This window comes from Dunckerocampus dactyliophorus, chromosome 1 (assembly GCF_027744805.1).
Source record: "Dunckerocampus dactyliophorus isolate RoL2022-P2 chromosome 1, RoL_Ddac_1.1, whole genome shotgun sequence".
NCBI classification, from domain to species: Eukaryota; Metazoa; Chordata; class Actinopteri; order Syngnathiformes; family Syngnathidae; genus Dunckerocampus; species Dunckerocampus dactyliophorus.
The window spans coordinates 15,556,695-15,800,487 of record NC_072819.1 but is presented as its reverse complement, the minus strand read 5'-3'; the positions used below and the strand labels follow the sequence as shown (position 1 = coordinate 15,800,487).

The 243,793-nt window shown below is 39.9% G+C and overlaps 10 protein-coding genes across 23 annotated transcripts; 5 read left to right on the top strand and 5 right to left on the bottom strand.

Annotated features, from left to right (window-relative positions):
• Positions 1 to 405: 405 nt before the first annotated feature.
• ptpn11b (protein tyrosine phosphatase non-receptor type 11b) lies at positions 406 to 71,486 on the top strand. Of its 3 annotated transcripts, none has more exons than XM_054790010.1 (16): positions 406 to 547; positions 36,260 to 36,382; positions 44,940 to 45,134; positions 50,262 to 50,454; positions 50,567 to 50,683; positions 52,014 to 52,127; positions 53,542 to 53,638; positions 53,827 to 53,924; positions 55,444 to 55,599; positions 57,048 to 57,179; positions 59,527 to 59,681; positions 59,880 to 59,947; positions 62,424 to 62,575; positions 62,753 to 62,853; positions 65,066 to 65,197; positions 67,428 to 71,486. In XM_054790010.1, exons 1-15 carry the CDS (start codon positions 534 to 536, stop codon positions 65,151 to 65,153), a joined length of 1,803 nt encoding a protein of 600 aa, XP_054645985.1. In that variant the 5' UTR covers positions 406 to 533; the 3' UTR covers positions 65,154 to 65,197; positions 67,428 to 71,486. The 3 variants fall into 3 exon arrangements, 2 of the variants coding, with proteins under 2 accessions (XP_054645985.1, XP_054645993.1); XM_054790018.1 differs by lacking the exon at positions 406 to 547 and adding an exon at positions 22,255 to 22,508; XR_008572712.1 differs by lacking the exon at positions 67,428 to 71,486 and having other exon boundaries at positions 62,424 to 62,643; positions 65,066 to 65,100.
• Positions 71,487 to 73,396: 1,910 nt separating this feature from the next.
• On the bottom strand, positions 73,397 to 80,330 carry LOC129188898 (RING finger protein 223). 2 transcript variants are annotated; one of them, XM_054790045.1, is made up of 3 exons: positions 80,283 to 80,330; positions 79,954 to 80,223; positions 73,397 to 74,631 (listed from the first exon to the last, which is right to left on the bottom strand). In XM_054790045.1, the coding sequence occupies exon 3, from the start codon at positions 74,554 to 74,556 to the stop codon at positions 73,825 to 73,827; it is 732 nt and encodes a 243-aa protein (XP_054646020.1). In that variant the 5' UTR covers positions 74,557 to 74,631; positions 79,954 to 80,223; positions 80,283 to 80,330; the 3' UTR covers positions 73,397 to 73,824. The 2 variants fall into 2 exon arrangements, with proteins under 2 accessions (XP_054646020.1, XP_054646012.1); XM_054790037.1 differs by having other exon boundaries at positions 79,954 to 80,303.
• Positions 80,331 to 85,350: 5,020 nt separating this feature from the next.
• Positions 85,351 to 130,877, bottom strand: dennd2c (DENN/MADD domain containing 2C). 4 transcript variants are annotated; one of them, XM_054789956.1, is made up of 19 exons: positions 130,612 to 130,877; positions 114,255 to 115,076; positions 107,360 to 107,484; positions 106,552 to 106,631; positions 106,314 to 106,469; positions 104,528 to 104,606; positions 104,311 to 104,355; positions 99,436 to 99,623; positions 99,252 to 99,361; positions 96,889 to 96,958; positions 96,357 to 96,434; positions 93,558 to 93,698; positions 89,329 to 89,477; positions 89,044 to 89,221; positions 88,191 to 88,232; positions 87,960 to 88,068; positions 87,323 to 87,639; positions 87,157 to 87,243; positions 85,351 to 85,953 (listed from the first exon to the last, which is right to left on the bottom strand). In XM_054789956.1, the coding sequence occupies exons 2-18, from the start codon at positions 114,989 to 114,991 to the stop codon at positions 87,166 to 87,168; spliced, it is 2,682 nt and encodes an 893-aa protein (XP_054645931.1). In that variant the 5' UTR covers positions 114,992 to 115,076; positions 130,612 to 130,877; the 3' UTR covers positions 85,351 to 85,953; positions 87,157 to 87,165. The 4 variants fall into 4 exon arrangements, with proteins under 4 accessions (XP_054645931.1, XP_054645950.1, XP_054645941.1 ...); XM_054789975.1 differs by having other exon boundaries at positions 85,352 to 85,953; positions 87,323 to 87,565; positions 99,436 to 99,620; XM_054789966.1 differs by having other exon boundaries at positions 85,353 to 85,953; positions 87,323 to 87,565.
• Positions 130,878 to 132,358: 1,481 nt separating this feature from the next.
• ampd1 (adenosine monophosphate deaminase 1 (isoform M)) lies at positions 132,359 to 145,924 on the bottom strand. Its single transcript, XM_054789996.1, has 15 exons — positions 144,937 to 145,924; positions 142,856 to 143,021; positions 140,406 to 140,559; positions 139,285 to 139,450; positions 138,990 to 139,209; positions 138,564 to 138,693; positions 138,304 to 138,498; positions 136,574 to 136,705; positions 136,338 to 136,501; positions 136,131 to 136,257; positions 134,619 to 134,782; positions 134,411 to 134,531; positions 134,063 to 134,236; positions 133,874 to 133,984; positions 132,359 to 132,651 (listed from the first exon to the last, which is right to left on the bottom strand). Exons 1-15 carry the CDS (start codon positions 144,956 to 144,958, stop codon positions 132,496 to 132,498), a joined length of 2,202 nt encoding a protein of 733 aa, XP_054645971.1. The 5' UTR covers positions 144,959 to 145,924; the 3' UTR covers positions 132,359 to 132,495.
• A 7,818-nt stretch (positions 145,925 to 153,742) lies between these two features.
• On the top strand, positions 153,743 to 159,517 carry rassf11 (Ras association domain family member 11). The gene is made up of 3 exons (XM_054771418.1): positions 153,743 to 153,816; positions 155,789 to 155,901; positions 155,963 to 159,517. The coding sequence occupies exons 2-3, from the start codon at positions 155,799 to 155,801 to the stop codon at positions 157,177 to 157,179; spliced, it is 1,320 nt and encodes a 439-aa protein (XP_054627393.1). The 5' UTR covers positions 153,743 to 153,816; positions 155,789 to 155,798; the 3' UTR covers positions 157,180 to 159,517.
• Positions 159,330 to 190,379, bottom strand: csde1 (cold shock domain containing E1, RNA-binding). 6 transcript variants are annotated; one of them, XM_054771401.1, is made up of 21 exons: positions 190,214 to 190,379; positions 178,026 to 178,730; positions 171,847 to 172,125; positions 168,166 to 168,364; positions 167,918 to 168,084; positions 167,344 to 167,430; positions 167,142 to 167,239; positions 166,976 to 167,057; positions 165,825 to 165,953; positions 165,618 to 165,743; positions 165,317 to 165,532; positions 165,093 to 165,233; positions 164,817 to 164,981; positions 163,165 to 163,290; positions 162,835 to 163,013; positions 162,631 to 162,743; positions 161,911 to 162,030; positions 161,655 to 161,833; positions 161,421 to 161,584; positions 161,224 to 161,356; positions 159,330 to 160,059 (listed from the first exon to the last, which is right to left on the bottom strand). In XM_054771401.1, the coding sequence occupies exons 3-21, from the start codon at positions 171,970 to 171,972 to the stop codon at positions 160,012 to 160,014; spliced, it is 2,598 nt and encodes an 865-aa protein (XP_054627376.1). In that variant the 5' UTR covers positions 171,973 to 172,125; positions 178,026 to 178,730; positions 190,214 to 190,379; the 3' UTR covers positions 159,330 to 160,011. The 6 variants fall into 6 exon arrangements, with proteins under 6 accessions (XP_054627376.1, XP_054627384.1, XP_054627367.1 ...); XM_054771409.1 differs by lacking the exon at positions 171,847 to 172,125; XM_054771392.1 differs by lacking the exons at positions 171,847 to 172,125; positions 178,026 to 178,730; positions 190,214 to 190,379 and adding an exon at positions 169,378 to 171,765.
• A 577-nt stretch (positions 190,380 to 190,956) lies between these two features.
• sike1 (suppressor of IKBKE 1) lies at positions 190,957 to 198,185 on the top strand. 2 transcript variants are annotated; one of them, XM_054771432.1, is made up of 6 exons: positions 190,957 to 191,147; positions 191,366 to 191,524; positions 195,560 to 195,665; positions 195,747 to 195,889; positions 195,974 to 196,087; positions 197,604 to 198,185. In XM_054771432.1, the coding sequence occupies exons 2-6, from the start codon at positions 191,366 to 191,368 to the stop codon at positions 197,733 to 197,735; spliced, it is 654 nt and encodes a 217-aa protein (XP_054627407.1). In that variant the 5' UTR covers positions 190,957 to 191,147; the 3' UTR covers positions 197,736 to 198,185. The 2 variants fall into 2 exon arrangements, with proteins under 2 accessions (XP_054627407.1, XP_054627414.1); XM_054771439.1 differs by having other exon boundaries at positions 191,070 to 191,170.
• A 263-nt stretch (positions 198,186 to 198,448) lies between these two features.
• On the top strand, positions 198,449 to 200,806 carry micos10 (mitochondrial contact site and cristae organizing system subunit 10). The gene is made up of 4 exons (XM_054783900.1): positions 198,449 to 198,597; positions 200,178 to 200,225; positions 200,294 to 200,394; positions 200,660 to 200,806. Exons 1-4 carry the CDS (start codon positions 198,534 to 198,536, stop codon positions 200,666 to 200,668), a joined length of 222 nt encoding a protein of 73 aa, XP_054639875.1. The 5' UTR covers positions 198,449 to 198,533; the 3' UTR covers positions 200,669 to 200,806.
• A 2,242-nt stretch (positions 200,807 to 203,048) lies between these two features.
• Positions 203,049 to 214,911, top strand: htr6 (5-hydroxytryptamine (serotonin) receptor 6). The gene is made up of 3 exons (XM_054795050.1): positions 203,049 to 204,317; positions 205,273 to 205,407; positions 213,666 to 214,911. The coding sequence occupies exons 1-3, from the start codon at positions 203,442 to 203,444 to the stop codon at positions 214,023 to 214,025; spliced, it is 1,371 nt and encodes a 456-aa protein (XP_054651025.1). The 5' UTR covers positions 203,049 to 203,441; the 3' UTR covers positions 214,026 to 214,911.
• tmco4 (transmembrane and coiled-coil domains 4) lies at positions 214,898 to 228,312 on the bottom strand. Of its 2 annotated transcripts, none has more exons than XM_054795037.1 (14): positions 228,177 to 228,312; positions 227,520 to 227,670; positions 226,835 to 227,009; positions 225,687 to 225,714; positions 223,741 to 223,870; positions 223,548 to 223,645; positions 222,663 to 222,806; positions 222,470 to 222,580; positions 221,064 to 221,228; positions 220,850 to 220,986; positions 219,398 to 219,482; positions 217,939 to 218,056; positions 217,702 to 217,819; positions 214,898 to 217,098 (listed from the first exon to the last, which is right to left on the bottom strand). In XM_054795037.1, the coding sequence occupies exons 1-14, from the start codon at positions 228,217 to 228,219 to the stop codon at positions 216,679 to 216,681; spliced, it is 1,923 nt and encodes a 640-aa protein (XP_054651012.1). In that variant the 5' UTR covers positions 228,220 to 228,312; the 3' UTR covers positions 214,898 to 216,678. The 2 variants fall into 2 exon arrangements, with proteins under 2 accessions (XP_054651012.1, XP_054651003.1); XM_054795028.1 differs by having other exon boundaries at positions 214,899 to 217,098; positions 222,461 to 222,580.
• Between the last annotated feature and the right edge of the window lie 15,481 nt (positions 228,313 to 243,793).

Sequence of the window (243,793 nt, the reverse complement as noted above, 5' to 3'; positions counted from 1 at the left end):
TCCTGGTGAAGGATCGGATGCATGTACCCTATATAGAGATAAAAGGTAAGAGCACAAATGTTTTTCAGGTAATAAAAAAATAAATAAATGTGACCAAGAAGTATTTGAAAACAAATTGAAAACATTTTTTATTTTTTACTAGAGTGAACTATTCTCTTCTGTTTCTTGTTATCTCCTAATGAGCAACCTGTATTAATATAAACATAAAAGATTATAAATAACATTTTAAAAGAAGTCAGCAGCCATAAACCTCACTGCACGTGACTGTTGAGAATGTTTGGGTAAGCCTGCCTCATCCGTAGAAAAAAACCGTTTGTGCTTTTGTTTTGAAGGTCATTGTCATAGTGTCATAATGCTTTTGTTCTGAAGACAAGATCCGGAAGCTGAGCGCCATGTTTGTTTGTAGTACGTATGGTTTGACGGCGGGGTTAGCCAATAGCCGGAGCTTTGTGACTGTCAGCCGCTGCTCAGTCACTCCAGTGCGGCCAACAAGCGTAACCTTTGACGGCTTCTGACAACCTGGAGTGACTGCGATGACATCTCGCAGGTAAAGAAAAAAATTCTTTCGTAGTTTTATTTTGTATTCCTAACGTTGTGTGTCACCTGTCATGGCGTCAACGTGTTTTGATTGACACCTGCTTCACTTTGTACGAGCACTGCTAGATAGTGAGAGGAAGAGGGGGCTGGTTAACTTTTACTCTCGTTCGGGACAAAGGCGAACATAAACTTATGGTTCAAATGTTATAATGTTATTAATTAATTTAAAGAAATAGGTTATAACACATAACATATACTTATATAAAGCTTTATTCTTTATTGACATCAAGCACAGCTGTTTAGATTGTGCAGGTGTGCCTCATAATAGGATTGTATACCTCATGTTATATATAGTATTTCCGGTATTTATCGTATTTTAAGAACAAAGACAAACATTCTAAAGGCTATAAACTTTTTAATACCAATGTGAATAGATCTATTTATATTGGAGATATACTGGGGATAAGTACTCAAGTGCATGCCATTAAAAATAGCAATGTGTTGTTTAATAGTCAGGTTGACACAAATAACGTTAAACCTTAAATGTAGATTTGCTTCTTCATTACATATGTTCATTTTAAAATTATTTTTATTCTGTATTACACACGACTAGTCCAGGGTGTACCCCGCCTCACGCCCGAAGTCAGCTGGGATAGCCTCCAGCATACCCGCGAGGATAAGCGGCCTAGAAGATGGATGTATTACACAAACTTAATTCATTTAGTAATTACTTTAAAAAAATTTATTTATTTTTCATTATTTTTTAATTTTCATTTTGCATGAATAAAAGTACAGGTCTTAAAATCCACTCAAGTAAAAGTAGCTGTACTAGTTAATAATTTGATTTTATATCTCATATTATAGGCTATAGGGTTTTTCCCATAAGTAACCAAATAATCTCATCTTAATGACACTAATTCTCAGGGCTATACGGGTTTTAACACTGATGTAAATGACTTTATTATATAAAATATATAATATTACCACAATAGAGGCCATATTTTTATTGGAGGGTGGAGAGGTGTTATATTACTACAGTAAAGTCTAAAATAGTCATATTAGGTCTAATGTATAAAAATCTGTAATTTTTGCAGGAAAAAATTCATAATATTCTAAGAATAAAGGCATATGGTGTAGAAAAAACAGTCATATTTTTATAAAAATTGTCATACTTTTATGAGGATAAAGTTGTTGTTTTTCAAGTGTAATTTTTTACAAAAAAAAAGCCAAAATATATTACAAGCATATCATGGTCTTTTAGATAAAAAAGTGGTAACATTAAAGGAATAAAGTAGTTTTTTCGTGGAAAAAAAGTAATATGTGCCATTATATAAATGAAATAGCATTGTTTTGTTTAATCGTGTGTGGAACCTTAAAATGTACACTTGCCCATAAAATTAAATAACATTATTAAACAAATGTAATTTTATTATTTATTTATTTATTTATTTTTTAGCAGTCACTCACTTGCTCGGACTTTCTTTTAATTCCAGCAGTGTATAGTGTTATTCCTAAATGTTTATTCTTGTGAGTATTTCACTGCATGTTATCAGGTGCATGTGCATCTAACATCAGCTCGATCCATGCTGTGTGCAACACTCTTTACGTCAGCACTTGGAAGAGAACTTTGCATGTCCCGCTCGCCAGAATTTTGCTTTCTTAGCACTCCAGGAGTTGATAGTTGACACAAAAGAGGTCATCACTGTACGGGTGTCAAATGGAGCACAGTGAATCAGGGCAGTGTAAGTTCAGGTTCAAACTCCTGTTTGGAATTCTTGACCATATTTTAATTTGAAGTTGATTTGAAGGTCTGAAAGTGCCGAATTTCGGATGAACTGCTCTAACGTGCTCAAAATTCCCTGTACCTCCTTTAATCTGTTTAAGGATGCTTAAAAAAAAGTTGAAGTAAAATGTTATCATTCTTAATTGTCATGTAAGCGTAATTAAGACACAAAAACAAACACTTAACTTGAATAATGTAATTGAACATGATTCACCAAGCAGATGTGGCTCTAATAATGGCATTTTTTTGCTAATTCAGAATTGCTGTACAAATGTAAAAATAAGTCAAGCGCTGCTAATACTAATGAAACGCAAAGCGAACAAGAATCGCGTGGGAGATGGCCTCATGCTTGCCCATTTTATGAACATCAAGTGTAAAAACGAGTTATTTTAAGACACAAAAACAAAGCAGTTAACTTTTAATTACAGAGTAATTTGATTACAAACTAAATGCATGACGATAGAAACGCTTCCTCGCTTTCTCTGTTAATTCAGAGCAGAGTTACGACGCATACAAACTAGGGATGTCCCGATCGACGTTTTTTGGCTTCCGATCAGATTTTTTCAATAGTCTTGCCGGGCCGAACCGATCCGGTACTGATCTTTTGTTTGTTTGTCTGTTTTAATAATAATAAGAAGCTTTTGTTAGAAACATGAATTTGTGGAATTGAATATGGTTATGAAAATAGCTCTTCCAAGCATTAAACATAACGCAACCAAAGTATTGCTGAATGTACTTTTTTATTACACAGCATGACCAACAATACGGTTTGGTTTTTGTAACAAACCTCTGTAAGTCAGGTCCCCAATCCAAGAAATGATCCATCATTCCATCCATCCATTTTCTATACCGCTTCTTCCTCATTAGGGTCGCGGGGGCATGCTGGAGCCTATCCCAGCTGACTTCGGGCGACAGGCGGGGTAATAAAAGATAAAAATGAAAAAAAAATGGGCATGCAAAATACTAGAAAAGTTATTTTTAACAAACTCTCTTAGAGTCCTATGAAATCCGTTTTCTCAGTTTTAATTTTTTAGGATTCAGTTTTTTACTTTTTCCACTTATTTTACCAGCATAGAGTGTGTGCTATTTGGGTTAGTGAATAAAATGCAAAAATCCTTCCATTTATTGATGCAATACATTGATGATGCAATACATCATTGGCCCACGAATCGGCTCAAAGAGCCGGTTCTTTAAAATGAATGACAGGAGCCAGCTTACGTTGTTGGTAGCCAATTAGGAACCGATTCGTTTTTTCCTCGTCTTTTTTTCCTGTTCAAGGCAAATGTCATTGGTCAAGATGTAAGATGTGCGGCGGCATCTCTGTGTCCACACAGAGCAGGGGGCGGGGTTAAACACATGCTGTGGTGTCCTTAAAGCTGATTTGTTCGTGAGAAATGAGATGACCTATTTTAACTTAATTTGTCTATTGAGATGGGTCTTTGTTTTTGTATTTTATTTATAATATAACATAATATATTTTTTGTAGCTGCTCATTGAGGTTTAAATAAAAATCAATTTAGATAATAAACATTTGATATCATGCATTTTTTACATTAGTAATTCATTTTACACAATGCACATCATTTGTTAATAAATTAAGACAACAAAAAAATCTGAGGATCCACTTCGGAGACGAAAGATCTGTCTTTTTTTTAGTGAGCCGAGCCCAAAGAACTGGCTCTCTAAAAAGAGCTGAAATTTCCATCACTAGTATCCAACTGATAGCATAGCTAGTTAGCTACGTAAGCAAGTGTAGCTTGTACAGCTGAGACATCATCGTGAGAGTTGCTGATGTAAACAAAGAAAAGTAGTAGAAGACTTGTAGATTTATATACAGATACATTAAAATTTTGCTCTAGTTTGATTCACTTTGTATGGACTTATTTCAGGAGCAAAATGCGAATTAAAGGCTTGAAAAACGTACTCGCACGAGTGCTCCCTTTTTTTTTTGTCTACTCGCACAATCTATTTCTAGGCGCATGTGAAATGTGAGTGAAATGCTCGCACTGTACAGCCCTGAGTAAGCGGGGGTATTCAGGCATATCTCTGCTATAATGCCCGTATACATACCATCTTTGGGGCTGGGTGAGAAGCTATTCACACCTTGGGCTTCATGGGGGGTAGCTTGCCATGGAGAATAATCCCCTGGTTCCTTTCAAGGGAGCATTGCCATTTCACATTTTGGGAACACTTTTACTCTGGATTGGTAGTTTTGGCCGCACTGGTCCCCCCCTGCTAGTGGTCAAATAAGTAGGGAGATGCCATACCACTTTAATACCAGTGTTTCCCATACATTCATGTATGTACGCCACTAAATCATTTTCACCGCCACATATCGATTTGGCGATACCTTTTGAGAATTCTTAATTTTTATGCAGAGACTGTTATTTTGAAAACTCTTACTTTGAAAGTGTCACTTCTGCTTTCGGTTTGTGTGTTGCAGTCGGTATTCTTTTGGTTGCTTTCTATATCGGAATTACCCAATAAAAACAGAATCTACAGTTAAACGTGGAATCTCTCAGAAATTAACATAATTCAATGCTGTCATCGTGAGGAAGAGCAACGTTTGTGTGGGGAAGTATTTCCCAGCGGACTGCTCAATCGTGGCTGAATCTCAGCATGAACCGGAAAAAGCTGGCAGTAAAAGCGGGGTTAGCTTAGTAGCAGAGCATGCTAGTGCAGCTTTGTGTGTGAGTGACTCAGGCTGTATGAGTGTGTTTACACCGTGTTGTGTTTTACCGCTTCTTAATTCAAACAATCGTTTTACGTTGTGCTGAAACTAGGAGGAGAGGCATATTTATTTTTGCTCCCAGCTCGTCTTAACCGTCAATAAACACAGCACACACAACACACTTCCGGCCTTCAAAATAAGAGCTCTGTTCGCCACACACTGTCTGGCAACAAAATAAGGCAAGGTAAGTTTATTTATAGAGCACAATTCGTACACAAGGTAATTCAAAGTGCTTTACAGAAAAGAAGGGCAAAAACACTTCATGAAATCATTCTATAAAACATAAAATCACTCTAAAATCATTACACAAAATTCCATAAATCATTGCCTGAAACAACAAAAATAAAAATGAAGTAAAAGAGTCAAGACAAAATACTTTCAGTTGTCATATGCACAATTGAATAGAAGCTTTTTCAGCTTGGATTTGAACATTGCCAAAGTTGAGGATTGTCGCACATCTTCTGGAAAATAAGGTTTCTTACATCTACATAGCTTGCATTAGTAACTAAGGTTGGGCATCGAGTCTCAAGTATCGATGAGGTGATAACATTCTGATTTCTCCCGGGATTTCTCCCGGCAACACAAAGATATCATGCAAAGTAGGGTGCACGACCAACATGATTAAACACCTCCCGATTAATGTTGTACCAATAAGATTTTGCCCCTTTTTTGACATGCGACGTACGGCTTCCTCGAAGCAGTCAGAAAAGTCAAACAACAGATGATGTCTGTTTCATGCCAATGTATCCGAGGGTTTCAATATGCCCGCTGTTGTGGAAGTTTGGTGTAAATAAAGGATGGGAGCCATGGCTGCAAGATGCAAGTTTATTCATGTAAACACAACAAAATAAGTGTGTCATAAAAATAGCTTACACCAACTACAATATACAAAAACAAGAAGGGGGAGTGAGACAAAAAGCATTTTGAAAAAGTAATTTCTTGAAAACAGCAATTAAACTGAAATAGGCTGTTTATCAGCTGATCAAAAGTTTAAGATTATCGCTCAAAAAAATACCAAAAAACTCTCCAAACCACAACAAAAAATGTTCTCAGTAGGACTCAGTAATGAGTATCTCCACCGTTCTTGTTGTCTTCTCGTTGTCTTGTCTTGTCAAAAATTGGTTTGGGCTTGCTTGATGTATGCAAACATTTATGATCCTGCCTCTTAAAAGCATTGATTTGAGAATCGTTAGGAACCATAATCGAAATGAGGAATCAGAACTGCAATTGTTCAAATTCAATGATGCCCAACCCTACTAATACCGCAATTGGAATTGCATTGGTAGCTACATCTTCTTTCACCACCAGCATGTGGAATTACAGTTTGTTGAGGATTTTGTAGCAATATGTGCAGAGGCTGACACCCCATTAGAAAAGTTAGCCAAGCTACACCCGTTTCTGAAATTCTGGGCGAAATTGGCCAGTGATGTATTGCATCAATAAATATACGGATTTTAGAATTTAATAAATGGACATTTTATTTACTGTCACAAAGTACACACTCTGTGCTGGTAATATAAGTCTAAAAGGTAAAAAAACGCAATTTAAAAGTATAAAATGGAAAAAATGGAATTTGAAAAAAATACAATGCAATTTATAAAAAAATTAAATGGAATTTGGGAAAAAATATAAGATTTAAGCAGTGTCATTAGTTTTCGAAGGGGAACAAACATGAATTATGAATTAAAATTTGAGATGAAATAGAGAACTTGCAGAACATTGAATTAAGCCATATTTATTGGAACCACCGGCGATGGGACTATATGTCTGATGCTGAGGTGTTGGATGACAAAGACATGGAGGTGAATACCTCTGTGAAAGTAAGTCTTATAACATGTATAATGCTTTGAATGCTTGTCGCTATGGTGGCAGATTGAGGTGTTTGCATCCAAAATGTGTTTATACCGTACTCGTAAAGGTGTTTCTTCATACAGTAGCAGTCTTCAGTGAAATTAACGTGGTGATCCATATCGCATACAAAGAACTTAGCACTTGGGTCGTTCTACTCACATCTATAGCTCTACCTTGGCCTGCTCACAGCATGTGTCCACTTACAAATCACCTCAACTGGCCGTGGCAGGTGGCTCCCCCCTGCTGCATAATCTGGTTCTCCTGGCCTCCAGAGCTCCACCCGGGGCTGCTCACAGCATGTGTCCGCTTACATAGCACCGTCCTCGGCCATGGCAGGTAGCTCACATCGGACTATACTGCGTGGTTGTCCTAACATCTACAGCTGAACTCGGGACTGCTCACAGCATTTGTCCGCTTACAACAATGCACTTTCCTTGGCGTCCACCACGGATGGCTTTCGTACTTGCTTCATTCATTGTAGTCTAAACCTTTATCTATTAAAGGAAAATAAACTTACAGTATCACTTGGACACTGAACAGCCAGAGGCAACACGACGTTTTGGCATGACTACTATTGTGATTAAAAATATACCAAGCAAAGTCTGCTAAGATGAGAGCCATCTCTACGCCGACATCACTTCCCGAAACGCCCCCTTTTCGAGACAGCTGTCAGAAAAATTTCCCGCCACATATTTAAATTTTTTTTTTTTTTTTTACTAATTTAACAAACATCTTAGCACATAATTACAAACCATGTAGAACATTTTTAAGCAAAGTTGAAAAATCATGTCGGTGACCCTTTTAATTGCTTGTTGTGTGATATTTTATTGATGTTCTGATGTTGTTATAGTCAGCATTACAGTTGTTTATTTAGTAAATAGCATCTGACTGCTGAACTAATTTGAGATTATGGCTAACCTAATTTAAAACTACTGTACAGTTTAACTAACACTTACTATATGAAAGTATATTTGCTGCCACTGTTTATATTAATATTCAGTTTTATATGCATATGAGATGGGGACATTGAGTTTATATAAAGTAATGCACCGTGTGTACACTTTCAAAGTCCACAATTAACGTTGATGAGTCCATCTAATGATTTTGACCGAAACGAGTGGTCAGTAATTCCATACACCAGTTTCAGAGATTAATACTCAACACTACCTGTTAGTCCTCCTCCTCAACACATTATAAAGGGACTTTCCCGGAGGGAGGGAGGGAGGGGAAGGAATCCACAAAAATTACATGCACATGCGTCATGGACAATAATGCACATTAGATGACTTAGTCTCGGTCAATGTATGCTAAACTAAACATCTTAACTTTGTGTTACAGGTGACAAATCAAATTAGTGTAACATCTAGCTAGGGCTGTCTTTGACTAAGGATTTTCATAGTTGAATCTGATTCGTTAGATTCAGGAATCAAGAATCTTTATTGTCATTGTGTGTCCATACAGCAAAATTACGATTGGTAACTCCCAGCTGTATATAAAAAAAAATAAAAACATACTAAGACGATATCAATATGTAAACAGTTGTAGTGCACATGAGCAGTAGGATGAGTATACTGTAAAGTGCAGTCCAGTGCAAAATTCAGTCCTTTATTGCACATAGTGAGTCTGTTTTATGTGTAGGGGGGAAATGGATTGGACACCTCTTGGTTGCGCTTTGGCTTTTGAGTCTGGAGGTCAGAGTTTTTATGTTTCTCTACTGTTTCCCGAGGGAAGCGGAACAAACAGTCCATTTCCTGGGTGGGTGGGGTTGACGGCAATATGTCGGGCCTTCCTGTGGGCCCGGCCCGCGTATATTGAGTCTGGGTCTGGAAGAAGACTTTCCACAATCCCCTGATTTTGCCTATAGTCGACTGATATTCAATAATTCTTAAAAACATTTTAAGAGCAGAGCTAATGGTGAGCCTGACAAGCAGATCTCATTTGCATCTTTTTCCACGTAAAAGTAACAGGCTAAAACACTTAAAAATAAACATGGTAGGTGTGCAACAACTGTACCTTAATTTATTTAGAGACACTGAAAGCAAGATGAACAAAACAGTAGGAACACGGTCATTGTTGGCACACATCACAAACGTAGAATAGGAACAATATGGCTTGAAAAACAACCTGCCAAAATTGTTAGTAGCCTAATATCTTGCCTTAAAATTCACATTAAAATGAAGTTGCCATAACAGGCTAACCCCTTTTTAAATGATCTTCAATGATTATCCAATGATGTTGGTTGTTGGGTCGCGTGATATATGAGAAGCTTCTGAGACAAGTTGCACTTCTTTCTGCAGCCATCTTTAACCTTTTCAAAATACTTCCACACTTTGGATGATTTTTAGTAGCCATTATGAGCCAGTAAGTCCATCGATGTTGACTGTCTTCCAAGCGTTCAAAGCTAGCGGTCACGTGAGTGCCTTTGGCTTGTGCCACTGAAGCGTGTGGTATCGGTCTTGTTAAACACACACGTCATTTTCAGTTTTATTGACACAAATTAGGCTGATTTTGGGTCAAAATTTTGCTATTCATAACAAAAACAAGGACATTCTTTGTAAAAATGTATGCTGAGCAGCAGCCGTGGGCACCCCCATGTAGTCAGCTTGGTACAATCTTGATCACATGACATTATTATATGATTTGATGGTAAGATTGATAGTTGAATCAAACTCTTCCAAATCTAATCATCGAATACTCTACCATTCTAAGGCACTCCTAGTAATATCTAATCCTATACAGTGGTGTGAAAATGTTTGCCCCCTTCATGATTTCTTTTTTCCATGTTTGTCAAACTTGTGACACAATGTTTCAGATCATCAATTTAATTATTAATCAATGACCACACAATTGAACACAAAATGCAGTCTTTAAATGAGTCAGTCTTTTTATTATTAAGGGAGAAAAAAAATCGAAACCTACAGTACATGGCCCTGTGTGAAAAAGTGATTGCCCCCTAAACCTAATAACTGGTTGGGCCACCCTTAGCAGCAACAACTGCAATAAGACATCTGCGATAACTTGTAATGAGTCTCTTACAGCGCTGTGGACGAATTTTGGCCCACTCATGTTTGCAGAATTGTTGTAATTTAGCCACATTGGAGGGCTTTCGAGCGTGAACCACGTTTTTCAGGTCATGCCACAGCATCTCAATAGTATTCAGGTCAGGACTTTGACAAAGCCTCTCCAAAGTCTTCATTTTGTTTTTCTTCAGCCATTCAGAGGTGGACTTGCTGGTGTGTTTTGGATCATTGTCCTGCTGCAGAACCCAAGTTGCTTTCAGCTTGAGGTCACGAACAGATGGCTGAATATTCTCCCTCAGGACTTTTTGGAAGACAACAGAATTCATGGTTCCATTTATCACAACAAGTCTTCCAGGTCCTGAAGCAGCAAAATAGCCACACTATAGCCAACACTACCACCACTATATTTTGCTGTTGGTATGAAGTTTTTTTCCTGAAATGTGGCATTAGTTTTACACCAGATGTAATGGGACACACACATTCCAAAAAGTTCAACTTTTGTTTCGTCAGACCACAGAATATTTTCCCAAAGTCCTGGGGATCATCAAAATGTTTTCTGGCAAAATTGAGACGAGCCTTAATGTTCTTTTTGTTCAGCAGTGTATTTCGTCTTGGAAATTTTGTCTTATGGTCGAGTCCTGAATACTAACCTTAACTGAAGCAAGTGAGGCCTGCAGTTCTGTGGATGATGTTGTGGGGTTTTTTGTGACCTCTTGGATGAGTCCTTGCTGTGCTCTTGGGGTAATTTTGGTTGGCTGGCCACTCCTGGGAAGGTTGAACACTGTTCCATGTTTTTGCCATTTGTGCATAATGGCTGTCACTGTGGTTCACTGGAGTCTCAGAGCTTTAGAAATGGCTTTACAACTTTTTTCAGACTGATAGATCTCAATTAATCTCAGTTATGTTTTAACAGGCGGCGCAATCACTTGGTTTGAATTTTTTCTCTCCCTTAATAAAAAGTTTAATTTAAAAACTGCATTTTGTGTTCAGTTGTGTTGTCATTGACTAATATTTAAATTAGTTTGATCTGAAACATTTTAGTGTGACTAACATGCAAAAAAATAAATCAGGAAGTGGGCAAACACTTTTTCACGCCACTGTATGTTATTGCTTATGAATTAATTTGATTTTTAGACGAGGGTAAAAAAACAACAAAAAAACAAGCTGCGGGCAGAAAATGGCCCCCAGTCAGCATTGTGGAAAAAGCCTGGAGTAAGTGTTAAGTCGGTTTCCGTACTGTTATTTTCCACAGTTTGTGTGTTACAGCGACTGAGACATTTGAGTGTTGCTTTTAGGCTGCTATTGCACTTCCTGATCTAAAATCTCACAGCCACAAATTTTTAAAAAAGTCTTAATGAAAGGTCTTTCAGGACAATTCAAATTCCGTATATCGGCCACTTGTACCTTCATCAGAGAGTGTAAAATAACACAAAATAACTTAATGTTTCTGCTCCGTGTTCATTCCAAAATCCCCACCAACTATGCACGATGACCCCCTATCTTTGTTAATGGAACAGACCCCATCTGTCACTGAGACCCATTTGAGAAGAATGAGTCAGGTTTTTTGTCAGGCCACAGGAAAACAACAGCCTGTGTGGAGGAATCAGATAACACGCTGGCAACCATTTCCACCAGAGCGACTCATGCACGAGCACACACACCCCCCCCACCAACTGTTGGTGTATGCATGTTGTACATGGAGGATTCATACAAGTACCTGTAATTAAAATAAGTGTACACTAATCCCTCATTTATCGCAGTTAATTGCTTCCCAACCGTGATAAATGAATTTCCGCAAAGTAGGACCCCTTATTTGTAAATCAAATATTTTTTACCTCCTACATATGTTTTATTAATATTATTAGAGCCCTTTAGACATACTGTATAATAACAGCCCTACAGTATGGGTGGGGAAGATTCTTAGATGCATTGCGATGCGGACATTGGCAATTATTAATCGTTTCATAAATGCCAATAATTGATGTGGAAAAAACGGGAAAAAAAAACGGAACAAAAAGACTGAAAGCGGAAGTGCCGCCCAGACAGTTTATGGTGGTGCACGTAAGTGTAATGGGCGCCACACACGGGAGGTGCCAAAAAAACTGCGATTGGCGAAAACTCATCACCAACCCTGCACATGTGTGGCGACGAGCGGCTGTGACCAGCTACACTGGTGAGTGATGCATTCACATTGAATTGTACGAGTCTCCCACAGTTTTGATTGGCTGTCAGATGTGGAGGGAATTTGGGGGTATCAAAGTAGTTCAGAGGAGGAAAAGCGGCCAGTGTTGATCGAGTACTCTTGCTAGTACCAGATGTTGCTAATATTGATGATAAACTTACATAAATGTCAGTTTAAGTTAATGTAAACTTACCCAATGTGTTTTACTCTGGCGCTAACAAGTTCCTATGCCACTGCTTTTTTCTTTATATCGCTATATTGTTTGGTTTTTTTTAGAAATGTCAAACAGCTCTGGGAAATTAATCTGTTTTCATGTTTATTTTAATTGTGGCTCATTAGATATGAAAAATATGTACAAATAAATTATACAGTATATAGAAAAAATATGCTTGAAAAAATTGATGATGATGAAATTGATCACAAAAAAGAGATGCGTCGATCATCGTTTCATCATCGCATCACAGGCCTCTGAATTGTAATGAAAGTGCCTTCAAGGACCATCAAACAGTGGGACAAATTGCCGCTTGCACTAAACATTCAAAAACTGGGGCATTTCTAACTGTATATTATTTTTTAATAAAATAATAGCCCATATTTCCAAAATTTATATCTCTTTATAGAGAAGTAGTTGAATATTGAATCATTTACTACAAAGAGATACATCATGATACAATCGCGATTAAATGTTTTAATCAATTGACAGCCCTAAAAATTACATATAGTTAAAGGTAAATTGAGCAAATTGGCTATTTCAAAATTGTGTATGAAACTGGTAGCCCTTTGCATTACTCAGTACCCAAGAAATAGCTCTGTATCAAAAAGGTTGGTGACCCCGGCATACAATATGGTGCGTGCGTGTCTTGTGTTATTCATACACTGCATGAGTACATCTGTATTAATATATTTTTTCATCAGAAAATGTTCTTCCTTGTTTGCATCCTATTAGCTAGCGAACAAATGGCAACGGGAACCGGAAGTTACATCGCCCGTCTGTGATGTCATTAGTGGTTGACTCTCAAAAATGTCAACACAAGACACGTTTTTATAGTTTTATAATTATAGCTTTACATGCATAAAACACTCAAGACATTCAAGAAACAACTCATGTCAAAACAGGGATGTGGCGGTGATCTCGCTGCCACATCGTGTCTTTGGGTACGTTCATTTATCCATGTCATTCATCATTTATATGTATTTATTTGCATTTTCAATTGTTTTCCGCATGTCAAACTATAATTGTAAAAGTAAAAATAATGTAAATAATATAAATAAAAAATGGTTAGCATCCATTTTGGTTAGTCACCTTCAGCCCAAATTAAAACATCCATAAAATATTTTATTTATCCTCGACTATGGTCCAGAACCCACTCTATGTTTCTGCTCCCCTCTTTTAAGGAGCAACTCACCAGTTGAGAACCACTGTCTAAGAATGTTTTAAGGATTTGCATGACATGTCTCAAAGAATAGAGACAAAATTATCATTTTTCTTGTATTCACTCGTTTAAAACAAAGTAAACTCCTAAGTAACTCGAATAATATAGGGGGGGGGGTCTTCGTTTAGCACCTTGTGCAAATACCACAGCTCGTCAGTGATGCTAAAAATACAGGCGACACTACCAAAATCCACACTCAGAGGCTTCGTCTGTGACCAATATAACCCTCGCAGGGACTTTGATGCCTCAGTGAGTCTGCTAAGTATACCACCTTTTTGTCGGCGGGCCTAGACAGACATGCTGAAAATAGCCAAGACCAAGCTTTAATGAACTTGAGACATTACGTAAGAGGCTAAGCGGCGGCTGGATTGCACGCTGTGTCCCGTTTGGCTTCAAGCAGCTTGAGGCCCAACCAGTCTCTCCCAGCTGCCCATGTCTCTCTGTTCTCTTGACATCTTATCACAGCTAACCAGGTCCATTTGGAATCCCGGCTGCTCATTTGTGTTTTCTCTGTTTGGCTGCTGGAGGCTAATGCAAGGAAATGGGTCACATGGTGGCCGTCAAAGGAAATCCTATTCTTGGAAAGCCCTGAGTCACGCAGTCGGCTACTCCAGTCATGATGGAGGCTGGAGCTGGGCAGGTCATTTGCGCCTAACCTTTTTATTTTAAACATAAGTCCACAATTGCTGGGATAAGAGTGTAACGATACATGTATTTGTAATCAGATTTTTCTGTATGGCACAGAGGCGTATTGAGATCCAAATCCAACAACTCCAAAACAAAACAAGTGACCTGGACAGTCACCATTATAAAATAACTAGGGCTGTCAAATGATAAACAATGTTAATCAAACTAATTCCAGTTTTCAAATTAATTAATTAATTATTATTAATTACCATTTGCAACCATGTGAAATATGCCAATTTTTACTGTATTTTATGAACAGAAATATAAATGACAAGACACGTGTATGTAAAATCCATCCATCCATCCATTTTCGCTTCTCCTCATTAGGGTTGTGGGGGGCATGCTGGAGCCTATCCCAGCTGACTTCGGGCGACAGGCGGGGTACACCCTGGACTGGTCGCCAGCCAACCGCAGGGCACATATAGACAAACAACCATTCACACTCACATTCATACCTATGGACAATTTAGAGTCTCCAATTAGCTCCACACTAACTCCACACAGAAATGCCCAAGGGAGAATCAAACCCAGGTCCAGGTCACTGTGTTGGCCAACGTGCTAACCACGAGACCACCGTGCAGCCCATGTAAAATCCAAATCAAGCTAAAAGATACCACACTGAAAATGTATTTGCCTAACACTACTGTCTTTAATGGTAGCAGAACATTTTAATCACATTTTAACCGCGTTATTATGAGCAAGGAGGGTTTGCGTTCAAAGACACCATGTAATTTAAGATGAATTCACATGTTTTGAGTGTACTGTACGTACTGTACTGTATGTATTTTCTGGGATTTCTGAGCTCACTTAAATGCAGCAAATTGTACTTCTGCAGTAAGAGCTTCTTTAGTGAGTGAGGAGTATTTGCACTTACTGTTTTTCATTGTCTTTCTGTTTTTCATTGTCTTTCTGTTTATCATTGTCTTTCTGTTTATTTAGACCACACATACACCCCATACACGCATAATAAAGACATTGTCGTGATGTTTGGAGTGTCCATGAATGCATCTTGCGGTCATCTAGTGACAATAAGGAAGTATTGTTCCGATGTTGAGCGGACGAGAGGCGTGTTTGCGATTTGGAGATACATATATGGTGATGGAATTGGACTGCTGTTGATGTGTTCAAGTCAGAATAAAGTTATTAAAGAGCGTTAGACTATGTGTGACTGTGTTGAAGCGATACGCTGTGCCTCCGTGTGCTGTCAAAACAGAGGCGTGGCTTGACATACAGTAATGCGTTAATTAGGGTAAAAAAGTTTAATAAAATAAATTAATTACTGCCGTGAACGTGCTATTTTTGACGGCCCTAATGATATAACATTACAAGTTTTTTTTTATTTATCTTGTGACCTTCTTGGGCCACTTAGTAATTGCATTTATTTGCATTCTACTTTGAATTTGTCGAATTTTCCTTCGGCAGAATTTGTCGAATTTTCCTTTGGCAGGATACTGAACCTCCAGTTGATACTGATGCTGCGTTATCAGTAGGTAGATGTGCTAACAGTGTCAATGCGCTTGGAGGTGGAAAAGCGCTACACAAGTGAAAGACCATTAGCACTTACCATTTTACTTATTATTATTATTATTTTTTTGCTATTTATTTTAAATATACACCCCTGATCAAAATCTTAAGACCAGTTGAAAAATTGCTAGAATTTGCGTTTTTCACATTTGGATCTTAATGAGGTTTTAAGTAGAGCTACAATATGCAAAAACAAGAAGAGTTAATGAGACAAAAAACATTTTGAAAAGTAATTTATTGAAAACAACAATTAAACTGAAATAGGCTGATTATCAGCTGATCAAAAGTTTAAGACCATCGCTCAAAAAATAACAAAAAACTCTGCAAACCAGAACAAAAAATGTTCTCAGTAGGACTCAGTAATGAGTAGCTCCACCGTTCTTGTTAATCACTTCAAAAATTCGTTTGGGCATGCTTGATGCGAGTGCCCGTCATTTGACATCCCTGCACCACATGAAGCTCCAGTGTTCCACTGAATGAAAAAGCACCCCAGACCATGAGTAGAAAACATCTCAGGTAGGATCTCCTTGTCATGCGAGTAACGTTGGAAGCCATCTGGACCATCAAGGTCACATTTTTTCTCATCTGAGAATAAAACTTTTTACCACCTTTCAATGTCCCATGTTTGATGCTCCCTGGCAAAGTCTAAACGGGCAGTTTTGTGGCGTTGAAGGAGACGAGGTCTTTGAATTCGTTTTTTGTTTTTTTAGCCCTTTTCCCGCAGATGTCGTCTGATGGTTATTGCGCTGCAGTTGGCACCAGTAAGGGCCTTAATGTGGGTGGAAGACCGCCCTGTGTCTTGATGGACAGCCAATCGGATCCTCCGGCTCAGCGCAGGTGTGATTTTTTTTTTTGGGGGGGGGGTCTACCACTTGACTTTTTGTTCCATAATGCTCAGGATCTTTCAAAAAATGTAGAATGACTGATTTACTGCACCCAACCTCAGCAACAATGGCACGCTGCGAGAGGCCGTTCTTATGCAGCTCGACAATTCGACCACTTTCAAAAAGACTTTCTTAGCTTTAGCCATCAGAAGGGCATGACAATGTGAATGCCCGACAGAAAATGAAAATTCTTACCCGATTTTGGCTTTTATAGCCTGTGGTCTTAAACTTTTGATCAGCTGATAAACAGCCTATTTCAGTTTAATTGTTGTTTTCAATAAATTACTTTTTCAAAGTGCTTTTTGTCTCACTCCCCCTTCTTGTTTTTGCATATTGTAGCTGTACTTAAAACCTCATCCAGATCCAAATGTGCAAAATGCAAATTCTATCAATTTTTCAACTGGTCTTAAGATTTTGATCAGGAGTGTATATGTTCAATTTCCGTTATGTTCTAATATACTGTCTAAAAATGACAGTTCAAAAGAGCTTTTGTTTTCCTCTTCTTTTCAGTAATTTCAAAAATGACCAGAAGCCAATCAGGCTGGGAAATATGGCATAGCTACTGTGAATGAGAATACATGTAATTTGGAAGTGGTAGTGCACAAGGCAGGATTTGAAGTGCACATTAAATGGTTTATGCACACTTTAAACGTTGCAACCCAACCTACCTCGGGGTGCCCAGCGTCACTCACTCGTGATGTGTGGCTGTTTTTTCCATCAGAGTTGAACAACTGGAGTTGTGTTGAAGCAGAAGCTGTAGTAATTCTACATGTGATCAAAGTTACTTAAGATTTGTCAAATCAGCTGCACAAGACTTCTATCAAAACGTGATAGTAGCATCTATTTACTACTTCCTGGTAGTGCTCTTAGCATCATGGGAGCTGTAGTTCTTTTAGCACAAACAAACTAATCTACTGCAATCTGAAATCTAATTTACATTTCTCTACATAACTACACATCAACAAAATAGACTAGTAGTAGAAGCATTATTTCAAGTCATTCAAACATCATGCTTAGGTCATGCATAGTAAGTTAAATATAAGTTCTACTTACTAACAGTTTTACTGAAATATGCTTCTGCATCTTAAGTGACACCATCTGAGTTTTTGCAGTAGCATTTAACAGAAACTGCTCCCCTTTTGAATTTTTTTTTATTTTTATACTGGTGCTGTCACGTCTTGTTCTTGGCATAGTGGCGATGACCCCAGTATGCAGAAAGCAGGCACTCGTTGCAGGAAAAACTTATCTTTAATGATGGCTGCAGCGCAGCGGCAGGAACTCGATAAAGAACGCTTTGCAGTAGCGTGTCAGGCTTACACAGACACCGACACAAACGAACGAAAGAACGAACGAACGAAACGAACGAAATGCAACAACACAGAAAGATGCACGCACCTGAACTAAATAGGACAACTCAAATTAGCAACAGGTGCAAGACAAAGAAGAAAGCAAAGCAGGCGGACACAAACCAGGCAAAACAGGAAGTACTACCAAAATAAGAGCATAGAACAGGAACTAAGGCATAAAAGTGTAAACACACTAAACTGTCACGCAGACTAACACATAGATCGTGACAGTACCCCCTCCTCAAGGACGGATCCTAGACGTCCGAAAAGTCCAAAGTCACAACAAAAGAAAAAAGGAGGGATGGGTGGTGGGAGGACCGGTGGTGGGTCAGCGGCACGACCCCTCCGGCGGACGGCCAGGATGGTGAGCCTGGCAGAGGAGTTGGGACCCATCCGGCGGTCGGCTAGAACGGCAGGTCCGGCAGAGTGAGTGGCGGAACCTCTCCGGAGGACGGCCAGGATGGTGAGCCTGGCAAAGGAGTTGGGACCCCTCCGGTGGTCGGCTAGAATGGCAGGTCCGGCGGAGTGAGTGGCGGAACCTCTCCGGAGGGCGGCCAGGATGGTGAGCCTGGCGGAGCTGGCAGGAGAGCTGAGCAGTGGCAGGGACTTCAGCAGAGGACAACTGGCACGTGGGAGATGCCAGAATAGGAACGAGAGTTGGGGCACGGTGGCGTGTTGGAGACGCCAGGACAGGAACTCCAGGCGAAGCCGGCTGACGTGTGGGAAACGCCAGGACAGGAACTGAAGGCGGAACGTATGCAGGAGTCTCGTCCTCTGGACTCGAAGGAGGAGGAATAGGCGAAGCGGGCTGCTGTTCCTGGCTTGCTGCCACGAGCCCTGCAGCTTGACTTCCAGATAGAGGACTAAGCTGTGCGTTTTGGCTAGCAGGAGGAACAAGCTGTGAGTCTTTTCCTGATGCAGTGAGCTCCGCATCTTGACTACCAGGTGGAAGAATCTTTGCGTTCAAGCTTGCAAGCGGGGAAGTGGGCCCTGCGTTTAGTCTTGCAGGAGCAGGAGCGAGCAGTGTGTCTTGGCTAGCAGCAGCAGGAGAGAGTTGTGCGTCTTGGCTAGCAGACGGAGTGGGCTGTGAGTCTCTTATCAACGCAGTGAGCCCCGCATCTTGACTTACAGGTGGAGGACTGAGATTTGCGTTCATGCTTGAATGTGGACAAGTGGGCCCTGCGTCCTGGCTTGCAGACGGAGGAGCTAGCTGTGCGTCCTGGCTTGCAGACGGAGGAGCTAGCTGTGCGTCCTGGCTTGCAGACGGAGGAGCTAGCTGTGCGTCCTGGCTTGCAGACGGAGGAGCTAGCTGTGCGTCTTGGCTTGCAGACGGAGGAGCTAGCTGTGCGTCTTGGCTTGCAGACGGAGGAGCTAGCTGTGCGTCTAACTCACAGCTGGTAGTACTAGCCCCCCCTTCCGAAGGCGGATCCCAGACGCCGTTCACTGCCATCGGCGGAACCAGGGAAGGGAGGAGGGGGGCTTGGAGGTGGGTCAGGAGTTCCACCTGCTCTGACCTCCCGAACGGAACTGCAGGTGGCCTCAGGCGTGGTCCTGGAACGGGCTTGAAATGCCGCGGGGTGGGCACGGGGGGGTTATGAGGTTTGAGGCAGCCAGGTGTGGCTTCTGGGGGAGTCTGTGACTTCAAGCAACTCGGCACGGACACCGGGAGGGACTGAAGCTTGAAGCTGTGTGGTGTGGGCTCCAGCGGCGTCTGTGACTTCACACCGCGTGGAGTGGGTACAGGGTGAGTCTGACACTTTTTGAGCCGAGGTGCGGGGGTGGGAGGAGAACTGACCTCTTGACGTTGCCTGGGAAGCAACTTGGAAACAAAGGAGGGCAGTTGGAGCTCGGAGCTTCGGGACGCGGGAATCTGAGGGAGACTGACCTCCTCTTGGCGTTGCGTGGGAAGCGGAGAAACAGAGGAGGGGGGCAGCCAGAGCTCGTCGTGCTGACGCTGAGCGGGGACCGTAATGGGCTGAGCCATCAGCCGGCACTCAGCAACATTACAAAGAGGGAGTTGCACCTCTGCTTGGCGTGGCGAGGAGGAGTTGCGTGGCTTCACCCTTTTACGCCGTGAACCTCTCGCTGGAGCCGGTCCAAACATGCCTTGGCGTCGCGGATGGTCAGATGTGCCTTTGGTGGGTCCCGGGTAAACCCACGCCATAGGAATAAGCGTGCCGTCCGGTCCCCACACCATGTCCTCCAGCTCCTCTGGAGAGAACATCGTGCACTCCTCTTCCATAGCCTTTAGAATCTGCCAGGTCCAGAAATCGCTCTCTGCGAGGTCATCTTCTTCTGGTTGTTGCATTCTGTCACGTCTTGTTCTTGGCATAGTGGCGATGACCCCAGTATGCAGAAAGCAGGCACTCGTTGCAGGAAAAACTTATCTTTAATGATGGCTGCAGCGCAGCGGCAGGAACTCGATAAAGAACGCTTTGCAGTAGCGTGTCAGGCTTACACAGACACCGACACAAACGAACGAAAGAACGAACGAACGAAACGAACGAAATGCAACAACACAGAAAGATGCACGCACCTGAACTAAATAGGACAACTCAAATTAGCAACAGGTGCAAGACAAAGAAGAAAGCAAAGCAGGCGGACACAAACCAGGCAAAACAGGAAGTACTACCAAAATAAGAGCATAGAACAGGAACTAAGGCATAAAAGTGTAAACACACTAAACTGTCACGCAGACTAACACATAGATCGTGACAGGTGCTGCAGTAAGTGGCTGCCTTTCAAGCAGCTCTGTGTATTCTCTTACACACATGTATAAATCAGTCACCTACAAACGGAGTTAGTAGTTGGTTAAGTTTGGTCGATTTGTTTTTCTTCAGCAAATAGGCTGTTAGCATTGCAGCTCACATAGCTATGCTAGTTTTGCTAGCGTTTGTGACCTTCCCCACCACTTCATGTTACATCTGGTAGGTCTCTATTACGTCCCATAAGTGCCAGGTTACAGTGCATATGTAAAAAGTGGATAAAGTGCACAGTAGCACTTCTTGGAGACACAATCTGTCAGAGACGGGTATGGACAAACACAGCTCATTAGCATCAAAGCTTCAGACACACAAAACGGCGTCTTCCCAGTAGGGATTTCTAAAAGCACTTTAAAACTATCTAAATTCCAGCATCAAGACTAGATTTTGGTCAACACACTTCTAATAAACTATTGTGGGACCTCTAAGACTTAAGTGAAATTGGTGAAAAATACTATAATTTGGGACCTTTAACTGAACTCGGAATGCATATGATAAGTTAATGATGGTTGCAACAGCTGAGCGGTTCAGACCAAAAGAGTGGCCAATATTTGTGGGCGTGTCGCCTCTCAAAGTTTTTTATGATGTTCATTTTCACTTTCATATGGCTTTCCTTTTCTTTGGCGCACTGCCGCTTGGGAGACATAATTAAGCCCAAAAAGAATAACCTATGTTATTCTTCTGCTTCAGGCACACACTGTATCGTTCCACCCAGCACAAGACTAGTTCTAGTTCTGAAGCAAGTCTTGTGTTTATGAACCAAAAATAAGTTTTAATTAATTTATGGGAGCATTTTCGTAACCACAAAATGTCGTATCACAGAATGCCGTAAACCAAGGACCACCTGTACAGTGTATATGTATTGTAGCGTAATTAGGCCAAAAATTAGACCTTTTGTCTATGGAATAGCTCTACTTAGCTTTATTTGCATCAATTTTGTTTTATTTGATTATTTTGTTTATTTTATTTTATTTTACCAAATACTATACAGTTACCATGGACAATGCCTTCATTTAATCCATGGGGGTCACCATGAAGTCATCATGCATATGTACACTCTGATACTACTTACCACATTTAATTGCGAGTTCCCGTGGCTGGAAAATTAATAGCCTAATGGCATACTGCTGAATTGGCTGGATTGTGAGGGGGTTTATCTGGGCGAGGGGCCGACTATGATCTGCTTTAACTACTCCACACACACGATTGAGATGTAATCTCCAGGCTTTGGTGACACAGCTGTTGTGTTTACTGCAGCTGGCAACAAGACTGCGAGCCAGGACCTGGGAGAGCTGGCACCCCTGGCCTGGCATGGTGTGGTGTATGTCGCAGCCAGAGGAAGCTGCCTTGGCTCTCACAGGACTGGGCTTTGTTTGCCGTTGACCACTCAGGAGAAAGGTGGTCAGACCAGTCAGCCCTAAGCTTGTCGCATAAGGTGGGGAAAGGACGGGGGGGGGGGCTAGTTGATAGCGCTGACAAGCTCCACTATCAGGCTCGCTCACGCTCATCCAAATCCCAGATTACAAGACCTCCGCCCCCCCTTGCTCTCCCTTCACACTCCCTCGCTTACATTAGTACATTTGCGCAAAGCACCACGTTTCTCAGTGTCTTGTTCTGTCTAACCTGGTAACACCCACCCCTAACTTGCCCCTGACAGTCCCTGTTTCTATATCCCTTTGGCCCTCACTTGTGTAATAGTACTGGATTACAAAAATCCGTGGCTGCAGAAGCAAGGCGGCTTGTGGAAGGCTTCGAACAGAATGGTGAGGTAGGCAGAAATAATGTTATAGAATATATACTTCAACCAGTTACTATCTTAAACAATTAGAACCCAGTGCTAAATAGTGGACCCGAATCTGTTCCAGGATGCTGTTCTACCTTTCCATTTTTTAGGAATTACTACTAACTACATTCATTCAAGGCGTCAAACTTTTGCTATCAAACTTTTAAATACGTAACAGGAAGTTCTTAAATTGTGGTTCACAAAGATGACTTTGACTTTGACCGGGATGAATTCCTGCTGAATGGTTCACAATCGTCCAGTACTGTAAGTCAGGGGCGAAAAGTCAATGAATGGTACTTTGGGGTGTAACGGTACGCCATAGTGACAGTTCGGTAGATACCTCGGTTTGAATGTCACAGTTCATGTCATTTTAGGTCGAGTAAAGCAAGACAGTGCAAAACAAAAACTGCTGAGCTTTGTGTTAACAGCTTTTAATTATTTTTAAAATGAAACAAAAATAGAAACAAAAATCACACAAAAACATAGAGTAGGAGCAGTCTAAATTAGCTCCTTGGTGCAAAATTTTCAGATACTTTTTGAATTTTAGTTTGAACTGTTCAATCGCCAAATTGTTCTGAGGTGCCACTGTGTTGTTTAAGGATTTTAGGTTTCACTTGTGTGATTTTACATGTCACTCAACGGGCACGTAGCTAGTACGTCAGTCCTCGTCCTAGTGTTGCAGCAGCATCCAGCATGCCCCCATTGTTTTGATAATTTCACCATACAGCAGCACTATGATGGAAGGATTAAATATAGATTAGTGAAAGACCACATCCTTCCCCTGCCCCCGTATTATTTCTGTGTCTGAATCTGTGTGAAGGATTAAAAAAACAAGACAATGAGTAATCTGTTCGCCAGATGACACCCGTGACCTCTCAGTGGTTCCTCTACAGTCTACATTGTCAGCAAATGATCAGGTAACGCAGCAGTTGTCACTTAGAAAAGAAGATATTCCTCGAGTTGATTATGTTATACTGTGAGTTAAGCAGAGAAAAAATGTGGAACACATCATTGACCTGAAGTCTTGGCGGTCGCCTCGTCATAAAAATGTGATCGAAATATACTCTATGAGCATTTATAAGTCATTAAAGTGAATATGGTCCAGTAATTTTACTTACCTTCACTCTTAAAGGGATAGTGTGGATTTTTTTACATGAAGCTCCATGACATTCCCATTACCAGTGTAGTCCATCAGCAGTGACTTACCCCGCACTTGGTCCCGTGAGCCCAGTCCTGGTCGGATTTCGGTGATGAGAAAAGTAGTTCTGGTTAGTTATTGTGGTTACTTAAGTAAAGAGTTTGGCTTCTCAAAACAATATGCATTTGAAAAACTAATACATTCGCATGACAAAAATGCCTCCTCGAAAAAAATTTGACCTCACAAATTGCTCGGCTTTACTTTCGCTGACGTCGAATTAATGCACGCGATCAGCGGTCCATTGCTGTGTATGCGATGAAAATGACTGCGAACCTCGCATCTTCATCCACTGTGGAACACATAAACAAGATGGCTGCGATGTTGCGGCGGCTGCATCTTCATCACACACACAACAATGGACGGCAGATAGCACTCATTAGAAAGTAAAGCTGAACGATTTGTGGATTAATTTTTGTTATGCAAATGTATTGCTCTGGCGAACGCATATTGTTTTAAGAAGCCAGACTCTGTACTTAAGTAACCCCAATTTCTAACCGGAACTATGTTTCTCATCACCAAAATCCAACCAGAACTGGGCTTAACAGACCAAGTATGGGGTAAGTCACTGTTGATGCACTACATTGCTGATGGGGACGTCATACAACTTCATGTCAAAAGTTCGAACTATCCCTTTAAGAATTTTGTAAAACGCTGTAGTAGTGCAGCCTGTTTTGCAGCAGACTAGTTGGGTCTTCTAGTGACTGCTCAAAAATGCTCAACAACTTGTTCATTGGAATGTTAAATGAATCATATTGATTATCATGCTTACAATTTGCTTTTATATACAATACTGTACATACAAGTACATAGTAGGCATGCTCCGATCAATCGGCCACCGATTCCTATCAGATGATCTCCGTGGAGAAGTACGTGATTGGCATATGTCGATTACTACCTTTTGAATACTGATCACAAAAAACGATCACATGTGGTTTGTAATATTGCAGCCTGTTGAGATCCCCGTGTTCAGTATAGTGTCCCTCTACCCCTTCCCTTCACACTGCACAGGCGTGAGGCGGCAAACCCAACCAAACTTGTTTGCCTTGTGGAACCTACAGTGGTGTGAAAGTGTGTGCCCCCTTCCTGATTTCTATAAATATTAGTCAATGACAACACAAATGAACACAAAATGCAGTTTTTAAATGAAGCTTTTTATAAGGAAGACAAAAACATACCATACATGCCCCCCCCATACTATACTATATAAAGATATATAGTAAACATATACAGTATATGTTCTATATTTATAGTATATTTGTATGTATGTATGTATGTATGTACTTTATTTATCCCACAGCGGGGAAATTTACTTGTTACAGCAGCAAGACAAGTAAAGAGAACAGTGTAAAGAAAAGCATAGTGTCTACAACATGGTTCAGGTGGTGCAGGTGTTGTAGAGCCTGACAGCGGTCGGTATGAAGGACCTGCGGAACCTCTCCTTCTTACACCGTGGGTGTAACAGTCTGGTGCTGAAGGAGCTGCTCAGGGAAACAACAGTGTCATGTAGCGGGTGAGAGGTGTTGTCCATGATGGATGTCAGCTTAGCCAACATCCTTCTCTCCCCCACTTCCTCCTATTTATAGTAGGAGGTAGATCCTTGGGACTTGGCCATTTTAAAAGTAGCTATCATTTGGGAAAATACTGATGACACACAAAAGTGAAACTTTTTGGAAGGTGTCTGTCCCATTATGTCTGGTGTAAAAGTACCGCCTCATATCAGAAAAAGAACATCATACCGACAGTAAAATATGGTGGTGGTAGTGTGATGGTCTGGGGCTGTTTTGGTGCTTCAGGACCGGGAAGACGTGTTGTAATAAATGGAACCATGAATTCTGCTGTCTACCAAAAAATCCTGAAGGAGAACTTAAGAATAAGAGATAATTTTGCCGGCCTCGATAAACTGACATGTTCAGGCATGCGTGTTTGTTTTCCTCGGCTCTTTCTCTACTCTCTTTACCACACAGGCTGGATGACAAGAGGCTTCATTCTGCATTTGTCTGTGCGCGTTGTTGCTACAGTGGAATGAATGGAGAGAGTGAACCCTCATCTCAGACATTTAGCCTCTTGTCCCAATATGTGGGGCCGGGGCTACTAGTGAGTGGATACACAGAGTGCTAACAGCAAGTTAGCCTTGTGAGCTAGGATACGCTAACATGAATAAAGGCACATAAGCTATGCTTTCTAAGGCGAATGCCACAGCCCCAGTGCGGGAACCTTATTCACAGAGTGAACACGGTGAGCGCATGAACACCGGCGAACTGATATGTTGCGTTTGTTCGAAAGTAGTGGCGAGGAAGAAGGGCAGCATGACCAACTTGTGTGCACACCTCAAACACAACCATCCTGTCCAATTTTCCCATCCATCCATCCATCCATTTTCTTATGCCGCTTATCCTCATTAGGGTCACGGGGGTATGCTGGAGCTTATCCCAGCTGACTTCGGGCGACAGGCGGGGTACAGCCTGGACTGGTCGCCAGCCAATCGCAGGGCACATGCAGACAAAAAAACATTCACACCCACATGGACAATTTAGAATTGCCAATTAACCTAACATGCATGTTTTTGGAATGGTGGAGGAAACTGAGCCCTCGTCCCGACAGTCAAAGCTTACTGAGGCGTTTAGTCGACAAAGGAAACATAAATAAAAGAGTGCAAAATGGTGCACATTCACAATGTTGTTCGCTATATTAAGGAGTAATACCCAATGTTCATTGTTTATTCAAGTGCAATTTTTTTTATAGAGACTTTGTACTCAATTTTATTTATTGTTGTGTGTGTTATGATTCTGAGTTTTAGTTAAGTGCAATTTTTGCTAAAAGAGACAGTCCATTTTATTTTCATTGGGGTTGTTTTTGTCTTTTTTTGTTTGTTTAATTCATTTTGTTGTTTAATTTATTTTATTTAAAAGCTCTTGACGTTGCAATTACAATGTTAAATACTCTTGAGAAATTAAAATGTATTGCTTTTGATACGATGTACTTGTGTTATTATTATTATTATAAATCATGAAAAAACATCGATTATCGACCATAATTTGTAGAGAAATTATCGTCCAGCAAAATTTATCGCGACAGGCCTAGACATTTGCTTGTCAGTCCCTGAATGGTGTGTACCAAATTTCATGGTGATTAAGCTTAACACCGTATAGTTACAGGGGGGTTGTTTTGTTGAGTGCATTGAGGATGTGGGAGAAATTTCAGGCCAATCCAACTTATAGGGTAAAACACTTTCACTATTGTGTGTGCATAAACACTCTTTATCATCACATTTGAACATCACTTCCTTCCCAGCAATCACCCCTTCCAATCAGAGACCTCTCTAAGGCCCCAGGAGGCCTTTATCCCAGTTAACCTCCGAATGTACACTTTAACTAATACCTTTTATAGTCCTAAATGTATCACTTGGACAGTTGCTCTGGCAAGCTGTTCTTTGGACTTTCAGGTGACTGAAAGTGCAATAGATGACACCCTCACGTGACTGAAAGTGCATCAGATGACACCCACACCATCACCCTCACCCTCACCCTAATCCAACCCAGGTATAAAAGCAGGGTCAGGGCCAGATGTCTGGTCTTGGTGTTGGGAGCTGATTCACTTGACAAACCAACACTTAAGACTGGCTGTGTGGTGACAAGCCATCACTGTCACTTTGCCAAGAGTTTATCTCCAAAATACAGTCTTGACATTTACATTTATCATCATCAAGGGATATTTTTTCCCCTTTCCTTTTTCTTTGCAGGAAATGTGATTTGCCAGTGCAACTCAACTGTTCTGACAAAGTGACAGTCATTTGCCTTTTTGCACATTTGATTAAGCCAAAATATTATGTCACACAGCGGTAGGCGAGAGTGTATGCGGTGACACATGACTTTTATTTTTATCGCAGAGTGTAACCGGGTGTTTGTCATGCAGTATCGTATTGGTGCCTTAGTGTAGGTTTGTTTCCCACATCTTCCTCTCCCAATATGTTAAAACAATTAATGGTCAGATATCTTTATGGAGATGTGGTGAAAAACTACATTCATCAATGTCATTAGTATCGTTTTCAGGATTCTTTCAGTGCATTTGTCAGCTTTTTGTTTTTAAAAATGAAAGTTGATTGATCCTTGATTCTTGAGTATAAGGGCATGCACAAAGAAAGATGCCTTACAAGTTCACACATTTTTAGAAATATACTCCTAATCAAAATTTTTAGACCAGTTAAAAAATGTCAAGCCGCACGGTGGCTGAGTAGTTAGCATGTTGGCCACACAGTCAGGAGATCGAGAAGACTCGGGTTCCAATCTCTGCTTGGGCATCTCTGTGTGGAGTTTGCATGTTCTCCCTGTGCGTGCGTGGTTTTTCTCCGGTACTCAATCTGCCGCCCGGGCCTCCTTGAGGTCAGGAGCAATGCCTTCTCCGTCCTGGGTGGGCGGTTCTTTGTCGGGGGCCGGGCGTGGGGTGGCCCAGGGCGGGCTAGGCCTCGCTCCCTGGGAATGCTGGGTAGCGTGGAAGGCTGGCGCTCCCGTTCGTGGGCAGGCTTCTTTCCTGTTGGCGGGGGCGGCTCTTGGCCCGCTGGTGTGTGGGGTGTGGTCTCCCGCCAATCTCAGGGGCTGTTTGTCCTCCGGCCTGCTGGCGCCTTGTTTCTTGTTGGAGCTGTCTCTGTGCAGCCTCTTGCTGGTCTCCCCGGGGGAGGCTCTATGGGCTGGGTCATGGGGGTCCGGTCTTGGTTCTGGCCGCTGCCTTGGGGCCAGTGGCTCTCTGGTGATGGGGGCCCGCACTGACTGTGTGGGGCAGAGCATGCTTGGTGGTGGGAGGCAGTCCCTCACCTTTCACACATTCTCAGTGACAATTACACGTGCACACATGCACGCACATTTATGCACATATATATACACTAAGTCCCCAACTAACGAACACAATTGGTTCCAGACGACCGTTCTTATGTCAAATTGTTCTTAAGTAGGGGAAAAGGTAATATTATCAATGATATAGGTTCTACATGTACGTGTATACATATACAGTATATGTGTATGTATGTAAATATGAGTTTGGATGCAGTAGTAATATTATGTGATAGTGATATAATAATACGTAATGATAAATGTTATTTACCTTTTAAGAGGAGTGGTCGAGCATACGTCGTCGTGGTGGAGGAGGAGGAGTTATTGAAACAAAGGACAAATCGTCGTCGTTAGACTCTTCTAAAAGAGGTAGTGTTCTGTGGGTGGTGTAGAATTAAGCAGGCCTATTAACTCTTCATAAACCTTAATCACACGCTCTGTCCGGGTTGTATAATTTAGCTTTCCATTTAGCTTTATCTCCCCAGCGTCTAACTCTTCTTCTGTTGGTCCCATTAGCAGTGTCACAGTGCCCTCTACTGGCCAAGCATGTACAGTAGCAGTATAAATACTGATTGAGCGACTACAAGGCAAAATAAAATAAAATATAGACCAGTCGGCTTGTGTTCGTATCCGCGAATATTCGCTAGTCGGGTGTTCGTAAGTTGGGGACCTAGTGTATATACATGCACATACACACCTACAGAGGTACCTGTACACGCATACATATACACACTCAGACTACATACATACCCACATAACTCACAGATTTATCCACGGTGTTATGTTGTTGATTTTATTACAGTGATGGTGTTGTCGGCAATAAGATTGCAAACAGTTATTGTCAATCTGTTCACTTTTATAGTTTATAGTTTCATTATCAAGATTACCACCAATAAGACACTATTATAACTGTGGCTGTTTTATTTGGTTACTTCCATTATGGCCTATATCACCGTTATAGACATTTGCTGATGTAATCGTGTTTGTTTTTGTTCCTTTATTGTTGTTGCAATTGTTGTTGTCGCTGGTGTTGTTGTCTCTATGGATTGTCCCCACACTGCCCCCTTTTTCTCATTTTCTCTTCTTCTCTGTCCCCTCCTGCTCCGGTCCAGGCACTCTAAATTTGCAGAACAAGAAACATCAAATAAAGTCAAATAAAATGTATGGAACAGGAGAAATGTATGTTACACTTTTCCCTGGCAGACCAAATCTGTTTAGTCGGGATGAGTCGGCTACTCTTTTGAGTCGGATACTCGAAGACGAGTAGCCGTTGGATAATGCGTTTTTGCCCAGTACGAACATGAAACAAGTACGGCTCGTCATTATCCGAAATCGTGACAGAAAATCCTCATCCTCATCCTCATCCTCATCCTCATTCACTCTGCACGCTCTGTGATTGGCCAGTCACACACAGCGACCGCCCGTCCCTACACATAATCACAAATGCACTGCAACATAACATCTCAGCTATCAGCAGTGCACTACATACATTGAAAGAGCATGCAAACAATATAATTAATTGGCCGCAATGCTGATGAGGCTAACTTAGCTCAGCAGTTAGTGACCAGCTTGGCTGCTGGATGCTTAAGGCACACAACACATACAATATCACAACTATCAAACCGCGTCTAACATTGAACAAATGATAAATAACCAGGTTACTCACGTTCATAGACGCACAGTGTTAGCTGAACATCAAAAACAAGGTCCGTGTTACGACAACTCTCAAAGCTACGCGGCTACCCTGGTGCATTCGTGTACCCATCTCGTGTCGTAATTGGGAGTTACATTTAATCACATGTTAACTGTCTAGTGACAACAAGGAAGTGTCAATGATTGCAATGCAATTGCAATGATTAATGGACTAGAGACGTTTTTTTGTTTGTTTAGAGTTGGACATACATATATGGTGTTTGAATTGCACTGCTGCTGATGTGTTCAGGTCAGAATAAAGTTATAAAGGCGCAGCAAACTCTGTGGTGAGCTAGACTGTGCCGCGTTTGTCGTCAATAATAGAGAGCCGTGGCTTGCCATGATGCGTATGCGTTAATTACGGTAAAAAAATGTAACTTAATGAAATAAATTAGTTACCGCCGTTAACCGCTATTTTTGAGAGTCCTACTAAAAACTAATAAGTCTTACAGATAACTTACACATTTACACAGTACACATATAGATGAATAATAAACAATAAATATCGCAACTTCTGATCAATCAATTTCTAGTTAAACCACGTCCACTTGCGGTTTATGCCCCGCCCGTTTTGTGTACAGATACAGATAACCATCATCACCATCTGCCCCAATGACTGGACAGGACAAAAAAGACTGAGACAAGCAAACAACCATCAAACTAAAATAGGCTTGTCATCATCTGATCAAAAGTTTAAGACCATAGCTAAAAAAAAAACAAACTCACCTAAAATAGAAATAACATGTTAAAAAAAGGACTCTGTAATGAGTAGCTGTGCTATTGTTGTTAATGACCTCAAAGATTGGTTTTAGCATGCTGGATGACAGTGCTCCCAGGAGATTAGTGGGAATGTTGCTCCGGGTGGTGAAGATTGGTGAAGTGCTTTACGGAGGGCATCCACTGTCTGAACTGGTGTCCATTTTTGTAAACTTCCCTTGCCATCGTCCCCAAATGTTCTCAGTTGAATTTAGATTAGGGGAACATGCAGAATAGGATGGTCCAAAGGAGTAAGCTTATTTCTCTGGAAGAGGTCCTTTGTTAGGCAGGCATTGTGAAGTGCAGTGTTGTCCTGTTGAAAAACTCAGTCATTACCACACAGACGAGGGCCTTCAGTCATGAGGGATGCCTCCTACAACATCTCCACATAGCCAAATGCTGTTTGGTGCACTGCACAACCTGAAGCTTCATTGTTCCCTTGAAGGAAAAAGCACCCAAGGATACCAAGGACTTCTTCAGGGAGAATAACATCACTCTTTAGACCATCTTGCATGTTCCCCTCATTTAAATTCCATAGAGAACATTTGGGGATGGATGGCAAGGGAAGTTTATAAAAATGGCCATCAGTTCCAGACAGTTGATGCCCATCTTCTCCACTCGGAGCAATGTTCCCACTAGCCTCCTGGAAACACTCACATCAAGGCCCAAAGCAATTTTTGAAGTAATTAACAAGAACGGTGGAGCTACACATTATTGAGTCCTAATGAGAATATTTTTTGTTCTGGTTTGGAGAGTTTTTTGTTCTTTTTTGATCAATGGTCTTATACTTTGATCAGCTGATAAACAGCCTATTTCAGTTTAATTGTTTTCAGTAAATTACTTTTTCAAAATGCTTTTTGTCTCATTAACCCTTCTTGTTTTTGCATATTGTAGCTCTACTTAAAACCTCATTAAGATCCAAATGTGCAAAATGCAAATTCTAGTCTTAAGATTTTGATCAGGAGTGTAATTCAAAAAACTAAAGAAGAAAAAAACTTATAAGATATATAAAAATAAGCTAACAAATATTTTGAGAGTGAGTAAGAAAGAATATTATAGTCAACTACAAGACAAGAATATAAACAACATTAGAGCAAAATGGGCCATTCTAAACAGTATTATTTGGAATGGTACTAAGAAAGCGGATTACCCTCATTATTTTACAGATGGAAATGGTTAGTATGAATGAGAAAGTTGAAAGGTTCAATAACTACTTTGTAACTAATTTGGACCAAGACTGGAATAAAAGATCCCAAATTTCTTGTTAGTAGAGGAAGGGAATGAAATTATAGATAGAAATCCCAATTCCATGTTCCTCACTGACATGACAAAAAAGGAAATCATGGATATTGTTAAAAAATGGAAAGCAAAAACATCAACCAACTGCAATGGAATTGGAATTGAAATGATAAAGTTATTAATGAGATCGCAGAACCACTGACATATAGTATATCAGTAACTTATCATTCCAGACTGGTAAATTTCCAAACAAAATTTAAACAGCTAAAGGAGTACCAATTTTCAAAAATGGAGACAAACATCAATTCACAAACTACCGCCCGGTTTCCTTATTACCGCAATTTTCACATGTTGGACAGATTTATTAATAAGAATGAATTACTCGCAGACAGCCAGTACGGCTACAGAGCTAACATTTCCACTTCCATGGCACTAATTGAAATTACTGAGGAAATTACCAACGCTATGGACCGCAGAAAGTGCACAGCTACAGTATTTATGGATTTAACAAAAGCTTTGATACAATTACTCACAACATCCTAATTACAAAACTACAAAAATATGGAATCAGACGGTTAGTATTGAACTGGGTTAAAAGCTATTTCGCAGACAGGAGACAGTATGTAAAGCTAGGAGAATATACATCTGAGAGCTTAAATATATTGTGCGGCATACCCCAGGGGTCAATACTAGGAGCAAAACTGTTCAATCTATATATAAACATCTGTAAATTAACGAAAAACTTAAAGCTAGTATTATTTGCAGACGATACAACCGCATTCTGTTCTAGAAAATTCAAATAAAAAACATCACAGCTGATTTAACAAAACGAAAAAGATTATGTGATAAAAACCTAAGTAAAACTAAAATAACGCTATTTGGTAATAGCGGAAAGGATAAACATGCGGAAATACTAATTGATGGCATAGACATTGACAGGGTGAACGAAAATAAATTTCTTGTGCCATCATAGATGATAATAAGACCTAGAAATCTTACATTAAAAATATACAACATAAAGCGGCAAGAAATACTTCGATACTAAAACCAAATTTGTTTTGGACAAAAAATCACTCCATACACTTTATTGTTCACTGATATTACCATATCTAACGTATTGTGTGGAGATATGGGGAAATAACTATAAAAGTACACTTCACTCACTAACAATGCTACAAAAAAGGGCAGTTAGGATAAGCCATAATGCCGCTTATAGAGAACATACAAACCCTTTATTCCTAAAATCAGTTTCTGACTTGGTAAACTTTCAAACAGCTAAAATTATGCATAAAGCAAACAATAACCTGTAACCCAAAAACGTAAAACAATTCTTCTCAACAGGAGAGGATAAATATGACCTTACACAAAAATTTTACTTAAAACACCTACAGGCACGGACAACGCAGACAATTTCAGCATTTCTGTGGAATCAAGTTGTGGAACAGATTGAATAAGGAACTCAAATAATGCATTAAAATTAGCGATTTCAAGAAACAGTACAATCAGTTGATGTTTATGAAGTACAAGCAAGATACATACCATGCTAAGTCTAATCATTCTTACACTGACCACGAACTCTTCAGTTCTGATGAGTACATTGTCTGCACTCACTCATTATCAAACTGTTCGGTCAACTGTTTCCTTTCTTCAGTTATTTGTTGTTATCATTAAGTCTGCTGTGTCATTTATTTGCAGTAAGTAGATACCTTGACTGCCATTGCACCACATTGTTATATTGCTTTGTCACCTTCCTACGTATTCACACTTGGCAAAGACTACATTTGGAAAGCAGGAGGTGAACAAATGATTGATGTGAAACGTATGACTGGTCGGATTAAATACGCTGTGCTTCTTCCTACTCCTTTTTGGACATGTGGAACTGTGAACCGTACTGTGTGATGTACTCGGGTATAACTGGTATGAATGTTCAAAATGAATTAAACCATTAACATCACTATTACCATGCATGCACATGGTAATATATTGAGGCCAGCAAAATTATGGAGTTCATTTATTAATTAATTTATTATCAGCCCAGGTCTAGTGCCCACGAGACATTTTTTTCTTTTTGAACAAGAAATCTTTTGACGTTTTAATCTTGTGAGACCTTGTGACACCCCTAGTATGGCAGTATTATTGTTATCGTGAGTCATGTAGCGCAAATTATATAAAATCGTGAGGTGCTCTGAGATTCCCAGCCCTATTTTATACTGTACATGAGAACCCGTCTGTTTTTCTTTTACCTTTTAAATGAGACTGGTGCATTGGATTAGCCAGCAATGACCCTTCGTCGTTAGGGAGGTTTAACCTAATGATCCCAGCTCAAACATGAGTGCTCTGTTTGCACAGCTAACATGCATCCACTCACTACTTTGTTCACTACACAATGTGAATCCACATGAAAGAGCTGTCATGTAGTACTTGTACTGTAAGTATTTGAACAATGAATGGTGTGTGCAGCAAGCAGTGATGGGATAAATATTTGCACATTGTGTTTTGCCTTACTGTAGACCTGGGTGTCCTTATTTTTCTACACACTCTTGAACAAATAGGAACCATTAGCTTTGTACAGCTGTACTGTATTTAAAATAACTCTTCTACTTATGTACCGAAAAAAATAAAATAAAATAAAATATATATATATATATATATATATATATATATATATATATATATATATATATATATATATTATGTATGGCATGTACTGCATTGGAGTCACGTGACCTTCAGTAGATATACACTGTTTACAGTGGCATATCTGATGTTGAACACATTGAGCACTAATCTACCTTTGATTTGTTCATACACTCATGATCAAAATTTTAAGACCAGTTGAAAAATTGGAAGAATTTACATTTTGCACTGTTGGATCTTAAAGAGGTTCTAAGCAGAGCTTCAAATGCAAAAAAAAAAAAAAAAAAATGGAGTAAGCAATTAATCACAAACAACCATTAAACTGGAATACTATTCATCAGCTGATCAAAAGTTTAAGACCATAACTCAAAAACACCTGAAAACCCCCAAATAGAAATGAAATTTTAAAAAAGTAATGATTAGCTGCGGCATTCTTCTTAATCACTTCAAAAATTGTTTTGGGCATGCTTGATGCCAGTGTTTCCAGGAGGCTTTTGGGAATGTTGCTCCAGGTGGTGAAGATGGCTTCACAGAGGGCATTTACTGTCTGGAACTGATGTCCGTTTTTGTAAACTCCCCTTGCCATCCATCCCCAAATGTTCTCAATTGGATTTACCTGTAGGTCAAGGGGAACACACAGGATGGTCCAAAAGAGTGAGGTTATTCCTCTGGAAGAAGTCCTTTGTCAGGCGGGCATCGTGAACTGCAGTGTTGCCCTGTTGAAAAACCCAGTCATTACCACACAGACGAGGGCCTTCAGTCATGAGGGATGCCCCCTACAACATCTCCACAGAGCCAGCTGCCGTTCGATGCCCCCGCACAACCTGCAGCTCCATTGTTCCATTGATGGAAAAAACACCCCAGATCATAATGGCGCCCCTTCCACTGTGCTGTGTGGAAAACATCTCAGGTGGGATCTCCTTGTCATGCCAGTCATGTTGGAAGCCATCGGTACCGTAAAGGTTACATTTTTTTCTCATCAGAGAATAAAACTTTCTTCCACCTTTCAATGTCCATGTTTGCTGCTCTCATGCAAATTCCAAACGGGCAATTTTGTGGTGTTGAAGGAGACGAGGCCTTTGAAGACATTTTTTGTTCTCAAGTCTTCTCTTGTGGATGCAGTCTGATGGTTATTGCACCAGTAACAACCTTCATTTGGGCCGAGGATTGTCCTGTGTCTTGACTGGACTGGACTTATTACCTTATTATGTATTATTTTTGCACTTGAATTTGAAATGATCTGTTTCATATTTAACTATTTATTCTTATTCTATTTTCTTATTTTTCTTATCTCTCCTGTATTGCTTTGTTTTATTTTTTAAGTTGATTAGAATATTTTTGCAGAACTGCTGGAAATGTGAATTTCACTTTATATTCATCTTTTTCTTTAGGTGGTTCCACCCTAACATCACCGGAATCGAAGCAGAGCAGCTCCTGTTGACCCGGGGTGTCCACGGCAGTTTCCTGGCCCGGCCCAGCAAGAGCAATCCAAGGGATTTCACCCTTTCTGTCAGGTAAATCCCTATCTGCGCTGCTGTCTGCATCCTCTACGTTCAAAGTTCAACCCCTGAGAGCAAACAAGCCTCAGTGTTATCTGGCTAGTTGGTCTCTTAGTGCAATTTGTCATGTTAAAGATGACAGAGTGTGAGCCCTGTTGTTAGGGTGACCAGATTCTAAACTCAGACTGTGCAAAGTTCAGAGCCTCTACAACAGAGGTGGGCAAATTTTTTTACTCGCGGCCCGCATTGACTTAACAAAATTGGCCGGGGGGCCAGACTATACAGTCATGGAAAAATGATTAGACCACCCTTGTTTCTTCCATTTATTGATCCATTTTAATGCCTGGTACAACTAAAGGTACATTTGTTTGGACAAGAGTTTAATTTAAGAGCTGATATCTAGCAACTTCCATGGTTTTCTTGATGATAACCAAAATCCAAAGTTCTTACATGAATAGCTATAGCATTGTACTGCCAAAAGAAATAACTCTTATGAGCTATTTTTGTTGTCATTGTTATATTTGTCCCAACAAAGGTACCTTGAGTTGAATCAGGCGTTAAAATGAACAAGAATCTGAAGAAACAAAGGTGGTCTAATAATTTTTTTCCATGACTGTATATTTGATACACGCACACAGTCCACCTGGAATTATTTGTCTTATTTTATCTGTAACAGTGTCATACAATCGTACAGTGTCATACAATCTACAATCTACAATCACACAAACTACTGAGAATCATTTTGAGTTGCTACAATGACATTTTGGCAAAATGGACCAGTGTGCGGCATCATTTTTTCACTTTCATTTTTGGGGTGTCTTTGATTTCCCCCCTCTATAGGGTGATCATTTTCATTTCTATCAAATTATGTGGCATCATTTTGTTACTAATACATCACCCACTTATTATCAGGAAAGATATTCAAGATCATTTTTCCTCCACTTTAGATCTAATGTGTTTTTGAAGTGTTCCTCTAATTTTTTTGAGCAGTATATTTACAATTTTCACATTTGGAACTGAACTACGTATGTGTCTGCATATGTGTGTGTGTGTGTGTGTGTGTGTGTGTGCGTGTGTGCGTGTGTGTGTGTGTGTGTACATTAAAATTTCCCTACAATGTGTAACCTTCTGCACGTTACACTCCACGCTCTCCCACTTCCTCCTTCCTGGCATGTGTAATTCTTCCATCCACATGATCTCTGCCGAGCTCTTATCAAATGCACTTATGCCATCCAGTGGTCGTTTTTACGGCTTGGAATTGCTCTGAACCTAAATGCATTCGTGGGTAGTTGTGTCATCACCTCTTTTAGCTTCGTTATAAAAAACATACTGTGTTTTAAAAGACGTATTTATATGTAAAAGACGTGTAAGTACGCTGTTGGGATTGGGTTTCGGGTTTATAAAAATGTACAAGTACGTCTTTGGTACTGAATGAGTTAATCATGTTGGTCGTGCACCTTCCTCATTGTGTTGCATATGTTGCACTGAGCCGACTGCTTCTTTATGAAGCTAAGCCAAACCCTTTACTGTAAATTTTGATGTATAAATCGCACGGGTGTATAAGCCGCACCCACTAAGTTCAGAGGAAAAAACAGATTTGTTCACATATAAGCCACACTGGTGTATAGGCCGCAGGTGTGCGCGTCATAAAAAGTGATATTTAGCGCACATAAATACGTTACACACAAAGATATTTTTAAACTTTTAATGAAATAATTGTTTTTTTTCCCAAACAATCCCGAGTAGAATAGATAACAGTAGTAGCCTACCAGAAAAGCTATTCATTGAGCAGCGTCATAATTCCTTTGTTACATATGCTGTCTCTTTCTTTCTTTCTTTCTTTCCTTCTTTCCTTCCTTCCGTCCGTCCGTCCGTCCGTATCTGGCAGTAGTCCCAGCCATTGTAAACCCAGTGAAGATAGTGTATTCCCATAACATCATCAGACTATGTATTAGCAATGGGGAGAATGTATGTAATGTGGACAATAGTGTGCGTTTGCATGAAAGTGACATGAGCGATTGAGGATTCCTATGAATGTTGTGGGAGTGCAGCGTGGACAAAAGGACAGGAGCCGGAGCTGTAGAAGGCACGTTGATGTGGCACAGCTTTCTCTCGACTGACTACCGTCAATTGACCTCAACACACAACAACAACACTTCCGGCCTTCAAAATAACAGCACATCCTGTAGTGCTACAAAATAAGGGTGTCACAAAAAACAGATTACAGTAGTGTTTTTTTTCTGCTACACGCTGTAAGGAGATTACACACAGACTTGTGCAAAAGTTTATATAGTTCCTTCTTGTATATTCTATGATGGAAGATAGTTACTACTGAGTGTATGTGCACAATGCATCTACATTCCGGTCCAGTAGGTGGCGGTATGCATCTAAACGTTGGTTACGACCCGACAAACAAAAATAAGAAGACTGCGTCTGCATCCGAGGACTGCGTCTGCATTCCGATTCAGTAGGTGGCGGTATGCATCTAAACGTTAGTTCCGACCTGCGATAAACAAAAAGAACTTGGGTAGTCAGTTTTAGATGTATAGATAGCAACTTTATTCATCTCCAAGACAACAACAGGGCAGTTTATGTTTTGTTTTTTATGCTTTATTCTAGTTGTATTTCAATTTATTGATGTATAGTATACGTGTGCGGAAATGACATGTACGTGCCTTTGAGTCATCATAGTGCGTGTATCCCACCCGGCAGATGCAGGTATGTGTCAACGCGATCGCTGCACAAATTCCAATACATCCCCTGTTTGTTTGTTTTTTTGTTTTCATTCAACATAACAGGCTTTGCAATTTTGGCGGTATATTTATGGTGTTTATTGAACAATTAAAATCCAGCAATGTTTTACATTTCATTTTAGGAGACATTGTGCTCACTGAAAAACTTGAGTGTGTGCATGCCTAACCGGCTCCACTCAACTAGAGCAGAGGGTTAGCAAACGCAAAGAATGGTGGCTACATGGCATTTTATGGTTGTTTCCTGAACTTTTTTTTTGGCCTTGTGATGGGCTTATCTTAGTAATAGCGTTTTCCGCAAGACATATTTAAACAATTAGTAGTAGTTCTAAAGTACAGGAAATGTCACGAGATTAGTTCATTGATCACACCAAGCATCATTGGAAATGTAGTTTTTAGCCACATATTAGTCACACCGATGTATAAGCTGCTGGGTTCAAAGTATGGGGAAAAGGTAGCGGCTTATACACTGGAATTTACAGTAATCGCTTCTTCGCCATTGGTGCGCACTGGCTCTTCTCTGTTGGTGCTCTTGTCTAGTTCTTCTGGTCGGCTGACTGGGAATCGAAACTAGGAATTGAAATTAAAACATTTGACGGATCCCAAGAGAATCTGAAGTCCCGGTTCCCATAGATGTGCGAGACTCTATGCCCAAACCTAATCACAGTAGAGGAGAGGCTAACGAGGTACTTAGTTGTTATCCACTATGAGCAAAATAGTTTGCATTGTAATAGTCACTGAGGGAGTCTGCTGTCCTGCTCGCTATCTAATCTTCCCCCCCTCGTTTTGCATCCCCTCTTATCTCTATGACATATGGATGGGAATAAGAAAGGAGGGGAGGAAAGAACAAATTGCAATAGGAAATTTTGTAAATGTACAGCTTGAAGAAAACCCTAATTGGAAAGTGGAAAGTGTTTGAAGCAGAACCTTCTTGTGTCCTTTCTGTAAATAGCATTGTAAATTGCTTAGTAAGGAAGTAATACAAATGTCACTCTGACAAAGTGTTGGACAGAATTATAGATCTGTGGCACCATGACAAAAGCCAATACTTAGAGCCATTAAACAATTAACAGAGAGACATGCATCATGGGACAAAAGACTGTGGATAATGGATCATACACTAGGGGTGCTTTTGGTTTGTTTTTTTCAGTTAAAACATATGCTGCACGGACCAAAGACAAGAACAGTGTTAAAATGGCAGCAAAAACCTTACAGAAATCACAAATATGCTTCAGATCAAAATGTTAAGACTAGTTGAAAAATTGCAAGAATTTACATTTTGCACTGTTGGATCTTAATGAGGTTCTAAGTGGCGATTCAAAATGAAAAATGAAAAAATGCGAGTCAGTCAAAAAAAAATGTGAATAAGCTATTTATTCCAAACAACCATTAAACCGAAATAGGCTGTTTATCAGCTGATCAAAAATTTAAAACCATAACTCAAAAAAAAAAATTTAATTCCCCTTTAATACAAATAAAATGTTCAAAAAAGGACTCTGTAATGAGTAGCTGCACCATTTTTATGAATCAACTCAAAATTGGTTTAGGCATGCTTGATGCCAGTGTTTCCAGGAGGCTGGTGGGAATGTTGCTCCCTGTGGTAAAGTTGGCTTTACGGAGGGCATCCACTGTCTGGAACCGATGTCCATTTTTGTAAACTTCCCTTTTGCCAAGATTTTGGCTTTTAAAGGCTGTGGTCTTTTGATCAGCTGATGACCAGCCTGTTTCACTTTAATGGTTGTTTGCAATAAAATGCTTACTCAAAACATTTTATGTCTCACTCCCATGTATTCTTTTTGCATTGTGCAACTCTACTTTGAACCTCCTTAAGATCCAACAGTTCTTGCAATTTTTCGACTGGTATTAAAATTTTTGATTGTGAGTGTATGCTAGAGAAAATGCAAAGTGTTGTCTCTCTAGTCTGCTTTCTCCATCAGTGTGTGACAACGGCTCTTTTTAAAATTATATTTTAGAAGCTTTTTGCAAAGTTTAAAATGGTAAATATAGCAGAAGATAAAAATAGCCTATGTATACCACCCAGCATTTGGTTTGAAATATTTGAGTTAGGTCACATAATGCTACGAAACCTTCCCTCATCAAGTCTTTTTATGCATATGTTCTTTACTGCATAGCCTTTTGTCCCAAGACAAAAATACCAGTGTGAACGCGAGGCTAATCACGCCAAAGTGCACACCAAGTAACTTTTTTTTTTTTTTGGTCTGGACCAGAGTACCAAATCCAAAGTGTGAACGTAGCATAGATAGATAGACATGTCTTATGTATTGCTAAATTAATCAATCAGGGGTTGGACATGTTATGAGGAAAAATAATGTCATTTTAGTAGCATAAAGTTAAAATAGTAAAGCAAAAGGTGTTTTTTTTTTAGTTATAGTTATAGTTTTTTTTTAGTTATATTATGAGAAACAACATGACAAAGTTATCATTTTTGGAAAATTATGTTGTGGGAGTCAAAATGTTATGGGAATACAGTCACAATATTATGAGAAAGAAATTGACCAGAATAAATTTGTAATAGCAGCAGCAGAGATGGAAAAAACATTTGTAATATTACAAGAATAAAGTCAAAATATTAAGAAACAAAAATCACATTCTAACGAGAAAAGAAGCAATTTTCAGAGAATTAACTCGTAATATTATGAGGAAAGGTAATGTCATTTTAGTAGCATAGAGCTGAGATTTTAAAGAAAAAAACTTTATTTTTTAACAGTTGGAATATTGTGAGAAACAAACACAACAAAAAGTTGTCATTTTTGGAAAATTAGTTTGGGGGGAAAAGTTACAATATAATGGGAATAAAGTCAATTTTTTCAGCCTTCATCTTAGCGTACTTCCCTGCAACAAAACAATCACACACACCGGCTTCTACAATCTTGGACCATTACACATTGATATTACCAACAAGCATTGTTTCAAGTGATTCACACACATATCGGGAGGTACTACGAGCTAGCAGAGCTGCCTCTTCTGTTTACGCTGCTCTTAACGTTACGTTATTGTAATAGTTGTGAGCTGTAGAGTTTTTCATGTCACTTTCATGCTAACGCACACAATTGTCCACATTGCATACATTCTCCCCATTGCTAATACATAGTCTGATGAGCCTGTAGAGCCAGAGCGGTGAACTAATGTTATGATGGTACGCTAACTAGCCTCCACCCAGGCGTGCTTCCCTCCAGTAAAACAAGTGAATTGAGTCTTTTACGCGCTCTCTCTCAATCACACACATGCTTTTACTACTATTGCAGAGTTGCCGCTAATGTTTACTCCGCTCTTACTTTATTCTGCTGCTCACTGTAACGTTAGTAGTAGTTGTGAGATGTAGCGCACTGGGATGTTTATTACAATTTCCTGAGAGTTTTCTGCGTTTACCTTGACGTGTGTTTGCCCTCAGGACGTTCTCGAGAAAACTTCACTCTCAGCCGTGTGTGTGCGAGGACAGCGTCCACTTCAGATTAGCTCCGCCACTAATGGCGTGCTGTGGCTTGCTTAATCAGTCTGATGGTGCCTTGGGTGGAGCAATGCTGGAGACAGACATCACAGCCAGCAGGAGAGAGAGAGAGGCGCGGCTACATCTGAGCCGAAATAACCCAGTTTTAAATTGATTGCTTGATATCGGCCCATCAGATTTAAAGATTTACAGTACATCAAAATTCCAAATATCGGCCCATAATTGGTCGACCACTAGTGTATAGTTTCCGGACTCAAAGATATATGAAAAACACAACGCAGCGCTTGAATATTTTATAATTTTATTTTGTAGTTATGATAATATTATGTGTTCGAGTAATATTAATTGTAACAAACATCAGATGGTCAATTCAATAATTCTATAGGGTCAGAATTAGGGTTAGAGTTAATAGTCCTCATTGAATTGTTTCTCACTTTTCTTTGGGCAGTTCATCAAAAAAAATAAGTTTTTCGTTGCATATGTCAAGTACAGTGGTGTGGATAAAGTGTTTGCCCATTCCTGATTTCTTATTTTTTTGCATGTTTTTCACAATTAAATGTTTCAAATGTTAAATGTTTCAAACACAAAATTAAATATTAGTCAATGACAACACAACTGACCACAAAATACAATTTTTAACGGAAAGTTTTTATTATTGAGGGAGAAAAAATATCCACACCTACATGACCTTGTGTGGAAAAAGTCATTGCCCCCCCCAGAAAGAAAGTAATTGAGACCTACGAGTCTGGAAAAGGTTATAACATCATTTCTAAAGCATTGGGACTCCCAACGAACCACAGTGAGAGCCATTATGCATAAATGGTGAACACATGGAACAGTGGTGAACCTTCCCAGGAGTGTCCGGCCAATCAAAATTGCCCCAAGAGCGCAGCAACACCACATTCATGAGTTACTTTGCACTGACCTACTATGGTGAAGTGGAGGCATGGAAAGTGCGTAACTTGAGGAGGAGTTGTGTACACACTTCTCCTCAAGGTGGAATCTGTCAACCACAAAAAAAATGGAGAGCAGTGAAGCGTACAAGCGTATCTAAGAATCAAATTGCATGCTGAGTACGACAAATGTTGTAAACATGTTGGCAAATCTGCACTAATATTGAAAGTCCCCCCTGCCTCTCACGCCCCCAGTTCACCGTGGCCCGCCCCACTATTTGAGAAGCACTGCCCTATCGATTTGTCCATATTGACAGTTGGCAGAGAAAAAGGTGATACCAAATTGAGTTACTCAACCACTTCCTCTGCATCGCTTGCTGCCAGTCAGATTCTTTTAACGAGAACAACCATGCATGTGTGTGTGTTATTTAAACTAGTTCAAACCAGCTTCAAGACTTTGAATATGCAAAGCAAATGCAGTTTCAGATTTACACTCCTGATATCGCAGGCTTTCTTTTCTGTGCCTCAGTTATGATGCAGCCTGCTTCTCAATGTACATTTATTCTATCAGGTTTATTATTAAATGGAGCTCACCTCTTACAAAGCTCTATTATTGCTCTGTTGTATTTCGTATTTGACAAAATGTAACATAAATACGTATGGTAGATTATGAAGGTATTTCATGTTACTGCCTTATTCCAATATAAAATTATTTTATTACATTATTATTTTCAAAATTCTATACACACAGCAAAAAGTTGTGCCAGGCTTGTGGCATCACACTCCATATGTGTAATGTTGGAGCATTATTTACTTTTGATACATTTGCAAAAAAACATTGGTGAACATGTTATCACTTTCTCGTATTTGGTGGAGAATTTTTAGGTAAAATGGAATTAATCTATTTTGGAATAACATGGGTGGACAACCCGGGGTCCATGGGCAAAAGCAATCAGTCTGGTATGTCATGTGATTGTTTACAAATAAATAAATAAAGCTCAGGGGATTTTTTTTTTTTTTTAATGATACAAGGATCAACATGATGGATCTGCATGAATATATGGCCCAAACCCTTTCAGCTAGCTGGCATTAACTCTTGTAGTTGCTGAATGTACAGCCAAATTTATTTGATCTAATTTGGAATAAGGCTGGAACAGAAAGGTGGGCAACCTACAGGTTATATAGGAACCACAAGAGCAATTGATACGGCCACATGTTATAGCACGCTTAGTTGCATTACTGAGGAGTGTAGAAATGCAAACACTTAGACGACAAACCAAACTGCAGCCTTAAGCCGCAGATGGCTTAATAAACTCACACAGTGATGTAGCGTGAGTGGGCGCTGGCAAATACAGACAATCTTTATATTACTTGTGCAATTGTGAACGTGGGTGGTATTTTCACACGTCTGCAGGGCAATAAGTGCAACCTTTTAAATAACACATCTCTCCCTTGCTAAGGCGCAACGATGAGGTGACGCACATCAAGATCCAGAACTCGGGCGACTACTACGACCTGTACGGGGGCGAGAAGTTTGCCACATTAGCCGAGCTGGTGCAGTACTACACAGAACAACAGGACCTGCTGCGTGAGAGGAATGGTCATGTCATCGAGCTCAAGTACCCGCTCAACTGCAAAGACCCCACGTCTGAGAGGTGCCAACTTCCACGTCTCACCCCAAACACACACACATTTTGCATACAGTAATGCACATACAGTGGTGTGAAAAAGTGATTTCTTATTTTTGCATGTTTGTCACACTTAAATGTTTCAGATCATCAAACAAATTTAAATATTAGTCAATGACAACACAACTGAACACGAAATGCAGTTTTTGAATGAAACTTTTTATTATTAAGAGAACAAAAATTCTAACCTACATGGCCCATTGGGACACTTTAATGTGTAAACAAGGGCAAAATTGCATTACTTTTTACTTACTTTTTAAACTAATTACATGTAGTAAACAGTTTAAATATAAAATATTCTAATCTTATTTTCTATACTGTATATATGCAATATTGCAACACTTACAGTGGAAACTTCCCAAGAATCTTACAATTCAGAATTCAAATGACAATTTTTTTTGAGAAACCAAAGTCGAACATCAAACACAACGTGATGACAAAAAAGGAAAAGTGGTCATTGTCATGGTCTTGGAATTATTTGTTTCAGACATGCTGAACAATTCAGTTAAGGAACATCACATCAACAAGGCTGAAAAGCAGAGCTTCTGCCTCTCCATATATATTTCTGATAGTTTGTCACTGTCTTTCACTAGTTCACTTGTTCACATCTGACCTTTTCTTATAGGGTGAGAAAATATACAGTATAGATATATTTTATTTTATATAGACATTACTAAGACTAAAGTACATATCATGTTGATGTCTGTGTATTTATGAACCTTATACTTAGATCGGCTGACTAGAAATAAGATTTTGAGTTTTTGCAGTGATCAAACTAAAACGAACACACCTACTGTAGTGGAACATATAATACTCTCAAAAAAGAGAGTGATGTGCAGTTGTGGGATGTAAGTGCGTTATAATGGATACACTTCACGGTGTTCAACTTTCTGTCAACCCTGAAAAGCTCCCCTACTTTCAACATTTTCTGTCCGTTTAAAGAAAAAATGTTATCCTCTTTCGTCAACTTGTTGTTTTCAAAATGATGCCACATAATTTGATAGAAATGAAAATGATCACCCTATAGAGGGGGGAAATCAAAGACACCCCAAAAATGATTTTTTTCACTTTAATATTTGGGGTGTCTTTGGGGTGTCAAAAATGATTTTTTCACTTTCATTTTTGGGGTGTCTTTGATTTCCCCCCTCTATAGGGTGATCATTTTCATTTCTATCAAATTATGTGGCATCCTTTTGTTACTAATACATCACCCACTTATTATCAGGAAAGATATTCAAGATCATTTATCCCCCAGTTTAGATCTGATGTGTTTTTGAAGTGTTCCTCTAATTTTTTTGAGCAGTATATATTGTCAGTGAAATAATAGCCTTGCTTGCTTTGTGGTGCATGTGGGGGTTTTTTTATCGTTATACAGCACACGCTGAGACTTTGTGTATACAGTATTAGTGGTCTTATAGTAGTCTGCATTTGTTCAACCCTGCAGCTACGCTAGAAAGCTGTAATGTGTGAAATATGCCTATTTGTACTGTATTTTATTAACAGAAAGATAAATGGCAGTACACGATTATACATAATTATAAATATTATCATCTCTGAAAGAAAATCCACGTCAGAAAATCTGTTTGAGTAAAACTAGTCTTTCTAAATAGAAGCAGAACATTAGAATCATATTTTAACCGTATTGGGGGTTGTGGTCAAAGACACCACGTAATTTAACCCAACTCAAGAGACAAGACAATGCACGAGATTGGGTCCACAAGGATGAGACGGGATTTTAACATTAATTTTTTTAAAAGTGAGTATGAGTATGAGAGTATGACTGGACAAACACTTTTGTTATAACAATATTATTGTCAAAATTTTTGAGAACAAATAAACCACTAATGTTATACTAATATATAACAATAATAGTAATGTATATTAATATATTATATACATTATATCTAATATTTCCATTAATATGTCATCTTTCACTCTGTAAAGCTGTCGAATTGCCATTTGTGACATGTATTTTTGTACTGTCTGTCAAACATTTGCAGGCTTTCTGGAAATGCTGGCTTTTCAACCAATATTCTCACAAGGGGGCTGTGGCATTTGGCTTTGCAATCATCTTTTTTTTCCTCCTGATTTCTACTGTTACATTACGCTGCATTGCAGTTGCCTGTGATGAGTCAAGTGATGTAAACCATATTGAGCAGACAGCACTGACATGCAGATATGTGAACTCTGATGGGCTTTTTTTACCATGATAATGGTACTAAGAAAGCTGATTACCCTCACTATTTTACAGAGGGTAATATTAGATATGATAATATGAATGAGGTAGTCAAAAGATTCAACACCTACTTTGTAAATATTGGACCAAAATTGGAAGAAAATATACCAAATTTCTTGTCAGTAGTGGAAAGGAATGAAAGTAACAGGAAGACAGGAATCTCAACTCCATGTTCGTCACTGATGAAACAAAAAAGGAAATCATCAACATTGTTATTAAATGTAAAGCAAAATCATCAACCGACTGTAACGGAATGTGAATGGAATTGATAAAAAGATTTATTAACGAAATCGCACACCCGCTGACATACAGTAATTTATCTTACGTACAGATCAGCAATTTATCAGTTTGGGCTGGTAAATTCCCAAAGAAAATGAAAACAGCTAAAGTAGTTCCAATCTTTAAAAATGGAAACAAACATCATTTCACAAACTACCGACCAGTTTCCTTATTACCCCAATTTTAAAAGTCATTGAAAAGCTATTCAACAACGGGTTTTAGTAAGAATGAATTACTAGCAGTCATCCAATGAACTGGGTTAAAAGCTACTTAGCAGACAAGAGGCAATATGTGAAGTTAGGAGAATATACATCTGTGATCTTAGAGGTATCGTTTGGCGTACCCCAGGGGTCAATACTGGGACCAAAACTTTTAAATCTATACATAAACGACATCAGTAAAGTCGCAAAGGACTTGAAACTTGATAGCACACAGGAACTAATGAAAAAAAATCAAAGAGGAATTAACTATACTAAAAAGATGGTTTGATAATAATAGATTATTGCTAAACCGAAATAAAACTGAAATGATGCTATTTGGTCAGCGCAAAAAGGATGCACATGCGCAAATACAAATTGACATTGATAGTGTAAACGAAAATACATTTCTTGGGCTCATAATAGATAATAGTATGAACTGGAAATCTCACTTTAAAAATATACAACATAAAGTGGCCAGAAATACCTCAATACTGAATAAAGCAAAATTCATTCCAGACCAAAAATCACTCCATACTCTCTACTGTTCTCTGGTATTACCATATCTAAATTATTGTGTGGAGATATGGGCAAACAACTATAAAAGTACACTTCACTCATTAACTATGCTAGAGAAAAGGTCAGTTAGGATAATCCATGATACCATCATGCTTACAGGGAACATACAAACCCTTTATTCCTAAAATCACAATTATTACAATTTGCTGATCTGGTAAACTATGAAACAGCTAAAATTATGCATAAAGCAAACTATAAAACTGTGTTACCCAAAAACGTAAAAAAATTCTACTCAACAAAAGAGGAGAAATATGATCTTAGGAACAAATTAAACCTAATTCACTTATGCGCACGGACAACACTAAAAACCTTCAGCATTTCTGTGTGTGAAATCAAGTTGTGGAACGGATTAACTAAGGAACTCAAACAATGCACTAAAATGTGCGATTTCAAGAAACAGTACAAGCAGTTGTTTATGATGTACAAGGAAGGAGACACCAGGACCACTCTGCATATACAACGCTACAGTATATCTAACCAGTCTTACACTGACAACTAACTCTTCATTGTGAGTACATCGTCTGTACTCGCTCATCATCAAACTGTTTCTCTGTCAACTGTTTCATCAGCTATTATCAATTTTTTACCATTCTTAAGTCGGTTTACATTGAACAAATGTATTGCAACTGATGTGAAACGGATGCTGGGTAGGATTAAATAAGCTTTGCTTCTTCCTACTCCTTTTTGGACATGCAGAATTGTGAGTCGTGTTATGTGATGAGATCCACTGTAATTTGTTCAAGATGAATTAAACCTTACCGTTACCATTACCATGATTGTTGTTTGTGCGAGATGTTAGTTAGGTGACGCTACTACACTGCACAAAGGGTGATCGGCATTGAAAAGCATTTAACGGTATTTGCCGAGTTCGTGATTTTTCACGGAAATCGGCCAATACTGATCGTTGGCCGATCGATCGAAGCACTCCTACATATTATAGATATAAGCTTTTATTTAATCTGTGATTAAATGTGATTAATTATGAGTTAACTATAGACAGAATGCAATTAATCGTGTTTAAATATTTTCATCGCTTGACAGCCCTAGTTTTAGTTTATTACACAAATATTACAAGTTTATTACCGGTACACAAATACAGGCATGACTTGAAAAGGCCTACATATAGTACTTCAGTGTTTAAATTGTTTAAAAGTAGGCCTACACATCCACTCTGCTCCTCTGTTAGTTGAATGCTGTTGTAACAAGTACAATTTTAAAAAGATTTCAACTTTTAAAAGTTTATAACCTTTGTAATGTTTTTTCTTCACTGTAGGAGGAGACAAAATGGTTGTTTTGATGGTAAAGGTTGCCAACCGCTGTCCAAGACAGACCAAATCATATCAGAAAAGAGGCAAAAATGTACTGTAGATCAAAGATCCAAAGTCAAAGCTAATGTTGTGAATATCTTGTATATCTTGATAATAGGTCTGCTTTTATGGATGACGAAGAAAATTTAAATATATTCACATTTGAGAGGCTGAAATGAGAAGATATCAAATCCAAAACGATTAATCGAATACCCCACTAGTTTTCAATTAACTGGATATTATTAATTATTGTAAATATATTATTATTACTTTATTATCTATTTATCATCGATTCATCATTAAATTATTGCATTTTATTAAATTATTTCTTACATTATTTTATTTAAAAAATTGAATTTTCTAGTTGTAAAGTACTGCCCATGTCACCTTCTCACAGTTAAGTCACTTAACTGATGCGTTGTCTTCAGTCTTTGTGTCAGTTTCTGTGTTGGTGCTGAACATGACCGCGTGACCATGTTGTCTCCGTCATGTCTAGATGGTACCACGGGCACTTGTCAGGCCGGGACGCTGAGAAGCTACTCACAGAAAAAGGCAAGGTTGGCAGCTTCCTGGTGCGGGAGAGCCAGAGCAAACCAGGCGACTTTGTCCTTTCGGTTCTCACTCACGAGGAGAAGCACGACAACGTGGAACGCAAGACCAAGGTCACCCACGTGATGATCCGCTATCAGGTACCTCGGGGTGATGGTTGCTATGGCGACTTACTGTATGTAGCTGTGAGATGTTTTTAGTCGTGTATTGGTGTTTGTCATGGCTGAACTCTGGGTGGTGGTCTTCTGGCAGGATGGTAAATACGACGTGGGTGGTGGCGAAAGGTTTGACACCCTGGCTGACATGGTGGATCACTACAAGAAGAATCCTATGGTGGAGAAGAGTGGCATTGTAGTGCACCTCAAACAGGTTTGGAAGATGAAGCACATTTATTTTTAAAGGTCCTATTTTGTAGTATTTGTCTTTTTTTTTTTTTTTTAACTGTCATAGTTGTCACAATATTGTATTGGCAGTCTGTTCTCCAAAATCTAGCCTTAATGCTAGAATTTAGACGGTTTAAAAGTGCCTTTAGTAAGCACTACTGGGAACACGCCGTTTTGTCTGTCTGTAGCTTTAATGTTAATGAGTTGTGTTTGTCCATGCCTGTCTCTACAGAGTGTGTTTCTCCAAGAACCGTCCCCTATTTACATATACACTGTAACGCTGCATTTGTCCAACGTAATAGATGCTATATATTGCATACAACTAACATAACATTAAGGTGTGGAACAGGAGAACATAAGCAACAAACATAAGCAACACTACCATAGCTATGTGAGCTACAGTGCTAACATTATGCTCACATTTTAACAGCAACATCTTGCTAGGTTGGCTTATTCGCTGAAGAAACACAAAATGATCAAACTGACAACTTCCTCATCTGGAGCTGACTGACGGATATTTGGCAGAGCTCTATGCTGCCTTTTAAGATGTGTAGCAAAGCCTGTTATTGTTTTTTTTTTTATATATATATAAATAGGGTGTCCCAAAAAAATTGTATACACCCTTTAGCAGCTGGTAACTCAATTGTTATTTTTTTCTTTGTAGACTAAACCAATTGAAATAAATGATGGCAGCCAGACTAAACTTGGAATAAAGGAAATTCATTCTAAAAAAAAAGCATTAATGCACGCAAATACCAAGGGAATTGTTTTGTGATGTGTGCAATTCTTTTGCTTCGCGTCGTCAGCAGTGTCTGGACCAGAACACACGTCAGTTTGAGAACAGGTGGTGACGAAACAATGAAATGATTGTTGGGTTTTTTTGGGGGACACCATGTATGCATAGCTGTTCTCCATATAGTGGTGGGCTCATCTAGGTTGGGGGCCGATCAGAGGTGGGATCATGTTCAAGAGGGAGGGCTTTTTTCCTTTATGACGTCATGAAAAGCTGCAACTTCAGAAGCTAGCATTTGAGCGCCTCTTCTCTCAAAAGTGGATCAAACAAGCAAGGGAGATGATAGATTTTTCTCATGTTTGGTTCTCATAAATAGGCTCTAACCATAACTTTTTAGAACATCATTAAAAACTCGCATGTTGTGTATAATAAATCAGATTTTGTATCAAATCTGACTGGAAGATCCTTAAGCCTTTTGATGTTGGATGTGTTTCAGTGTCCCACTCTCAAACAAACTAAAAAGTTGTATAACAACTTTTGTTGTGCTCTGTTTAATGTCACATGTATCTCTTTGTCCAAACAGCCTTTTAACGCCACAAGGATAAACGCGGCCAACATTGAGAATCGAGTACGAGAGCTCAACAAAGTAGCAGACGACTCTGAGAAGCCCAAGCAAGGATTTTGGGAAGAATTTGAGGTACGTTGCCTTAAAACTCCTCCACATTATTAATAATTTCCTCTCATCTTCTGTGTCTTCAGCTAAGAGCGCAATTACCTGAGTTATCGCCCCTCGTAATAATACAATCAGCTCATAATCATTAGCCAATGAAAAAAAATGGAGTGTCATCTTTCTTTCAGGAGGTAACGTCATTATTATCTTTATTTCATTACATGGTCATTATGTGTGCTTCAAAGATGATTTTTCATCAGACAAAGCTTTTGGCTGGCTTCTCTGTTAAGGCACAATATTAGAAAATACATAAAACCTGCAGGCGGGATGGGATTAAAACATAATAGCCCTCACAAAAACCCACAGACAAAAACAAGACAGAAACTTGTACTGCTTTATAGAGCACACAACCGCATATGGTATCTTAAATGTGAGTTGAAAAGGCAGTAGAACCATGTGATTTCCTCCAGCCAGTCAGTGCAGAAGGGAAATATAGTAATAAAATGTAATGTGTAATATGCTGGTACATCTTTATTATATTATATTTCAGCGTCTTTGAGTACCTTGAAAAGCCTAAAAAAGTTATAATTAGTAATAGTATTTATTATTATTCTTAGTTATTATAAATATACCATATGATTAAATATATATATTTTATATACTAAAATAAAGTATTTTAATGTGCGATAATGATTTTTAAAATCACATTTACAGGTTAGTATGCCTTTGATCGATCATTATATAAAAATGAGAACATTTGTGAAATATTTTTTTCTTAAAATAAAAATAAAGAAGACCTACAGTATACTTAATTGGTTTTAGCGTTTTATTAACAAAAGGTGAATATCCAAGTGGCCCAGGAGTCTTTCAGTTTCTCCCGGTAGAAAAGGTTTGACATCCCTTGTTCAGAGGAAGGCCCAAAGGACCATTAGACCTGTTTGAATGAGGCTCCTGCTGAACAAACCCATCAAACACCTTAGAGATGAATCTTTCAAAATTGGACATACAGTAAATAGACAAACACACCCACACCCACACAGCCCCAACATGTTGTAGAAAGTCTTCCTAGAAGACTTGAACTTCCATCCATCCGTTTTCTATGCCGCTTATCCTCATTAGGGTCGCGGGGGTATGCTGGAGCCTATCCCAGCTGTCTTCGGGCGACAAGGCGGGGTACACCCTGGACTGGTCGCCAGCCAATCGCAGGGCACATATAGACAAACAACCATTCATGAAGACTTGAATTTGTAGCTGCAAAAGAAGTCCGGCTCTATATTTTATCTGTTTTCACCTCCTAATGTGTGACTGTCCAGGTGTCAAATAGTCTTTGTCCATATCGTCTACATCGCCTGTTTTTTTTTTTGTTGTTGTTTTTTTGTTTGGTGACATTTTGTTTTGCACATGAGACCCAAGACAATCAGTCTTTCTTCGGTTCCCACAGGTACTTCAGCAACAGGAGTGCAAGCTGCTGTATCCCCGGAAGGAAGGCATGAAACCAGAAAACAAGAGCAAAAACAGATACAAGAATATCCTCCCATGTGAGTGTTTCAGAGAGCAGCCGCAGCTTCCTGCCGTCGCCGGCTTCCTGTGGAAAGAACGAGAGTGACACAAATAGACAAGACGGGCTACAGATGTGGCTTTGATAGCTCGCACACGGCCACCACCACTGAGCTGCACAGTGCATTAATGATGTAGTAACATTTGTTGTTTTGTTGTCTTATTTCAGTTGACACCACTCGAGTTGAAATCAGAGACATGGATCCCGAAGTTCCTGGTTCAGACTACATTAACGCTAACTATATTAGAGTGACTGGAAAGCATGAGGCAAGTGCATATAATAATAATGAAAAAAACTTTTTGCATACCAGGGGTGTGCCATAATGATGGTTCGGTGTGTAGCTTGGTTTCAAGGTCACAGTTCAGTTCATTTTGGGCACAATAAGGGAACAAAATGCAAAGCATAAAACTGCTTGGCTTTTGTGTAAACAACATAAATGGTTTTTAAAATGAAACTGCTAGCACGTAATTCACCAATAAATGCAATTCCTAAATAAAAAATGCAAATACAAAAACAATATGAAATAATATGTGATAGTTTACGAGGTTTCCGCTTACGAAAATGCAGCGATGCAGACAAGTGCAAACAATAATAGTTTGAACAGTGTGAATGATTATTTTATTATTGGATGAAGTGCAGCATTAATAGTTCCAGCCTGCAATCCCCACCTCCACTGAACAATGGCGGCACACTGCTTTCGTCCACACGTCTTTGTGCTATTACGTCTTTTACTGGGAAGGCCAGGTTTTCCCAAACAGGCGGCATCAAATTTGGCAACAGACTTCAAAGTTGGCCAATGCGTACATGATGAGACAAACTACGTTAACAAGCTTTATCGCCGGGGCTGCTGAAAAAACTTTCCAGGCCTATGAGGATAAAGGGGAGACAAGGAATTATAACAGCAGGTAGTACTTTAAAAAATGGTTTTGGCGCTTCCAGTCTGCTAATGCGCACATGTCGTGTGCAGGGAGAAGTTTGCTGTTTTGTCATTTTGGGTAAAAGTTAGCAAAATGGACGGTAAAACATGCTAATGTGCCTGTCACTTACATCAAATCATGCTATTGTCATCTTCTATCTGGAAAACAAACTCCAAGCTCGCACTGATGTTAAGTCAGTATTCATTTTCAAGATTCAAGATTCAAGAGTTTTATTGTCATATGCACAGTAAAACAGGTCGTTCTGCTATGCAATGAAATTCTTGTTCTGTTCATTCTCCAAGAAAAAGAAAGGAAGAAAAACACAAGCAAATGAATCAGAACATCAGAAACATAAATCCCAATAAATTAAGCAACAACAACAGAAGAGACATTAATACAAATAAATAAAGCTGTTTGCCAGCCTTGTGGTCCTGGACTTTAAACCCCCATATAATGTCTGCCTGACGGTAGGAGTGTGAATAATGAGTGTTGTGGATGTGTGCTGTCCTTGATGAGGTTGTGTGTTCTTTGTAGGACTCTAGTTTTATAAATGTCTTGCAATGAGGGGAGGACTGTCCCAACAATGTTCTGTGAGGCGTGTTTTGCAGTGTTTCCAGTTGATATTTTACTTGTCATTGCTCTATACATTGCTATGACAATAGCATAAGCTTCATTATGAGGTCTGGAGCACACCTTTCTCACTCATTTTTCATTGGTCCAAAGGTTGGGCGCCACTATTATTAGGACCCCAACACCCTAACTTTGTGGTTCTGCCCCCCTATTGGTATTGGTTGTGAAACACGAGCTCTTTACTTTCAATTTCTCTGTTAAATTATGGAGTGTCCCAACATGTGTTCCATTTGAACAGGGCTCGCATGAAGAGGGGAGCCATGTGGAAGAGAGCAAAGTCTTCATCGCCACCCAAGGATGCCTTCAGAACACTGTGAACGACTTCTGGAAGATGGTGCATCAGGAAAACACGCACGTCATTGTCATGACCACAAAGGAGATGGAGAGAGGACGGGTAAAGTAGCCATTATATAATTATTTTCAAATAGAAATTACAAGGAAATGCTTGCAGGTCTTGCTTGACATTAGGTGTGATGACAATGCAACATTTATGGTTTTAAATTTTAAAGACAATTTTACTGTAAATGAGTGTCCCACAATATTGTATCGGAAGCGTGTCTTTATGCTGGAATGCTGGACAGTTTAAAGGTGCTTTTAGTAATCCCTTTTGGGGCGTCTCTTTAATGCTAATAAGCTGTTTGTCCACGCTCGTCTCCAAGAAGCGCTCTTCTGTACTGTACTGTGTACCACTTTTTACATATACACTGTAACTTTGCTCTTGTCGAACATAGTAGATGCCATATGTCGCATGAAACAACGTAACATTAAGGAGTGGGACAGGAGGAAACGAACGGTAGCAACACTAGCATATAGCTAATAGTACACTCACATTTTAACAGCAACATCATGCTAGGTTAACCTAGTCACTGAAGAAAAACAAAATGATAAACCTTACAACTCTTACACGCTTGTAGCTGCTTGATGGATAGTTGGCAGAGCTCCAGGCTTTATTTTAAGGTGTGTAGAGAAGACTGCTTTATTAAAAAAAAAAGAAAGTGGTGGGTGTATATGGGCTGCACTAGTGGTTAGTATGTTGACCACAAAGTCAGGAGATCTGGAAAATCTGGGTTTGAATCTCCGTTGGGCATCTCTGCGTTTGTGTGTTTTCTCGGGGTACTCTGGCTTCCTCCTACATTCCAAAAATATGCATGTTAGGTTAATTGGCAACTCTAAATTGTCTACAGGTATGAATGTGAGTGAATGGTTGTCTATTGTGCCCTGCGATTGACTGGCGGCCAGTCCAGGGTGTCCACTGCCTCTCGCCCAAAGTCAGCTTGGACAGGTACCGCTGCACCCCTCGTGAGGATAAGCGGCATAGAAGATGGTTGGATAGACGGATGTATAGTGAGTGATGTGGGCTCATCTGGCTAAGGGCGGGTCAGAGGTGGTTTCATGAGGAAGTGTTTGAGAGGCTCTCCATTCAAGTGGAGCAAACAACTCATAAACTCATGAGGGCTCTAGGGACACATTACTGTTATGACATTATCAAAAAGTTGATGGAATGTCACCGTTTGCAACGTGTGAGTCAATTAAATTTTGAGGTAACAGGATATAAAATCCTTTGCAAAAATGTGAAAAAAAAAACAGCCACTTTCCTTCTAAATACAGTGTTTGTGCAATTGATGCATCCATTTTATAGTTCACCTGTGTCGTTTATTGTACTGGCTGAATATCACTGTCTGTTCAATGTGTGTGTAGGAGACAACAGCTAACAAGGATAGTATGACAGTTAAGCTGATTGCCAAAGCTGCTTGAGTGGATCTAATTCTTTAGGTCCTCTAATTCCTACAACCGCCAACATTCCAACTACCCTCCCTTTTTCTTCTTCCTACCGCCATGTAGAGCAAATGTGTGCGTTACTGGCCCAAGCTGCACGCCACAATGGAGTTTGGGAGGCTACAGGTGAGGAACTTGGAGGAGCGGACGGCGCAGGACTACATCCTGAGGAAGCTGGAGGTGACCCGTCTGGATCGGGTAAGGGGGGACAAAAAAAGCTGCGCCCTCAATCACTGCTAACACACTGACCTGGGGTCAGATTATCTAACCTATTACACAGAACTCACAAAATCCCTGCACAACACATGCTGGCGCTTACAAGGCTATACAGGCATGACTCTCAAGGATATAATAAACAGATGACGGTCTCTAGCATATTATAATTTATACATGTAATCATTTGTAGTATTGGCATGAGTGTATTTAAATAAGAATCAAGATTCAAGAGTTTTATTGTCATATGCACAGTAAAACAGGTAGTTATACTATGCAATGAAATTCTTGTTCTATTCATTCTCCCACATACAGTACACCACTGATAAAAAAAACTCAGAGTATTTGGCCTTTGGGTGAAATTTATGGAAAAAGAAGTTCATGCTAAACTGATTTTATATCATGAAAATGCTGCATTTAAAGTGGTCATGACACCAAAACATGATGCTAATCTTGTTGTTTCTGCGGGTGCAAAGTAAAATTGAGTTCCTTTGTTAGATGTGTGCTTCAGTGTTGACATACTGTAGTTACCCTTTTTTTTACATTTTTTGACACTGAAAAACAATCCTGTCAGAGACTGGAGAAGAAGGAAGAAGTGACGTCACTTTAAGAACATGCCCCCTCGGAACTACGCATGGACTATATTGGTTTCATATTGTTGTGATGCATTTTTTGTTGATTTTCTGTTATATATTTTTGGGATATTATGTCCACTCACAACTTCATTTGACTCTTATTTTATAGTTACTTACTGGCGGATAACAGCAGTAAGCCAAAATCGTTAAATTAAGTCAATACAGTGATCCCTCGTTTATCACGGGGGGTAGGTTCCCAAAATAGCCTGCAATAAGTGAAATCCGCGAAGTAGCCAACTTGATTTTTTTTTTACAATTATTATATATGATTTAAAAACCCTCACCATACACTTTATACACTTTTCTCAGACAGGCAATAACATTTTCTCACATTTCTCTCTTGTTTAAACATTCTGAAAAAAGTTTAAACCTTCGTTTGAATTGTAATGATCAACATAAGAAATTAAATCACTCACGCATATTTCACTCATGTGACCGTGGCTTTTTCGCCTGGTGCCGTTCCGCTGTACTGTTGCGTTTTTGTATCCTTGTTAAAACATACTGCTGCAGACGAACCAAAGATTCATTTACAAGCTAGCAAGCAAGCAAGCAAGCTAGCGATGACACAGGAGACATGGCAGGACGGCACGAAGGAGATTGATTGACAATGGTCTACAGCCAATCAGGACGCAGAAAACAATGGGTGGTGCAGACAGACAAGCAAGGGAAAAGATAAAGAGTCAACCTCCCACAATGCAATTTTTCTTAAAGGGCCAGGCTTGGCCTGTAACAGCTTTTATATGCTGTGATGGAAGAAAAAAGAAGCACTAAAAAAATCTGCGAAACGTGAACCGCGCTAGAGCAAGGGAACGCTGTACTTATATTTACTTAATTGCTTTTTTACAAACATGATTGTTTTCATGGGCACTTTAAGAAGAAGCGTGATTTCCAAAACAACAAACTAAACAACTTTTGCACAGTACTTTTCTTTTGTTTTTGTGTATGTATATTTCTTCTGATCACAGGGATAAACCTGAATTATAGATTATCATGAAGTATTTTGTGACTTAGGTGGAATTTTATTATTGATAGTAAGCATTTGTATTGTGGACATCTTACAGTGAAATCATGTTTTTTGCCGGGGGGGGTTGCCGTAATCAGCGGTCGTACCTCAATTAACTGCTCTTATAGGGAATTCTTCCATTCGCTTCCATAACTGAATAAAATATTCAAGAGAGATGGGTGGCAATATATTGTAGAGATTGTTGAAAGGTGAGCATGGAGGTCTGCAGCAAAGTTGGATATTTTGGAATGAATTGAAAAACTCATACCTCAACTCCACAAGCTCAGATCGTCACCAAAATGACTGTATGTAGAAGGTGCCACCTTGAAGAGATCCATACCGTCACTTTGCATAATTTCAGTTTATACTACATTATATTAATATGCCTTCTTTACTGTCAATAGAATAACAATTTTAGACCTGACAAAATATATGCATTTTACGCACACGGCATGCATTTTGATTCGTTCCTCCTAGATATGACATTTCTGCGAGTTCAGTTTCCTTGTTTAGTTCCTGTGCATAGCATGACGTGCATCTCCAAAAATTTTCTTCTGTGTTGGCAGGTTTACATTTTACAAGGCGACCCAGTAAAACTGACCCAATGCTTGTTTTAGTACAGCCCATTTGCCCCTTAAAAGGTTAATCAAGAACAAAACCCTTATTTTACGCCCTTCCTTTGATTTCTTCACAGAGGGAACCTCTGAGGTACATTTGGCACTACCAGTACCTGAGCTGGCCAGATCACGGTGTTCCCAACGAGCCAGGGGGAGTGCTCTGGTTTCTGGAGGAGATCAATCGGACCCAGGGAACTGTTCCAGAATCTGGACCCATTGTCGTCCACTGCAGGTACAAGCAGGGAGAGCGTTTGGACCATAGATGCTGACTAGGCAGTTGCGTGGCCTCATACGACAGACCACTGCATCTTTAGAGCGCTCTAGTCAATGAGTTAAAAACGAAAATGTCTAGCAAAGAAGCCTTAGTCAGACAAACGTGTTTTTCAAGTTGTGTTCACATATGGTTTGACCTATCCCTTGTGTCCCATAGTGCAGGCATCGGGAGGACAGGCACCATTATCGTCATTGACATCCTCATCGATGTTATTAACCGCCAAGGTAGGTAGACTACCTGTGCCCTTTTTTTTTTTTATAGATTCAGTGTTTTACTTTCTGCCTTTATCACAAATCAGTGTTGTAAACAGAAGCTGCTTGAGTTAAGTTTGTGTAACATTCTTTACTGTCACAGACGTGTAAAAAAAACAAAAACAAAGTAAAACTCACTAATTGAACACACATGACAAGTATATATTTGTTGCTGCCTAAGAACACATTATTGCTGTCTCAAATGGAATACTTTCATCATTACACCCAGTGGTGGTTCTAGCTTCAGTGCCGCTCTATGTGAGAACCCCCTCTGCAACCCCCCTTCCCTCACCCACACATAAATCCACATAATCTATCCATCCATTTTCTATACCGCTTCTGCTCATTAGGGTCGCGGGGGCATGCTGGAGCCTATCCCAGCATGCCTGACTTCGGGCGACAGGCGGGGTACACCCTGGACTGGTCGCCAGCCAATCGCAGGGCACATATAGCCAAACAACCATTCACACTCACATTCATACCTATGGACAATTTAGAGTCACCAATTAACCTAACATGCATGTTTTTGGAATGTGGGAGGAAGCCAGAGTACCTGGAGAAAACCCACGCACACATGCAAACTCCACACAGAAATGCCCAAGGGAGAATCGAACCCGATCTTCCCAATCTCCAGGCTGTTACTGTGCTGGCCAACGTGCTAACCACTAGACCACCGTGCGGCCCCACATAATGTAGTGCCATATTAATTGTGTGTTTTATAAGACAAGACATTGTGTTACACTTACTGTAGGAGCCACTTATGCTTTGGTCTGCTGTAGCTTATGTGGCTTATTTTGGTGCTGGCCTTTAGTTATGTTTGAGGAATTATATTTTGTTTGACCACTGGTGACGGTATGGAGGAATACTATTTAAGTGCAGAAGTGACAGGGCATGGGGCTAGCGTGACGGGAGGTCACACGGTTTTTACCGTTCATTTTATATTTTTCCCCATTAAAGGTTTCAGTTTGTTTTTCACTTGCATTGTGCAGGTTATAGGTCACATTAAAGGTGGAAAAAGTTGTGAAATTATTTGTCTTGCTGTCATTTTTTTTAATCAGGAAAACCTGGCATTTGAACAGGGGTGCTTAGACTTCTTAGTTATGTATACTGTGTATGTGTGTAAGTGATCTGTAAGAGTATTATTTAATGATTTTTTTTAATGGTCTGTGTGAAGTTGGTGATTCATGCAAACATCCACTGATGACAAACAGGGAAAATAATCTGTCACGCTTGTTGTATTTTTCTCAAAAGCACCGCGTTCAGTACTACGAGCAAAGTTTTCCAACTGACTTTATATGACCAGCAATCCTTTCATTTGTTTTCTATGCCGCTTATCTAATTAGGTTTGCGGGGGTATGCTGGAGCTGACCCAGCTGATTTAGGGCCAGAGGCAGGGTACACCCTTGACTGGTCGCCATTCAATCGCAGGGCACAAATTATAAGCAAGCAGACGAAGAAGAAAAAAAATAAAAATAACCCAGCAGTGGCTGTATACAGCTGTCTTCTGAAATGCACCGCGTATGTTAAGTTTGCAATGTGCATACTGCAACATATTGAGAGGGGTGTAATATTTTACGATGCTTATGTATATAATGTAGTATGATAGCCATACAGGCAGAATGTTTGTTGCAGCTCTTGTGCAGGTGTACCTAATGGTGTGGCCAGTCAATGCAGGTTATTATTCCCACTGTCTGTGTACTGCCAACTGAAAATTAACAACATTTTTATAATGTAGGTTGCACGCCTGTTTTATGATGAATTCATGGAATAAGACAAAAATACATTTCAAGGAAAAAAGCGGTCATGCTAACCCAATTGATTTGCATAAATGACTGATGCCACACAAGCCTGCACAGTGCTGTCTTGTCAAACACACCGCATACTTTACAAACCAAGTTTACCAAGTAACTTTAGATACAAACCGAAATAGAGGTGAGCTGAGGAAAACCTAATAAAGTGGAGGCATTGGGCAACGCCACACCTGCTGTTTTCACCTTGCCAATTTACCGTGTACGTGGATGAGGCACCCATCAACTCCTCTGTGGCTCCCGCCTGCACAGTCTGTCTCGGGAGGGGCGGTCACTGTGTGTGACCGGCCAATCATAGAGCGTGAAGAGTGAATATAAGAGTATATTTGTGCCTTCATTTTGAGGTAGCAAAGATAGATTTTGAGACACGTTAACGTGCAATAATTACTGTTGCGTGAGCAGGCACATCACTGCGCTCTGGCACTCTCTCTCTCCTTGTCGCTTAACCTGTGAGCACTGCAGGGCGAGTCAAGCCGGTGTACGTGTGTGCACTCATGGTGCCTCCAGTCGTGTTTTGGGGACCGGGCTAAAAAAAAATTCTAATATTCTCAGGATCGACCAGCAAAGTCCCAAAGATCGGCTGGTAGCTCACGTTCGATGGCTTGGTGATCCCTGTCTTATGTGAATTCTTTGTGTTCCAGGACTAGACTGCGACATTGACATCCCAAAGACCATTCAGAAGGTACGGCAGCAGAGGTCTGGTATGGTGCAGACTGAGGCCCAGTACAAGTTCATCTACATGGCTGTGCAGCAGTACATAGACACAGCCCAGAAGAGACTGGAGGAGGAGCAGGTACACAAAGTCCAAATCCAAAGATTTGAAATATCTACAAAAGAGCAGCTAGAGTCATAATTGTCCCAGTGAGTCCCCACAGTGTTCTTACCTAATTCAAGATAAATCCCAAGCTTTTACCTGACCTCTGGTTACGATGAACTGAAGCTGCATGATGATGATGATGTTGCATTGCAGAAGAGTAAAGTGAAGGAGAGAGAGTACTCCAACATCAAATATCCTCCGATGGCCAACTCCAGGTCCAAGCTCAACATGGCGTCCTCACGCTCTTCATCTGTGTAAGTAGAAGTCTTTTGTGTTGAGCCTACATGTACTGTATGTCAGGGTTTCAAACTCAATCACACAGGGGGCCAAAACTCAAAGCCTACTATCGGTTGTGGGCCGAACTGGACACGCCCCACTCCATCCCCCAACTTTGTATCTTTATCTATCCTGAAATTTTCAACAGTTGTGTATTTCTGCATATTGAACGTATTCAAAACTTTATAACCTTCTTGTCCTTTTAACCAACATAATGAATGAAGCACACTCATGCATCATCAGTGCACACACACAGATGCTCGTTTGTTGCAAATATGACAGGACATGCCCTAAAAATCCAGGCTCAAAGAATAGTAGTTAGTATGGTCAAACTTTGAGAAAATGTCTCATTAATACTGACGAATAGATAAATAAGCAGCCTACACACTGTTTATTCCGGGTTTCCCACACACCCAGTGCCGTGATTGGAACATAGCAATATAATGCACCGCCTGTGGTTGCATTTTCAGGTTGGGACAAAATGCGCATGACAGCTGGTGAATTTTTTTTATGTGGACATACTTTTTTTTTTTTTACTTCACTCGTGTGGATGGGCATTTTTTTTCTACACCCGATTGGGGGAAATGTGCATTTTTTTCAAGTCCGTTCATTTGTGCTTGAAATTTCTACTTTCCGATAGTCGAACCATACGGCTACGGTTGTTATGGTGTAGTTGTCCATTTCAATAAAGTCATTGTTGATCGACCACCATTCTCTCTATTTTATATCAACACAAAAACATCACAATCCGTGAGATGTGTAACCTGGAAGAGTTTGCAGTTGTGGAATGGGCAGCTTATGCATTTCCCAGCATGCTCTATAGTTAAAATGATCACTTTTGACTGTTTTATGCCTCTTTCAGGTATTATTTTGTACCGACAGAGTTTAATAGTTAAAGTGCCGCCGTTTTTACTTGTGTACTTTGGTCTGAATCTGGCACTGTTATTATTAAGAATGGTTGTGAATTCCGTGCTATATACACTGTACAATATTGTTTCCACTTTTGAAATTACAATGCCAGAGGAGTAGTTTATACCGGAGGAGTCACTTAATTACGCAGATCGCTGTAAACACTTTGATAAGATCTATGAGGCGGGCCAACTCAACGCTACTTCCCAGTTCCACGGGCCGGATGAAATTGCAGCACAGGCCGCATTTGGTCCCTAGGCCTGATTTTGTATATATTAATGTCCCACGTTGTAGTATTTTGCAGTAGTCTCCGAGGTGCCACAATATGGTAATGGAAATGGTTTAATTTATTTGAACATGCATACAAGTTAAATTGGAATACATCACATATTACAACGAGTAGGAAAAAGCAAAGCTTATTTAATCCTTCCCGCCATCCCTTTTACATCAACTGCAATACATTAGTTCCCTTCCTGTATTCCAAATACACTCTCTTCTAGTTGAATCCATTGAAAATGAATTAGATAATGTAATAATGGGATAAATACTAGAAACATAGTAGTCAAGTTTCAAATTTAGTCAGATTTTTTGTCACCGTAACTACTTCATTTGACAATCCTTATAAATAATATGAAAGACATAACAAAACATAGTTTGATAATAGGTGAGTAATGACAATCAAATCATAAAAAGGAAGAGTAAGTAATAAGTGTGGTAGTGGTTAGACATAGCATTGAGAAATGAAATAGAACAGAACATAGTTCTGTAATGGGTTAGTAGTGGCAATGTACTCACAAAAGAATAAAGATGAGTAAGTGTAACTCGTGTAACTGGCCATGCTTCACACTGCCCGCGCCGGGGCTCGAACACAAGACTTTCGCAATGGGAGACGAGAGCGCTGACCGCATGGCCAAAAGCTCGGACTGTCGACTGTGCGTTCAGCGCAGCTCTTAAGGTAGAGGGAGTGAGGCTTTACCGACGTACACTTCCGCAGCCTCACAGGCTGGCATCCGTTACACTCGCCTCATTGGAGCTTCTTTTTTTATTGGTTGTCTGAGCTATTTTTTAATGTTATCAGATTTATCAGTATATCAGAATTCGTCATATTGGCTCAATAATTATCGTGAACACCCTAGTGAGGAAATTGTTAAAGTCACTTTTGCATAAGGTCTGCAGTGTAAATCCAGCCTTGGAGATATACAAAGTACTACTAACATGTGCTCTCTTTATTATCATTTATCATCATCATCATTATCATTATTAATATTGTTGTTGTTCTAGCATGACAAATGATGATTCATCAGGCGTATACGAGAACATCAACTTTAAAAGCCCTCAGACATCATTCAGCAGCAACACCAGGAGGTAAAAGCAGTGCTGCGAGGCCCCCACCTGTTATCTGCCAGCTTATCTGTGAGTACTCTTGAGTTCTATTTCTTTTTGTGTCCGCACACTACAATTTACAATTGTCATGCATTCTAACATTTTAGCCTCATGTCATGTCTAAAGGTAATAATTAAGTTAATTCATGAATTGAGTAGCTGAGCTTATTAGCCATTTGGAGTGTAATATTACATTTCCATGCAGTGTCCAATTGAATTGTTAACTGTAAACAATGAATGGTATCTGTGTGGAGTTTGCATGTTCTCCCCGTGCGTGTGTGGGTTTTCTCCGGGTACTCCGGTTTCCTCCCACATTCCAAAAACATGCATGATAGGTTAATTGGCGACTCTAAATTGTCCATAGGTATGAATGTGAGTGTGAATGGTTGTTTATCTATATGTGCCCTGCCCTTGGCTGGCGACCAGCCCAGCTTGTACCCCGCCTCTCGCCAAGAGTCAGCTGGGGTAGGCTCCAGCATACTGCCGCGACCCTAATGAGGATAAGTGGCATAGAAAGTGGATGGATGGATGGTATTGACTTCAAATGACTGGCGCACCATTCTTAAAATAGCTGAGGTCAAAAGTCAAATAAGAAAATTTTCGTCTTTACCTGTATTTTTCTTTGTTCTGTTGTGCAAGAACCCTGGTCATTTTCAATTATCTCAGACTCTTCGAATGCAAAGTTTTCATCAACACATTTGTAAACACCACCAGCTGCAACAATCACATTGAATTTAAAGGTAATCTGATTCATTAAGTCAGGGGTATTCATTGCTGGTATTTTTAACAGCGTTAGTGTCTACAGTACAAAATGAAACACTCTTTTTGGCTAGTAGTGCATTGATGGTATAAAGACGTTAATATAATAAAAGAATTTACTATTTTCTTTATGAACGGACCGACTCAGAGCCACATCTTGACTCTGCTGTACTTTCAGGTTGTTTTTGTTCCATTTAAGACCTTTTAGATGGAGGTGTAATTATTTCACGTTTTTGCAAGCTAACAAAACAAGCGCCTTAAACAAGGCTATAGCAACAAAATGCTTTGCAAAAAATTGCCCAAAATCCAAAAAGACACTGCTGATTACTACTACAAAGCCCAAGAAATGGGTTCGATGCTTAGCTTAACGTAAATTGTGGAGTGGCTTCCCTTCTTCCATGACTGCATGATTCCAACTCATTGTCATGTGCAGTGAGGTGTATGGCTGGTGAGACACTGACTCTGGAGTTTTTTCATGGTAGTACAGGTTGCTCATTAAAAGGATAACCAGTTAATTTGTTCATTTTGTTTTCAAACACCTTGGAATAGACTTTCCCAACACTTTTTCACACCACTGTATAAACAAATCTTTTTTCCCCTCTTTAAATTTAGTGGGTACGATTTAAATACCAGTGCGCCCTATAGTCCGGAAATTATGGTACTTTTTAGTCCCATTTTATATATATATATTTTTTTGTATTAAGTACAATGAAAATGCTCTGTGACTTTGTTGAAAAAGTCTTGATAACCTTTGAGCTTGAATATACAGTATAATCCTCCTCCTTGGCAGTCAAATTCACTCATTCATTCAGCAGAGCTTAAGAATATCTAATGCATTTGACTTGTTAAATCTAGCCATAGCTGACACTACTTTCTGTGTATTTCAATAAAGTAAAAAAAAAAAAAAAAAAAGAAAAGCTGATCTGGCTTTTCCTCTCTGTAGAAGGACGGCAGCGACAAACAACTTCCAGTTCACGCAAGCGTCCACCCCTTCATCGTGAGCTGGGGTACTACAGTGCCTCAGCATATGATATTTCTCTGTATTTTATTGTCCAATTAGCAAAAATAATGATGTCACACTTACATTAAAGACAGTACACAAGCTGTAGGAACTCATGATGCATAATAAAAGTTTCTGAAAACATATTGGCGACATGCTGACAAACAGTATGCAACTAAGTGCACTGAATACAGACGGTCGGCTCAGCTTGCGCACTTGAGCTGAGAGGAGAGACACGCCGCAGCCTCCTCTTAGGTTTCTGCCCTGTATTTGATCAGGAAATGTCCACATTAAGCGATTATCATTTAAGAAAATGTTAAATGACTGGAATCATACAGGAAATAAATTAATAACCTAGTTCATTAAACAAACATTAATATTTATTTTATGGTATCATTGTTTTTTTTATTTTTCATGACGCCTCCGCTTAACCGCATGTCATGAACCACACGTCACTGTTCCAACTGACGGCAACCTTTAACTCCACCTGTTTGCTGTTCAGCGGGGAGGCATCTCTTCATCTGCAGCCGACAATCCCTCCTTCCAGTGCAGGCTGAACGGGATCACGGTTCTCTGCCTGAAACCCGCCAGGGTGCACCTTGCCTGGATGAGCGCAGCCAGCAGATCTTCTCCAGCTTGGACCTCTATTTCAGGAGCTAATCCTAAGGAGGACTGAGCAATCCGCCACCACCTCGCCCTCTTACCTACGGCTCTGCTGCTGCCCCTTCTCTTAATCAGTGAAAGTGCCTTGTTGTCTGTCATCAAGCTGTTACATCTCTGCGCTTATGAGTTGAGTGTGGTGGATGTTCAACCAGGGTCCATGTCACCACAAGGATGCAGGATTGGAGACGAGGAGGTCAAAGCAAGGTCGCATGACAAGACATCCCAATGTAAGGTTGTATTCTATCCACAAAAATATCTTTTGCAAAAAGACAAGAAAATGGACACCACATCTGAATATGACATTTTTTTAAACGAATTCTATTGTTCTTCTGTTTCTTTTTAGAATTATTTTCCCAGTCAGGCACATTGAATTTGTTGCGTTCACATTTACAGTAAGCAAAATAGGTTACCTGACCGGTATATGAAAATGGATGAAGTTGTAATTTATGAGAGTAAAGTTGTAATATTTCTAGAATAAAGTCCTAATTTGTCAAGAAAAATCACATAATTTTGGAAGAAATCATAATACAGTATATATTATACAATGTAATTTTATGGGGAATTGAAATTAGTTTTTTCCCTTGTAATATAACTTATTATAACTAATATAACTAATAAAACAAGGGAAAAAACTAATTTAACTTGGGTAAAGTGCTAATTATACCAAAAAAATATAAAAATTTCCTGTTTTAGAAGGATAGCTTATGGTAATCTTATAGGGGGAAAAGAAAAAATAGAGAAGTCATATATAAGAAAGACGTCATATGAGGACAAAAGTAATGTTATTTTAATGAAGTTATAAGGAAGTCGTAATATAAGAAAATAATGAATGAGAAAGTGCCACTATATTACAATAAAATTGCCCTTATTTTTTACAATAATGTCGTGGGAAAAAGTAATTTTATGAAAATGTATTCATATTAGAAGAAAGGAAAGTATTAGAAAAATATTTCATGAGAATAATGTAATAAACTTGATATGGTATCAAAAAAACAAATATTTTACATGAATAAAGTCGTAATAATACCAGAAAAAGTTGGAGCGGCATGGCTTAGGTGGTAGAGTCGTCATCTCCCAACCTGAAGGTTGCGGGTCCGATCCTCCGTGATCGTGTGGAAATGTCCTTGGGCAAGATACTGAACCACCAGTTGCTCCTGATGCACATCAGTAGGTAAATGTGCTAGCAGTGTCAAAGCGCTTTGAGTCCCTTGGTGGTGGAAACGTGAAGGACCATTTACCATTTGTAATATTACAAAGGAAAAAAGTAGCAATTTTACAAGAATGTCATATTGCAAGAAAAAAGTAGTACTTATATTGCGATATCATTAGGAGACCGTAATGGTCAAACAATAAAATAGTCAAATGCCAACTTTATTCTTGTAATAACCCAACCTTTTTTTCTTGGATTTATGTAATTAATTTGTTGCCCAAGTGCACCTCTGTAGTAATTACCAACTTGCCCAGCAGGTGGAGCCGCTCCACTCTTAATTGTGCTTCCATCCCCTTATGCATTGGAATGTATGAGGTTATGCAGAAGTGACATACATTGTGGTGGTCTACAACTATACATGTCTAGTGTCTTAACGTAGTAAAATCAGCCAGTATGCATCGGATAGTACCAGGACTGGGGGATGTTGAGGATTCCTGAATGAGATCTGTGGACTTTGTTTGACTTGTAGTCCTTGTTAATCATCTGGTCTGATGTGCTTCAACATCTGCTCACAAGCAGACAAGGAAGAGGAACTAGGGAGCGATTACAGCGCACCAGATGGCCATGTGCCCGAGATTGAAGGATAGATTTGTCTCCAAAAAGTAATTTAGACCACGGGGGCCGTAATCCAGGCTTGATGACAGCTGTGAGCACGTGAAGACCACGTCACTGACGCCATAAGGAAGGACGCGAGTTTGAGTTTGAGCCGCCGTCATAAACACCAAAATATCCTTTGCTAAAAAAACACATGCAACCATGTGAGTAAGATGTGACCTACCTTGTTTGAAAAGGGATCAACAGGTTGATAAACGTCCTTAAATAAAAGTAATGTTGCACCTGAACCAAATAATGCCCCTCATCAATTTCCACACTTTTTAATAAGAACTTTGTTTATTTCAGCCCTACTGCGCAGATACTTTTCTATGCGCACCAGTTCATCTGATTTTTACAAAATGACTGTACATCACAGTCAAAGTCAGAATGATGATTTAGATGAATATTCATAAACAACAATATTTCACTGACAAAAGCGAGCGATCGAGGCCTGATGTTGGCACTTGCTGAGAGGATGGTGGAGAGCACCAGAGCGAGAACCTTTGCTGGAGATTGAATAATCTACTAAATTGATCAGTAAGACAAACTCTCTTCCGCAGAAATAATTAAATTAAATCATTTTATTATATTATATTCATATTTTATTATATATACTATCTGCAAACTTATTTGACTTCCAAACTCAACAGTGTTTTAACTACCTTTTTTTATTTTTTTTTTGAGGGAGTCGTTACTTTTTCAGCATTTTATCATAAATTCAGATTTTGACATGAATTATGGAAACTTTGTTTGGGCCAACATTAAATGTAAAGCCAGTTAAATAAAGTTTTAAAAGTAATTTAACATTTGTAATATATAGTACATTGCCCATGAATTAATTCAAATCTGAAAGAATTGTATTAAAGCATTTCTTTATTTCATGGCTGATTTTATACAGTTAATGTGTTCTATGTACCGCTATTTAATAGTTCTTTTTCTTTTGTTTTTTCTTTTTATGCAACACACAAGGCTCTGTCAAACTCGCCTATCAAGAGGTGGCGGGTGGAATCAGTGATTTAATTGGATAAATAAAAAGCTCTTTAAATATATGCTCAACAAAAAGATACACTTTTGTTTTTACTCCCGTTTTTCATGAGCTGAAATCAAAGATCCAAGACTTTCTATCTGCGTCATAATGGTCGTGGATGAATGGCTTAGCAACCGGCCTCAGGATGTCGTCACGGTATCTCTGTGTATTCAAAAGGCCATCAATAAAACGCACCTGTGTTGGTTGTCCATAACATACGCCTGCCCATACCATAACCCCACCGCCACCACGGGCCCCTCCATCCACAACACGGGTAGGGGTACGTCCCCCATGTTGCAAGGATGTGTATACAATTCCTGGAAGCTGACATGGCACGTCACCCACTGAGCATGTTTGGGATGCTCCGCATTGGCGTACCGTATTCGGTATTTGAGGCAAATGGTGCTCACACCGGATACTGACTAGTTTTTGGACCCCTTAAATACAATCATTTAAAATATTTCATAGTTGAATGAATTAATAAACAAGTGAATAAGTTACTTCACATACTGAATTATTTCATATTTAATGGCTCTTGTCACAAAAATGATGCTGAAAGCAAAGCATGGAAGAGTAGTCAGTAACGTGCTGCATTCACAGTCACCTTGTCACACTTTCTTTTGAAATAACGCTTTATTATTTCCCCTCTGTGTGTGTGCTATACTTTTTAATGCCATTGATACCTATCTGTATGTGTGCTCTATAGTGTGGCTTGTGTTCCTGTATTTGTCACATTTCTTTATTTTCATTTTGTCTGTCTCTTTGTAATATCGATACTTGAAAGTGTGAAACTGCTGAATATTTGTTTGCTAATATGATTCTTTGTTATTATTATGATCACTATTATTATTGGAGGTTTGCAGTGCTTGTCCTCACACCGTGTATTTACTTACTTGAAGAGTTGATGTAAACTTTCATTTGGCTTCCTTCTCGTATGGCTTCTGCTCCGATGCCGCCTTCGCTGTACAGGCCAGGCTACCTACAGTACCTCCAGTACTTACCTGCGGATGCAATCAGCTACCACTAATGGAGATCATGTGTTTTGTTACAATAAATACATACATGTACACGGACTTTTGCTCTTCATTGAGTGGCCTTGTTTTGACTTTTCATTTCTAAATGTGGAACTTCAAAGTGGTGAGCATCCAAAGAATATAACATGGGTGTCTGTTGCTTTTCCTTTGGCTTTTTTGGCACCACAGAAGGTTACCAGTGATGGCAACAAAAAAAAAAGAAAAACGCAAAGCAAAACTGATGATAACCGTAGAACCGGAAATTGCATTTTTGTGGAATTAAATATCAAGTCTCTTGATTCCAGCAATACCTCTAAAAGACCACTGGGTGGTTAGAAGCCTTGAAAGGGTGAGTAGTTTTACTTTACTTTGACAAAGTTAGCTATCAATGAATGTATCTTAACATCATGACTGCAAATTGTTGATCACGATCTGAGACTGCTTTTGTGCGTGTGGAGACGAGCTACACAAATACCAGACAGCGTTCAGTGATCAATTGGCTTGTTTGTCTGAACGACAATTTCTGCCAATTCTAATGTGCTATAACTCGGAACTTTTAATCCACTAATCCACTATTGATAGCAAATGCTAGCCTGTGGTGGTGGTCTTCTATTTTTTGGTTGGAAAAAATGATACAGTTTATTAACGCATCAACTAGCTCACTAGCTAGCTGATAAATATTCAGCATCTGTATTCTGTATTTCTGTATGAAATGTTTTATCCCTCAGCTAGTTTTGCTAGCTATCCAGCTAGCTTTCAGATTTTGCATTGCACATTTTCTACATCATATTTACTGGCAACATTTCTATCTATAATTGATTTATTATGCACAAAAAACAGCAAGATAAAGAGTACCGATCTAAAAAAATTGTCTCTGTTAGATACAACGGCAAAGAGAAACATGTAATAATGACAATTTTGGCATTTTGAAATGAAGTATCTCAATGCTTTATTGATTCCAGAAGTCTCTGGTAAAGCCCACAAGTTGACAGTGTTCACGTCAGGGGCCTTCAAAGGGTGAGTAGTTTTATTTTATTTTACTTCTGTTAGAGTGGCTAACATCTCTATACACTTGGATGACAATTAAGAATGTTAACGTTTTACTTTAAAACATTACCGCTACAGTTAATTAATAAAGCTAGCAGACTAGTTTTGTGTAGTTCCCATAGCGACCCCAGATCACCGCCTTTAGTCGTTTAGAATGTAGATTTTCCCATCTATTTATTGACAGGAAGATATTTATCAACCTTATCTGAGGTTAGCATTTAAACATGTTTTACTGTCATTTGTCACGGCATGAATCAGAATGTTGCCTTTTTTATTTATTACTGCAAATCACAGAGGAGATTGTATTATTACTCTTTATGGGTCCGGTGTGATAGAAGGCCCACCTTTTTATTTTTATTCCATACAGGAACTCATTAAAGCTACTTCCTGACAGCAGTAAAGATAGGTGTGTCTTGTTTAGTCAAGAGGCTGACGAACTTAGTGAGGGGAATTTTACATAGGAGAAAGCATTTACCAGCAATAGCTAAGTTATTTCAATGTAAAAAAAAAAATTATATAGAAGCAAAGTTAATAGTTTTTTTAATGTATAGGTTTACATAACTGAGAGAGTATTTTCTTTGAAAGGGGTTAGTGACCTGGCAGTGTAGGTCATCCTTGCACACCCACTTGATGGATGATGTAGAGGACAGTGGAGACATGCACCGGTCCACATGACTTGAGTTTCACTTGAGTTAGGTTTTTGCTTCCTTTTGCCATTGAAGGCCGATATCATTCTTTCATGACGTCAGGGTAAACATGGCGAACACGTGACACAACCAGGAAGTGAGGAAGGCTAGACTGAACATCTGAATTCAAAAGGCAGCTTCACAACTTGAGGAGGAGCCTCTGAACTTCTGGCCTTCGTCGACCGTGGTATGTGGTACGTATACTACATGTCCTGACTTTAGGGACACCCTGTTGGGATTATTTCGACATTTTTAACATTTTGTATTATGCTTTTTAAAAGGATATCAACCATGAAAATGCATTTTTTTCTTTTTTCTTTTTATTTTTTTACTAAATTTCCATTATTGTTAGAATTAATATCATCCACCCATAGCACTTTACTTTTTTTTCTCACTTCATTTATTCATCAAACAATGTTCGACCAAAGACAATTTCAAATCTGTAGCAATGTTGATTTATGGTGCAACTATTAAGATGTAGCTTGTAGAAAAATAGAAATGAAGTTGCAGCTAAAAGCGGAGCCTCGTATGCGGCCTTAGTGTGTTTTCTGCCTGCCACTAGAGGGAGCTGTGGGGACTTGTAGTTGGTGAGACTCAGTCCTTCACAAAGAGAGATGCAAACTATGTACAGTCCAGTCCAGTCCAGGCAGGCTTAGTGTTTATTGAGTCAGAGCTGGAGGCCTGGTGAGCTGGTTGAAAACGCGCATTGTGGGGGTGGTGGCTGTGCGGTTGGGTCGTACCATCTGCATACACCTCATGTTCCCTGTGCTAAACATGCACTGCAGCGGCCACAGCACTACCACCACCAGCAGCACCATCAGCATCACAAACAGCACCATCCTCTTCCAGTCCGCCAGCTGGTGCAGCAGCCCGACACTGTGTGGCGGGCTCCGGATGGGGGCGCCACTTGCCACCTTGGTAGCCCCAATGTCGATGCAGACGCACAAGGCGCTGAGACTATCGGATGCCGGCCTGGAGCTTTTGTAGCACAGCTTCTCACCCTCCAGCCACACTGGCTCCTCCTGCTGCTGGTGGCTGGGCAGCTTGTGCAGCATGTCGTGGTTGGTTGGCAGGGACGGGGGCCCGCCATCGGGCAAGGCGGTGCTCTGGCGGCAGAAAGGGCAGAAGACGTGCGGTGTAGTGCCTGCCTCGCCCGTTTCTGCCGCCATGATGTCATGCTCTGCCGGTGAGATGGCCATGAGGCGGGAGAGGCACTCCAGGCAGAAAGTGTGGCTGCAGGCTAGCAGTTTGGGGGTCTTGAAGACATTGTCATAGGTGTTGTAGCAGATGGGACACTCCAGCTGGCTCACCGTGGACATCTTCTTCTGGGGGTCACCCCCAGGTTCCTGGCCGGCGCCCTGCATGTGCCAAACCTGCGGCAACTGATCCATCTATCTTTGGATTACAGTCCAAAACTACAGTGTCGTGTCCACCTGCGCACTCTTATGTCCTGCTGCTGCTGTGCCCTGAAGACATCAAATGAAGGAGATGTTTTTAATGGGGTTTTGGCCATGAGACTCGACAGTTCACTTGATTTATGTCGCTATGCCTGCTAGCTAGCAGATAGCATTTTGGTGGGAAAAAGCTAGTTGTTCATGACATGTATTTTATACTTAATACAAAAAGTAACATTTTTGTGTACACATCTAGTCTTAATGTATGTGTGTGCACGTGTGCGTGTGTCTCGGACTTCTGTCCCGACCACCTCTCCCTGCTCTTTCACCGCTTGGTTGGTCAGTGTAGTCCGTCTTGTTAGCATGAATGGCCTATGCTCATTTTGTACCGGTGTTTCAGCCACGTGACGCAAAAATTCCGCTGATCTACACCACTGCACCTGCTAGCTAGCAGATAGCATTTTGGTATTATAGCATTACATATTTATATTTAATACAGAAAACACAACACTCATTTCCTTTAGTGTCTCTCTGACTTTCTCTGTTTTTTCACTCCTAACTAGGGCAGTGTAGCCTTCTGCCTCGTTAGCTTGATTATGCACATTTTCAAATTGTATCAACCTTGCAACAACTCAGAGACACAATTCAATTGATGGTGCTGTGCCTGCTAGCTATAGCTATTTCTATTAAGCCTGAGATTCACTATATTACGTATACTATCGACTTGTCTGTGCGCTTTAGGATAATGATGTTAGAAACGTTCAGTACCAAGACTTCAACCTTTCAAGTCGCTCAAAAATGATAATGACGGCCACAGACCGTAATGTAACTTAACGAAGGTCAGGGATGCACACAAGTCAAAGAACTACAGGGTTAATGCAGGCCTTGCCATGGCGACAGTTTGACCCTGGAACGGATTATTTCTATTTCATAATCGATAGATCCCAGAAGGATCCATACAGCAGAAACATGCTCCGACCGTCCTGTATTTGAATTGCTTTCTGATGCTTTCTTTCCAGCAGGTGTTCCTCCTCCGTCTCTGTGAATGCTGAGCGTTACACAAAGTCCCCGCTTGTTCCCGCTTGTATCTCTCCATCTATCCTTGGAATTCCTACACCCTGCTCCCTCTTTTTTCTCCGCATTTTACAAATAATATGCAACATCCCATTTTATCAGGTAGTTAACTGCTGAAGTCCATCGAGATAAAATTGGACTTTTTGTGACAGCGTGTCGTTTATTAGCGCAAAAATATAAACAGCCCGGGGACGATTGGCGTGTGATGCAAAGTGTTGTCAAACAGTTAAATATTTACTCACTTGCTTCTGATTGTGATGTACGGGGTGGTGCGGATCTGAAGGGAAACGAATATCTAAGATCATGGCCGTGCAATGTAAGAATCAACCTGATGGCAGTTTGAGCCACGCTGTGTTCCTTCTCACCAATAACGTACGATAAGTCATTTACAGGTCATGCCCTCTTCAAAGGTTTGAACAAACCAGTGGTTAGTCGAACCTGCATTACGGTCTTCAGCCTCCAGGGGACCTCGCCAAACAGGTTTACCCTTCTCGTCCAGCATTGGAAACAAAACATGAGTTTATATGACTTTGATGTTTTTTCGCAATTAAACGTGTCTGGGGTTGTTTGGCTGGAACAGGTCACACCCGGCAATGTGTGAACAACATAGCGGGTTTTTGTTCCTTTCTCCTTTCCTATTCACAGTGCTTTTCCAGCTAATTGTACATACATACAGTACATTTGTTTCATATTCTGTCCTTGGTTTGGCTTCTTCATACTATTACAAATATATCAGACATACCAAAAAGCCCTACAAAAGTAACCTTTTTACTGTGCTCAACATAAAGAACGCCACTACAGTAGACGCCCCTACAACGTAAATAATCCGTTCCGAGAACGTTTATGTTATAGGGTTTACGTTATACGAAGCGTAAAATACATGTAAATAGCCTAATCCGTTCCAAGATCTTCCCAAACTCACCACCTTTGGCCCTTCAAAATATTCAAGAAGAGATTTCAATGCGTTCGAACTAGTTTAAGGGCGACTATGATGAGGAAGGGAGGTTGAAGGGAGAAGCCTGTCTCTCACACAAAGTCACGTACGTGCTGTATAAGTCAGCCAATGAGATGAGAGCATAGGCGGTGCCCCGATAATCAGCCAATGAGATGAGAGCATAGGCGGTGTCCCGATAATCAGCCAATGAGAGCGTGAAGCGTCAGAAGGCGTCACCATGTTAGTCATGGAAAATGTTTCCCTCTCTGTTGCGCGAGCTATTCAAATCGAATTTCTGAACTTGACGCTTTACGTTATATGGAATTTCTTACGTAATACGATGCAAAAACTTTACATAAATTCTTTACGTTCAGTGGAATTTACGTAAAAGGAGGTTTACGTTATGCGAGGTACTACTGTATTTCACAATCTGCAAATTTCGCCTTCTTCTTTGTCGTCCCCTTCGCCATCATTCCCTCAATGACAGTTCAACACGTGACCCTTAAAAGCATCAGCAATATTGGCCATTTTTGGGAGGAGAAGTGGGATGACCGGTTGGAGCTCTAGTACGTACAATTGGTGGTGGGGCCGTGTGGGATTTACAGTGACAAGACTTTTAGAGATTTGAATATTTTCTTCCTTCTACAGTGGTGTTTCCCCTCATTAGGGTTGCTGGAGCCTATCCCAGCTGACTTGAGGCAGGACACAGGGCACATATAGACAAACAACCATTCACACTCACATTCATACCTATGGACAATTTAGAGTCTCCAATTAACCTAACATGCATGTTTTTGGAATGTGGGAGGAAACCGGAGTACCCGGAGAAAACCCACACACGCACGGGGAGAACATGCAAACTCCACACAGAAATGCCCAATGGAGATTCAAACCCAGGTGTTCCCGATCTCCTGACTGTGTGGCCAACATGCTAACCACTAGGCCACCGTGCTTGAATATTTTCTTGTGCATGTAAATTCAGATTTTGTGAGTACGCGATGTTTTGAGATGGAATCCATGCCCACTTTTATAAATGAGGGTCCGGGACAGTCTACTTGAGGCATTTCCTACACGGCAATGTTTTTAACCAAAAAGAGATTCAACCGTTTCGGCTAATTTATTTGACAAAAATGATCATTTTTGCCTCAAATCATTTATGTGTAAACACTGACAATAGTTTAATGTGCCATAGCGTCACAATGAAAAACAGCAACGGGTCGGGAACCACAGACAAAATTCCAAAGTACAACATGGAAAGGTAATTAAAAGAGCAGTTTCGGATTGAAGTTCAGCTCCGTTATTTGGAACCTCACTCAACAGCTTTATAGTTTTCATTCAGCATTGCAAAATACTACTTCAAAATGTTTTGAGCCAACAAATGATATTTCCTGTGGTATAACAAGTGTCTATGAACAATGATACAAATTCTCATTAGTCTCATTACATATTTATGGCAAATTATAAACCAGACAAATTCTAAATGTAATGTTTCCTTCCAAAGCTACATGGCCACCAACTGAGCTGGCATGCATATTACAGCATTTTTAGCTCTTAGGAAAGAGTTGACTTAGTTGTTTGTAAACAAAACATTCGAGTACATTTACTAGATTGTTGTTGTGTAAATGTAAACAAAAACTTGCAACAATGTATCCCGTAACAAGAATTGATGATTATATTGGAATATTTCGGGTCTCTGTTCTGCTTATGAGGTTATGATATTTGTAAAGGGAAGAAGACAACGGGAGTCCAGTTAAGTTCCGGCAAGGCTGGTGTAACTGTGTAAATAACAACACTGGCTTTTGTTGTCCCAAGCCAATCAGGTGAAAGCAGTCGTGATGGCAACGTTGGAAGCGGGTCTATGAACACACAGCCTGTTAGAAATACACACTCACTGGACACATTAGGTACACTGAGCGCACAATCATATTGAAATCTAATACGAAAATTCTCCCTTTACAAAGACAATGGGATGTGTTGATTGAAGAATGGGTTTATTATGTATTGTGGTTATACTTTCCACGACATACGCGCTTGGGTCTTTTGTATTTGGACCTCATGTACGTGTACCTCAAATGTACTCCTTTGCGAGCGTTTTGGAGCGTTTTCGTCTTACAGTCTGCCCCACAAGCTTGTTTACGCATGTGCAACAACCTGCAGAACGACACGAGGCCCACTGTGCAGAGATGCGGAATGGGGTTGCAAATATTTAAAAATGTTGAATGCTATTGACTCAAGGTGGCACGCAGCTACAAGAAAGATTCTATTTGGGTTGAACAGTACACAAGCTCAGTCAAATATTAACTCCCAGAATAGCACAAGATTTAACCGCCCTGGAGGAATAACTGCTTTATCACCTGCACGTGTTTGTTTGTTTTACCTGTGCTACTGACCTACAGACAATGGCATACACGTTTCTTTGTTATCTCAGCACAACCGTCGGTTCAACCGCTACAGTGGTGGTCCTTGCCTTTTTTTTCTATAATTGTTATCACAATGTCCTTTTAAAAAAAAAAAAAAAATTTTATATTACTTAGTTGAATTGTATGTAATTTCCTATTACAACTTCAGTAAACATTATTTCCTTCCGCACTATTCATTTATTATATCGTTTTTGTTTTATCACTTTAATTTATTTATATTATAGCTATACATGTAATTATTTACACAATTAGTATGATTATCCCTCACTTGTAATAATTAGTACCATTATACTGATTTATTATTTATTAATTATGTATTTTTATTTTATTGAATAAAATACCATATACCAAATATTAATACTATTTTTCATTTACATTGTATTAATTTGTTTTAGTTAAATTGTATAATTTATTCGAGGATAATTTATTCAATAATTGCCTCAACAAATTATTAGTAGTAGTAGTATAGCTATATTTGATGTATTTTTATTGATCAACTTTTTTTTGCCCTAAATGATTATTTTATTATTATTATTATTATATACCGTATTTAATTTAGCATTGAATCACCACTCCATTACAAAAACACACTACACTAACAAAACCTCGCACTTTGGAAACAACGACAAAGTGGTAACCCAAGCGCCCCCTGCTGGAGGTTTTGGCGGATACCGTACAGCATTTTGCTTCCAGTATATTGCACTGTTTGTACAGCATGTGCTAACAAGCTATATCCCATCTGAAATACTGCTTTGTAATTTGATTATTAGCAGTATGGGACATACTTGGTTTCTCGTACAACTATAAAAAGGTAGCCAAATATGAGAAACAGTTCTAACGCAGCCTGAAAAGTGAGCAGTATTGTCTTTGAATGGATTTTGAAAAATATTTTTTAGCTACAGCTTTTGCACAGCAGCAAAGTGCTGATAAAAGCACCTTTAAAAAGACATGAGTCGGATGTTTTACCTGTTGTCCTCTTTGTGTCCCTCAGGGACAATGAAGCAGCATGTTTTGTTTTCTTGAAGGCGTTTTCTTAGTGTTATAGTCCTGTTGCACACGCAATAGTCCACGTCCGCAAGCTCCCCTCCTGACGTTCCTGCTTTAGCGCCGCTGTCTTTTTGTGTGTCTTTGTGTCCTGCTATCACCTTGTCTGCTCCGTCAACTCCCCTTTTAGCACTTCATGCAAATCACTCCAAACTCTGTTCCGTCCTTCAGGAGGGGGGAGGAGGAAGACTCCTAAAAGAAATAGACAATTGTTTCCCCACATACCATCACCTGCAGTATACCCCCCTTACCTCACAAGGAAGTTCATTCATCTTTACGTTAACGGCTGGAAACCCTTCAAGCATCGATCAATATCATTACACTAAACTTTCAAGAAGTCTATAATACATTATTAATAGCAATGATAGAAGAACACAAGCATCTTTATTTCATTATTATTATTATTTAAGATGTATTATTGAGAACGCTATGATTGTTGTGTTCCTTTGAACAAAGCTCATACTGTCGGTACACTTGGTGGCTTGCACCCAATCAGTATTTCCCATTTTACGTCATCAGTTATGTATTTGACTTCCCTGTGACTATTTGTTATTTATTTGTTATTTATTTTGCATTTCAATTGGATGCCTTTTTCTTTTACAACCTCAGTAAGAATTTTTTTTTGTCCGGGATATTCTGTTGTTATGTATCAGTCTCGTTTTATCAAGTACTAGAGTTTAGAAAAAGAATCCTTTTACTCAATATTATTGTACAGTATGTTTATGTCTTTCATTTTAATTTGATGATTTAATGGTCGGTATGTTGCTAATGTTACGAGAATAAGGCTATAATATGAGAACGAAATAGCAGTTTTCAAGTAAAAGTTTGCAATGTTAGGAGAAAAAAGTAATCTTATTTTAATTGTAATGTTTAGAAAATCATCAGAATGCTACGAGAAAAAAACATTTTAGCGAACAGAGTAGATTTTTGGAGAAAAAAGTCGTAATAACATAGTCATGGTATTGTAAGAAATAAGTCTTTTTTGGGGAAAAAAATGTAATATTAGAAGAATAAAGCTGGAATATTGTGAGAATAAAATCAGATTTTTAAATCCATATTTTTTAAAGAAGACTTTGAGAAAATTGTAACGTTATTAGAATACAATCTTTTTTTTTTCTTTTTACTGGTAATGTTAAAAATATAGTCAAAAAGTTGTAATGTTGCGTGTTGCATTATATTTCTGAGGCAAACAAATCGTAATGGTAACGCTATTTTTAGAGGAAAAAAGGCTTACTAGTTGCAATTTTAGAAGAAATCCATTTTAAAACTGTAAAAGCAATAAAACGGTAACATCTGATTTTACTAGTAGAATCATATTTTGAAAAATAGCCATAATGCAACAAAAGTTTGAGAAAAAAGTCCGTTTTAAACATATTTTTCAAGAAAAAAAGCGCAACATGAGTTGCAATGTTAGAAGAATGAAATCTTTTTTTTAAAGATATTTACAAGAATAAAGTTGTAATATCTGATTTTACTGAAAAAAATATTTTTCTTGTTTTTTTATGTTGCACAAATAAAGTCGTAAGTACTACAACAAAGTCGTAAAGTTATCTTACGTGATGACAAATGAGATGTTATTTTTTTTAAGTTAGGCTACAACATAAAAATCACAATTTTACATCCCATTTCTTGATAAGACATATAATATTAAGAGAATATTAACGCCTTAAATGACAAATGAAGCCGTATTTCATAGAAAAATGACAAGAGAATAAAGTTGTAATATTATGGAGATGAACTCATACACAACCGGTCAAAAGTTTGAGAACAATTTCTGATGTCCTGGAAATAAACAAACACGCTGGTTACACTCCAGATGATGTCCCAGAAAGACACAAGACGTTATGGTCGTTGTTGTTGGAGCCCACACACACCTACTTGTACTCAACTATGTACCGTATATAGATTATTTTTAAATACGTTGTAAAATGTAAATATTTTTTTTTAATAATAAATAATCCTTTGTCCCTACAATATAGCATTTTCGCTTTCTAAAGCCGTTATAAACGCTAGTACTGTAAACCGTACATGTAACTATTAAGTGGAATAGATGAACAGGAGTACAATAATTGACTTCTGAATCTTTACATTTAAGGCAGAGGAAATTCATGACACCAACAGCAGTTTCGGCACATTATTAACACGCATGGGTAAAAAAACACCAACTGTGTTTCCATATGATCCTCCATAGCTGGAGTGTATACACTGTACGCTACCACTCAAAGGTTTGACAGCACTCCAGTCTCTCTGGAGGAAAAAGCTACATTTTAAGTGTTAAGTTGGTCTGTCTCTCTTCCATTGTTAATTCCCTTTTTTCTTGCCATTTTTGCAGATACAAATGACTTTCTCCAGTACAATGCTGTTCAACTGATGTTCATGAGGGTATAGTACCACAGTGTGTTCTGAACACTGTTTTTATGCAGACAGAGGAGGTAGTAAGTACTCCAGAACTTGGAACACCTGTAGGAATTAGTTGCACCAACTAGCAAGGCTTGATCAACCTCCATTTCTGCACAACACCTTTAAATTGTTGACCCATTTTGTGGTGTCTGAACAGTCCTTTTTGGATAATTCTGAAATCCACATTTTTTAATTTTAGGTACCCTTTTTTTTTTTTAACCTGTGGCACTTCACCCCTTACCTTTGTACCATTTCAAGCTATTCATTGGACTTCAACGCCTTGGAGTTCAATAAAGAACTGGAAAAATTGGGGTGTTCTAAAACTTTTGACCAGTAGTGTATTTTTGGAGAAAAAAATAATTTTGAACAAAATAAGTCTGAATATTGCAAGAGTTAAAGCATTTTTGGACAAAATACCATATTTTTGCGACCATAAGGCATTAAAAGGCGCAGTCTCAGTTCCGGGTGCTATTTCTGTATTTAACACATACACAAGGCGCACCGTGTTATTGGGCACAGGCATGGTCAAACATAGGCTAGCTTAAAACATATGGTAGCATGCATGCAAGTGCTAGTGTATGTTTTTAAAAAGGCAGCGGGAGCAAAACAGAGTTCGGTTGTACTTTATTGAAGTATTTAACAATGTACTCACGTTATTCTTCCACAAATCCATCAAAGTCCTCATCTTCAAATGGAAGACTTTTAAGTGCGCCTTATGGTCGTGAAAATACAGTAGTCCTCAGCCATAATGTTATGACAATAAAATCAATCATCAATTTTGCGAAAGTAAAATCAGAAATATATATTTTTATGTGCTATTTTTTTCTCCGTACAATTTGTAATATTCCGAGAAAATTAAAGCCTAAGTATTGAAACAATTAAATAAACATTTCTGAGATTAAACTTGGAACGCAAAAAGAAAAAAGTTTTAATATTACAAGAAAAACACTCCAAAAAAAGTTGTTGGGGTTAGGAAGTCTTATTACAGCCAATTTGATGTGATGATGGTGTTAACTTCATCATAACCTGCAGTCATGGAAAAAATGATTACCGTATACCACTCTTGGTCCATTTCAATGCCTGGTACAACTAAAGGTACATTTGTTTGGACAAATATAATGATGGCAACAAAAATAGCTGAAATGTTTTTGTGAGAACAATGTAAGAACTGAAGTGATTTTGGTTATCAAGAAAACCATAGAAATGGCTAAATATCAGCTCTTAATTAAACTAAAGAAACGAGGTGGCCTAATGCCTTTACAGGAGCTAATGAACATACTGGAGGTGTAATCGTGTGTCAGGTAAAAGTCGTGTTCAAGTACGTAGATGGAGGTACTCAAATGTATTGAAGAGAGTACCTTCAGTTCCTGGTAATCACTAATAGCTTAGATTCATTATAGGTAGCATGGAAGTGTACACTCACACGTGGGTTATTTAGTAACCTTAAGGTCAAATCTTGCAGTCTCATCCGGTATCAGTAAAGTCATGTTTTACTGCACTGTGTCACAGCCCCTTTGGGGAAGATGACGAAAATAACGTCTGCTATTCCTCTTCCTGGAATATCACCACCAATATTTATCAAACATTCAGTAAACGTAATTCAAGTCAAGTCAATATGGGGAGGATACACGTGACTTGTTTGCAGGAAGGCTGTAAAATGACCTCATGTCACTTTGCGAAGCACACGATGACTAAATGTGCTGGAACAGCCGTCACTGGTCATTATTTGTTATTAGTTGACACAGGGTTACAATTACGGTTATCTTAGGTTTAGAGTTAAGGTTTTGGTTAGTGTTCGGGTTAAGGTTGGGTAGGGTTTGGGCTTGGGTTTTAGGGTTAGGGTTGGGGCTAGGATAGAGTTAGGGTTTCCCCTAATTAGAGTGATGTTTGAGGTTAGGTTAGTTAGTTTTTTTTTTGTTTTTAAGTTAACCCTCCCCTTATCCGTAATCATAAACCTAGCACCAACTCTAAAACCTAACCTTAACCCAAGATACTGAATAGCCTCAACCCTAAACAAAACCCTCATCCTAACAAAAACTCCAACCTGTACACGTACACCTCAGCCCTAGCACACTTGGGAGCAGTGTGCCTTGTTGTTGCAAAGGCTGGCTTCATGCGGACGCTACATCAACATGCTGTGATTATTTTACAGCGCATGAAATTGTGGCCTAGAAAGCAGTACAGCACAGTGGAGTAACAGGTAAACACAAATACTGTATGCCTTTACGAGCTAACAACTGTGTGGTTGAGGCCATCCACTTATCTTTATGGCTCGGCTGTTCACTCACGTTCTTTTCCGCATCAACTTTGACCCCTTGGCCCTGTGCTTTGTTGCTTCCACACAAGGAAGGATTTACTTCTCTTTCTAAAACCTTATCATTGCTCATAAGCCGTGTTTCCATCACTAACGTAGCATATATCATCAAGGAAGTATCACAATCAAATATTTGTTGATATGAAATATTCTGATATAGAGTTCACTAATACAATTACAGTTTATATGGGCAAATCTTCATATTTGATATTTAAGCTTCAGATAAATCACATTTAAATCCCTTTATATGAATTATTAGATTAATACATAATGAATTAATGTAATTGCAATTTGAGTTTATTATATACAGTATGTGACTGACTAGATCACACAATATATAACCAATTATTGTAATTATTTTAGATGTATTATTTTTCTAACTTTCTTATACATTATGCATACATTAAAGACTTACATATACAGTATATCTATATCTAGAAATATTGTTGTTATTATTATTAAAACTATCAATTATATATCAATCACATTTTTATATATCATTTTAAAAGTAAAAAAATAAATATTTCCTAAATATTTCTTTAATCTATGCTGAATGCTGAATTTCAATGTGATATGCAAAGTGCTAAATCTAGCAGCCAGCAAAATACGTACATAAAGCCCCAACTGCTACCTATTTTAATTTTGGGCGCATCCCAACAAAATGTAAATGCCAACAATGCTAATAGCTAGCATGCTAGCATTGTATGTATTGCATGTATTTATCCACAGTATATCTATGCGTGAGCTGTATGTATGCAGTTATATGTGAACATCTAAATGCTAACATTGTGCGTCTGCGTACTTTACTTTTAATAAAAGACAGCCATCAGGAAATCATTTACTGTCCATGGAGCCTGCTTATGCAGGACACCTCAGGATTTAATTTTAAAAACTGTCAAAATACTGTACAAGGGTTGTGAACAATATGCAAAGTAGGAGTATCAAAAAAATTATGTACAAATCCAGTTTAAATGGGAGGAAAGAGTGAGACTTACTGTGACAATAAATCTCCATTTTAACATTTTTGTACACGTGTTAGGAATTTGACATCACAATGTAAACAAAAGCTGAGGTTGACGAGTGAGGTCAATTACTATTTGTTGTAGCGAGTCCCATGATCTTTTTTTTTTTGTTTTTAAATGAACATTAGTCTTTAACCTACAAACTAAAATGTTTTCATTTCATTTGTAGAAGCTTCATCTTGTTTCCTGAAATAAGCAAAGAACAATCAAGTTAAGCAGGTAAGCAAGTACTTTTTCAACAATACCGTAAATACTCCAATTAAGGCCAAGTATTCCTGTAATTGTCGCGTGCATAGTCTACCAAAGCAAATAACCACCAGGGTCTTCCATTAGTGCCAAGTTAAAGGGATAGTTGGGATTTTGTTTGACATGAAGTTGTGTGACATCCCCATCAGCAGTGTAGTACATCAACATGACTTACGCCCCCTTTCTTTTAATTGGCCTCACCTGGCAAACTAATTATGACAGTCATCCGAGATTGATATGAGTAATCCAAAGAGCCCCAAGACACAATGCCATCCAGGAATTTCATTGAAAAACAAAAAAAATATATGTTTATGATACTAAAATCCTATTTGCATAATCATTTGGAGCACAGTGCATCTATCTCTGCATGTGCTTTAAAATGTGCTACTCAGCTGTTGGTGTGAAAGTCATGTGTGTTAAACTTGCTGTGCTGTTGTTTAAAATGAACTCATCAGTACTATTAATGCTGGCTGAGCAGTTTACTTCTTACCGCAATTACAACATTGGTTCTGTTGCTGCTGTGTTGTGCAATATACTCAAATAAATGACCAGGCGGTCAGAGAGAGCAAGGTTTAGCTTTCCACTTTCTCAAGCACTCCAAATGATCATTTTAAAAATGTGGGTATTATATATGAGATTACAGTACATCCCCACATATTCACCGATTTATTTTCTCTGTACTTTAATAGAAAGTAGCGTGATGGCACTATCTGCAGGGGCAGCGTGCGGAAGCTATGACTCCAGCAGAGGGAGCTGTCTCGCAAGTCAATTCACAGAATATTTTCTGCTTTGACAAGACGTGATGTGTAATTGCATGTTTTGTAAGTACAAGACTCTGTAGGCCTGTAATTCTTCCTTAATCTTTACAACTGAATTTAAAGTGTATTTAATAACAGAGGCATACTAGGCTTCAGAGTATCACACGGATTAAATCATTTTTAGGGGTATTAATGGGTGCATTCATTATTCATGGACTTTTGCAACTGGCTGGGGGTCTTGGAATGTCACCCTCCAAGAATCGTGGAGATGTACTGTATGGCAAGCTTCCAATTCACGCCCAGTCCTCTGTGTGGTTTAGATAAATATGCTGTAGGCCATGGCTATAATTAGAGTATTTATGGTAATAATAACAATAAGTCTTACCCAGTCCTTTCAGAAACTTGTTAACCCCGCTTGCTTCTGGCTCAGGAGAAGAGTCCAAATATTCAGCCACTCTGACTTCAAACAGTCCTACAGTAAAGCAACGCACATTTGCTCTTTTTCAGTTCCATTTGACTTCATGGGAATTGCTTATTTGACGAAGTGTCACCTCTCGCTGCGGCCTTGTGCAGCTCTTTGTCCTGAATGAAGCCAGCGAACATCTGCGAGTCCATGAAGAGTTGCAGGAACTGACGCACGCCGCGGGACGGGTGAGACTTGCGGAAGGTGTCTCGTTGAAGCTCCCTGATGCCTCCGGACGACTCGACCATGTGGAGAGGGTAGTGGCCCACCAGTTCCACAAAGAAGCGCACGAAGGCCTCTGACACCAGCGAGCACAGGTCCACCACCTCGCCTGGATGATTGCGACTTGCATGTAAGTGTGTGTGTGGGGGTGTGTGTGACTGGGAAGATGGACAGATGTTTCTACTGTGTGTGTATGAGAATAAACAGACTGTTTTACACCTCATGTATGTACGGGAATGGACAGATTGATTTTTACATTGTGTGTACACATTTGTGTTATGTGTGTATGAATAGCTACATTGACATAATGTGTATTGTATGTAAATGATTTGTATGGATTTACATTACACTATGTATTATATTATGCGTTTATGACAATGATAAGTCACAAACACACAATGCGTAATGTGACTGACAAACATGATTTTGTAGTACTTTTGTACAGACTTCCTTCTTAATTGACTCAAATAAAAAATAAAAATAAAGAAAAACTCAACACAGACCTTCAGTGACGTCTCCATCCTCCTGCCTCACAATGTCGTCTCTCTCCTCCAGAATCTGTTGCAGCGCCGCCTGTAGTTTACTGGGCAGGATGCAGTCCTCATCTCCCACCTGCACACCATCACAGCCAGCAATCATCAGACACACTGACATTATGTTCGTCATTCAACTTCCGTTAGCTGTGCTAAAAGAGCACTCCATCAATCCCACAGTACACAGTTTTGTTTACACACCTGAGTGACAAACTTGTCTACACACAGATCCACAATGAGCACCTGCAAAAACAAGACAGTCAACAGGAATCAGTCCCTTTCAAACATGAGATAAAGCTAAACAAAAGTAGAAAAACGGTACTCTTTGGCATCTTGAAGCTAAGCTGGAGTTTAAAAAAAATGTGTGGCCGGGGGGGCGGGGGAGGAGAGGACTTTGAATGTGCAAATGCTTTTTAATAATGAATAATATTTAAATATGTATATTCCATTTGCTTTTAAAAAAATACGTACAGTCCATATTTTAAAAAATGCTCATATTAGTTTGAAGTACAAAGAAAACCACTCTAAAATTTGATGTAATACTGTATATCATGTATTTTTTATATTTTCTCCACAAATATTTGGTATTAAACATATGTGGAGGGTTGTGTCAGGAAGTGCATCCAACATAAAAACTAAGCCAAAACAAATCATGCTGTGGCGCCCCCTAACGGGAACAAATTAGAATAAATATATATTTTGTTATTGTGATTTTCCAGTATCATGAAATGAAGTACTTGTACAATTGGGTCAAAACGAATGACGTTAGAAACACCACCACTGTGTTCACGTGTGAATGACATTCAGTATTGCACACATAGTGGCATAAGATGTCTCGGTAAATGTAATTACAGACATTAGCGCAAAACAGGAAGTATTTAGTTGAGGAGAGGTGTTCATTGAGGCATTCTGTCTGTTATCCACTATTTGAGGAATTATAGTATGTTTCGCTACCCACATTTTTAACATATAACCACCAAACATAATACAGTTAGAAGTAGAATAGACATTGAATAGAATAGAACAGTAGAATAGATATTGAGTTATGACTGACCTCCTCTATGGGGAGCTCCAGCACCTGCGGCAAGCAGGGGGACAGCACCCCGATGAGGAAGGGTGTCGGGGAGCAGCTGATGTCCAACATGCTGGCAGGAAGCACAGGCACAAAGGTGTGCTGCCAGGTGAACGGGTACAACAGTGCCAGCACTGCATGGCCGCAATGGGACAGCACACTGCAAGTCAATAGACAAAAAACAAAAACACTTTGAAGCCTATCCACCAAAGACATTTCTTTCAGCAAGAAGTGTAATTAAGAGCGAGTGAGTGAGAGGGGGTGCACCTGAGTTTGTCAGCAACAAAGATGACCCTCCTTTCAAGCAGCAGGGAGGCAAACACCTGCAGGAGCCTCCTCACACTCAGACACTGGAGCAAACTGTCAAAGTCCACATGCTCCAATCTGGAATCCACTGGACGACACAAAGTCAGCACCTGCAAACGACACATAGGACTACTAAATCTCATCTATCTTGGAATTCTTCAGGCTTCCAATCCACTGTTCATACCAGCAAAGCGTTTCAAAACGTCTGCCCTTTTGCACACTCAACACGGAATGTAAACACATGCACACATAACACAACATCAGTTTGTCCATTCACATAAACATAGCAGCATCACCATACACATTTATTCAGTTACATACACAAAATGTCACACCCTTTTCTATCCATTCACACACACACACACACACACACACACACACACGATATAAACATCTTTATACACGTAGGAGTATACTGCAAAAGTGGCTCAACCAACCCAGGCTTTGTGTTCATGATCCAGCTCAACAAAACCTAAATTCCCCAAACAGAATTAAACGGTACAGCGACGGTGGTTATCAACTTACTTTCACTAAGTCCGGTTCTCGGCTTTGTGCTCAGTGTGTGTTAACATAAAAGGGCGCATTGGGCGTCATGTTATTCTACATCCACGCAAAGCGATCCCTGCGGGTGTATTTTACACAACATGAGCAAGTAATTATTATGGAGCGTTAGGAGGAGTTCAAAATCATTGTCGTTGTCATTGTCAAAAAGCAACACGGTCGCCTCCAATAATAATAATACATTTAATTTGTACGCACCTTTCTAAAAACCGAAGAACACTGAACATGACACAGATAAAACAACAAAGGATAAAAACAATATAAACAAGTCAGAGGGAGTATGCAATTTTGAACAGATGAGTTTTGAGTCTGGATATGGTGCTGGGGCAGGCAGAGGGCACAGTGAGGTGAATGGAGGAGGATCTGAGGGAGTGAGCTGGAGTGGCAATGGGGAGGAGATCAGTCAAGTGTGGAGGGTTGTAGTTGTGCATGGCCTTGAAGGTGTGTAAGAGGAGTTTGTACTCTATTCTCTGCTGGACTGGGAGCCCGTGAAGTTGCTGGAGGATGGGGGTGATGTGATGAAATGAGGCGGTTCTGGTTAAAATCCGGGCAGCAGAGTTCTGGACCATTTGAAGTTTATGGAGGGACTTCTGGGGAGACCAAAAAGGAGAGGGTGATTTGCAGTAGTTAATGCGAGAAGTGACTAAGCTATGGGTAAGGATGGAGGCAGCATGGACAGTGAGGGAAGGGCTTAGATGATTAACGTTGCAGAGGTAAAAGTAAGCAGCTCGAGTGATGCTGTTGATGTGAGATTTATATGAAAGTTGACTATCCAGGATGACACCCAGACTCTTAACCTGAGGGGAGGGGGAGACGGAGGAGCTGTCGATGGTGAGGGTGAAACTGTGAGAGGAATTCGGTTTTGTCACTGCTGAGTTTGAAGACGTTTGTGGTGAATCAGGATTTGATTTCAGACAGACAGGAGGTAAGGAAGGAGGGAGTGAGTATAAAGTTCGGTTTAGTGGAGAGGCAGAGCTGAGTGCCATCAGCAAAGCAGTGGAATTGGATATTGAGCCTGTGGAAGACATTGCCAAGGGGAAGGGGGTATATGATGAAAAGAAGGGGCCCCAGGACGGAGCCCTGAGGCACACCTGTAGTGACAGTGGAGAGGTTGGACTTGAAGGACTTGAGCTGTATAGACAATAGCGTGAGGGAGGACAGGAACTGTCCTTTCATGTCTGAATGATGTCTATATTGTTTTCATATTTTACAGATCTCAATAATACAATGTGTGTGTGTGTCTGTGTGGTTCATTGACAGCGAGTCTGAGTGTGCGCAGGCTGTAAATGTTCTGTTTTTTTTTTTGGTTGTTAGTTTTTTTACTGTGTCGGGATGAACATGCAAATTACTGTCTGTGTACATGACAATGAAGACTTTTTTGACAGCGAGTGACTCACATTGCCCTACACGTGAAACACTACTCATGGCCATATCAAAGTGAAATCATTAATTATACTCATTATCTGGGACAAATAAGTACAGTAGTACCTCGCATAACGTAAACCTCCTTTTACGTAAATTCCACTGAACGTAAAGAATTTATGTACATTTTTCGCATCGAATTACGTAAGGAATTCCATATAATGTAAAGCGTCTAGTCCGTGCAAGCGACAGAGAGACTAACAGAGTACACTTGGTGACGCCTTCTGGCTTCACGCTCTCATTAGCTGATTATCGGGGCACCGCCTATGCTCTCATCTCATTGGCTGATTATCGGGGCACCGCCTACGCTCTCATCTCACTGGCTGATGATCGGGGCACCGCCTAGGTTCTTTTCTCATTGGCTGACTTATCCAGTGCGTCCATGTTTGCGTGTGAGCTCTGTTCCTCATCTTAGTCGCCCTTAAAGTAGTTTGCACGCATTGAAATCTCTTTTTAATTTGTTTACTTTTCTTTGTGTTAAAACTACCGTAGTCATGGGCCCTTAACCAAGTGTAAGTGAGAAGAAAAAAAGGGAAAAGTTGTCGATCGAAACAAAGCAGGAAATGATCCAGAAGCATGACGGTGGTATGAAATTAAGTGATGTTGCTTGACTACTGTATACGGACGTTCCCCATTGTCCATTATACCTTATTTACCTTATTTTATATTGGAATGTTACTCTACTTTGTTTATGCTGTTTTGTTATATTTTCACACCATATTTGGTGGACTTTGAATATTTTGAAGGCCCAAAGGTGTGAGTTTGGGAAGATCTTGGAACGGATTAGGCTATTTACATGTATTTTATGCTTTGTATAACAAAGGTTCTTGGAACGGATTATTTACGTTGTATGGGCGTCTACTGTACTAGGTCAACTGATGATTTCCATCAGTGTGCTCATCAGACGTGCTGTATCTCATGGTGACCAGTAGGTGGCAGTGTTGACATGTTTTGTGGCGACTTCTTCTCTGACAACTTTATCCTTAATGTTAAAATTAAGTGTTTTATTGCAGTTGATTGATGCAAAATCTATCTTGCTTACAAATGGATCATTTCATCAGGGAATGCTAGCGGACTGACGTGATCTTGAAAAAGTCTCTCCCGTCATAGTGCTGCCGAATTATTCTTGCTCCCAGGTCCACCGGGTTTCTCAATAAATGGTGACACCATCTCCGAACTAGTTAAACAGTGAAACAGTGGCACTTTCATAGCCAATTTTAAGCTGAAAGTCTGGACATAACCTGGTCGGGACCAGGTTATGAGCTACCTTTGTTGAACAGGCAAACCCGGCTTTACACTCAACACACCTCGCTAACCCACTAAACTACCCCGGTAAAGTAATGTCCACTCACTTACACCGAATACAAAATCATTGTGTCCATTCACATTCACATAATATCAACATCTGCACACTCATAATGTAAACTTCAGTCTGCCCGTTCACATACACACACACACACACACACACACACAATGAAAACATCTGTGCATTAAAATACACATAAACATCATTCATGCACTGACATACACACATAGTGGAAACACAAGCATGTCCATTCACATACACAAATACTGGAAATGGTAACTTGTCCACTAATATACACATACTTGCACACAAAATAAAAAACGTCAGTCTGTCTGTTCACATCCACACATAATATAAATATCATTGCTAGAAATGTATGATGTTAGCATTAGCCTTTCTAGTCACATACAATATAAACTTGTACACGCAATGTGACTTTTTCACTCACTCACACATAATGAACATCAGTCTGTCCAAACACAACATACAATGGCTACTCTAGCCCCTCCTGTCCTTTCACTTACACACATAAACATCTGTCTATCCAGTCAAATGCACACATAATGCAAACATCTGTCTGTCCATTCGCAGACACACATAATATAATATGTACTGTGCAGTAGAAAATGGGCACAGAAAATTGAGAAACAAACAAGTACTATTTTTGTCACCTGATTGTGCTGTGCTGGATGAGTGAGTTCTGGTGTTGTCATCTCCAAGCAGATGTCTAACAATACAATAGAGGCGTTCCAACACAAGCCAGATGAAGCCAAAATAGCTTTCCTTTCTGTTTACACACACTATGTCTCATGACTAGAGACGCAGAAGAGTGGTTAAGAGGAAGCAAAGTGCTAATTAGCACTTCCCTCCTGTGGTCTCGCAAGCACTGTTTCAGTCTTACCTCATTGCCAGAGCCAGGGAGGAAATTCTTGACCGTGACCGTGCGGCCAGGAGCCGGGAAGGGCGCCTCCATCACACTGCGCATGAAAGGATAAACCAGCGCCGGGGAGATCTCTCTGCGCCGCTCCACCTCCTCCAAAATCTGTGTATAACAGTTATTATAGTACTCCTCTATTATACACATTATATGGACAAAAGTACTGGAACACCTGGCTATTCTAGAGACCGGTGAATAAAATATAAAGTTGCATTTTGCCCTCTTCTGGGAAGACAGTACACGCTGGACTGGTCGCCAGCCAATCGCAGGGCACATACACAAACAACTATTCACACCTACCAATTTAAGAGTCTCCAATTAACCCACATGCATATTTTTGGAATGTGGAAGGAAGCCGGAGTACCCGGAGAAAGCCCATGCACGCAAGGGGAGAACATGCAAACTCCACACAGAGATACAAACCCAGATCGTCCAGATCTCAGACTGCGCGGCCAACATTCTAACCACTAGGCCACCGTGTGCAATATGCAGCAGACTGTAACATAGACGAATAGGTCCAACAACTATATCAATTTATGTTGGTGCTTCTGTTTGTTTGTGATGTCTGTACTATTGATCAAATTATTAAAAATTATTAATTCATAATTTATAAATTAATAAAAAACAACAACAGTCCCAAAGTAGACACTAGTCAATAAATGAGAGCCTGCAAGTGCTCAAATTATTCCCTCTATTCAATTAACCACTGAGCGCCGAGAACCAATTAGCGCGAGGTCAGAAAAACATTGCCATTAACAGCTGGAGGTTATGGCTGTAATGCCACAAGATGGCAGTAGCTGCAGTTGAAGTATCATGCGTTGTCAGCATCCAGCAGCTTTATCTACCTCTGCGTGTGTTTTAAAACACCAGTTGCACTACTCAGCTGTTGGTGTGAAACCCACACTTGCCATACTGTTGTTTACAATGAACTCATCAGTACTTTTAATGCCGGCTGAGCAGTTGGCTCCTCACCACTATTACAACATTGTTTCTGTTGCTGCTGCTGTGTTGCTCATAAATGTGATCACAGAGCAAAATTTAGAGATGGTCCATATCGGCCGATTTCCGTGGAAAAGTACGTGACCGGCATATGCTGATAAATGCCTTTCAACGCCGATCACAAAAGCCGACCACCTGTGGCTCGTACTAATTCCTGTAGAGACCCCTGTGGACAGTGTAGTCTCCTGCTCTGATGTCTTGGGTAGCGGACCCCTCCCACTTTCTTTCACACTACGCATGCGGCTCCAAACTAAAACACACATGTCTGCCGTGAGGAACTTATCTGCCATTTGTGAGAGTGATGTGCAACACATGGCACAAAAAAATATCTCGCGGGGCTAGCACGTTAAAAAGCTTTAATTTAATACGGCATGTGAAGAACAAACACTTGATGTGGTATGGTGAGTTTTCGATGCTCACGGTGCAGCATCAGTCAAACAGCAGCTAATGTAGCCAATCCTGGGCAACACGCGCTTGTATGTGCATGACAGTCAGAAGGCTAAACAAATAACCCCCAAAAATGATTGAATTAGATGATCAACCTTTGTCAGTGGTGGAAGACACCAGGTTCTGCCCACTGCTCTCTAGCTTGGAGCCCAGCTACATGCTACCTGGAAGTCCTGCTAGAGCTCCATCAGACAATGTACCCTCACATTCAAAGTCTCCATAAAGAAGGCGTCTCATCTTCTGTAAGTTTCACGAGTGATATACAGTACAGGCCAAAGGTTTGGACACACACACACAACCCAACCCCATGGTCCCAAACCCATTAACAAGGCATGAAATTCCACTACCCTGTGACCCTAATGAGGAGAAGCGGCATAGAAAATGGATGGATGGAAATTCCACTAAGTAACCCTGACAAGGCACACCTGTGAAGTGAAAACCATTTCAGGTGACTACCTCATGAAGCTCATTGAGAGAACACCAAGGGTTTGCAGCTCTATCAATAAAGCTACATTGAGGAATCTAAAATACAAGACATATTTAGAGTTATTTCACACATTTTTGTTAAGTACATAATTACACTTGTGTTCAATCATAGTTTTGATGTCTTCAGGGAGAATCTAGTCATGAAAATAAAGAAAACGCATTGAATGACGTGTGTCCTTTGGCCTGTACTGTATGTTCTCTTGAAAAAGTAATTAAAATACGTTTTGTCTAAATTACAGTGATTTTTATGGTTACTTTTTTCAGATCATATCGCCAATGGCAGGGGTGCAGCCAAGAATTCTGGGCAACATGGAAAAAAATATACAGTTAATCCATGTGATCGGTATTGGCCCAATTCACTCATAAATGATTGGTATCGGAATTGGCAGCATAAAACCCTGATCGGAGCATCCCTACAATTAATCAAAACATTGGAGGCTGTCAGGTTGCAGAGCGAGAGGGGGGAGGGTAAGCCAACATTGACGTAAAGTGGTCAACTGACGCGGAGAGGCACATTATGCCTTTTGAAATTCCAACACAGGCCTGACACTTCAATGATGTTGTATTCAACTTTCTTAAGGTGGACAAACATTTTTTTGGGAATGGGACACATTATTTGTAGTGTACTTAGATCGTAAATTGTAACTGCCTGTACATAATCATTATAGTTTGCTGGGTTTGTACATGGGTTTCTGAAGTATACATTTTATATTTGCATTCTAAGTTATCAGAAGGAAAAATATGTGTTAATACACAACAGTATCTAGTAGCTGTAGTATCTGCAGGGAACATTCTAGAAGCTGCAGTGTCCGTGTGTGCTTGCAGTATTACCTTGGCAAACAGGTTGAAACAGCCCAGCTTGCTGACAACACAATGAACCTCCGGGAGCCTCTTGCCCTTTCCACTGGGCTTTTAAGAAGACAAGAGTTTCATATGTCAGACACACCTACAGTATATACAGTATAATAATGCTCTATTGTCACACACACACAATATGATGAATAACCAGACTGAACAGGATACAGAAGTGGCTTTAGAAGCATTTAGTAGTCAAACAACAATAAGCAGCAATCTTTAGTCACTATAAAACTAAAAAAATCTCCAAGCCAAAGCCACACAACACAACAGCAAAGCCACACAATTTCCCCTGACAAAAAGAAGTATTTTGATGGCTCCAAAGGCCCTGTAAGACAAAAGACGGGGAGAAATTCTTCTCACTTTCAGTCATGTGGTTTTGTTATTTGGTCTGTGATTCACACGCAGCAGCCCTCCAAAGAGTTGCGTAAGCATGTGGCCGGCTGCCATGTCATAACAACACAAACATCAGGAAAACACAGTGACTCACTCACTCACACACACTCACCAGGATCTTACGACAGTAACAGAACCAGCGGCTCCCGTCCTCTCCCGTCAGGACGAAGGAGAAGGTCTCACTGCACAAACAACATTGTTAATGAATCATCACAGCCCACCTTACCACCCTGAAGTAGCATATACAATACGCCTCTAAAGTTGCCATGCCTTGGTGCAACAACATCAAAGGATTAACTTGCATGTTTTGCTTTTCCTTGGACTTTTTCTGCAAAATTTATACCAAAACTAGGAGCGGCCTCAAGAAGAAGAATCTACAAGTATAAAGGAAGTTAGGTGAGGAAAGCACATTCAAAGCTTCCAGCGTCACCATACTACGAAGGTTTTTAGATAAATCTAAATCCAATTCAATAATTAAAATGTGCAGGGAAAAAAAAATCACTAAATTCATTCAATTTGAAAAATATATTATATTATTATATACCTCAATTACAAAAAATAATCAAGGATTTTTTTCTGCCTCGAGGAATCGCTTATGTCGCCCATGCAGAGTACGAAAAAGGAAGCGGATGTTTGAAGGCCTGGAAAGATTAAAGAGGCGCGAGAGAGCGACAAGACAATAAAAGAGAAGGAAAAGAAAATGTAAACAACAGATAGAAAATGCGGCCAAACAGCAAGTTGAACACCGTGATGCGTAACGTTGTAACGTGGCACTTACAGTACATACCACAACAACACATCTTTTGTCAAATGAATGTAGCGCAAATCAGTGAGATTAAAGTAATATACCTTACTAACATAATGTCAGCTGTGTGGAGGGCAGTTAACTTCTTTTGCACTTCCATGACGGCTGAGAATGTTACTTCAGACGGTTAACTGTATTAACTCTACATTTAAAGGTTTTATGTGTGTAAATTAAATAAATACAAAGGCCAGGCCATTAAATATATAATTAAAGTGTGTGTATCATACTGCTTATTGGTTAATGAAATCATGAAATTGTATTTTTTAACAATTGTATTGTAGCAGTTTATTTATTTAGGTCTTTTATGACCTATTTATTTATTTCAGAACAATTTATATATTTAACTACCTTTTCTTTATTCAATGAGACCATTGAAATGTTCCCATTTGAACAAATTTATTCACATTTTAACTGACTTCACATGTATTTAATTTTGTTGTTTGTACCTTTTACAATGAGATGTGTAAGGCACATCACCTCGCAAATGTGCCACATTCCACCTTTGTTATTCATCACTAACAGTAAGACTGAGTGTTTAATTGTTTTCATGTTTTAATATCAACAGTGATTAACTTCTTTTTATCCTTGTATTACAGTAGTACAAGAATGTTACTTCAAACACTTAACTGTATTACTAAAGGTTTATGTGTGTAAAAATTAAATACAGCCAATTAAAATCATTATCATGTGAAATCATTAGGGCACTCAATTCATGAGACGGGACAATACACGAGATGGGGTCTAGAACAAGAAGAGGCGAGATTACTACTACGTTACACTCTTCTGCACTCATGCTACATAAAAAAAAAAAATTATGATGTGACCTTCTTGGGTCACTTGATTGATATCGGGATATCAATTAATATCAGGAAAAAGGAACACGAGAAACTAGAGAAATACCAAGGGCTCAAGAAAGAGCTGGAGAGAGCCCGGAAGGTGACCGCAACAGTGGTGCCCGTGGTCATAGGAGCACTGGGGGCCATGTCCCCCACACTGGAGAAATATCAGACATCTCCGTCCAGAAGAGCGCAGAGACATAGAGACTGTATGACTGACAAAGGGATCACTCTGTTCATGCCGTTGTTCTATGGACCAAAAGTTCTGAAACCAGTGTACAGAGTGAATCCTCTTCCTGCCAGTTTAGAAGTAGGAGAGGAGGAAAACAGGCACACATCCACATGGCAATATATTAAGGCCGGCAAAATTAACAAGTTCATTTTAATTTATTCTGTGATTATAATTTGTTTATTATTTACTGTCTTTGTGTCCCTGCAGTGATCCTCCGAAGCCCGCACATAAGTGTTGCACAACGTGGTGTAAACAAAGAATAATATCAGTGTAAAAGTGACTATAAGGGCGTTATTTCATATCTACAGGGCTCTAATAATGGTAAAAACGTATTTAGAAACAACCATTCCAGGGTGTACCCCGCCTCTTGCCCGAAGTCAGCTGGGATAGGCTCCAGCATACCTGTAACCTTAGTGAGGATAAGCGGCATAAAAGATGGATGAATGGACGTACTTAGAAAGTCATAAACACGTTTTCTATTCTCTACTACGAAAATATTCCATTTACTAATATTGAATTCTACTTAGCGGAAATTCACTTATCGCGGCTGGGTCTGGAACAAATTAACCGTGATAAACAAGGGACTGTACACTAAGGCTGACCTTGGTGTGTGTGCAGAAGGCTTCCAGTCACGCGGGTCAGGGAAGCAAAACTTTGGAATGACCTTCAGCTGATCCTCAGCTTCCTTTGAGAGTCGTGATGATTTCTCAAACTGAAACAGAACACCATGAAGCCAGGTAAATGATTCGCCCCATCAAACGTCAAAGTAATAAGGAGGCTACAAACCATTTTCGGGAACTGTTGCGTGATTTCAGGAGAATAGCTGTTGACCGGGGAGCCTTTCCTTAGAGACACCACCACAAAGATCTGGAAGAGCTGCTGCTGCTGAGCCTGGATCAGGTCTTTCTCCAGGGTGCGGTAGCCTGGCCGACGCTTTAGTGTCGACTGTTTGTAAACGGATCTCCTTAAACCTACTGGACAAAACACAGTGACAGTGTATTTTCACAATGAATGTAGGGATTTGTAAGCAATAAGTAAAACATTTACATTTTACACTTAGAGAATTTTTTTTTTAGCATTGTGACAACCACAGAACATGTTACCGGCACCTACAGGACACGTGATCAACCTTGGCAGAGGCCCACAAGCCATCCATGGATGATAGGATTCCTTCTTCAGCTTGACAGCCGCAGCTCCGATCGGCTGCCTCAACAATGGAGGTACAGAATAAGGACCATTCGGACTCAATATCCTCATCCTCACCCGGAATGCAGGCAAAGCTCTGCCGGAGGTTAGAGTTGACTCAACGAATGCGAGACTCTGCCAGATGTTCCCAACACACCCTCACGACTCGTTTGGGTCTCCCAGGTCATCCTCCTCCGCCCTCCAATCAAACACATCACCAGGTAGTGATCAGCTGACAGATCAGCCCTTCTCTTCACCCGTGTGTCCAGAAGATGCGGATGCAGGTCTTATGATACGACTAGAAAGTCAATCATAGCCCTGCAGTCTAGCGTGCCCTGGGGCCTCATCCATAAAACTGTGCGTAAAAATCTGACTAAAAGTCCGCGTATGCCAGAAACCCAAAATGTACGAACAAAAATATTAAGACCTAAAAAAGGTGGCGTACGCACAGATTTACACAATTTGTGTTTCACCTGCTGTCCAAATGTGAGTACGCAACTCCACCCCATGTCACGCCCTCTCCCCGTGTTCAAGTCACCATAAATGGTCAATGCAAAGTGTCTCATGAATGTGGGGTCCATATTTAATGACCCTTGATTGCATTTCGCTCAGTTCTTCTCAATCATGGCTGCTGAGAAGCTGAAGACAAAGAAGCGGAACTTCACCGAATCTAAGGTGGAAATCTTAGTTGGAGAGCTGGAGGCCTGTAAAAAACATAATATTTGGAGGACACAGCAGTGGCGTTACGAACAAGAGGAAGATGAGCGAGTGCAAGCAGCGTCTGCTGTCAAACAGCATTAGTGGAACGGGGCGCAGAACTTAAAAAAGTGGTCGGTTATCAAGGTACAGATTTCCATTTTATGTGAGCATGTTTCTACATTTTTCCTAATTGTTACCACATTTTAGATGAACAAAAGCTTAGCAAATGTGTTTCATTTAAAGGTGGACGCAATGACTCAAAACGGGGAAGAAGTTATGTCAAAAATTAATTGCTGTAATTCCAGACAGATAGTTTAAAAATATGTAACCTGATGACATTAACACCATCAAAACATTAGGTATATTATAATTATTTTATGAAGAACTAATGTTTTGTGTTATTTCAAAGCACAACAAAACAAAAGCCAATCATTTATGGAAAATGAAAGAGAAAGGTTACGCACACAGCCCTGACACTATCCACACAAATAAAGGCCGTGCATGGTAAATAAATGTTGCTATTAATGACATACTTGATATACACTCCTGATCAAAATCTTAAGACCAGTTGAAAAATTGCTAGAATTTGCATTTTGCACATTTGGATCTAAATGAGGTTTTAAGTAGAGCTACAATATGCAAAAACAAGAAGAGGGAGTGAGACAAAAAACATTTGGAACTTGTCATTTAAACAACAACAACAAAAAAAACTAAAATAGGTTGTTTGTCACCTGATCAAAAGTTTAAGACCACAGGCTATAAAAGCCAAAATCTGCTCAAAATTGTCATTTTCATTCACACTGTCATGCCCTCCTGATGGCCAAAGCTAAAAAAAGATCTTAAGAAGCTTTCTCTTTTTGAACGTGGTCGGATTGACGAGCTGCATAAGCGAGGCCTCTCGCAACGTGCCATTGCTGCTGAGGTTGGCCGCAGCAAGACAGTCATTCTACATTTTTTGAAAGATCCTGAGCATTATGGAGCAAAGAAGTCAAGTGGTAGACCCAAAAAAATCTCAACGCCTGCGCTGAACTGGAAGATCCGATTGGCTGTCCATCAAGACACAGGGCGGTCTTCCACCCACATTAAGGCCCTTACTGGTGCCGACTGCAGCGCAATAACCATCAGACGGCATCTGCGGGAAAAGGATTTAAAAAACAAAAAAGGAATTCAAAGACCTCATCTCCTTCAACGCCACAAAACTGCCCGTTTAGACTTTGACAGGGAGCATCAAACATGGGACATTGAAAGGTGGAAAAAAGTTTTATTCTCTGATGAGAAAAAAATGTAACCTTGACGGTCCAGATGGCTTCCAACGTTACTGGCATGACAAGGAGATCCCACCTGAGATGTTTTCTACCCGGCACAGTGGAGGGGGTCCATCATGATCTGGGGTGCTTTTTCCATTCAGTGGAACACTGGCGCTTCAGGTGGTACAGGGTTGTCAAACGGCGGTTGCTTACGTGCAGATGTTGCAGCGGGCATCCCTCATGACTGAGGGCCCCCGTCTGTGTGGTAACAGCTGGGTTTTTCAACAGGACAACGCTGCAGTTCACAATGCTCGCTTGTCCAAGGACTTCTTCAGGGAGAATAACATCACTCTTTTGGACCATCCTGCATGTTCCCCTCATTTAAATCCCATAGAGAACATTTGGGGATGGATGGCAAGGGAAGTTTATAAAAATGGCCAACAGTTCCAGACAGTTGATGCCCTTCGTGAAGCCATCTTCACCACTTGGAGCAATGTTCCCACTAGCCTCCTGGAAACACTCACATCAAGCATGCCCAAAGCAATTTTTGAAGTGATTAACAAGAACGGTGGCGCTACTCATTACTGAGTCCTACTGACAACATTTTTTGTTGTGGTTTGGAGAGTTTTTTGTTATTTTTTGAGCGATGGTCTTAAACTTTTGATCAGCTGATAAACAGCCTATTTCAGTTTAATTGTTGTTTTCAATAAATTACTTTTTCAAAGTACTTTTTGTCTCCTTAACCCTTCTTGCTTTTGCATATTGTAGCTCTACTTAAAACCTCATTAAGATCCAAATGTGCAAAACGCAAATTCTAGCAATTTTTGAACTGATCTTAAGATTTTGATCAGGAGTGCATGCAACGAAAAGCTCTTATTTTTTGGATAAATTGTCAAGAAAAGTGACAAATGGAGCACTAAGGACATATTAGCACTGTGGTCTTGTAAACTTAATCCCTACAATTATTTAATTGCCAACCTGATGTTTGTTATGATTAATATTAATCGAACACATAATATAATCATTGTTATAAAATAAAATAATGACGCATTGAAGCGCTGCGATGTGTTTTTCATGTATCTTTTAGTCGGGATACTACAATATATACGCTGGTGCGTAATGGTGTTTATGACAAATGACAAATGATATCCATCATGTCATGTCAAATAACACTTTCTACAAATTTTTTAAGTCAATATCGGCGTGATGTTTTCATGCAATGATGGATAAATCATTATTGGCTTCCAATGCATGTTCATTAGTAACAAATTATTTCACCTCACCACTTAAAATGTGTGTCGCGTAAAATGCGTACGCCAACTAGAAAGGTGCCGTAGTGGTGCGCAGTGGTGCGACATCCTTATGTTCGAACATGGTGTTTGTGATGGACAAACTGTGGTTTGCACAGCAGTCCAATAACATCAAACCGCACGGGTTCAGATTGGGAAGGCCGTTCCTCCCAATCACGCCCCTCCAAGTCAGACTGTCATTGCCCTCATGGGTATTGAAGTCTCCCAGTAGAACTACGGAGTTACCAGAGGGGTGCTCTCCAGCACCCCTCTGATAAACTCTAAGAAGGCTGGGTACTCTGAACTGCCATTAGGCGCGCGTAGACATAAACAACAGTCAGGTCCTGTTCCCCGACCCAAACGCGTAGAGAAATGACCCTCTCGTTTACCGGAGATGACTCCGACACGGAGGCACCGATTCGGAGGGCTATTAATAAGCCCACACCAGCTCGCCGCCCCTCCCCTGCAGCAACTCCAGAGTAGAACAAGGTCCAGCCCCTCTCGAGGAGATTGGTTCCAAAACCCAAACTGTGGGTCGAGGTGAGTCCGACTATGTCGAGTCAGAATGTCTCAACCTCTTGCACAGGTTCAGGCTCCTTCTCCACCAGAGAAGTGACATTCCATGTCCCAAGAACCAGGTCATCCAGGCGCCCTCCCTCGACTGCCACCCAAAACACATTGCACCAGACTCTTATGCTTGCCCCCGCAGGTGGTGGGTATACGGGAGGGGAGATCCCGTGTGGCTTCTTCGGGTTGGGCCCAGCTGGGCCCTAAGGGTGAAGGCCTGACCACCAGGCGCTTGGCCTGCGAGCTCCTCCCCCGGGCCTGGCTCCAGGGTGAGGCCCCGGTATCCCATGTCCGGGCAAGGTGTGGTCCATCCTCCTGTGTTTGTTCATAGCGTCTACTGAATCACTCTCGGTCTGGCCCGAGGACCTAGGACCAGGGCACATAGCCTCAGACAACATAGCTCCTAGGATCACTCGGGCACTCAAACCCCTCCACCACGATAAGGTGGCGATTCACAGAGGAGTGTATATCAGTGAGTTATGTGGGAAAGTACGCATGTGACAGCATGATGGTCCTACAGCGTTTGCTGGATGAGGAGTAAGGCGAAGTAAGACATATTATCCCGCTTGTGCATTCAAGTGAAGTCATGTTGCTAAAACTTCATCCTTTCGTCTGCTTTTCACACAAAAAGCAAATTACAGACTTCTACAGACACAGAGCCTCCCACATGATACCTTTGCTGTCGTCCTCAGCGTCGCTTTCAGTCCCGCTGGTCTCCTCTGATGACAGCAGTTAAAAAAGGAGAGATTAGTGAGAGGCAGTGCAGTGGAAAAAGTCTTCATAAAGCCAAAAAGTGGGCCTTTGTTCCTCAAGTTAAATCACTGGAGGCTGCATTACTGTTGTGTTGATGTATGTTCGTGTACATTAGGGAAGCTTGAAAGAGTGTGTCACCTCGCATTGGGACTCCCTGGTTCTTCACTCTCTTCCTCCCTCGTTTGTCGTCAAATATGGTTTCGATCTTATTCACGTACTGTGTAGGGCAAAAAGAACAGTATCTGGTAAGCCCAATCATTTTGTGTTTGTAGCCACTACAGATAATGGCAACATAAAGGCTATTACAGGTGGTCCTCGTGTTACGACATTTTGTGGTTACGTACACATTCCCACAGATTCTTAATACTTAATACTACAAAAAGAAAGAGCTCGTTATGTGCGCATGGCGGAAGAATATACATAAGCGGACAAATAAGTGGTTGCACATTGCTATACCGAGGAAGGATAACATCATTTTTTAGTTAACTGTTTCCATTCATTATGTCTCCCAAACATGAGGCAGACTCTTCTGAATGCAGCGCATCAAAAAAAAGGAAAGTGAAATTAGACATCGTATCCTCAGAAAGATCAACACGCCCGGTCCAAAATCACAACCATTATCAAGGTTCAAGATGGTATCTTGATCTTCTACTATGAAAAGGACAGTAATAACTAAGCAGTGCAGTGGTCTCTTCCTCCTCCCAATATGCCTGTCTCTCCTTCCTTTGCAACGCCTCTTCTAGGGCAATACATCCACGGGGATAAAAGTAAGGCGATGTTCTCTTTTTCAATAACATTTTTTTGTATTTAATATTGTATTTAAAACTTTGTTTTATATATCCTTCATGTGTTCTGTCTACAGTGTGAGTGACTTAAGAGTCAATTTAGCTGTAATTTAGATCTAAGTTCCAACTTAAGACTACAACTCAACTTTCATCATCACCATAGGAATGGAACTCGTACGTACACTAAAAACCTGTACAACATTAGAAGTCATGTTTAACCTGACACACTGTGAGGAATCACGGATTGTGATTCACAAACTCCACAGCAAAGCAGCAACAGGGACTTGAACGTACAGGCAAACAGGCATTGATATCGAATACTGAACATCTAAAAACGTGGAATTCTATGTAAATTGTCAGGAAAAACATGGTTCTAAAATTACACAAAGCTTCCACTTTAATTGCACACAGCCTCATTGTTCATCAATGGATCATTGCTACGCTTTTTGTTGTTTTTTTGCGGCTTTATTTGTGATCTGAAAGACGCATCGTCACTTGCCATCAAAGTCAAGCTTGACTGTTTTGTTTTTATATTTTACAATTAATGGTAGTTGACTTCTTTTTACACTTCTGTAATAAAGGTTTTATCATGGTGATGGTATCATGGTATTTCTATTGTCTAAAAACGTTGTGAAATACAAATCAAAAGTCGACCAGATCCCCCTTGCTGTGAAATGTAGTTTAATTTTTATACATTTCAGCACAATTTTCTATTTCTGCACTCCAGGCAACATAAAACCTTTCCCAGATTGCTAGCGCTAACACGCCATGAGTGGTATTCTGGTTGGTCTACAAATACTATACTACTTAAAGTAGGTGAATCGCTGTAATTATAAAGTCAAATTCCATTTTCAAGCCAATACACTTCCTCTCATGAAGTATTAAGTTACCTTATTATTAGAGATCGTTCCGGCACTTTCCACCGCCATGACTGCTGTATTTTTGTTTCGTATGCATGGACTCTTAAGTTGTGCAGCCACTCTCTTCTATCTCTTTGTTCACTCTCCTTTACTTCCTTCTCGTACCGCCTTTACTTTTGTCACAACACGTGCACAATGTCACTGGTTCTACCACATTGCATCTAAACCACTGTCGCAATGTACTGTCAATGTCTATGACATGACGAAAAAACACCTTACCTGAGGTGTCTTGTAAAGTTTCTGAGTGCTTATGCGTCGTTGGGGTGTTGCAGGCTTGGGGGTGTCTGTGACGATTGAGGATTTTGGGGGTCTTGACGGTGGCATCCTCTCCACCTTGCAAGAGTCGCCCTGTATGGTTTGGGGTTTTGCATGGAGCTGTAAGAGAATTAGTTATGATGACAGTGTGATTACAGTTTAATTGTGCAGTAATTACAATGTAATGGGAAGGTTTTGCTACCTTTTGGCTGTGAGGTCTGGGGATAGGAAGACACATGGGTGACTTTACTTCCTCATAGGGGTTATCTCGCGTCACGTCACCTGAAGGGAAACCAATGAACAGGACAGATTGGAATTATACATCCAAACACTACTTGTTTAGTGTGGTCATTGTAAAAAATAGCAAACCTGCATCATAAGACTAACTCTTATGAGGGCCATAAAATTAATTCAAAAACTGCTGTTAAAAAAATGTTCCCCCACTTTCAACAAGTTATTATCATTATTATATTTATTCAATTTTAACCCTTGAAAGGCTAGTGTGTTTACATAAACGCAGAGTTTTTTTTATTTTTTAACAATGCCAATAATTTCCATAAAATTCAATGTGTTTATTATTAGGCATAATAATGCCTAATAATTTCAGGGTCAATGATTGGTGTTTATTATTAGGCATAATAATAAACACCAATCATTGACCCTGAAATGTGTCAATGATTGGCAGCAACATTGATTTTTCATGTTTCATTGTTATCTTTTCTACGGGGTCAGATTTAAAACAAAAACTCACATTCAAGGGCCTAAGGACAAAAAATGTCAGCTTCGCCAAAACTGCTGTAAAAATATTGTATATCCATATTTTTCCCCCACTTTAAACATTCTTTTAAATCTTTCAAAAGTACTTCAGCCTGAAACATACATATCAAATATGAATTATATTTTTGGTAATTTTAAAAGTGAATCTTCAACAATAACTAGTAAATTAATGTAATACAGTAAATAACATTTACAGAGTAGTGGCTTTAAAACATACACTAGCTCAAACTTACAGATGATGTCTTCATAAATATTATCATCAGAATACGCGTGATGAAGGCCAGCGTGTCTGGCCTTGCCTCCCAGGATGCCTTCCTTCCTTGAGGGACCTACAGCATCCTCGTACTCAAAGGACCTCCTGTGGCATCATTAAGAGGAGTTAAGAAGGCTACATGCAATGTTGTTACTTTAAGAGAAGTAATACAGGTAAATAAACAGTCATTGCTTAAACCCCTGGTAAATCAGAATTCCCTTGTAATCAATACAATTTAGTGTAAGAAACTAAAATTGTTATAAAAGGAAAAAAAGTTCTTACAAAAATATTTAAACCCTATTAACATAAAATGTATATTTTAAAATACCTTATAATATTTTATTAATATAAATTTGCATGTATGTAACCTGGTACCTGGTGTAGTGGTATGTATCTAAAATTTCAAACTTCACCGGTAATTTTAAGATTAAAATAAACAAGCCGTAACATAAAATGTGCTATATGATCACCTATATTTAAAGTGGTCATGTCACCAAAAATAACCACGAACAAACTTAAAGTAATCACTTCATAAAACATTTTTGTCATACTGCTGTCATAGATAAATAAACAACTATGGAATAGGAGTGAAATGAAGTGGTGATTTAAACACGATTTTGACACGCCCCCCAGCGAGTTTTCTGAACCGATGCCATCTTAGCTGTGATGTCACTACCACAACACGTTCCAGGAACCAGATTCAAACACATGCAGCCATGAACACACAGCAAAGCCAAGAAAGTGACATATTCACTACAATAACATTCACTGATATTGTGTTGTGATAACTATAACATAACACACACAAAAAATGGCCACAAGTATGTTTTTTTGACTGTCAGTATGTGACAATGACAGCTATATGCACATTGCAAAATAAAAGACCAGAGAGCAGCGATCGCTGCTTATTTAGCCCTGCAATGAAAACCCACACTATTATTCTAAGATTCCTAGAATAGATCAAGTCAAAAAATATATCTTTACTTACTGTAACTAACAGATCGACTGCAATTCACATCTAGAACATTTGCTGGTGACACCAGCAACCAGGTGCAAACAGCCATGAACGCACGTGAAGACATATTCACAACAATAATAATATTCACTGATATTGTGGTAGTAATAAGCACTAACAGCTATCAGCTAGCTCGATGTACACTGCACAGAGCTGAAAACAAGTGACCACGATTGTTTTTAGCAACAAGCTATACTATTAAGCTTCGTAGTGACGCTGCAATCAAAGATGACCCTTTGGATTTATTGTTGCACGCTACAACAGATAGCACATTAGTCACCTAGCGCGTCATAACCGACCAAGTTAGGAATTAACACTGCATTAGCCGCCAGAACTAGGTTGAATGTGTTGGAGTAAATATTATGCTGTCAAAGGAAATGAACTTCACCGTTATTTGTACTGTATTTATCGGAAAACATCAACCAATATAGACTTTTATGATCTTAAAATGATCCGAATAAAGAGGTCATTTTAAGTGGTGATTTTAATATACATTGGGATGATAAGAACGAAAGGAAAAATTTGAAACAGGTAACAGATATTTTCAGTATGGTTAAGTTAACTGAAAAGCCAACATGTATAACTAACCAGTCAAAAACAAGAATAGATCTTCTATTTTCAAACAAAAATGAAAGAATTGTTAAAAGCTATAATTTTTTTAACTGGTCTTTCTAATCACAATGACATCTTTTTTGCTAGAAAACTAACTAAAACACGTTTGCAAATGTCTTGCACCGTTGCTCAGAGCTCCTCATCCTTTTATGATGTAATCCCAAAAGGCCAACATCAAAATCTAGCACGGGCCTTGAAGGAGATATATTCGACTGAAATTGTTCTCGTGGCAACATCATAGCAAATAGTGTTACTTCCTACTCTAAAATTAAAGACATCTTAGCTTCATTTACAAAGAGGAGAAACGAAACAAAACTACTAGAGGTGATCTACCATGGCTCAAAGAGGAATGCAGGAAGTTAATGAACACGAGGGATCAACTACTTCAAAAATCACTTAAAACTGGACTGTCTTCTGATAGACAACTGTTTACATCTGCATGAAAAAAAGTAATTCAAAGTGTGTATGTGCAAAGCAAATGCAATGGCAAAAAGATCTGGTGCAACATTAGTAAATTAACTGAGTGAAAGAACGGAACAAGGTAAAGAATTAGAACTACAAATCAAAAATGAACTTCTTACAGATCCTGTCATTGTGGCAACTGAATTTAATACATTTTTGAACAATTCAGTTGAATAAATTACACAAACTTTTTACTTCATGTGAAAATGTATCATATGCAATTAATGAATCCCTGCCTATCTTCACAATATCCCAAATCAAGGAGTCAGACATAGCTTCTATTATCAGTGAACTAAAACGTTCAAAAGCTAAAGATGTGTGTGTGGTCTGGATACAAATTTCATACAGACGCACAAGGATTCCTTGTTACGTCCAAGAACACATCTAATTAATCTCTCAATTATTCATCCTATTGTTCCTGTAGCATGTAAAGTGGCCACAATTACACCAATTTTCAAATCCGGTAACAAAGTAGATGTTAAGAATTATAGACCAATCAGTCTATTGCCTGTTACATCTAAAATGATTGAAAAATGGGTCACAAAACAATTGTTAAACATCTAAATAAGGATAAAAACAAGGGATGAGCCGGATACTTGTACGGATAAAGCATTTTTGCCAAATACGAGCGTAAAAGGAGTACATATCGTCATTATCCGTAATCGTGATGAAAGAAAATCCTCATTATGTATTCATTCTTCACACTCTGTAATTGGCCAGTCACACACAGCGACCGCCCCTCCCGAGACAGACAGAGAGAGAGGAGAGAGGAGAGGAGACTGAGGAGTTGATCCATGCCTCATTCACCTACATGGTGCAAATGGCAAGTTGAAAACGGCTCTGTGGCATTTCCCACTGCCTCCACTTTTTTAGGTTTTCCTCAGCTCCCCTCTATTTCAGTTTGTATCTTAAGTTACTTGGTAAACTTGTTGGGTAAAGTACGCGGTGTGTTTGACAAGCCAGCGCTGTGCATGCTTGTGTGGCGTCAGTCACTTATGCAACTCTATTGGGTTAGCATGACCGCTTTTTTCCTTGAAATGCATTTTTGTCTCACATTCTATTAAGTCATCACAAAACAGGCGTTCTGCCTACAATATAAGAATGTTGTTAATATTCATTTGGCAGTACACAGACAGTGGGAATAATAACCTGCATTGACTGGCCACAACATTAGGTACACCTGCACAAGAGCTGCAACAAACATTCTGCCTGTATGGCTATCATACTACATTATATACATAAGATGACAGATTATTTCCCTCTTTGCCATAAATGGATGTTTGCATGAATCACCAACTTGGCTACATTAGCACATGCATAGAAACTGTTACCACCACCAAGTGTTACAAAAAATACCCTAATCAAAAACCCTGGATGAACTGTGATGTAAGGGCTAAGCTACGTGCTCGTTCGTCTGCATTTGTCATGGGCACCACTGAGGACTACAAAAAGTAACTGGGTGTTTAACTTTCTCACAGGCAGGCCCCAGTCAGTCAGAGTCCACAATCGCACATCCAGCTCAAGCACTGTGAGCACTGGGACCCCACAGGGGTGTGCGCTGAGTCCGGTCCTCTACACGCTCTTCACCTACGATTGCGTGGCCTCCCAGAACAGCACCAGCATCATTAAATTTGCGGATGACACTACAGTCATCGGACTGATCACTGGTGGTGTTGAAACATCATACAGAAGAGAGGTGGCGGACCTCATAGCTTGGTGTCGTGATAACAATCTCCATCTCAATACAGAGAAGACCAAAGAGATGATCATTGACCCAAGAACAAGGGAAAAGGAGCCGCATAGACCCCTGTTTATTGATGAGACTGAGGTGGAGAGGGTGAAAACCTTCAAGTTCCTTGGCACACACATCAGCGAGGACCTCACCTGGTCTCACAACACCCAACTAATCATCAAGAAGTCCCAAAGGAGACTGTACTTCCTGAGGAGACTGAGGAAATTTGGCATGTCCACCACAATCCTTAGTTGCTTCTATAGATGCATCACTGTTTGGTACGGTAACTGTACAACACGTGATAGGAAGGCACTCCAGCGGGTGATCAAGACCTCACAGAACATTGTTGGGGCAGCCCTCCCCTCACTGCAAGACATTTATAAATCTAGAGTCCTACGAAGAACAAACAACCGCATCAAGGACAGCACACATCCACAACACTCATTATTCACACTCCCACTGTCAGGCAGACGCTACAGGAGTTTGAAGTCCAAGAACACAAGACTGGCGAACAGCTTTTACCCACAGGCCATCAGGCTTCTCAACGAAGCACTCACACACGCCGCATGCAACACATGCACACACTCATAGCACTTTATTATTTATTTAATTTATTTATTTGTTTATTTATTTATTTATTTATTTATTCATTTGTATTAATGTCTCTTATGTTGTTGTTGTGTTGTGTTGTTGCTTAATTTATTGGTATTAATGTTTCTTCTGTTCTTATTCATTTTCTTGTGTTTTTCTTTATTTCTTTTTTGGGAGAATGAACAGAACAAGAATTTCATTGCATAGCAGAACCACCAGTTTTACTGTGCATATGACAATAAAAAAACTCTTGAATCTCTTGAATCTTACAAATGACTTGCACACATGCACAGTACACATATAGCTGAATAATAAAAAATAAATACAGAGACTTCTGATCAATCCGTGTCAATTTCAAACTTAAAATAATGTACCAACCCATTTCCGGTTAAACCACGCTCACTTCCAGTTTATGCCAGGCCCACTCCGAGTACAGATACGGATCATTTCGATGGATGAAGAGATACAGGTATACATACAGACAGTGGTGTACTCACTCATTCCTAGTAAGAACCCTTTGCATGCTATGCAGTTTGGTTTTCGTGCTAATTATTCAACTGAAATAGCAATCAATGTTTTCCAAGAAAAAGTGAAATGGTCTTTAGATACTAGTCCTTTTGTTGTTGCCGTTTTTCTTGATCTAAAAAGGGCGTTTGATATGGTTGACCATAAACACTATTGTCTAGCTCAGGGGTGCTCACATTTTTTCAACCTGCAAGATACTTTTAAAATGACCAAATCCCAAAGATCTATCTCCTACTATAAATATAGTAAAAATATATATTTTCCTTAAAAAAAAAAAAAGAGTACGTATTTATGTACGTTATACACTACAGAAATCAGTGTATAACACGTCCACTTCTTAAACTATGATTGCATGATGAAATGGAAAATGTGCCCATTGCTGAAACCTTTTTAATATGTTGCCCTGACTTCGGCTGCATTGTCTTTTGCATAATCATTTTCATTTCTTGTATAACTGGACGTAATACATGAAGTTAGGCCTGATAGTCAATAAATTGATTAATCGCACGATAAATAAAAACAAAGTTGAAAAGGCCTAGACTACCAGCACTTATTAGTTCGCTGATGAAGCTCTTTGGATGAGGAGCAAAACGTCCGACACCTTCTTCACAGAAGTACAGATGACGTCTCAAGAAGCCTTTCCCTCGATGGACAACTCCTGTACGACTGAGAGCCTACACAGACGTATTACTAACTGGTCAATGACACATTTGACAACTTTAAAATTAATAGAATCACTCTTTAAAAAGGCTTGAAAAGTGTTGATAGAAAATCATTATCGTTTCATCATTGTCTCATTCTCCAGAAATACAATATTCTTAGTTTGAGAGTTTTAGAAAACTTAAACTAGCCTGTTCAATATATAGGGTTTTAAATGGGTTTTAAATGAGTTTATTAAGATGAAGACCACCATGAATAGAAAGGTAACAAGAGGCTCCACTAGAGGTGACTGTGTAATACCTTAAGACGCACAACATTCAACCAACAGGTATTATCAGTCAAAGGTACAGAAATTTGGAACAACATCCCAGTTGCTGCAAGAGACTCTAATACCTTCAATTAATTTAAAATCCAACTCAACCAATGGCTTAAGAGGAACCGGATCTGTGACCATTATTTTTACTATAATGCTTTATTTTATTTATTGTATTTTATTGTTTTATTGTCCATGTACTGTCATTGTCTCTTGTGTGACGGGTTGGTGCTTTTTTGTTGACTCTTTCTTTGTTCCAGCAAAAGCCTTCAACACAACGAGCGGGTATAATATAAAAATACACAACAAACAACAGAAATTCATGCAGAACTGGACCATAACAATGGGGAAGTATTGAGGTGGATGGCAGCTTGCAGGTGGGAACTTCTGGTGTAAACATCATTTGCTCATCCTCCTCCAGTCCCAAAAGAAGTGATGAAAATTGTAACAAATCGTAAATATTCAACATCATTCGAGCACACGTCTAACACAATACTGTAGATATGCCTTTCAATGTTATTTTTACGGCAAAAATAACAAGTGTGTTTTGGTGTCATGAGCACTTTAACCTCCTACGACCTACGACCTTGATTATATTATCAATCCACAGTCAAAATAGCATTTTATAAGTGTAGAGGTTAAATTGAAAATGTACAAATATTCATATTAGCCCCACACAACATTATGGGGTGTGACTGCTACGGCTCAGGCTTGTTTGAGGTCATATTTGCCAACAAGTCCGGACATGGATGTGTGCTCTGGATCGAGTTACGTAAGTGAATGCCAATGTGTGCGTGAGCCAGCCTGAAGATGACAACCCTGCTGAGATTCAAAGGCCTTTTTTCAGAAATAATAAAGCATAACGTGTGATAAATTGCACCGCTAAAAAAAACATCCATTCAACCACTGAAAAACACCCACACCACTGATATTGGTGAGACAAACTTTACAAAGCATCAACTCACCTGTTACTTTTATGCCTGGAAAGGCCGTTGGTCCTGGTGACAGGACATGGGGGAGGTGGGAAGCTTGGCGGGTGAGCTACCCTTCGAGCCCTCCCACCGGGCTGATTCTTCCACTTTCTCGTGTCATTTTTGTCTCCCTCATACTTGAACGTTCTCTGAGGTTTGGGAGGTGGCTGAACCTCCCCTGAGGACTTTCTGCTTTTTTCCCAGAACAGTCGGTCCCCCTCAAGCCTCCGCCAGAAGCTCCTTGACATGTAGAAGTTCCCGGTGGGCATGTCGTCTTCCAGACTGTCGGCTGACAGAGGTAGAATTTTCATCACAACGCCAACATCCGAGATGTTTTGTGATTTTTGGCCACCGTGGACACCAGGAGACACGGGTCTTTGTCGTCCCTTATTTCCTGGGCTAGCGGTTAATACTTCTATATTACAATCCGACTTTCTGCAAAACCCACAGTGACGTAACTGTGTTTTGGATTCCCGGAAATCTGAAGCCAAACTCAGATCTTTAGTATGAAGGCCTCCAGGTGTGCCCTTGTTTGAATATCCATTGCTCAGAACTTCACCAGGCAGAGGGTTCACCTGCTGGCTGCGACCTTCCCACTGAGAGATCCTCTGTCTGATGTTACACCCCTGCTCAGGAGCCTGCTGGTCCTGCCATCCGACAGCAGTCCCTTTCTGCTGATGTTCGACTTTAGCACCCCCTCGCTTGCCTTGCTCCACTCTCAGAGCCAGCATGTTCAGAGGGGGCGGAAGTCAACCTCCAGTCAGCTCCGGTTGGCCATCAGTGACAGCACCAAAAATCATTTGCACTTTGCCAATCCTGAAATCACAACAAAAAGGACATTCTCAAATATGTTTATTAAAGGTTGTCTATGAGGCAAAAGTGCCTTTCTAATGCTATTCTAACAGCAATATTATACTGTAGTATGTGTCCCTAGAGCGGGGTCACCAACGTGGTGCCCGCAGGCACCAGGTAGCCCCCACGACCACATGAGGTGCCCGCAAGCCTGCTTTTCATTCAGGTTTTCAGTTAATAATGAAAGAACAGTAGAAAGAAATGCATTCTGAAATACAAAATGTGAGTTGTGGACACCAGCATTTTGTTAATGTTCTGGTAAAACAAGCATATTCGCTTTGTTTGGGTTTAAAATAAGCTCTGAAAATAAATGTTACAAAAATGAGTAGCTCTTGGCCATTTTCATTTTGTAAAAGCAGCTCTCACAAGCAAAAACGTTGGTGACCCCTGCCCTAGAGCCTGTTTATGAGCATAAAACATGAGAAAAAAACACTCACTTGTGTTGCCAGTAAGGGTGTCATAAGATCTCGTGTCACAAGAGCTCACGAGATTAAAACATAACAACATTTCTCATTCAGAAAAAAATTGTCGTGTGGGCACTCGGCCTGGGACGATAATAAATTAATTAATCAATCACACAATAAATGAAAATTAACTGAATAATTTTGCCAGCTTTAGTGCCATGTGGATGTGTGTCTGTTTTCCTCATCTCCCACCTCCAAACAGGCCGGCAGAGGTTTCACTGTGTTGGTTTCAGCTCGTTGGTGCATTTGTTTCAATGAACAACGGTATGAATGGAGTGAGCCCTTTTGTTAGCAATATACTCTCTTTGTCTCGGTGGGTGGAGGAATACACACAGAGTGCAGAAGCGTGTAACATAGTAGAAATTAAATTAGTAGATTGCAGTATATTGTCATATATATACTGTATATATTTTTTTTCTTTTTTTTCATTTTCTGAAAAGTAATGTTCACATCAGCTGCATGGTGGCCGAGTGGTTAGCATGTTGGCCACACAGTCAGGAGATCGGGAAGATCTGTGTGGAGTTTGCATGTTCTCCTCGTGCGTGTATGGGGTTTCTCCGGGTACTCCGGTTTCCTCCCACATTCCAAAAACATGCATGTTAGGTTAATTGGAGACTCTAAATTGTCCATAGGTATGAATGTGAGTGTGAATGGTTGTTTGTCTCTATGTGCCCTGCGATTGGCTGGCAACCAGTCCAGGGTGTACCCCGCCTCTCGCCCGAAGTCAGCTGGGATAGGCTCCAGCATACCCGTGACCCTAGTGAGGATAAGCAGCATAGAAGATGGATGGATGAACGGGTAATGTTAACATCTCTTCTCGTTCTCATATCGTTCCCAATCTTGTGTATCATTTTGTCTTGTGAACTGAGTGTCTCCAGACATCACCCCCTAGCTACCAGATATTTAGACAGTAATGGCTGTGTGTAGACATGGGCCGGTATGATAACCTTGGGCAAAATTACCACGGTTTGACGGTTTCACGGTATTATAATTGCAGCTCTAAAATGTGTTATTTTGAAATATCTTTATTGAAAAGAGGAAAAAAAGTCAAGTCAAAACAGTCACTTTTAAACAATATAATATGACACGGTGAAAGTGTAACATATGTATTTAAAATACATAACCAAAAAAAAACTGAATTATTTCTAAAAAAAATAAATAAATAAATAAATGAAATGCAGTTCTCAGTGCAGTCTACTGTGGCTAATCCTGCAACTCAAGTCATAACACAATAAGTTATTTTCTTGGTAAAAAAAAAAATATAATAATAATAATAAATTAATTTATATTAATAATAACAATATTAATATTAATAATAATACTAATAATAATAATAATAATAATAATAATAATAATAATGGTTGCAAATAAATGCAATCAAGTGACCAAGGAAGGTCACAACATGAATATATCTTTTTAAACTAAACATTATTATTTCAAAGTGGTAGGCCATATTTTTATGCAAACTTCTGTTTCCGGGTCATGTGATTGTTGTTGGCAACTGAGACATTAAGTGGTTGTTGCTTCTGCTTCTCAATCACATCTCCACATTTGGTGACCCTTGACCTGAGTAACAAGTTGACCGACAATAGCGACAACAGCGCGGCCATAATGGCACCACTCAATGCTAACACGGCAAATAATAATGCCTGTGTTATCGATGCCCGCCGTATGGCAACACAGCAGACACAGTTTCAAATGCAAGAAATAACACAGGACGTGAGAAAGTGTTTCCACGTAGTGGCCACGCTGGACCTCCACTTTCTCTCATATCATAGAAATGGTGTGACGCAAAATTTTAGTGGTATTGAAACGATGACTTTTTCATATTTCGTATACCTCAAAAGCGGTAACCGGTCCATTCCTAGCTGTGTGTTGACTCATTTTCAGTGCATAGTACATCTATTCTGCTGTACAAGATGTACACAATGTTGTCCTTTAAGAAGATGTACTAAAATAAAAATGCTTGCTGAAATATGAACTCACTTTTGGGAGATAGTGTATCTTACATGCCTCGTCATGCCATACGTCTTCAGAGGTGCATTTTGTGGTTGCCGTGAAGGTGCAGTTAGGAATCATTTAGCTGCAGAGTGCTGACAGAGTAGCTTATGTCAGACCTCTGCGCTAGTTTCACTCATAGATTATTACAAGGACACCTTCTGCAGATTACAGCCCCCCTTTAAACACTACGTCATTCTCAGATGTTATTGCCTTGTATGTCTAAACACACACATTTCTGGATTTCATTTATTTTATTAGTGTAACCAATGTATCTGATCCAGTCTTGTCTTAAATAAGAACTTACTCTAAAGCCAATAATTATGGAAAATTGGCTGATCCGTCTTCCTGCAGCACAGTGCAGGAAGCACAACTCATGTCTTCCTGTGCAAATGCCCGCATAAATAACAGTATTTGGGTCAGTTCGGGGCAGCACATTGTCATCTGATGCGCATTCCAGTGTGTGCATACGTTCGATTGAGGTCAGGCCAAAACAAAGGCGTCACTTGACTGTCCAACTGGTTCTCGTTATACCCCCTCCCGCCCACCTCCTTCAATACAGCTTCAATGGAATTTAGCTCATGTGATGACTATGATCATTCTCTGAAATTTTGCAAAACCCCCACTCCCGTCTGTGTCCTTTTGTGCCAAATTATTTAGTTACAGAAGCTAATATATAGTGCCTGACAAAAGTCTTGTTGCTTATCCAGGTCGTAGGAACAATAAATAATTTGCAACCAGAAATAGCTTATATGAAAGGCAAAAGCCTCTAGATTGTGCTTATTATAGGAAAAGAAAGTCTTGTGTTATTCATTGAGTTTTATCATCGGGATGTCCCGATCCACATTTTTTGGCTTTTTTTGGCTTTTCCGATCTTTTTTTTTTTTTTTTTTTAATAGTCTTGCCAATCCTTTTTTTTTTTTTTTCATTTTTTGGCTTCCGATCCGATCCGATCTTTTTTTTTTTTTTTTTTTTTTAATAGTCTTGCTGAGCCTTTTTTTTCCCTTGTAAGCTTTTGTTACAAACAAGAATTTGTGGAATCAAATATAGTTATATTGAACTGAATTGTTTGTGTATGATATCAACTACTTTGATGACCTGTAAACTTTGAAACTGTGAATGTGAAATACTAACCATTAGTATAGCCATGTATAGTAGTTTCAAGGTTTACGGTTAGATTTTATATTTATGTTATATGTTTTATAGTAAGAGATAGATTATGTCGACTTTTAACTTGCATGCTGAAAATGTGCATACACCCGTGATATACATGTACAATGTACAAAAATAATATTTATAAATATAGTAAATATGTAATTTTTCTACAGTAGGAGGTAGATCTTTGGGACTTACAGGGTATCCACTACATGTAATGGATCAAAGTATAAATAAGTAAAAGCCGCCACATCTTAGAAATTAGTTGTTTTCATTTTTATTAGGTGAAAACAATATTAAGTAATCCAGTCTGTGAATGGACATATATGCTATAATAGGGGTTCCCATTACGTAGATCGCAAAGGGAGTGTTGGTCGTGTGTCACCTACATCATAACCGTCACTTTGTAGATGTCATATGACATCAGTCCACTGACATTAAGCCTCCTCCTGCAAAAAAAAAAAAAAAAAAAAAAAAGTGGAGAACAGATGTCCGTAGCCACACACGGATAATGCAGCTTTCATCTTTATTATTCCGATTACGGATGAACTAACTGAGCGGTAAGATGCCTATATCTATAACAAAAGTTACACGTTCAATTGTAGTGGCTAGTTACGTTAAAAAAAAAGTCAACTGTTGTCATGGCTGCGCTTCGCGTCATGAACTCCACTATACAGTAGAAATGCGTTTTCTAGTTCGTTCGTTTGTCCAACTACTATTTCAAGATGAATTGGAAAATGTGCCCATTGCTGAAAGCTTTTCAATATGTTGCCTTGGCTTCAGCTGCATTGTCTTTTGCATAGTCATTTTCAGGCCTGTCACAATAATCAATAAATCGATTAATCGCACAATAAATAAAAACTATGTTGATAATTTTGCCAGCCTTGATAAACTGACATGTGCATGCGTGTTTGTTTTCCTCATTTCTCTTTACCACACCGACTGGTTGTATAGCGGAATGAACAGAGAGAGCGAACCCTCCTGTCAGCCATTCAGCGTCTTTGCCCGAGTACGTGGAGGCGGGGTTACTAGTGCTAGCAGCAAGTTAGCCACGTGAGCAAGCAAACACAAATATGAACGAATTAATGAATGCCACAGACCCAGTGTGGGAATATTTTGTTTTTAAACAGAATGAACAAGGGGAGCGCATGAGCACTGACGAACCGATATGTAGCATTTGTGGGAAAGTAGTGACGAGGAAGACGGGGGAATACGACCACCTTGCATGCGCACCTCAAACCATACTGTCCAGTTTTCCCAACTGGGGAAAAAAAAAACTGCCGATGGAGGTGCAGCAGAGTATTTGTCCCCGACAGTCAACGCTTATTAAGGCTTTTGGTCGGCAAAGTAAATAGAAACAAAACAGCGCAAAATGGAGCACTGTCACCTACAGTGTCGCTCGAGAGATTGCAAAAGAAATGCAACCTTTCAATATGGTTGAAAAGCCAACAATTCGGGAAATGTTAGAAATGTTTGAGAGACAGTACGAACTTCCTGGGAGAACGTACCTGTCACAAACAGCAATTCTTTGTGCAACAAGCACCAGCTCTGAGACAATGTTTAGCACAGCTGGCAACATTGCTACTCCAGAGAGATCCTACCTTAAACCACAAAAGGTCAACATGTCGGTGTTCCTTGCTCGGAATCTGCCAAATTAAGTTGCTACAAATTTGCATATGGCCTGTGGCTAGTCTGCACTTTTTTTGTTTACCTGTTGTTCTTTTTTTATCTTTCCAGCATCAAGGATTCTGGACACCATACCTCCAATACACTATTGTGGGACCTTTGATAGTTATTTAAAGTCGTATAGTAAAAATAGTGTAACACGGGACCTTTAATATGTCTACTTGTGTTGGCACACAAAAAAATTGCCCATTAATCACTGTGTTTAAAGACAATGCCAGACAACACTCTCCCTCTGCTGGGTCATAAGAACATAAGAGACAACCAAGTCGGACACATCTAAAGCCATCCAGAGGGACAAAAAGGGTCAGGAAGGACAAGCTACCGTCAAGGCCTAACCCTAATAGGAATAAGGAACTACAAGGGAAAAGACGGTGACAGGAACAGGGTTACTGCATGTCACGTCTTGAGCTGACTCAACCCTCGTCGAGGCCTCAGGGGAATTCTGCATGGCTTTGTCCAAAGCCACACAGCAGGCCAAATATGTCTTACCAATGACACATCAGAAATCTAATTTAGTGCTCTTAAAGCTTACTTTGGAGGAGTATCACGATGAGGCGATATCACGTCCACAAGGATGGAAAGCTGTGTTTGTCCACTCTATCCACATTTTTTAGATACCTGCTTTTTGGGTTGCCTTCCTGGACCACTAGTCAATGGAAAAAACTGCAAATAATTGATAAAACCCATAAAAAGGTATATTTTTGACACACGGCTTAGTCCTCCCTATCCACTGAATGAAAAAGCACCCCAGATCATGAAGGACCCAGCAAAAAACATCTCAGGTGGGATCTCCTTGTCATGCCAGTAACGTTGGAAGCCATCTGGACCATCAAGATTACATTTTTTCTCATCAGAGAATAAAACTTTTTTCCACCTTTCAATGTCCCATGTTTGATGCTCCCTGGCAAAGTCTAAACGGGCAGTTTTGTGGCGTTGAAGGAGACGAGGTTTTTGAATTTGTTTTTTGTTTTTTAAACCCTTTTCCCGCAGATGCCGTCTGATGGTTATTGGGCTGCAGTCGGCACCAGTAAGGGCCTTAATGTGGGTGGAAGACCGCCCTGTGTCTTGATGGACAGCCAATCGGATCCTCCGGCTCAGCGCAGGTGTGATTTTTTTGTTCCATAATACTCAGGATCTTTCAAAAAACTTAGAATGATTGATTTACTGCACCCAACCTCAGCAGCAATGGCACACTGCGAGAGGCTTGCTTATGCAGCTCGACAATCCGACCAAAAGAGAAAAGCTTCTTAGCTTTAGCCATCAGGAGGGCATGACAGTGTGAATGCCCGACAGGAAATGAACATTTTGAGCAGAGTTTGGCTTTTATAGCCTGTGGTCTTAACTTTTGATCAAGTGATAAACAACCTATTTCATTTTTTTGTTGTTGCTGTTTAAATTCTAAGTTGCAAATGCTTTTTTTTGTCTCACTCCCCCTTCTTGCTTTTGCATATTGTAGCTCTACTTAAAACCTCACTAAGATCCAAATGTGCAAAATGCAAATTGTAGCAATTTTTCAACTGGTCTTAAGATTTTGATCAGGTCTGTATGTGTCTACGAGCTACCCCGCCCACCATTAGCGGCGTTTTGACAACCCACCACGTCCTGCCACCCCGAACACGGTTAAGCAAGGCATCAGCTCAAGTATGTGCTGCGTGTTGACTGTTATGGCAACAGCAATGTTGCTTGTGGCCTTTAAAGGGCCTTATTCGCTTTCATTATAGGGAAAAAAAAAACAATACCGATAATGACCGATACTACTACATTTTTATGCCAATATCGGGCTGATAATATCTGTGGGTTGATATTATCAGACATTCCGAGTATTATGACTAGGGCTGTCAAATGATTAACATTTTAATCAAATTACACAGTTTTCAAATTAATTAATCATAATTAATCACCACTGGCAACTATGTGTGATGTATGCCAGTTTTTACTTTATTTTATGAACAGAAAGGAATTATATATACAGTGGTGTGAAAAAGTGTTTGCCTCCTTCCTGATTTTTTTCAGACTTAAATGTTTTGTATCAAACATATTTAAATATGAATCAATGACAACACAACTGAACACAAAATGAAGTTTTTAAATAAAACTTTTTATTTTTAAGGGAGAAAAAATCCAAACCTACATGACCCTGTGTGAAAAAGTGATTGCCCCCTAAACCTAATAACTGGTTGGGCCACCCTTAGCAGCAACAACTGCAATCATGTGTTGGCGATAACTTGCAATGAGTCTCTTACTGCGCTGTTGAGGAATTTTGGTCCACTCATCTTTGCAGAATTGTTGTAATTCAGCCACATTGAAGGGTTTTCCAGTATGAAGCGCCTTTTTAAGGTCATGCCACAGCATCTCAATAGGATTCAGGTCAGGACTTTGACTAGGCCACTCCAAAGTCTTCATTTTGTTTTTCTTCAGCCATTCAGAGGTGGACTTGCTGGTGTATTTTGGATCATTGTCCTGCTGCAGAACACAAGGTTGTTTCATCTTGAGGTCACAAACAGATGGCCAGATATTCTCCTTCAGGATTTTTTAGTAGACAGCAGAATTCATGAATTCAAAAAGTTGAACTTTTGTCTCATCAGACAACAGAGAATTTTCCCAAACGTCTTGGGGATCATCAAGATGTTTTCTGGCAAAATTTAGATGAGCCTTAATGTTCTTTTTGTTCAGCAGTGGTTTTCGTTTTGGAACTCTGCCATGCAGGCCGTTTTTGTCCAGTGTCTTTCTTATGGTGGAGTCATGAACACTGACCTTAACTGACGCAAGTGAGGCCTGCCGTTCTTTGGATGTTGTTGTGGGGTCTTTTGTGACCTCTTGGATGAGTTGTTGCTGTACCCTTGGGGTAATTTTGGTTGGCCGGCAACTCCTGGGAAGGTTCACCACTGTTCCATGCTTTCGCCATTTGTGGATAATGGCTGTTACTGTGCTTTGCTGGAGTCTCAAAGCTTTCAAAATGGCTTTTAACCTTTTCCACACTGACAGAGCTCAATTAATCTCAGTTATGTTTTAACGGGGGGCAATCACTTTGTCCACACAGGGCCATGTAGGTTTGGATTTTCTTTCTCACTTAATAATAAAGTTTAATTTAAAAACTGCATTTTGTGATCAGTTGTGCTGTCATTGACTAATATTAAAATTTGTTTGATGATCTGAAACATTTAAGTATGACAAACATGCAAAAAAAAAATAGGAAATCAGGAAGGGGCAAACACTTTTTCACACCACTGTATTTGTATGTATTAACAGCTCCAAATGAATTGAAAATGTAAATCAAGCTAAGAGATACCACATGTCTGAAAATGTATTTGCCTAAAATTAGTCTCTTTAATAGTAGCAGGACATTTGAATCACACTCTTCTGAGAAATGAAGGGTTGCACTCAAAGACACCTGTCATTTAAGTTAAATTCACGTTTTGAGTGTAAATGTACTTTCTGGGATTTTCCTGCATACTGAAATGCAGCTAATTGTACTTCCCCAGTAAGAGAGAATGAGAGAGAGAGAGAGAGAGAGAGAGAGAGAGAGAGAGCGAGAGCGAGAGCGAGAGAGAGATAAAATGGCCTTTATGAGTTTAAGAGTTACGTTAGTGAATAATAAGAATATCCACTTATAGTTTTTTCTTTGTCTCTCTGTTTATTTAGACCACACATACAAGTGTAATAAAAACGTTGTTGTGATGTTCGGAGTGTCCGTGTATGCAACTTGCGGTCATCTAGCGACAACAAGAAAGTGTTTTTCCGATGCTGAGCAGACTAGAGATGTGTTTGGAATTGCACTGCGATGTGTCGATGTGTTCAGGTCAGAATAAAGTTGTAAAAGAGCGTCAGACACTACACAGTGCCTACGTAATAAGAGACAGACAGAGGTGTGGCTTGCCATGATGCGCATTCGTTAATTACGCTAAAGATTTTAACGTAATTCATGAAATAAATTAGTTACCACCGTTAAAGCGCTATTTTTGACAGCCTTAATGATCACATATCTATACGGTGAATGACGTGTTTTCAGCGGAAAAAAGACCATTTTTTTAGGAAAAAATAACAAAAAATCTGCGAATTTATGGGGCCGTGCATGCTGAATCACAAATATGCAGGGATCCACTGGGTACACTGTAACCCTCCACTTGTCCTACATAATGGATGTCATATCACATACGGGAACACAAACATTAGCAACACTAGCATAGCTATGTGAGCGACAGTGCTAACATTACACTCACATTTTGACAACATCATGCTAGGTTAGCCTATTAGGCTGAAGAAAAACATGATCAAACTTTATAGCTCCCACGCCTGTAGCAGAATGATAGTGGTCAGAACGCTATGCTTTATTTTAAGATGTGTAGCAAAGCCTGATTTAGTTTTTGTTCTTTGTTTACATTTTTTTCCAAAGCTGTTCTCTCAGAGGGAAATTATGGATGATTCTACCAGCGAGGGTGCTGTCACTGTGAGGCATCTGACACACAGATTATAGTGATTTGCAGCTATAAACAAATAAAAATATAATGCAAACACATTGAATAAACAGGGGAAACAGTGTGGAATATTCTCTTGCGGTCTGTTGCGTATAAAATACAGATGTCAATCTCAGCCCGTTTGCGCGTCGCCATTTTGTGACATGCAAAAGTTTGTCACAAACACGATGAAATAAATAATACAAAACAGTGGAACGTGCATTTCAGCTGCTGTGATTTCCGAAGTATAACACCTCATCGAGGAAAAGGCTTCTTGAGACGTCATCTGTACCAACTAGTGCTGAGGGAAGGAAAAAGAAGACACAACATGTCCAGAGAGCGCTCTCAACCTGTGGGTACCCTCGGTGGGCTTTTAACAAATGTCAAAAGAAGAGAGTAGGGAAAGAAACCCAAAAGCCCACAGAAGCAAAAAGGAGAGGAGTGGTAGTCCCTTATGTAGCGGGGGTCTCCAAAAAACTCCAGAGGATCTTATGGCAAGACAAAATTCCTACCTATTTCAAACCAGTAAATACCCTGAGACAAAAATGAGTGCATCCCAAAGACAAGGCTCCAAACCAAAAACAGAGCAATGTGGTCTATTCCATCCACTGTAAAGATGAGGAATGCAAAGAGCACTACATTGGGGAAACTAAGCAAATGCTTCAAAAAAGGCTTTATCATCACCGCAGGGACAATTCTAGTGGTCCTCAATCAGCAGTACATCTACACCTTAAAGCAACCAATCACTCTTTTGAGGACAGCGAGGGAAAGATTTTGTGCAAAGAAAACAGATGGTTTGAAAGAGGAGTAAAGGAAGCTATTTTTGTCAAACAACAGAACCCATCATTGAATCGGAATGGTGGTTTGAGGTTTAATTTGGACCCTGTGTTCAGCAGGTTACTGAGACCGAAACCCACAGCTCTTAGTCTTGCAAATGAGGTGAAGCCAGGGCCGAGCCAGAACAATAGATGCTAACGAGCCAGTATCAGAGTCGTTCATACCCAACTCAGGGAGCGACACTTCCCTTTTATCGGAGGTGCTAATGTCAGGAGAGGATTAGACCACTACTCCGCCCAGGCTTAGTGTAAGGAACCAATAGGAGGAGGGTGTTGGCACACCAATTCCGCCCACTCTTACTGTATTTAAGGCCGAGGCTACCAGCACTTATTAGTTCGCTGACGAAGCTCTTCGGATGAGGAGCGAAACGTCCGACACCTTCTTCACAAAAGTACAGATGACGTCTCAAGAAGCCTTTTCCTCGATGGACAACTCCTGTACGACTGAGAACCTACACAGACGTATAACACCTCATTGCGCATCAGACGCAGTTTGCTGCATCCAAAACATGTACTTTGACGAAACTTTGACAAAACGCTACACCTCGTTAATGTAACCTGCGTAGTCCACACACAATGTAACTAAAATTGAATCGCGGCCTCTGCCTTGACACACAATGTGAGTATTTGCGTGTTATTTCTCCAGTTTTTGGTCGAAATTCAGACAATAACGACTGTATACATACATCTACTGATGCCTGGTCTGGACACATCTTCAGTGATGTTCCTGGGATCTTAAGGCGTTTCGGGTCTTTCAACATCATACGCCCTCCTCCAGGTGACCCAGCCGGGGATGATCAGACCCCAGCTTGTGTCCAGACGGCTAGCTAGCTTCCATGACTCCATGGCTCCCCTCTTTTGAGCCAAAGCCATCTTGAGGCTCTTTCTGCCGCGTCGGTGGAACTGCGGATGGCTCTCCTCTTTCTCTCTCCCTCGATGCCTAAACTACTGAAGGCTCTGGCCAAGGATCGGGCTGCAAAACCCCTACATCCAACCTCCACAGGGAGACACCTTGTTCTCCAGCCGGCCTGCTGGCAGTCGCTGACCAGTCCTGCGTACTTGGAGAGCTTCCTCTCAAAGGCTTCATCCAGTCGATCTTCCCACGGGACTGTCAGCTCCAGCAGCACTATTTGCCTGGTGGACTCTGACACGAGGACAATGTCTGGTCACAGGGTGGTGACGGCAATGTGGCTGGGGAACTTGAGCTGATGATCAAGATCCACCAACAACTGCCAGTCTCTTGCAGACATCAGTACGCCTGCAGACGTTGTTCTTCTGACAGGAGTTGGCTTGTCCCCAGCTCTGACAAAGGCGATGGTTTTCTTGGAGGGACGGAACTGCTTTGCCCACTCCAGTCCTGAGCTGATGGCCTCAGCGATGGTTTTAAGGACTTGGTCATGCCTCCACCTGTACCGTCCATCTCCAAGTGCCCTTGTACAACAGCTGAGGATGTGTTCCAGGGTTCCTCACTTTGAACACAGTGGGCATGCTGGTGACTCTACTATGCCCCATGTGTGCAGGTTTGACGGGCTTGGAAGCACATCATACACTGCCTGGATGAGGAATTTAATGCGGTGAGGCTCAGATTTCCAAAGCTCTGCCCAGGTGACTTTCCTCTCGACCGCATTCTCCCATCTCATCCAAGCTCCCAGATGTTTCATTCCCACTGCCTTGCAGGTTCTGGTCTCCTCCACTGCTGCTCGCACCTCCTCCTGAACAAGGCGTCGCCTTTCCTTCCCCCTGGTGTTCAACTCGGGACACGGAAAGGAACCTAGCCCTGCTCGGCTTCGTGTGACCACTCACACCAGGCTCCTGTGGTGCAGCCTAGCATCAGCCTCTTGAACTGCTTCCTCTGCCCTCCATTTCCTGCCCGTCCTTATTTGGATCCCTGCTTTAGCCACCTTTGGATCACATGAGTCCCTGTACTGAACCACTTCCCTGGCTCTGGTTACCTTGTATTCCTCCTCCAGGGATTTGAAAGGCAGTTGCAATTTGTTGGTGTTTCCATAAAGTGCAATGCTACTCAGGCCCCTTGGCAATCCAAGCCATCTCCGGAGGTGGTTGCTGACCCTCCTCTCCATGGTTTCAACTGTCGAGATGGGGACTGCGTAAACAAGGAGGGGCCACAGGATCCTGGGAAGAATGCCATGTTGGTAGACCCAGGCTTTAAACTTCCCAGGCAGGCCTGACTTGTCCACAGATTTCAGCCAGCCATCCAACTCAGTGCAGGTCGACTGTATAGATGTTGTGTCTCTCAGAGAGCAGTCAAAAACCTTTCCCGGGCTCTTGACTGGTTTCTCTGAGATAGTTGGGATGGCTGTGCCTGTGATGTTAAACCGGAACTTATCCTCTACCTTTCCTTTCCTCAGCACCATTGATCTGGATTTGTCAGGAAGACAATAACAGATACAGAGCTACATTTCAACTTGGATGGCACTAATCGAAATATCCGAGGAAACTACGAATGCTATAGACCGCAGTGAGTGCTCAGCCGGAATATTTATGGATTTAACAAAAGCATTCAATACAATTAATCACAATATCTTAATTAAAAAACTAGAATGGTATGCAATCAGAGGGTTAGATTTGAACTGGGTAAAAAGCTACTTGCAAACAGGACGCAATATGTGAAGCTAGGAGAATATACATCTATCTGAAAGTTTAAATATATTGTGCGGTGTAACCCGGGGATTAATACTGGGACCAAAACGGTTCACCCTATATATAAATGACATCTGTAAAGTCACAAAAGACCTAAAGCTAGTCCTATTTGCAGACAATAATACTGCATTTTGCTCTGGAGAAAGCACACAAGAGCTAATTAAAAAAAGTGAAATGACTACACTAAAAAGATGGTTTGATAAAAACAGATTATTACTGAACCGAAGTGAAACTAAAATAATGGTATTTGGTAATAGCACATAGGACATTCATGCAGAAATACAAACAGATGGCATAGACACTGACAGGGTCGACGAAAATACATTTCTAGGTGTCATAATAGTCAAAATGAGCTGGAAATCCCACATTAAAAATATATAACGCAAAGTGCAATACTGAACACAGCAAAATTCGTTGTGGACCAAAACTCACTCCACTCTCTCTACTGCTCTACCAGATGTAATTTATTGTGTGGAAATATGGGGAAATAAGTACATTTCACTCACTAACAGTACTACAAAAAAGGTCAGGATAATTCACAACAACGGTCATAGAGAACCTTTATTCTCAAAATTACAATTAATACAATTTGCTGATCTGGTAAACTTTCAAACAGCTAAAATTATGCATAAAGCAAACAATAACCTGCTACCCAAAAATGCAAAATAATTCTTCTCTACTAGGGTGAAGAAATACTGTATGACCTCAGAGAAAAATGTACTTATACTTACACTTATACATGCGAACACCGACAAAAAAAACCTTCAGTATATCAGTATGTGGAATTAAATTATGGAACGGATTTAGTAAAGAACTCAAACAATGCACTAAAATGAGCCATTTCAAGAAACAGTACAAGTTGATGTTGACAAAGTGTAAGGAAGAAGAATCCTGAACCACAGGACTCCCTATTCTTCATTTCATACACTACTTGAAGTATTTCATTTTCTATGTTACTGTCCGCTATTAACTTCATCGGTTATTATTTTATCATATTACTAGTTATTATGGATGTCATATATTTATATTGATTTCCAACCTTAACTCATATTGTAACACATTGTTATACTGTCTTATCATTTTCTTATGTTATTTAAGAATTGGTAAAAGGTAGATGTTAAATACAGGATGTGAACAAATATATTAGCAATTGATGTGAAACAGAGGGAGTAGGATTAAATAAGCTATGCTTCTTCCTACAACATTTTTGGACCTATGGAATTGTGAATTGCAATATGCGATATCTTCCAATGGAACATGTATGCACGTTCAAAATAAATGTTACTATTTTTTTTATCATTTTCACCCAGCTTTCTGTTGGGTGTTGGTATGCGTCGCATTTGGTGACAACATATCTGGGGTTTTGGTCTATTAGTGTGGTAGGTGTTCACACTTGCCTCATTCAGGACTATAGATTCCACTGGCAGGTGGACTGAGACCCATGTCTCAGGCGCTCTTAGCCCTCTTATGTAGTCCTTAGTTGCGTTCACACTGGACCAAATAAACCATACTAGCCGGACCAAAAATGACAAGCGTGGACGCAACCTTAATGTACGGAATGTGTCAAAGTGGCCCCAAGCATCCTTCCATTTTTCTGTATGCGGCACTCTGAAGAAAAGGTTTGGGCACCCCTGCACTAGATGGTGCCCGTATACCACCAGTAGCAGCACCACAGTTTAAAAATCAATGGCTGAAGATTTTAGGGGGTGCTTTCAAAGGCGTCACTTACAGGATGGTTTGAGCGTAACATATCAGAAAGCGACAGAAATCTGCAGTACGACTACGCAAGACATGGTTTGATGAGATTGGTGTGGAAAAACAAGCCTGTGAAACTGACATCGGTGGCCTTTGACCTCACAAGATGGACAACAACAAAAAATCACACTCCTAAATCTTCAAAGATGTGTGGAAATCTGTTAACGCCGCAAGGTTGCATTGAAAAAGTGGATGACGGGTGCTCTAATACCAATACTAAAGCCCATATTGTCTGAATTAAACAATTTAAAAAAAGTGCCCATGACGACCAACCGATTTTCTCCTTAAATGTCTTGGAGTGGAAAAACTAAATAAAAGACACATTACTGTGTATAAATAAAGCAGGAAACGCATATTATTGCCATTATTAGCCATTATTAGCTAACGGGCGACAAACTCATAAGCTAACTTAGGGTTGATTACACATCGACGCAAAGTTGCTACAAGAACAGCATTCAATAGAAAAGTAAGGATACAAAGTCTGACTTACCCGTTAATTGAATCCCCATTTGCGTCTGTCTTGGTGGTGATATGTTGGATTTAAACAAAATAACTGTTTAGTCGCCCCCATCGTCAATGAGGAAAGCTGCACTAACGGAGACGGAGACTTGAGTTAGAAACTCCTTAAAAAGTGCTTAGAAATGCGTTTCACTTTACATTTATAACTGTGCACTCCGACAAGGACAACAAAGAAAGTGGCAAAAAAAAAAAAAAAGAGACAAGCAGAGTTATACAGCCCTCCTACTCCTCCTTCTATTGGGGACATTTAGATAAGCGAAAGTAATAAACACCGTTTCCTGTTACGCTTTCAAAATAAAATTCAACACACGGAGCCGAGCTCAGGATTTCAAAATAAAACATTAAATTGTTCTTTTGTCTTGATTCATATTTTATTTTTATATTATTTAATGTATATATGAATTAGATTTTATATTTCTTAAATTATTGGAGGATTTCACTCTTATTTGTTGATTTTTGTAAATATATTAATTCTGCATTACATTATTGACTTTTTTTTCACCCGTATTTGTTGATATTTTATTTAGATATTTTTTGGTGTCTAATTCCTTTGGATTAGCTATGAAATTGTTCACTCTTATTTGTTGATTCATGTTTCATTTAGCACAGTGGTCTAGTGGTTAGTGTGTTGGCCAACACAGGAACAGCCTGGAGATCAGGAAGACCTGGGTTTGATTCTCCCTTGGGCATTTCTGTGTGGAGTTTTCCTGTTCTCCCCGTGTGCGCGTGAGTTTTCTCCGGGTACTCCGGCTTCCTCCCACATTCCCAAAAACATGCAGGTGAGGTTAATTGGCGACTCTAAATTGTCCATAGGTATGAATGTGAGTGTGAATGGTTGTCTATATGTGCCCTGCGATTGGCTGGCGACCAGTCCAGGGTGTACCCCGCCTGTCGCCCGACGTCAGCTGGGATAGGCCCCAGCATACCCCCGTGACTCTAATGATGAAGCAGGATAGAAAACGGATGGATGGATATTTAATTTATATTATTTGTATTTTTGCATTTGATTATTATTGGGGGGTTAACTGCTTTGTCAAGTATATCGTTTTTAAGTGAAATATTGGTCATTCTTATTTTTCTAAGGTAGAAAAGGAATAGAGAATGTGTAGATTGATAACGTATTCTACAATTTTACAGTTGGCACTCCAAATATTGTTAATTGTTCATGTTATGCGTATTTATTGTATTTTTACTTTACATGTATTGAGATTTTTTTCATCAGCTATTAATTTCAGTGAGATTTTAAAATTAAACATGAGCAAAAACTGGATCGAAGAATTCCTTAATTTCCCTCTAGGGATTAATAAAGTTGATGTATAGGATAGATAGTTTGTCAAAGTGCGAGAAAGTTGAGCATCTGGTGGTGATGTCATCACTCCCGCTTCTTGGAGCTGTCAACTGCAGTTGCTGTCGCATTCATGTGCCCTGCGAAACATGTCTTTCATACATTGTATGTTTATATTTTAGCACATTTTAGCCATTAAATTAGCTGACATTTGTTGGGAGAAAGAATGAAAGAGCAAATAGCTGATGTATACTTGCCTTGTTGGCTTCTTGCATGTCACACTGCAAAAGTGGATTTGGCGCAAGAACAACAAAGCATGTGAATAGAGTTGCTGAGTCAACATTGTAACACAAATAATGTTGCTTTATTACCCTGGTTTAATCATTAACTGCCCCAGGGGCAAGTAATGCTATAAGACACAGTTGTTTTTCTCATTTTAATGCGCTTTCATTCTTGTACATGATGCACCTCCATAAAGAAGATCACACTATGGTCATCACCAAGTCTCCAAATGAAACAACATCAGCGTCTCTCTAATGGCATTCATTTCCACTTGTGTGCGCGTTACTTTTATTCAGCCTTCAGGCCCTCTTTGATGAGGTTGAGTTCGTAGCACAGTGTCTCAAAGCGGTATGCCATACGGATCTGGGCCACGTTCGTCTTACGGATGTCGTTGCCCTCAGGACCCTCTTTAAGGTAGTGCTGGCCCAGGAAGTGACTCTTCTCCTAAGCACACACACACAAAATAGCAGAGGTGCTAATCAAGAGTAAGGAATCACTACATTGCCTCATGTAAATAGTAGGCAAGTCGACCAAGCTATTTTCCTGCTCTGGAGGTAGTCTCAGTGCCGCAACACAGGCAGTATGCCGCGTAAGTGCAAGGTTATTCCGTAATCCTGGGAATGGGGTCTGAAGTTTAACACCTGAAGTTCACTATTCCCTAATAGCCCACTTCCCTGAGGTCTGTGTGAAAAGTACAGCTCTGATGCCCCAATTTTGCAGGATTTAAAGAGTCTTCTCATGTGACACAGCAATAACACGCATGACAACATTAGTACATGCAATGAATACGTGACGGACAGTGGCGATTGCTAGAAGTGTCAGGTGTTAAACATCACACCCCCGTCCAGCCATTGCAGAATACTCTTTCACTCAGGCAGCATCGCGCCTCCGTTACTGCCCTGATACCACCTTCGAAGCCAGAAGATTGATTCCCAACTTCAGGCTGTAGGGAAGAGACCTCAGTTATCTAAGGGCCAGTTACAGGGGGGTTATCCTGGGCTGGTCACTCGGCAATTACACACGTAAGGCTCTTTCACACAGAAATCCAGCATCATTTCCACATCAGAGCCCTACCAGAAAATCTGCCATGTAGTGTAGCAGATTAACTGCGTGCTGTGTGAATGAGAGCTCAGCTAATCAAAAGTCAGAGGCAGGGCATCAGAGGTCTAACGTAAGATCTGTCATTTATCGACCATTGTGTGAAAGCGTCCAGATCATTATACAGTATGTGCGACAGCGTCTGGTACGATGTACAAAACACTTGTCGGACAGTGACAATTGCGTTCAACACAACAGGGCGGGTAAAGTGAGTGTGAGGTGTTAAACTTCACACTCCTGTCCCGTCTTTCCGGCATGCCATGACACCTGTCAATCACACACGAAAGCATCTTAACACACAGAAATCCTGCAAAATAGTCACGCAAGAGCCCTAAAAGAAAATCCGGCATTTATCCGCCACTGTGTGCGCTTTCACACAATGTATAAAATCCTCGTCAGACTACACACCATATCCCAGTGTCTTTCCAGCATCTCTTTTATACACAGGCAGTGTCCCGCCTCTGTTACTGCTCTGATACTATGCTAGAAAATTGCCAGGTCAGCGTTGCCCCTTGTCAAAAGTTATTTTTGACAGTTTCTTTTTAAAAAGATGTGCCAGCCATGCTACCTCATGAGACATTGCGCTCTGCAGCACACTGCTCCTGGAGATCTCACACATGTCGCAGGTGCTCAGCTTGAACACCTGAGCTGCGATGGCGTACTCCTCCATCAGAGGCTCCTGTGGGTACAAAGAAACATCAGCATGGTAGCCAAACCTGAGTTTTAGTAAGCTGGTTTCTATGTTGCGGTAGAAGACCTTGGTGTAGTGGAACTGCATGGGGTCATCAGTGGACAGAGAGACCACCAGGCCTTTCTTGTGGAACTCCAGCAGGGGGTTTTTGGCATACTCCAGGAACAGACTGTTGTTGCTCAGGGGAGACATGGCAATAGGGATCTGGGTCAGGAAGTACAGGTACTGCAGCACTGGACTCTGGTGGTATTAGAATACAAATAAAAAATTCGAAATATTGTACTTCAATGTGGGGTAATGGGGGAAGCCAAAAAAGTATCACCTCAAATTGTATGGAAATTATCCATTCACATTTTTTCATACAGTTGCTTTTATATTGTATTCTGTCCTATTCTAGTGAAGACGGAGTGTGACCTTTTTGAGGTTGAGACCGTGAGAGATGTTGTCGGCCGTCATGAAGGCAGCCAGCAGGTGAGTGATGGCGCCTGCTTCGCCGCAGTGAGGCCTGAACATGAACGTGTTCATCCCCCGCTGTCTGAAAACAACACAAAAACACAGCAACAGTCAACATAAACATGAACACAGAATGTAGATATAGCGTAATCATTTTTCACTTACTGACCTCCTCAGCTGGTTGAGTACAGCGATGTTGGCGTACATGTAGTAGATGTAGTAAGTGTAGGACGGGTTCTTTACGATGTCCCACTCCTCTGGTTTGGGGCTCTTGGTGGAGAACATGTGACCACTGTGCTTGGACTCGTCATCCACGCTGTCAAAACCTGTCACCTACGCACAGGGAAGCAAACGCTTCATGTGGAATACATCAAATATATAGGAGTTGAAGCTGTGAGACAAACATACGTTAATGCTCTTGTATATGTTCATTTAAATTATCGTTGAATTTATTGTACTAATTATAGTCACTTATAGGGGAAATTAAATTTCCACACTGTTGTTGTATCGTATTATTATATTGTTTATTAGGGCCTGGGCACCAAATAATAATAAAAAAAAGATTATTATTATTATTACTATTATATATTATTTGTATTATTTAAGAAATCATAATGTCAGAGGATTATTTTTTTAAGAAATGGCTTTGCTATTTGCTATCATGATTTTGTTGTTGTTATTAATTAGCATTATGAGAAAAAAATCATAGTGTTACATGATTAAAGATAATAAAAATAATGTAATAAAATAAAGTACATAATAGGAGAACAATGTCGTACCTTTAGCGAGAAAAAAATTAAAATGACTTGTTGACATTTTTTTTTAAATCATAACATTCATGCTTTTTCAAAAAAAAAAGTATTCTCATAAAATGTTCTTGTATCTTTACAATTTTTCAAGGTAATTGTTATATTTTTCTTTCAGTGTGGCGCTGGTGCTGTTATTAATTCCAAAATTATTACTATCATCCTTATGTTCAAATTTGTAACTTTTTTGGAGGTTTTACCATACAACACACATACATTTAACATGTACCCAATTTTCCAAACTCCAAATCAAAACATTCTCAATACCTCCCTTTTCCCAAGTTGGCTCACTATCCCCCCCTGGAGGGCTATAAAGAGTTAGCTTTCAACACCAATTTCACTGACTGCAACAACATTCGCTGGACATGCAAAAAAGACGTTTTTCATTTTGAAGCAGCATTTTGAGGTTATTATTATTATTAATCCGCTCATTTTTAAACATGCTTTATAAAAGGCAAAACTCAAAGGAAATACTTTTTAATGCGTGTATTGTTTGTGACATGAACATAATGAGCTGGGCACTGCCATCATATGCTGCAATGTACTACTAAACGCATGACTAGTGATTTGTTAGTTCCGCTTTTAAGTGAGTTGACAGCGTGTCGCATGAAATTTCTGGAGACAGTTTACTAAAAATCATTATTCAGCTTGTTTTTATGGACAATAATATCCCAAATTCGTATCTATGCAAAAATATCAGGAGTTTTCGAGGTCGAGGAAAGCAATCCTCACAGTCTCTACGGGGATCCAGTATGTTGTCATTGACAAGCATTATTTAGTCCACTTAAACGTAAATGATGCCTGTAATGATCTACTAATTAATTATAGGCATCAGTTATGGCTTGGAAGCCATTTTCTTTCACACTCTCGCTCACATGCTTGAGGAAGATGCTGAGGTCTGGGTTCGACTTTGGGTCGATTGTGGCCTTGAAGACAGGGAGGAAAATATTCTCCAGCATCTTTCCAAAGTGAGGCACAAAGTTCCTGCCTCTGAAGATGTCACTAAAGATGGAAGAAGGACCAAACACCACCATTAATTAGATATAAGACATATAAATATGGAAGAGGAGGAGAGAACGGACTAGATCCTGGGTACTTGGATCATCCACTTGAGATGCGGGGAGTAGACTCTGTGCTTGACAAACCAGTTGGACAATTTGTCCCACTCGGCAGCCGTGCAGCCATAGATGGATAGACGAGGCTCGGCGTACTGGTACTTGGCGTCCTCCAGGTCACTGGCTACTTCCTGTTTGTTTCAAAGGTCAGTCAATCTCTTTGAGGGAAAACTCGTTGACTGATGAATAAGACAATCAGTGACCTTAATGATGGTGGCAAAGTACTCTCCGTTGATGTGGTTCTCAGTCTTCAAGTAGAGGTCACGCAGCTCGCTGGCTCCCACTGGGTTGTACTTAGCATTGAACTTGTCAAAACGCTGGAACGTCTGTCTGCCCTTTAACCAGCAACAGAAATAATGTTAAGACCTATTTTCTTGCAATCATTCATCTTTTTTCTTCTTCTTCTGTCAGTGTGGCCATGGTATCTTAACCTGCTCTGTCAGTGGCAGAGCTGGAAAAAAGCAAAAACTAAAGTAAAAAAAAAAGTAAAGTCCTAACTTTAAAATTACGACTTTATTCTTGTAACATTAGGAATTTATTCTCATAAGATTATGACTTTTTCTGGTAATGTTGAATAATTTTGTATGTTCCAAGAAACCCCGAATTTTATAAGAATTAGTCCAAAACATTTTTTGTAGAAAAATGTTGTAATGTTTTGAGATAAAGTTGGAATGCTGCGAGAACAAAGTAACAATTTCTTTCAAAGAAAAAAGCCAGAATGTTACAAAAAAGTTGTAATATTTGTATAATTGTATTCTGTCCAAAGAAAAACTCATAGCATTATAGGAGTAAAGACCTAGTACCATGTTGTGGAATAACGCTGTATTTTTTCAAATAAAAAAATCGGAATGAATAAGAAATAAGAAAAAAGTCGTAATACATAGAAGAACTTTTTTGGTGAAAAAACTCACAATTTTGCGCAAAAAAAAGCATTTTCCTTTTCTGAGAAAAAAAATTGTAATGCTATAAGATTTTTTTTTTTTAAATACCAATGTTGCTAAAATATTAAGTCGGAATTTTGTGAAAAAAGTTGTAATGCTTTTGAGAATGAAAAAAAGCCGCCATATTGCAAACAAAAAAATCCAGTTGTATTTTTCCCGTGAAAAAAGTCCGAAATCTTTTTTGGCAAACAATAGTCACTCCGAATTATTTTCCGTGAAAAAAAAAAATCTAAATATTGTCATTTTCATTAAAAAATTCCCAAGAATCTGAGAATGAAATCATGTTTTTTTTTGTAATAAAAGTCTAAATGTGCAATTAATAGTTATCTTTTCTGGGAAAAAAAAGAAAGCCGTAATGTTACAAGAATGGGGAAAAAAATGATCAAATTTTTGTAACAATTTTGCAGAAAATATTTTTTTTTCTAAGAAAAAATTAATGGTAGGAAAATGAAAAAAAAACTTGACAAAAATTGACATTTTTTAGAGAACAGAGTCCGAATGCTATGCGAACAAAGTCTATTTTATTCGCAGAAAAAAATACAAAATTGTCGTAATGTTGCAAAGAATAAAGTTTCCTAATCCAATAACAAAGGTGTAATATTATTCGAAAAAAACGTCATTGTGGCCAAAAAAAAATTGGTAGTTGCCACTTTTCAGAGAGGTCATAATAATATGAGTAATAATAAAAAAATGAAATTAGAAATGTTGTGGAAAAACTCAACGTAATGTCATATTAAAGTTTTAATGTTTTGGAAATAGATGTATTTCATCATAAAAGCTTTCCAACTTTATGATTTCACTCTCCTAATGTTACCAATTTATTCTTGTCTGAGCTCTACCTATCCTGCTCACAGCCACTAGGGTGGCATATTTGCACAGTATCTGGGGATTGCTATGATTTGTTGTGATGCATCAACAAGCTTTCTAGCCCTGAATTAACAATCATTTCCTTCTCTTCATATTTCAACATAAGTCTTGTGACAACAACGTACGGCGTGCACGTCCAGCGAGTCCACGGTGAGGTCGTAAGGATGCAGGCTGAGCGACTCAAAGAGCTCCTTCATGGTGACCTCGCGTCCGTTGAGGTTGTGGACCACGCGGTCGGCGTCCACGCGGTATGACTTCTTGATGAAGCGCAGAAGATGTTTCTGGTTCATGCAGGCTGCAGCGTGGATGTGAGTGTCCACCTGGTTCATAGAAAATACTCGTTTGTGTATAATTACTCTGATCAGTAGCGGTAGTAACCGGCTACCTTCCTGCAGTTGTAGAAGTCCCTGTGAGGGTTCTTCTTCAGCTCCTTCATCTCCTCCATCTCATTCAGCATCTCATGCACGTTGAACTTGGACATGAGGAACTTAAGACGGCGGTGAGTGTACGTCTTGCTGCAAAAAAGCAAACGATACAGCAAGAAATGGTGAATAAAGTCATAGTTTAACAAGGAAAGGCTTTCATTTTATTAGAATGTCCCAAAAAACATTCTGAGAAAATATGACACTGAGAGGTTTAAAAAATGATGAGCACGAAAATGTCAAGTCATAATGTCCTTTTTTAAGAGAGAAGAAAATTCATGTTATTTGGATAAAGACGTAATGTTACCAAAACAAGTTGTAATGTTGTAAAGTCAAAATTTATTAATGTAATCTGATAATTATTATTATAAAGAAAGGTGCAGCCTCACGTGGGTCCCTGCGCGATGAGCGCGATGAGGAAGTTCATGTCGTCGATGAAGGTGTTGTATTCAGGACAGGGCAAGTCTCTCGGCTGATGGTTGTCGGCGGCGGCGTCACTGTCGTACACGTAGATCAGACCGTCCTTCATGCGGGCAACACAGCCCAGACTCTCCGGAAGGTTGGCTGTCTCAAATGGGTCATCGTCGTTCTTCGGAGGCGGAGTGAAGACTAAATAAAAACAATACAGTAATAATATTGACCGTATGTGACGGTAGATGTGGTTCTTTTTGAAGGTGTCCTCACCCGGCTGCACCTGGTCCTCCACCTTGAAGGTCTCCCCCTCGATGTCACGCAGGTACTGAGAGGCAGTGCGTGGGAAGCGCTGGTAGGCCAGCCTCATGTACTTCTCTCTGATGGTCAAAGCGCGGTAAAGACCTTTGCAGGACAGCTCAAAGTCATCCATGGTAACCTGATGAGAAGATGGAGAAGACAGCACCAGTGTACCATGGGAGTACCACGGGAGCCACAATGACAACACTAACTACACATACCTTGCAACTTTATGCTTGTGAAAAAAATGTGCTAACATTTTAAAAGTGTATATGCTTGTTTAAGCGTCATTTACATTAAAAAAAAAGTAATTAAAAAAAATATTATCAATAAAATGTTGTTATATTCTAAATATTTTTTAAAATATTTAAATTACATGTATTTATTTTAACATATGTAAATTATTTCAATATGATTAGGAAATATATTAAATGTCAAATATTATACTGTGTCTATTCAAACATAGTTTGTCACCAACTACTTCTATTGACTTTATACAGTACAGTATCTTGTAATGTGAATGAGTGATTAACCCCATAAGATAAAAATGATGGTTCTTCATTCCAAGGCTTCTGTTTAAACTCTGTTTACTTAACTTTCACTTAAAAATCAAATGCATTTAATTGACACATACATTATAGATACATAATATAAAAATACATAATATTTTATGGAATTGCAAAATATGTAATGAAAAACCTGCCACATCCACGAGTACAATAAAGAAACAAAAAACAACACTATTTTATACTTTTTTATATATATTTAAAAAATGATAAAAATGATAAACTTTTAGCAGTGTTATATGCATTTAAAAATGTTTTAAATAATTTTATTTAATAATTGATGTATTTGTTATTAAAATTTAAATAAATTCACTCATGTCATTAGTGAGTGAAATTACATGTTTTAAAGTTAGTACAATATATCAATTATGATATTCCGGTTTAATATACTTTTCCTTCAGTATAATTATGTTTTCAATGTGACTGTGACCTTTTTTGCTGATTGACTGGCAGAAATCACATGGTTCACGTGGGCTTGACCAAATTTGGTAATGTGACATTTTGCATGGTTGAAGGTGAAGAGTGTACCCCTGAGGCGTAGTCTCCAATGATGGCCACTCTCTGGAAGTCAGGTACTTCCAGGTAAGTGGGCGTGTCCACTTCCACTGACACTACAGGGTCAGCAGCGGCCTTGTGGGCAGCAGCAGAAGCAGGGACGGCCATGGTGCGACAGCGCCTCTTGCTGGGGGGGAGGGTAAATACTTTTAAATGTTTTCAGTCATGGCTACAAATGGAAGGTGTAGACAACCATAATGTCCTAACCATATCCCACTGGACATCTTATGGATGTAGCCATTTCTCGTAAGACCGAAGTTTTAAATATTGACCTAAAAACTACAATATAAAAATATATTAGGGAAACAATGAATCCTAATTCTGCTCCTAAACAAAAAAGTCACTACGAGAATAGTCTTAGTTACTGCGAACAAAGTCGGAATACTATGGAACAAAGTAGATTTATCGGAATAAGGTAGTAGTATTACGAGAATCATGTTTCCAGAATAAAGTTGTAATATTATTGGAAACTGTAATTGTAAACTGAAATGGTATGAGAATTACATTGTTATATTACAAAAATACCAATAATACATAATAATGGTGATAAAAATAATACAAAAAATATTTTTCCAACAATAAAGCCATAATTATGAATGAATAAATGAATGGTGAATGACGTGATCATTTCATGAGAGAAAAGACTTCATTGATATTTGATATGACTATAGTCGTCATATCACAAGAAGAAAAACATACATTTACGAGAATACTGTAATAATAATCTTACAAGAGTAAAGACATGGTATTAAGAAACAAAAGATGCAATTTTATGAGAAAAAAGTAATTTTACAGCCATAATACTGCAAGACTGAAGTTGAGATTTTCTGGGAATAATGTAATAATATCATAAGAATGAAGACAAAATATTACACAAAAACGTTGTTTAAGAAATTTGTAATATTAGGAGAATAAACTTGTGTTATAGGAATAAAGCTGTAACATTACCAGAAACAAGTAGAACTATGTGAATGAAGTCATCATTTTATGAGTAATGTCTAGGGGTGTACCAATTCATCTACTACATCGATACATCGATTTATATTCCTATGATCCAACTACATCGATCTGTGTTCGGCAAGTTGCCATTCCAGTATACTGTATCAATTTAACATCGATTAAGGTAATCAATCGATTGCATCAATACTAGGAAATAAAGCATTGGATTTAAGCACAGCAGGCTTTATATGGATGTGTGTTTTTTTAGCACTTTGATGATGAAGCTGTTAAATTACTCGATTCAGTCTGCCTGTCTGTGACGTCATCGCCACACGCCAGCAGACAACAAAACACAGCATGGCGGATGGCAGAAAACAAGCTGGCGAGCAACAAATAATGAAGCCACCACTGCGGTCCAGTGTGTGGAAACACTTCGGCTTTTGCAAAGAGGGAGATGTTCTAAATAAGTCGCTCACTGTTTGTAGGAGGTCAAGAAAAATACCACGGCAACACGACAAATCTCTCCAACCACCTACTAAGGTTTTATGGGATTTCACACAACGCTGACCGTCCAGGCAAACCTACTGTTAATTCAACCTGAAGAAATGTTGGTTGCGCTTTATTTTGATATTAATATTTGTATTATTTTTATGTTGAAAAACAAAAGCAGAAGTAGCAGGTAAACCTGCTGTTGAAATGTTGCTTGCATTTACATTTATTGAAAATGTATTGAATATTGAAAATGAGAGCAGAAAAGGTTAACCTCCTGTTAAACCAACCTGAAATGTTGGTTGCACTTTATTCAAATTAAATAGGAATGCATTTGCCATTAATTGTTGTTTACTTGTTTGTTTATATCCATAATTTAATTTATACCTGATTCCCTTACAAAAAACAACGGAATCTAGGAAACTTCACTGCACTGTCCAGTATCCAGGGATTTATTTCACAATCACACTGGTTGAATTTTTGGCTAAAAGGTTACTGAATCGATTTAAAGTTACTGAATCTTTTCGGATCGTATCGCTCTAAATGAACCAATATCGTCCTTGAATCGTATTGGCGGCCGCGAATCATGAATCAAATCGTTATTAAAAGGAATTGTTACACCCCAAATAAAGTAATCATTTTACTAGAATAAAGCTGGAATAGAATGAAAGAGTAGAAAAAGTAGAAATATTTTGACAAAAGTGATGTATTTTATTCTTGTAATATGACTACTTTTTATTGAAATATATCCAACTTCATTCTTGTAAAATTGCAACTTTTCTCGTAATTTTATAACTTTAATCTCATAACACTACTGTTCTTTTTTGTCATATTTTGATTTTTTATTTGTGTTTCCCTAATACTTGTCCGGGACAGTAAAGCTAGGCATGTAATGCATTGTAATGCACAGCACCATTAAGAGTGTAGCAGCTTTACCTAATGGAGAAGAAGGTCAATTACAGATACTACAAACCACCAATGCGACACAAACCGACCGCTTCTCGATGTCGTCGTCGGCATGCAGGTGGTGCGCCATCTCGTGGTGGAGGATGGGACAGTCCTCAGCCACGTCGAAGACGGAGATTTCATCGCGGATGTCCTCACCTTTGGTCTCGGATGCAAAGACCTGCTCGGCAAAGGCCCGCATCTTATCGTCGGTCTCTGGCGGATAACGACAGTCTTAATGATGGCAGAAATAGCGGTCGGGTGTCACATCATGCAACGCTAAAAGACCACTTGGCAATCCAAAATGCTGATGGACAAGGACACAAAAAGAGGTCTAGCTAGCAGAGACATGAAGAGAAGGGACAATGCACAGCATGATGGCCTCAGTGCAGTCTCACAAAGCTTCAATATGTCCTACATGCACCTACTGACTACTGGAAGACAACCATTCCACTATCATTACTAGGACCATGTCTTCTCAGCTCACCCTCCATACTTACTATGCTGGCCTGATCATGACCACCAACAGAAGCACCACCCAGAAAAGAGAGTGTTACAACAAAAAATATACATGTTATACTTAATGTTTGACATTATGACATAATACCTCGGCTAGAACTGCATTTTTTGCTGTGTACCGTAATACTTAGTGCAACATATATTACAGCTTGGTAATGTAAGGAAAACAGGCTTTGTATCCCGCTGCCGTCCAACCACCAAAATCCTGCACCTCCACATTTTTAAGGAATATCCATAAAAAGAAAAAACTCCTGTGTTTTTTCTTCTAAAAAAGAAAATAACAAAGACAGTACATTTCTGTCAGGATTTTTCCATTAATAATCTATTTTTTGTTTTTCATAAAAAAAAATCAAGATATAAGAAAAAATATTTTTTATATTAACAAATAAACTGGCATTAAACACATTAGATAAATTATGTAGGGGTTTTCTTTCTTTGCATAAATTATTTGCCATATGACATAGAATGTACAAATAAGTGACATAAAACTTACAAATAAGTGAACAGTTCTACTAATTAATATAATAATTTGAATAAATAAGTTATTTTAACTGATGCATTTTTTTTTACCTACAATGATGCAAACAAAATTCATTTCTAACCCATATGTATTAGCAAATAGTTATTTTCATTTTGCGCAAAAAACACGACACAAGAAAATAGACAAAATTCTAAACAAGAAAGCTATTTTTCATGTAAAAATTCTTACGTTTTTTGCATAAAAAATAAATACAGTACATGGGGCTTTAATGTACAAATTCTGTGAAATTATATAAAAAATGTATATCCATTTACTTTTCAAACATATTTAATTTCAAACCAAAATATTTTTTTGTTAAAATATTATGTAAATGTTTTTGTTTGAATAATTATAGAAACATAAAATCATTCAATAATTGCATAAAGTGGCAAAACAGCATTTTTAGGACAATACAAGGCTTGGTTACTTGAAGACTTCTAAACTGTGTCAACATTCTATCCAGGCCTGGTCCTCTCTGCAGTTGAGGGAACAAATTATGAAGAAATTGAGTCTCGTAAGATGATATTATAGTAGTGTTTTTTTTTTAAATTTATTTTAGCTTTAGCTAGTGGGCGTGACTGACATACTGTATGTCATGTTTGCCACTTTGTGGCAGTTAAATGATGGGGGCCTATGAAAGCCGCCTAGCAACAAGTGGGCTGAGCAGGAACAGGAAATCAACGTAATTCTGTTCATCTGTGTTGATATGTGATGTTTCATTGTTTAGTTTTAAATTATTTTTGAAATTGTTAGAATTGTTATGTAGTAGTTTTTCTTGCATGTAGTTTGTTGACATACACTGTATATACATATATATATATATATAAAAAGACACTATATTATTACACTATGACGCCATCTCCTAAAGTTAGAACGTTTGCTATGTGACCCGTTGTTGATAACATACAACGCAGCAACAACGGCATGACCTCTGACATAAGCATAAACCATTAAGAAGAGCTCGCTTTAATTTCTTTTAATCCCGCCCCTTCCAAACTTCACCACAGAACATGACATTTTAACAGTAACCTTTAAATATCTCATTCAACTTCTTCTGTTTTAATTGTGCGGGTTCACGTTGGCCACACTCACCCTGTACCAGAAGCTTCGGCATGGTTGACTTGCTTGGTGCACGTCTCTCCCTGGCGTGAAATGAGCGTGTTGGGTGGTGGTGGTCACTGGAGTGAAGGACCACTGCTGCTTGGTGGGAGTGTGCAATGCCAAGTGCTGGGTCACGGCAATATGAAGCTCCCGTCAGTCCTTTCCTGTAGAAGGCGTGCTGGTAACCGGACCCCCACACTAAAATGTGTTCCTCGGCAAGACACCCCCCTGACTTTACGCTCAATCTTTACACACACATCACAAGTGTCCTCCTCTATTTTAGGTCACAAAGTGACTGCATGCAAAGGCCTTTAGGGAAGAAAATCATAGCATTACTTTCAACTTGCGGCTTTGTACATCGTTGTACTGACTCACTTTAAAGGGGGAATACAACAACAGTAAAATAACAGCAAAAAAAAGGACAAAATAATTACAAAATGTCACCACTCAAAAATGTACATTATTACAATATAAAAGGAAAGTGATTTATTTTCCCATTTTTAATCAGTTTTCCACAGAAGATATCTGCTTTTTCCAGATAAAAATTGAATAGTTATCTTATGACCAGCTAAAGTGAGGCTGCCATTAAGAGCATTAAGAGCCAAAAAATACTTTTTTAATTAAGAAACTTAGATTGTTTTTCCGTAAAACTGCCTTACCTACAACTACTTCCACATTTCTCAACCAAATCACTTCATTGCAACATCAACTCATTCAACAAAGTCAGGACATTCATGCTATTAGCCACAGCACAAAAATTCCAACAAACGCAAAATGCCTTTGATCTAAAGAGTTCAAGCTACTTCCACATTTCTCAACCGATTCAGACCGTTCCAACCTCACAGCATTCAACTAATTAAGGGCATTCATGCTATTTTCCACATACCAAGATTTCACACTCTTCGGAATGCAAAATGCCTTTGATCTAAAGAGTTCTGACTACTTCCACATTTAACGCAAACACACAGATAAACACCGGTAAAAATGTAATCGCTGCGCTGCGCTTGGCCAAGCATTTTTAGCTATTTTCACGGGTAGACACATACATAAACAGCACTATCATGCTAGGTGTTAGCATGCTAACATTAGCATTTTAGCATTGCTAGCATGTTAACATTAACATAGTAGCATTTTTAGCAATTTTCATAGGTAGACTCGTATATAAAGATTTAGCACTAACATGCTAGGTGTTAACATACTTACATTAGCACGTTAGCATTGCTAGCATACTAACATTAGCATAATATCATTTTTAGCCATTTTCATAGCTAGACATATATAAACACATAGCATTATTATGCCACGTGTTAGCATGATAACGTTAGCATGTTAGCATTGCTAGCATGCTAACATTAACATAGTAGCATTTTTATCCATTTGCATAGCTACACACTTATATAAACGCCACTATTGTTCTAGGTGTTAGAATGCTAATGTTAGCATGTCAGCACTGCTAGCTTGCTAACATTAATCAAAATATGTAGATAACATAAATGTAGGACTAATATTTATGGTGTCAATCACAATATGGGGGGAACTATGGCGCTTGGCGGAGGTCTGCACTCTCCGAGTGCTTTTCTAGTTTTAATCCTGTTTTTTCATCTGTAAGGTTTGATAAGCAAAGCTGGTATTTGTATGTACTGTACAGTACTGTACTCTAATACAATTTTAATTGTGGCATTTACATTTTTTCCACTTTGCTAAGGACGATTATATTCTGACTAGTTATTAAAGTTACTGTGAGTGAGGCTGAAGTTAAGAGAATTTTTTTTTTTTTTTTAAATTAGACAAAAAAAACATTTTTTAATTAATATGACCAGTCCAGGGTGTACCCCGCCTGTCGCCCGAAGTCAGGTGGGATAGGGTCCAGCATGCCCCCGCGACCCTAATGAGGAGAAGCGGCATAGAAAATGGATGGCTGGACAATGAAAGTGGGCCCGGTCGGGCACAGTCCAAAGAGGTAACGTGTGCCCCCAGTCCCAGTGAGCTCACCACTCGTGGGAGGGGCCAGAGGGGTTGGGTTCAGAGTGAGACGATCAAATCAAATTCAAAGACCTCGTCTCCTTCAACGGCACAAAACTGCCCGTTTAGACTTTGCCAGGGAGCATCAAACATGGGACATTGAAAGGTGGAAAAAAGTTTTGTTCTCTGATGAGAAAAAATGTGACCTTGACGGTCCGGATGGCTTCCAACGTTACTGGCATGACAAGGAGATCCCACCTGAGATGTTTTCTACCTGGCACAGTGGAGGGGGGCCATCATGGTCTGGGGTGCTTTTTCATATAGTGGAACACTGGAGCTTCAGGTGGTGCAGGGTCGTCACACGGCGGCTTCTTACGTGCAGATGTTGCAGCGGGCATCCCTCATGACTGAGTGCCCTCGTCTGTGTGGTAACAGCTGGGTTTTTCAACAGGACAACGCTGCAGCTCAAAATGCTTGCTTGACCAAGGACTTCTTCAGGTAGAATAACATCACTCTTTTGGACCATCCTGCATGTTCCCCTCATTTAAATCCCATAGAGAACATTTGGGGATGGATGGCAAGGGAAGTTTATAAAAATGGCCATCAGTTCCAGACAGTTGATGCCCTTCTTGAAGCCATCTTCACCACTTGGAGCAATGTTCCCACTAGCCTCCTGGAAACACTCACATCAAGCATGCCCAAACCAATTTTTGAAGTGATTAACAAGAACGGTGGAGCTCCTCATTACTGAGTCCTACTAAGAAAATGTTTTGTTCTGGTTCGGGTTTTTTTTTTTTGTTATTTTTTGAGCGATTGTCTTAAACTTTTGATCAGCTGCTAAACAGCCTATTTCAGTTTAAAGTGCTTTTTGTCTCACTCCCCCTTCTTGTTTTTGCATATTGTAGCTCTACTTAAAACCTTATTAAGATCCAAATGTGCAAAATGCAAATTCTAGCAATTATTCAACTGGTTTTGATCAGGAGTGTATATATTATATATAATATGTAATATGCAACTGTTTTTTGTTTTTTTTACCCCATAACCATTGCTGACAGGGCCGGATTAATTCCTCTAAAGCAGTGGTCTCCAACCCCCATTATTTCATTTCATTTTTTTTTATGTTTTATTTTGAAAGTGGCCGGATTCTCTCTGTTACATCCGTCTCACTTGATGCATGTCCATTGTGCGTGTGCTAACTTTATCTCATGCCGCACAGATAGACTACTACTGTATTTTTACCATTTTTCTTTCACCTCATATTTGGTGTCAAATGCTGATACTATGTGGGAATGCATAAAGGTAAGTTTGGATGACTTATTGAGTGCTAATGTGCACATTTGTCTCAAGTTAATTCATGCTAGCACACTGCCTTTTACCACACACGTCAAACAGCCATGTAATAATCTTTCTGGAAAAACTTGGCTGGAACTTGAACTGGTGGATGGTGGGTCGGCATTCATTTTTAGCTTTTAATTTGATGTTATTCATGTCTTGGTTTTATACAATACATCATAAATAAGATCAATTAGATCGCTATGATGTGCGACTCCCCCCGCTCCACAGGAGATTTGTGGAAACACAAGCCTGTCCGTGGGTCAAAAAAGGTTGGGGACCACTGATCTGAAGGCTGGGGGGGCAAACAGTGTGACCACTCCAGACATCCACAACCAAACAATATGAACAAATCAGATTGAATCATGAACGTACGTTTAAAAAAAAAAAAAAAAGTAGTCAGAGGCTTGATTTTTCATGAAATATTTGGCCATCGAATTACTCACAACACCACCACCAAGCGCTTGCTTATTGCTCATGTCAGCAGACGGGGAGGGGGGGCAGTGGAGGGTGGCGTGCAGCTATTCTGGGCTGGTTCACTCTTGACAGGGCTGATGATGATTTTTGGGGGGGTTGGTGTATCACGTAACACAATGCTGAACCCCCTACAGCTCTGCGTTGCCATGGCAACCACATGTCCCAGAAGTTACCAGTACACGGCAACTGGTCAGATCGAGAACTCTTGCAAACTGTGAGTTGAAGGTGTGTACTTCAGGTTCAAGCTCACACTGCAAGCTTGGCCACCATCCGCCTCACACTTAAAGGTGTCGGTATCATGAGAGCAACTTGATACTTGGGAATCAGCATTTTATTGTTGTGATTGGATGAGAATGTTCTACCTCAGGTGTTCTAAGACATTGCGTAATACTTCATACACTGTTGGAAGCACACTAAATTTACCAGAGTTGTACCAGAGCAGGAGCCATTTTTGGCTCGCACCTCTTATTTGCCGACAGCACAGTCCTAAAATACAATTACAAAAATACACACCCTGAAAACTATTATTTAATGTATTTTATTTATTTATGTATCCATTTATTTACTTATTTGTTTATTTTATTTCTAACATGTCTTTGTCTTTCCACTTTCTTTTTCTGCCTTTTCTTTCATCATTGCATAAGCAAGGGGTCCCCAGGTGCGTCATGCAGCAATTTTTTATTTTTTTTTCCCATTAGGCCAGCGACACATTCTAAAGATACAATTACAAAAAATAAACAAAAAATTTTAGGCATCCCAAAACTATAATTTACATATGGATGTTATTTGTCTTTCATGTTATATTATTATTTTTAAAGTATTTTATTTACTTATTTACTCACATTTCTGTTTTTTTGTTTTGTTTTGTTTTTAGAAGTTTTAAGTCTTACGGTGCCCAAACATCATACAGAAGAGAGGTGGCGGACCTCATAGCTTGGTGTCGTGATAACAATCTCCTTCTCAATACAGAGAAGACTAAAGAGATGATCATTGACCCAAGAACAAGGGAAAAGGAGCCGCATAAACCCCTGTTTATTGATGAGACTGAGGTGGAGAGGGTGAAAACCTTCAAGTTCCTTGGCACACACATCAGCGAGGACCTCACCTGGTCTCACAATACCCAACAAGTCCAAAAGGAGACTGTACTTCCTGAGAAGACTGAGGAAATTTGGCATGTCCACCACAATCCTTAGTTGCTTCTACAGATGCACTATCGAAAGTGTCCTTACCGCCTCCATCACTGTTTGGTACGGTAACTGTACAACACGTGATAGGAAGGCACTCCAGCGGGTGATCAAGACCTCACAGAACATTGTTGGGGCAGCCCTCCCCTCACTGCAAGACATTTAGAAATCTAGAGTCCTACGCAGAACACACAACCTCATCAAGGACAGCACACATCCACAACACTCACTATTCACACTCCTACCGTCAGGCAGACGCTACAGGAGTTTGAAGTCCAGGACCACAAGGCTGGCAAACAGCTTTTACCCACAGGCCATCAGGCTTCTCAACGAAGCACTCACACACGCCGCATGCAACACATGCACACACTCATAGCACTTTATTATTTATTTGTATTAATGTCTCTTATGTTGTTGTTTCTTCTCAACGAAGCATGCAACACACACTCATAGCACTTTATTAATTAATTAATTTATTTATTCATTCATTCATTGGTATTCATGTCTCTTCTGTTGTTGTTGCTTAATTTATTGGTATTTATGTTTCTTATGTTCTTAATCATTTTCTTGTTTTCTTTCTTTTCTTGGGAGAATGAACAGAACAAGAATTTCATTGCATAGTATAACTGCCTGTTTTACTGTGCATATGACAATAAAACTCTTGAATCTTAAACTCAGTGGAAATGGCGTGCTGCGAGAGGCTTTCTTATGCAACTCAACAAACCGACTGCGCTCAAAAAGAGCAAGGTTTTTTTGTCTTTGCCATCAAGAGATCATGACAGTGTGAATACCTGACAGAGAATCACATTTAAACCACATTTTTGCCAAAATTTTGGCTTTTAAAGGCTGGGATCTTAAACTTTTGATCTCCTGATGATTACCCTATTTAACTTTTATTGTTGCAATAAATTGCTTACTCAAATTTTTTTTGTCTCACTCCCATTCCTTCTTTTTACATTTCAAGATTCAACAGTGCAAAATGTAAATTCTTGCAATTTTTCAAATACCATCGTTTGAAAATTTTGATCGGGAGTGTAGTAGCACAAAGCTGTTATGTTGGCTGTTTTATTCTTAAAATTATACACAACTTCTTATACAGCATAGTGGATTCGTTTTCAGCCTTTATTACACGATGAAAAACAACAAAATGGCAATATTCCGTCATGTAACTTTAAGCATATTTGAAATAAACAAAATAATTTTCATGTATTTATGACATCATAGTAAAATGGCAGCGGTGTGCAGTCAGGGCCAGCAAGGCCTTCTCTGCTGGCCTAACCACTACCAGAAGCGCTGACCGAAAGTTACAACTGAATTTTGTCGTGTTATTAGATAAACATTGATTGTGAACTGCGCCCTATGTAGTGTAGAGGTTTGGCATTGTATTAACTCTATGATCAAGATTCTATTTCAAGTTCTATTTATGCTCGTTACATTGCAGAGAGGGTGGCTGAACCTGGGGAGCACACAGGACTCACCTCTCATGGTGACATCAGCTGATGTGCGCAGGGTTCTAAACAAAACAAACCCACGAAAAGCAGCAGGCCCAGACAACATCTCAGGACGTGCACTTCGGGTTTGCTCATCGGAGCTAGCTGATGTGCTTGCTGACATATTTAACCTGTCGCTTGCACAAGCATCGGTACCGACCTGCTTTAAGTCCACCACCATAGTGCCCATACCCAAGAAGAGCAACGTGACCTGCTTGAATGACTATCGCCCTATAGCACTCACTCCTATTGTTATGAAGTGCTTTGAAAGAATAGTCATGACCCACATCAAAAAGAGCGTCACGGCGGCAACTGTGGACCCTCTACAGTTTGCATATCGCCAGAACCGGTCCACGGATGATGCAGTCAACACTGCCATCCACACAGCCCTTTCTCACCTACAGGGCCAGGACACATACGTCAGAATGCTATTTATAGACTATAGCTCTGCTTTTACTACAGTCAGCCCCCACAAACTCACAAATAAGCTCCTCACACTTGGCCTGTCTCCCTCCCTCTGTAACTGGGTGTTTAACTTTCTCACAGGCAGACCCCAGTCAGTCAGAGTCCACAATCGCACATCCAGCTCAAGAATTGTGAGCACTATGTGTTTATGTTTCTTATGTTCTTATTCTTTCATTTGTTTTCTTTCTTTTCTTGGGAGAATGAACAGAATAAGATTTTCATTGCATGGTATAACTGCTGTTGTACTATGCACATGACAATAAAACTCTCTTGAATCTTGAATTTGGCTGAGCGTCAACTTTACAAGCACCAGCGATCACCAGTGAAAATGGTGATCGCTAATGCTCCAACTTAGTAGTCGAGATGAAAGTAATGCGTATCGGTGATGATGTCATGAAAGATAGTGTTAAGTGGGTGCCTTGCTTCATTAATAATGGCATTGTGGCAACTATAACGCCGCTTCGTAAGACACCTCGTAGAAGAGATCTGTGTTGGCAATTTAGGGACATGGTCGCTATATTTAGCAAGTAGAGGTACACATTAAAAGGTAAAGACAGGAAGTGTTTTTCGGCGCTCCACCTCTGACTGTGCAGAAATATTCCTGTGCAATGCCGTCTGAAAGCTGCACATTGCAAGCCAAAGCCTGACCAGTGGCAGAACCAAGAAGGCAGAGCTTGGACACACTTCTCCGTCACCTGGTAGCACCTCACCTTCCTGGCAAAACATGCTTGAGTGTACAAAGTGTGGCCAGTGGGTCATCTGTAGACAGTGGCTCATTGCAGAAATAAAAAAAAAAAATCACCAATGTCGTAAATTAGAGCAAAAAGGTATAATGTAACTAGAAAAAGCTGAAATGTTGATACAAATAAGTAATACAAATACAAAGATTTTTCTTGAAATACACGTATAGCTTATTTAAGCCTTGAAAAAATATATATCAAAGGGGCTCCCCTGGACAGCCCTCACATACTATACAGTAAGTAGACAAAGACAAATAGATAAGACAAAAGACATAGCATTGGTCAACTATAACTATTCACGCTGCACTTCAGCCAATAAGGAACTTACATATCCTACCTAAGTTTGTTTTTTTTGGTGTAGTGGGTAACAATGTTGGCACTTAGCATAGAGGACTGGTTTGAATCCACGGTAAATGGCAATGCATGGCAATATATTAAAATTATTATAATTAATCATGGCAATTATATTAATATAATTTATCATTATTATTCTTTTTAAGAAAACTGGGCCTCAGTGTCTGCCAAGAAAAATTCTGGCTGGTCAAGTCCCCAATGAAGGCCTGGGTACCAAATGGCCCGTCCCCCCACTGTAAAATTGTTAACATTTGTTGTGGTCTGAACCAACTGACTGCTGTTTTTTTTTTTAATGTCTTTTTAAAAAGCTGATCCCTTTAAAAATGACTTGCACCACCCTAAAACGAACTCTGACATTTAAGCTCACGTTCCCTAAAAATAGACCCTGAGGGAGTCAGTAGTATCCCATGGTGAATGGACAACTAGAGGCCTGTTACATAAATAAGACAATATGTGCATTAACAGCTACAAGAAAGGGAAGGTCAGTCAGTGTCCAGCTTGTATCACAGTGTTTAGCAAGATACTTGTGTCTTGCCTGCAGTCAAGCATGGGGGTGATAGCGTCATGGTCTGGGGCTGCAGGACTTCGAAGGGAAACATTAATTCTAACATGTACTGTGACATTGTGAAACAGAAATTGGACAACATGAAATGGAATTTAAAATGGGTATAAGGCCACAAAACACCCCACCCACAGTTTTTTTTAAAATTTTTTTTATCAACTATGGGTGGGATCAAATCTGTTTGTTCAAATCCCTTTGGGAGTTCTAATTGCTCCAAATTGGACTGTTTTTCCTCCCAAGCAGAGCACTTGGCCAAGCAGATGGAACCTAATCGTCTCTACCCAAAGCAGGACCGGAAAAAAACGGTAGGTCCCTTTAAGAATAATTCTAAAGCTGTTACCATTTCTATTTAGGAATCTGTATAGTTGGTGGATTCATGGCTGTCGTACATTTTTTAATGGGAAGAACAGACGTCACCATTTTCTCAGGGCATTCAATCGATCGCAACTGGACTGTTCAGGTTGTCTTAAAAGACGTTGCACCTCTCAGCCAAGCAGGCTTGATCAGTTCATCAGTTCTCTTGGGAGATGAATAAAGTATCTATCTGCTTAAAGACATGAACTAGACTAGAGCTGTCCTATCTAGTCTGACTGGTGTGTGTGTCCCACCTAGTCTTTGAGCACAAACTGATGAAGCCTGCTTGGACGAGAGGCGAAACATCTAAGACAACCTAAACCCAAGTAAAACTAAAATAATGCTATTCGGTAAGTGCAAAAATGCTACACGTGCGCAAATACAAATTGAAGGCACAGACATTGATAGGGTAAACTAAAATACATTTCTCGGGGTCACATTAGATAATAATATGAACCTGAAATCTCACATTAAAAATATACAACATAAAGTGGCCAGAAATACCTCAATACTGAATAAAGCAAAATTTGTTGTAGACCAAAAATCACTCCATACTCTCTACTGTTCTCTGGTATTATCCCAATCTCCAGGCTGTTCCTGTATTGGCCAACGTGCTAACCACTAGACCACCGTGCGGCCTCTCTGGTATTACCATATCTAAATTATTGTGTGGAGATATGGGGTAATAACTATAAAAGTACACTTCACTCATTAACTATGCTACAGAAAAGGTCAGTTAGGATAATCCATGATACCATCATGTTTACAGGGAACATACAAACCCTTTATTCCTAAAATCACGATTATTACAATTTGCTGATCTGGTAATCTTTCAAACAGCTAAAATTATGCATAAAGCAAGCTATAATACTGTATGTTACCCAAAGACGTAAAAAAAATTCTACTCAACAAAAGAGGAGAAATATGATCTTAGGAACAAATTAAACCTAAAACACTTATACGCACGGACAACACTAAAAACCTTCAGCATTTCTGTGTGTGGAATCAAGTTGTGGAACGGATTAAGTAAGGAACTCAAACAATGCACTAAAATGTGCGATTTCAAGAAACAGTACAAGCAGTTGTTTATGAAGTACAAGGAAGGAGACACCAGGACCACTCTGCATATACAACGCTACAGTATATCTAACCACTCTTGCACTGACTACAAACTCTTCATTTTCGATGGGTACATTGTCTGTACTCACTCACCCTCAAACTGAGTCTCTGTCAACTATTTTATCAGCTATTATCAACTTATCATGATAGTCGGTTGTACATTGAACAAATGTATAACTGATGTGAAACGGATGAGGGGTAGGATTAAATAAGCTTTGCTTCTTCCTACTCCTTTTTGGACATGCAGATTTGTGAATTGTGTTATGTGATGAGATCCACTGTAATTGTGTGCATGTTCAAGATGAATTAAACCATTAAACCTGAACAGCCCAGTTGCAATCAATTGAATGCACTGACAATACAACGACCTAGATAAATGCCAACATTCACAGGCACACGTCACCTTAGGAAAAATCGTGTCTGTCGGAAATTTTTATTTTGAGTCTCCCAACAAGTCAAAACCCCCACTTTGTAGGCACGTGCAAAAAACATGTCAATTAATGTGATGGCCCCTTCTGCCGGTTACTAATGATAGCCGCCTTGTATAATTTCAATAAATAGAAAATAAGTACACTCTAAACAATCCATAAAAGTAAAATCCCACATTTTACAGGCTTGGTTACGCAATGCAGCTGCTCCTCCTGCCAGGTATTAATGGTGACCACCACCACGCATAATGGAAATAAAATAGAAAAACTCAGTCACAGTCAACGCCTACATTTTGTACGCTTGCTCATGCCCACACAACAGAGATCAAAGCACACTACACTTGTTTTCGCTTTCTTTCAATGTTTTTGTCATCAGATTGGCTGCGATGGAAGTCAAAGTGTCAGTGGACGGCTTCCCGCGTTTGGTTTGTGGCGTTACGGACAAAACAACATGCCAAGACGTGGTTACAGTGTTGGCTCAAGCCTTGGGTGAGTGAGTACCTATGCTTGGGAGATTACATTACAAAGACTAACTTCCATTACTCTTTAGGCCAACCAGGACGCTACATGCTACGCGAGTCCTTCAAAGACTTCGAGAGGTGCATGGCGCCGGACGAGCGCCCCCTGGAGACGCTGAAGAAGTATGGGGAACACGCCAAGGAGGTCCAGCTCACATTGCTCCACAGCGGACCTTCGTTCGGTGATGAAATGAGCCGTGCCAAAGTGGGCCGACACCAGCCATGCCCTCCGCTGCGGAGGAAGGAGGCCGGCACAAAGGTGTGGCGACGTAGCGGGTCGCTGAGTCTGCACCGGCAGAGTTTACCGCTATCCTGCTTGAGGCGGGACACCGAGCAGGAACACGAGGACCTAAAAAGGCCCAAGAGAAAGTCCTTGACACTGATGGAGGAGGCTTGGGAATGGTTGGAGAGTCTGGGGAAAACACGGGTTTACAGCACCAGCAGCGATAGGGACGGCGGCAAGAAGACTGATAAAAAGAACCGATCTTTTTTAAGCGTCACGCTGTCCACTGAGAACCGCCAAGTGAGAGGTCACAGAAACTTAAAGTCCGACTTGGATCACCAAACATCTTGCTGCTTGGGGACTCAGCAGACGGCCAAAGCAAGCAAGAAAACCTTCTCCAGCTCAAACAACGAAGATGAGGTGAACCACCTAAGAGAGGTCATCATAAACCAGCTCGGTTACATCCAAGACGTCCAGGTCCAGATAGCTGGTTTGGACAGCGAGATCTTAAAGCTGGAGCAACGAGCGCAAGTCAGAGAAGATGAGCAGAAGCTGGCTAAAGACGAGAACGAACAGGTGAGGTTCTGGGAGAACGAATTGAAGGCTGAAGAGGGATTTGAGCGAGATTTGCAGCGCCAGTTTCTTGACATGAAGGTAAGAGTCGCAGACTGTAAGGTCAGATTGGAGAACAAAATGCACGAACTTGACTTCTGTGGAGCTCTCAATGTCGACTCAGAGAACAAACGCTCTACAGACAGTCCAGCAACAGAAAACTGCCATTGCCTGCCATTTGAGAAGCAACTAGATGTAAATATCAACAGGAAGTGGACGCCCAGAGGAAATTTCAATCCTCCTCCTCCTCCTCCTCCTCCCGGTCAGATAAAAGAGCGGCGGCCCACTGGACCAGCAGAGCTCAGGGAGTGGTGGTCACGCTGGTCTGCAACCCGGAGCCCAAAAACTAACATGAAGAAGACTGAGATCCACCGCTCGGAGCTCACCATTTATTTGGCTAGCACCAAAGTCTAACGAATGGACTCTTCCACTCCTGAACTACTGCACACAGAAGGGTGAAAATTTATCAAAACATGCACCCCTACTGTATTGCATGTGCTATTATTTTACTGACAAATACACCAAATGGTGGTGCTGTTATAAAACCCATAAGTTGGATGTACCTGAAATTTGTCACATTCAATGTGCTCTACCAAAACACGCATTGGAACTTTTTGGTGTTTAGTCGAATAGGCATGAAATTTGGCACACACACACTTTTAGGGAACTGACATGCACAAGTGCATACAATTTGAGCAGGATTGGCTGAAAAACATGGATGCCTTCAAGCAAAACGTTTTTGCAGCTAATTCCCGTACGTCATTGACCATTTATCTAAAGAGTATTTTCAGTCATGTGAAAAAATGAGGAAACCTTTTAGGGTGTATGTATTTCTGTGATCTAGTGTAACTCTTCTCCTGTACCACTGCACAGAGAAAGGTGAACATTTGTCAAAAGGTGCACCCCTACTGTGTCGCCAGTGCTATTATTTGTCTGCCAAATGCACCACATGGTAGCGCTGTTATTAAACCTCAAAGTTTGACTGTGTTAACTGATACACACAGGGTGTAAAAAGAAGCTGTATGATGTATGATGATAAACCTACAATAAAGTAAAAGTACTACCAATCAAAGAGGCCATTAGGTTTTTTTTGCCGTCACTAGTACACTTCTGTGGTGGAATTTAAAAAAAAAAAATCCAAAGAAAAAGAAACAAAAAAAAAAAACCCACCCTGTTGTGTTGACTTCAGAGGCATATTTTTCCAGAAAATTCCAAATTGTACCCCTTTTGGGGTGTTTGGAGGTTTCACGTGTATGTTCCAATAAAAACTAAATCTAGAGCTGTACCTTTATCCAGACTTGCACCACAATGGTTACACGTTTGATGAATACTTTTCTGTTGTAAAATATGGAAACATAGCTTAGGTACTTTAACTCTCAGATTTGCTCCTTTGTATGTTATCGGTGCCAAAAAAAGTTTGAAATGGTTATTTTATATTTATGTATTATACAATACTTTTACAGGCATGTGTTCAATTTATACATTCAGTCATATACAGGATGTCCCTTAAGTCTGGAGACATTGGCAAAAATGCACTATTCAAACAATTATATACCGAATCTATTAATACATTCAATTAGTATTAGCTTTTCTTTATTAGTATTAATGCATATTTTGTTTTGTAATGTAATAATTGTAAACAGTATTACTGTATACATGTTACCGGTCAACCAGAGGATGGAAAAATGCTGGCTGTTGGCTGGCCCTGTGAAGCGAATCTGAAATCTGGTTCAAGAAGCAGCCCCATTGCTAATAGTGTTTAAGTGACATGGGTCAGCAATACTAGTTATTATGGCAGATTACAGTGCAATGGCAACACACTGAAATTTGACTGGACAACCCCCCCCCCACCACCACCACCGCATTTCCTCAGGGCTAATTTTGTATTGTTTAGTTATGTGCGGAAAAACAAAAACAAAGTCCAAATGATTTTCATAAAACTTTTAATTTGTTTATTCATTCAAGACCATTAACAAAAGTACATCGGAACCTGTGTATGTGGTTCAACTGAAACCCAGTAATCTCTGCAGGTTATTTTCACCAGTAAATTGTAATGTGCAGAGACACCAAGTCAAAACACTGGCATCCAAATCTTCTTTATGTTGTCTTATTTTTAACTTAGTCTCTAATACCTTACTTTTCTCTACCCCCATTAAGTTAAATTTGTTCTCTTATATATGAAGTCTGACTTTTACTAAGGAAAAAAAAAGCACACATTACATACAGTATAATTCAACCCACAGGTTTGGGATGCATATCATTGTCATCTATTAGATAAGAAAGCCATCCTAAGATTGTTCTTTATGTTGGCGACTGGCTGGGAACCTAACTAGATTTTTTTCTTTTTTTCATATCTTTTTTATGCTCCCCTTCATCCCCCTTTCATTTTGCTTTAAGTTTTTTTTTTAGGCACCTTGTTATTCAATGAGTCTTAATGGAAAAAAAAAAAAAGTATAAAAAGAATTACAGATATAAGATGCCACAAGGAATTCTGCACCTGGGACAAATTGCTTTTGTGGAGCTTGTGAATACCAAAAAAAGTATCTTATAAAGCTCCAGGTAGGTAAAAGTAAATTCCTGACACACACACACACACACACACACACACACACACACACACACACACACACACAGACCATGCTTTCAAAATGCTGTTAAGTAAAGCATTTTCAAAACTGCTCAAAAAAATGAGCAGAAGAACAAGAAATCGGTTGAAGCTTGCACGTATGAGAAATATGATCCTCCTTATGGAGGGAACTTTGCTTTATGCATTTTGTAGGAAAGCATACAGTAGCAGAAACCTCACCGTTAAACCGTTTTCAAGTGTTCGTGTGGGCAGAAAGAAGCAAAAGGAGATATCATGGAAAAAGACACTTATAAAGACATGCAAGCCAACACTGTCAACATCCAGTCGGGGACACATTTACAGGTGCAGAATTCCAAACTAAGCAAGAAAGAAAGAAAAAAAAAGGTTGGGATACAGACAGCCACAGTCTCATTTAGAGGGATGAGCCCACTTCCCCACCTCAAACACAGCTGGGTGACAACACACATGCACACGCTCAAGAGATCTCACGTGCACGCATCAAGAACATCATACACAACAGGGGGTGGAGGGTTAGCCCACATTTATGGATGGTGACAAAGATTTAAATGGAGCAAATTTGCTGCATGTGTGGTTTTAAGAGTCATGTGACATTTGGGGTTTCACTCAATCACTCCCCCACGAGCACCAAACTGTATTGCTCAGTCAATGACACCAGGCTGGCGAGTCTTGCGCTCCACATTGAAGCCCTGTACAAGAGAAATGTATCTTTTTATTAATAAGCATACATTACATATAACTGTTATTGTTCGTATCCTACTATATTGATATTTTATTATACTGATATTCCACTGGAAAATGAATTAAAATGTGCATGTGAACCAATGACAAATACTGTCTTTAGTCTTCATTAATTAGGATTTAGTTTATAGTTGACCATATACCATTAATTCTGTCATTATAGCTGGGGTGTTTATTTACCTAGTGTTAATAGGAAGTAGGCGATAATTGGAGAGGTTGTTAAAACTCAAATTCAAAGGTAGAACACTAAAGTTCCTCCAAATAGCGTCCAGGGCTATTACGCAACTATAGAGAGCATCAGGCTTTAATGAGAGAAGTAACATTCATTTATACAGGGGTTTTTTAAACCCATTTTTGCTAATATTGAATTCACGGACACTAGAATTGAATAGGACTGTCAATTCAGCCGCAAATGAAGGGAACAGACAGTAGTACGCCATGGAGCAGAAAATCCGCCACGATGAGGTGGGCGGGGCAAGGTGGACAACAGTGTACAGTGTATTCACTAGCTCTGAGTTGAGTATAAAATAAAGTTATACGCTGTGCGTACACTTTAATTAAATGGATGAATGTTATTTAGTGAACACGATGAACAAAATACTGTAAAAATCCATTATACTGCAAAATATGACCTACATGTAGATGTCAATAAAAATCCAAACAGCAGTATGAAAGAAACTTTTTCCTTTTTTTACAGTCCTTTTCACTTCTTGTGTTCTTGATTGAAATGGTCAAACAATGGTAACCAATTTTGCCTTAAAAATATTTATAAGATCTTGCATTTTTGTCAATATGGTAAGACAAAGTATTTTATTTGCACTCTTCACTTTTAATAATTTTTTGTTTGTTTTATGGAATGATTTTATGGAATTGTATGTAATGACTTTTAGGTTTTATAAAGTGATGTTACCCTTTTCTGTAAAGCACTTAGAATTTCATTGTGTACGAATTGTGCTCTATAAATAAACTTGTCTTGCCAGAATTTCACTGTGTACGAATTGTGCTCTATAAATAAACTTGTCTTGCCTAATTGAGGCACGATATCTATTTGAGTGGAGGCCACAATTTGAGGGGACATGGCAAAACAAAAATGACTTGTGAGCTGAAGGTACCTTTGAATTGTCTGGACCACGGGGCTGTCTAACAATGACAAGACGTGGGGCACTGGCATCGTCCAGAGTGATGCTCTTCAATCTGTTGACCAAACGGTCTGGACGCGGAGTCACCACGGGTTTTGGCCCCTCACTGCAACACATCAAGTTTAGCTTCTTGCCTTCATAAATGATTAACAGGATCATTCCATCATTACCTCACTCTGCGCACGTTGCAGGCACTACATTTTCCTGTGCGTTGATTGAAGACAACAGAAAATTCCACCTCATCTCCGGTCTGGAGCTCCAGGCCATCTTGCACTTCTTTGACGTGGAAGAAAAGCTTCTTGCTTTCACCCACTTCGTACGTGATGAACCCAAACTGGAAGGAATGCAACAATGTTACACTTTTTGGCCATAAGATTGCCCTGTATGAAAAGAGTGACAACCACCTGGTCTTTGACACACTCCACCAAGGCTCGACGTTGTGGGACCACATTGCAGGCCATCTTCTGTCCAGTCTGGGATATTGTGCAAACCTGGAACTTCACCTGTTCTCCTTTCTGCAGACAGTCGGCCTTATTCACCATACCCATGATTCCAAAGGGATAGGTCTGGCCTTTAACTCCACCTGACAGAAACAAAATGTAGATGATAAATGAAATTATTCCTTCTGATTAAGAGAAGTGTGCAACAGATGAGACCCACCTTCTTCTAAGACTTCAATAAGTCCTTGGTACTCTGTTTGAGAGGGGTCCACACTGCGTATTGGACGGATGACTTTCCCAGTCATCACTGTTGTACTAACATCTTCACCAATGCCATTCACTAAAAAAAAAAAAACAGAGGAATGTTTTTAGTTACATGCCTTCAGAATGGCATTAAATGACCCCAATTATGCAAAATTAACTTTTGATTCATTTATGAAAAAAAAACAGGCTTCACTGCACATCTTAAAATAAAGTTTGCCGCTCTGCTAACTATGCATCACTCAGCACTAGACATGAGAGCTGTAATTTACATGAGAGCTGGAATTTACATGATAGCTGTAATTTTGGTCATTTTGTTTTTCTTCAGCGAATAGGCTAACCTAGCATAATGTTGCTATTAAAGTGTTGGTGGGATGTTCGCAGTGTAGCTCACATAGCTGTGCTAGTGTTGCTAACGTTTGTGTCCTCCTGTCCCACTCCTTAGTGTTATGTTGACATATGGCATCTACTACATTGAAATAGTGCAGTTACAGTGTACATGTAAAAAGTGGATTAAGTACACAACAGCGTTTCTTGGAGCCTCACGCTCTGTTAGACACAGGCGTGGGTGGTCAAACACAGCTTATTGGCCTTAAAGCTACAGACAGACTATTGCGGGACGTATGAGATGCCGATTAAGGAGTTAAATTGGATATGGGGCCTTAAAAGTCTGTCATACCGGCAGCAACTTTGTCGACTTTTTCAGCACTGACTTTATTTCCTTTTCCCTTTGAGAGCGAATACTCCACTGTGTCGCCCAGTTCAAGACTATCCAAGTCTCCACTCATTTCACTGAAGAGAAAAAAAACGCAACATACCCTTTTAGTCAACAAATATTTGTATTTAAAAATACTTCAACAGCCATGTAAGGATTTTAAGGCACCTGTAGTGAAAGAAGATCTCCTGGTCATGATTGGCTGTCTCAATGAAGCCAAAGTTATCCTTCAGAGTGGCTATGAAACCCTGCAACCGCTTGGTGTTGGAGGCATTGCGGTTCATGACCCTGATGGAAACTGCACTCTGCTGGCCGCTTCTTTTCACTTCGTTGATGGAGAACTCCACCTAGTGGTCACAAGTGAGCATGTCATACACCATGTTAGCACAAGTACAGAGTACTTTACCAGGATAGTGCATTTAAATGGTTGGCCAATGAGTTTGAGCTACATCATCACTGCAAAGATGATTTACTATGCGAGTTTATATGATCAGATACCTTGTCTCCAACTTGTGGGCGATATCCTCCCTCCAGGTCCTTTACATGGTATGGCACGGTCAGCTTCACACCACAGTCTTCATACGCAATCACTCCTTCCTCAGCTTCCTGCAGCAGAGGCAAACTCTAAAATTAAATAGATTTTAGCTTCATATTTATGAGAATACAGTGTAAAAACGCTACTGAATATTTTGTCTAAAATAAGTTATCCCTAATAAGAACACAAGTTGTTAAGTTAGCAATGCATCACATCAAACGCTAGTGTTACATGGTGTAAAAGTGTGGCCATCTTGTTTTTAATGGTCGTTCAAATCTAAAAGAACACCAGAAGCCTCATCAACGCTCAGTATGAAACGGTAAACTTGTCATGTCTGTCACACACAATGAATATGTGCAATAATTAATCTATTTTGGATGTGCCTGATGAGTTGACATTAGTTGTACAGCGCAAAAGCTCAGAGCTACACAGCAGGGTTGCATAATTAATCATAATGATTTTAGTTGAAAAGATCCCCTATTGTGCAAAAGTGACTTTTTAATGATGTTCTAACTGTAATGTGTCCCTAGAGCCTGTTCATGAGGACCAAATGTGAGAAAAACCTTTTTTTTCCTCCCTCGCTTGCTTGCTCCAATTTGAAATGAGAGTCGCTCAAACAATTGCTTTTCAAGTAGCCGGTTTTCATGACGTCATGAAGGAAAAACCTTCCTCATGGACATGACCACCTCAGATTTCGCTCTAGCTAAATGAGCTTGCCCCATGTATACGACCACCACTGCATGGAGGACGGCTTTGTAAAGAACAAGATGTTGCTACCCATCTTACAATACAGCCCTGCCAGCTACCTCCCAGTCACTTGCAGGCGTGGGAGCTGTAAGCTTGATCATTTTGTTTTTCTTTGGTGTATAGGCTAACCTTGTGTTGCAGTTAAAATGTGAAACCACTTTTGGACAAATTCAGCATCCTAGCTTGTTCATGCTGATGGGCTCACCTTGCTCATTATCAATATTGCCACACAGGGGCTGCGGCATTTGGCTTTGCAATCTTTTTTTCCTCCTAATTTACATTGCTACCTTGCTATTCCTATGCTTATTGAGTTCATTTTCATTTATCGTGTGCTAGTTTTCAGAACGGGAAATCTTGTCGTCAAGTTTTGATCTCACGATATCTCATGACACCCTTAATACTGCTAAATATAGTTTAAACTAGAAACTCAAGATATGACCAAACCGTATTCTAGATTGACTTTCCGTGGGCTAATTATACAGCCCTACTTCTCACTTAATCGCTTAAACCATGTGCCCACCACATTACTACATATTAGGTGACCCTATGCATGCTGAAAACTACAAAAAGTACAACACCAAGCAATGGGTGTCCCTGCAAATAAAGACTAACCTTGTCTACAACTTTACCCTTGAAAAGACAAGAGGGAGATTAGACAGCAATTCTTTTAGATCTAGTGATTATTGCTGCATGCAGCAGGCCCAAGTCCTACCTTGTCTTTTTTCTAACCAAAATGGAGAAGTGAGAGACCATTGGAAAAGAAAGCATAAAGGTAAAAAACTATGTTAGAACTAAAAACAGAGTGCATTTTGAGTACCTCTCTTGAAAGCAGCAAAACATATGTTTAAAATGCAGAATGATGTACTACCTTCTCTTTGTTCTTGCTGGGACTGGCATTTTTGGCACTGGCTGCCCCGACTTCCCTCTGCACCACACCCATAAAGCGCTGCTCAGACTGGGTATGAAAAGACACTGTGCCCTTAGGCAGCTTCTTGATGCGTACTGCATGGTTCCTCTGAGCTGAGAGCATATCCTGGCGGGGACACGGCCGTGAGTTTGAGTTTTTAGTTTCTTGTTCATTCATGACAAGTGGCGTTCTAATACCAAAGTACTATTTTGGGGTAAAGGGTAAAAATTGACGTACAGGCACGACAGTGAACTCCACTTCATCAGAGATGTGCAGCTGGCTCTCCTCCAGGACCTCACTGAAGTGGAAGAACATCCGAGCATCCCGATCCACACATTTAATGAAGCCAAAGCCGTCACGGATAGCAGCAATCACACCCTACAATGAGACGCAACATGAGTCTAATTGATGTAAACTCCTATCAACACTACATTCAATTCATGTTCTTCTGTGGTGCCCACCATTTCACGAGTCTCTTTAGTGATGCCGAAGGAATCCGGGAGGATGTCGATGTTGGTGGCCCTCTCCAGCTTGTCTCTCCGGTCAGTGGAGATGTTGAACTGTACGTGGTCTCCCTCCAAAAGAGTCACCTTGGACTTTGTATCCTTTTCGCCAAACGGCAGCTCTTTGTCGCTAAAATCGATTCGAGCACTGATGCGACCTGGCAGGGGGTCATTCTGTGCAAGCAGGAAGAACAACTAATAAAAAGTTGTGTTCTGCTGAAAAATTCCAAGCTCCAGCTAAAACTCTGACTCAACATGCCTGGTTTTTGGAGGGAACCTTGGGGATCACCTTGATGACTGTGCCTTCAAAGTGTTCAATGCTAATATCCTCAAAGATGACAGTTCCTTGGGGAAGAAGTATCACTTCTGTAGCAACCTCTTTACCCTGCAATCAGGTATGTTTCAGGTCACCACACGTTACTGAAGAATCATGGATGGTTAAAGTAATAAGCAGGAGGATACCTACATTTCTATCTTTGATGGTGAACTCAACATCATCTCCTGCCTGTAGGGCCTCAAGATCACCCTTAAACTCACTGTAGTGAAAAAAGATCTCCTTCACCACATCAGCCCTTTCAATGAATCCAAAAGCTTCCTAAAAACAAAAACAAAACAAAAAAAACAAATTGGTCAGTCTGAGATGACAGTGAAAATTAAAAATCAGATCACACTAAAAATTATATTGAAAATAAATTGAAATATACAAACACTGTTTGCAGGATTATACAATTAAAGGTTCCCTGTTATGCTAAATTGACTTAAAATGATGCTTAACAGTAAGATGTGTCCCTAGAGACCGTTTAGGAGCGCCTAACTTAAGAAATGTGTATCCTCTCTCTCACTTGTTTGTTCCATTTTTGAGAGAACAGGCACTCAAACTGTTGCATTTGAAGTTGCAGCTTTTTATGAAGTCATAAAGCAAAAACCTCATTCCTCATGGACATGATACCGCCTCTAGCTAGATTTGCCTGTCCCTTGTAAACATTCACCACTTCACAGAGAACAACGATGTTAAAAAAAAAGGCTTCGCGACACATCTTAAAGGTTCTGCCAACTATCCGTCAGTCAGCGATAAAAGTGAGAACTGTAAGTTTGATCATTTTGTTTTTCTTCAGCAAATAGGCTAACCTAGCATGATGCTGCTGTTAAAAAATGTGACTAATGTTAGCACTATAGCTCGCATAGCTATGCTAGCTAACATTTGCGTCCTCCTGTCGCACTCCTTAAAAAGGATAGTTTGGATTTCTTTGACATGAAGTTGTATGACATCCCCATCTCCAGTGCAGTACATCAACAGTGTACCCCCAGTAACCAGAGCATCTTCATCACTTACATAATGGCGAGGTGACAGTGCAGCTGATTGTATTAAAGCTACAAACACACAGTGTTGGGCTTACGAAAAGCACTTTTTAACTCTAACTTCCAGTATCAAAGTTAGATTTTATACAACACGCTTGCAAGTCACCATTGTGGAACCTCTGAGATGTTTTTAAAATTGGTGAAACATCCAATAATATGGGACTTTTAACTTGAGTGTTTTGCTTTTCTTGAGTCAGCGCAGCCAGAGATATTGTAGGCCATATAATTGTTTTGTGCAGTGTTATCAGTGACCCTTACCTTGGTAGCGCACACCACACCCTGGCACCTCATTTGCTTTTTTGTCACGAGCTGAATGTTACGAGCACTGACTGCACCAGTACTGAAAAACAAGAGTGTAGTGTCAACAGGTCTTATTGGACCAGCGTGGGAAACACTGACTGCATGGGTAAGAGCTAGTACACACTGCTTGTTAGTCTCCATATAAAAGCCAACTTTGTCACCAGTGTCCAGGTGGATATTGCCCTCCACATCGTCGGCAGTGTAGGTCAGGTAGAACACTTCCTGTGGAAAACACCACTGTCAAGCTTTAGTGGAGCAGTAAGTTGCAATGAGGTTAGTTAGTTCAATACTTTCTAATAACCAAACGAATGTCAGTGACACGTTACCCCATTTCTTTCATAGCAAACACTTCCAGTGGGAACCTGGCCAGGTGCAGACTTCCCATCCAAATGACCAGGAATTGATGAGACAACCTGCAGAAGACAAGGACACTAGTTAACAAACAGCTTTGCCAATTTAATGTCACGTACAAGCATACACAGAAAGGCTGAGCACTGCATCTAAACCACAATAAAGATGAACACAAGCAGCACAAACCAAGAATGCACACAGGTGCAAGCACAGAGCACCAGGAGGACGACGCTGGGGCGTTTTGTTTTTTTTTGGGGGGGGGCGGAGGGGATACGTGAGGATTTGCGGAATTCTTAAATACACTGCCAACCCGTATCTCGCAATTATGTCCCATCTCTGAAGCACTATCAACTTGGATTTGCAAAACAATGCACAAAAACAAAATGCAACAAAAAAACAAAAGGGAAGGGAATACGGGTTTGGACGGGCATCATCGCATACTATGCCTTTAAGCATTCTGGAAATGAAATAAGTCTGTAATGATAATGAAATAAGCACTTCAAGTAGACAGACAAGGATAGAACCAAATATAAAACGGTGTTCCTTAACTGGATGAATATAACCATGCAGCACAGTAAAGGGATAGGCGTGCAGGTCTGGCCCCACCTGGCCCGAAATGCGCTCCTCTGGCAGCACTTCTGGCTTAATTTTAAGCAGCTTCACTGCTATGGGCTTGCCAGTGCGCCTGTCAGAGGACACCTCAAACTCAACATCATCTGCGGGGAGAGGAAAAACAAAAATGAAAGACGGACAGAAAAAGGGAGTTCTGCAAGTGTCACCCTCGGTTGGTTCCTCACCTCCAATTTTGAGGTCCTGCAGGTTGCCATTGTATTGGGAGCAGTGGAAAAAAAGACGAGCCTGGCGTTCGGAGCACTGGATGAAACCGTAGGAGGTCAGGAGCTTCTCGATCACGCCTGTCTCTCTAATGCCGGGCCCTGAGCCGTTAGCGTAGGCAGTGTGCCCGTTGTTGTGGAGCATGCCTGGGTCAAAACTCATCTGGAGAAGACGAGAAGGGGAAAAAAGTCATGATATTGCAACACAGAACAAAGCAACATTAAAAACAGGGGTGGGAAACCTGAGGATCGGCTCACAAAGGCATTTGATCGGAAATTCGGTCATGCAAATCTAAAAATACAATCTGAGTTGGTTATAAAAACTTAACACACTAGGGGCCATAATTGTTTTTTTTTTCATAAATTTAGCATGATTCGGGTGACAATTCTCAAACATTACACCACTTAAAAAATATTTAGCATTGCAAGTACCACTTTTTTTAAACCTCTGCTGACTATCACTGTTTAGCTTCCAATATGTGGCTTGTACTTGCGTGAGGTGAGTTAAACAATATTTCAGCAAAAGGAAAATCTTGGCTTAATTTGTATTTGTAAAATTATTTAATATTTAATGCATCCTCAATATCATTTTACTATATAATTTTTAAATATTTGGTGTTCCTGAGTACCACTAGATGGAGCCAAGCATAGCACAAGTCCTACTCCTACCACAGCTTGAAAATGAATTGGGGGGAGAGAGAAAAAGGTTCACCACCCCTGACTTAGACCAGTATCAATGTTTTACTGCCAACCTTGAAAATAAAAACAGAAAAAGCATTTACAACATGCAGCATTCTAGAGACCTAGAACCTTCTGGGGTCTGCCTGGACAACAGGGACATTCCATTGCTAAGTGAATTCCAGGACAATTCAAAGCATACACTAGGAGGTGGAAATGGTTTGTGGCATGCATTAAAAACTAGGTTACCTGTCGATCTCCCTTTTTCACAAGTTATGAGTACATGCAATTCTGATTTTTAGTCAAAGTGTTGAAAAGTGTTCATGTCCCTCTACCTCAACTAGTTGTTCAACTAGAAACTCCATGAAAAACACATCTTGGTTAAAAACCATTTTAGAAAACACCACACAGTCCATGCTGTTAAGAGAAGTCACATGATAGGCCAGTATAGAGTTATAGGGCTGTAATATCAGTCAGGACACCGGCAAGCCCTCTTACTGATCTCTGGTACAAGGGAGTCCGCTTGTGTTTTTTACTCCCTGGCTGGGGGCGGCAAGAGACCGAGGAGGAGCGGGGAATAGACATAGGAGCGGTGGAGGTTGACGGACCCGCGTTGCGAGCCACCGGGGGTTCAGAGGAGCCTCTTTCCATGTTTGACATTGTAGATTGGACTTGGCTATGCTGTTGGAGAGGAGCATGTAGCATTTTAAACTATCTGACAACACATGTTGAGGCTGTGTAGTCATGACATCCAAGCTTCACCGGAATATAAACCCATCTTTCTGTAACAGCGATTACCCAGCTTCCACAGTTCAATAAAAATCCTCCAGAATGCCAACGCATAAAACACAAGGACACCGAACAAAAATTATACCTTGCATCACTTGCAATAAGTGGCTTTTTAGGAGGAGCCTCTTGCACACAATATAAATACAATATAAATATATACATGTACAGCGCTTTTTCGCTTGAGACTTTTACACAGTGCTCATCAAAGGCGGGATATTGCTGCTACTGTGCGCTTCCACAAATTCCCCTTCTTTGATCTTCTGCTGCTACAGAGAAAAAAACTTGCAGCTACAGTCAATCATGATGGTGAAGGAGAAGTTCAGGGGGTTTGGCCTTTGTCTATTTCCACCTTATGTAGGTGAGAAGAAATCCAAAATACATTTGAACTGGAAGATGTACATTGCACAAAAATTACACCCTGCAAAAAGAGTGGTTCAAATAAATAAGGGCCCAAAATATGTATGACATTTAGGCACATGAAACTCTGTCCTATCATTACGAAATACAATTGCAGCCTACTTGCATTTCGCTCCCCAACATATTTGTGGGTTTCTTTTCCTTGTCTTAAATAGTAAATAATTACTTTTATGAATGGTAACTTAAATAGAAAGACAACATGATTTGTAAATGTTTAAGTACTGTAATCCCTTATTTATCGCGGTTAATTGGTTCCAGACCCCACCGTGATATACTTCCGCAAAGTAGGATTCTTGATATATAAATCAAATATTTGGTAGTTAATAGCATAGAAAACCCGTTTATAACCTTCTACATATAGTTTTTAATATTAGAGCCCTCTAGAAATAGAATAACATCCCTATAGTCACCTTTACACTCAAATGACCTAATATAGTAGACATAATCAGAAAAATTGCCATTTAAGACATAATGTGTTTTCATAAATGTCTTCCGGATGTGTAGACAGGAAGTACTGTCAGTTACTGAATCAAGAGTTGAATTTTAGCTGGAGTATGGCCACAACAGTAGCCATTATTATTGTACCTGTTGTGAGACAATTCAAACCTGCAATTTTTTGACAGCAATCAAGTCTGGTGCTTGTTACTAATGACACCTAGTGGCCCGTGTAGACTTACCGTACTTTAACCCTTTAAATTTGATTAGTATTTTAGTTCATTTGGTCATTTTTATGCTTGAAAATGCTTAATTTAGGCATTTAAAATTTGCTTAACATACATATTTTTTTACTAATAGGCCGTAGTCGACCACGACAACAGTGGTCATTTATTAATTTGTGAAAAACCACGAGAGTGTGGGAACAATGTTCGAACCATGGCGAGGGACGACTGTATAATGCTGTACACCATATGGCTGTAATTGTCTTTTAGTGTGTAAAACTGAATTTAAAATGAGTTTAATAATTGTGAGAGGCATATTGTAGGGTTTAGAGCATCACCAGTAGGCGTTTTTATGGGTGCGTCCATCATGTTTTTTAATCAGTCATGGCGGTGCATTTTGTAATGTAACCCTTTCACACAGGCAGTGTCCCGCCTCGGCTCCCTACTAACTCCGATGTTGCGTCAACTTTGTACCCTTACTTCATCTTGGTAGTGTTTATACATGACAGCGACACAGATTGCAGGTTTCCACAAAAAACAGATACTTCTTTGTACAGTCAGTTAAGGTCAAGTTGTGCTAACAAGTGGCCTGCACGTTATTAAAGTAACACTAAAGGAAGGGAAAGCAAATGATGGGTCAAACTGCCGTGCATCTACAGTGGAGAGTTGGTTGATGAGTGATGGGTTATGGAAGGGGGATGGGTGTCCAAGAGCAGCCTCTTTTTGTTGGCCCTGTATTGCAGAACTTGGGTGTCCAACGGACTGAAAGGACGACATTTTGGTTGCCCATGCAGCACTCACACCAATCAAATCGGCCAACAGCTAAATATGGAGTTTCTCGTATTTGTTTGCCGTGATTTGGGACCAGTGAATTGTCATTGGGAAGATACAATTGACTGTAAAGGCGACTGGGAGGTCTTCTCGTAACAACGCTGCAGCGATACAACTGAGCAGAGGCTAGTCTCTGGAGCCCAGAGGAGATGGAAGGCCATACACAGCAAAGAGATGCAGGGCAAAGGCAGGCTAATGGGTACTTGAGGAGGGTGTGGGAGGGTAGTGTGGATGGGCACTTAGAAAAAGGAGGTGGGAGGGTGGAACTTACAGATCGGCCATATGGCGACAGGCTGAGTCCGACAGGGGAGGTGCTGCTCAGGTCAGCGCTAACAAACGCGGTGGGTGGCGACGCAGGCATGGTAAACTCAACAAAGCCTTTCCAGGGACTGCCCATATTTTCCCATAAAGTCCAACCACACTTGCTTGAGCACTTGATGATTTTGATTAGTCTGTTAAATTTCCCTTCTTGATTTTTTTGTTTGTTTTTTTGGCTTGACTGTCAATGGTTAGTTCTAATGAGACCACCCAATGATACACCGCTGGATGTCTGCAGGGGTGAAGAGAGGAACAAACAAAATGGGTGAGGCAGATATGTAAGCCGGCTACAATATCACAAACAAGAAAAGGCAAGGGGGATGTGGGCTCTTCTCCACCTGACAGGGAAGTGTACAGAATGGAGAAAATTATAATACTAAGAAGAAGAACATGGCTTGAAACAAGGTTGTGTTTCTTGGCAATTGCACAGAAACTACAACAGCAACCTTGGGGATGTATGGGATGTGGACCCAATTTAATTCAAGTTCCGGTTCAGATAAACATGCAAATCCATTTTCCTTTTTCACAGTAAACAGTAAAAATTATGAACACTGCCAAACAGATACTAACTGTACAGTAAGGGCTTATGAGAATCATTCACCTCGTTTCCTCAGTTAATATATGAAGGATGGGAAATTTCATCTCAATGCACAGCACGGTACCTATGAGGCTCCACTTGCTATTGGCACCTTTCCATTGGCAATGTTGGGTGCTATTTCTAGTACATCCAGTAAATCACAAAGGTGACTACTGTATTTTCACGACCATAAGGCGCACTTAAGTCTTACATTTTCTCCAAAACGGATGGGGACGCCTTATATGCGGCGTGCCTCACGTGTGCACAGAGTTCCAAAATCTGTAAATGTTGTGTGACTTTGATGAGCACTCCGCTTGACTGACTGGGAGCATTTCCTGCCAACACGCTGCTTATATAGAGTAAAGTTGGACGTGACTGAGGACAGCATGTGGACGTTAAAGGGGGAAGGGTGCGAGTGAAAGAGGACGCTAAAGGCACATCCCAGTTAGGTATATAGTGCCGGATGTGCATTGTGCAAAACAACATCGGTTTGGCTAAGGACCCCCGAAAATGGCACCTGCGAAGAGACACGCTTACGAAGCACAGTTTAAACTGCAAGCAATCGGTTACGCGGAGGAAAATTGGAATCGAGTGGCCGTGAGAAAATTCAAGATCAACGAATCCATGGTTCGCAAGTGGAGGAAGGAAGTGAAGGAAAATGAGTGAGTGGCTGAGCGAAGTGTACGTAAAGAGACCGGATGTTTTTTTCCCCCACGCGTCACTCCATGCGCGCCCATCTTACAGCCGCTGTGAAAAACCAAGTGCGGCAAATGAACTTGGAGCTTGCCATCATTCCGGGAGACTTGACGAAGGAACTGAAACCGCTGGACATCGGCGAAGGAACGATGGATGACAGATGGCAAACACAGCTTTACTAAGACTGGGAGGCAGCGCTGTGCGAGTTACGCCACGATTTGTGAATGGATTATGGATGCTTGGGCTTACGTGTTTGCTTGCACTGTTCGAGCTTTCGCAAAAGCCGGCATCATTTCTGAGGAGCCACACGGCAACGAGACTGACTGTGACAATGACAAGAGAGAACCTGGCGCGTTTGAGGGAGAACTTGCCCAGCTGTTCATTTCGGATACAGAAGATGAGGACTTTGATGAAATTGTGGATGACGATTGATCCAAAAAAAATAACCTGAGTACATTGTTAAATACTTCAATAAAGTACAACCGAACTCTGTTTTGCTCCCGCTGCCTTTTTAAAAACATACACTAGCACTTGCATGCATGCTACCATATGTTTTAAGCTAGCCTATGTTTTACCATGCCTGCGCCCAATAATATGGTGCGCCTTGTGTATGTGTTAAATACAGAAATAGCACCCGTAACTGAGACTGCGCCTTTTAATACGGTGCGCCTTATGGTCGCAAACATATGGTACAGTTTTCACATCTTAGCAGATCCATTTTATTACAATATATCTTGTAAAGAGACAATACCCTAGTAAGTAAATATACTAGATATACTTAAGGTAGTCCGTGTAGATTCACAGAAAATAAACAGTGTACAGCCATTATGGTCTAAATAGCTGGCAACACAAGTAAGTAGCAACATGCAGTAATTGTGTCTTGACTTATGGTGGTAGCATCACTGTCTGGGTCCGCATGAGTTCTGCTGGCTGTGGTTCACTGAGGGGAAACATGAATTCTAAAATGTAATGTGACATTGTGAAGCACAAACTGGGCTGCATGGCAGTTGTCCAACAGTTTTCCTCAGCAAGACAAAGCTGAAAGTGATGGAGTGGCCAAGTATGTCTCCTCCAGACCTGAACCCAAGTGAGCACCTCTGGGGCATCATCTAAGACTACGTTCACACTGCAGGTCAATTCCTATTTTTTGCTCATATGTGACCTATATCAGATTTTTTCATGTCAGTGTGAACAGTACAACTAGGGCTCTTTTGTATGTAGATAAAAATCCATTATGTATCCGATGCTACTGCAGTTGGGGTCGGGTATATCCGACCTATACGTCATGGAAGGGCATGTTTTGCTGTGTGAGAGTTGGGGAAATGTACTCACAATGTCGGAATAAGATACTTTTTTCGGAAAATTTTTTAAAAATGCGGCTCAAGTCAATGTCAACTCCTGGCTCAAAACTCAAACTGCCGTAATGAAAAGTCTTCCCCTCTGTCCTCTTAACCTTCTATGCAAACTAATTTGGTTAAGAAAATGCTGACTCCGGTTGCACAAAATTCTTGAAATTGTCACAAAAGGCAGGGAGACTATGAATTTGGGCAATATTTACTTCCGTAAACACATGGCACCATGTTTGATGTGTTTTGTGTGCACACGTCACTTTCCGGGCATACTGCATTCACATTACAAAGAACAACTCCATAAAAAGATTGGATTTTAATAAAAGACATCTCAATTGGGCACCATACCCTGCAGTGTGAATGTAGCCAAGCAGAGGGAAGAAACAAAAGGTGGAGAAGCACAAGGTGTCTAACATCCACCAGCTCCACCAGTGGTCATCATGGAGGATTGGAAGAGGATTTTATTAACAACCTGTACAGCTCTGCCAATTCCATGCCCAAGAGGATTAGGGCAGTGCTAGATAACGATGGTGCTAACACTAAATATTAACAAGGACACAATGCGAACATGACCACTGTGATATGGACACATTGATGTTGCCAACTATTTAGACAATAATGGCTGTGTGTTGAATAATTTTCAGTGGATAGTAAACGTATACTGCTATACAAGCTGTACACTGACAACTCTAAAGTACGTACAGTATATGCAAGTTTACCTTCTATGGTATCGTCCCTTGGCAAGATACAATACAATGTACAATACATACAATGTGAGGCATGTCCTCACTTTAAAAAAAATGGATTTATGCATCTGTACAATACAGAAAAGTAGTTTTCAGTAAAGAAAGCATGTTGGGAGATACACCTGGTCAAAATGTGAAGACCAATGAAAAAATTGCAAGTACTTAAATTTTGCACTGTTGGGGTTTAAAAGATGGTAAGGAGGAAGTAGCGCTTCAAAATACAAAACAAAGAAATCGGAATGAGACAAAAAGTATTCTGAGGAAGCAATTTATTGCACACAACCATTAAAGTGAAATAGGCTGTTCATCAGCCGATCAAAAGTTTAAGACTAAAGCCTTTAAAAGCCAAAATCTCAGCAAAAATGTGGATTAAATGTCATTTTCTGACAAGTATTCACCTTGTCATGATTTCTCGATGGCAAAGGCCTAAAACGCCTTTCTCTATTTAAACACGGGTGTATTGTTGAGCTGCATAAGCAAGGCCTCTTGCAGTACGCCATTGTTGCTGAGGTTGAACACAGTAAGACAGTCATTTGAAACTTCTTAAACGAAAAGTGCACTTTTGTTACGTTTTGGTAGTAGCTTGAGGCATTGTAAGTGCGGCACTGACATGCTGCGGGTGGGTGTGTGGTGAAGCTAGTTGCTAGCTGGCTAGTAGCTAGCCGGTGTGGTGTGGCAAGGTGTCAATATGCCAGTAACGTAGTTTGATCGGCGTAACAACGTCAATAATAATAATAATGTCGCTTAGCTTGATTAATATGCACGTCGCAATGTATGTAAATGGAGAGTTGTTGGCGCGTTTTTGGAGGGGTTTTTTCAGAAAGCTTTACTGGCGGAATATGTTTCCCGTTCTGTGCATTGTCAGCTAAGTCTTTTTAGCTATATTTATATCTTTAAAACGCACAGAAAAGAGAAAGACACGTGTTCATGTCTCACATAGGGATTGTGGGTTACGGGCAAAAATCTCAAAAAAGTAAAAGTTTTCCTTTAAAAGATCCTGAGGGTTATAGAACAATAGAAGTGGTAGACCCCCAAAAAATTTTCATCAGCGGATCAAAAGTTTAAGACCACCGCTCAAATCCCAGATGGGATCTCCTTGTCATGCCAGTAATGTTGGAAGCCATCATGACCATCAAGGTTCCATTTTTTCTCTCAGAGATTAAAACTTTCTTCCACCTTTAAATGTCCCATGTTTGGTGCTGTCGTGACAATTCCAAACAGGCAATTTTGTGGCGTTGAAGGAGACAAGGCCTTTGAAGACATTTTTCTTCTTATAGGCCTTCTCTTAAGGCCCTGTCACACCTTGACAATTTAGCCAGCGCATGCCCGACGTGATCATTTTGATGGCATACGTTGAACTGTGGACATTTTTTTAAATTTTGGGTGTGTACGTAGCGTATTCATAACGAGTTTGACGTATTAGTAACTTTTACAGAACAGTTCTATAACTTATAGACAACTTATACCAACGAATGCGTAGCGTGTTGCCGGCGTTCACAACTTATGCCCAACACCAGTTTAACTAATGCTAACCGCGCGGCAGCGTATGGCCTACGATGACGTGCCGTAGCCTATAAAAAGGGTGCCACTTGATGACTCAAATCATAACCTCACTAGACATCGCAGTGTCAACATCACCATCTTGCCGAAGAAAATTTTGAAGACCGCTGCCAATAAGTATCAGGGCAGTGGGGTGAGGGATCCATCACCACCCACAACCTCCCCCTCCCACTCTCACTCTCACTCTCACTCTGATGGAGATGATGCAGGTTCTAACGCCTCTCAGGCATCGTCAATGGTATCGGAAGCTGCTTCCCCAGTTGCCTCCATCTCCTCTCAGCCAACCCTTGCCAATAAGAGAGCCAAGAAGACAGTTTTGTCTCAAGGTATGTTGAAATATTACGACTTGTGCGTAACTTACAAATAACGTGTGTGAACGGGCCTCAACGATCACATGACTTATTGCCCGCGGATGCAGGACGTATGAATTATACGTTGACATACGTCGAAAAGTTTTGTGCATGCACAAAATTTTTCGACGACTTGGACGTACTACGACGTATGCCGGTGTGCTTCAGCGTGCTCTCAGCTTATACAAAACTTACCCATAACTTATTCGACGTACGCCAGCGTATTGGGCAAATTTTTCATACGTCAGTGTACGCTGGCTAAATCGTCAAGGTGTGACAGGGCCTTTACAGATGTCATGTGATGGTTATTGGACTGCACTTGGCACCAATAACAACCTTCACTTGGGCCGAGAATTGTCCAGTGTCTTGATGGACAGCCAATTGGATACTCTAGCTCAGGGCTGGTGAATTTTTTAGGTCCACCACTTGACTTTTTTGTTCCATAATCCACAGAAGCAATGGCGCGCTGCGAGAGGCTTTGCTTATGCATCGGGTTCAATGGGAAAGTTTTTTCGCCTTTGCCATCAAGAGATCATGACAAAGTAAATACCTGACAGAAAATGACATTGAAATTCACATTTTTGCAAAGATTTTGGCTTTTAAAGGCTGCTGTGGTCTTACATTTTTGACCAGCCTATTTCAAAACATTAATGGTTGTTTGCAATAAATTACTTCGTTAGAATACTTTTTGTCCTATTTCTTCTTTTTGCATTGTGAAGCTCTTCCTAGAACTTCCCAAAGATCCGAACAGTGCAAAATGTAAATTCTTGCCATTTTTCAACTGGTCTTAAAATTTTAAATCAGGAGTGTACACAGATTTTGCATGTCATGCTGGAAATACAATTCAGACTCACCTTTGTCGTCTTGAAAGGAGTCTCAGGTTCTTGATGACTGTGCAGTTCCTGCAGATCTCTTCACACACAGTCCAACACACACATTCACACGTGTGCACACACAGACAAACACAAGTTACAGGCTTGTGGCACGAGTTGTGGATGCTTGCATCAAGGAAAAAGAGGATGAAACGCAGAGCAAAAAATGCAGATACAAAAACACTGCTTAAAAAAAATATATGCGGTGAAATCAGTGGGAGAAGGAGGGAGTAAAGAGTAGGGTGCTATGTTGAAAAAAAAAAACAAAACAAAAAAAACTAGCAGACAGCAGCTCACTCCACACCCGAATGGTGAGTTGGCGGGTGTGGTGAGGATGAGGAGGGCTAGGAGCAGCGTTGGGACGTGTGCTTTGTCAAAGCTGTTGAGTAGGCACAAACTTCTGGTTTCAGATCATTTGTCGTCTTCTCAAAATATGCTTGGGCGCAAAATTTGCTTCTCTTCTGCTTGTGTTTGACTGGCCTGTTTGTCTTTGGTCAATAAAAGGTTTTTGGTTTACTTGCGTTGTGCGTTTTTATTTCTCTTTAAACCCTTTAAGTGATCCTGTATCCGACGAGTCTCTTGGGAGTTGCAATGTTGCTTGTTTTGAGGTTTTCAGGCTTCTTTCTTGTGATCTGAACGTTGAAGCAGTTGCGAATGGTAAAAAATTCAGTTCCGTTTTACTTCATACTGTCGGGAGAAAGCACAAAAAATAGAGAAAATTAGGACTGAGTTTCTTTTAATTTCGTGTTTCCCCAACCTTTAATGGAGCAAATGCTTGACAGTGGACTGAACATTTACATATACTCCCACCCTGTTGCGTTGGGGAAAAAAAACCTGCTGCTGTCCCACAAGTATTTTATACATTAAAATAGACACTGACATCATCATGCACCTATGAGATGTGATGGGTACCTTTCACACTTGAACCGATACAGTACCGGCAGTAAATGTTAATTAAAATGTAAATATTAATAAACTAAAATAGTAAATATAAATTTACCATTTTAATTTCTGTTGTTAAATGCAAGATATTTATATGATATAAAAAACGCAAAACGCGCCGTTAGGCCGGCGCTAGCTAGCTAGCTAGCCAGCCGGCGTTTGGACGCCGACGTTTGGAACGTCTTTGGGTTAATTTCAAGAAGGGTGCAAGCAGAATTCCCCAAGCGTTGGATTGTTCATCTACTAATAGGGAACATGATTTGGGTTTAGACAGTCATGAGATGGGTTAGTTTTACCCTACTGATGTGTTGTCGCAATAGTAATCTTTGTTTGACCAGCTAGACCAACAGAGGCGAGTATGGTAACTTTTCTCTTTGTAATTTGATAACTTTGAAATGTTGCACCTGGAATGTGCTCACTATGCTCAGTCTGAAATGTGGTACGATTACCAATCCCATACCAAGTATGGAATTGTTTACTTTTCCGAGCTAAAACAGAACTTATGTGGCAAATACAGTCAAACTTGTCTATAGCGGCCACTAGAAGGAGGCTGCCAAAGTGGCCGCTATAGACAGGTAGCCTCTATAGACAGGTTGGCGTCCAGTTTGAATGTTGACCAGTAGAGGGAAAAAAAAGAAAAAAAAAGGGGGGGGAGGAATAATAATAATAATAATAATAATGTTGACCAGTAGAGGGCACTGCGGACTGCGGATAAAAGTTGTACAACACTACTAGGCTTGTTATTATCATGGTTCATGGTTTTAATCCTGAACATGCATATGAGTCAAACAGTAGCACATCACATAGTACAATTCACAATTTTGCATGTCCAAAAAGGAGTAGGAAGAAGCAAAGCTTATTTAATCCTACCCCTCATCAGTTTCACATTAGTTGCAATACATTTATTCACCTCTTGTTCTTCCAAGTGTACTTTGTAGGTCTACATGACAATGTAGTGCAATCATAGCCAAGGTTTTTACTTACTAAAAGGAAGCTAGAGGCTTAATAATAACTGATAGAATATATCCACGACCCACAGAACAAAGCTGTGCTAGTAATGTCTTACGCTTGTTTTTTATATTTTACTTTTTATACGGCAGAGTGTCATTACAGCTTTAGTTCATCAGGAAGTGACGGGAAGTGACGGTGGGCGTCCCGAGCAGGAGAGCTAGGCTCAGTGCTAGCTGTGAGTTTCGAGAGAGTTGGGAAGTGTGTTTATGTTGGCGTGGATGTAAAGTCCTGCAGTGTTCTCCGCTGTTAATAAAGCCATTAAAGTGCATCGGCGACGTGAGTCTCTCCTTCCCCACAACAAGCGGCATTACAGTATTGACCAGTGCACACCAGGAAATAAACGGTGTCATTTCTTACAGGCATTGCCTGGACAGCTATGTAGTGGGGCTTGTTTAACCTTTGCCTTGTGGGCAAGCAGGAAGGAAAGACGATGCTGAGAGATGTGTGTGTGTTCTGAGCTGCTGTCTGGTGGCCGCGTTCAATAAATAAAGTTGGAAGAAGCAACAAGAGAAGTTTCCTTCTTTGCTTCGGAGCTGAATAACACTGTCAAGTTAACAGACTAGTAGCGAACGGAAAAGAAGACGGCTTTTTTGTGTCAAATACAGAAGATGAGGACTTTGATGGATTTGTGGATGAGGATTGATGAAAAATAACGTGAGTACATTCTAAAATACTTCAATTAAGTACAACCGAACTCAGTTTTGCTCCGGCTGCCGCATGCATGCTAGCGTATGTTTTTTTTTTTTTTTGTAGCGTCGCTGGGAGCACGTCCTGTTCTCAGCCTACTTTGCGGTAATGTTTTGGTGCAAATGCTCTTAAAGTCACATGTTTGACCAGGAAATAGCAAGCTCAAAAGAAGACGGCTTTTTTATGTGGAACAACTGACAGTTTGTGTGGATCTTGTGAATGATTGTGACTGAGCTAGGACTCAGTAATTAAAGTCTACACACGACGGCTTCATTGATTGAAAAACGAAACTTTTTTGTACATGAAGCTTCTACTTGAGTTGGTAATTTGGCCGCTATATGCAGTCAGATATTGACCAAGGGAGACAAAATGGGTGGCCGCTGGCCGCGTTGGACAGGTGACTGCTATACACAGGGTCTATAACATGTAAATTTGCTGCGGGGGATTTTTCAGTGGCTGCTATAGGCAGGTGGCCGTTCTATAAAGGTGGCCGCTAAGACAGGTTTGACTGTACTTCTATTTACTTATCTGTGCTTGAAAGAGGTGTCATTTTTTAAGTATTTATTTTTAATTACTAATTGGACTGACGGTCAAGACTTGTTTTTTCATTGTTATATTTTATGTAGACAGATTGATTGTGTGTGTATTGTCATTGCATATAGTATACAACAAAACTTAGTTTGGTGGCTCCACTTCCACTTCCAGCCACATTAAGACATGTTAAAAATTAAATGTTCCAAATCAAAATTTAACAGGTATAAAAATATAGATATAAAATATTGATCCCATCAATTAAAAATGTTCAATCAGCAAGTGTTTTTGGTTTAAAAAAAAAAAAAAAACTATCTAAATATAAACGTTGAACATGTTATTCTGTTGCCTTTATTTTTGCCAGTGCTTACAACACGCTTGGGGATATGATGTGCTCTTTTACACATTAGAAAAAGTACTGTAAGAATGCCACTTTCATATAAATGCCAATTTTATTTTATAATCAACAAACATTACCGACACAACTGAACTGAATCGTATTCTGTTTTAAAGTATATGGTTTTTGAATCGTATCATAACCTGTGTATCTAGATTCGAACTGAATCATCTATCACAAAGAGATTCACATCCCGAGTAGTAGATTGGTTTCAGTGATTGTATAGTGACAGTTTCAAAACACAATTATTTTTAATTGCTGGATTCAGTGACATCTAAATTGTTGTATATGGCCATTCCAACGTTCCTTTATTGTATCACGTCCGTAACTCTGAGCCACACTCCAACATGGTAGGTGCAGTAATACGCATCAAAGCTGGTTGCCACTCGACTCGCGCCGCCCGCAAGAAGAAGAAAACACACCACCACCATGCAGACATGTCCGCGGTGTACCGTGGTGAAGTTAGTTTCACGTTGGATATTCAGCTCCGTAGCTGCAGTGGTAGTTCCCTCTCACTGTGCCCGGACTGCTGTGTCATGGTGTAGAGAACTCGCACGAGAAGTGCCACTCTGCTGCTGGTTGCTTATAATAATAGGACAAATAATGATAATGATGATAACAACAACAAACAACACAAATCGAACGGCAGCGAAAAACCTTGGAAACTCCCGTTACAGAGCGTGAATGGAAGCTAGCGGGGCTCGCTTAGTTTAGCTAGTGCAGCTGTGTGCGTCCGTGTGTGCGCGCGTGACACAGACTAGAGAATATTTTCACCGTGTTGCTTTACTCAATCAATCAATCAAAGTTTATTTATATAGCGCTTTACAATAGCCCACGGGCTCCCAAAGTGCTTTACAATAAGCCGATACATAAAAACACAGCATAAAACATGAACACAAAGTAAACACAGAATAAAAACTCTAAGAAAATGCTTCAGTGCTGCAGAGTGCTAAAAGCCTTTAAAAGTACATAAAATGGGAGTCAACAAGAACTAAATATGCATAAAATGAACATAAATACAAGACCGCCCTAGTCGGTGTTGAACGCCTGTCTAAAAAAATGAGTTTTCAATTTCGATTTAAAAAGACTTCAGTAGTGGTGCGAATATCAGTGGGCAGTTTGTTCCACAGTCTGGGAGCAGCGATGGAGAAACAGCGTTCGCCCCACTGTTTGTATTTTGCCCGTGGGACTTCTAACAGAAGCTGTCCCGAGGAACGCAGGGCCCTGCCGTGATTGCGGATAGTTAAAAGCTCCGACAGGTACGACGGAGCAAGGCCGTTAATGGCATTAAAAACAAATACTAAAATTTTAAAATCGATTCTAAAACAAACTGGAAGCCAGTGGAGTGATGACAGCACCATGAGCGATGTGCTCACGTCTGGGCGTGTTTGTTAAAAACCGGGCAGCAGCGTTCTGGACCAGCTGCAGACGCGAAATTGAGGTCTGGCTCAGGCCAACGTAAAGTGCGTTGCAGTAGTCCAGTCTTGTGCTGATGAAAGCATGGATCGCTTTCTCAAGATCGTGCTGACCTAAAAAAGGCTTCACTTTAGCCAGAAGACGGAGCTGAAAGAAGCTCATCCTAATGACAGAGCTAATCTGTTTGTCGAATTTGAGTCCACTATCGAATATGACCCCAAGATTTTTGACATCAGGTTTAAAAAAGGGGGCCAGAGAGCCGAAGTTCGCTGCAACAGTGCTACCATTGCTTTACTGCTTTAATGGTAGAACCATTTTACAATGCCCACAGACGCCATGCAGGTTCTGAGTGAAAAAAGATGAGACACGTTTATTCTTGCACCCAGCACGTATCAACTGTCAATTGCCATTCTCAACACACAACACATTCCGGCCTTCAAAATAAGAGTGCTGTCACATTTGTTCAATTGTGTAAACAAAATAAGGGTGTCATTAAAATATCTTACATTAATAACGCGATTGGAATTACATCTGTGACTACATCTTCCTTAATCACAAGCACGAAAAGCAAAAAAATTTAAATCTCAAGATATTCTAAATCACACCACAAATTGACCTATAACCATGTTAAATTATTAGTCCTACCTAAAAAGGTATTTTGCACGCCCAGTTTTATTTTTTATTGGATGGACTTTTATTGGGTTTGGAACCTGACTGCCATAGGTTTGTTACAAAAGCCAAACAATATTGTTGGTCATGCTGTGTAATAAAGCAAATTCAGCAATACTTTGGTTGCATTATTATTAATGCTTTGAAGAGCCATTTTCATAACCATATTCAATTCCACAAATTCATGTTTGTAACAAAAGCTTATTGTTATTTAAAAAAAAAAATAACCAAAAGGATTGGTACCGGATTGGATCGGCAAGACTAAAGAAATCGGATGGGAAGCCAAAAAAATGTGGATCGGGACATCACTAGTTTTTTGCTTATCAATAATCAATCAACATATGACAACCAACATATAAACAGTGATTAACTTACTGACTCTTGCATCACAGTTAATGTTACAGTAGTACTAAAATAATTGTACTGTTATTAATGAAGCTTTTATGCTAGAGACAGTTTCATACTATTCTCTATGGGAAAGGTTGAAGGAGGTGCCATTAAGTGTTTTGGGGAAACCACCTCATGGGTATAAAAATAGGTTTCCCCTCAGATGCCTCTGGAGACAGCCCACAATGGCAGCCAGCTGACTAGGCCTGGATCAACGTGCATGCCTGCACATCAGTTAGTGATATTTATGGCGGGATTCCTCATATGCAATTTAATGCAACCATTTTCAGTGCAACCGTGGTTAGCATACTTAAAGAAATAGTACATGGGGCCCACCCAACAGCAAGGTTTCCATCGTTAATTTAGACATGAGACTTGGTGACCTAAATACTGTACACAGCGAGGAAAACAAGCTGAGAGGTAGTAAAGCCAAGGATATCGGGTGTTTGTTTTTTTTTTACTCCTAACAGTGTGATGCAATATCTACCATTGCTAGTACTTCTATGATTGTTTGCATTCAAAAAACAGTTGCATCAGGTTACTGTACATACACAGGATTCCAATATCTATTCTGAAGGCAAATTTTCAAGTTAAGGTCAAACTATTTACTGTAAATGCTTCAAATAAATCAAGGGCATTTATTTAGCAAAGCAAAGAGGGAAGAAAGCTAATTGGAAGCAGGCAATTATTACAAACAGGATGTCATTTCCAAAACTTGAAAACTCATGTTAACAAGTTCATCTTTTAACTTTAATAATTATTTGGAGTGCACGAGAAAGTGTAAAGTACAACAGAGCTCTCTTTTGGACTACAGAGTCATTTATTAACATGTATATTACACAACAATGTTGTAGTCGTGGTGAGCAAACATCTCAGCTAGCCCTGATGAGTTCACTGTAAACAACAGTACAGCCAGTGTAATACGCATGACTTTCACACCAACATTAGAGTGGCAACATTCTTAGTCGCATGCAGATGTGGATGAAGCTGCTGGATGCTGACTACTTGTGATACCTCAAATGCCATATTCCATACTGTCATATTGTTATTTTATATCACTGTTCAGTGAAATGAGTATGGCTTTTTATTTTGCTTTTTGAGCAATACATTTATTTGTAAGTAGTGTCAACATACGCACCATCACTTTTTATCTAACTTAAAAGGTAGAATCTTTGCTTTACCTTTTGTAAGAGAGTGAGATGCTCATTTGCACTCTTCCTTATTTAAGTTTTACATAAGTGGCTAACTTATTTACACTTGTATAACATAAGGAAAGTGTTGCTGAGGACACTGCCTCAAAAGTTAAATAGCAATGTCCCGATCCTGAAGATCAGATCCAGATCAGCTGCCGATCCGCTGTATTTTGGAGATCAGATAATATCGGCTTCCGCCACGAGATCGGGCCAATCCGGTTGCCGTATAACGTTTGTAAGTCTGGGCCACACTCCAACAGGGTAGGTGAGGTGACGCGCCTCAAAGCTGGTCGCCATCCGACTCCCGCCACCTGGCACCCGGAAGATGATGAAAACGCAACACCACCATGCAGACATGTCCGCAGTGTGCCGTGGTGAAGTTAGTTTCACGGTGGACGTTCGGCTCCGTAGCTACAGCGGTAGTTCCCCCTCACTGTGCTCAGACTGCTGTGCCATGGGGCAGGCCACTCAATTGTGGTGCAATCTCATCACAAACACTTAAAAATGTTGAAACGGCGACGAAAAACCCTAGAAATTTCTGTTATGGAGCGTGAATGAAAGCTAGCGGAGGTAGCTTAGTTTAGCAGAGAGTCTAGTGCAGCTTGGTGTGTGTGTGTGCGTGCGTGACTCAGGCTGGAGGAGTATATTTTCACCATGATGTGCTTTACCGCTTTAATATAAGGACCATTTTAGAATGTAAGGACCATTGTACAATGCCCACTGACGACGGGCAGGTTCTGAGTGGAAAAAAAAAAAACGAGAAGCACGTTTATTCTTGCACCTAGCTAATATCAACTGTCAACTGCCATTCTCAACACACTTCCGGCCTTCAAAATAAGAGCGCTCTTTGTCACATTTGTGACAATTGTGTAAACAAAATAAGGGTGTCATTAAAATATCTTACATTAATAACGTGATTGTAATTGTGACTACATCTGTGACTACATGTTCCTTAATCACAATCATTACAGTTTGTTGAAGATTTTGTAGCAATACGTGCTGAGGCTGACATCGCATTACAAAAGTTAGCTAAGCTACATCCATTTCTCAATTACTGGACAAAATGGGCCAATGATGTATTGTATCAATAAATGTAAGGATTTTTGCATTTTATTCACTAACCCAAATAGCACACACACTATGCTGGAAAAATAAGTGGAAAAAGTAAAAAAACAACTGAACATTATAATGGAAAAAATGTAATTTGGGGGGGGGCTGGGTTGACTAATTTCGTAGGGCCCTAAGCCCTAAAAAGTCACACATTTTAAATCACACCACAGACTGATCTATAACGATGTCAAATGATCAGTCCTACCCTTCAAGTATTTTGCACGCCCATTTTTTTTCAAGTTTATCTTTCGAATAGACTTTTATTGTACAGAGGTGTGTTACAAAAGCCAAACAGTATTCTTGGTCATGCTGTGTAATAAAAGAGTGAATTCAGCATTGGTTGCATTATTTTTTTATGTCTTGAAGAGCTACCTTCATAACCATATTCAATATGACAAATTCATGTTTATTAAAAAAAAAAAAAAAAAGTAACAGCAAGACTATGAAAAAAATCGGATCGGGAGCCAAAAATGTGGATTGGGACATCCCTATTCTGTAGCACTGAAAAGTTTGAAAATACGAGGCAAAATTGTCTAATGATGTATTGCATCAATAAATTTAAGGATTTTTGCATTTTACTCACTGACACAAGTAAATCTATGGTGATAAAATAAGTGTAAAAAGAAAAACACTTAAATTAAAAAAATTAAAACTGATTTAGGACAAAGTCTAACAAAATTTGGGGAGGAAAAAAAAGGATTTCATAGAGCTCTATGTCGGACATGCCATGGCTGACTCTACGCAGTGTTCAGGTCATGTAATCTATTGTCATGTCTCATCGATGTACCATTGCTGACACCTAGTGACCAGAATGCTACATATATCTTGTCTTTCAATATTTTTGACTAATAATTAGGGGTGTAACGATTCGATTCGTACCATAATTCGTGGTTGCAGATACGATTCAAGGATGATATTGGTTCATTTAGAACGATACCATCCTAAATGATTTAGTAACTTTAAATCAATTCAGTAACTTTTTTGCTAAAAAAAAAAATCAACCAATGTGACTGTGAAATAAATCCTTGGATACTGGACAGTGCAGGACAAGAATCCTAGATTCCATTGTTTTTTGTAAGGGAATCAGGTATAAATTAAATTATGGCTATAAACAAACAAGTAAACAACAATTAATGGCAAATGCATTCCTATTTTATTTGAATAAAGAGCAAACAAAATTTCAGGTTGAATTAAATCAAGTCTTTGAGGAATTATATCTAATAAAACATGTCCTGAACTGTAATTTGATACCTCATTCACTTCGCTACCCCAAGTATTAAAGAAGTTAGAGCAAATTTCATACCACACTGCAGCTGCACGCTATATTCATTTCCATCCACACTACAAACTGCATGTACACAGTAATTCCGGGGCAAAATAAACATATTTCACACCAGTAGATTTTAATGAAAATTAATCTGCAGATAGACATTAACGTGAATTTATATCTACATACCTTTAATCTTGTTCTGAGGCTCCGACCCATGAGTTTGAAAGGCTTAAAGTTGAACTTAACTTTTGAAGTTAAGTTTATATGACTCAATGTGGTCCAACACTCAATATATATCCAGTATAAAACGTGGCGATGACTTCACAGGCAGATTGAATCAAGTGTAGCATCCGAGGTGTATGGCATCTAAAGTCATTCTTTACAGGACAAAAACTCACAAACTTGTGCTCTTTGGAGAGGACGTGTCAGCTCCATTTATTCAATGTGCCAACCACACTGTAACAGTCGCCTTTACATGATGTCATCCATGAGCTGCACTCGGCAGGCATGACTAATCACTTACGCCAAATCAAACTGGTACGAGTAACGTTTAACATCTTTATTAAAAGTGCTAAGAAAAACACATCCATATAAAGCCTGCCGTGCTTAAATCCAATGCTTTATTTCCTAGTATTGATGCAATCGATTAATTACCTTGTAAACAATGTTAGATCGATATATGTCATCCGGAATGGCAATTTGCTGAACACAGATCGATGTAGTTGGATCATGGGAATATCAATCGATACATTGATGTAGTGGTTTAATTGTTACGCACCAACTAATCATAGTCAACCACAAAACAGCGGCCATTTATTAATTAATTTGAGAAACCGTGATACAGTGAGGGAGCGATGTTCGAACCGCGATGTAGCAAGGGATGACTATATCACAATAGTCATGCCAGCACTTCTGCAGTATTTGTCTTATTTTGTACAAGCAGTGTCTATTTGACAAATGCATCCTGTGGTATCAAGGTAAGAAGCACAATGTTTTCATTACACAACATTAGTTTGAGGGAAGCGCTGCTACCAAGGTTGGTATCGATAAGGAGGTGCTGCGCAATATATGTACAGTGTTGTGAAAAAGTGTTTACCCCCTTCCTGATTTCTTATTTTTCTGCATGTTTGTCACACTTAAATGTTTCAGATCATCAAATTAACTTAAATATTAGTCAATGACAACACAACTGAAAACAAAATGCAGTTATTAAATTAAACATTTTATTAAGGGAGGGGGAAAAAACAAACCTTTATGGCCATGTGTAAAATGTGAGGAGTTTTATTACTTACTTTTGTGAGGTACTGTAGGTGTTAATTTCGGTATAAGTTCTGACCTACAACACGTCGTAGGAACAGAACTCGTTCGTAAACCGAGAACCCCCTGTACAAACAAAGTTTATTTCGTCCTCCACCTCACAAGACAACTAACCAACTAGTCAGATGTTCTATTAAATGGGCCAAAGGTTCAATGCAACACAGGGACTACAGTCCTGCTATTAGCACTCCCTAGTTGACATTCGACATCCTGAAGGCAAACCGCTTCAACACCACCTTTTCTACTCTTCAGAATGTTCCAGAACAACAAGATCTCTGACGGGAGTCGCCATGTGACTTCCCAGCAGCAGCAGTCGGCCATGCTCAGATGGATATGCTACAACAACGCCTGAACGCCGCCCCCCCTCCACCCCTCCAAAACGTTGCGACACCATGCTCTACGATAGCATAGCATGATACGTTAACATAAAATGCTATACATACATCCTTTAAATCATGCACTGTTGTTTTGGGCGGAGGAGCGGGGGATTGTCACAAAGATCAACTGTTTACGTGGAAGTTCGCTATCTTAAAATGACCTTGTGTGGACAAACCAGGCAGATTAGCATTTTTACTCGTTATGTCCAGGGCGTTAACGATCGATTATATCCCCCCAAGAGAGGGGGAGGATATCACATTATAAAGCTGACTGTCTACATCAGAAAATATTCATTTTAAAGCATATTGTTGTTTATGTGTCAATGCGTATAACTGCAACCACTACGTGCACCCGTTTAACTACAATATGTGCGTTCACTACTCGTAAAGTAAGCATTTACATTTGTTGATGATTATTAACAACGCAAACAAAAGATTTTTTCTTTAAATAGTTGCATGTTAACGTTAACTGTTAAAGCCGCACAAGGAGGACAACAAAGAAGCCGCCATGAACGCTCCCACGCTGGGCTTTATTGAGTTGTTTTTAAAACCACGCTAAACCTCGCCAATGACAGGTCGTTAAACTCAAACCAGAAGTATTTTTGATGTAGACATATAAACATACAATCGAGTGTAGTTTTTTTTGTTAACCAAAGGAGACCTAGCTAGGCCGTCCATGATACTAGCGGCTAGGCGCTAGTTTAGCAATGCTAATCTTGGTGATTTATGCTGCTCGTCCATCAAAGGCCCCAAAAACTCGGTTGTTTTTTTAAACTTGCAGTTACAAGACTGACCTTCTCAAAATACATGTACATGTGTGGGAATGGCAACAATTAAGCGTCGATATTAACAAAAAAACTTACCCCAACAGCTTTCAGCACTGTCACCAGCGCCGCTAGAAGCAGCACGGCACATTACGTAGTGACATGGATGGCTCCTATCGCGAGATTTGCCAACAGGCGCGAGAGCCAAAGATGCTATAAAAGGGAAAGAGAGTGACCTCCCTCTCACCTTTACCCTACATGTTGTTGTTTTCGCTGTCGTTCTTTCACAAAGCAATATTCGTCTCGCAATGTCCACCGCCAGATACAACAACGCAACATTAAGAAGTCAAGCAGGAGGACACAAACGTTAGCAACACTAGTATAGCGATGGAGCTACAGTGCTAACTTTTAAGTCACATTTTAACGGCAACATCATGCTAGGTTAGCATGTCCCTTGAAGAAAACACTTCCAGGTCCCACATTAGTTGGCAGAGCGCCGGGCTTTTTAAAGATGCGTAGTGAAGTGAAGGCAAAGGGGCATATACATAGGTCAGCCGGTACTATGACTATGAGGAAAGAGGTTTTTCCTTCATGACATCTTGAAAGGCTGGAGCTTAAAAAAGCGACCGTTTCACACCCTTACCCTACATTTTTCGCGATGAAGTAGCCGTCTCGCAGTCATTTTCATGGGATACACACAATATTTGAATTTACACTTAAGGCATAAAGGATGGAAAATTTAATTGCACTTGATAGACATTCTTCAAAAACATTCAATGGATGGACAGCGTTATATCAATATCTTAGAACAACGATCTCAAGAACGACAATATAATAATTATTATTATTTAGTTTTATTTTATATATTTTTTGTTTGTTTGTTTTGGGGGTAGTGGATTTAGTTAAACTGCCGATCCACCGTCCGTTCCTGAAGGTGGCGGAAGTGCGCCAAAATGTTGCTTGAAAAAGAAGAAGACGAGGAGGAAGACGTCATCACCGCATCGACAAGACAAGCTTGTCAACAGACGATATTGTGGGTTTCGTAATATTTTGGAGGTTTGCTAGCCATCATTTTGTTGTTTTAGTGATATTAAAACCTTAATAATTGGAAATATTCGCTACAAGAAAAATAGGAGCTTTTCTTTTGACAAACAAAGAACGCAAAGAGTATTAGCTGTAAACACTGTACGGTTGTTGTTGTTTTTGAGAGCTACCAGTCTTGCATTGGCTAACGCGCCCTCCACCGAATAGATGGCCTGCACTTTGGAGAAAGTGTTAGGAGATGCTCGGACATTGCTGGAGAGGTTAAAGGAGCACGACACGGCCGCCGAGGGACTCATCGAGCAGTCGGGGGCCCTCAGTCAGAGGGTGCAGAGCATGAAGGAGGTGGGGAATGCTCTCCCAGACAAGGTAAGGACAGCACTTCAACACATCAGACTAATATAGAGGGGAAAAAAGTAGTTGCATGCTATGGGACATTACTCTAAATATGCTCCCCTAGTGTTGGCATAATTGTCCCCAAATATTGACATTGACTCTACTGTAGAGAGTACCGGGCATCTATTAGCATTCGGGGTGCAAATAAATTTTTTCATCATATTAAATAGTATACACAAATTAATACTGATATTTATTTCATATGATATATAGTACAGTATTATGGCCATTCATCTATCCATTTTCTATACCGCTTGTCCCCATTTGGGTCACTAGTGAGCTGGAACCTACCTCAGCTGGGAGGTAGGATACACACTGTATTGGCCGCCAGTCAATTCGAACCTGGATCTCTAAACTGTGAGGCAGTACTCATTACTTGGACTTCTCCCATAGGAAATACAGTAATGCCATGTTTATCGCGGTTAATTGGTTCCAGACCCGAACATGATCAGTCAATTTTCGCGAGATAGGATTCCTTATTTATAAATCAAATATTTTCATAGTTAGGGCATAAAAAACCTGTTTATGACCTTGAAAATATATTTTTAAATATTATTAGAGCCCTCTAGACAGCAAATAACACCTCTTTGAACTCCTATTACCCAATATAGTAGACATGATAAGAGTAAATAAGCAATTTAAGACATAAACAAGATTCATACTCGTGTGTGATGATATAAATGTGTTCCCTAAGGTTACTGAGTGGACAGGAAGTAGCGTCGGGGCTTCAGAGTTGAGTTTCAGCTTGTCGTGGGTTACTACGGCTTGTAGCTTACTGTAGCTTGTGTTTTTATGCGTGCTTATTATTGTGCCTGTTGGGAAATAATTTAAACCTGTAATAAAAGCCTGTTGTTCTATCGATCAAGTCTGGCATTTGTGTGTCTCACCGAAATTTACAGCAACATTACTGACACCTAGTGACCAGGTAAACTACCACACATCATTCACAGCGTCTATGAATGTGTCTTCTGAATGCCAAATCCTATATGTATTTTGTGTGTAAAAATGCTCAATTAAACAAAAAATATGTCAAATAAATGTGCCGTATTCAACCATGAAACGGCATGAGTTATTAATATATTTTTCTGAAAAAACATGATAGAGTGAAGCCGCAAAATTTGAGCCGCTTAGCGGCAAAGGACGACTGTCACCATCGCAACAACCAATATTTACTGTTAATGTTCAATGTTCAACAAGCTCATTATGTTCAAGTGACATTTTTTTAAAGGTCATGCAAGTGTAAAAAGAAGTTAACCCCTGCTGTTGATAAACTAATGAAGGCAAATGCACTTTTTAAGCTGTCACACAAGTGTAAAAAGAAATGATCTGGCTGTAAAAACAACAAAACAGTCTAGATTAACATTGATAACAAGTGATGATATAAATTTTGATATAAATTGTTCAGGCACGAATCGATTTGAACCCTTGATCTCCTGTCCATGAGGCTAACGTGCTAATGCTGAGGCCACGTGCGGCCCTGTTTTATGAACTGGTATATACAAATAAATAATGACTTTGCAGCTTTACAGATGCCATATCTGCCCTGCAGTCTGTGTGCATTGCGACAAATACGCACACAAATACGACTGCGACACATGGTCGTATCAAGTCATACTGAAGTGTCATTACAGCCACCTAGTGGTATAGCATTGAAGAAAAGGCATTACGTAATTGCCCCTATTGATTAATGAGCTGAGGCCGGTATTTGGTACACTAAGTCCTCAACTAACGAACACAATTGGTTCCAGACGACCGTTCTTATGTCAAATTGTTCTTAAGTAGGGGAAAAGGTAATATTACCAATGATATAGGTACTACATGTACGTGTATACATATACAGTATATGTGTATGTATGTAAATATGAGTTTGGATGTAGTAGTAATATTAAACGAGGATAATTAATGAAAATAACAGTAATAAAAATGATATAATAATACGTAATGATAAATGTTATTTTCCTTTGAAGAGGAGTGGTCGAGCAGTTGTTGTGCTGGAGTTGGAGGAGGAGTTATTGAAAAAAAGGACAAATCGTCGTCGTCGTTAGATTCTTCTGAAAGAGGTAGTGTTCTGTGGGTGGTGTAGAATTAAGCAGGCCTACTAACTCTTCATAAACTTTAATCACACGCTCTGTCCGGGTTGTATTATACTGTACAGCTAACAATGTAGCTTTCTCTCTACTGCTGTTCTACCGCTGTTGGTCCCATTAGCAGTGTCACAGTGCCCTCTGCTGGTCAAGCATGTAGCAGTATAAATATGGACTTTATAAGGCAAAACACATGAAAATATAGACTAGTCGGCTTTGTTCGTACCCCCGAAAGTTCGCACGTCGGATGTTTGTTAGTAGGGGACTGAGTGTATTTGTTTGTATAAAGGTCCTCCGTGGGCCACGTTACATTAAAACAAATTAAATCATACAAGTGTTGATTTGTTTTTGTTATGAACTTTTGTGAAGGAATGGCTTGTAGCTTCTCGAGTCATATGTTTAAAAATGATACGGGGAAACAGTGCGCTTAGTGTGGTCATAAGAAGGAGACACAGTAGTTAAATTTTTAAGTATTTTATTTTATTTCACATACCCAGTATCTGTTCAGTTGTTCCCGTTAATAAAAGTGAAATGAATGTCAGATCTGATCACTTCCATACGTCGCTCCTACTTATTGATGTCGTGACGGCTATCTTCATCCTCATCCTCTGAATTTCAGTGCTGCAGGGTCTTTTTTTTAATATTTATTTATTTATTTATTTTTTCTGTTAGCTACAGTACATAAATATACATGCCATTTAAGTGTGACCACTACCACGGATACACTAAAGGGATAGTTTGGATAATTTGACATGAAGTTGTATGACATCCCCATCAGCATTGTAGTCCACTAACAGCGACTTACCCCCCACTTGGTCTCCTAAGTCCAGTTCTGGTCAGATTTCCGGGAGGAAGAACGCAGTTCCACAGTTGCTGGGGACTATTAAGTAAAGAGTTCGGCTTCTCAAAACAATGTGCGTTCAAAAGATTAAAACATTTGCATCACAAAAATGCCTTCTCAAAATCTCAAACCTCACAAAACGCTCGGCTTTATATCTGTCTCCCGCCGTATCCTTGCGCACTCTCGCCTGTGCGTTCACGTGTATGTGATGAAGACACTCGCATATTGGTTTTAGAAGCCAAAGTCTGAATAGTCCCCAGCAAGTAAGTGGAACTACGTTCTTCATCACGGAAATCTGACCAGAACTGGACTTAGGAGACCAAGTGGGGGGTAAGTCACTTTTATTGGACTACAATGCTGATGGGGATGTCCTACAACTTCATGTCAAAAAATCCGAATTATCCCTTTAAGCATCGTACTTACCACTTTGAATATTATTTGTATATTTCATTTTTATTTGCTCCGACGTTGACCTGATACCACCCAGGTTGAAACTGAAAGAATTAAACAAAATTGGTCAGCTACACCAATAAAATAAAGTACTGTAGTAGTTCATACTTTACAGTGTGTTAATGTGTGTCAGTAATGACGTGGAAAACTTACACATTCAGTCAGTGATTTTCTGCAAGTGTTCCTTCCTGCATGATGTGCTGCAGCTATATTTCCTTTAGCAAGTATAATATCTTTTAATATCTTCTTCATACTTAATATCATTGACTGTTCTTGCTGAGTGAAGTAAGCCGCTGTGCTGCCGGTAGATTGTTTGTTTATATTTGTGATTGGACATCTGCTGCTAACCCCGCCCCCTTTACGTCAACACGCTCATGACCAGACTAGAAAACCAGACTTGACCAATCAAGTTGGTATCCTGCTTCGTATTACCGCTTAACACACAATGTTTGGATTGGTTAAGATGGAAAAAAAAGAAGAGATCTTGGGTAAGTTGAGCATGATTCATAGTACAGGCCTCGGATGTTGTGTAATCACAATGCGCATATTATTGCCAATAGACGAGAACATTTATGCCGTGTTCTAACTTTTCCCACACCGCCCTGCTTACACTGTCCTTGTCTTTGTCCTCAGCATGCAGAGGATTCATCAGAGCTCCATGAGATGATCAAGTACAAGCCTCATGTCCTACTCACTCAGGAAAACACTCAGATCAAGGAGCTCCAGCAGGAAAACAAAGGTTTGCTCATAAAGAAGAATTCACTCTGTTTTGATAGTGTTGCCGCTGTTGTATATGTTGATGTTTCTTCAATATCTACAGAGCTGTGGCTGTCTCTGGAAGAGCACCAATATACATTGGAGCTGATCATGGGCCGTTACCGTAAGCAGATGCTGCAGCTGATGATGGCCAAGAAGGAGTTGGACACCAAACCTGTCCTGTCCCTCCACGAGGACCACGCCAAAGTACAGTGGCTATATTTGTATTTCGGCCGTGGCTGCTAAAAGACTATGCATGCATATTTTACACTTCACTGACTCTTAATACAGGAGGTACAGAGCCAGGTGGAGCGAATATGCGAGATGGGCCAGGTGATGAGACAAGCCGTGCAAGTGGATGATCAACGCTATTGCTCCATTCGAGAGAAGCTTGCCCAGTTAGAGGTAACTGTATTTCTATTTTAAGGACCTACCGCAAAGACGAGTCAAAGAGCTTCCATATCCTAGGTTCTCAAAGTGGGGTACCGCAATTGTTATGGGGGTACATGAATTTAAAACAAAAACAAAAAAAACTTGCACCGAACACTCATAATTACGAGTGCACCTGGACGCCTCACTGCACAGAGTGCGCAGTCAGAGCAGAAAGAAGGAAGGAGACAGCACATGAAATTCTTCATTGCTTTGTGCGTGTTTTATGAACAAGTAAGTAAATTTGATGGTTATGTTCAGTTTGGTTTGGTTTAGTTTATTTGAACATGAAGGTTATAATGGAATACATCTTATAAATCATCCTTTCACAGTTCCACATGTCCAAAAGGAGTAGGAAGAAGCAAAGCTTATTTAATCCTACCCCCCATCCATTCCACATCTAGTACAACACATATTATTCACTTCCTGCTTTCCATATCATATTTTTATATAATAATCAGTGTAATGATAAATAATAACAATAAAAAACAAGCATGACAGAACAATCAGTGATGATCAAGACTCTTCTGCCTTGTGTTTTGCAAACATCAACAGCTTGTATTGTTTTTTTGAATTTGCTCATCTCAATTTTGCTCAATCCATCCCATAATTTAATTCCACATACAGAAATTTTGTGCATTAAGAATGTTTAATCTTGAAGATTTAATTTATATTGGTGTTGCAATCCTCGCACCCCGCAACATATGCGCGTGTCAGCATGAGAGAATGGGGATTCCCCCGCAAACGAGGCTTTATCGCGGGTTGTATGTATTTTTGTACTTTGGATACTGCTTTATCACGTTTGTTAAAGTTTCCCTTTCAATTTTGTATCACATTAATATGCAGACTTAAATCACAGCGATTGCAAGTGGACAAAAGTGAAGCTCAAGTTCAACCCATTCAAACGGAATCAGGATCCCAACATCCGGCTGAAATAAAACATATGTCAATTTAGTCAAAATTTGACCATGCAGAATAAAAAGTTTTGAACCAGAATTACTTACTACAAAATTAATTAACCTATTAATCCTGTTCAATATTTCAAGTTAAGGAAGATTAAAAAAAAGGTTTATTTTTAAGTGCACAGAATGGGGTACATTTAAGTCAAATATCTGTAGGGGTATGCGACTGTGAAAGGTTTGGGAACCACTGCTCTGTATGGCTGGAGTACTCTGCTGTTTTTAGGGACCTACAGGTATAGCCAAAAGTGCTAATCAAAGATCCTATGAAAGGAGGATGGTGTGAGTGCTCTATTTGTAAGGACCCACTGCAAAAGTGAAAGTGAAAGATCCTCTAAATGACAGGATCATTCTGCTGTTTTTAAGGGCCCACAGGAAAAAAAAACCCAGCTGGTATTCAGCTGGTGGCCCATAAGTCAAGTCCATCTCCTGAATGATGACAGACTGGGTTGCGGGCTGCCATTTGAGCAACACAGGCCAAAGGGAAAAAAAAATGTTGTTTACAGTGTACATTCTTACACTGTCTTGGTCAGATTGAGAACAAGGAGCTGCGGGACCTTCTGGCTATCAGCAAGGACTCAATGGAAGCAGCAAGAGAAGACAGCACCCAACCAGCACCAGCAACAACACATGAAAACAAACCTCAACACGAGTCCAATAAATGATATAAAGGGCATCATTTGGAACTTTTAGGACAACAAGTATTGGTCCATGTTGACTTTGTGTTCACGATGGATGACATTCTGTTCAACCACAACATTTTTTGTGATGTATTGATGATAATTGCCTATTTTTCTAATTATGCACATGTCCAACTTGGTGGAAATTCAATATTTGCTTTCGAGGCGCCCCATGACACATGCAGTAAAGACAGGAACAGCAAATATGATTTATTTTGTTGTTTTTATAGGCCGAATAGATCTTTATTCTGCAAGGACTTGGTCAAAGATCCTTTATATAATAGGAGGCGCTTTGCTTTTTTCACAGTTGGTTGTTTTTTTAAATGTCAAAAATTGTTCTTTGTCCTCTAAGGAAAAGAACGTTGATATGGTAGACTTGCTGTAATTTCAGTCAAATAAAATAAAAATGTAAATAAAAGATTGCTCTTTTAACTACTGAAAGTTGTGGTTGTTGACTTTCCTCAGCGAAATGTGTTGATAATATCGCGAGAATTGTGTAATGCTGCTGCGTTCAAGTGAGATAGGCCAAGAGTGACGTCAGTCCCGAACGCATACTGAGTGCTGCTTAAAATCTATAACATTTACTCAGGTTTTGGAAGAGGTTTGTACTATTGTATTTATGCAGTTTGTCAGTTGTCTCCTCGCAAGCTGGCATCCCACTGTCCCCAATTGTTGTGCCTTCCATTTTGAATGGAATGTTTCGTATTTCCCAGTGCCATTGGAAGCAGCACGAGAGTCAAACCATTGACACATCTATTCTGCATCAAGCTAAAAAGGCTCAGCATGTCTGAGAAAGAGCTGGGGAAAAAGTGGGACCGATGCCTGGCGGATGGTGTTATTAAGCTTGGTAACTATCTCACATTTTAATGTCTATGTGTAATATAATAGTCGGGATATGCTGGAAGACACAGTTGTCATTGAGTAGGCAAGAAGCTAACTAGCTAGCTAGAAAGGGCAAGCCAATGTCCACCAGTCAAATAATAATGTTATTATTATCATCTTTACAAGCAAAGTAAATATTTATGCCTTTTTTTTAGACTCACACAACCTTAAAACTTTACAATCTTTGTGAAAAATTCGCAATTCGCTTACAAGTTTTGAAATACAAATAAGAGCAATAGTCAACAGTTTAACTCAAATAATTACAAAAACCTGTGGGTGAATACCCACAGACATGTTTAGATAGAGTGTTTGGACACACTTTCTCATTCATTAGCACGAGGAAGAGTGTCCAAGCTGGTTGTGTATATTATATATATAGAGAATATATACAGTATATCTCTCTATATATATTAGAGTATATATTATAGCTCTATATTATATCTATATTATATCTCTATATATAATATACACAACTGCATTTGATATATTATTGGCTCCCGTACTTTGCTGATTTTATTGTTATGGTACTATTATTTTACGTTTATATTGCTAAAGTATTATTAATATTGTACCATATTACACATAGTCGTACTGGATATATATTTTTAATTTTCAATTTTCATTATTTTCCACTTAAGGTTTTTGGTATGCTTATCTATTATTTTATTGGGATATTTTGTATTTTTGTCATATATTATAATTTAATGTAAAGCATATTAGTGCTATTTTTTTTAGCCATAATATAAATGCTTTTAAAATATCTTATACAATTATTTCCTCAAATAATATTCTTATTATTTGTTTTTATTTATTTGTTTTATTTATTTGTTTTTATTTATTATTTATTTGTTTTGTTTGTAGAAATATATATTGCTAATCATTTTAGCATTTTTTATTGATATTTTTATTATATTACTATGATGTTATTTTGATATTATTAATTAACAATTTTATTATTGAATGTATAGAGAAGTGGTCTTGTGAGAGCTACTTTTACAAAATGAAAATGGCCAAGAGCTACTCATTTTTGTAACATTTATTTTCAGAGCTTATTTTAAACCCAAACAAAGCGAATATGCTTGTTTTACCAGAACATTAACAAAATGCTGGTGTCCACAACTCACATTTTGTATTTCAGAATGCATTTCTTTCTACTGTTCTCACATTATTAACTGAAAACCTGAATGAAAAGCAGGGTTGTGGGGGGCTACCTGGTGCTCGCGGGTACCATGTTGGTGACCCCTGGTATAGAGTGTCAAGTATTCCAAGTAATGCTATTATGAGCTGAAGCCATTTTTGTCATTATTGCTTCTGTTACATACTGTATGTTCTGTAATATTTGTTGCATACATATATTTTAATATTTAAGGTATTGAATGTAGCTTCAAGCAGTCACAATAATGGTATTGTCAGGCAAAAAACGAGAGGTAACACATTGTGAGGGGCAGAAAAATAACATTTCTATGGATAACAACTGAATGTTTGCAGTATAGATTTATGTTATGAATGTGAGTAATGAACGTGCACAACCTTACCTTGTTCCAGGCACGGGCCTGGGCTTAGGAATTGTCTTTTCGGTCGTCTTCTTCAAACGTAAGTGGGATTTGCTGTCAATGAAGTGCCATATCTTTCTATTGTATTTGACTTTTTCTTGTTTTCAGGGCACACATGGCCCATTACACTGGGTTCGGGAATGGGGATTGGCATGGCTTATGCCAACTGTCAGAATGACCTGAGGTTACATTACTGGCTGCATAAAAAGGTTAGTATGACACAGCTTACTTACAACATCAGATACAGCGTTTTTTGAATTTCATATCACACTGTAATTGACCTAGTTGACCACTAGGTAGTGCAACTACACTCCAATTGGTCTAACGTGCATTTGTGCATGAGGAAAAAAAAATCCAGTAGATGCCTGTTGGGGTGCACGGTGGTCGTCTGCAACCACACATTGCATCAGTAGTCGTTTATATAACGTGACCTTTGACACCATTTATGTAACCAATATGTGTTTTGTCCAACAGGATCAATAGTCTCAAGGCATGGAGGGATTGTCTTTTTTTTATTTTTTAAACATCTTGAATTGTTTGGCTTGTGTGGGAGTCAACATTTGCGCTCATCTCCTATTGGACGCCGATGTCCGCTTGTTGGACAAAGACTGTCTCCCAGTATGGCTCTGTCTGACCTGTATGTACAGTATGTACCCCATCAGGTCAGTTTCATGTAATAAAAGCAATATCAAAACAACAGCTATGACGGTTGTGTTCTTGACAAATACAATGCAAAGAAGGGATATCATCAAAGTGCTTGCAGATCAATAAATGGACATTTTTTTTGTCTACTGATTGATGTCTAAAAGCCCAACACTCGAAAGTTACCAGTGTGATTGAATGCATCATCACATGAACAAGGCAGCACTTAATTAATCCTGTTCCGACACTAAGAAAGCAGACAGACACGGCGTTGTTCATCGTTCTGTGTGCATTATATAAACAAATGTATGAGTTTTTATATGTATACAGTATACAGTGGTGTGAAAAGTGTTTGTTCCCCTCCTAATGTCTGTTTTTTTTGCATGTTTGTCACACTTCAGATCATCAAACAAGTCTAAATATTAGTCAATGACAACGCAACTGAGCAGAAAATGCAGTTTTTAAGTGAAACTTATTATTATTAAGGGAGGAAAAAAATCCAAACCTACATGGCCCTGTGTGAAAAAGTGATTGCCCCTAAACCCTGAAGTGGTTGGGCCACCCTTAGCAGCAACAACTGCAATCAAGCATTTGTGATAACTTGCAATGAGTCTCTTGGAGGAATTTTGGCCCACTCATCTTTGCAGAATTGTTGTAATTCAGCCACATTGGAGGGTTTTCCAGCATGAACCACCTTTTTAAGGTCATGACACAGCATCTCAATAGGGTTGAGGTCAGGACTTTGACTAGGCCACTCCAAAGTCTTCATTTTGTTTTTCTTCAGCCATTCAGAGGTGGACTTGCTGGTGTGTTTTGGATCATTGTCCTGCTGCAGAACCCAAGTTGGTTTCAGCTTGAGGTCACGAACACATGGCCGTATATTCTTCCTCAGGATTTTTTGGTAGACAGCAGAAATTGAGGTTCCATTTATCACAGCAAGTCTTGCATGTCCCGAAGCAGCAAAACAGTCCCAGGCCATCACACTATCACCACCATATTTTACTGCTGTTATGTTCTTTTTTTTACGCCACATGGAATGGGACACACTTTCCAGAGAGTTCAACTTTTGTCTCGTCAGACCACAGAGTATTTTCACAAAGGTCTTGGGGATCATCAAGATGTTTACTGGCAAAATTGAAACGAGCCTTAATGTTCTTTTTGTTCAGCAGCCCAGTGTCTTTGTTATGGTGGAGTCATACTGACCTTAACTGAGGCAAGTGAGTCCTGCATGACGTATGAGTGAAGGGGTACTCATGGTATGACAAAAAGGCTCCGGGAGTTCACAAGACAAAAAAAGGTTGGGAAACACTGATCTAGACCAGTGCTTACGGCTGAGTGGTATTTTATTTTAATTTACATTTTTGTCACATAATTAGATAAAGAGAATATATACTGCAGAATTTGTTTTTCAAATGATAAAAAATAACTATATAAAGAAATGTATAAATAGGTGCAAAGTTATGAAGGTGATTTATTTCTGCATTTTAATATTTTTTCTCTTATGGCCAAATTATCCATCCATTTTCTATGACGCTTGTCCTCACTGGGGTTGGCCAAATAATAACATTTGTTATAATATTGTATTGTTTAATAATACTTTATCCATATTAAAGCTGTAATTGATAAGTCAGATAAATTCAGCATTATGTTTTATAGCCTCCTGATTTATTTCTGAATGTTAGTATTTTTCTTTTTTGTTGGTGTCCAATAATAAAATTACAAATATTTCTATGTTTTCTTTCTTTTAAAAAATTACATTTTTTAAGCCATTTTAAACTGTAATTTTTAGAAATTCAGCCTCGTGTTTTGTGTTCCCCTGGTTAATTCCTGCATTTTTTTCTGTTTTTGGGGCCCAATAACAAAATAGCTAATATTTATAGTATTTTTTTTTTTACATTTCTAAAATATTTTATTTTTAGCCATATTAAAACTGTAATCGATGTGTCTTACAAATTTCAGATCGTGTTGTGTGTCTTTCAACTGCTACTTCAAAAATATTATTGTTATACATTGCTGCTATTATAGTAATAATATATATTTTATATATTAAATTAATTATCATCATTTTTGGTGCCTTTTTAATTATGCTTTCAGAGTAAGCATCAAAAGTTTGAAAAAGTAAAGATGAATTACTAGTCCGAAACACCGTGACCAACCGTGGACAACCAGCACCCACCCACACGAATCCCCATCATGTCCAATTAGCATGTCTTGGCGATGATGGTGCATGCTCCTGCATTAACATCCCCATGCTTTCACACACTCCTTCTCTCCTCTCGCGGGGATGCGCGCTAGAGTGGCCGACACGGGGATTAACGGGAGCCGGTGGACGGGGGCTCTAAACGCGGCGTAACAAGGACCCTGATACCTCTGTTATACATTTTTGTGGAAAAGACTGACGGATGAATCGCTTGGCGGCGTCTCCCAGAATAGAAAGAAGTGCAGGCAGAGATCCAGCAGCTCAGTACAGACTTGGAATTTTGAAGAATTTGCTGTGTTTCTTGCTCACCTTCTGGTGGAATTCAGGTTTTCATGACCATGGATTAACAAGAGTGATCCCTTGCTTTGTCCAAAACCATCTGGAGTGGTTGACCAACTCTTCCCAAGCAGCACCATGTCAGACTCTGGCTCTATTGGAAGCTACAACAGCAGTTTTCCAAGTGCTGGTGCCTGGAACATTAATGGCAGCGGCCCCTGGTTGCTGGCCTTCCTGCTGACTGTTATCATCTTCATCACCGTGTGTGGCAATGTGCTGCTCATTGCCCTGGTGTTTGCCCACCGCTCCCTACGTTGCACCTCCAACTGCTTCCTGGTGTCCCTGTTCCTGTCGGACCTCATGGTGGCGCTGGTGGTCATGCCTCCGGCCATGCTCAACATTCTGTGCGGGGCCTGGGTGCTCTGGCCGGCCTTCTGCCCTGTGTGGCTCTGCTTCGACGTCATGTGCTGCAGCGCCTCCATCCTCAATCTGTGTGTCATCAGCCTGGACCGCTACATCTTCATCATCTCGCCACTGCGGTACAAGCAAAGGATGACCCTCCCTCGGGCGCTGCTCCTGGTGGGGGCCGCCTGGGGGTTGGCGGCGCTGGCATCCTTCCTGCCTATTGAGATGAAGTGGCACAGCTTGGGCTACCTAAGTGGCCAGCCGCCAACTACGGGAGGCGGCTCTGACTTGCCGTACTCGGCGTCCTACTTCCAGGTCTCGCCGCCCGGAGGACTTTACTTTCAGTGTCGCCTGCAGGTTACCCTGCCCTTCGCTCTGGTGGCGTCCGTGCTCACCTTCTTCTTGCCCTCTGGCGCCATCTGCTTCACCTACTGTCGTATTCTTCTGGCAGCTCGTAGACAAGCCAAGAGGGTGGCCGCCCTGAGCCATCCGCCACACCCTCACCCCTCTCTCGGGGAACCATCCAGGCCTCCTTCACTTGGGGGTACAGCTCAGCAAGATGGAGATGACTGCAGCCACCAGCAGCGCCCAGTGTCACAGAATCTGCCGGTAAGTACTCACACCGGTCCCAGTTGTCCCATAACCAGCATAACCACAGTTACCCATAAAAACGTATTTACGGTGTATACTTGTGCTGTGGTACGGTTCAGTTCGCAATTCGTCTGTTTTCAAAAGTTGTAAGGGGTACCAACCTTCCATGAGGGAAGTGGGGCAGCATTGGTTGCTAGTGTCAAGGTCAAGTATCTGTGCCTAACAAAAATAACTAGACAGTACACTTTGGTACGGTTCATTCAGAAGAATTTTTCATGGTCAAAATAGTTTTAAAGAGTACCAAAACCGATAGCAATCGACCAAAGGGGCAGTGGAATCGACAGTAGAATCGTTGCTGGTGCCCAGTATTTGAGTGGCCAGGCTGTAGATCAGGCCAGTATTGAACATTTTCGACCCTTTGGAGCCACATTACTCCTGTCCCGGGTACAACAATGTGTCAGTGAGTAACTTAAACACATAATATGGTACCAACCGGCCATGGGGGCAGTGGGTAATATTTGTTTCCACTGTCCAGGGTGAGTATTTGTGCATGGGTCACTTCTACTAGTCCAGTATCGAGTCTCTTGGCTTGACCATCTTTCACGTATAAAATGTGTCACGGTGGCCCCCGCATCTTTCATTTTTGTGTACGTGGCCCCTCTCTGGAAAAGTTTGGACACTCATTGATCTCGTACATGATGAGGTGGAGCCAAGCAGGGACCACTGCTGCCTTTCTTAAAACTGCAATTTGTTTTTCATGATACAAAGTTTATGACTCCTAAATTTTGCACCAGGGTAAATAAATTGCCTCATTGCCACCGAGAAAGGCTGCCAACCGCAGCAGCCCGGTTCCTGAAGGAAGATAGAATTTCAGGAATTTTAGAACTTAAAAATAGAAATATTTTGTACAATTGAATTGAATTCAATACATTTTGATGATGAAGCCTTGCGGTGGTTCTTTTTTCGCCCATAGCCGTCAGTGAACAGCGAGCGTCGCCTGGCTCACAGACAGGGTCGCAGGGCGCTGAAGGCCAGCCTGACGCTGGGAGTCCTCCTGGGACTCTTCTTCTGTGCTTGGCTACCCTTTTTCATCACCAACATGGCTCAGGTCAGTATAAGTGTACTGTGGGTGAATGCTGAAGAAAGACTTGATGAATTAAGGACTATAAGACTAGGTAATACCACACAGTATGTTGTAGTGATCCACAGATGGTTATGGTTATGGTTATGGATGTCCGATATTGGCTTTTTTGCTGATAGCCGATATACAACTGTCAATTTCCGAGTCCGATACCAACCGATACCGATATGTTTAACATAACATATCTTTTTCTTGAGTAAATTTTTTCTAAAGTAACAATACTCTTAAATGAGTGTAGTTGTTTCGTTGGCTACTCCACCCATCTCTAAGTAGATCATTCATGTATTCCATATTTGACACAAGAATATGTTTGTGTTTCTTGTGCCTTGATTTGTGTTATTTTTGGAAAGATTTGATTTATTTATTTATGTTGAGATTTATTTTATGTATTTATTTTATTCACATTGCAAGAGGACTGCTTTCAATACTAGACTTTTGAACTATTTCGGTGCTTTCCTGACTACACTTTGGGAACACAAGATCAGAACAGATTTCTGACACCCTAAGCTTGAACTCCGACAGGCGAGAGGCACAACAATGCCAAACAAAAAGCAAAATGATACCAGTCCTGGAAATCCCAGTCCAAAATCAGAAACAGGGCCATTCTGGCTGTTGGATGAGGTTGATTTGACATTAGAGTGTGCCTTGAAGAATGTAAATCTGGGTTCAACATCTTGTTTACTTCAAGATGAAAGACACTAGAAGTTATTTCAAGCCTTGAGGGAGGAGATGACAGCACTACCTTTCCAATCTGTAGCACAAATAAGGCTGGATCTAAGAGAGCAAACACAGATTGGAAATGTACAATCGCAGAACAGCCTCAAGAGCTTAATAAAGTGAAGTCATAAATCTTAAGGAGGAAAATAGGACACTCCGCAAGGATACCAAGGCACTACGAGATGTTATCAAGGTACTACAAGATGACAATGCTGCCTTGCATGCGGCTCTTAAGGAGGTTAAAAACCCCAAAGGAAAATAGAGGACTACCCAATTACATCAAGCTACTACAGGATGATATCAAAGTACTACTGGATGATAATGCTTCCTTGCGTGCCACTCTTGAGGAAGAGAGAGAAGCAAAGGAAAATATCATTGAGCAAATGAAAAATACAATTGATGAGACGGATCAGAATGCACTAACGAACGGTGTGATCCTCACGGTGTGATCCTCAAATGGCGGGGGCAGTCCAGAACAGAGGAGAGCCATATTGAATGGATATTGCTTTAACAAAGCAACAAATTGCCAATTTCCTCCAATCAAAGCAGGTGGATGTATATATCCACCATAGTTGCAGTTAACCACTGCATGGCAGTAACAACGCAACACCCATCATCATCGTTAAGTTCACCATCAGGGAATTCAAAACCGCACTGCTGAAACAGGGAAAGAAGTTGAAAGCTACAAACGTCTAAATGAATGAGCAACGCTGACATCGCCAAGAAAGCACGCGACTTGAGGAAACAGGGAAAGATACTTAGTGCTTGGAGCACCAACGGCGAAATCTACATCAAGCGAAATGGAGTGCCAGCAGAGGCAAGAGTGCTTGTTGTCAAAGATACAGTATGAACGATTTGGATAAATATCCATCTGGATAAAGATTCCATCACCATGACAACAAGGAAAATGGAGGACACAACCCGCAAAGACAGAACCATGCGGTTGGAAGGATTACATTCAATAACATTTGGTATTTGACATCACCACCACGTTGTAAGGGCCTCCTCAACAAGGAGTATTGGAATTAGGAACCCATGTATCCACATTCACTGACATTCACTGTACAACACGAAAGGAAGTGGAAACCTTTAGCTGTCCAGACCACCAACTATTGGATTGGAGAATGGTATAGATCCAGACAACAACAGGGGAAAGGGAAAAAAACTTTTTTGTTGTTGTTTTTGTTTACAAACAACGGCTTTTATGATATGGAAGAATAATGTAAATAGTGAATTAGTGTGTGTTGAATACACAACATGAACAAATGTATTAGCAGTTGATGTGAAACGAAGAGGGGATAGGATTAAATCAACTTTGCTTCTACCTACTCCTTTTCGGACATGTGGAATTGTGAATTGTAAGATTCATTATTTCAATATAAACTGTATACATGTTTGAAATAAATTCCTAAATGAAACCATTAACCAATGTAAAATGAACTAAAAAAAATGGTTCAAAAACGGTCCGCATCCACCTCTGCATGCGGTTTAAAATGTTGCTATGCAGCTGTTGGTATGAAAGGCATGCGTGTTACACTAGACACACTGTTGGTTGCCGCTATTACAACACCGGTTTGTTGCAGTTGTGTGGTGCAGCATGCAAATTTGGGCAGCCTAAAGTTGTTTGCCAACTGCATAAGAAATGTTAGAAATGACATTATTTTCCTATAACAAAACATGGCGGACGGTAAATCATCCATCCATCCATCCATTTTCTATACCGCTTCTTCCTCATTAGGGTCGCGGGCGCATGCTGGAGCCTATCCCAGCTGACTTCGGGCGACAGGCGGGGTACACTCTGGACTGGTCGCCAGCCAATCGCAGGACGGTAAATCAATTGACGGCAATGTGGGTATTTTGGTTCCCAACAAAGACAACTTGGGTCGAAACACAGGCCCATTTTTAGCAAATTTGAACGACATTTTGATCAATATCATCCATTCATTGCTTTTCCTAGAAATATTGACTATATTTATTTCTCGGTTAGCTAATGCGAAAGCTCGTCTCTCTCCAAAATGTGTGGTGTCCCAGTGAGTCAGAGGTTGTTTTGTCACTTCCCTCACATGAATATGTATGTGCAACCATTACGGTGTTAAATACATCCAACAAGTCTGCCAGCCAAGCAGCCAGCAAGAGAAAAAAACAACCTTGGATACCAGTCTATTTTTGTATGGGCCAAGCCATAGACATAGACATACAATGTAGATTGGCATTTTCACTGTGACTCATTCCTCAAAGCAAACACTCTTAAGCGTCACCCCTTATGCTCCTTATTCATCTTCTTCACTTGTTGATTGTTTTTCATTCTGCAGCTCCATCTAAATTGGAAATGACACTTGCCATGTTTTTCAAGCTTACGATGCTCAAGACACTTTTTGTTTTACTTCCCATCTGTGCCCTCTCTCTCTATCTCACGCTCTCTCACACACACACACACACACACATGCACACGCACAACACTGCATCACATAGCGAACACAGGCTTGACTATGCCTGCACTCGCCTTCCTTTTCACACTCAGTGTGGTGTTCTATTCCACTCCCACCACCACCATCTTATCATCTTGATAGTATTGGACGTTGTCCTTTAGCAGCTGTCTCTGTTTTCACAGTTCCTCTTTAAATCTAATATTTATGCAGGTTATATTATTATCACTGCGGTGCACACTAGCATGCATGCACTCCCATTTCATGGAAAAGTTAATGTTTCAAGAGAAAACGCTCATTGTACTTTAAATTTATCAACTTCATTTTCTGAGTTGTGCACAAATCTGTGCTCAACTTTCTCTCTCTCTCTCTCTCTCTATACAGTCAAACTTGTCTAGAGCGGCTACTAGAGGGAGTCTGCAAAAGTGGCCTCTATAGACAGGTTGGCGTCCAGTTTGAATGTTGACCAGTAGTTTGGTCAACATTATTATTATTATTATTATTATTATTTTCCCTTTTTTTTTCCTCTACTGGTCAACATTCAAACTGGACGCCAACTTGTCTATAGAGGCCACCTGTTTATAGCGGCCACTTTGGCAGACTCCCTCTAGTGGCCGCTATAGACAAGTTTGACTGTATATATATATATATATATATATATATATATATATATATATATATATATATATATATATATACTACCCATACTATACTGTAAAGAAATACTACCCATAAAGAAATTATTCGTTCCAAAAAGCCAAAAATATTATATTTAAAATACATTTAAAAAATATTATATATTTTTTAAATAAAACCATTTATATTTTTAGAGCTTTATAATTTTGGATGCATAAAATAATTTGAAAAGCACATAAATCCATTTAAATTATGAATGAAAGGGCTCAATGAACATTTACGGTTACGTTTACCTTCACTGAAGACGTGATTCCTGACGTGACTGTCCCCGAAGACAAAATGCGGTAGCGAGACACCACCTTCCTGTTTTGCCATGATTTTTTTTTTTCACCTCTTACCTCAATACTGTAACCCAATATATACTGTATACGTGTTTGATATAAATTAATAAATTAAACCATTACCCAAAATAGGGCAAAAGAAAGTAGCAAGTGCCAACATTCTGATAAAGAAGGTAAGAATTCAAGAAATAATTCATGACCAGATAGAAAAATGATGTCCATGTGGTGTCTCGCTGCCACATTGTGCCAACAGTCACAACTTCAGTCAAGGTAAAAGTAACCTTAAATGTTCATTTCTTCCTTTCATTCATCATTTATATGCATTTACAATTGTTTTATGCATGTAAAACTATAAAAACCTATTTTGTGTTAACATTTTTGACAGTCAACTGCTGATGACATCATAGACAGGTGACGTAGCTGACTTCCGGTTCCGGTTGCCATTTTGTTAGCAAGCTATGCTAACAAGTTTGTTTGTGATAAAAATACATAGGAATACATTAATAACACAGGTCAACTAACGCAGTGTTTATACAACACAACAAGATGCATGCCATATTGTATGCTAACCAGAAAATGTACGCAAACCGATGCAAAATTTTGTGGTAAATTTTCCATGTTAACCGAAAACCACGCTAACCGGGGCGGACGCTAACCAAGGTTGTACTGTATTTTATTTTCCCATAATCAACAAAACAATATATAATAATTTTTTTCCCCCAAAAATCCTGTTTAATGGACCCACATTATTGTAGTTTATTTTCTTTTCCTAGTCCACATTCATAATACAGGATGTAAATACCATTCCGTTTTGTCACAACACATGAAAACCCATGAGAATTTAGTAAACAATGAAACCAAAAGTTAACCATTGTAATATATGCTATTTAAACTGGATAACATGAGCGTCAATCCAACAACAAAAAAGAGTTCTGCATCACTATTTCATTACATTATTCATTTTATTTATTATGTCACATTTTTTCTTTTTTTTAAAATAGTTTTTTAAAATTATTACTATGTGTATCTTAAGCAACGCGTTTTTTGTTAGCTACAAATTACTGTGCTGTACTTTTTGTACAAAAGCCTACTAAATTCTCCACATTGCCGCTCACTATTACCTCTTGAAGCAAACAGTGGTATTACACAATGAGAATTCTAACATCAGAATCAAACCTTTTGAAATGGTGTCACCAGTGGCAGGCAGTGCATTTGCTACCTGGGCCTTTAGTGTAGAACTTAACCGTCCAGGCACTGTGAGGGCCAGTATTCGCCCACTGCACCATCCAGCCGCTTATAAAAAAAGAATAAAATAATGACCCTAACTCCATACGTAACTGTCAGGTTGCTACAATACCATTATTAATAATTCAAGACACCCAGTTAACGCTTTACCTTCAAATACATCGTCATCGATACACCTGGCTTACTTTTCTGCTAGCAACTTTGAGCATTTGTAACCAAGCACTCGGGGGTCCTTGTAAGATTTTGTAACAAGCGTGAATAGAACACATTGGTGATAGGGTGTTCAACTCCAGACCTCTACACTACAACATCATCTGGAGCAGTTCAGAATCAATATTTATCGAAAAACATGACCAAAACATAAAAGGAAAAGGCTTCTTGAGACGTCATCTGTACTTCTGTGAAGAAAGTGTCGGACGTTTTGCTCCTCATCCGAAGAGCTTCGTCAGCGAACTAATAAGTGCTGGTAGCCTCGGCCTTAAATACAGTAAGAGTGGGCGGAATTGGTGTGCCAACACCCTCCTCCTATTAACAAATGTCAAAAGAAGAGAGTAGGGAAAGAAACCCAAAAGCCCACAGAAGCAAAAAGGAGAGAAGCGGTAGTCCCTTATGTAGCGGGGGTCTCCGAAAAACTCCAGAGGATCTTATGGCAACACAAAATTCCTACCTATTTCAAACCAGTAAATACCCTGAGACAAAAATTAGTGCATCCTAAAGACAAGGCTCCAAACCAAAAACAGAGCAATGTGGTCTATTCCATCCACTGTAAAGATGAGGAATGCAAAGAGCACTACATTGGGGAAACTAAGCAAGTGCTCCAAAAAAGGCTTTATCATCACCGCAGGGACAATTCTAGCAGTACATCTACACCTTAAAGCAACCAGTCACTCTTTTGAAGACAGCGATGTAAAGATTTTGGCCAAAGAAAACAGATGGTTTGAAAGAGGAGTAAAGGAAGCTATTTTTGTCAAACAACAGAACCCATCATTGAATCGGAATGGTGGTTTGAGGTTTAATTTGGACCCTGTGTTCAGCAGGTTACTGAGACCAAAACCCACAGCTCTTGGTCTTGCAAATGAGGTGGAGCCAGGGCCGAGCCAGAACAATAGATGCTAACGAGCCAGTATCAGAGTCGTTCATACCCAACTCAGGGAGTGACACTTCCCTTTTATCAGAGGTGCTAATGTCAGGAGAGGATTAGACCACTACTCCGCCCGGGCTTAGTGTAAGGAACCAATAGGAGGAGGGTGTTGGCACACCAATTCCGCCCACTCTTACTGTATTTAAGGCCTAGGCTACCAGCACTTATTAGTTTGCTGACGAAGCTCTTCGGATGAGGAGCGAAACGTCCGACACCTTCTTCACAAAAGTACAGATGACGTCTCAAGAAGCCTTTTCCTCGATGGACAACTCCTGATCAACTGAGAGCCTACACAGACAAAACATAAAAGTTTAAATAAAAAACATCAACTAACCAGAGATGTCAATTTCTCCTCCTCAGTCAGCCATTGTTGAACACCTTTGCTCTGATCAGCGAATCAGAGGACGGAAAAATGCTGACGGACGTCCTTGTGGGCCAGCTTTGAGGCAAAACTGAAGTATGATTTTTTTTTTTTTAAGTATGTGGCATGGGCCTGATTTGAAAGGCCGTGGGCAGATTAGATTGACAAGGCAACACATAGAAGCTGAAATCTGATTGGACAAAAACATTCTAACCTACAAAACACAAGCCAAGAGACACAGTACGAAATGAAGATAATAAACTGTTGGGGGAAAAATGAATACAATGTCAATACTAATAATTGTAGGTTCGTGCATCTGATAGTGGTTAGGCCAGCAGAGAAGGCTTTGCTGGCCCTGACTGCACACCACTGGTATTTACAAGTGTAAAAACAAGGTAACCTCTGTACAAATCAATTAAAATGAAACACAACTACTCATTCTGTTGCTGCACGGTGGATGAGTGGTTAGCATGTTGGCCACACACTCAGGAGATACGAAAGATCTGGGTTCGAATCTCCATTGGGCATCTCTGTGAGAGGTTTGCATGCTCTCCCGTGCGTGTGTGGGTTTCCTCCCACTTTCCAATTAATTAATTGGCCACTAGGTATGAATGTGAGTGTGAATGGTTGGTTGTTTGGCTGGCGACCAGTCCAGGGTGTACCCTCGCCTAAAGTCTAAGCTGGGATAGGCTCCAGCATACCCCCGTGAGCGGCATAGAAAATGGATGGACAACTATTCATTCTTTGAAGATGCTCCAAAGATGCATAGTATAGTTTGTTTGTTTGTATAGTTTGTAAAAAAAAAAAAAAGTTTTTTAAAAAAGTATGCCCTTGTTTGCAGTCTTTTCACGCCAAATATGCTATTTGTATCCTATTTAACGTAACGTCTTGTTGGCAAAATTAATTTATGTATACATATGCAGTATTTAATGGCATGCTTGACTCTTATTGTACTGAGTAGCTGCTTGTAATGCTTTGCTACGTTGCAGATGTTGATTCTAGGTTTATCATCACACTTTTACTGTCAAAAATTCAGAAACAAATCCAAAGAAAAAGCAAAACACACTTTGAGGTTCGCTGAAATCTCACACTGTCACACAACACGTATTTTTCCAGAAAGTTTGACAATTTCGGGGTGTTCGACTTTAACTGGTGCTGTACAATATTAATATACTAAATACAACGCTAATATTGATATACTACGCAGACGTTTGATGATGGTGCAAGCTTGACCCTGGAACAGATTAAGATGATTTTTTTTATGGGGAAAATATATTCAAAGTAAGAAGAAATGTATACTTGAAGTTATGATGGTCCAAAATAAGAATTCCAAACGTATTTAAACTGTGTTCCTTCAGGCAGTGTGCGAGTGCGTCCCCCTGGCGCTCTTCGACGCCATCACGTGGCTGGGCTACTGCAACAGCACCATGAATCCCATCATCTACCCGCTCTTCATGAGGGACTTCAAGCGAGCGTTGGGGAAGCTCTTGCCCTGCTCCGCCTCCTCGCGCTCGCCCAGGCAACCCTCGCCGGCGCTCTCATTGTCCCTGCGCAACTCAGGAGAACCCAACATCTGCAGCGAGCCCCAGTCCCCCCTGGCCTCAGACACCACGCCCCCGCCGGCCACTGCCACGGACGCCGTGAATTTATTGGACGCCGAGCACGCCGGGCTGGACCTGCCTCTTCTTCTGCCCAATCAGGTGGTCACACTTGACTGACTGAACGGTAAAATGAAGTTGCACTGACCAAATTGATTAAAAGATGAGAAACTGCATTAAATGGAAATGTGTTGTTGAAAAACAAGGTATCCCTAAGCACATTTTCAATGTACTGTATGTGAGTGTAGAGAAGAAAAACCTTGGACTCGCTTGAGGAAGAAGTCTTTTGCCGCCACCTGATGGCTTTCATGTACAAATCACTAGACGCTGAATATAAGAGGACCTGTCTTTTTAAGACATTTATTCTCAGGGAAAAAATAGTCTTTTTTTGCGACAGCATGTATAGTTTAAATTTAAAACTTCCATTTAAAACATGAATTAGTACACTGTTTAAAGTACATCCCCAAAACTATAAATAAAAACACTTTTTTGTGGTTCAGATGGTGTAAAGACAAGTGTTTTGCTTTCTGTATTAAAGTGCATTTACTAGAAATGTAAGCCACCACAATGCAGCCCCGCGCGTATTTTTGATGTGTGTTAGCGACCGGATGAAAAACTGTCGCTTGGGGGGAAAATTGTTTGACACACCACCTTTAGTTGGCATGTATAAATCTCTAGCTCTGTTTTGTTAAGACTTTTTTTTTATAGAAGAAAAACATGCCCTGCTTTAGTGTTGTTTACGTGAAGGTTTGCATCTATAAATGTCTAGATACCGAATATGAGATGACTTGTCTTTTTGAGACTTTTTTTCAGGGGGAAAAAAAATACCATCTTATATTGGAGACAATATGGTGTACAGTCGTCCCTCGCCACTTTGTGGTTTGAATTTTGCAGCATCAATCTATCAATCATGCTGTTTCGTGGTTGAATATGGCCTATTATTAGTAAAAACGTTTTGTTTTGCCAAAATTAAGCATTTTCAAGCATAAAAATGGCTAAATGAACTACAATACAAATATGGCACTCATAAGATGCACTGAAAGACAGTGTGAATGATATGTAGTACTCTACATTGGTCACTAGGTGTCAGTAATGTTACTGTAATGTTCAGGGATACACAAACACCAGACTTGATTGCAGTTTTTTATTGCAGGTTTGAATAATCTCAGGCACAATAATCCCCAATAAAAACACAAGCTACTATTGTGGCCTTTACCCTAAAACTCAACTCTGAACCCCCAACATCACTTCCTGTCTACCCGACACTGTCTTCCCCTAGGGAACACAGTTATATCAATACACACTAGCATGAGTCTTATTTGTGTCCTAGATGGCTTATTTACTCTTATTATATATACGATATTGAGTAATACGAGTGTAAAGGTGACTATAGGGGTGTTATTTCATGTCTAGAGGGCTCTAATTAAAAACTGTATTTAGAAGATCCTAAACCGGTTTTCTATTGTCTAACTATGAAAATATTCCATTTATAAAGAAGGAATCCTACTTTGCGGAAATTCACTTATTACGGTCAAGTCTGGAAGTCATTATCCGTGAACAGCGAGTGATTACTGTACACAGTTATAAGCCTAAAACTAAAAAAACTAAAACATGAATTAATAGTGAATTGTCATTAGTCTACAAACTATGTTTAAGTGGTTAACTACACACTTCATTGACAACAGGAATGACTTACTTGCATGGCAGTGCATACGGGATAGCAGTTGTGGCCCATAGTGGGATTCCCCCATTTTTTTTGTTTTTTGTTCCACTGCAGCTCTCCAACTTGCACCTCGAGTCCTGCATGTCTACTTGAATTCATCTTTGTGTCCCTTGAAAATGCACTACAATAGGTCCCCAACTTGCGAACATTCGGAGATACGAACGCAAGCTGGCTGGTCTATATTTTCATTTATTTTGCCTTGTAGTAACTCAATATTTATACTGCTACATGCTTGACCAGTAGAGGGCACTGTGACACTGCTAATGGGACCAACAGGTAGAGGAAGAAGGTGTGGAAAGAGTGTAAAGGAGAAATGGAAAGCTAAATTGTAGCTGTACGATGCAACCCGGACAGAGCGTGTGATTAAAGTTCATGAAGAGTTAACAGGCCTGCTTAATTCTACACCACCCACAGAACACTACCTCTTTTAGAAGAGTCTAACGACGACGACCATTTGTCCTTTTTTCAATAACTCCTCCTCCAACTCCACCACAACGACGTATGCTCGACCACTCCTCTTCAAAGGTAAATAACATTTATCATTACGTATTATTATATCATTTTTATTATTATTAATTTTCATTAATTATCCTTGTTTAATATTACTATTGCATCCAAACTCATATTTACATACATACACATATACTGTATATGTATACACGTACATGTAGTACCTATATCATTGGTAATATTACCTTTTGTTGGACTTACGAACAAATCAACTTGCGAACGGTCGTCTGGAACCAATTGTGTTTGTTAGTTGGGGACCTAGTGTATTAAGTTATTATTATTATTACTTGGTGCACCTTAGGACCTAACTGTAGCTGATGATCTCCAGTGGCACTGGGCACCAGTGAAGTTCAACATTACCAATGGCCATAGAGCTACAAACTGCTAATCCACCTTAGCCATGCTGCTGCTCAGTGCCTTGATTTTCCTATGGAATCATACTCAACTGTAATGAGACCAGGCTAAAATTCACATCTTCTCCAACAAATGTTGGATTCTAAAAAAAAAAGGAAGTAGGCAGCTGGTCCAGTCACAGCCTCCTCACATGTTCGGCCCCCTGTGCTCTGTAGTCCAGTGTGCATCGTCCCAGCTCCACAAAACAGCGTCATTATCTGCCTCTTCACTATCATTAAAAGCAGCAGGTCCAGAGTTAGCGTTGCTCTCCTGTGAGGAGAGTGCTATATTGTTCTTGGCTCTAGGTGGACTTCTGGACTCATCACTTTGAAGAGAGTCCAATAGGTCTGAGATATCAGGAATGTCCCAGCCGTCGCCAGTCTCCGCCGTCTCCTCACCGACACCCTTGAATGGATTTTGGGTTTGGTCAGACGTGTCCACCGAGGCCTCTGTAATGGTTACAGGTTGAGGGAGTGCAAAAGAAGCTCCGGGGACTTCTTTGGTGGGAACGCCTACTGCCACCAAGATGGTGTCCATTTGACGCATGTAGTCTAGGTGACCTTTTACCTGGTGAACAGAAATGTGCTTTTAATGCAGTGTTTCCCAACCTTTATTGAGTCAAGACACATGTTTTACATTAGGAAAATCTCCCATAACACTGCCAACAGGTGGATAAACTTCTACCTCCTACTGAAGAGCATTTAATTGCTCTGCCCGTCACTATAGATAGGTGAACAAAGATACATTATTTGTCATGAATCAATAATAATTTTTGGATAATTTCTCACAGTGGTTGGGTGAATGAATACTGTAATTCTTTGTAAATTAGTCACAGAAAGTCTGTTTTTTTAAAATACTTGTCAAAGATCAAATCTGTTTGATCTTCTCTGAATTAAAGCCAGGAAATAACCGAATGACACCATCACAAATGAATATTTCAAAGAATTAAGCAGAACGTCTGTGTGAAAATGGTGATGTGTGTACACAAGGCAAAGCAATCTCCATTCATTTTAGGCACAATTCCATCCAAAAGAGCCTCTTCATTCACAGATTCTAACAGATGTGATATTTTACACTTGACCTATCAAGTGTCGCCATGCACTTGGGGGGAAAAAAATAAACGCAATAACACTTCAGTTGCTCGGTTTTAAAATAAAAGCTGTGACTCACCACGGAGGAGAGGTCTACGTTGATAACACGGCGATCAGCGATGCTGATTGGCTGTAGCCCGGCAACGCACAGCTGTGCAGCTGAGCTCCGGTACAAGAACCCCAGTAGCCAATCCCCTCTGACATGTGGACAAGGGCAGGAAGAAATTTGAGTGGGCCATAATTCAATCACAAATCAAGCAGCTGCAACTAAATAACCAAAAAACACTGATACTGTAAAATGTGAATATTCCATTACCTGCAGTACCCATTGACTATTTTTCCAGCCACCACCCGGGTAATTCTCTCCCAAGCCTTCTCTGAGCCATCCACGGGGGCCCCCAGAAGGACCACATCCTCCACGACGCCTTCACTCCCTGCCGAACGGCAAACAAAACACTACACCAATATTCTCTTTTCTGGAATTTAAATCATGCAGCTCTATAACAATGTTAGGAATAATATTTATGTCTTTATTTTGATTTTAAATGTAATTATCTGATTGAAATTTCAATATTGTATTGTATGATACTGTATTTTAAATAATGGTTTATTAAAAATAATATGTATTCATAATTTTTAGTGTACATGTGATGTTTCTATTGAATTAAAACGTTTATTCCGGATTTTCTTCATGAGTGGAAGCAAGCACAATGACAGCGTAGCTGTGCAACTCTGGGGAGGAGGGGAATTACAAACATTTTTATTATAATATTGTCGATATTGAACAATTGGGTACCCTTTTGGGCCTGTGTTAAGATAACAGTTGTAACAACAACTTCCCCAAAGTGCTTGCGTGCTGGGTTTTGGTTGGTTTTCTTTCAAGTATGGGAAAGTTATGGGAGCTGCTCAATGTGCAAAATCATTTGTGTTGTGAAATGACGCGATATAAGTTTGTTTCGCTTGACAAAAAGTAAACGACGAAAACCACACAAGCATCAGCCGCAACAAGTCATGCTAGCAGCAACAATGGAGGAGTGTCTCAAATTTTATCTGAGAGGACATTGAGGGCAACAAGAAAACAGATAGCCGCAGCAAAAGTGGACATTCTCGAATATAATACTGAAGCAACACGTTAAGCTAACATTAGCATGTGTGCTTATTTTTGTAATTTCATTAAAAAAATTTCATTACACCTGCTCTACCCATAAGTGACCAGCAGAGGTTTAGATGGTATTGGCTCAGTACTTTCGGAAACCCCAACAAACCAGGTAATAGAAATAGCACCTGCTTTGACCAACTTCAAAATAGTACTACAGAAAACTGCGAAAACCCCACCGCATGAGTTGGAACAGGTCATGCTAACAGTAACAATGGAGGAATATCTGAAATTTGATCTGAGAGGAGACTGACAGCAGCAGGAAAACCATAGCCCTGCAGCAAAGTGGAGACTGTGGAGTATAATACTACAGCATGCAGAGCAACAGGGTAAGCTAATGTTAGCATGTGTGTTTATTTTCACCATTTTGAGACACGTATCCTTGAATGTACTAACAAATCTGCTCGAACACTGACTGACAAGCCGTAGTTTACATCACCTACGTACAGTACAGTATATGGTATTGGCTCAGTATTTGGAACCCCAATGGATGAGGTACAAAAAATAGTGCCTCGTCGTACCTGCATTTGTCAATGGAAAAGGTGCCAATAGTGAGTAGGTTTCATGCAGTGGGAAAGGGGCATACATTTCATGTTCATACCTTTAGTCATAGTCATACCTTGATCATTTGCAAGCTCCTGAAGACAGAAGTAGATGACTCTGGCCCCGAGACTGAAACCAATCAGACTGACAGGGCGCTTCCCCTTTAAATACACAGAGCACCTCATTTTTTGGGTAAACGTTGATTCAAAGCAGGGTTTTTTCAAAGTGTGGCACAGCAAGTCTACCTTCAGAGAACATAAAATGGCTAGGTCCTGTTAGGGCTGGGCGATATGGACCAAAACTCATATGCCGATATATTTATGTTGAATATCGATATACGATATTTATCCCGGTATTTTTTCCACTAAGTGAGTTTCAACAAAGGCAAAGACAACTACTGTATGCGTGCAAAGTTGTTTCAATACACCCAACATTTTTTTTTATAGAAAAATAGCTTTTAAAATAAACTGGTCCATTCTCTTTTTGAAATAAATATAAAAAAAGTAAAATATAATAAACTTCTTTATAACAAACCTTTAGCTATGCTGAAATCCTCATTTCAAAAGCACAAAGGAACAAAATAAGAAATAAAGTGCTCCGTTTAAGAGGAATTTTTTAAATGTCAGCAGCAACTTAAAAATACTCGAAACAGTATTATTTTTTAGAAAGCAGAACATTGTAGGAGAGACAAAAAAGTGAGTAAAAGCACCTTAATTACGTTTAGAACTACAAATAAACATAATTCTTAGTTTGTTAATTTAAAATTGGCCATCAAAATAAAATAATTTTAATATTTTATCTCAGCTAGCGCCTCTCAAAGCCTAGACAGCGTAATAATTACATTTCGAACTCGCCTCCGGCAACAAACATTTACGTTTTAGATCCCGCTCTGTAAAACGGGGCGAGATCCACCCCGGTGGCATTGCGCCTTGAGGAGAGCTGACGACTGTACGAACGGCTTGTGACTGATTTCGGGGTGGAGTGGACGTTGCAGGAAAACCCGCAGCTGTGCACTGACAACACACAAACTGCACAACAAAACTATTTTCACTTTTGAGTCCCCAAATACCAGAAAAAACTCAAATGACGCCAGGAAAAGTAGATAGATTTGTCTCCAAGAGCTTATGCTCCGACCCTCCTCTCTCCTCCTCCTTTATGCACGGAGGGGTGTGAAGCAGGGGTGAGACATCCGTGTCAAGATACAAGAGAACAGCGCAAATGCAGTCAATATCCATATGAATGATATTTTTGTTTTGGATATCGTGCTGAAAAAAAATATTGATATTTTAAAAATATTGATATATCGCCCAGCCCTAGGTCGTGTCCTACTCTCTGAAAAACTAATTTTCTGGAGGATAATTTGTTGAATTTTTGGCCCACCCCAAACTCTCTCACTATAGGAAGTAATTTTAATTCACTCTTAATTTGTTTTTTTATTTTCCTCAAATTGCTGCGCCTCTGTTGTAATGGGATGCTCACTAACAATGCCGACAGCTGAAAAAAGGGTTTGAAGAAGAAGCATTCTTACCTGCTGTCTGCTCCTCAGAACCTGGGCCAGGTGCTTCCCCACCTCAGCGGAGCGGTTCAGGCAGACACACCAGGGATGGTCGATGACACTGGCAGCAGCCAGCAAGGAGGCGGGCCACGTCAGAGCTGTCACGATACCTGCACAGCCATGATGTGTCAATCGCTCGCGCACATTTAAACAGATCCAGATGTTTCAGGTATCATCCTCCTCCTACCTGAGAGCACCGTGTACTTTAGGGCCTCCTGGGCCACCATGCTGACCAATCCGTCCAAAAGCGAGGTCATAGCTGAGCCCAGGTCCCTGAGGAAACGTGACTCCCACACCAGGCAGTACTGCTCCCCACAATCCCCGAGGCTGCACCACGGGGCCTGGAAGGAGTCTGGCGGAGAGTGGTTAGCCGGTTATGTAAAATATGACTGGCTGGCAGTTACAAATTAAGTGCTACTTAGCTACTGCATGTGAAGTGTGTACTACTACTTGGGGAGTGCACTGGTGGGCGAAGAGAACAGTGTTGATACACGGACTATATCAGCAATACGTCCACGTTTCCTCACCAAATGGCTAATATAGTCATAAATATGAAAATATATACAGTGGTGTGAAAAAGTGTTTACCCCATTCCTGATTTCTTATCTTTTGGCATGTTTGTCACACTTAAATGTTTCAAACTAATTTAAATATTAGTCAATGACAACAGTTTGTAAATACACAGGACTTGATGGAAACTGTCGTTTGTGCCAATAGATAATCACATGAGGCGTGGATGTTGAGAGTGCCTTGGGAACTTGGGAAGGGTGTAAATTATGGGACACCTCATCAGCAGTGTACAGTTGGGTCCAAAATTATTCAACCCCCATTGCGGGAAATGGTTTTAGGAAATACATAAAAAAACATTTAAATCATGTTTATAATGCAATCTTACAAGGACTTGTAAATTAGCTAAATGCAACTAAAATTACAACTATACTTTTTCTACTACACTAACAAATGTCCTTTTTGTGGTTTGCTCACTGACAAAATTGTATATATATATATATATATATATATATATTTACACACATATACTGTACATACAGTACCATAGATGGTACATCACTGATGAGACCAGGGATCTTGGTCTCAAAAAGGCTGCTCTATGTTTTTAAGCACCGACTGCAAAAAACCCTCGTCAAACATTTTTTATATGACAAACGTGCTCTGGTGTTTTAAGGAATCTGCTACAACATTTTTTTTTATTTTTAAGTGAACTCGCAGGCCGGTCTGATTTCATTCATGGGCTAGATTTGGCCCGCCAGCCCCCAGTTGAATAATACCCCTAGGGAGCACCAAAGAACATCAAGGTGAGGTGCAAATGTATTTTTTTTACTATATGTAAATATTCAAACTTTAGAAAACTGGGATGACTAATTTGAACAGCATTTCCATGTTGAGTTATGTACATGTTGCACACTCGTGACTTTTGGGAGAAGCTAAAAAATTCTCTCACTTGAAATTTAACTGTCAATTGTCAATAAGTAGTTCAAAATGAAAGTGAAAGTAATTTTAACAGACTGCTATTTACGAAATTAGTTTTGATCTACTACTATAAATCATACAGCTATAAAAACTTACTGTATTTACCACTGCAGAGCCACCCTGTCACTGCTATGGTGAGGTGAAGACGCTTTCCAGAGCTTAGTGGCAGGAATTCAAACTCCTCTATTGCTCCCACACACTTATTCATCTTATAACCTGATGACAAAACATAAAGTAAAAACTTGGTGGAGGTAATAAAAGGTTGCAGAATGAAACAGTATGATTTTTTTGTACCCACCGGTCAGTCCTGCCCCGGCTGCCCCAAACAGGGAGGCCATGATTGCAATGCCAGTGGCTGAACCCAGAACTGCAGCCCCTCCGGCCCCGAGCACAGCGCCGGCCCCTGCTGCCACCAAGGGGGCCGCCAGCCCACCAGTAAGACCTGAGAAAGAACATAATGGTCCGGCTAATTAGATAATTCAAAGTAGTTTTCAATGCTTAGGAAATCGTGCATGTTCTTAATTGTCATATACAGTACCATATACAGTATCAGCATATAGTGGCCAAAAGTGTTTATCTACAGAGTATCAGACATCTAATAAGGCATTCTTTAGTGGAAGGCTTCAATCTGTGTTATAATAATGCTATATATCTTCTACATTCGTCCACAAATACTGTAAATAACGATGCATAATAAAAGTCTTATATAGGTGCTGTAATTATTGCGTTTATTTACCTAAACCAAAGTGGGCGATAATTGAAAAGAGGCTGTTATTTCAAAAATGAGAAAACAGTATATATAACATATTTAATAATAATATGGCGCATTTGAGAAAGTGGAAAGGAAAATATAGTTCTATTCGACCACATGGTCATTTATGAACAAGTGTTTTGCACAACACAGCTGCAACAGAGCCAATGCTGTAATGGCGGTAAGGAGTAAACTAGTCAGCCAGTATTAATAGTGCCGATGAGTTCATTGTAAACAACAGTACAGCAAGTTTAACACGCATGACTTTGTCCACAGGGATGATTGTGAAAGACAATGGCTCTTTTTCTATGTGTCGGGCCTGTGATTGACAGCTGATCTCGCCAATGAGTATCTGACCTCGCGTCTGAAGTGACCATAGATTGGATTAATAATATAACAGTATACAAAATGGACAGATGAATGTATAATCACCAATCACAGTCCCTCCACCAACTGTTGCTAATCCAATAAGGAGGTAACGCCGTAATTTTCGTCCTCTTTCTCTCCTTAGACGCCGGGAGGACTCCTCTCTAGTAAACAAAGCATAGCTCCATTCATCACTAATGTAAAACATAAACATACTTTATAGCACTTTAACAAGATCTGTGTCTTAAAATAAACTTACTCGGTCTCCTCTCCTCCTTCCCTCAGCCTCTCTCCAAGGGTTTCCTCAAACTCTTCCAGCTGTTGTAAAGACACTCTAAGCAGACAGCTGACGTGACGGATGAGCACCCTTGCTCTGGCATCATACTGGCCTGAGAAAACCAGGTAGGAAGATGTACAGCGTGTAGTCAAGAGTCATTTATCACAGGAATTTAGTAGGATATTGTACAAAAAGGCGGAATACAGCAGAATCTCAAAGATGAACACTCTTGAGGTTGTACAATTTCAAATTTGGTCATTTTTTTGGGAGAAAACATCTCTAAAGTTGTTTAAAATGTAAGAATTGGAGCCACCGTAATGGATGATGTCATGCGAGATGTCAGCCCATTTCAGTAAGCAACGAAGCATGTGTTTTGCTTGGCTTTTTTACACACAATCTTTTTGTTACAAGATTATACAGTCAATCCCCACTATTCACAAGGGTTACCTTCCAAGACCCCCGCGTATTGTGAATAACTGTGAATGTTGGCTGTACCCATAAAAATGCCTATTTCTGATACTCTAAACCCTATAATCCGCCTCTCAAAGTATTTAAACATATTTAAGATTCAGTTTTACATAGTAAGAAACACCGTTCTACTTATCATGAAAAAAACTAATTACCTAATTATCAGCAAAAAAAATCTGTGAATATATGGGGAGCGAATGCAAAACCGCAAATAGGCGAAGATCTACTGTAAACCAGAAGATACCTTTTATTAACTTGTTTTTGCTGGTCTCTATTAAATGGGTTTAACTTATTTTTACGCTTGTGTGACCGTTAAGGAAAAAAAAATTGTGCAAAAGACTTAAAAGACTTACTTTTGCTTTATTAGTTAAGTTTGTAGGATTTAATATACCAACATGGCAACAACAACAACAGCGTGGTGACCCAGTGATTAGCATGTTGGCCACACAGTCAGGAGATTGAGGGTTTGAATCTTTGTTTGGGCATCTCTGCGTGGAGTTTGCATGGTCTACTCGTGCGTGCGTGTTTCCTCTTGGTACTCCGGCTTCTTCCCACATTCCAAAAACTGCATGTTGGGTTAACTGGACACTCTAAATTATCCATAGTTATGAATTTGTGTGTCCTTGTTTGTCCATATGCGCTGTGCGATTGGCTGACGCCCAGTCCAGCGTGTACCCTGCCTCTCGCCCGAACTCAGCTCACCCGTGAGGGCAAGAGGTACAGAAAATGGAAGGAAGTTTTAATATTAAGAACTTCTTTTCACACTTGTGTGACACCTAAGAATGTACTGTAAACTCATATGAAATGGCGCACCTGCAACATGACTTATCTTTGCTTCATCATTACAAATTTGTCTTTGGTCATTCAGACTGACTGTGACTATTACATTGTGTTTTGTTTTAATATAAATAGTGTTTAACTTTTTGTAATAGTATTACCGTTAACATGTTACATTTGTTATGTTAAAAGGTGGCTTAAAACATGGCCTGCACAGTTAAAAAAAATGTATTATAGTGACAGTTTGACCCAGTAATGGATCATTTATATTTCTATTGTTTCCTATGGGGCACGGTGGTCTAGTGGTTAGCATGTTGGCCACACAGTCACAGTTTGGAGATCGGGAAGACCTGGGTTCGATTCTGTGTGGAGTTTCCATTTTCTCCCTGTGCGTGCGTGGGTTTTCTGCAGGTACTCCGTTTTCCTCCCACATTCCAAAAACATGCATGTTAGGTTAACTGGCGACTCTAAATTGCCCATGGGTATGAATGTGTATTATCCTTGAATCAGACTATTTTCCAGCAACACACTCATCAAATATGGCGTGACACGTGCCGCTGATTAACCTATATTTTGCGACATTTTTTTTCCTATTTGCTATAACTTACTTACTTTTATATAACTTACTTTTTTGTAGCAAATCCTACTAAAATTCTCTCAAGTCTATCAGTAAGGTTTCTTACCTTCTTTGACAGAGAAAGATACCAGGTCCTGCAATTCAGAAGAAAATGTGTTTAAATATAAACAGTGCATCTAGGTTATTTAAGCTTGCTTTAAAACATTACTTCTCAACAATTTATCTGAGAGGAGACTGAGGGCATATTGTAGCAAGTGGAGACTAGTTTGCCTTCATTAAACGGACATTACTTCTCAACATTTTATCCAAGAGGAGATTGAGGGGCTATCCACACAGAAAGGTCTTCAGACCAAAACAGCAAAGTATTTTATCGTTTCAGCTTCTCAAGCACCTAAAAACGGCGTTCTGGGTGCCCTGAAAATGGGATTTTTTGAAAACGGCTTACAAAATGGTAAAATCTGAAAACCCTGGCTTGTCATTTTCATGTAGACAGCCTACACAAAAACTATGATGTCACTGACTCACCGCCACCTCGTCGTCATCATGTGACCAGAAGTGAGCTCTGACGACAAGCCAACATAATATCTGAATATTTCGACATGCATGACTCACCCCAGTCAACATTCTCCTGAGATTTTTTTGTCTTATTCTCTATAATAACTCGCAGTAGTAATTCCACGTCTCATTAGTCTAGATGATTCTTGGAAGGAGAAAGACGATGTAGGCGTTCTTTCGTCTTCTATGGTTTGGTGTGTCACATGGTTCCGTCTGCATGGTTGTTCACAGCGCCACACATACAGTAGTTGTGCCTTGTGTATTAAATAGTTTTCACTCTGAACTATTCCCGTCTGCATGCGACTATTTACGAATCTGGCACAGCGTGGATGCAATTTTTTTTTAAACCCGCTAAAAAAACCCCCATCTTGTTCCCGTATGAACAGGGCCCGGGGGTAACGAGAAAACGGAGCACTGCAGCAAAGTGGAGAACGTGGAGTTTAATACTGCAGCACATCCAAAACCTTTATGATCAACTTCATCTCAGGAATGACTTGTCAACACTTTATCGGAGAGAAGACTGAACACATGGCGCGACAAAGTGGATACTGTTATCTCATCATTATCACCTTTATAATTATCCTCATCTTATTAACATAACTTCTCAACATTTTATCCGAGGCAGAGATTGGAGTATGGGAGACTGTGGAGTATCATCTAATCAGCACCATCCAATTGTGTTTAATACTACAGTGATACCTGTATGATGGGGAAGGCGCCTGCAGCCATCAGAGGTTCAGCCTGCAGAATAGACATGAAGGTGTCTGTGCCCTCAAAGCCCACACCAGACAGGAAGGCCCCCATAACGGGCATCACAGACTCGTCCAAGTCTAGCCAACGGACCAAGCCCTGCAGGTACTGGCTCCTGAACGCACTGACATGGAAAACCACAATGTTTATACGTCTTCTCTCATTTTTTTGAATATGTACTTTTGGCTTTATGACAGTTACATTTTTTTGCATACCCTGTAGTATCATGCTTTAGTTGGGAGTACTATCATGCAAAACATTCAGTTTTGCGATCCTGCTGGAGCATTAAGACACAATGTAGCATACTAAAGTATTTCTAATAATACTGCATGTCCACCCTACGTAGCTACATGAGTGGGGCAACTCCTCGCTGTAGGACGTCAATCGGAATAACATATATATATTTTCACTTTTGCTACAGTTAATGATGCAGCAATCTTTATAAGGCGATGTGGCAAATGCAATTCATTGACTATGCAAATTAGGCTTGATGGTGGTCTGCACTCTACTGGGTGCCATTCTAATTACTCTGCAAAGCAATAATGTCTGAGAAGACTCTGGTATTTGTCGTCATTGGATTGTGTAGTATGTAGTAGCATAAATGTGGCATTTGTCCACCTCAGCCCTGAATTACCTATTTTCGTTGCCAGTAAACAACTGTCCCAGCGAGACGCCACACAGTCCAGCATAGGCAAATCTCCCCGGTTCACTCATCTGTCTGCTGATAATTTCCTCAGGGCTTTGGTCACAGGGGCCATGGTGTGTTGTTTCTGCCCCCCCTGGATCTGTGCAGATGAATAGATAGTCTTAATTATTGACCACAATGTCATTCAGGCGCTTGTGCAAAAATGAATTATATTTAGTGGTACAAAGGCCGAATTCATTATGGTTACCATAAAAAATTAAAGAAGTGTCATTACCCTTAAAATATACTAGGGACACAAACAATGCATCACTGGATGTAGCAGTTTTTATATAGGTGTTGCCTACGTTTCTGTCAATTCAACTAAAATAGCTCCATTGAACTGGATTACGCTAATGAGCTGACCTGAATTCTCCTGTATTTGGAAGCTACTGCAATATGCCTTTTAAAAAGGCTTCACGTTATAGCTACAAATAAAAGGAGTGTAATTATAATGCCTTATTGACATGAATAACAACACAATCAGTTTAGCCCAGTCTCGACAACTTAACAACGCAAGTGGCTCAAGCGGTAAGTTTTCATAACATCAATAGCTTAATTACTTACTCTACCCTTATATTAAAGAAATACACTGGATATTTAACATACCAGGGGTAAAATTTGTGCACGGGCTGCCTTGTTTTTCCTCCATTAGCCAAGATGTCAGAACTCACAGCACTAAACTTTTGTTGCATTCACGTCTTCCACGCAAAGCTGGGACATCTAAAGACGCACGCACTCAACCATCCCACACAGCTTGTCTCGTAGAAGTCACAATGTTCGGATACAAACCTCCGGAAAAAGGGTTTAATTGAACAAAAAGTGTTTCCTTGCGGAAAGAAAATATTTAAATGAAACATGTATGTCTTCTTGATTACCGATCACAAGTTTGTTCAAATTGTGAATATTCTACTCTACGTTAACTTTGAAGGCATCGTGCGTGGGCAAGTTTTTACGTGACGTAACGTCCACGTGGCCTAAAATGGGGCGTGGCCTTTAAAAAAAGAGACAAATCCATTTTTGTAATTTATACTACAAAAAATAGCATGTTATTTTTTACATGGAATATTTTTTTTTATTAATATTATAAATTAGTTAAATAAGTTTGGGATTTTAATTTATTATTTTAGTCGCATAGTTTTTGTGTAGTCTAGTGTGAAAAAAGAAAATGTCTTACATTGATTATAATACTGTATTGTCATTGAAATATAAACATATATAAATATAATAGTAATAGTTTCCTAAAAATACTCACACATATTCACTGTTCTGAATGTGTTACATAGGATGTGCAAATGTTTTTTTTAACGGAAACAAATATTATTTATAATAGTTTAGGTACTGACGTATGACAATGAGATGGCAAATGTGGAATAGTAAAAGTCAATGTAGAAATGTAGTGTTTAGATGTATGTATGTATGTATGTATGTATGTATGTATGATGTATGTGTGTTATGTGCAGATTACTGTACAGCAGGGGTGTCAAACTCGTGTCATGGAGGGCCGAGACACTGCAGGTTTTCTTTCCAGCCAGTCACTAAAGCAGGTGATTTTAATGATCAACACCTTCAGTTTGAGGGAAGGATCTCATCAATTAAATCACCTGCTGAAGAAACTAGTTGGAGCGAAAACGTGCAGCGTCTCGGCCCTCCAGGGCACGAGTTTGACACATGTGCTGTACAGTATTGCGATTGCACATGCATGAAGTATCAGTATCAGCCCAGCAGAGGGCAGCTTCAACCAGTACATTCACTTGTGTCATTCAAAATTCCAACGTCATAGTACATACAGTACTAATAATTGCAAATAATACTGTACATGTTTACTTAGCCTTGTTGCTTGTGCAGTAAACAAATATTACAAATACAAACTATAGAAGTAAACAACTGAAGACAACCAGCAAACCTCACTTGGAACAACTGTTATTACAATGAGGGTACTTCGTCAAAATAACATCCTCACCTTGTCACTGAGGAATTTCCAGAACCACTTGTGCACAGTTTGTGTGCTTGTCAGAGAGGCATCCTGTTTATGTTACCAACTGCAACAGTTGCCGATGTATGAAACAAGGAGAAGAAGTTGCACACCTCCTCCACTGTTGCAAATGATACACAGTAGTTTCATGTAAGTTACAGTAATAATCATTTAGACATTAAACAACACAATTGCACAAGTGCAACACAATTCAACAAGCCAGCGATGATGAACAGACACAAATCAACTATGAGATGGACACACAAGTGCTCACAAACTTGACCTTTTTTGACTTGTGTAAGAGGAGAAAATAAATGACGTGACTTTGATATCGTTACATCTGTGATGATACTTTAGTGGTGATGGATTTGAAAAGCATAACTATACATCTCTAAGAAGTGCTGGTGCTTATGTAAAATGAAACAAAGTTGGAAACTACTGCATCTCAGTGCCTGTAAAAGCCAGCTTTTTTCCATGTAACTAAAACGGCACTTGACGTGGAATGAGGAGTAGGAAGTCGACCGGGCAATTTTCCACCTAGAGAGGTATGAAGTTGCCCCAGAAAAAGTATCAGAGCCGTAACAGAGACTGGAAGGCACCTGTGGGTGTGAACTGGAACAGCTGACACTCTCTTTTTCTGCATTGTTGCGTTGAAAGCAATTATCGATGTCTGACAGGTACCTTAAACCAGTGGTTCTCAATTATTTTCTGTGATGCCACTCCTAGGTGACCGAAATTTTTTCAGGACCCCCTGTTTTTAAATTCTGTCCTATTGAAAACCCGATAATATTTATTTATCTGTACAAATCACTACATGAGTTGTCGGCACCAGCGCTTTGGTTGCCAGCCATATTAAATGTGTTACAACAGTCATGTTGTATTATTGCAAATATTGACCCAAAATCTGAAGAAGAAGAAGGCGTTCACGGAGGTGGGCTGAACACCCTCGGAACAGGTTGTATACAAACAGGAAATAATATTCTACCAGCTGACCAATCACAGCCTTTGCAAGATTAGATTTTTATGGAGGTACATGTCACGCGACGCAAGAGGGTTTGCGTGGGAGAGCATTATCCAGGTTTCGCAGACTGATCGCTCTATCTGGAAAGCAGCCAAGCGTACAAGCGTATTCAAGGGTCAAAATGCATGCGAGTATGAAAAATGCGTACATGTTGGCAAGTCTGCACTAATACTGAAAATCTTCCCTGCCTGACACCTCACGCCGCTCCTAAAGGGGGGCGTGGCCCACTATTTGAGAAGCACTGCTACTGATTGTGTCTTTAAACTTTACACACAAGACATGCGGAGTACCCTCACAGACAAGAAAATTGCTTGGATGACTCTAATGTCTACTTATTTCATGTTGTTGGTGTTTCTACAGAACAAAAAACCCAGGAAAAAAGCTGTGAAAAAGTCAGCTTTCACAGGAAATGGTATCAGTTGACTTTGGGCACTGTTTGTGTCATTACACTTCACACACAAATCCTGGCATTGCAAAATACCCTTACACACAGACAGGGTTCTGCCTCTGTTATGGCTCTGATACCACCGCCAAAGATGGGAGGTTGCCTGGTTGGCTGTCCGTGTTGGTGTTTTTTATAGAAAACAGTGACACAGGAAAATAGCCTGGTAAAAGCCAGCTTTTACAGGCAATGGACAGTGTATAGTTGACTTTGGCACTGATTGTGTCTTCTAGCAAAGCACAGAAGCTTTACAAAGACTCCCGTGACGAGACAGACACTTTGACATTGACGTGAGCCTCTGTCTGTTATCAGTCAGCCATCCATCCGCACTCATCAACCAAAAAACACCTTCTTCACCACTCCTGTATAATGTGTACTTGTGTGTGTGTGCGGCTCACAATGGATTACTCATTGGACAACAGACAGGTAGACAAGCTCAAACATATTCACTATCACTAGCAGACAGTGACAAGCCTTTTCTCTCTTCCTGTCGCCTTGACAATCAACAGGAGTTGAGTGGACTCTTTGACCTGTAGGATACTTCTGGAGGTGTGTGTAGGTAAAGTAAAAGCAGGAAGTGGTGACAAAAAGACAACATGCCTGGAAGTGAAAGGCAAGAAAGAAGACTTAAGTGGGGGATGGAAAGGTTGTCATCTTCTTGCCAGCATGTCGCTCACACCTGGTAAGGGTTTGACTTTCAGCCCACCCCAGGTTTCTTGCTCTGTCAACAGTCAGGATTTGACCACGTTTTTGTCTCTTTTATTTAAGGATGCATTCCAACTAGTGGCTCTGTACTCTGGTCCGGACCAAAATGTAAAAAAGATGTTTGTTGCTGTTCGCTTAGCATTGCAGCTCAGAAACAACATATGCATAAAGTAAGGACTTGACATGGCGAGCTTGACAGGGCAGCTTCTGTGACATAATATGTGACCTAACTCAACTATTTCAAACATTGTCTGCTGGGTTGAATTTCGGAGGTTATTTCTGGGTGCGTTCATGCTTGTTGGTTTGGTTAAAATGAACTGTGGTGCCTTTGCTCTGCTAGTACAGTAATTCAGTCAAGAACACAATCATCCAAACCCTGGTGTGCACCCTGAGGTGCGACCGAGACCCATCTCTTTCGGCCTGCTTGCAAGGGAGCACCGGTGTGGTTTGGTTCACTTGAGCTGAATTGTGAATACCAAACGGACCAGTATTAAAATGACAACAGAAAGCATGCAGAAATGACAAATATGTAAGAAAATGTGATGAAGTGCTGTCTCTCTGCTCTGCTCTCTCCCTCTGTGTGTGTGTCTGACAACAGCAGAAAATAAAAATAGCCTACGGAGTCAACCCAGAAGATGGCAAACGGTGTCAAGAGGCGGGTGTGTCTTTGCCTGATACTTGATTTCCGTTACAAGCTCCGCCTCCGACTCAACCTGCCCTGACAAATTCCTCTGCAAATGTAATTACAACACATCCCGTCTTTAAAAAAAAAAAATCACATACCACAAAAGTGACTTCAAGTCAAGCTGTTGTGTGAGGATTGGTGGATGAGGGCATTTATTCCACAAGTGCACTTATCATGGTACATGTGAGGGCTTGTGTGGGTGTTTGCATGGAAGGCAGCTGCAGGGAAGAAAGGAGTGTGCAGTGAGAAGGTGATGAATCACAATAGGACGAGTGAATGCACAATCCAGATGCTCTCCTCTGTGGCCTTAATCGCTACGGAGATGGGCGTTTTTGCATACTGGCTGTGACGTTATGAAAACACAGAAAAACAAAAATGAGCTAAAACATTGGAATAAACAGTGTTGGGCAAGATACGTCCAAAATGTAATATATCTTACATTTTTTGTTGGGACTAATTTCTTATATTATATAATATTACCCACTTGAACTCACTCACTATTTCTGTGATAAGGTGATTGATACAATAAGTAAAACAGAGCTTGGTATTGCTGATACTAACAGCAACACTTCATTAAGAGTTAAACAAGACACTACCAAAATCAAACTCCACAATTACTAATTTTGTCAAAATACTGTAGATGCTGATCAATTGTGCAAGTTTCCAAAATCAAAATATACTTAAGGAAATAGACATGGCAGTGAATCCATCAGCTTTACCTACTGCCACTCAGCTATTGCTGTGAAAGTCATGCATGTTATCCTTGTTATCCTCATCAGCGCTATTAATGCTGGCTGAACAGTTTGCTCCTTACCGCTATTACAACATTGGTTCTGTTGCTGCTATATTGTGCAATACAGTCGTCCCTCACCACACTGCAGTTCGAATTTCGCGGTGGCACACTATCATTTTTAAACATATTAATTAATAAATAATGTTTTTTTCGTAGTTGCATATGGGCTATTCGTAAACAAAATGCCTAACTTAAGTATTTTCAAGCATAAAAATGGGTAAGTGAACTAAAACACAAATAAAAGGAATTAAGAAGATGCACTGAATTGGTGAATGTAGTATTCTACATTGGTCACAATGTGTCAGTAACTGTTCCGTGAGACAAGTACCAGACTTGATCAGCAGAACAAAAGGCTTTTATTGCGTGTTTATATGATCTCACAACAGGCACAATAATAATAACTTAATAATCATAATCATAATAATAACACAGGCTACTGTTGCAGCCTTAACCCTACAACGGTGCTTCTCAAATAGTGGGGTGGGCCCCACTGGCGGGTGAATTGTCAGTGGGTGCGTGAGAGGCAGGGAGGACTGTCAATATTACTGCACACCTGCCAACATGTATGAATTTGTCATCCTCAGTATGCAGTTTGCCGCTTGAATACGCTTGTATGCTTCACTGCTCTCCATTTAGCTTCATTTGTCTGAAAACATTTCTGTCCACCACTGGGGCAGGACAGAAAATATGAGAATCACTGCCCTACAGCAAGCTCAAACTCAACTCTGAACCCGTGACGTTACTTCCTGTCCTCTACACGAAACACATTTACCGTGAGACACACAAGCATGAGTTTTTATTACTGTATGTCTTAAATGGCTTATTTTTTCTGATTATATCTACTATATTGTGTAATACAAAGGTAAAGGTTATATAGCTGTTATTTCATGCCTAGAGGGCTCTAATAATGTAAAAAAAAAACTACGAAAATATTCCATTTATAAGAAAGGAATCCTACTTCGCAGAAATTCACTTTTCAAGGTACTTTTTACTTGTTAATAAATGACCATGTGATCAAAGACAACTGCGTTTTTGTTTATAATTTCTCATGCACTCCAAATAATTATTAAAGTTAAAAATGTACTTGTTATACAGGTATACAATGGGTTCTCACTACTTCTACGATGTTTTCTTGCTTTTCTGTTCATATTTGTAGTACTTGATGTTCAGTTTTCAATGTGAAGTCCCTTGTAGTTTACATTTTTTATTATTATGTTTTAAGAAAGTTTTAAGAAAGGAAATTGTTTATGTAGTTTTTTGCGTAGTCCTGGTGACTAACCAACACAACAAAATACTTCTTTTGTGTGAAGAAAAGAAGGATTATGGGAGCCATTGTGTACACATGCAGTACAGTATCAGACTGTGATTGTGTGCATGTACAGTATGCGTGTGATATTCACTTAGTTTGTGGCGCTTCCCACATGGATGAGTCACGGCCACTGACCTTTCTCATGTGGTTTGTGACTAAGTGGGACTTCATTATTGTGTGGCTTTCTTTTTTTGGGTGGAAGTCCTTTGTGCCACTCAGCGAGAAGGGAGCGCTCGGGGCACTTGAATGGAATTCTGTTTCTTTTCATATTGCTTGAGCCTACATACGGCTCAGTTACTGTGGTGAGGGGTTCTGGAAACAACCGGTGAAGTGTTTCCAGTGTTAGCGGTCATGTTTATGTCACATGCAGCTGGACCCAGAACCCACTGCGTACCTCATGAAACTCATTACGAGATCCAGAAACCGCACTCATCTGTATCTCATTTTATGCTGCATCCCTTCACTTTGAGCCCCGGTACATGTACTCCTCACACAACAGACTTCATTGTCTGACTCCTCACGAGGAGCCAAGGCTGCTCCAGTGAGAACCTGAGCTTGGCAGAACCAGAGGCTGTGACATTCAACTGTATGGAAACTCTGGTGTGGCTGTTGGCGGCGTTGCTGTTGTTTATTACAAAGCACATTGGCCAACTTTAGCCAGAAAGTTAGCTTCTGTAAAAACTACGCTCTGATCTGCTCTGGAAAAATGCAAGCTCATTCTCTCACCGCATGGTTTGCTTGTGTTTACCCAAACCTGTCATAATTGTTTGGCCGAGTCCAAGATTGAGTGTTTCAAAAGTCTTTGAGTCGTGGTAGCGCAACTGCGGAGAATGTGAGGTCAGCCGATATGCAGCTTCCAACGGAAACTGAACGGCAGTTTCATATTTTGCCAGAGCATTACACAGTTGTTAACAGTGGCAGTTGTGCTCATAAGTCTTCAGTCCACCTAATGTAGATCACAACTACTGCCCTAGAGCCTGTTTATGAGCACCAAAAAATCATCCCCATCACGTCATTTCACTTATCAGAGAAGAGGCCCTCAAACATCGCTTTTAAAATTGCAGCTTTGTATTTCATGATGTCATGAACCTCCTTCCCCATGGACATGACACCGCCCCTGACCCACTCCAAGCTAATAGGACTTAACACTTCCAAGATTTTGGACAAAACATTTCCAATACACTATAGTCGGACCTCTGAGAGCGTTTGGCGCTCTAGATATTTACATCCAAGGACTAAGACATAGACATAGTATTATCTGGTGCGGGTGCCAAATCGGTACTTTGGAAACAGTGCCCAAACCGGTATTTGAAAAAAGGAAAACATACACATTTTGTCCAAAAACAATCACAATCACTTTTACTCACCCTGAGAGATAGGGTGAGGAGCTCAGTCATCTGGGAGGGGCTCAGTGTAGTAGAGTCCCTCCATATAGAGAGTTGCGACATGACGAGTCGAAAAAAATACGGTCACGTGACTCGTGGAGCCATCTTGGGGCCAAATTCGTGTTTGCGTTCGCCTTTTCTTTACAGTATTCTTGGCCGTATTCTTGTTTATTCCCCAAAAATGCCGGGTTGTTGTGCATTTGGATGCACAAATAGACATGACAAGGGTTTCAAGCTGTACAGATTCCCTTCAGATGTCAACAGACGGACAATTTGGGAAAATAAAATCAACCGTTTGGGCTGGAAGCCGAACTCGTCTTCAAAGCTGTGCGAGCTAGGCTCTGTATATGTTAAAATTGTTAATGTCACAATGTTTTAAAAACATGACAGAGCCACCTGGGGCTATGTTACTAAGTTTAAGGCATCTCTTGATGAGCTTGGCACATTTTGGAGAGAGTGTGTTTACCTAAATACTGTATTGTGTTCTACTTAATTGTTTTGATATAAGAAAGTAGCCTAAACGTAAAATATACTATAAAAAAAACGAAAAAATAAGGCAGTCATGGATGCTTAGAGTTAAGAATGATCCTTGTGTAAATCACCTCTGGTTGCAAATAAAGTAATCCATGATCTCCAGCAAACTTATAAAGCTGGATTCATTTTGAAATCTGTTGGCATTGAATGTATCGTGAAATTCTGCTTTTTATTCCACTTACAGTTGAAATCAAATGTTGAAGTTCAGATGCAACTATTCCATATTCAACAGAATTCATATTTTTTTATATAGACTGAATTTGCTCATTTAATAAGCAGTTGGCAAAGCATTCATGCATGATGTCCATAAAAGTTTTCAAGTTTTCATTCATACAGTCAAGTCAGTCAAATTTTACATGTGTCCCTTTGTGCAGAGACATTGCAATTTACATGCATTGTCGTACTGTGCACGCAATTGGCGGCGTAATCTCAGTTGTCGTAACTCTCTATATGAAGGGACTCTACAGTATAGAGCTGCTGCTGCTCCTTCACATTGAGAGGAGACAGTTGAGGTGGCTCGAGCATCTAGTCTCCCCGACATGTCCAGTCGGGAGAAGGCCCCAGGGCAGATCTAGGACACGCTGGAGGGATTATGTCTCACAGCTGGCCTGGGAATGCCTTGGTGTCTTCCCGGTGGAACTGGAAGTGGCAGGGGACCGGGAAGTCTGGGCTTCCCTGCTGAGACTGCTTAATGGATGGACAATCACTTTTTATATTAACTGAACTTTGTGATGTTGAACAGAATAGTCATTTAAATTATATAAATAAATACAACTAAGTAATAAATTCAACAATCTGAACTAAAATTCACAAATAATAATAATAATGCGACCCTAATGAGGAGAAGCGGCATAGAAAATAGATGGATGGATGGGTAATAATAATATCCATCTATTTTCTATGCCCCTTATCCTAACTAGGTTTGCGGGGTTATGCTGGAGCCTATCCCAGCTGACTTCAGGCGAGAGGCGGGGTACACCCTGGACTGGTCGCCAGCTAATCGCAGGGCACATATAGACAAACAACCATTCACACTCACATTCATACCTATGGACAATTCACCAAGTAACCTAACATGCATGTTCTTGGAATGTGGGAGGAAGCCGGAGCACCCGGAGAAAACCCACACACGCACGGAGAGAACATGCAAACTCTACAACACACAGAGATGCCCAAGCGGAGATAATAATAATAATAATAATAGTAATCATAATAAGCAGAAATGTTGAACATAACACAATAATTTCACACCAGTGCATTAGATTACTGTATATAATATATTTCGGCATAGGTTTGCCGCTTTCCAAACAACATGTAATTATGTCAGCAAAAGCCTCCAAACTTACCATTTTGCGTATTCTTAGTTCTTCCTGTCTATCTCTGTCTTCTTCTACGTTTGTTTACCTGCACACCCAAGCTCACGTAAAACTGCTTCTGGGTGAACTCGGTGTACCAAACGAAATCACAAAAATGTATTTTGCATGCTTATTGTACATCTTCATACTTGATTTTATCAATAGATGTAAAATAAGAAACGTTTTTTGTGCTGGTTTCAAAAGGAAAACAAAGGAACGAAATACACACAGATTTTAGACCACCATCGCAACGGTGTTTGCCAGAGGCGTGTATTAATTGAGCAAAATGAAGCTATTTACAAGACGTTACTTGCCCAATATCACCTTCAACCACTTGTTGCAGGTGACTGAGTCAACATCTTTTGAGGTGGAGTCCAAACACACTTTCGAGCATTTCAAGCATTTTAGCTACGTAGATGCTCACCGTCTTCAAAGTATGTCAAAAACTACTGAAAATCGTTTTGCTCCATATCAGTGCCTCTAAATTTAATTTAGCACCAAAATGAAGCACCAATATCAACTTTTTTCTGTGTGGTTACTCCAGTTTATGTCTGCAGCGGTGTCATTATGGTACAGCGTTTCGGTACAATTCCCTACTCTGGAGAATCCCTTGGTACCAATCAGCACAGTCTTTTTGGATTCTGCTACCAATCCTGTTTTTGTGGGTGCAACAAGCGTGGAACACGCCTAACTTCGGCAAGAACATCCGCTCTTCTGGTGCTAACAAAGTCTAGAGACGTCTGGGTACCAACAGAGTCTAAATCTATGTCCAAGGTCCAAGGAAATGAAAGTGAGAATTAAAGACTCAGATTGTCGGCTGCCTAGAGGGCTCTAACTTTTGAACATACTACAAGCAATATATCCCACCTTCTTCCTGCTGTGAGTACGTACAACTACACCCCATGCAACACATGCATGCGCATGAGTTACAGTATGTTTGTTGTCAGCCAATGACAGCAATTGGAGAAAGTTTAGCTACTAGCATTAGCTATCATTGAACATATAGCCTATCATCACAACAGCATGAGTGCAAACTGTTAGTCACCTCTTAACCTGTGTGTGCGGGCTACGGACATGTACGTGAATACCAGACAGCCGTGAGTGACCAGTCATTTATTCAGGCGGAATGACATTTAATTCCTATGCAGTTTAATTTGTAACTGAGAAAAATATAGACATTTTTATGTTCGGTCTGTTCTTTTAACATATACTAGCTGGTGATGATTTTTTGTACATGTTTTGGTTGAAAACATTTTTATTTGAAGAAACTGAAAACAGTTGGAGGTTGCCTTGGTCAAGAACGCGCCATCAACCAGTCCCAATTTCCGTCTTTTCAAACTGTCCTAAACATTCATTTAATTCATGGGCTGACACATTCTCAAACAGCTGAACAAAATCAGAGTGATAGTTCCAGGCATCTGGCGACCAGTCCAGGGTGTACCCCGCCTCTCGCCCAAAGTCAGTTGGGACAGGCTCCAGCATAAACCCGCGACCCTAGTCAGGATAAGCGGCATAGAAGATGGATGGATGGATCTTCCGGGCATCTAAAGTGGGATTTCCGCAGAGATGCACCCGTTGCCATGTTAGGAATACCAAAACAATGTTCTCAGGTTGAAATGCCTTAACAGATGGCGCTCAAAAGGAAAGACCCACTGTGGACATATACAGGATGCTGATTAACGAGGGCAGGAAAGTACCAATGACGCAGGTCGGGAGGTACCATCCTATCTGTCCCGCTCAGGAAGATGGCAGTCTCCTGGGTGTATTTGTGGACTTAAATTAGAGTCTACAATTAACCGAACATACACAGATAAGCAGTATGAATAGACGGATGGACGGAAGGTCCTGAACCTGCGATTTTTCACTTTATGTTGTTATAGTCTACTTTCACTCGGTCCAAATGAATTTACGCAGATATATCCCTTGGATTTACTCTAATCCTTGGATACCTTGTCTATTTCACCGTCATGATTGGTCTGTTTGCTGAGGGAGAGGCCACATTCTTTGCATTTGCTTGATACCAAACCTCAAGTGCCAAAAACTGGCAGAAAAGGAAGAAAACAACGGCAAATTTAGGCCTGTGGAACTCGCTAAAGAGCTGACAGTGGTATATCGCACTCCACTGCAGACCTACTTTTAATGGGTAATTGCTGCTTTGCTACAAGTTATGAGTTAAGACTGCTCAATGAGAGAGTTTTAGCCTCTCTCCCAAAAGGAAGTGCTGCTGAAACACCCTTGAATCTGTCATAAAGTTGTCATAAAATTTGGCTCTTCCTTTCCTGCTCCTCCCATGTGGTCCTCCCATGCCTGGCACTGTTGCAATTTTCTTTCCCAAATGCTGGTATGCTAAAATGAACCCAAATTGCAGAACCCCACATCGGGAATGGGGCGTGCTGACACAAGACCATGTGGTTGGAAACAGCTGGAAATGTCTGTGGATTGACGCGCGATGCAGGCTTGTGTGACCATGCTCTCCACACGGGTCAATCAGCTGCATGTAATGCACACAGTGTGACTTAAATACACAAAGGGGTTGTCTTTGCACTTGTGCAAAAAAAAAAAAAAAAAAAACACTCAGCAGGGCCTTGTTGCATGCTTTGCACACATACTGCTAAGGGAGGATATTCCATGTATCAACCTGATTTACTGCCAAAACACAAAATGAGGGATCCCATGTGTGGTAAAATACACAGAGTCATCTTTGCATGCACTGCAAATGCACATGAGAACATTTTCAGTACCGGAGAGGGGGTTCATAAAAGAATGAATGTTGCATGCATGCAGTGTCATGGTAGTAAGGCTGCGTAAATCACATTGTTTTAGTACCAGGACAGATTTAGATCACAACTAGCCAAGGTTGCTGGTGCAGATGTAGTTAGAAGTAGGTCAAGTAGCACTAGACTCAGGAAACCGTATATTCACCCCCCCTCCAAAAGTTTGGGAACACCTGCAGGTTTGGGAACACTTTTGGAGGAGAATGAAGCTCCTTTTAAACTAACCGGAAAAGCAGGCTTTTTAAAGGTGAACACCTAGACGAATATTACTGTCAAATCCAAAGACCATTTACTTCTTATCAAAATGTTATATTGCTATACTTGCATTTTATTAGAATTGAATTTCATTATAATGATACAAAAACATGTTGTTTATTTTTCTTTCTATATATATATATATATACATACAAGATTATATACAAGATCATTTTATTTTAATCATTTTTCAGATTTTGTTATTATTATACTTATTTTTATACTTTAGGCAAAAGCTATACTTTATTTTTTGGGTTTTTTTTTATAATATTTTACTTATATTATTTTACTTATAATATTTTACTTATATTTTACTGTGTATGTGTAATGATTTACAATATCATAATAACAACAAGGACACCAAACTGTTTTTATGTGTTTAACAACTTATCAAATAGAATCTAATAAAAGACCATTTGACTTGTATTTATTTGTTTAAAATATTGCATAATTATACATGCATTTAATTCTAATGATATACTAATATAATTATTAGAATATTATATACTATTATAATATAATTGTCAGTATGCCAGTGAAAGATGTCTTTTTCTGACTTTTTTCCATGTTGGTGCCCTTTATACAGATTAGTAACAGTGTCAAAAATGAATGGGGGTACAAAAATGTCTGGAAAAATTCCTCCTTCAAGGGTAGTATCAGAGCCGTAACAATGGCGGGACGATGCTTGTATATAAGGACAATCCACAATACCTGGATAGGGGTTTGACATGTAACACCTGACACTCACTTCTCGTCCAAGTTGTCCCATTTGATTTTTTTTTATTTTTTAATCAATGTCATCACTTTGCTGGTTTGTGTGTAAAAGGCACAGGTTATGACTCTCTTAGGATCCCTGTGTAAATGGGGCAAATTTTTCCCAGTTCCTTACTGTAATGGCAGTGCACTGTGTAGTGTTTAGTTACAAGCTGTATGTATGAAAAAATTGTGTTTTTACAGTCAATGTCTTTACTGGAACAAAAGAAGTATTTGAATGCAACGTGTCACAGTGGAATCCAGACCTTTGTTGGATCCCACTTGAATTCCAACATCCTCTCCCATTCATTTATCCCACCGGCCCTCCTACTGCCTTTGTTTCCTCTTGGCTTCTGGAACACACACACACACACACACACACTGTATTTAAGTATTTGTGGTATCTTCTTTGTCGACCAGAATCTCCATAATCTACTGGATAGCAGGAACTTTACCGCCATGAGCTCGAAAATGGATACAACTGCATTTGAACTGTTTGTTTATTGGACAATTAATTTCACATTGCTGGAAATTACATTTGCGACACCCCCTACGGGTTGTGGTCTAAATGTTTTGGAAAACATGCTAGAATACATAAATGTAATACAGATATCCTCCGTCCGTGTCCCTGCAAAGATGTTTGGCTTGTAACGGCCATATTTTTCAACTATTTGCTCCAATTTTACACGCATGTGCTTGTCAGTCCCCCAAAAGTGTCCAAATTCCATGGTGGTTCGGTGAAACTCCCTTAAGTTACAGTCGATGTTTTGTACAGCGTGTGGGGTTTACTATGGGGTTTCACAACAGCGCCACCATGTGGCCTATTTGTCAGAAAAATAATAGCACATGCAACGCAAAAGGGGGGCATGTTTTGACAAATTTTCACTCTTTTGTGTGGAGTGGCTGCGTACACTGTTTTACAGCTTTACAGATGCCATGTCTGATGTGGAAGCGGTGTGTGCTGTGGTAAAGACATCAATGGTGGTATCAGATGTCATGGTAAAGGTGCTCCCTAGTGGCGCCACACAGGGGAAACACAAGGAGGGGTCTATTTGGGGTGAGGCGTTTATTTGTCGATTTGAGCGGCAGTGATTATTAAAGAGGAGGCCACTATTTGTGGAAATACAGCGTGTGAAATTACAAACCCAGAAATATGAAAACAAAAGACAGCCAAGTAGTTGGTGAGCATTTTTGGAATGTTTCGTTACAAGGTGACATTGCCAACTACTGGCCTGGCATGCATATTGCAGCTTTTTCAGTTGTTCTAGTAGTTTGAGCTGTTCCGACTTTGCCTGATGCTATAAAAAGGCTACTAGAAGGAAAGCATGATCTTTAGCTCCACTGAGGATGAGCTCAAATGAGATGGTATTTCCCCCATGGTGTTAATGACCTTATAGCTATTACTGGCAAAAGAGAGAAGATGTGCTGGCTCACATCCAAATAGTTGACGCCTGGTTGGACAGTGAGAGCAAGCTTATTTTACTATTCTGAGTTGGAGAAGGTGGACAGGGAACCAAAGGGAGGAGTGAGAAGAGTCAAGTTCGACAGAAGAAGCACAAGCACCAAGGCTCTTCTGTGGCCATAATTTCAAAATAAAGACACCATACAGCACACGTGGCATCTTTAGGGAAGTTAAAGGAATACATAAGATATGAAGCAGATGCAATTAATGAAAGAAAGTTATGTTTATATGAGGAAATATGGTGTTTTTGTTATTCCATGTCAGTATTTTCAATCCAAAATTATACTATTGTTTGTGCAAAAGTTACTTTTTCATCATGTATGCTTCTTAAGCGACTGCTTATGAGCACCAAACGTCAGAAAAATCTATCATCTTCTTCACTTGTTTGCTCCACAAGAGCTCAAATGCTGGCTTTTGCACCTTTCATGAATAAAAAAGTAGGCTTCGCAGCACATCTTAAAATGCAGCCTGGTGCTCTGCCAATTATCCTTCAGTCAGCTACAGACGAGAGCGCTGTAAGTTTGATAATTTTGTTTTTCTTTAGCGAATAAGCTTACCTAGCATGATGTTTAGGTTAAAATGGTTGCTAACATTTGTGTCCTCCTGTCCCCTCCTGTTATGTTGTTGTATGTGATATATGACATCTATTGCATCTATGACAAGTACACCAATTAACAATTAACCCATCATAGGTTTCACTCACTTTGCATTTTTAGTGCCACAAAACACTTTTCTGCTCTTACTATTACTGTGATCTGTTATTTACTGTGATATGTGT

What these genes read in the sequence shown, in the direction of transcription:
- ampd1 (XM_054789996.1), bottom strand. Translation starts at nt 144,958, where the DNA reads ATGCCGAAGCTTCTGGTACAGG. An exon ending in GCCGAAGCTTCTGGTACAGG is followed by an intron (nt 143,022 to 144,936) that starts GTGAGTGTGGCC and finishes GTTATCCGCCAG; the next exon opens with AGACCGACGATAAGATGCGG. An exon ending in ACTTCTACAACTGCAGGAAG is followed by an intron (nt 138,499 to 138,563) that starts GTAGCCGGTTAC and finishes TCTATGAACCAG; the next exon opens with GTGGACACTCACATCCACGC.
- dennd2c (XM_054789956.1), bottom strand. Translation starts at nt 114,991, where the DNA reads ATGCTGGCTCTGAGAGTGGAGCAAGGCAAGCGAGGGGGTGCTAAAGTC. An exon ending in TTTGTTGCTGACAAACTCAG is followed by an intron (nt 89,222 to 89,328) that starts GTGCACCCCCTC and finishes ATTGACTTGCAG; the next exon opens with TGTGCTGTCCCATTGCGGCC. An exon ending in TGGAGCTCCCCATAGAGGAG is followed by an intron (nt 88,233 to 89,043) that starts GTCAGTCATAAC and finishes TTGTTTTTGCAG; the next exon opens with GTGCTCATTGTGGATCTGTG.
- LOC129188898 (XM_054790045.1), bottom strand. Translation starts at nt 74,556, where the DNA reads ATGGATCAGTTGCCGCAGGTTTGGCACATGCAGGGCGCCGGCCAGGAA.
- htr6 (XM_054795050.1), top strand. Translation starts at nt 203,442, where the DNA reads ATGTCAGACTCTGGCTCTATTGGAAGCTACAACAGCAGTTTTCCAAGT. An exon ending in CAGTGTCACAGAATCTGCCG is followed by an intron (nt 204,318 to 205,272) that starts GTAAGTACTCAC and finishes TTTCGCCCATAG; the next exon opens with CCGTCAGTGAACAGCGAGCG. An exon ending in TCATCACCAACATGGCTCAG is followed by an intron (nt 205,408 to 213,665) that starts GTCAGTATAAGT and finishes GTGTTCCTTCAG; the next exon opens with GCAGTGTGCGAGTGCGTCCC.
- tmco4 (XM_054795028.1), bottom strand. Translation starts at nt 228,219, where the DNA reads ATGGAGGAAAAACAAGGCAGCCCGTGCACAAATTTTACCCCTG. An exon ending in AAAGTACACGGTGCTCTCAG is followed by an intron (nt 220,987 to 221,063) that starts GTAGGAGGAGGA and finishes ATGGCTGTGCAG; the next exon opens with GTATCGTGACAGCTCTGACG. An exon ending in TTCTGAGGAGCAGACAGCAG is followed by an intron (nt 219,483 to 220,849) that starts GTAAGAATGCTT and finishes GTGTATTTAAAG; the next exon opens with GGGAAGCGCCCTGTCAGTCT.
- sike1 (XM_054771432.1), top strand. Translation starts at nt 191,366, where the DNA reads ATGGCCTGCACTTTGGAGAAAGTGTTAGGAGATGCTCGGACATTGCTG. An exon ending in GCTCCAGCAGGAAAACAAAG is followed by an intron (nt 195,666 to 195,746) that starts GTTTGCTCATAA and finishes CAATATCTACAG; the next exon opens with AGCTGTGGCTGTCTCTGGAA. An exon ending in AGAAGCTTGCCCAGTTAGAG is followed by an intron (nt 196,088 to 197,603) that starts GTAACTGTATTT and finishes TGTCTTGGTCAG; the next exon opens with ATTGAGAACAAGGAGCTGCG.
- csde1 (XM_054771392.1), bottom strand. Translation starts at nt 169,584, where the DNA reads ATGCTACATGCTCCTCTCCAACAGCATAGCCAAGTCCAATCTACAATG. An exon ending in TTTGCTATGAAAGAAATGGG is followed by an intron (nt 167,240 to 167,343) that starts GTAACGTGTCAC and finishes TGTTTTCCACAG; the next exon opens with GAAGTGTTCTACCTGACCTA. An exon ending in GCCCACAAGTTGGAGACAAG is followed by an intron (nt 163,014 to 163,164) that starts GTATCTGATCAT and finishes TGTGACCACTAG; the next exon opens with GTGGAGTTCTCCATCAACGA.
- micos10 (XM_054783900.1), top strand. Translation starts at nt 198,534, where the DNA reads ATGTCTGAGAAAGAGCTGGGGAAAAAGTGGGACCGATGCCTGGCGGAT. An exon ending in GGATGGTGTTATTAAGCTTG is followed by an intron (nt 198,598 to 200,177) that starts GTAACTATCTCA and finishes ACCTTGTTCCAG; the next exon opens with GCACGGGCCTGGGCTTAGGA. An exon ending in TTCGGTCGTCTTCTTCAAAC is followed by an intron (nt 200,226 to 200,293) that starts GTAAGTGGGATT and finishes TCTTGTTTTCAG; the next exon opens with GGCACACATGGCCCATTACA.
- ptpn11b (XM_054790010.1), top strand. An exon ending in AAAGACCCCACGTCTGAGAG is followed by an intron (nt 45,135 to 50,261) that starts GTGCCAACTTCC and finishes CGTCATGTCTAG; the next exon opens with ATGGTACCACGGGCACTTGT. An exon ending in CGATGTTATTAACCGCCAAG is followed by an intron (nt 59,948 to 62,423) that starts GTAGGTAGACTA and finishes TTTGTGTTCCAG; the next exon opens with GACTAGACTGCGACATTGAC.
- rassf11 (XM_054771418.1), top strand. Translation starts at nt 155,799, where the DNA reads ATGGAAGTCAAAGTGTCAGTGGACGGCTTCCCGCGTTTGGTTTGTGGC. An exon ending in AGTGTTGGCTCAAGCCTTGG is followed by an intron (nt 155,902 to 155,962) that starts GTGAGTGAGTAC and finishes ATTACTCTTTAG; the next exon opens with GCCAACCAGGACGCTACATG.